General features: G+C 41.5%; 3 protein-coding genes across 12 annotated transcripts in view; all 3 read right to left on the bottom strand.

Annotated features, from left to right (window-relative positions):
* LOC123758046 (uncharacterized) overlaps positions 1–18,256 on the bottom strand; it is a 523,684-nt gene extending 505,428 nt beyond the window's left edge. For both annotated transcript variants that reach the window (XM_069338603.1, XM_069338604.1), the window contains exon 1: positions 17,891–18,256. In XM_069338603.1, coding sequence (XP_069194704.1) covers positions 17,891–17,930 — 40 coding nt within the window. In that variant the 5' untranslated portion in view covers positions 17,931–18,256. The remainder of the gene's footprint in view (positions 1–17,890) is intronic.
* A 24,895-nt stretch (positions 18,257–43,151) lies between these two features.
* LOC123757807 (protein bric-a-brac 2) lies at positions 43,152–68,409 on the bottom strand. 3 transcript variants are annotated; one of them, XR_011230983.1, is made up of 7 exons: positions 59,824–60,073; positions 58,744–58,851; positions 56,586–56,704; positions 54,234–54,364; positions 50,989–51,298; positions 47,204–48,119; positions 43,152–45,703 (listed from the first exon to the last, which is right to left on the bottom strand). XR_011230983.1 is itself a non-coding variant. In XM_045741643.2 (7 exons), exons 1-7 carry the CDS (start codon positions 68,379–68,381, stop codon positions 47,898–47,900), a joined length of 1,104 nt encoding a protein of 367 aa, XP_045597599.1. In that variant the 5' UTR covers positions 68,382–68,409; the 3' UTR covers positions 43,152–47,897. The 3 variants fall into 3 exon arrangements, 1 of the variants encoding a protein (XP_045597599.1); XR_011230984.1 differs by having other exon boundaries at positions 47,669–48,119; XM_045741643.2 differs by adding an exon at positions 68,324–68,409 and having other exon boundaries at positions 43,152–48,119; positions 59,824–59,979.
* Positions 68,410–81,780: 13,371 nt separating this feature from the next.
* Positions 81,781–217,529, bottom strand: LOC123757808 (protein bric-a-brac 2). Of its 7 annotated transcripts, none has more exons than XM_045741647.2 (8): positions 217,478–217,529; positions 207,952–208,441; positions 162,945–162,996; positions 93,270–93,422; positions 91,310–91,428; positions 90,392–90,522; positions 88,260–88,578; positions 81,781–85,476 (listed from the first exon to the last, which is right to left on the bottom strand). In XM_045741647.2, the coding sequence occupies exons 2-8, from the start codon at positions 208,420–208,422 to the stop codon at positions 85,042–85,044; spliced, it is 1,680 nt and encodes a 559-aa protein (XP_045597603.2). In that variant the 5' UTR covers positions 208,423–208,441; positions 217,478–217,529; the 3' UTR covers positions 81,781–85,041. The 7 variants fall into 7 exon arrangements, with proteins under 7 accessions (XP_045597603.2, XP_045597606.2, XP_045597604.2 ...); XM_045741650.2 differs by lacking the exon at positions 207,952–208,441 and adding an exon at positions 202,385–202,819 and having other exon boundaries at positions 217,478–217,526; XM_045741648.2 differs by having other exon boundaries at positions 217,439–217,509.
* Between the last annotated feature and the right edge of the window lie 13,050 nt (positions 217,530–230,579).

The raw sequence follows: 230,579 nt of genomic DNA, 5'->3' as shown, positions 1-230,579 counted from the left end.
TGAACGAAATAAGGTGAAAAAAAACGAGTGATTCTTTACGGACACCTGATACGAGACATTCAGACCCCAGGTCTCCTGTGGTGTTAATCTTCCCATCACTGAACAACACTGAAGATATCAGCTACGTGATACATGGCACTGCAATCCCCAGCACCGTGACACCTAGCACGGCTAGACTCAGTACCGCAATGTCCAGCACAGTGGTGCCTATCACAGTGAAGCCCAGCACCGTGACACCTAGCACGGCTAGACTCAATACCGCAATGTCCAGCACAGTGGTGCCTATCACAGTGAAGCCCAGCACCGTGACACCTAGCACGGCTAGACTCAGTACCGCAATGTCCAGCACAGTGGTGCCTATCACAGTGAAGCCCAGCACCGTGACACCTAGCTCAGGTATTCCCAATATGGGGATATTCAATGCCGGGATACCCCCAACACGGGGCAGACCCGTGCCTAGGTATTAATGTGATAAGGTATAAGCCAGGGGGCCTGACAGCTGAGTGGACAGCGCTTCGGATTCGTAGTCCTGAGGTTCCGGGTTCAGTCCCCGGTGGAGGCGGAAACAAATGGGCAGAGTTTCTTTTACCCTGAAGCTCCTGTTACCTAGCAGTAAATAGGTATCTGGGAGTTTGAACAGCTGCTACGGGCTGCTTGCTGGGTGTGTTTAAAAAAAAAGAGGAGGCCTGGTCGAGGACCGGGCCGCGGGGATGCAAAGCCCCGAAATCATCTCAAGATACCCGACACGAGGTATCCCTCCATATATATAAACCATGAGATACCCAACATAAAGAGTACCCAACACAAGGCTACACTCGTACCCTACTTCAGTAAAATTTAAAACAAAATTATAAGAGGGAATACTTTCATGTTGTAAATAAATCTTCAGAACCTCTTGAGAAACTTCTGTGGGCAACTTTCGATTACAAACACCAGAGTACAGGTAGTCACTGGAGAACTGTGGGGTCGAGTCAGGGTCAAACATGGAGATAAACTGCTCAGAAAAAAAGAGAGGGGGGATAGGGAGGGAGGGAAGGAGACAGGGCATTCAGACCATTCCCACAAAGTGTGGTGGGAACGGTCTGAACATCAGAGCCTGCAACACCGTTGTGATGTTGGTGGGTCTACTGTTATGAACAAGACCAACATTCTCAAAGTTCCGCACCTGGCCAAACTTCGTGGACAAACAGTAGTTGGCACTCGTAACACTAGACTCTCAATCTTCAACAGCCTCATGCTCAAAGTGCTCTTTTCAAGAATATCACTCCATCAGCGATCATTCATTCCAAGTCTGACTCGCATCTGGAACTGTTTTGCTCAACAGGTTGATACACGGGAGATAAGATCAACTGATCATCTGGAGGCTCTGGAACACAGTTGGCAACACGCTCATCCTGTTCCTTACATGATTGTTAGAGTTAAATAAAGTTTATTCCTCGTGATGCATATAATAAACCCATGAAATAAATGGGTCTCTAAGAGCAGGCATCAGATGAGTTCAGGTAAGATAACAACTCTTGCTTGCAGTTTCACCACTCACTTCAGTCGACAGCCCTAATGAACACCGGTCTTAGTTTAAAAAGAGAAAGAGAAAAGGATAAAAGAGATAAAAAAAGAGAGAGAACAAGTCACCACAAACGTCAACAGATCTAGAAAACCGTATATACCTGTCACTGGTAATATCATATTACCTCCAGAAAGATAAAAAAAACAATATATATACAAATACAACATTACCCTAACACACAGAAATCACAATAGCGTGATGCATCAAATGAACAAATCCACAAGGGCCTTGTGGATTTGTTCACATGACCCAAGTATGTGACAAACGAACGCCATTAAACGCAATTTAAACAAAAACACCAAACTTGCGAAACGCCAGAAATTACAGCACCAGAGAAGTCTATTTTCCCAAGATGGTTGGGACTTTTTGTAAACATTACCTCGGGGAGTCCCGTGTTGCCCCGGCCGGCATTCCTCCAAGGTTCCCAAGACGGGCGTTATAAACCAGCCGAGCCCGACCTGCAACCTTTTCACCGGAGAAGCATACGCCCGCCTCTTAATGGCCTGCCAGAATGGTGGATTTATTCCCGATACGGAGGAATGGCAGTTAGTGCCTGTGTGGGTCTGAGTGCCTCGCTCCGTCATGTGGGTGCCAAGTGTACCACGCCTGCTTACCATATTATTATATATATATTCTTTTTTTTCAATCACCTGGGCCATAGGAGCCTCGAACCACGGACCGCAAACGCAGAAGATGGTAGCTCTATCAACCAAGCTGCAGAACTCCCACTACAGTCTGTTGTGTGTCGGACGGTCTCTGAGATATACAACTGATATCCAACTGAGACTTTGAACCTCCCCTGGTATGCGCGCGCGCGCGTGTGTGTGTGTCTGTATTCACCTAGTTGTATTCACCTAGTTGTGTTTGCGGGGGTTGAGCTTTGGTCTTTCGGCCCGCCTCTCAACTGTCAATCAACTGTTACTAACTACTACAAATTGTTTTTCACACACACACACACACACACACACACACACACACACACACACACACACACACACACACACACACACACGTGAGGACAGGTACACAGAGAATGACAAAGAGGTGTGTGAATAACTCAACAAAAGGTTCCAGGAGGTCTTTACAATAGAACAAGGAGAGGTCACGACGCTAGGTGAGGTGGCAGCAAACCAGGTGACCTTGGAAGGGTTCAAAATTACAAGAGATGAGGTCAAGAAGCACCTATTGGAGCTGGACGTGAGAAAAGCTGTTGGGCCGGACGGAATCTCACCATGGGTATTGAAAGAGTGTGCAGGAGCACTTTGTTTGCCACTCTCCATAGTGTACAGTAGGTCACTGGAAACGGGGGACATACCAGAAATATGGAAGACGGCTAATGTAGTCCCAATATACAAAAAGGGTGACAGACAAGAGGCACTGAACTACAGGCCAGTGTCCTTAACTTGTATACCATGCAAGGTGATGGAGAAGATTGTGAAAAAAACCTAGTAACACATCTGGAGAGAAGGAACTTCGTGACAACTCATCAACATGGATTCAGGGAGGGTAAATCTTGCCTTACAGGCTTGATAGAATTCTACGATCAGGTGACAAAGATTAAGCAAGAAAGAGAAGGATGGGCGGACCAGGCAGGAGTAACTGGTGGGGCGCTCCAGTGCATAAGGGAGTACCTCAGCAATAAGAAACAGAGTTACAGTGAGGGGTGAGATTTCAGATTGGCGTGAAGTCACCAGTGGAGTCCCACAGGGCTCTGTACTCGGACCTATCCTGTTTCTAATATACGTAAATGATCTCCCAGAGGGTATAGACTCATTCCTCTCAATGTTTGCTGACGACGCCAAAATTATGAGAAGGATTAAGACAGAGGAGGACAGCTTGAGGCTTCAAGAAGACCTGGACAAGCTGCAGGAATGATCGAACAAATGGTTGTTAGAGTTTAACCCAAGCAAATGTAATGTAATGAAGATAGGGGTAGGAAGCAGGCGACCAGATACAAGGTATCATATGGGAGATGAAATATTTCAGGAGTCAAAGAGAAAGACCTGGGGGTTGATATCACGCCAGACCTGTCCCCTGAAGCTCATATCAAGAGGATAACATCAGAGGCATATGCCAGGTTGGCTAACATAAGAACGGCCTTTAGAAACTTGTGTAAGGAATCTTTCAGAGCATTATATACCACATATGTCAGACCAATCCTGGAGTATGCGGCACCAGCATGGAGTCCATATCTAGTCAAGCATAAGACTAAACTGGAAAAGGTTCAAAGGCTTGCCACCAGACTAGTACCTGTGTGTGTGTGGCCAAAATAACTAAAAGACCAGCTGTACCACGGCCAAAATAACTAAAAGGTCAGCTGCACCACGGCCAAAATAACTAAAAGGTCAGCTGCACCACGGCCAAAATAACTAAAAGGTCAGCTGCACCACGGCCAAAATAACTAAAAGGTCAGCTGCACCACGGCCAAAATAACTAAAAGGTCAGCTGCACCACGGCCAAAATAACTAAAAGGTCAGCTGCACCACGGTCAACATATCTAAGTCAGCTGTGTGTGAAGAGGTAAAAGTCTGAGCAGCGGCTGCGAGAGATAAGCTCACCACTCATTACTAAGAACCTCCAACACATTAGAGCTCAATTAAGAACTCGATGAAAAGTTTGAAGGTGGAGCGGCTTGACCTCTTGGGAAGCTTATATTATTGACTATCCAACTCTCGCTGAAGGTGTTCTAAAAAGCCATGTTGAAACAGCATAATTTTAAACAAACGTGTGTGTTCATACCGATTCAAAGGACTAAGCTAGACTGTATTAAGGTAATCTGGCTATTGAATTACACTGGAGCGATTAGACCATTACACACACAAATCACAATAGCGTGATGTATCAAATGAACAAATCCACAAGGGCCGTGACGAGGATTCGAACCTACGTCCGAGATCATCCCAGATGCTGCCTTAATCGACTGAGCTACGACATGATCTAAAAAGAGTTGAAATCAGAAGTTGTTCCAAACTTACCTGGATCCTGCACCCTCTCCGAGACACAAACCAAAATGTAGCTCAGTCGATTGAGGCAGCGTCTGGGATGATCTCGGACGTAGGTTCGAATCCTCGTCACGGCCGTTGTGAATTTCTTCGATTAGACCATGTTATAACATGCTAGTCTGACTATTCTACCTCTCGGTTTCAACTTGATTAGATTCCAGGTTGGCCGAAACCTCTTCATTTTCCTTATATTTCGTACGTGAGCGGGACTATTTACGTACTAGTCAAGCAATGCACCAAGATGAGCTCTGCTCTAAAGGCTGTATTTCATGCTGCTCAGCCTCCTAAATTGACAGATCACAAACTTTCTAATTAGCGTGTAAAATGACAGTTTAAACAAAATCAAAGGTTGCTTAAGGGACAAATCTGAAGGCAACCCTCACCTGATAACCAAAGGTCCGTAGATCAGAGATGTACAATGTACGATAGATTCATTATATTTATTGCATCACAAGGAAAATAGTTGTATTGATATGCAGACGATGAATCACAATAACGTGGCTGAAATATGTTGACCAGACTACACACTAGAAAATGAAGGAACGACGACGACGTTTCGGTCCGTCCTGGACCATTCTCAAGTCGATTGTATCAATCGACTTGAGAATGGTCCAGGACTGACCGAAACGTCGTCGTCCCTTCACTTTCTAGTGTGTGGTCTGGTCAACATAATTGTACTGTTAGAACCATTTAAATAACCCCCCCCCCCCCCACCATCTTCAGTTGGCTACTTTTCTTAGCCTCTTTATATAAACACAAATTGATAATTATTGAAATGTTAAACAAAAAATTATTAAGTACATACAGTACAGCGTAAATCGAGTCATTGTTTACCAGTGATCCCCTGGACGGTATATAACGACGCCCGGGACGCTGTAAATGTTCCCCAGGTCGAAGTATTAGCTAATTTGAACACTATTGAATGGGCATTAATTTTTCTTCCACAGACGTGGCCATACACTTATACAACGATAGCCAGCATACATTCTCCCCTGACCCACACAGACATAGATCTGTGCCCCCCTACTTACACTGGGTTATTGAGAAAACGAGCACTCAATCGCTTTTACAAAGACAATGTACAATTTTTTTTTTTTTTTTTTTTTTGAGATATATACAAGAGTTGTTACATTCTTGTACAGCCACTAGTACGCGTAGCGTTTCGGGCAAGTCCTTAATCCTATTGTCCCTGGAATACGATCCCCTGCCGCGAAGAATCGTTTTTTCATCCAAGTACACATTTTACTGTTGCGTTAAACAGAGGCTACAGTTAAGGAATTGTGCCCAGTAAATCCTCCCCGGCCAGGATACGAACCCATGACTTAGCGCTCGCGGAACGCCAGGCGAGTGTCTTACCACTACACCACGGAGACTGGAGTTCTAACCAGCATGAGTATTTTCGTCGCTAACACACTAACAGGGCAAAAGTTGCTACAGTACAGAGTTGGTGAGCACTCGACCACAGAAGGTGACACAAGTGCTTTTACAAGCTTAGGTTATAAATATATGTTGCATTACACAGTAATTCTTGTGTATAGGTTCAGTATATTATCATCAAGTGTTCAGATATCATCAACGGAGCTCAGCATATATTTACCTTGGTGGGGGGAGGGAGGGGGAGGGTAGGAAATCAGTCTATATGGGACATTCTACAATATAATGTTCAAGGGAGGTTATCTTGAGATGATTTCGGGGCTTAGTGTCCCCGCGGCCCGGTTCTCGACCAGGCCTCCACCTCCAGGAAGCAGCCCGTGACAGCTGACTAACTCCCAGGTACCTATTTAATGCTAGGTAACAGGGGCATCAGGGTAAAAGAGACTCTGCCCATTGTTTCTCGCCGGCGCCTGGGATCGAACCCAGGATCACGCGTCCAGTGTTCTGTCCGCTCAGCCACCGGCTCCCTTAATGAACGTTTTCTCTTAAGAAAAATTCCGACACTTGCCAGATACTTCTTTATCCCAGGAATTATGAAATGGGAGCCTTAGATCGTGGATCAGGGGATAAGGGGGGACAGTTCCTTGAGGTAGCGGGGGATCTATGAGGTAGGGGAGGAGTCGTTGAGATTGGAGAAGGGTTTTTGAGACCCTGGAAGGGGAAGGGAGGGGGAGGAGGGGACGGAAGAGAGCTCGGTAGAGCCCAGTTGAGGGACTTAATAACGTGTTACAGGGTCAAAGCTTAACCTAAGAGCTCGGGGTCAAACAGGCCGATGGGGATACGGTTTAGGTGCCCGACCTGGCCGCCGCCGCTGGTAATGGTGGCATGAATTTGATGATTATCCGCCAGAGAGTTGAGGTTTAGTATGTAGAGGCGAAAATATTATTAGTGGTGCAGGGAATTTGGTTGTCAGGCCAGAAATGTGTTTACCGTTTTTACCAAATAGTCCTGGCGGTGACGGCCACACTACCGCCTGGTGTATTACGGCTCAGGCGGGCTGCCCCAACCACGCCATCTCCAGGGAATTTCGTCATTTCCAATTCCGAACGTGGAAATAATTCTGGCCTTCGGCATTTCAAGCGCTGGTGCAGTGCTGCGAGAAATAAGGATGAGTAAAATAAGAAACGGGGGTTCGATTCTACTGCATGACCCAAATATTTACTCATATATAACTCGTCCTTGCAGTTTCAGTGTACATGAGCAAAATAAAATTAATGATGAAACAGGGGCCTCGACACTTAATGTCTCCATGGTGTAGTGGTAAGACTCTCCCAGCGCTTCGCTTGCGATTTGCCCTGGGTTCGTATCCTGGCCGGGAAGGATTGACTGGGCGCCAATCCTTAACTGTACACCTCTGTTCGCCCAGCAGTGAATGGGTACCTGGTTGTTAAACGATTTGGCGGGATTTCCGGGGAAAATTTAGATTAAGGACCTGCCCGAAACGCTGTGCGTGCTGGTGGCTGTATAATAATGTAAGAACTCTTGTGTGTGTGTGTGTACTCACCTAGTTGTACTCACCTAGTTGTGTTTGCGGGGGTTGAGCTCTGGCTCTTTGGTCCCGCCTCTCAACCGTCAATCAACAGGTGTACAGATTCATGAGCCTATCGGGCTCTGTCATATCTACACTTGAAACTGTGTATGGAGTCAGCCTCCACCACATCACTTCCTAATGCATTCCATTTGTCAACCACTCTGACACTAAAAAAGTTCTTTCTAATAGCTCTGTGGCTCATTTGGGCACTCAGTTTCCACCTGTGTCCCCTTGTGCGTGTTCCCCTTGTGTTAAATAGACTGTCTTTATCTACCCTATCAATCCCCTTCAGAATCTTGAATGTGGTGATCATGTCCCCCCTAACTCTTCTGTCTTCCAGCGAAGTGAGGTTTAATTCCCGTAGTCTCTCCTCGTAGCTCATACCTCTCAGCTCGGGTACTAGTCTGGTGGCAAACCTTTGAACCTTTTCCAGTTTAGTCTTATCCTTGACTAGATATGGACTCCATGCTGGGGCTGCATACTCCAGGATTGGCCTGACATATGTGGTATACAAAGTTCTGAATGATTCTTTACAGAAGTTTCTGAATGCCGTTCGTATGCTGGCCAGCCTGGCATATGCCGCTGATGTTATCCGCTTGATATGTGCTGCAGGAGACAGGTCTGGCGTGATATCAACCCCCAAGTCTTTTTCCTTCTCTGACTCCTGAAGAATTTCCTCTCCCAGATGATACCTTGTATCTGGCCTCCTGCTCCCTACACCTATCTTCATTACATTACATTTGGTTGGGTTAAACTCTAACAACCATTTGTTCGACCATTCCTTCAGCTTGTCTAGGTCTTCTTGAAGCCTCAAACAGTCCTCTTCTGTTTTAATCCTTCTCATAATTTTAGCATCGTCCGCAAACATTGAGAGAAATGAATCGATACCCTCCGGGAGATCATTTACATATATCAGAAACAAGATAGGACCGAGTACAGAGCCCTGTGGGACTCCACTGGTGACTTCACGCCAATCGGAGGTCTCACCCCTCACCGTAACTCTCTGCTTCCTATTGCTTAGATACTCCCTTATCCACTGGAGCACCTTACCAGCTACACCTGCCTGTCTCTCCAGCTTATGTACCAGCCTCTTATGCGGTACTGTGTCAAAGGCTTTCCGACAATCCAAGAAAATGCAGTCCGCCCAGCCCTCTCTTTCTTGCTTAATCTGTGTCACCTGATCGTAGAATTCTATCAAGCCTGTAAGGCAAGATTTACCCTCCCTGAATCCATGTTGGCGATTTGTCACGAAGTCCCTTCTCTCCAGATGTGTTACCAGGTTTTTTCTCACGATCTTCTCCATCACCTTGCATGGTATACAAGTCAAGGACACTGGCCTGTAGTTCAGTGCCTCTTGTCTGTCGCCCTTTTTGTATATTGGGACCACATTCGCCGTCTTCCATATTTCTGGTAGGTCTCCCGTCTCTAGTGACTTACTATACACTATGGAGAGTGGCAGGCAAAGTGCCTCTGCACACTCTTTCAGTACCCATGGTGAGATCCTATCTGGACCAACAGCCTTTCTAACATCCAGATCCAGCAGGTGTCTCGTGACCTCCTCTCTCGTAATTTCGAACTCCTCCAAGGCCGCCTGGTTTACCTCCCTTTCTCCTAGCACAGTGACCTCACCCTGTTCTATTGTGAAGACCTCCTGGAACCTCTTGTTGAGTTCCTCACACACCTCTCTGTCATTCTCTGTATACCTGTCCTCGCCTGTTTTAAGTTTCAATACCTGTTCTTTCACTGTTGTTTTCCTTCTGATGTGACTGTGGAGTAGCTTTGGTTCGGTCTTGGCTTTGTTTGCTATATCATTTTCAAAATTTTTTTCTGCTTCTCTTCTCACCCTGACGTACTCATTCCTGGTTCTTTGGTATCTCTCTCTGCTTTCTGGTGTTCTGTTATTCCGGAAGTTCCTCCACGCCTTTTTGTTCAGTTTCTTCGCTTCCATACATGCCCTATTATACCATGGATTCTTCTGTTGCTTCTCGGATTTTTCCCTTTGGGCCGGGATGAACCTGTTTACTGCCTCCTGACACTTTTGGGTAACATAGTCCATCATACCCTGTACAGACTTGTCTCTGAGGTCTGTGTCCCAAGATATTTCACTTAGGAAACTTCTCATCTGTTCATAATTCCCCTTTCGGTATGCCAGCCTTTTGATTCCTAGTTCTTTTTGGGGGGAGATAAGTCCTAGCTCTACCAGGTACTCAAAGTTCAATACACTGTGGTCACTCATTCCCAAGGGCGCTTCCATCTTAACTTCCCTTATATCCCATTCATTTAGGGTAAATATCAAATCAAGCATTGCTGGTTCATCTTCTCCTCTCATTCTTGTTGGTTCTTTGGTGTGCTGGCTTAGAAAGTTTCTTGTTGCCACGTCCAGCAGCTTAGCTCTCCATGTTTCTGGTCCTCCATGTGGGTCTCTGTTCTTCCAATCTATCTTCCCATGGTTGAAGTCTCCCATAATTAGTAGTCCAGATCCATTCCTGCTAGCAACAGAAGCTGCTCTTTCTATTATGTTAATGGTGGCCATGTTGTTTCTATCATATTCCTGTCTAGGTCTTCTGTCATTTGGTGGTGGATTATATATGACTGCGACTATAATTTTTTTCCCTCCATTTATTACAGTACCTGCTATGTAGTCACTGAAACCTTCGCAGCCCTGAATATCCATCTCCTCAAAATCCCAGCCTTGTCTTACCAGCAGAGCTACACCACCCCCACCTCTTCCTTCCCTCTCTTTCCTCATAACATAATAATCAACTGTGTGTGTGTGTGTGTGTGTGTGTGTGTGTGTGTGTGTGTGTGTGTGTGTGTGTGTGTGTTTACTAGTTGTGTTTTTGCAGGGGTTGAGCTTTGCTCTTTCGGCCCGCCTCTCAACTGCCAATCAACTGTTTACTAACTATTTTTTTTTCACACCACACACACACACACACACACCAGGAAGCAGCCCGTGACAGCTGACTAACTCCCAGGTACCTATTTACTGCTAGGTAACAGGGGCACTTAGGGTGAAAGAAACTTTGCCCATTTTTTTCTGCCTCGTGCGGGAATCGAACCCGCGCCACCGAATTACGAGTCCTGCGCGCTATCCACCAGGCTACGAGGCCCCTGTGTGTGTGTGTGTGTCTGTGTCTGTGTGTGTACTCACCTATTTGTGCTTGCGGGGGGTTGAGCTTTGGCTCTTTGGTCCCGCCTCTCAACTGTCAATCAACTGGTGTACAGATTCCTGAGCCTACTGGGCTCTATCATATCTACATTTAAAACTGTGTATGGAGTCAGCCTCCACCACATCACTGCCTAGTGCATTCCATCCGTTAACTACTCTGACACAGAAAAAGTTCCTTCTAACGTCCCAGTGGCTCATGTGGGTACTCAGTTTCCACCTGTGTCCCCTTGTTCGCGTACCACCAGTGTTGAATAGTTTATCCTCGTTTACCCGGTCGACTCCCCTGAGGATTGTGTAGGTTGTGATCATGGCTCCCCTTACTCTTCTGTCTTCCAGTGTCGTAAGGTGCATTTCCCGCAGCCTTACCTCGTAACTCATGCCTCTTAGTTCTGGGACTGTGTGTGTGTGTGTGTGTGTGTGTGCTCACTTAGTTGCACTCACCTTATTGTGCATGCGGGGGATGAGCTTTGGCTCTTTGGTCCCGCCTCTTATAGTTTTGCTTGCTTTTAGCTTGCAAGTTTAGCGTGCAAAGAAAACAGGAATTAGGGAAAGGGTGTGAAGAAGGAGGGGGAGGAAAGGGTACTAAGGGAGGGAATGTATGTGTGAGGGAGGCGTAGTGGGGGAAGGAAGGAAGGAGTGAGGTGATGAGGGTCGGTGATGACAGTCCGCGTGACGAAATTCAAAACATTTTCATTAGTTTCTAATTTGCATTGTTGCTTAGTTTGTTTTCATCTCTGATGGCAAAATGTGTGTATTAATACTTGTATTTCCACCTTCGTACATAAATATACAGCAAAAGGACCCCCAGCGTCAGGAATACTACGTTTGTCCCTAGATCAAATCCTTGGTAAATGTGGCTCCTTTGGCGCAGTTCGGAGCGTGACTCCTTTGGCGCAGTTCGGAGCGTGACTCCTTTGGCGCAGTTCGGCGCGTGGCCTCCAGCTCTCGCATGCGTCTCCTGAATACCTGGAAGCTCTTGGCTGCTCTGTAACACAGCCATCTAGGCTCGCTGCTTTGTTTACTCGTACAGTATACAGGTGAAGGACACGAAAACTTTGTCGTTCTGTTACTTGTGACTATGATGACTAGTGGATTTTTGTTCTCGTTTATCGGGATGTTCTTGAGGGCGTCCTACGCCTCTGGCTGGCCCACTTAGTATTACTCGTTTCTGTATTACTTAGGCGGTGTATGAGTATTTATGACTCGTATGTTCGCTTCAGTAAGATTATGTCCAATGTATTTAACAACTTCTGCTCTGTTAAATCTCAGTTGCAATCTTATAATGTTCCAGAGGTGTGTCAAGCATTTCTCCAGTGCTGACATTTCCTCTCATCTTCTGGAGCCTGTAAGCCTATTTCCTCCTTCACATGGGTATCCAAGCCTGATGCCATGTAAGTGCACTTCTGTTTTTCTATCGCTCCTTTTCATCAAAGTAAACGGTTCGCAGCTGGTAGAATTCTAGTACCAACCCACAGATTCTGATGTTGCAGCTGCTGTGTTGTGGTCACAGTACATCTTGTGTGTCTGCTGACCTGCCCTCTCCTGCGCAGTCTGGAGACCGTAATCTAGTCTCCATCATCCCCTTACGCACAGGTTCTTGCAGCCCAGCAGACAGCGCTCTGGGGTTGTACTCTTAAGGGCCCCGGTTCGATTCCCGGTCGATGCAGAAACAAATAAGCATTCTTTCACTTGATGCCTTTTTTTCACCTAGCATTAATAGGTACCTGGGAGTTTAGACAACTGCATCTTGTGTGAATGTGTGTGTGTTTACTAGTTGTGTTTTTGCGGGGGTTGAGCTTTGCTCTTTCGGCCCGCCTCTCAACTGTCAATCAACTGTTTACTAACTACTTTTTTTTCCCCCCACACCACACACACACACACCAGGAAGCAGCCCGTGACAGCTGACTAACTCCCAGGTACCTATTTACTGCTAGGTAACAGGGGCACTTAGGGTGAAAGAAACTTTGCCCATTTGTTTCTGCCTCGTGCGGGAATCGAACCCGCGCCACAGAATTACGAGTCCTGCGCGCTATCCACCAGGCTACGAGGCCCCCCCATGTGTGTGTGTATGTGTGTGAATGTATGTATGTATGTATGTGAATGTATGTGTGGGTGTGAGAGACAGAGAGAGAGAAACAGAGAGAGAGAGAGAGAGAAACAGAGAGAGAGAGAGAGAGAAACAGAGAGAGAGAGAGAGAGAAACAGAGAGAGAGAGAGAGAGAGAGAGAGAGAGAGAGAGAGAGAGAGAGAAACAAATATGTAGTAGATATAATAGAGGAAAATAGGTAGCCATACATTTATAATTACACACACACACACACACACACGGACGCGCACGCGCACACACACACACACACACACACACATCAAATGTAGATATGATGGAGCCCAATAGGCTCAGGAATCTGTACACCAGTTGATTGACGGTTGAGAGGCGGGACCAAAGAGCCAGGGCTCAACCCCCGCAAGCACAATTAGGTGAGTACACACACACACACGCGCGCGCGCGTGGTGTGCGTGCATGTGAAAAGTAAATGGAAACTGACGTGGGTGGAAAATGGAGGGAGACGAGAGTGGGTGCAGGGAAGGGAAGAAGAGGGAGGAATAGGGTGAGTGGGGGGGGGGGAAGGAACGTGGGAGGGCGTGGGGAGAGGGGAAGGAGTGGGAGGACGAGGGAGAAACAGAGACAAAGACAGACACAGAATGACAGAGACAAGCCTGCAGAGAGACCAAGTCGACAAGGTCAGAGAGACAGACAGACAACACAGTCAGAGACGGTATTACCTACGTTCCCATTCCACCTTTCAGGACACTGTCAGAGCCCACAAGCAAGGGGGGAGAAAGAGTCAAATCAACTTGATATCAAAGTGAGGTCAGAATTTGATCAAAATCAGACAAATCTGAGAATATGAAAGATTAAATATGAACGATTTATGCAGCTAATTTTGTTAGTACTTAAGACTAATCCTTCCTTTATACATATATATATATATATATATATATATATATATATATATATATATATATATATATATATATATATATATATATATATATATATATAAAAAATAATGTTATCTGTACCATTATTTTACATTCATTCGCAGTTATATATAATTGTTTTGTATAAGCACAGCGTACCTTGATGGTAATATTTACTTACTACAGAAAGAAGTTGAGCATTCAAAAATGCAGAGCACAGTCCCTAAGTATTTTCCCCAAACGGGGCTACCTAATAACAAGGTACACAGTCGATCATTCAGGAGCTGTGGGAGAGATGCATCCCCACCCCTGTCATAATGTGTCTTCAGACACGAACAATTGTGGTAAATTCTCAAAAAAGTAGTCATATACACAACTAAATTTGTTTTTAAAACTGCCAGGCACAACATCACATACTAAAGGCACTCAGTGCCACATTTAGTGTAATTTGGCTTCTGCATTACTACAAAAGTCAACGATCCTCCAACAGTTACAGCTAAAGAAAAATAATAACTTGCCAAAAGTCGTAAATGCCACATAAAGGCAACATAATCTCAAGACAAAATAGCACACTGTCTGGAGCCAACAGATTTGTAAACATAAATGATCTGAGCCATGTTAGCGATGTTTGAGATACTGCCTGGAGCCCACTCCTCCCTTCCCACAGTCTTGGTAAATCTTAACTAAGAATACACCACTAACATTCAGCACTATGCTGCCTGGAGAACACAAGACATAACATTCAGCACTATGCTGCCTGGAGAACACAAGACATAACATTCAGCACTATGCTGCCTGGAGAACACAAGACATAACATTCAACACTATGTTGCCTAAACGCCAGACATGTTCACAGGAGCTGAACACCAGACATGTTCACAGGAGCTGAACACCAGACGTGTTCACAGGAGCTGAACACCAGACATGTTCAAAGGAGCTGAACACCAGACATGTTCACAGGAGCTGAACGCCAGACATGTTCACCTTCAAGGTACACTTTCCTGCCAGTGAGCTTGACTACCGAAAGGTTCAGAAACAAGTGAATGTGTTCATAACTCAACAACGTAAAATCACAATTTCGCTGGTAACAAATGAACGAGTTTACCGCCCCAGAGTGCTGGTCTCACCTCAGAGCCTCACGCTGCACCCAACAGCCTGTCTGATCAAGTTATCACCAAACAAGCCAGACCGAACTCGGGAGGGAGAAGAAAACTCTCGAAAGCGAGAAGATAAATTACAGGTACGCAGGAGATGAAGACAATGCTGCCCTTGACAGTGTCCTATATATATAAAATATATAATATAAATATTATAAATACATTATATATTATATATATATATATATATATATATATATATATATATATATATATATATATATATATATTATATATATATACACATGCATGCATACATACACAAGAAGTGTAACACGAAGGAATTGGATGATCCGCCTCACATACTCGTATCATAAGTAATTGTTTATATATTCCTAAGGAAGGCATCAAACCGGGAGGACTGTATAGCACTGTCGTACCAAAAACAATTATTTATGGCAGTATCTCATCTATAACTTCACTATCTCAGCGCCTGAGGAATTGTAAGCATTTAATCACGCTCAGTCACAATCATCGCCGTCCATGGTATCAGTTCAGTTCAGTGCACAGACAAACTGCAAATTCTATTCAGGTTTGGTGTTGGATTAATACCTACCAACCTTTGGAGGGTTACTACGGCAACCACAATAGCTCATTGGCCAACCGGAAAGTATATTTTAGTCTTTAAAATAGCACAGGATTAGAGTAAACTCGCAGTATTCCTTTTTGCGCTATCGCTCACAGGACGAGTATGGGGTGCATAATAAACTAGCCGCCTCCGGCGGCAACAATCAAAATCAAATTCCAGTATCACCAATATCTGGGAGCTTACTGGGAGTATACACACATACCAAGTGTATACATTATACACCTCTCAGTATAATGACAGGATATCCTGACAAACACTATAATACCCTAGAGATACAATGAGAGTAGAAGACCGGACATGAGCGAGGCACCGCACATCAACCAATCATCAGCCAGCCACCTAACACCAGGCTACACTTTGCCACCTTCATCACCAAGACGGAACATCCACCATAATGCCCCAGCCATCGTCCACACATTTAAGAGATGAAAAAGCTGCAGTGAGTCTATTGGCCCACGTGACACTTCACCACACACTCTGTTATACACTCGGCTGCTTCAGCCAAATTATATTCACTTCTACTCTGCCTTTGAATGTGTTGACAGGGTCAACGAAACGCATCTATTAGCATCTGGTCATTATAGAACTGAAAAATGAATTTTGGACAGAGAATTTGTTAACTTCCTTCTCAAGTGAAGAACATCTATAAGAGACAATGTCTGTTCGAGGATGGAGGTCAGATGCTTGGAGCTAGTCTCATTAAACTTTGCAGGATTAATTATGATTTCATATGATGTCTAAAGGATGTTGGGGTCATTCCAGTGCCTCCCTGAAGGGGTCACAACCCCCAATGCCTCTCCTTCACAAAGTTTACGAATGTGAAATGTTCTACCATATGTCCATAGACTTTTGCATTAGTTTAAAAACAAAATTAATTCAAGAATTGATGAAGTGACTGGAGGGTTACCTCCAGTGGAAGGGTGGGAGTACGAGAGGGAGAGAGAATGGGACCGGGACGCCAGAGCCTCGACCAACTTCATGGAGGGTCTTTATGAGAGCCGCCCACCTTTTAATGGGATAAATGAGAGGCCCAGACATGCACGTCGGGAATGTAACCAGTTGGTTACATTCCCGACACAATTCACGCTGCAAAACTGGGTGAGATTAGTTAAAGCGTCTGGCCACAAACTTTGGACGCACACACACACATTATATTATATATTATTATTATTATTATTATTATTATTATTATATATATATATTACATATATATTTATATGCGAAAAATCCAAGAGAAATGGGAGAGAGAGATGAACGTTTCGGCCGATCTGGGCCTTTGTCAACACCGGGCTGAAAGAAATCACAAAGTGAAAATCCTTTGTGATTTCTTTCAGTCCGGTGTTGACAAAGGCCCAGATCGGCCGAAACGTTCATCTCTCTTTCCCATTTCTCTGTGGATTTTCCGCATACAAATGATCAGTGTTTAGTGATCGTCAATTGCATATGTGTATGTATATATATATATATATATATATATATATATATATATATATATATATATATATATATATATATATATATATATATGTGTGTGTGTGTGTGTGTGTGTGTGTGTGTGTGTGTGTGTGTGTGTGTGTGTGTGTGTGTGTGTGTGTGAGAGAGAGAGAGAATTTTATGCTTTTCTAACTTACTCTCAAGAGAAACAAGTCTACCGCATTACATCCTGCAAACAGTAAATACGAGTCTCCTATATTAAGTCTTATCATACGTAAGACTTATAAGAGGCTCATGGGTCGCGAGTCTGAAATTCCGATGTGCGTACATTGGATTTTTAATTTACATTATTAATAAAAAAAATATTAAAATTTAACCCCGTATTGTCTTTGTTGTCATTATGAGACAGTAGTAATGGGGATCGAGAGGGTGTCTGGCGCCAGACCCGAATGATGGGGAGGTGTATGACGTAAAACATGAGTGATGGGTAGAAGATGAATGTCATGAGACATGACTGATGGGGAGAATGGGTGTGGCGCCAGATACAAGCAGCGCCGACAAAGAAAAGGGGGAAGCCTGTCGCCAGTCACAAGTGAAGCGGGTAATGGAGACTGGTTCCACACGCGACTACCAGCAGCGATGGGAAGCGACGAAAACTGGCGCCCTCCCGAGTCAAGTCGGGAACGAAGCGACGAAAACTGGCGTCAGACTGAGCCGGAATAACTGGAGGGAAGACGGTTTTGCGTTGAAATGAGTAACTTTCACCAGATTGTGCCTTAATGAGCAGACTAGCTCCAGTAATGGCCGACTGATGGCATTAGAGTTCTGACGCCAGGGATATATATACCTGGCGTCTCACATATATAACCCACAGATTACACTCGCACCAAAAAGAAGCAGAAATTACTTTTTCTTCCGCAACTAAATCCCTCAACACATCTTGCATCTCAAACCAAGCAGACAATCCACAAGATATCACCACACTGCACTCAAGTGAGAGAGAACGGGCCTTGGGACATACGTACAGTGGAAAAAGAGCACTGCGCTGATGAGAGCGCTCTGCATCTCTGGGTCAAGTGATGCTAACGAAGCTGACGTATCCTCCGCCCTCGTGAAGGTCTCCTTATTGTGGAGGGGAAGGAGGAGGAGGAGGTGGTGAGGGTCACCAGTGATTTATTGTTTCAACAACTGCTTATTGCTTAATTAATCCATGGATCAACATTTACCAAGACCATAATTATCAAAAATATCACAGAGTATAACGAGAAGCCCGAGCCTCTTTAAACACAAGGGCGGCGCGGGAGGCGTGTTTGTGTGAGCGTGTATGTGTGTACGTGTGCGTGCGTGTGTGAGGCGAGAACAAGCCAGGACTGGCGTGTGTATCGAGCGACGGCAGGTGGCACACTGAGCTGGTCCACGCTTACTACCTCACTCACCCCGGCGCCCTCCTGCCCCACCCGCACGCACGCACGCACACGCACACACATGTCCCTTGAGATGTGGAGACAGAGAGAGGTGAAAGACGTATAAAATGCTTAAGGAAGGAGGGAGGGGGGATTAACAAAGTCGAAAAATAGGAACAAGACGGCAGGGAGGAAGCTTGAGGATCAAGAGCCATAGAGATGTTAGAAAGTTGTCTTTTAGCGTAAGAGTAGTGAGAAAATGCAATGAAATAAAAAGAGCAGGTTGTAGAAGCCAACTCCATTCATAATTTCAAAAGAATATATGATAAGGAAGTAGGTCAGGAGAGAGAGAGGGGGGATACCCAGTGTTGCAAGGTCTATGTATTTCTCCCCCTCCCGTCCTCACTCTGTATCTCTATGTATCTCTGTATCTCTCTACCTACCCCTATCTATCTGAATTGTATTCATATCTTTATCTATATGTATCTCTCTACCTACCTCTATCTATTTGAATTGCATCCATATCTTTATCTCTATTCATCTACTATTACATCTATTAAACTATTAACTACTATTACATTTCCTTTTTTGTATCAGTCAGGCTTGCTTGTCTTGTCATTGAGTGCGTTAAGCAGGCCGTACCCTTGGCATCTCCAGTATATTAATACGCCTTTCACGACATTTAATTAATCCTATATCATTAATTAATGACACTATATCATTAATTGTAAGCTGACGGATCTTCAGATATAACTAAAGTTTACATACCACAGTACCTCGACGTCCAGTCAGCTCCACTGGTCACTGATCTGCCTTAATGAGCCAATGCCTGTGTTCAATTAAAACATTTCAAAAGTAATTATTATATAATAACCTCTCCCAGAAGTAATTATCAAGTTCTGTCTGTCAGAAGAGGGATACATGAAGGGGTTGGCGGCGTAGTTTCTAAGTGGCAAGCAGTAGTTAACGGTGCAGCCACTCTCAACCTCTCGCGCGGGTTACGTGGGGATTAGCGACTGACGGCGGGATGAAGTATACTAGCAATTAAATCATCTTGCGTCACGGAACGTCACTTTTCATCCTGCGTCACGGAACGCCCCACCTGTCGCCTTGGGTGAGTGAGGTAGACGGGGTAGGGATAGGGTGGAAGAGGACACTAGGAACGTTACAGTGGCAGAACACGTTAACATGTCCCCAGCCGCTAGGATCAGCTGCCCACTCATCCGCGTCGTGTCTAGGGAATACAGCCAAGACTTGATTCTTCCTCCCGCCAGTGTGTGTGTCCCGGAGAGGCAGTGTAGGGTGAGAGGCAGTTTCCATCTAAGTTGCCTAGTGCTGCTGTTCCCGACCGTTGATCTTGCTTCTTTGGTTAGTTCTTTTACATATCGTTATCATGTTCCCTTGTTCCTGCTCTTTCCCGATATCAGCCCTTCCAAGCTCAGCCTCCCCAAGCTCAGAAACGAGTCTCGATGCATATAATTGGACATTTTCAAGTTTTGTTTTGACCTTTTTCTGGAAAGAGGTCCATGTCGGGGCTGCATTTTCAAGAGCGGATTTCACATAGACTGTATATAGCGCATTTGTTAACTTGAGAAAGGAATTAAAATTACCTTCTATTTACGAGAGAATAGTTCTATTTAGTACTATGTTTTGCGCCAAAACTTTGAAAAATAATGGTCCCCCCAGCTCTATTCAAATTAAATTGAGATCCATTCTAAACAATTCTGACTGTTCCCTCAATCCGCCGCAAAAATGCTCCTTACAGTGTGTGGCTCAGTTGTTGTGTCTATAATCTTCTGAAACTGAATGTGTCTCTTAATCCTGATAAAACTGTTCACTATATTCCCCCTTTGGAAAGATGTGCAGGTCTCTTTGCATTATACCCCCATCAGTGTAAAACAAATGTATAACACTGAAACTATGAGATGTATAACATTAGAAGCTACTGACAGTCATCTTCAAAATCTCAAACTAGCTGAATCCTATTCCTTTATTGATGGCTCTGTGCAGTTAGGCACTGGTAGAACAGGTTGTGCATGTGAAGAATATAAAGGGAATGAAATGATCATGTCTAGTACACAGAGATTGAACAACTGGGCAAGCACGACACAGACTGAGCTATTGGGTATTAATCTAGCCACTGAGTACCTTAAGCTCAATGGTGGTGGAGTTATTTTCTGTGACTAAAAGTGTTCTGCAGTCCTTAAAGAACCCATAACAATTTATGTCGAAAGTAGCTTGTAATATTAAATGCAATGTAATTTTTGCCAATGATAATAACTATTGTATAAAATTTGTGTGGATCCCATCCCATGTTGGAGTTGGAAAACATGACCTTGTAGAGCGATTGGCCAGTGAGGCGTACATGAAAGAAAACACTGATTAGGACTTCGTATTATCTAATGCATTTATTAGAAACATCCAAATTAAAGAAGTTAATTCAGATTTAGAAGAACTAAGAAATGTCCAGAATCCTGAAAGCTGCGGCATTAAAAGCTATAACTTTTGTAATAATAGGTATTTGTATGGTCAGCACAGTAACCGGACCAGGCAATGTGATGTAGCAATTGCGCGAATTCGCCTTGGCTATAGACACATCTGGCAGGTTAGTGAGGCTGAGCCACTACCAGAATATTCAGATTATAAACTCTGTGACAAACCATTAATGCATTCACTAGAACACTATATTGCTGAATGTGAAACCGTAAAAGATTTTAGACCTCCTGGTTTATTGTGCCACCAACTGTGTAACTATTTCATTGAATCTAGTGTACTGGACGACAACCTAACAATTTATCCAAAATTTGCTTGTCCATTTTAAAGAATAAAGAGCAATTTTATTGATATTATTTTTAAGCTGCATCTCTTATGAACCCATCCCTGCCCTTGTGTGGCAATGCACAATAGAAAGTTGATTTTACATATTCATACATTCAAACATTAATTGTAACCATGATATATATATATATATATATATATATATATATATATATATATATATATATATATATATATATATATATATATATATATATATATATAATGTGTGTGCGCGCGCGCGCGCACACACACACACATGCTGCCCCTGATCCCTATGTATTTGTTTCTCACTATTTTATATATTGTGATTATCTTATATTCTGAGAAAGCGAGAGCGACAGACACATAAAAGTATTATGTAAGAATAATTTTTGGCCGAGTAAATGCAATTTTAAAGTTAGTTCACGCGGATCAAAGAGGTCCAGCAAATGAAACATCCATTCCATTTACCCTACCAGTAAGTGGCAAGCGAGGGAATGCCGTCTCTACAAACGCGCGCTCAATCAACACGGCTGAGGCTCGAACTGCGAGTACGACACGGACTCTCCAACGTGATTTATGGCAATATTGAAAGAGTTCGAAGTGACTCAACTTTCAGAGAAGTGGACCATCCGCAATACTTTCTCTAGCCGTCCTTTTCAGGCGAATATTATAACATTTCAACCAGACACGGCGTTATGAACACGAGTACAAGATCTACACGACGCACAACTACAACCACGTGAAGCAAGGAAATAAAACACAATATGAACAATTAACACAACTATGACAAAGCGCTTTTGATTAAATTCCCAACAATTCTCTGGGCTCTTTGAGAGTATAACCTCATGAATTATATACTGCCCGCGAAATCTTTATCCTCACAATTCACTGTTAAGCTGAACTTTATCCTCAAATTCACAGAAAAAAAACTAAATTATCGTCACAATTCCCTGTTACACTGAACTTTATGCACACAATTCATTATAATACTGAACACACATATCAGCACTATCCACCACTGACAACCGAAGACACACGCCGATTCTTTCAGGAACACCCTATTTTGTCCCTGTCGTCCCTGAACGCGTGAGAACCTCATATCCATCTAGACTACAGGTGCAGCTGTAACGTACAAGAAACGTATGTTACAGATGTAACGTACGTTTCTTGTTAGGCTAAAAACGTTGGATTATTGGAATGACGTTGGAAACGTCTATGTAGCTACGCGAACCGCTCCCATTTCCATAATTAGTTTTCCCGTTTCATTTGAGACTGACCAGCGTTACCAGAAATTTCGTGTACTTAAAAGTATTATGTAATGGATAATCATGATAATATTTTCGAGTCAGTATCATCAACAGCGTAAACTTAAAATAAAAAAAAAAAGTTTTCATGAGAAATTTAAACTACTGTCTTTCATGAAAAATTAAATGGTTGTAACAATGCACTGACCCACGAACATAACACCGTCACAAAACACCATCACTTAACACTAAACACCCATTGTAGTCGGACAACTAATCTCTCTTATCCTCATCTCATCCTCGTACCATGCTCTTGTTTCAAGTGAGTAAGTTTACCAAATCCTTTAGTCAACAAGGGGTCACCTGCACAAGCTAAGACAATACGACAGTTTTGGTGTGCAAGAACTGCTACAATAGCCAAATATTTCGCTTTTCCATGTAACAAAATGGGTCAATGTTTTCGGCTACTTTTCGGACGACAGACATGGTACTAATGACAAACTGTGAGCATGTCCACCATAGACATCCTCCGCACAAAATGTAACCACCGTACCTTCAGTACTTGCCGAGACGTCCAGGGAAGACAAGATCTTGCCATTACGTCCGTGTTCCCAATTGTCTTTAAAGATCGTTGGTCGAAAAAATTAATACCTGAAGAAAAAAAATAACAAAGTGAGATCAAATTCACTGAAATTCTGAATAGAATTAATTAAAGATTGAAAAAAAATCACAAATTATTGTACTCATATTAACTGTTTGGTCGTTTTTGTACATTCAACAAAATAGTTCCTATAAGTGCTCTCATTCTAAAGGATGATATTGCAAGGTTGAATATTGCCACACGAGAGCTGACTCCATGTAGACTATAGATAAAGAGAATCACACACTGATTTTACAAGGTCTCTCTACCGAGATATTACAAATTTAAGCAAAAAACTTAAGAAATAATATTGACTGTGCAGCCTAGCAACACATTGTTTTATATCAAATTTAATCAGACCATCTAATAGTTTGTTGTTATAAATTAAATAACAATAATAATAATAACGTTATTCTACAAGGTAACCTGCGGTACTCTGCTTCAACCGATGAAGAGTTAACTAAAATATGATTAAAATTAAATAATATCAGCTAAAAACCCAAGATAATTAAAGTGCTCTTAATTTAACCTTTCTCTGAGTGCTGTATAATTCACATGATTTGCATACAATTAAAACACCCGGGTAGGCATAGTTGGACAGAATTTCATCTCGACAAATCCAATATCCCACTTTACCTAATTTGCTTAAAAGATGCATACTACTAATGTATTATGCATGAAATGATATTATAGAGCAAGCTCTATTCCAGAATCATGCTTTTTTCAAGATTACTAGAAAGTAATTAGCTGATAAAATGTGATTCAACATTAATTTGTTTTTATTTGCCTTACTAATTATTATCTTACCTAATCATATAAGAATCTGAGATTTCATTTTGTAATTTTACTCTTACTTAACCCTGCATAGGTATCATACAGAGGTTTCATACGGTGTTATACACAGAGTTTAAACTTTAGAATTGCTCAAGCCTAAAGTAAAGCTCTAAAGTATACTTTTTGGGATGTCTGTATGTTATTGTGGTAGCCTGAATAACCTTCCCATGTGTCTTAAGCAGAATCAAAAGATGGATGGATAAACGGATAGAGGGATAGACTGCATTAAAACGTTCCTGCAGAACGCAACAATGGATTTCCTCATCCTGATCTGCGAGATAATACCAATATTAAGACAAAATACACATAACATTAAATCTTGAATAGCCTGCCAGAGCTGGAACAAGCACCTCGTGACCCCATCCGAGTCTTCACAATGTGTTCACTCCCAACAACTACCACTAGCATTCTTTATACAGCAATCGTATCATTTCAGTCCATTATGCTAATTGTGAAGCCAACAGGGATCCACCCTACCCTGAAAGCTCTCCCTCTCACCAGGTATTTCACTCGCTGACGAGGGCTGTGTCAAGTCTTTCCTTACCATACTTTAGGGAACAAAAATAAGATCTGTTGACTCCCGACCGAAAGATGATTATACCACGCAAATTCAGACTAAAATATTCTGGACAAGTTTAAATTTATCCTTTCATTAAAAAAGCCCATCTAACGTTTTTTAAATTTATTTTATTATAAATACCGGGAATATCTGAAATTTGTAGATAACCGATGCTTCAGTTTCAGCATCTAATATACTTCATGGAAATATAACTCGTATAGTGACAAATACAACTTAAGGCGTTAAAGTATTGTGTACACTGTAGCCGAACCTTCTTTGGATAATTAGCTCACTGTAGCACAACAGCTGACCAGGTACATAATCGAAGGAGACACACACCGAGAGGTGTAACCTATTTTTCAGTGCATATTCATTAATTTTTTTTTTTTGATTGTTGCCGCCGAAGGCGGCTAGTTTATTGTGCACCCCATACTCATCCTGTGAGCGGTAGCGCAAAAGCATTACAGAGGGCACAAAAGGTCTTTATCAGACCTCATCTTAGATTATTACATAAACAATTTCTTCAATCCTTCACACCTTATAGATACAATGTCAGCTAGTTACAGAGAAAGTGCTATTACAAGAGCTACATATTTACAGTAAGTCATCATACATTAATGGTAGGTCTTGTCGTTAATACATAATAGTTTGGCCAATGGGGATATTACAGAGTCATAGGGAAGCTTCTGTTTATTATTAGTCCTCACAATACACTACTTGTTTCTGAATCTCATATGTCGTTCATCTACTGGAAGCAAAATGTGGGTACAGTGCAAGGATTTCAGGTAATTTATCCATGGTAATAAGATAGGTTGCCATATCATACAGAGTGAGCTTAGATTTATCTCTAAAAGGCTCAATTTTACAACAATCCAAGATATAGTGTTCGAGTGTGTGTCCCTGCCTATGTCCACACACTTTACACTTTACTTCATCTAGATCCCTATACAAGCCGAACTGCCAGAGATACTTGTAGCAAAGTCTTATACGAGCTGTGACAACATCTGTTAGTCTACTGACTTTGTTACTTGCCCCATACACATGTTTTACTTCACACATTTCATTGTGATGAACAATGGACCTACTAGTTCCAGTTTGCACTGTTCTACTTTCTTCAAATCATTAAGTTTACATTCATCCTGGTCTGTTTTAAGGACTGAAGTATATTTTGTAGCTGGTCAGTATGCCAGGTGGTCAGTATCAGTATAGTGGTAATATTATCAACCCTACAAAGGTTGCTAGGCTTTAAACCCAACACCAAACCAATGTGGACTTCAACTTCATTAACAAAATTAACTAAGTACTGTATGTCGAAGATCGCTTTTACCTTGCATAAGAAATGTGGCCTTACAGAAGAATGTATAGCGTTCTAAACTAAATTAATGTATAAAACATCCTCTCCGTTATTCCATATATTACAAATAAATAATTATATGGAATAAAGGTGAATATTTAATGTTCATTATTCTAAATGGGACCCTACACGTAGGTAAGGTAGGCACAATACATGGGAAATTACAGACAAGCAGAGAGAGAGAATGCTTGCAAGCCTCTCTCTCTCTCTCTCTCTCTCTCTCTCTCTCTCTCTCTCTGTAAAACTGCAAAAGAAAGTGAGCAGGGTTTCAACGGGGAGGGCGATCAGGGTGCAGATGTATGCATGAATGGGGACTTTGGAGGGTCGCGAGAAATATCGACAGCAATGCTGATCGCGGCGGTCTTGTATGTAAGGAACATCGGTCTTTTATGTTGTTGTTTTAGATTCAGCTACTCGTAACAAAAAGTTTCAAGTAGCACGGGCTACAGGGAGCCCGTTGTGGACTTACCTGGCACAAGAGCGGGGCTGTAACTTGTACTTGTACGCAAGTGGCAACAACAGAGTTATTCGTAGAAAACAGTCACGAAAATAAACCTCCAAATCCACTAGGATGACAGTCGTGAGACTATACTCCCGAAAGCCAAATTTGGAGGGGGAAAACAACAATTATGCTCTTAAACAATATCAGAGAATAAAAGGCTTTCAGGGGAAACAGTTTCTCCCCTAGGCTGTACAAGTTTTTCACTAATGTACCCTAGGTTCATTTATTAATAAACAAATTTAATCAGTAAAGATATATTGCTGACAGCACTCGCATAACTACATTTACACATAAAATACTCTATTCATCCCCCCCAAAGAGGTGGTGTTAAACTAAATTGCCGAGTACAGCTTAAAAAAAATGTACTATTCGAGAGGACGAGTTCATCAAACGTAATAGCTATACCACTGTCCTCTCGCATAACATCGTATTTTGACATCAAAATCCCAAACGTCAAATTATGATGTATTAAAAAAAATCATAATGACACAAAATTGACTCGTTTTTGATTGGTGGGGTGCTAGGTTAGGTTCGGGCAATTTAGTACAGTATATAATTATGTACTTATTTAATTTTTTTTTTTTTTTTTTTATAATAAGGAAGGGAGTACCACCTCTAGCTGGAAGAAGGGGGACCCATAGCCTCGGAGGAAACCACGCATAACGCATTAGAGGGAATGTTTAGATCCCCTCCAATACAGTTTCTGTGTGCTTTTCTCCTACCACCCCCTTCCTTGAATATTTTTTTTTTTTTTTTTGTGCTTTATTATGCATTTGATGGTTACAAGATATACATGGGTTGATACAAAAATAATAATGCAAAAAGGTGCTTAAAGGTTATGGATCTCTTGAAGAACACAACAATGGGAAACATTGATGAATGTCACAGACGGGTTCGATCATTGTTGCAAGTCAAACACTTCTTCGAATTCCTCTGAAGTTGGACTAGTGCCCAAGACGCAACAGGCATTTCCCCTCTGAATCGCAACACTGAGGCGCTGGAACAAGAAACTTTTTGCTCTCTGGTCTTTTGTAGCGCTGATCAATTTGTCCCCCAATTCCTTCAGGAACTTCAATGCACATTTTCCCCACGAACCGAGGGTCTCCGAGCCGATCGGAACAAAGCTGTAGCAGTGTGCTAGACCTCTGTATTTAATAATTTTCTGCGATTCCCTGAAAGAAGCAGCACCACCGCTTTCACGTGTGCTGTAGTGGAGGTAGGTACTGGCCAGTGTGGCAGCGCACGTGTAGTCCCATACCACTTGCTTACCATCCTTCCAAGGTAGCAAGGTGACCCCATCAGGGCGCTTCTGAGGGTCGTTAGGTCTGGATAAGTGTGGTTCTCTTTGTGCCGGGCAGCGGGCTGTGGCGAGGCTCCTCTTGATGATGTCGTTGACTTCTTCATGTCTTGCAATTTTACCCTGTGATTTACGACATACCACGATTTACGATTCACGATTTACCACGACATTTACGATTTACGACTTATTTAATTGTATTTGTTTATATGTGACGTGAACGCCCGATGGGCTGCACCAGTATATGACAGTTGGTTATCCCATGTGACAGTTAAACCACCTTGTGGCAACTGGTTATCACATTTAACAGCTACACCAGCAGGTGGCAACTGGTTCTGCCACGTGACAGCCACACCACCATGTACCAATTGAGCATCAAACGTGACGGTCACACCAGCAGGTAGAAATCGTAAGCAGACATCTTAAACTCTTCTTCAAATGCATCCACCATGTGGCAGCAGTTAAAATGTCAGGTTCTGACTGAACACGAGGTTCCTCAAGGAATGGGAGTTCCTACAGAGAAAGTACCATGAATAATAATACTCTAAATGTACCTGTATAAAAATGACGGCTAACCAACGATAACTGTATACGGCATTGACTTTCGACCGTACATAGATTTAAACATTAATCCCGAATATAATATGATTGCACAAGCTTTTTTCCCACCGAAAATATATATATATACAAAGGGGGTTAGAACGAATATGTAATTATAGTTGTGGAGTATGAAGTACGGGCATCGTTTGATGATTTAATTAAATTTTGGAAATAGGTTACAACAGTACGAGTGTGATAGTACCATCATGAAGGCTGTGTATAAAAATAGAGTGGGTTTAATTTTAAACTTTAACAATTTGCCGTACGGATCAGAGGTTCAAAACCTTGTGCAAAATGAACAAGGTTTTCTCAGATATGAGATACCAACCCATCCTCAAAAAAAAAAATGATTGAGCCTATAGCTATTGTGGATGAAATGTACAAAATAGGGACTTCTGTCCTAAAAAAAAATCCCTATTGTACTATTGGAATTAGAAAGGGCATAACAAAAAGTGAAAAAGACTAAACATAAAAAACCTAACCTCTCTCTCACGTCGGTTATCAACTACAAAACTCTAAATATGCGTTTATTAGTTAATCATGTTCTATTTTTGAGATTCCTTGTTACCTCCTCACTGAACACATCTGGTGACACACAAGAATCTTTTCCGTTTCAACTCCATCAGTAACTTTTATATATGGGTTTCCTTGGCTCACCATACCAGTTAGTAGGCTGTCAGCGGAGTCTAAACACAAAGAAAACTAAACTCAATGTATAACCTGCAAGTTTCCTAAATCAAACCTAATCTGATTGACATTCAATGTCACAATTGTCATTTAATTTGGATGATCTAAAAAAATTACACAAGAGGCTTTATATCATAACTTTTTTTCTTTATTAAATAATATACAATATAAAGATCATATTTACAAGGGAAAATACTACATTAAATATAGTTTATATAATTCTCAGTAAACCCATTTTTCATATCACATAGCATGAGCTGTAAACTCCAAATGTTATACTTGACCCTGTCTCGGAACAACTTCAATATTTTGTCTACTGAGTAACCCTCCTGCCTGTCTATCCACACAAAAAAATATAATCAGAAAGTACCATAATTATTGTATTCTTAATTTTCTTGTATTTTATGTCAATATAAAATATTATTAAAAATCTCATTTAATCCACTAATGTTTATTCCACATAAAGCTTTAAGAGTGTCTGTAATCCAGTTTTCAAGAACAACTTTCGACTTACAGAAATAAAATATATGCATATTATTCTAAATTTCAGTACTTTAGGGGGGTCATTGGGGTAACCCCCCCCCCCCCATTTTACCCACAGTTTTACTTAATAATACCTGGAATATTATTGACGTTTGATAGGCTAATGTGAATATGATTAACTGTGACGGGAGCACGAGCCTTGCTCAGATGCGTATACAGTATTACATATTGGGGTCCTGTTGCCTACTGTTATACTGTCTGTATACGTTATAGGTTAGGCAGTTTCAAATAAAAATTAACATAGTAAACCTTAAAATAAAATTATTCAGTAATTGAATACAAAAAATGCTTGCAAACTGCATTTGAAAGCCCTTAATGTGTATATTCTTAGGAATTTCAAGATGTCTGTGGTTTTTTTAAGTTTTGACAAACATTTAAGTTTCGTTGAAAACAACACTTCTTAAAAAAGTTATTTTAAAGGTTTTTATGTTATCTAAGATAATATCAAGTGATTTGGTAGATCCTTGAAATACGGTTTCACGTCATTTAAATGTGATGAGAACTCTATAAAATACTAAATCTAAAAAGCCACACATCAACAAATTATTGAAAAGTAATTAACTATTCAAAAACAGGCGAATTTCATCTAAACTCTTAACAAATCGTTTAAGGACAGAATCTCTAGAAAGCCAAAGAACACTGTACATAAGAAATCTTTGCTCAATATATTCAGAAAATACATTCTTAAAACGTGTAGAAATTAAACTGTCTTGGTTACACTTGTCATCAATTCAAGTTCCTTAAGGCCAACTTTCGGACACAAAACCCCCACGTATACAGTACAGTGAAAGTCTACTAGAGGATGTCCTCGCTAATTTACAAACATATTTACAAAGTAAGTAATTATCAAAAGTAGGCACCAAACCGGGAAGGTTATGTAGCACCATAACATATTTTCAAAGCCTGCTTCCTTACCACGATGGTGGGTGCACCATCAATTGTCACGAAAACTATATTTGTAAAGTTAAATTTGTCTATTATTATGGGTAGGGCCTAACGAATCCAGGGGTGGCACTGCAGGCTCCATGCCAAAAACTGTTGTTCGCGTGCCAACTTGGGCACACGTGCAATAGGTTCATCACCCCTGCCCTAGGCCAACTACTGACCTTCCCCACGATACATGACAATTCCCCCCCAAGCACCTATTTTACTGCTAGGTGAAAACAAACGTGCTTTACCGTTTCTGTCTTTCCCAGGGATTGAACCCCGGTCCCTCCCTCATTTGTAAGCCAAGGATATAGATCACTGTCCTACACTGCAGGCGTATAGCAAGTGTTCTGGGGGCATGTGACTATATTTACCCGAGGGCCACTATTTCCCTATAGTGGCCTCGATGATGACAGGAAGCCGGAGGCTTCCTGTCAAATAAAGACTATGTCCCCCCATAATTTACGGCTGGCTAAGCCAATATGAGAAATTCCTCCCAACTGGGCCCTGCGCCAGGGTAATTTATTATTGTCTTGTCAAGTTAAACTACCTTCTAACAGAGCCAGGTCTCCATGACAGTTCAAACATTCCTGCCATTAACACATACTGGAATACACTAACACACTAACTGATAAACTATCAACATATCATGAAAATCACATCACTTTCTTTACAAGTACACCCAGACGACTTAGAAACTCACAACCTCTTCGACATAAAACATGACTCCACCACCCCAAAATATGTACATAAATTATACAAGACTATCCTCAACTCGACTCGGCACAATTTGCCCTGGTTTTAGAGACAAATTCCTTAGCGTACATATAAACAGTTCTGATGTACAGCCCACTAATTACTACAATTATAGGCTTTATGTTAATGATGTTGAACACGTTAAAACATCCTTTACGAGTATTTAATTAACCTCTCTAACTGTTGACCAATAGACAATTATACTGGATTTAGCCCCTGACTCGCTTTCTTCCACTAAAGTCAACTCCTCTCTTCTAACTACTTTTCTACTCTCCCTACTTCCCCTTTCACCCATTAGGTAATATTTTCCCGTGTATAAGCCTCGGTATCATCGAGCCGCCAGCAGCAACATCACATGACAGCCTCGTTCCCACCAATTGTGACCCGTCTCTTGCCGCCACCGGCGCCCTACTAAATACCATAGTGTGTCTGTTGTCCAAACCTGCCACGTAATGTTAAGGGGGCCTCAGATTCCAATTTGCCCTAAAAATGCAACAAATGAAAACTCGTTCGATTTCAATCAAACTTTTTTGACAAGTTCTATATGAAAAGTGTTTCATCTGGTCCAAGTTTCAGCATCGTAGCATAAATAGGAAGGGAGACAAAAAATATTGTAGTTGTGAAAATTATGCCAAAATGGTCAAAATCGATTATCAATCAAAAGTGTCAACTGAAACCATAGCTATGACTCTTTGCTATCACAATAGTATATATTAAACAAATATTATAATTAGTTTAATTGAAAAAAAATTAAGAAAAAAAAATTTTTTTTTTAATTTTTTTTTTTTAATTTTTTTTTTTGGGCGATTTGCATCAAACTTACACACCTGACTGTACGTAAGCCTATCTGTAAGGACGCCAATTTTGGAGAAAATTGGTTGATGTCAACCCCAGCCACAGATTTTAGAACCTTAGACTTCATTCATTTCATTCATTTCTGTTTTTTTTTTCAATTGACACAAACGTTTACAAAACTGATTCATTTTTTATTCAATTTACATGAAACTTACACAGTATATGTGGAGGACATGTCTCTACATTGGAGAGTTTTCATTTTTATCTAAGTTCATTTATTGATTTTATAATAGCAATAAACATGCCATATTTGCAAAAAAAAATTGGGGAACTTTGAACATTTGTATTAGGAAAACTAAAGATGTTTTGGAAATTCTATATCTCAAGGTCCTTTATTATATGCTAATGTGTCAGAAAAGTGTCACAGAATAATTATATCTGAAACGTGTGTTCTGAAGTGTGGACTTGAAAATGTGTAAAAAACGTTGAAAAAAAACAAAAACAAAAAAATCTCCCTTTCTATTTATGCTACAGTACTGAAACTTGGGACAATTAAAGCACTTTTCATATACAACTAGTCAAATAATATTGGTTGACATTGAACAACTTTGACTCTGAGAACCTGACGCCCCCTTAAACCACTATTACAAGTCCCACATTTGTTACAAATGCCTGCCATAACTCTTCTAATGTGTTTTAATTACTTAAGGGTAATGACACCTGTGTGTGCACATTCATTCAACAACCAAAGCAGCCATAGCCGAACGTCGGAAGTTTGATTATTGAAACTTATTGAGCACCCATCGGCTCTATTAATGTATTGTATGTCAGTAGAACGAACAAAATATAAACTCAAATGTCATACCTTAAACATTAGGTTGCCTTTATTGGGCGTGAAGTTGTTCGCGATTTATTGTACGTACAACGTACGTTGTACGTACGCAAGGTGTGAAGTTGTACGCAAGCACACGCCGTCACCACTTGTTGGCAGATTGGGAATGAGTGACCTGTTGATTGCCTTGCGAAGCCTCCTTGCTCGCGGGAAATTCAAACCATTTGGTCTGTAGACTGGTTGGATTTGAGCTTCAACCCTATCAATCTTCGAATGGTGAGATAGATAGATAGATAGACAGATAGATAGATACAGATAGGTAGATAGATAGATATCATTATTATTTCCCACTTTACAATAAATCTTTGTGTCATCTGCAAATTGATGATGTGGTTTGTAATATTCTCCTCTATGTCATTGAAGTATATGACAAAACAACCCGTTCTCAGACCAAGTCCATTCCATCTAGCGGTCGACCCCAAAGAAGCATTCATCAATTTTAGCATGCTGTTCATTCAAAACAGGAATTTTCTCAAATATAAATAAATATTATTATATATTAGCATACTGTACATATTTGAGCATTGGATAAGTTAGGTTAGGTGTTTAGGCTCTGTTAGCGATTATTTGTATTTGTAGTACGTGGGTGAAGCATTTACAACATTGTGGTTCGAACAAGTCGTCAGCGAAGCCCTTGTTCCGGAAGTGTTCGGACGTCATCAGTAAGCTCGCAGCCCGTCTTCCAAACAAAGACCCAAAGTCCATTCCATGCACTTTGGGTCTTTGTTTCCACTTAAGTCAACTTATGTGGCTTTGCATTCCATGCAAACCCCCCTGTTTATGAATGAAAAACTGTTTACACACGACTGACAACTGATGACGTTTGAATATTTCCGGAACAAGTGCTTCACTGACGAATTTTGTTCAAACCACAACGCTATAAATGCTTCACCCACGTACTATAAATACAAATAATCGCCACCAGAACCTAAACACCTAACTTAACCTATGCATATATATATATATATATATATATATATATATATATATATATATATATATATATATATATATATATATATATATATATATATATATATATATATATATATATATATATATATATATATATATATATATATATATATATATATATTGGTGTATACTGGCAGCAGGTTTTCTTTCAAACATGTTTCATTGAATATGACCGCATATTCTGTATTTATTATTTTCTGGTTTAGGGCTTCTATCCCTCTAACTATTTTCTTAGCATCAGGGCTTAATTGAAATAGGAGTTCTCCAAAACTCATTTTCGTACTTTTAAGGTGAAGAAAAGAAGTGATTTACTATAGAGTGTATTACACTTATTTGTATAATTTGCACGACGTTTCCAACCTCCATGGTTCATTCTCAAGTGAACAGATCTTACAATACTAGTTGATTTTATACCCGCATTAGGTCAGGTGATAATACAATTAAGGCGAAAACATGGGGGGATACATAAGGGATAAACATAGGGGCTGCAGAAGGCTTATTGGCCCATACGAGGCATCTCCTATCTAAACACAAAGATTAATCCAGTGTAATTGGCCTGTTATGTTGGACATTGTCTTCTGTGTTGGCATCGATATGTTCTTGTCTTGTCCTTACTCTCATGGTGGGTAGAGTAAATAGTTCCGTGATTTGGGTGTTCATGGTAGGTCGCTCTATTCTTATGTGAATTGCCTCAAGAATTTGTAATCTTCTTGAATCTTGGGTTTTGTCTATTATGCAAGTATTCTTGTTCAACATTTCTCTTGTTAGAGTAATGTCATGGGCTTGTCTCATGTGATTCCTAGGGGCACCAGATTGAAGATGGCATGTCAAACGCCTCGTCAGCTTGGTCGACGTCATACCTATGTACTTACATTGAAGGTTACATCCTTCGTGGGGGCAAGTGTACATGTATACAACGCTTGACTGCTGTAGAGGGTTCTCCGTCGGCTTCGGGCTGTTTTTGATAAGGAGTTCGGAAGTCTTCTTGGTTTTGTAGAATATTATCAGGTTTATGTTTTGGTTAGGAGTAGTGCTTTTTACTCCTTTACGGATTATTTCTTTCATTATTCTTTCCTCTTTTATATGTTCACTGTGCATGGTTGATTTGTAATATAATTTTATTGGGGGTGTTGTGGTTTCTGTTCTAGGTTCTGAATTATACCAGCGGTCCAAGTGTCTTCTTATAGCAGCGTTTATTTCCGCGTTGCTATATCCGTTGTTCACCAATACCTGAGTTACTCTTTCAAACTCTCTACTCACGTTGCTCCATTCAGAGCAGTGGGTAAGCGCTCGACGAATATAAGCATTGAGAACACTGGCTTTGTATCTTTGGGGGCACTCACTTCTACCGTTCAGGCATAATCCTATGTTGGTGGGCTTGGTATATACGTTGGTGCTTAAAGAGGTTCCTGTTTTTGTTATTAGTACGTCCAAGAATGGCAGACTGTTATTTTCACTATTTTCATGTGTAAATCGGAGTACTGACTCTCTCTCTAGGTGTCTTTTTAGGTCAATTAGTTCATCTGAGTCTTTTACTATTACGAATATGTCATCTACATAACGGCAGTATACAGTTGGTTTTTGTCTGCTACTGAAGACCCTATCTTCGATGGTTCCCATATAAAAATTAGCAAATAAAACTCCTAAGGGGGAGCCCATTGCTACTCCGTCTATTTGTAAATACATGTCTCCTTGTGGACTGATGAAAGGGGCTTCTTTTGTACATGCTTCGAGAAGACTTTTCAAGTGTGGCTCAGGTATGTCTAATAAGCCGACAAAACAGCAGCATATGTATTGATTCCTACCCATGAATACATGAACAAAATTAGCGACATCCTAAGTGACGACTCCAAATTTCAACGAATCACGAGGAACCCCGTAGAAGACCTTAAGCGGAAAGTAAACAAAACAATTACAGCAATCAACGCAAAGAAAGGTAGTGTGCATTTCAATAAACTTCAAGGCGACTATGGCTTAGGATATGCCTACGGCAATGTTAAGACGCATAAACCAGGTAACCCACTACGCCCTATAATCAGCCAAATACCAACCCCAACTTATCACCTGGCAAAGAAACTCAATGAACTCCTAACTCCATACACTCCAAGTAAGTTTAGTCTACAATCATCAGCAGATTTCCTAGAATTGATCAAATCTACCCAGCCCGATGGAATCATCGCTTCCCTGGACGTTGAATCCCTTTTTACCAACGTCCCAGTCGACACAACCATAGGAATGATACTGGACAGAGTATACAGAGACGAGAGCACCCCCAAATTAGACATACCTGAGCCACACTTGAAAAGTCTTCTCGAAGCATGTACAAAGGAAGCCCCTTTCATCAGTCCACAAGGAGACATGTATTTACAAATAGACGGAGTAGCAATGGGCTCCCCCTTAGGAGTTTTATTTGCTAATTTTTATATGGGAACCATCGAAGATAGGGTCTTCAGTAGCAGACAAAAACCAACTGTATACTGCCGTTATGTAGATGACATATTCGTAATAGTAAAAGACTCAGATGAACTAATTGACCTAAAAAGACACCTAGAGAGAGTCAGTACTCCGATTTACACATGAAAATAGTGAAAATAACAGTCTGCCATTCTTGGACGTACTAATAACAAAACAGGAACCTCTTTAAGCACCAACGTATATACCAAGCCCACCAACATAGGATTATGCCTGAACGGTAGAAGTGAGTGCCCCCAAAGATACAAAGCCAGTGTTCTCAATGCTTATATTCGTCGAGCGCTTACCCACTGCTCTGAATGGAGCAACGTGAGTAGAGAGTTTGAAAGAGTAACTCAGGTATTGGTGAACAACGGATATAGCAACGCGGAAATAAACGCTGCTATAAGAAGACACTTGGACCGCTGGTATAATTCAGAACCTAGAACAGAAACCACAACACCCCCAATAAAATTATATTACAAATCAACCATGCACAGTGAACATATAAAAGAGGAAAGAATAATGAAAGAAATAATCCGTAAAGGAGTAAAAAGCACTACTCCTAACCAAAACATAAACCTGATAATATTCTACAAAACCAAGAAGACTTCCGAACTCCTTATCAAAAACAGCCCGAAGCCGACGGAGAACCCTCTACAGCAGTCAAGCGTTGTATACATGTACACTTGCCCCCACGAAGGATGTAACCTTCAATGTAAGTACATAGGTATGACGTCGACCAAGCTGACGAGGCGTTTGACATGCCATCTTCAATCTGGTGCCCCTAGGAATCACATGAGACAAGCCCATGACATTACTCTAACAAGAGAAATGTTGAACAAGAATACTTGCATAATAGACAAAACCCAAGATTCAAGAAGATTACAAATTCTTGAGGCAATTCACATAAGAATAGAGCGACCTACCATGAACACCCAAATCACGGAACTATTTACTCTACCCACCATGAGAGTAAGGACAAGACAAGAACATATCGATGCCAACACAGAAGACAATGTCCAACATAACAGGCCAATTACACTGGATTAATCTTTGTGTTTAGATAGGAGATGCCTCGTATGGGCCAATAAGCCTTCTGCAGCCCCTATGTTTATCCCTTATGTATCCCCCCATGTTTTCACCTTAATTGTATTATCACCTGACCTAATGCGGGTATAAAATCAACTAGTATTGTAAGATCTGTTCACTTGAGAATGAACCATGGAGGTTCGAAACGTCGTGCAAATTATACAAATAAGTGTAATACACTCTATAGTAAATCACTTCTTTTCTTCACCTTAAAAGTACGAAAATGAGTTTTGGAGAACTCCTATTTCAATTAAGCCCTGATGCTAAGAAAATAGTTAGAGGGATAGAAGCCCTAAACCAGAAAATAATATATATATATATATATATATATATATATATATATATATATATATATATATATATATATATATATATATATATATGTCGTACCTAGTAGCCAGAACGCACTTCTCAGCCTACTATGCAAGGCCCGATTTGCCTAATAAGCCAAGTTTTCAAGAATTAATTGTTTTTCGACTACCTAACCTACCTAACCTAACCTAACCTAACATTTTCGGCTACCTAACCTAACCTAACCTATAAAGATAGGTTAGGTTAGGTTAGGTAGGGTTGGTTAGGTTCGGTCATATATCTACGTTAATTTTAACTCCAATAAAAAAAATTGACTTCATACATAATGAAATAGGTAGCTTTATCATATCATAAGAAAAAAATTAGAGAAAATATATTAATTCAGGAAAACTTGGCTTATTAGGCAAATCGGGCCTTGCATAGTAGGCCAAAAAGTGCGTTCTGGCTACTAGGTACGACATATATATATATATATATATATATATATATATATATATATATATATATATATATATATATATATATATATATATATATATATATATATATATATATATATATATGTCGTACCTAATAGCCAGAACGCACTTTTCAGCCTACTATGCAAGGCCCGATTTGCCTAATAAGCCAAGTTTTCATGAATTAATATATTTTCTCTAATTTTTTTCTTATGAAATGATAAAGCTACCCATTTCATTATGTATGACTCAATTTTTTTTTATTGGAGTTAAAACTAACGTAGATATATGACCGAACCTAACCAACCCTACCTAACCTAACCTAACCTATCTTTATAGGTTAGGTTAGGTTGGGTAGCCGAAAAAGTTAGGTTAGGTTAGGTTAGGTAGGTTAGGTAGTCGAAAAACAATTAATTCATGAAAACTTGGCTTATTAGGCAAATTGGGCCTTGCATAGTAGACTGAAAAGTGCGTTCTGGCTATTAGGTACGACATATATATATATATATATATATATATATATATATATATATATATATATATATATATATATATATATATATATATATATATATATATATATATATATATATATATATATATATATATATATATATATATATATATATATATATATATATATATATATATATATATATATATATATATATATATATATATATATATATATATATATATATATATATATATATATATATATATATATATATATATATATATATATATATATATATATATATATATATATATATATATATATATATATATATATATATATATATATATATATATATATATATATATATATATATATATATATATATATATATATATATATATATATATATATATATATATATATATATATATATATATACCACCACTGGTGTAATTATAGGGACCCACAGCCTCAGAGAAGGGAACACAGAGCACTCAGGGAAAAACTTGACATTTAACTCTGAATGCGAAAGAGTGTTCACTTCTCCTACCACCCCCTTTTTTTTTTATTATGATGTACACTTTATTATGCAAGGTTATACAGTTACATATCTGATTTCATACAAAAAATGAACATTAAGAGGACACAAGAAAAAGTTCGCTTCCTAGAGGCTGTAGATTTCCTCGAACTCCTCCGACGCCGGGCAGGAACCGAGGATGCAGCGGGCATTTCCCCTCTGGATCGCGACACTGAGGCGCTGAAAGAGAAAACTTGCTGCTCTAGGGTCTCTTGTGGTGTCAATGAGCTTGGAACCAAGATCCTTAAGAAACCTTCTTGCACTCTCACCCCATGGGCCTAGGGTCTCAGACCCTATTGGAACGAAATTGTACCTTTGATCTAATTGCCTGTACTTGACTGACTTTTGTTTTTCTCTGTGTGTCGCTGCGGCTCCTGCCGTGCCGGCAGAGAGGGTGATGTATGTCGTTGCCAGGGTGGATACGCAAGTATAGTCCCATGCTAACTGCCTGCCACCCTTCCACGGACGCAGTGTGATTCCGTCTGGTCGGCCGGCAAAGCTAACAGAGTCACGGTTCAGTAGGTTGCGGGGCTCTCTCTCCGCTGGACACTGAGCAGAGGCAAGGCTTCTTTTAATGATGTCGTTGACTTCGTCGTGTCTAGTGTGCCAACCACCCGATTTTCCACAGTGCAGGCCATGCAATCCATATTCGTCAGCATCTGCCTCGCCGCAAATACACCTGTGAACAGTGTGGATAGGGGCAGCAAGGCGCAGAGCGACTGCAATACGGAGCTCCTGCGGATCAAGACGTGTGCCTGTCGCAGACATAGGGACTGCCAGAAGGAAGTCCCCTGCATGGGGAGCCTGCACAGCTGTGAGGCGTGCACGATCACTGGGGGTTGTTGCTGCCTCCAGCAAAGCTGTGGCTTCTTTGTCTACAATGGGGCTGTCCCAACTGGATTGTTTCTTGGCTTTCGGCATGGCTGGTCTGAGTGCTGGGTCTGTCATGGCACCCCATTTCGTGTCACATTCCGTGTAGTGGGGGTCCTGTATCCCCGCTACATCACTCAGGGTGTCAGGTAGAATTTCCTTAACCAGGTCATCTGATGCTGAGGAGGAAGACAGGAAGGCTGGGACTGCAATTTGGGTGGCGGTGCGGACACCCAAGCCACCGAGCCTGACAGGAAGAGTGGCTTGTTTCCACTGGCATTCGTTGAGAGAGAGGTTAACAACTTTTTCCAGCATGGTCTTCAGTAGGAGGTCATACTCGTCAAGCTTTGGGTTGTTGTAAGATGGGGCGCACCTCAGAAAGTAGGTTAGCCTCGGAAGGGATAGGCATTTGGTGAGGAGATAAAAAGCATCGTGGGCATCGATGTCACCTATTCTGTCTTCCATCCTCCTAAGGTCTGCGATTTTCTTGTCGAGGATCTCCTCAATGGCGTTAGACCCGAGGGGAGCTCCAAGGAGGGTGCTGTTCATATATTCATATATATATGCTGTTATATATATATATATATATATATATATATATATATATATATATATATATATATATATATATATATATATATATATATATATATATATATATATATATATATGTCGTACCTAGTAGCCAGAACTCACTTTTTGGCCTACTATTCAAGGCCCGATTTGCCTAATAAGCCAAGTTTTCCTGAATTAATATATTTTTTCTAATTTTTTTTCTTATGAAATGATAAAGCTACCCATTTCATTATGTATGAGGTCATTTTTTTTATTGGAGTTAAAATTAACGTAGATATATGACCGAACCTAACCAACCCTACCTAACCTAACCTAACCTATCTTGATAGGTTAGGTTTGGTTAGGTAGCCGAAAAAGTTAGGTTAGGTTAGGTTAGGTAGGTTAGGTAGTCGAAAAACAAATAATTCATGAAAACTTGGCTTATTAGGCAAATCGGGCCTTGCATAGTAGGCTGAGAAGTGCGTTCTGGCTATTAGGTACGACATATATATATATATATATATATATATATATATATATATATATATATATATATATATATGTCGTACCTAGTAGCCAGAACTCACTTCTCAGCCTACTATTCAAGGCCAGATTTGCCTAGTAAGCCAAGTTTTCCTGAATTAATATATTTACTATAATTTTTTTCTTATGAAATGATAAAGCAACCCTTTTCTCTATGTATGAGGTCAATTTTATTTTATTGGAGTTAAAATTAACGTAGATATATGACCGAACCTAACCAACCCTACCTAACCTAACCTAACCTATATTTATAGGTAAGGTTAGGTTAGGTAGCCAAAAAAAGCTAGGTTAGGTTAGGTTAGGTAGGTTAGGTAGACGAAAAAACATTAATTCATGAAAACTTGGCTTATTAGGCAAATCGGGCCTTGAATAGTAGGCTGAGAAGTGCGTTCTGGCTATTAGGTACGACATATATATATATATATATATATATATATATGTCGTACCTAATAGCCAGAACGCACTTCTCAGCCTACTATTCAAGGCCCGATTTGCCTAATAAGCCAAGTTTTCATGAATTAATGTTTTTTCGTCTACCTAACCTACCTAACCTAACCTAACCTAGCTTTTTTTGGCAACCTAACCTAACCTTACCTATAAATATAGGTTAGGTTAGGTTAGGGAGGGTTGGTTAGGTTCGGTCATATATCTACGTTAATTTTAACTCCAATAAAAAAAAATTGACCTCATACATAGAGAAATGGGTGGCTTTATCATTTCATAAGAAAAAAATTATAGTAAATATATTAATTCAGGAAAACTTGGCTTATTAGGCAAATCGGGCCTTGAATAGTAGGCTGAGAAGTGAGTTCTGGCTACTAGGTACGACATATATATATATATATATATATATATATATATATATATATATATATATATATATATATATATATATATATATGCCAATATATTATAATAATAATTTATATATGAGAAAATTCCTGTTTTGAATGAACAGCATGTTAAAATTTACGAATGCCTCTGTGGGGTCGACCGCTGGATGTAATGGACTTGAGTAGAGGATGGTTTGCAAAATCCAAGTATACTACATTCACCGGAAGTCCTTTGAGTAGCTGGTTACCGTTTCCGAGAATGTGAGCAGGATCAATTTTTAACAAATCCATGTTGCGTCGATTTTACAAGATTGTTCGCTAAAAGATGGTGAATCATAACCTTCCTTAGGATTTTTCTCTCCATGAGCTTGCAGGCATGTGATGTCAAGCTGATTGGACGATAGTTTTCTGCTGGGCTCTTTCTGCCTTTTTTCTTCTCGTTTTTAAATAATTTTTTTTTTATTAAATAAATTTATTTTTTTTAAATAAATTTTTAATTTAAAACAAAATATTTTTTTAAATATATTAAATAGTTTTTTTTAATTAATTTTAAATTTAAAAAAAAATATTAAATTTTAAAAATAAATCATTTGCATATTTCCAACCTAGGGTATCCCTTGGTCCAGAGATTTTATGACCTTGACATTTTCCCCATAATACTTCCATGCCATGATCACCTATCAGCTCCCTCCAGGTGGTGTTTTGCAGTCCCCCTCTCATTCCTTGATAGTGTCCTCGAAGATAGTCTAGCAAGTCATCATTATGAAACCTTTATGTGGGTTTTTATATTTGTAATTCATCTTATAACTTTGTGATCACACGACAGGGTTAGCTTTTCCCCTACCTGAATTTGATCAATCATGCCTTTTTCTGTTGTTAGCACAAGACCTAGAATGCTGTTACTTCATGTGGGTTTTACCCCGTAGAAACTACTGTTATACAATGACTCATAGCACCTGCCATATAAACTTACTTTAATTATAATAATCGACTGCATTACCAAGACCCTTTAATCCCATGATGCTCGAAATTTGGCTCCAGCATATTCAACCAAAGCTACAAAGCTTAGCCACATCAAACGGCTCCAACTTGATTTGGAATGAAGAAACTATGGCAAAGGCGAACATAACTTAATGTCTTATTCTTTAGGCCCGTCCCCCATCTTGTATTCTTGAGGCCTAATGATCCTCACATTGTCTGTAATCTTGACTCCCAGCATCTGTGTTAATCTTTGTTGCCACTGTTATATATAAGGAGGAAGGAAAGTAATTATCAATAGAAGGCACCAAACTGGGAAGGCTATGTAGGAGGAAGGAAAACAAACATCTTTACTGCATATTTATTGTAAAAATGAGCCTCCTCACCAGAATAGATGCTATGTACATGCCATAAATATAAGGTAATTGAAACAAAAGAGCATCTAATTCTAATAGTATAAACCTAACCTACATAATACTTATTCCTCCGACAAATTGAACTCAATTCTATCAGCCCTGATGACTGTCTAAATGTCTCAAGGCTACAAAAAATGATAGCTATAATTTGGCACATGCTACTGACAATTCTGCTAGTGTGCTTCTGGCAATAGATTTGGGAATATGGGACTATGGAGCCCAATTTAAAAAGAATATAAAATTACAATGCATGTGTTAAGAAATTTATACATTTTATGAATGTAAAATAACTAACTAAACACAATCTTTATCTTACACTGTGTATATACACGAGGTCATCAAGTATAGTACTCAAATTTTATTATCCTGTATCAGTATAAAGTGCACTATACTATATTAACATTTACCAAAAATATAAAACACTTAATTTCTGTATTAAAACCAGAAATAAGTTGCCTTCCATTTTATACCAAGTTTCAACTTAAGTAAAACATTGATTTACTGAAATTTTCACTACTTAGGTGAAGTTTTCTATAATTACAGTATTTTATTTAACTGCATTTTTCTACGAATTTAACTCCATTTCCTATCAATAAATCCCACAACTACCTATACAGTCTTGTGTTACGGTAATCTCCTGCTTAGCAGTATATCCTGCCTGTTCTTTTACCGCTTATTCATCAACGTATCTGCATGCTCCAACATCAACGACTACAACAATATGTGCTCAAACATTTGTGTCTAGATAGTTCTCCACACCCAAGACACCTGTACCCGATGTCTCGCTGGTTGACCAGACGCCACCACAGAACACTGTTCCTCCTCACAGAACATCGTGGGATAAGCAGCAGTGTCATCTGCTGCAAATAGGCCACAATAGCCAGTACCCACAAAGCACAATTCTGTAAAACTGTACTAACTTATTAAGGCTGCCACCTTAGATGGTAACATGGCCAAAACAGAAGTCCAGTGCCAACAAACTACACAGATCTGAGAATGGAAGTAGTTCTACACAGAAAAGGCTGAATGACAAAAGCAAAATGAAACAAATTATAAATGAAATCAACATAAAAAATACATACATCCTAAGAAACTACAAACAGCAGTATCAGATGTGAAATCAGCGGAGAATGATACAACCCGATCAATAATGTAAGCTATAGGAAATACCCACAGGGGCAAGGAAAACTAGCTACTTGAACCATCACAATGACAATCAGGTATTCTAAGCAGGCAAGGAAAAGCCAAGGCAGACCTGGCCAAGAACTTGTGCAACCAAATTGACTAGGTAAAATGCAAAGCAAGATGCAAAGGAGAAGGATCAACCATGATTGACAGTATGTTAGACAGCACAGAGTTAATTATTACACATCAATAGGCCTCATAGTGGATAGTTTCATGCTCTACCCATGAAGCAATATGACTTTTGAAGAAAGCTCATCGAGAAGGAAATTTAACCCCTACCCCCAGAGTAGGTATATTTGGTGGGCCAGGGAAAAACAGTAGTCGACTACCAAGATAGAGAAGCCTGGTCTGTCAAGAGTGAAATACAAAGCTAAGGTTTTGCAATGTAGGCATCATGAAATAGAAAGGTAACAATAACAAAGCAATGGCCTCCCCTGTAGAACTAATGTTTCAAGAATAACCAACATCACTTGGCTTAACTGAGGCCGAGGATGGGCTACATCATAAGTTCTGTGCTTCCTGAAGCCGTTACCAGGCAAGGGAGGAAGCAAGTTGATGGGGACCCAGATTGACTGTGCTGCCTGGTGGTGGTTAGATTCAGCACGGTGTAGTCTACATCAGAGCAATGATCATTTACCTCGGTACCCTTTGGTACCTTATTGTCTTTATGTAGTTGCTCGTTTTGTTTTGCTAATGCTTTCCGATGTTTTCTTCTTGGTTTTGGGATTGCTATATGATCTCTGAAGATCCTCTGATTTCAGAGCCAGATTCTGGTCCTTGGTGCCAGAAGACAATAGTGGGTCTCAAGAGACTGTGCATCTTCCCTCGGCATGGCTGGACCAGCGATTAGCTCGGGGACCTAATGAGTGAGCCCTCCCCAGAAAAGGGACAATCGTACAAGTTTTATCCTTTGGACTTCAGCAGTGTCAGAAATTTTGATACCAAATTTACTAACACCTGGCATACCAAGTAAAAATTCCTATGCCAGGAACCTACTAATATCACTTAATAGCTTTTATCACAGATCAGATTTAGTAACATTCCAGAGAAAATGGAATGGTGCCACATAAGCAAATCCGCTATTTACATCCCATATCTATCTTGCGAGAATACAAAACTACGAATGATAAAGTATTCTTCAGGATTTAATTTAATTAAACAAACAGTAAATACATGGCCAATATCCCAAAGTCGATAAAGACGAATTAGGATCCGTGAGAGGTAGGGAGACGCCACGCCATTATTGTACACACCACCAGGTAGCAGAGGACACATCTGAGCGAGTTCTCCAGACCTTCCTGCGAAGATAAGTTGTGGTAAGATAGAGTTGTGGGACTCTAGAGTCTCCTGTTACCATATTTCTACAAACCTTCGCTAGCCATAAAGATGTGTTCTAGTTCCGATTGACACAAGTTAGAGTTATCACTAGTGCTATAGGTCAATTGGTTATTACGTAGGCTGCCCACCCAAAACGGGTGAGCATTATTATATTAACAGCAATCCCTTTCTATTTATATATACCTCAGATCCTTACTGCTTGTGTTATGATGTAATTTATTCATAGGTGAAATCGAGGGGAAGGATATAGCTACCACGAATCAATTATCTGCCGATATCTTGTCTAGACACCATATTGCTTTGACCCAGAATGACGCGGCTCACATGATCAGGACACGTGCACGGCTGAATGACCAAATCCTACTATAATCAACAGCTAAGCTGTTTAAATGTTCTTTAACCTATGTAGTAGTAAACTAACTCAGTAACATACTGTTAGTTAATTTATGTAATTAGTAGGCTGCATACATAAACCCCCCCAAACTTGTGAGTTGGATAACACCAAGCTAGATAAATTAATGAAATGCAGTTCATTTTGCAAAATAGTCAACTTTCAAATTACAGTCCATTCTTAATTAGTAATATTAAAGTAAACTAATAAGTTAATAATTTAAAGTATGCAAATTTTAAAAAATTCCCCACAAGCAGTAAAGATGGATATAAATAAGAATTAACTGGATGTTACAGCAATTAAGTTTTATGAAACATTTAATAAAGTTCTAGTTTAATAAACTTCAGAATTTAAGGTGAACTAAAACAATCAATTACATGAGCCTGCTGATGCATTTGTTGAGTATATACATGACCACATCCACAGGTAAAACTGGGTTTAGTGGAGTAACAGCCCAAGTGTATTTCACTGTTCCGAGAGTGTAGTTGGGAGTTGCGAGTATTAAATGTGTGTGGTTGTGCGCGTGCGTTTGTGCATGACAGTGTGAGGTGGTGGAGCGCTTGGGAGAGCGAGGCACTGGCTGGCATCTGAAGGGTCAGCCATACTCCGACAGAAGAGCCTTGTACTAGCTTGCCAGCAGAGTTCTGTAAGGATCAATTTAGCATGTTTCGGTTCATATAAGGACCAGAGTTGACAGTACACCCTAGCAGGTTGGGCTCGGGCATTTAGATCAGTCAGAGGGAACACCACAGCAAGAGAGAGAGAGGACATACTAGCCAGCTCCTCCAACCTGGCAGGTTACCAGCCATCACCCACCCCTGGGTAAACTTAGAGGTGTGTATGTCAGTAGTGCCAGTCTTGATCAATGTCCTAGTAAATATAAGTGTAGTCCGAGCCAATAAAACCATGTATGGGTGAAGGTGTGTGGTGTGTTCGTATTACTCCTTTTAATTAATTCTAATGTTAAATTCCTACAGTGAATTTAAAATTCCATGACTTGATTAGTACATTCGAAGTGTTTGGTAAAAGTGTTCTGTTAAATTTACATTGAGTTTGTCGAGTCACTTACTTTATGTTTCATGAATAGAGATAGTAGTAATGAGCACTGTTGTCTCGGGTAAGATCATATTAGAGACAAGACGTGTAGCGAGGGGTAAGGAAGAAAGGGGCGAGCGATGAAGAGGCAAGCGAGAGTAGGGTGTGATCACACTCCTCCCACCCCGTGAGGTGTCCACTCTCGGGAATTAATTTAGTAAATTCAGTAAAGCAGCGTTTTCCTGTCTGCACTATTCAGGTGTTTAAAATGATTGTAAAATGACAGGAGGCTAGCAGCATTAGTAACAAGTATTGCTATATATTTATCCTCCTACTCCTTCCTTCTCTCATCTCCCCTTTCCTTCTCTACTTTAATCCCCCATTTTCTATTCTCTTCCATCTGACTCCCTCTTCCCGTTCGGTCCTCGTTTTCTATTCTCTCCCACCTCTCTACCTCAGTTCCTCCTTGAACCTCCTGTTTTCTATCACTACTCATTACCTCACTACTCCTTTTTCCATTACATTCCTTACTGTCTTCCTTTTCACCATCAGTAGTAGAGGAGTTTTACAGGTCGGTCAGAGAGGGGTAGACATTCACAAGGCTGAGTTAGACCTTTCCGTTTCAGTGGGACGCCTGACTCAAATGGGCAATCATAGTTTCCCTATTTGTGATGCTCTTGACAATGTGGACATATAAAAGGATGTAGATCTTCTGTGGTAAGGTTTCCTTATGAATCTATACATGTTTCCGAGTCAGAATTTATGGGTAATGGGGAAGGAGGAGTTGAACTGGTAGAAACTACTGGTTGTTCAAGGCCTGCATCATGTGACGGTGACAATGCTGATGAGCTCTGTTGCAATTCTTGATCACCATTCCCTACAACTTCAGGAGTATGCAAAGAAGATTCTCGAAAAATTTGTTTATTTTCTTCATTCGCATTCTCAACTTCCTGTAATAAAAAAATCACATTACTGCATTTTATTTAAGACAGCCTGATAAATATATGAAGCAAGTAATTATCAAAAGAAGGCACCAAACCGGAAGGCTATGTAGCACCATCAAATGTGTGGGATAATCAGAGGGCGCTAAATATCATCAAGGATGCCAATACGAGAACAGAAACGCATAAGGCGAACGATATCAAAAGTATCAGAGTCACCAAAAATACTATTGAGGGACAAGCAACCGCGGGGGACGGTCAGAAAACAAGACACGCTCGTCCCGGAATAAATATACACTATGAAACTCGACTCTCGTGGCAAACTTTTGAAATTCAGTATTCTCCCCCTTCCCAATAATAAATTACACTGGGTCAATCGAGGGAAGTGTTCTCCTTACACAGTAATTTTCTCATTATACAATACAACATGAATGCAAAAAATAACATTATAAATATAAAAATAAAATACTGCAATGAAGTACACTGGGTGGCTAAAAACCCAGCATTGACTAATAAAATGACTTTCTAGTTGAGCCCCATGGTTCCCAGAAGCTATCTCTATGAAATTACTCCATCTATAGTACTATGTCCCATCTGTTGTGGGGTTGTTTGGCTTATTGGAGACCAGATCCAGCACCTGCACCTCCCTTCTCCCTTACAGAGGCAGAGAGAGCAAGTGACATTCTTCACTGGGAAAGCATCCAGAGAGCCAATAAAAATATAGCATTACAGACCACTACCAGGTTCACAAATATTGAAACCTTGAAAACTGCCAAACTACACACTCCCCCAAATAATGTAAACAATCAACAAGCACAAACTGAAGATGTACATATATATATTCCTAAACAAGTCTTGAAACGAGCTCAAACCTGTAAGTATCTAGTTCTGGAGCAGATGAAAAACCCACAACCACCAACGCTCAAACCTGGAAGGAAGGAAAAACTTAAGGGAGCCAAAGGGGCTCAACCAGAAAAACACATTTCATTACATCATCAATGCTGGATTTCTGGGAAAGTCCCTTGCAGCTCCGTGAAGCTAACTAACCACAGAAAGAAACAAGGAATTTACCTTGGGAGGAGGAGAGACGGCAGGCCGAGAAACACGGTCAAAACAACACTAGCATAACTGGGCCCCCAGGTACATTGACTAAATACCAGGTAGCCAATATCCTTTAGACCTCCCAAATCCCCTGCACCCAAATACCAGTCCATGTTGGAAAAGATAGCCACAAGCACATCATATTGAGGAACAACCTGGGCAAGCGGGTATACCAAAGGCTGGCTAGACTTAACACTGCAGGCAACTTAAGAAATGCAAGTCTTGGAGCAGGGGAGCAAGGAAATGGGATCAGCCCATGAGGCATTCACCGAGGCAGAATCAGTGGCACAAAAGTTATCGGCAAAGAGCCACCAGTGGACACAACAAATGATGCATCCCGGCTAAACCAATTAAAAATCAATAAAGGACCCCTCCAGAATTCCACTGACATTCTCTGCCAGAATAGGAGAGAGCTGCAAATGAAAGTGGCCACCAGGGCCAAAAAGAGGAAAAAAAATCTGAAAAATAGCATAAAGCATGCATGCCTCTCATTGTGAGGACCTTATAAAAAAAAAAAGACAGCAGGGCTAGGCAAGGTTCCACACACCACACACACACACACCAACCCTTCAACACACTGCTACTTGCAGTCCACTACTGATAGTATCTCTTAAGGAATCACCTGTCAAGTTCTCACCTGTGAGAATTCTGTATTATATTACCTGTGGAGGTACACTCAGTCTGCCTGTTATGTGCTACATACATCACCACTAATGGTGTAGCCACCGCCTATCTCTCTCTCTCGTCAATGTTCAGGTGACCACTCCATAGACACAAATTAGTCTCCTTTTTACTTGATGCTCGGTATCTCTAAGAATTGTCAGGGACTCTTATTGCTCTTTCAATATGAAATGGGGTCCACAGAGGTAAGATAAAGCTTCTAAGCTATAAAAATAGTACCTTTAATTCATCAGAATAAACCACTTGCCCTGCAGGTTTCATCAACTGGTGTACAGATTTCTGAGCCTATTGGACTATCATATATACATTTGAAACTGTGTATGGAGTCTGCCTCCACCACATCGCTTCCTAATGCATTCCATTTGTTAACTACCGACACACACACACACAAAAAAAGTTCTTTCTAATGTCACTTGTTCCTATGTTATCCTCGGATGTTTCACCGATTGTTTATCACCCGTTTCCTCTTTATTTACATCCACAGAGTGCTATTACTGTATATCAATATCTGCATCATGTATGTAAAACCCAGACAATAATTGTTTGTCATGATGACAACTGCATTCTCCTAGTAACATTCATAACAATAACCACATTCATCTAGTACACATAACCACAATATTTTCATGAATCAAGGTAAACTCCATTAAATCCACAAGACCTATTATTTCATCCTTTGCATAATACTGTACATGTAAAACCCAGACAATAATTGTTTAAATCGTCATATGACAATGACCGCATTACCTCGTCAATCAACATATGACAATGACCGCTGCCTACAGGTTAATATTCTTTCAACCATTATAATCCACTCCCTGCTGCTGAGGCATGTGTGGGTGGGTCACACTGTTGCTATAGTTAATTATTTTCATGTCCAGAAAGAAATGTGCCAGAACAAAATAAACACAGGAACATACCACAATGAGGATACCAAATAATTAATTGATCATCATGCATGTTTGATAAATTATTGGCTTGAAAAAGTTACTTTAGAATTAACTGTTAATCTTAAAAACCAGTAATAAATTTGTAATGCACATATAGGAGGTAACAATGAAAAATAAAATATTAGACAAATTTAGTAATTACTAACCTCTTTTACATATGGCATGTCTACATCTATACAGTCTGTCAGACTGATCATGCTCTCTCTTGATTTGGGTCTTGCAGGTGGGGTTTCCATTTGATCGGTTGTTGTTGTTGTAACCAATCTTGAAGTTCCAGATACTGAAGGAAGATTAGAAGAGGCAGAAGAAGAAGATCGAGCATCTCCTGCCGCTGAACAGTCAACGTGAGGATTTACATTGGCTGAGAAATCGTGTTGTGCTAAACCCGAGATCTGCAGTATCTTTGCTGTTTTCATAAATGAAATTAAATCTTCTGCTGCCACTGTAGTTTCCCCTCTGAAAATTTTTAAGTGAAATAATGTATAAGCTCATAATGCAATTAAGACACTATTAAGTAATTTGACAGTAGTACTTTCATATCTAATTTGATAAATTAAGCTTCTTTTCAAAAGATTTAGTTATACTGAATTCGCATATTATAATTGTTACATTATACAGCACAAAGACATTTAGAAAATAAATTTTGATGCTGGCCATATTTTCCCCCATTTGTAGCCAGAATATATCAAGTACAGTAATTACTTTAAAAAGTCAAAATCTTTAGAGAAGTATATCTGCTAAGTTATCACTCTTAAAAGTCAATGGAAATTCGTTACACTGCCCAACCCTCCTCCTGCATCTTAACTCCGACTATTCCATCTATTCGTTTGAAAGTTCTCTCCTTATGTGTGGTTTGGCTGCTGGCCACCCCGGCACAATCATTGCTTTGTTTGGGTTTTGCATATGGCTAGTGAATATCTGTCCCCCCCCTCCCCTCCCCCTCTTCCTATCTGTTATCAGTGGATATAAACTGCATCCTGCTACTACGGCTTCAGGAAATAATGAAAACTTATTGTTCAGATCTTGAACAAGAGGTAAAATCAAGAGAATACACAGTATGATGAATTTTGAGTAAATACTAGATCATATAAAAGTAATTGAATTTGGCATTCTTAGGAGTGTTGTGTGTGCTAGATACAAAGATATTTGCATGCTATGCTAAAAATGAGTGATGTAGCAATGATCAAAAGTAAAGTACTTTGTATTGCATTCCTATATAAAAGTGTTTGAAAGTGGTTTAGGTAGACATTTGACGAATCAAAGAAACCAGTGCCAAGATGGTCAAGGAGGAGGAACACAGAACTCAAACAAGCATGACAGAGGTAGAGAAGAGCTTTGAACACATTTTAAAGTTCATGGTGAGAAGATTTGATGCCAATCTACAGAGTCTGATGACTTTTACAGATTTAACAGTTTTACAAAATGCAAAGAGATGGCTTGAAGCAATTAATACACAGATGCTTTTGAGAGGGCTTCCACGAGAGCTTGAACTGAAACCTCTTGTGTTCTCTTCCATATAACCCTCAACATCTTAGCCTCAACCCCTCCATTGACACCACCATACTCGCCTAGACATCATTCCAAGATCATGGGTGGAGAAACATCTAGATACTTGGTGAGCATCCATACCAAGTACTGTATTATAACATTTATTGTTACTATATTATCAATATTCTGTAATCTTTGGTTTTATGTATCTAGTGAGGCAATAATGTATTATGTACTTTGTACATAAAATTATTATTTTTCATGCCTGGGGAAGAAGTGACCAGCTATCTGAACACAACTATATATCTAATCGCATCTGGAACTAAGGTGTTCAGATAGGAGAATGTTGAGTATAACATAATTCAGAATACAAATTTATTCTTAAGGCTTATTTTGTGTATACAGTACTGTATACTCACAAGAGGTCATGCACCTTAAATACTGTGCAAGACATGCACAGTAGATAGATCTATAAAAAAAAAAAAAGACAAACAAGCTAATGGAGGTATATATTTTTATATATATATATATATATTGATACATGTATAGTAAATGTGTTTGACTACACTTCCAGAAAATGACTCATGCTTGGGCAAGTCTACTCTGCCAAGAGCAGTCATTGGAATAAAGAATGGTAAAAGCTACCTCTAAATTAAAAGTAATTTATGCTGTTACTAGAATGAAGGGTATAAAAAAGTCATCACTAGCAGGAAGAGTACAGGGATCCATCAATAACAGAAAGGGTGCAGGCGATGAGTCACAATGTGGCTAAAGTATGTTGACCAGACCACACACTATAGAAGGTGAAGGGACAACAACGTTTCGGTCCGTCCTGCATCGACTTGAGAATGGTCCAGGAGGGACCAAAACGTCATCGTTCCTTCACCTTCTAGTGTGTGGTCTGGTCAACAGAAAGGGTACAAGGAGTGTTACGTAAAGCTGTCAGGACGTTAATTCGTCACACCAAGGTAGGATTTAAAAGTCTAATATCAAATTTCATATATATTAAAATTATTGCAGGAGAAACAAGGACAACAACTGCGGGGGTTGTTTGGGGACCAGCATGGCTCGTCCGGTGGCGGGAATTCTGATGGCCAATCAGTCACCAAACGAGGAAATGAACGCATGGAGAAACTGGAGCTTTGTCAGTACTCCACTCTCTCCAGCAACGCTGACATTAAGTACAGGCTGGCAGTTGACGACGTATTCTATTTTAAGCATTACCCCAACTCAGTGACTGATGTTTTGCTACTCTAGGAGGTTAAGAATATCTCCTGATGTTGATGTTTGCAGAGTATTGAAACCATTGAGGGTAGTGCCAGAGGGAGTTACGTGAACTCTCTGAACTTACGAATAGTAGAACTAGTCTGATGAAATGATTGTTCTATTCGAGACATATTGATGGCCTGGTGACAGATATTGGAATATTATTCTGTGACTTACCTTGTACAGTATATCTCTGTACATACAATTTAAATAAGTGTTTGTGGACAACATAGATATGTAGTCGCTGTGGTACATTCTTTTCCAAGAGTTAATTCGTGGCCATAATCAGGGCCCAGCCTATTAAAATGTGTCGCACCTGACAATGGGCCAGGCTGGGGAGTAAAACACCTGACTTAACCATAATGAAATGAGACCCCATTAGGAAAACTTGTATTAAATACTAGTGTACCTTATGGTTTAAATGTGTTGAGAAGTTCGATCCCAACAGGAGTCATCACTAGCTAGAAGGGTATAAGGTGTTGTCACTAGCAGGAATGGTATAAAGAGCCATCACTAGCAGGAAGGATATAAGGAGCCATCACTAGTAGGAAGGGTCACAGGAGCCAGCAATGGAATGACAGGCAGTAACATTCACATTACCACTATAATAAATAGGAAATTATATTTTAGGACTTACTTGTATATATAATTAACAATACTGGAAAGTTCTTCAAAGCGCACATCTCGAGGCATGATAATGACGGGATGCTGACATGGATTATCTCGCAAAACTCCTCGAAAATATGGGCTGACAGCTGATAACACGGACTGAAATAACAAATGAAATTTCAAAAACAATAAGATATATTAGCAAAACAATCGGAATTCTTGCAATGAGCAGATTCAATTATGAATAGCATCTTATGAGTTAATAATTTAACACACATGACTGTTTAATTCTTTCCATCATGAACTGTGCAACCCTGTATACTAGTAACATGATTAAAGTCTTAAAACAAAAAAATATCCTGTCAAGAAAATTTCCAATATTTAGAGAATCACGTACTTAACACTTTAGTCCGGGCATGACACAGCATTGCGTCATCTGTTTACTGTCGGTAATCTCCGGGATGACGCAGCATTGCGTCATCCCCGTCATCGGGAATTGAATGCAGAGCTGCAAGAAGCGAGACCGTCAGGAATTGAATGCCGAGCTGCAAGAAGCGAGATAGTCTCTACCATGCAGTCCAAGGGGTTGGGCCAGTTCATCAGTAGTGGACAAAGGATGTAAAGGCTTACGAGACAATACCCACAACCAAATAGGCAGTTACACAAGGTAGCGGTTTGGCCAAAACCAAAGTTCAGTGCTAACAAACGGCACACACCGAAGAGTGAATGAACCCCTGAACCCAACAGTCTGAAATACGGAGGCAACAGGGATGACCATCGGGATCTTAAAAACACTGAAGTACATCCCAAAAAACTGCAAACCTTAAAAGTATATCAGAATTAGATGTGGAAGCCAGAACAACCTAGCTAATAATACATGCAATACAATAAACCCAGCAGGGGTAAGGGACACAGACACTCATACCATTGAACAGAAAGGCAGACAACTGGGATCCAGTGAAGAATCTTTGAGAAAACAGACAATCCTAAACTAAACTTCTTATTGATAGTGTATGTATGATGCTTAAAAGTAATAAATTCCAGGTACTCAGATACGGCAAAAATGAGGAGCTGAAACATAATACAGGGTACAAAAGACAATGGAATCTGCCCATAGTAAGAAAGCAGCATGTTAAGGATTTGGGAATAATGATGTCCGACGACCTAACATTTAGCAAGCATAACCAAGCAAATATTGCGTCAGCCAGAAAAATGATAGGATGGATTACGAGAGCCTTCAAAGCCAGAGATCCCATCACAATGGTTGTACTCTTCAATTCACTTGTGTTGTCCGTCTTGAGTAATGCTCAGTACTCGCTTCCCCCTTCAGAGCAGGAGAGACTGCCAAAATAGAGGGAATACAGAGAACATATACGGCACGCATAGACGAGATAAAGCACCTAAATTATTGGGATCGTCTCAAAGTTCTCCAAATGTACTCACTAGAAAGGAGACGAGAGAGATACCAAATGATGTACACATGGAAAATACTGGAGGGCAGGTTCCAAATCTACACAGTAAAATAACATACTGGAGTGAACGATATGGAAGAAAATGCAGAATAGAACCAGTGAAGAGCAGAGATGCCATAGGCACAATCAGAGAACACTGAACACTGTATATACATCAGAGGTCCACGGTTGTTCAACATCCTACCAGCAATTATCAGAAATATTGCCGGAACAACCGTGGACATTTTCAAGAGAAAACTTGACTTTTTTTCCAAGGATTTGTGGTTTGGTTTGTGGTTTGGTCCACCAGGCTGTTGCTTGGAGCGGCCTGCAGGCCCACGTACCCACCACCTTACCTTGAGGTTACCTTGAGGTGCTTCCGGGGCTTAGCGTCCCCGTCGACAACCGGGCCGCGGGGACGCTAAGCCCCGGAAGCACCTCAAGGTAACCTCAAGGTAAGGTGGTGGGTACGTGGGCCTGCAGGCCACTCCAAGCAACAGCCTGGTGGACCAAACTCTCAAGTCAAGCCTGGCCTCGGGCCGGGCTTGGGGAGTAGAACTACTCCCAGAACCCCCATCAACAAAGTATCAACCAGGTATCTGCTACGTACAAAAAATGCACGTGACCCAAATACACCCTTGGCTAAAGTGCAAGAACCATATACATACACCAGGAGCTGAGCTGAACAGGAGAAGCTGGCCTTTAACATGTCCAAGCATCCAGTCTTAATAGTTCAAAGTTATTCTAATTTAAATGATCCTCATATCAAATCAAATACTGTCCCTTCCCACTCTATAGGCCTCACAGAACAACTTTACTTCTCATTCATTGACAACTCTACTCAAAATAATTGTAAATACAATTTATAAATTCATATGCAATAACTTAACTCTTAATATTAATAGCAAAAAGAAAATGCATTAACAAACCTTATGAGCCTTAAGAGAGTGTCCTTCAGCTGTTAAGGTAACATCCATGAAAAATTCATCACGTGCCAAGGCATCCAGTACAAATGTCAAGTGGTTGTCGTGTCGTAACTGGTAATTTTCTGTTGACAAAATATTTAATATTACTAAAATGTTGCTTGAAATTTCCAAGAAAAGAAACTTTGCACAGATGTTAATTATTGCAACTTAAAGAATGTAAGAGTAAATTTCTACATATCAAATAATGGGACTAAATGAGTAGGATCCTGTTCCTGCTAATCAGGACATCACATCAGGGAATTGTATCCATGCATTTGAATAATATAGAGCCTACTAAATAGAGTAATTTAAAACCAAGTTTAATAAATGTTATTGTTTGGAGATGTGCAGAAATAAATTTTTCATAGAATTAGTGAGAATACATGTATGAAATAAAAGGAGCAAATGAACAAATCCACAAGGACAGTGACAAGGATTCGAACCAACGTCCGAGAGCATCCCAGACACTGGGATGTAGGCAGCGTCTGGGATGCTCTGACGTTGGTTCGAATCCTCGTCACGGCCCTTATAGAGTTGTTCATTTGATGCATCACGCTATTGTGATTTCTGTGTGTCAAGGAGCAAATAATTGACATGCAACCAATGTTATGGAAAAGGAAAATGGAGTAGTACTAGTAGGAATGCAAAGTAGATAAATAACAATTATGAAAAATAAAGATAAAAACATGAGATAAATTTAAGTGAAAATACACAGCATGAAAAATTCATATAAAAGGTCTCAAGTTGAAGTAAAATGTACCGTGAAAAAAGCCTATGAAGTGTTGTGTTATTTCATGTAATAAACTTGAAACTGTATGAAATGTAGCAACATAGAAAATTGGCTCAACCTTAAAAGTTAGACACTGTCTTACTAATTGAGAATAAATGGTTACAAAAATAATAGGAAAGTTCCCAAAGAAGATTTTCTTATCACATAAAAGGAAGGACATTTTAAATATATTAAGGCAAGAAAGTCAACGAACCAATAAAAAACATACACCACTGAGGGTTCAGAGACCAAATCCTCGCAATCTGCCAAACTACACTGTAAACAAATGATTGAAAACTCTCGAAAAAATCGTGCATTTGTTTTCCCCATCCCTCCCACTCAGTTAGGGAGGGAGGGAGGGGAGCTGGGGCTCCTGCTGTCCACTGGCTCAAGCCATCAGTTTTGGAGCAGATGTACACAGAACATCCTCCAACCAACAACCTTATAGGAATGAGAGAATCATGGAGCCATTAGGGGTTCACTCGGAAATTGGCATTTCATTACACTCAATGCTGATTTTCTTGGGGAAGCCCCATGTGACTTCCTGAAACTAATTACTCATGGAGAAGAAAACAGGGGACCTGCCAGGGATGAGGACTTACTACAACACAGCATGCTAAAGCTTTTTTTAAATTATATTTTTCATTTATAGTGTGTGTAGAAATTCAAATTATGATGGTTGTGGTACAAAATTTTGCTAAAATGGTAATCTTTGAACTTTCCCAATAAGAATTCTGCTTATCCAGTGAGGGGGGGATCCTTCCCATAGTCCTGATAAGTAAACTTAGACAGTATACATCGTGTAAAGTAAACTGCTAGTAGATATACAGTGTATTCATGCTCCAACATAAACCTTGAAGGGAAGGGAACTATCAGGAGAATGCTCCATGCCATTATGACTATATAGGACTTGGAAGGGATCAGGATAAGGATTTGGGATTTTTTTTTTTGTAATTATATATACAAGAAAGTACATTGGGTTTGTGAGCGTACATAACATGGATGTTTTTTTGTTCTTGCAAAGCCACTGACACACACAGCATTTCGGGCAAGTCCTTAATGTAACAAACTTATTCAAGGCATCGTTTAGGAGCCCTGTATACCACTTCTGTCGGACTAATCTTGGAATATGCAGCTCCAGCCTGGAGTCCATACCTAGTTAAACACAAAGTTAGAGAAGAACAGTCAGCACTACTGAAAATATACAACTAATAATGAACCCGTCATCTGAGTGCGCATAGGTAATAGGTCAGCTAGAATTTTTTTTTTTTTTTGTCAACTAACCTAAAAGTTACTCTCTTAGGTGATAAATACAGCAGACAGATTGAGAGTAAACGATGCATACAACTTTACCTGGTTTGTGTGAATGTTTTCCTGCCATGAAATGGTCGAGAGAAACAGCAACAGGTACTCCAGCAGCATTGTTGTAGACGAGACTGATATCATGTCGACCTTCCCGAGCTGGTATGCCAGAGGGAAAAATACAGTCAATAGTGAATGCTGTTGTGAAGAATAATTATTGATTTTCCAAATTTAAAGATGTATGTATTAGCAATAAGTGGATGCAATGATAATGCATTCCTGATGTTTGTATGTATCCACATCTAGACTGATTTAAGACATTGGGCACTTTATTAAGACAAATTGTGTACGAGTAACCACTTCCATACACAAGTGGAAGGGAAAGGGAACTATCAGCAGAAATTGCCATGCCATTACGACTATATAGCACTTGGAAGGAACGAGGATAAGGATTTGGGATGGGACGTGGGGGGGGGGGGGGGGGGGGAAGTTACAGTACCCAACCACTTTGACATTTGGGGACTGAACGTTGACCTGCATGAGACGAGACCGTCGCTCTACCGTCCCAGTCTTGCATGATCCTGTTTATTTATATACAAGGTACACTGGGTTTTTGAGATTACATAACATGAATGTTTCACATTCTTGCAAAGCCACTAGCATGCATAGCATTTCTGGCAGACAGTCCTGTGTCAGTGAATACCAGCATTATCCTCTCACTAATAAGACCCAATTAAATTCCTGAGATTAGGCAAAATTGAAATTATTTTTTGTCAATAAAGATGTTAATAATCCACCGTCGAAGTGGTTGGGCTCACACTAAGAGTTTGCTTGCCCGAAACCCTATGTGTATTAGTGGCTTTAGGTATTGTATGTACTAGCTCTATCTTTAAATCTAACATTATGTTTGTAACTCATCTTCAATGTATGACCTTTACCTGAATAAAAAATCTAAATCTAATCTCTACTCTAGGTACGTCCCGCATCATTAGCAATGTATTCGTATTAGGTAAACTAGTGAACGTATTAGGTAAACTATTATGGGTGCAGGCCGCTCTGCTGGTGGTAGACTGCACACAACGGTACTGTTCTAGTCTACATGTTAGAGGAATAATAAAGCAGCTCGTATACCTGCTTTACGCATGTCTGCTTGGCGTTTCTTGGCTTTCGCCTGCTTTCTTGCTTCCTTCAACTTCTGTTTTCGTGCAAGCTCGGCAAGTATAGTGCACTCTCGACGTTGTCTCTTAGCCCTCGCGGCAGGCATTGTGAAATATGAAGAACAAACTCCTGAGAAAAAAAAATATATATACTATATATACAACTTAAATGCCTCGCCGCGCAGCACAGAGCGTCCGTCCCTCCCGGCAGCAGTGAGGCGACTAAGGGGTAAGATAGGGTTGCCAGATCCAAATTGCTGAAAGTAGCGAGCTGACGGTCTAAAAGTAGCGAATTTGTATTAAGAGTAGCCCAATTCGCTACTCGTAGTCCAATCTGCAGGTTGGTACATGAATTCAACCAACTACGATACCCATGTCCATGGGTAATAGGCTTACAGGTTCCGGAAGATGAGAGGAAATGTCAGCACTGTGGAGAAATGCCTGACAGACCACTGGAACATTATTTAACACAGTGCAGAGTCACAAACCCATTAAGATTTCAACTTAGATTCAACAGAGCAGAAGTTGTTAAACACATGGGACAAAATCTTACTGAAGCAACCATACGAGTCAAATTCTCATACAAGTAAAACAGAAACAAGCAACACTTAGTGGGCCAGCCAGAGGTTTAGGGCTCGTGCAGTTATATCCCTAAAGAGAGAATACACAAAAGTCCATTTCGTTCACAAACAGGCTAGTATTCAGGAACCCTTTTGTATACACGAGGTGTAGACAAATACGCAAATATAGTCTGCGGTGAGCAGTCTCCGTGGCGCATTGGTTAGATACTCGCCTGGCGTTTCGCAAGTGCTATGGCTTGGGTTCGAATCCTGGCCGGGGAGGATTGACCGGGCACCAATCCTTAACTGTAGCCTCTGTTCACCCAGCAGTGAATGGGTACCTGGTTGTTAAACGATTCGGCGGGGTCGTATTCCGGGGAAATTAGGGTTAAGGACCTGCCCGAAACGCTACGCGTGCTAGTGGCATTACAAGAATGTATGTATGTAAAACCTCTATAAAACACATATGCGCTGGAGTGTGTTCGCTTTGGTTCTCATCTTCCAAGATAATAAAATAACCAATTGAAATCGAGAATAAGTTAAAATTGTGAATAATAAGATGGCACATGAATCTACTATATTATAGTAATACAAAAGTATTTTTCAGATATGCGAAGCGATTTATCCTAATACAATTGAATGAATTAAATAAGTTTGTCTTAACATCTTTCATATTGCAAAATCACATCAAAATATCTACACTAAAATCATTGTAGGACGATGCCCGAAACATTGTGCGTATTAGTGGCTTTAGGCATAATGTATACTAGCTTTATCTAGAAGTCCAACATTCTGCTTGTAATTTTTTGAATGTATTTACTTTTACCGGAATAAACCCTATTATTATTATTATTATTATTTTTATTATTATATAGATATTAAATGAGGACTGGCGTGCTTAGCGCACGCCTTGTACTGTTGTATATCTATTATCTATCAGCGAAGACTTTGTTTCTTATTACAGAACGAATAGACTCGTGATGGAGCAAGCAATACAACTGCAATAATCCATTGCATGTTTGCACCTAGACCGTAGTTGCACACTTCACTGATTTTTTTCCCGCCAGAGGTGGATAGTTCCTTAAGCATCCCGTATTCAACCAGCAAGTGGTAGTATATTGTGCACCCTGGAGCCCGACCAGTTGTGTAACCGAAGCTCGCTCAGTTGTGTAACCAGAGCCCCACCAGATGTGTAACCAAAGCCCCGCCAGTTGTATAACCAAAGCCCCGCCAGATGCGTAACCGGAGCCCCGACAGATGCGTAACCGGAGCCCCACCAGCTGTGTAACCAGTGCCCCACCAGCTGTGTAACCAGTGCCCCACCAGCTGTGTAACCAGAGCCCCACCAGCTGTGTAACCAGAGCCCCACCAGCTGTGTAACCAGAGCCCCACCAGCTGTGTAACCAGAGCCCCACCAGCTGTGTAACCAGAGCCCCACCAGCTGTGTAACCAGAGCCCCACCAGCTGTGTAACCAGAGCCCCACCAGCTGTGTAACCAGAGCCCCACCAGCTGTGTAACCAGAGCCCCACCAGCTGTGTAACCAGAGCCCCACCAGCTGTGTAACCAGAGCCCCACCAGCTGTGTAACCAGAGCCCCACCAGCTGTGTAACCGGAGCCCCACCAGCTGTGTAACCGGAGCCCCACCAGCTGTGTAACCGGAGCCCCACCAGCTGTGTAACCGGAGCCCCACCAGCTGTGTAACCGGAGCCCCACCAGGTGTGTAACCGGAGCCCCACCAGGTGTGTAACCGAAGCCCTACCAGGTGTGTAACCGGAGCCCTAAAAGGTGTGTAACAGGAGCCCTACCAGGTGTGTAACCGGAGCCCCAACAGTTGTGAAACCGGAGCTCCACCAGTTGTGTAACTGGAGCACGACTAGTTGTGTAACCGCAAGCCTAGCATGCACGAACCGAAGCCCGACCATGCATAACCCAAAACCCAAGAAACACCCCCCAGAGCCCGATCAGCTTTGTAACCGGAGCCCGACCAGTTGTGTAACAAGCCCCCAACCAGTTGTGTAACGGCAAGCCTAGCATGAACAAATCGAACCAAATTTCTCTGAAGCACAACCATGCACGAACCGAAGCCCGATCATGCACAACCCGAAGCCCTAGTGACACCCCCGGAGCCCGACCAGTTATGTAACCGGAGCCCGACCAGTTATTTAACCGGAGCCCGACCAGTTATATAACCGGAGCCCGACCAGTTGTGTAACCGAAGCCCGACCAGTTGTGTAACCGGACCCCGACCAGTTGTGTAACTGCAAGCCTAGCAAGCAAACATCTCATCCAACCCTCACCAAGCCAAACAGCCCCAGAGCCCAACCTAACTCCCTCCCAAGCTCTACCAAACAAACTCTTCCTTAGCCATACCTAACAACCATCATCCCTTAACAACTAACTTTAGAGCCAAGGCAAACAATTGAGCACTATATAAATAAAAAAACCTGGAACTCTTGCAAAAATACAACAATAAAGCCCTAGAAAATGAACATGCACTCAGTCATAGTAAAGAAACAACCATGATCTAGCAAAAAAACATGGGGCACTAGCGCACAACCCTTGGAGCACAACCATGCACGAACCGAAGCCCGATCATGCACAACCCGAAGCCCTTGTGACACCCCCGGAGCCCGACCAGTTATGTAACCGGAGCCCGACCAGTTATTTAACCGGAGCCCGACCAGTTATATAACCGGAGCCCGACCAGTTGTGTAACCGGACCAAGACCAGTTGTGTAACCACAAACCTAGCATGAACGAACCAAACAACCCCTGGAGCACAACCATGCACGAACCGAAGCCCGATCATGCACAACCCGAAGCCCCAGTGACACCCCCGGAGCCCGACCAGTTTTGTAACCGGAGCCCGACCAGTTGTGTAACCGAAGCCCGACCAGTTGTGTAACCGAACCCCGACCAGTTGTGTAACCACAAACCTAGCATGAACGAACCAAACAACCCCTGAAGCACAACTATGCATGAATCAAAGCCCGATCATGCACAACCCGAAGCCCCAGTGACACCCCCGGAGCCCGACCAGTTTTGTAACCGGAGCCCGACCAGTTGTGTAACCGAAGCCCGACCAGTTGTGTAACCGGACCAAGACCAGTTGTGTAACCACAAACCTAGCATGAACGAACCAAACAACCCCTGGAGCACAACTATGCACGAATCAAAGCCCGATCATGCACAACCCGAAGCCCCAGTGACACCCCCGGAGCCCGACCAGTTTTGTAACCGGAGCCCGACCAGTTTTGTAACCGGAGCCCGACCAGTTTTGTAACCGGAGCCCGACCAGTTGTGTAACCACAAACCTAGCATGAACGAACCAAACAACCCCTGGAGCACAACTATGCACGAATCAAAGCCCGATCATGCACAACCCGAAGCCCCAGTGACACCCCCGGAGCCCGACCAGTTTTGTAACCGGAGACCGACCAGTTGTGTAACCGAAGCCCGACCAGTTGTGTAACCGAACCCCGACCAGTTGTGTAAACACAAACCTAGCATGAACGAACCAAACAACCCCTGGAGCACAACTATGCACGAATCAAAGCCCGATCATGCACAACCCGAAGCCCCAGTGACACCCCCGGAGCCCGACCAGTTTTGTAACCGGAGACCGACCAGTTGTGTAACCGAAGCCCGACCAGTTGTGTAACCGAACCCCGACCAGTTGTGTAAACACAAACCTAGCATGAACGAACCAAACAACCCCTGGAGCACAACTATGCACGAATCAAAGCCCGATCATGCACAACCCGAAGCCCCAGTGACACCCCCGGAGCCCGACCAGTTTTGTAACCGGAGCCCGACCAGTTGTGTAACCGAAGCCCGACCAGTTGTGTAACCGAACCCCGACCAGTTGTGTAACCACAAACCTAGCATGAACGAACCAAACAACCCCTGGAGCACAACTATGCACGAATCAAAGCCCGATCATGCACAACCCGAAGCCCCAGTGACACCCCCGGAGCCCGACCAGTTTTGTAACCGGAGCCCGACCAGTTGTGTAACCGAAGCCCGACCAGTTGTGTAACCGAACCCCGACCAGTTGTCTAACCACAAACCTAGCATGAACGAACCAAACAACCCCTGGAGCACAACTATGCACGAATCAAAGCCCGATCATGCACAACCCGAAGCCCCAGTGACACCCCCGGAGCCCGACCAGTTTTGTAACCGGAGCCCGACCAGTTGTGTAACCGAAGCCCGACCAGTTGTGTAACCGAACCCCGACCAGTTGTCTAACCACAAACCTAGCATGAACGAACCAAACAACCCCTGGAGCACAACTATGCACGAATCAAAGCCCGATCATGCACAACCCGAAGCCCCAGTGACACCCCCGGAGCCCGACCAGTTTTGTAACCGGAGCCCGACCAGTTGTGTAACCGAAGCCCGACCAGTTGTGTAACCGAACCCTGACCAGTTGTGTAATCACAAACCTAGCATGAACGAACCAAACAACCCCTGGAGCACAACTATGCACGAATCAAAGCCCGATCATGCACAACCCGAAGCCCCAGTGACACCCCCGGAGCCCGACCAGTTTTGTAACCGGAGCCCGACCAGTTGTGTAACCGAAGCCCGACCAGTTGTGTAACCGAACCCCGACCAGTTGTGTAACCGAACCCCGACCAGTTGTGTAACCACAAACCTAGCATGAACGAACCAAACAACCCCTGGAGCACAACTATGCACGAATCAAAGCCCGATCATGCACAACCCGAAGCCCCAGTGACACCCCCGGAGCCCGACCAGTTTTGTAACCGGAGCCCGACCAGTTGTGTAACCGAAGCCCGACCAGTTGTGTAACCGAACCCCGACCAGTTGTGTAACCGAACCCCGACCAGTTGTGTAACCGAACCCCGACCAGTTGTGTAACCACAAACCTAGCATGAACGAACCAAACAACCCCTGGAGCACAACTATGCACGAATCAAACCCCGATCATGCACAACCCGAAGCCCCAGTGACACCCCCGGAGCCCGACCAGTTTTGTAACCGGAGCCCGACCAGTTGTGTAACCGTAGCCCGACCAGTTGTGTAACCGAACCCCGACCAGTTGTCTAACCACAAACCTAGCATGAACGAACCAAACAACCCCTGGAGCACAACTATGCACGAATCAAAGCCCGATCATGCACAACCCGAAGCCCCAGTGACACCCCCGGAGCCCGACCAGTTTTGTAACCGGAGCCCGACCAGTTGTGTAACCGAAGCCCGACCAGTTGTGTAACCGAACCCCGACCAGTTGTGTAACCACAAACCTAACAAGAACGAACCAAACAACCCCTGGAGCACAACTATGCACGAATCAAAGCCCGATCATGCACAACCCGAAGCCCCAGTGACACCCCCGGAGCCCGACCAGTTTTGTAACCGGAGCCCGACCAGTTGTGTAACCGAAGCCCGACCAGTTGTGTAACCGAACCCCGACCAGTTGTGTAACCGAACCCCGACCAGTTGTGTAACCACAAACCTAGCATGAACGAACCAAACAACCCCTGGAGCACAACTATGCACGAATCAAAGCCCGATCATGCACAACCCGAAGCCCCAGTGACACCCCCGGAGCCCGACCAGTTTTGTAACCGGAGCCCGACCAGTTGTGTAACCGAAGCCCGACCAGTTGTGTAACCGAACCCCGACCAGTTGTGTAACCGAACCCCGACCAGTTGTGTAACCGAACCCCGACCAGTTGTGTAACCGAACCCCGACCAGTTGTGTAACCACAAACCTAGCATGAACGAACCAAACAACCCCTGGAGCACAACTATGCACGAATCAAACCCCGATCATGCACAACCCGAAGCCCCAGTGACACCCCCGGAGCCCGACCAGTTTTGTAACCGGAGCCCGACCAGTTGTGTAACCGTAGCCCGACCAGTTGTGTAACCGAACCCCGACCAGTTGTCTAACCACAAACCTAGCATGAACGAACCAAACAACCCCTGGAGCACAACTATGCACGAATCAAAGCCCGATCATGCACAACCCGAAGCCCCAGTGACACCCCCGGAGCCTGACCAGTTTTGTAACCGGAGCCCGACCAGTTGTGTAACCGAAGCCCGACCAGTTGTGTAACCGAACCCCGACCAGTTGTGTAACCACAAACCTAACAAGAACGAACCAAACAACCCCTGGAGCACAACTATGCACGAATCAAAGCCCGATCATGCACAACCCGAAGCCCCAGTGACACCCCCGGAGCCCGACCAGTTTTGTAACCGGAGCCCGACCAGTTGTGTAACCGAAGCCCGACCAGTTGTGTAACCGAACCCCGACCAGTTGTGTAACCGAACCCCGACCAGTTGTGTAACCACAAACCTAGCATGAACGAACCAAACAACCCCTGGAGCACAACTATGCACGAATCAAAGCCCGATCATGCACAACCCGAAGCCCCAGTGACACCCCCGGAGCCCGACCAGTTTTGTAACCGGAGCCCGACCAGTTGTGTAACCGAAGCCCGACCAGTTGTGTAACCGGACCCCGACCAGTTGTACAACCGCAAGCCTGGCAAGGATACATCTCATCTAACCCTCACCAAGCCAAACAAACATCCCAAGAGCCCAACCAAACTCCCTAACGCTACCAAACAAACACTTACTTAGCCCTATCTAAAACCCTCCACTTGCCCTAGAAACGAACTATGGAGCCATAGCAAACAAACAATTGAGCTCTGTACGAAATAAGAAACCCGGATTTCTAGCAAACATACAACCATGGAACCCTAGCAAACAAACCAGTACACAACCATTGGTGCACAACCATATGCACGATCCGGAGCCCGACCATGAATAACTATTAGCCCAACGAGTCACACCCCCGGAGCCCGACCAGTTGTGTAATCGCAAGCCTAGTAAGCAAATATCTCATCCAACCCCCCACCAATATGCTAAGTGGGGTTATCTTGAGATGATTTCGGGGCTTTAGTGTCCCCGCGGCCCGGTCCTCGACCAAGCCTCCACCCCCAGGAAGCAGCCCGTGACAGCTGACTAACTCCCAGGTACCTATTTACTGCTAGGTAACAGGGGCATTCAGGGTGAAAGAAACTTTGCCCATTTGTTTCTGCCTCGTGCGGGAATCGAACCCGCGCCACAGAATTAAGAGTCTATCCACCAGGCTACGAGGCCCCTTTTGCTGCTAGTTTTCATTTTGGTGCCAACCCTTTTTGTCTTATACATCAATGACAGATGAGATTATTACAAACCACGCCAAATTTGCAGATTTAACTAAGATCTATGGTAAAGTGGGAAGTGAAAGTCATATTGAAACCTTACAGAGATCTACATGAACTCCACAAATGGTCAGATGACTTTTTAATGTCGATAAATGCAAGACCTTGCATGTGGGGCATAATCCCCGTCACAACTACCATGCTTCACCCTCAACACATTTCAAGGGCAAATAATTGCCAACAGAACCTAAATGCCGAACCTACTATACGCGTAAACATAGAATATAAAATTAATTTATACGCGATGAAAACTATTTTTAATACTCAGTATATGAAAGTCGATTATACATGCGTCTTGGGGGGTGGGGGGGGAGGGAGTCAACTGCCGCGTTAACGAGCCTAGCCTGACGACGGGGTGGTCTAACACTCTGGGGAAGTGTTACATAATATCTTACCCAAATAATGTTGGCAAATCATGATCCTCAAAATCTTCCACAATATCCGAGAGAGGACAGACTATTTAGCATTAGTGGAATACAAACACTTGAATACTACAGAACCCGGATGAAAAAAACGGAAATAATGACTCTGAAGCATTACAAAAACTCAATGTTATAATAGCGAACAAATGCATAAGGCATTGTAGGTGGAGGTAGACTATATATTCCTGCGTACCTCACAACTGTTCAGATATAATAGAAAAAAAAAAAAAAAAAGATCAGCCTTACCTACACGGGACCGACGTAATTCACGCCGCGGCTGCTTCCTGACGACTGGCGGCGCCATCAATCAACCGTAAGCGTCCAACTGACCCAGAGACCCCCTGCCTAAAATTATTTTAACGCCAAATTGAAATTCCTATCTATAGCATCAGGAGTGTGTAAATTAATATTTATATGCATTATAGGCCTTTCTAAAGTAATTTATAGATCTGAATTTCATATATTGTCTAATAAACGAATTATTCAAGTTAATATTTTAATTATGTCAGATACGTCTCGTCACACACAAGAAGATTCAATTCGCGGGGTTTTTTTATTTATACATAAAAAGAGTTCTTAAATTATTTTTTATATAAAAAGAGTTCTTAAATTATTGTAAAACCACTAGCATGCATAGCGTTCGGGCAGATCCTAAATAATATTGTTTTCCCCGGAATACGACCCGCCAAATCGTTTAACAACCTAGACCTAGATTCAGGAAGCTCTGTGTATTTCTTCGTAAGTGGGTTTGCTACGAAGATTCCTAAGTGCGCCCTAAGAAGATGCTTAGGTGCTATTCAATAAGGTATACTTAGGAAGAAAAATTGTTGGTTCACCTGCGTGCCGATAGAGGTCACTACTGTGTTTCGTTTGGCCAATCAGAGAGCAGCAACATTCTTCATATTGAAGATTTAGCGCTGGCTTATCGCAGCTCTACTGCCTCCTATTTACGTCGAATTTTCTTATAAAATTAGTATATTTCGAAGTAAAACAATGTTTTTTCAACTTCTACAGCCAGCACCGACATTGTAGTAAACAAATATGTTACATTTGTTGTTTACCTACGTAATTCTAAGAGATACTGTGTAGCTGTCCGTGTTGCTCGGAAGATGCGCTGACAATTATTGTATATATTTACTGAATTTACCCAAGGGCCACTAACTATCTAGTGACCTCGAAGAGGACAGAAAGCCGGCGGCTTGTTGAAGGGCCCGCCAATTGTCTTAATTATATTTTTTAGCTGGAATTTGGCATTTACGGCTTCAGCGGGTAGGCGGTTCCATGGGTTTATAGCCCTCTTGGTGGAAAAAACATCTGTTTTCAGTCCTACTTGAGAGAACATACTCTCCAACACTATATCTGTGATTGTCCTGTTATCAGTGACTTCATACCAAATGGTATGAGGTATTTTGAGCTCTGTAATTACTTCATACACTCAGGAATATTGGAAGATATTCTTGTGCTGCACCCAGATTTTGCCAGTGGAGGCTAATAGATCAGCATTAAGTATTTTGTTCTTTCCTAATTCCATGTATGACTGGCCATCCTGTGAGGTGAGCTTGTAGCTGGTTTTTGATCTACACTGTGTGGTCCTTTAGACAGAATAGGGAAGCAGCACATTGCTGTGTATACCTAAACATGTTTAAAAATACATTGTTTGAGAGGAGTTTTGTAGAAACTGGTAAGAGTAATTATAATATAATGTTTCCATGATTCAGTGCTTACCTCTTGTGAAAATTGCTTAGAGTTGTTTAGTCAGAGTTGATTTGTTTTTTGTATTGAGGCTGGTATTTTCTAAATTGATTCCATGTACAGTATGTCTAACCATCCTGTGAGATGGGAGTATTAGATAAACTTATAGCTAGTTTTTTATCTACACTGTGTAATATTCCATATAGAATAGGGTAGCAGCACATTGCTGTGTATACCTAATCTTCTTAATAAAAAAAATCAGTAATAAAGATTTTAAATTATAGTTTGTATTATTACAAATACAGTACTGTATTATCCTTATTAAATCATGTTGACCATGGATCATTAAGATCTCATGTTGATATGTAATACAAGTCATATTTCTTTTGAACTGCTAATCCATGCTAATCATTCATTAAATTGTGTATTATGTCTCAATTTTTCACTTCCTTGGATATACTGTACAGTACAAAAAGATAGGATAAAAATAAACCAGTAATATTTCTTTCATTATATTTTTCATTTAAATAACTGCATCAATATTTTTACAGCTGACAGGATTTGTTTTACCATACAGGTGCATTATTTGTTAAAAAAAATTTGGTTTATTGTTACACACAATGGTGCTACATAGCCTTCCCAGCTTGGTGCCTTCTTTTAATACTTACTGATTAAAAAAATAAATAATAAATACATTTTATTCAGGAAAAGTACATACAGTTGATTTACAAACATAATGTTGGATTTATAGACAGAGCTAGTACATACAATACCTAAAGCCACTAATACTCATAGCATTTCGGGCAAGGTGTGGGGGAAAAAACACAGACTAAAACTTAGTAATCGGGATTAGGTATAAATTGTGTTGAAAGAAGGAATAAAAAATACAAAAAGGGGGGTTAGCATAGCATAACTCAGCAATTGCACATGTTGGTGAACAGCGTTGTTTAAAAAATAGCAAGACATGGGTTGACATTTAGGAGGTAAGTTAGGTTACATGGAGTTAATTAGGCAGTACTTGGTTTAACTCTTAAACTGGTTGAGAGAGGTACAGCCTTTGACATGATTCGGGAGGTCATTCCACATTCTGGGTCCCTTGATTTGTAGAGCACTTCTAGTTTGGTTACACACAGCCAAATTGAGTAACAGGAAGAGGTCTTGGACACAAATTTGTTCCATGCTAAATGTAGAGGAATCAGCTGAGTATTCCTCAAATAAAATAAGTTGCCTCAGCTTATAAGGTAAATAAAATAAGCATTTCTCAAATAAGTAGCTGCCTCACCTCACTGCCTTACTGCTACATAGCCTTCCCGGCATGGTGCCTTCTTTTGATAATTACTTGTTCCACACCCAAATTGTATAACAGGAAGAGGTTTTGGACCCCTACTTCCCTCTCTCTTTTTTAATAATCTACAGTATATAGTCATAATTATAGCTTTAAGTATTCAATGAATAAAGTTTGTGACATTTTTACCCTTCTCCTTACCTAACATCATTTGTGCAGCATATTTTTATTTTATGTCTCACCCAGATTTAATTTCAAAATAAAACCAAACTAAATAAATTAGAAATGGGTATGTATAGCTAAGGTACACCCTTACTACTAGGTGAACAGGGGCATTTGGTGATAGTAAATGATCCCATCAGGCAGGGCTCATCACCTTCTCTCATATTTCATGTTCACCAGTGTTTATTTACTTAATAACTACTGGTATAATATCTTGCTATTATAAAACTAATTCTACTATCATCAAACACATATTTACTTCAAGTTTCAAGCAGAGAATGCATATATAACTAACACGAAGGATTCCTCTTCACTAGATTCACCAGCTATAATGTTTTGGTCATGTTCCAATATCATAAATCGATCCCAGTGTTATGTAGTAGAGAAAAAATGACTTATATCCAGTTTACGTAAAGCTACGAGTGGTCGAAACCACACTTAAATCCCGGAATGAACTTACGAAGGTTTTTCCACTTAGGGTACCTACTTGAATACGGACCTAGCCGCCACGAAGGCGCTAAGAAGGAATTCGCTCTTAGCTAAGAGGAAAAACCTTCGTAAGTACCTTCCTGAATCCGGCCCCTATTCTCTGCTGGGTGAACAGTTAAAACACTATCGGTAACTTTGGACCAGACTCGCGTCCATTATTTTTCTCCTGAGTCCTAACTTTGGACCGGACTTGCGTCCATTATTTTTCTCCTGAGTCCTAACTTTGGACCGGACTTGCGTCCACTACAAAAAAATATTTGTATAAAATTCATTTTTTATCCAATCGACCTCGGGATAGTATCAAAATAAGCGCCTTTAGAATGCGCACAATTTGATACCAAAATGAAAGATGTAACATGAAACTTGATGTTCGAACACTTATATGTTCTTAGCTTATATAAATAGGCTTTTGGTCAAAATTTTAAAATATTTGTTAAAATTCTATTTATTGTGCTATTATGTTGGGACTAGTTTTAAAATGCGTGCCTTTACGTTGCGAACAATTTGATACCAAAATTAAAGATGTAACACAAAAATTTATGTCAGAACACTGGAAAGATATAAATAATTTTGTGATGATCAGCGTCCAGAATTAAAATATTTGTTAAAATTCCAGTTATTGCTCTATTATTATGGGACTAGTTTTAAAATACGCGTCTTTTTATTGCGAACAATTTGATACCAAAATGAAAGACGTAACAAAAAATTTGATGTTATCAAATTGAACGAGTGTACACATTAAGTTGCAGTGTACAAATTGGTGCTCGTTCACGGGTAACTTTAGGCTTTTCTGCGGGGAGGCACTCCAGGCTTTTGTACATTATATTCATACACATCTGTAGGGAATTTAATTGCGAACACAATGATACCGAAACGAGCGACGTAGAACGAGGATTAAAGTGAGAAAAATGGAACGAGTATGCACATGTTACTGATTTTGTGCGCTCATGGGTAACTTTTGCCGACTTTAGGCTTTGCTGTTGGGAGTCACGCCAGGCTTTTGGACATTATATTTATACACACCTGTAGGGAATTTAATTGCGAACACATTGATACCAAAACGAGCGACGTAGCACGAGAATTAAGGTGAGAAAGCTGAAACGAGTATACACATTTAGGTGTCACCGCTCACTTACCTGCACGCTCGCCCGCACGCTCGGTGCATGACCCCTAAGTTGACCGCGCGCCTGCTCGGTGAGGTTTGGTTTCCATAGGGAATGGAAAGGATGGGGGAGGTAGAGGGATGGGGAGATGAAATTCAGGAAGAGGATGCGGGTGTAGAGAGAGAGGAGGTTTGAAAGTTCGGTGGCCTGTCCACCATGGGTTGACATTTTGTATGTGTTGTTTGTTTGCGTATGTGTTATGTTGGGTTGTCAGTACATTGGCTGAGGGGGCTAGTGTTTGTGACCTTGTTGGTGTCCTAAAGCACTAGAGCCGATGGAGTTGGCTGAAGGAGGCTAATCTTAGAAACATCAGGGTAGTTACACTTCTGCCGCCACGACAAATGGTTTTTTGGTTTTATATTTTTTTGTAGGTGTTTTATTTATTTATATATTTTTTTTTTTTTTTTTTTTTTTATTATTATTTTTTTTTTTTTTTTTTTTTTATTTATTTATTTATTTTTTTTTATTTATTTTTTTTTTTATTTTATTTTTTTATTTTTTTTTTCTTTCTTTCTTTATTCTTCATTTGGTGTAGATTGGGTCCGGGATGGGCCACTCATCTGGATCGTCTGGCAGACCGCTTAGTATCTGAGGGCTTGGGAAGGCCTCATCATGGATATGTCTGATCACTTTTTGTTGGAGAGTGATTCTTCTGGTTCTGTGTGGTGGTTCGTGGATCTCGTAGTCGCTGGTGGTGTTTTCTGCTACGAAGGGATCTTCTGGGTCTGGGACATACATGTTCTTCATACGGTACAGCTGTCTTCTGGCCAGGTAGCTGAGCCTAATGTTCATTGGTTTCATGTTGAGCGTCTCATGGATCAGGTCAGTTCTTACCCTGTCCCTCAGAGTCAGGCCCTCTGCAAAGCGAAGTGCTTTGTTTTGTACTCGTTGAATCTTCAACATGTTGGATTTGTTGGTGAGGTTCAGGGGAACGTAGGGGTATTCCAAGCTAGGCCTTATGATCATTCTGTACAGGTGGAGCTTGATGTGGGATGGGGCTTGGTTGAAACGGAAGAGCCTCTCCAGTGAGCCCCGGGCCATCGCTGTCTTCTGGGATACGTACTGGGAGGAGTTGAGTAGCCTGTTGAAGTTGTAACCGAGCACTGTGTTGGAGTTTGAGATGGCTATGGGTTCACCCCTGATTCTTATTCCCCCCTCATTTTCAATAGAGAAGGCCATACAGCCGACAGTGCTTAATTGGATCTTTTCTGGGTTAGTGGTGATCCTCCATTTCCTTTCCCAGTTAGCAGTCCTTGCTAGTTCTACGTTTGCCTTACGGGTTACAGTTGCATGCTTGGCCGCTTGGATGCTAGGGTTAGATGTTATTACGTGTGTTACGTCGTCCGCAAATTGTACGATAATGGTGTCCCTATACTCTGGTTGGGGTAGGTCATTTACAAAGATGTTGAAGAGAACCGGGCTCAAGCATGATCCTTGGGGGACTCCAGCTGTTGGGGTGAAGGCTGCGGCCTCTTTTGCCTTGAAGCTGGGGGTAACTTGCCTATTCTTAAGGAAATTTCTGATCAGCCTGAGGAGGGTCCAGTTTTGCGCTGGTAAGTCTGCTAATTTGTACACAAGACCATCGTGCCACAAGCTGTCGAAGGCCTTGTGTACGTCCCTCGTTGCAATCAAAGCTACCTGTTTTTGCTTTCGAATTGAGCTTACGGCGTCGTAGATGATGTTAATTGCGTGCTGGGTTGATCTATGTGCTCGAAAGCCAAACTGCTTTTCTGTGAAGAGGTTGTTGTACTCCATGTAGTAGTTAAGACGGTTTGACATGATTTTTTCAAAGCACTTGCCTATCGTGTCTAAGAGGGAGATTGGTCGGTAGTTGCCAGGTTGGTGGGGGTCTTTCTTGGGTTTGGGAATGAATATCATCTTGGCTGACTTGAATGCTACAGGAATGTGACCCGATGCCAGCATAGCGTTGAATAGGTTGAGTATGGATTGCATAAGATTGCCTGGTAGAAGTTTGATCTGCAGCGCTTTGATCCCTGATGGTCCAGGGGCCTTATCTCTGGTGCTTTTGATGACTCCTCTCATCTCTAGCATAGTTATGCGATAGTGCTAGGGATTGGCGCCTGGTCAATTCTTCCCGCCCGGCAGGATACGAACCCAGGTCAAAGCGCTGGCGAAGAGCCGGGCGCGTGCTTTACCACTGCGCCAGACACAACCGTGGGACACTATCTCTCTGTGAGGATAGGAAGCCAGTGGCTTGTCAAATGTCTCCCTATTTACCCTGGTGATTTTATTGAGCAATATTTTATCATTTACGGTTGTTGTTTAAGATTCGCTACTTGGAACAAAAAGTTCAAAGTAGCTTGGAACAAAAAGTTCCAAGTAGCTCGGGCTATGGTGAGCCCGTAATACCGTCATTTACGGCTTCCTCGGGAAGGAGGTTCCATGGTTTCCCTAAATTTACTGGAGGGTGGCCTTCGGGCAAATTCAGGTATCTCTCTAGTGGTCTGGACGAGGACTGGAAAGGTTGTCTGGTTTGTCGAAGGCCCCTCCCATTTGTTTAGGGTTTTTTTATCGAGCAATGTTTTGGCATTTACGGCTTCGGCGGGTATGCGTTTCCACAACTTTATAATTCTATGGGTGAAAACATATTTTCCATCCTTCAGTGTGGCTTGTTGAGCTGGAAACCGTTGCTCCTTGTTGGTCTTACATCTAGCCTTTTGAAGAAGTGTTCTGGGTCAATATCTTCCTAATTGTTCAGTAATTTAAGTTTTGCTGATTGATTTTGATTGTTGCCGCCGAAGGCGGCTAGTTTATTGTGCACCCCATACTCATCCTGTGAGCGGTAGTGCAAAAGCATTACAGAGGGCACAAAAGGTCTTTATCAGACCTCATCTTAGATTATTACATAAACAATTTCTTCAATCCTTCACACCTTATAGATACAATGTCAGCTAGTTACAGAGAAAGTGCTATTACAAGAGCTACATATTTACAGTAAGTCATCATACATTAATGGTAGGTCTTGTCGTTAATACAGATTCAGATTCAGATTCAGATGTTTATTCAGGTAAGGTATATACATACAAGTGATGTTACATTAATGGATTGATATATAGATAGAGCTAGTACATACAATGCCTAAAGCCACTATTACGCAATGCGTTTCGGGCAAGAAAAACATTAATATCTAGAACTTAATACTAATTGAGCATAAAGAATAAAAGATGTTGAGAACAAATACAAATAAAGATAAAAAAAAGGGGGAACATGACTGAAAAAGCAGCACAAATACAATAGGTTGACAAACAGTGTTGATTACAAAAAAGAAAAAAAAAAAAAGAAAATAACAGACATGGGTTGACAATAGAGGAGTGAGGTAGATTACAGGGAATTTATTAGGTAGTGTTTAGTTTTTATCTTAAACTGGTTGAGAGAGGTACAGTCTTTAACATGGTTGGGAAGGTCATTCCACATTCTGGGCCCCTTGATTTGCAGAGCATTTCTAGTTTGATTAAGACGTACTCTAGGAATATCAAAACTGTATTTATTTCTGGTGTGGTGCTCATGGGTTCTGTTACAACCTTCTATGAAGCTTTTAAGATCAGGATTGGCATTATAGTTTAGCGTTTTATATATGTATAATACACATGAGAGAATGTGCAGTGACTTAATATCTAACATATTAAGAGATTTGAGTAGGGTACCGAGTGATGTCTGGGGCCAGAGTTGGATATTGTTCTAATAGCGGCTTTGTGTTGGGTAATTAGAGGACGTAAGTGATTTTGGGTAGTAGAACCCCAAGCACAAATACCATAGTTGAGATAAGGATAGATAAGGGAGTAATAGAGAGTCACCAGAGCAGGGCGTGGTACATAATATCTGATCTTAGAAAGAATGCCCACAGTTTTTGAAACTTTTTTTGATATATTTAGAATGTGTCCCTGGAAATTCAGCTTGTTGTCAATGAGAATGCCAAGGAATTTGCCATCTAATTTGTTACAAATTTGGGTATTGTTTATTTTGAGATTTATAAGACTAGAGGATTTATTGCCAAACAGAATATAGAAGGTTTTGTCAATGTTAAGGGTGAGTTTGTTGGCAGTTAGCCAAAGATGGACTTTATTTAGCTCAGTATTTACTGTGGCATTTAGAGCAAGAGGGTCAGGACTGGAGTAAATGAAGGTTGTGTCGTCAGCAAATAGAATTGGTTTGAGGTGTTGGGAGGCATTTGGAAGGTCATTAATGTAGATGAGAAAGAGGAGAGGGCCAAGTATGCTGCCCTGAGGAACACCAATGTTGATGGGTAGGGTGGGAGAAATTGTATTATTCACAGAAACATATTGGAGCCTGTCAGTAAGGTAGGACTCGAGGTATTGTAGGGAGTGTCCTCTGACTCCATAATGATGTAATTTAAGAAGAAGGTTATGGTGGTTGACAGTATCAAAAGCTTTACGCAGGTCCACAAATAACCCAACAGGGAGCTCCTTTTTATCAAGGGCTGTATGAATCGAGTTAAGCATACTAATAAGTGCATCGTTAGTGCTTTTTTTGGGTCTGAAGCCATATTGGCAAGGGCTAAGTATATTGAGTTTGGCTAGATATGAGTAAAGCTGCTTGTATATAAGTTTTTCAAAAATTTTTGACAAGTTTGGCAGGATTGATATAGGTCTGTAGTTGTTAACATCTGTGGGATCACCACATTTGTGGACAGGCGTTACTCTCGCTTTTTTTAGAATATCTGGAAAGGTTTGGAGTTCAAGTGACTTGTTGAAGAGCAAAGCAATAGCAGGGGCTAAAGATCTGGAGGCTTTTTTGTAAATTAAAGTTGGTATCTCCTCAAGGGCACCAGACTTGGTTTTAAGGGAAAGGATTATCTCATTGACGTCAGTGGAGTTAATAGGCTTTAGGTACAGAGACTGTGGATAGTTACCTGTAAGATAGTCCTTAATGTCAGTACTGGAAGATGGAATATCATTTGCAAGGGATGAACCAATGGAAGAGAAGAACCTATTGAACTCAATAGCAGAATCAGAGGCTGAAAGCTGACCATCGTTACATAATAATACATAATACATAATAGTTTGGCCAATGGGGATATTACAGAGTCATAGGGAAGCTTCTGTTTATTATTAGTCCTCACAATACACTACTTGTTTCTGAATCTCATATGTCGTTCATCTACTGGAAGCAAAATGTGGGTACAGTGCAAGGATTTCAGGTAATTTATCCATGGTAATAAGATAGGTTGCCATATCATACAGAGTGAGCTTAGATTTATCTCTAAAAGGCTCAATTTTACAACAATCCAAGATATAGTGTTCGAGTGTGTGTCCCTGCCTATGTCCACACACTTTACACTTTACTTCATCTAGATCCCTATACAAGCCGAACTGCCAGAGATACTTGTAGCAAAGTCTTATACGAGCTGTGACAACATCTGTTAGTTTACTGACTTTGTTACTTGCCCCATACACATGTTTTACTTCACACATTTCATTGTGATGAACAATGGACCTACTAGTTCCAGTTTGCACTGTTCTACTTTCTTCAACTCCATCTAGGAGTTCTCGTCTAATGACACTTTTAAGGGACCTATTTGATAACTCAAGATTCCATTCAATACTGTCTTTATTTACTGCAGCCTTAGCAAGGGCGTCAACTTTGTCATGTTCCTGCATGCCAATGTGAGAAGGAATCCACAACATTTTTATATTTACCCTCTTGCTAAGTATTCTTACATATCTACGTCTAGCTTCCAAGACAAGCACGTTATTACTTGATTGCAAACTGTTTATTGCTCGTAGTGAGGATAGGGAGTCAGAAATAATTAAGCTGTCTACTTCAGTGTTGTCAATAATTTCGAGTGCTACCAGTATCGCTACCAACTCGGCTTGCATTGTGGACGCCCAGTTACTAATTCGGATATTTCTTTGAATTGTGCTGCCATCGGGCTGATGAGCAATAACATCACTTCCTGCCCTCCCTGTAGCTGTATTGAGTGATCCGTCAGTGTATATGGTCTGTGCAATGTTGTTTTCAGCTTGTATATTGTGAATGTGTTCTATGGTGCTTAATTTAGCAGCAAGCTGAGCATGAGGGTTGCTTGTGATTAGTTTCTTGGTGGGGTATGCAGGGGTCAGGATGTCAAAAGGTACTATCTGCCAGGGTGGAAGGAAGTGCTGTACTCTTTCATCTGTATATACATCGTGCAGTCCCATCATTTTAATATGAGTGGCAGTTCTTTGAATCCATTTAGACTCGCTAGTTCCATTTCGTATGTGTTCTAACAGTGCAACTGACACAATGTTGTTTTTGTTATCACGCAGCAGCTTTAGTCCCATCATAAGATTAATTTCAAATATTCTATCTCGAATGCTAAGTATATTTAATTCTTTCCGCATGTTGAGAACTTTGGTAGTTATAGGACAGCCAAGTATAATTCTGAGTGCTTCATTTTGCATTTTTTCCAGTCTATCAATACTTTTGCCATTCTGCAGGACCAAAGCTGGTGCATGATAGTCTATCAGAGACCTTATATACGCTAAATACATCATTCTTGCTATTCTAATATTAACACCATATTTCGGGCTGTACCCCACTACAGTTCTGAGAGCCTTGAGTCTGTCTCTACATTGTTGATGTAACTTATTGACTGCAGTTGAAGTACAAGGGACAGAGACTCCAAGGTATTTGAAAGAAGAGACATAGTCTATTGGTATGTTGTCTATCTTAAGTTTTCGTGGTCCACTTTTGCGGTTGCCAATTTGTCTGTTAAATACCTTAGTTTTAGCAGCGTTGATTACAAGACCAAGGCTCTCACAAGCTGTATGTATACAATTTAAGACTGTTTGCATTTCGCGGTGGGTTTTAGTATGCACAAGGATGTCATCTGCATAGCTGATAGTGATGTTTGCCGGACTAGTTGGGATTGATTTTAGTAAAGCATTACTTAGAACATTAAACAAGGTAGGACTAAGTACTCCTCCTTGTGGGGTGCCTAGTTGCATTAACCGTTAATGGTATGAAAGTTGACTTAGTTCGGAAAAGATTTTAGTCGCCCGGTGTTGAAATTTTTCCAAAGCAGATATGTCTTTCTGAAGTTGAGGTCTCAATGCGTGGATATAATAATCCAAGTGGAAGCACACCAGAGATTTATACAGTTGTATAACTACCTTTTCCTTCGTCAAAATTTCGTTTGACTATTCCTAGGATTTGGTTTGCTTTTATAACTGCAGCTTCCACTTGTTGTACAACTATCAGTGATTGGTGGATTCTGACTCCAAGATAATGTTGATGATTTGGTAGTTGTGCATTGTTATGCCCCACATGGGGGAAAAAAATCTCCTGTTTTCTGCCCTAAGTTGTGGCTTGTTGAACTTGAAATCGTTGTTCCTTGTTTGTGATTGATTGATGACGATTAAGCAACCCAAGAGGTGGCACGGACATGAATAGCCCGTAAGTGGAAGATTTTTTTTTTTTTGGAGTGAATATGATCTTTGGTCGTGAAAGGATACACTGCGTGCTGTTCTCGCATTTAAATCGTCAGTCTGTGGCTGCTATCGCGGGGTGCTTATTTGTGTTGCATCTGACTGTAAGAGCAACACACAGGACAGTGCTGTCAGAACTCAACTGGTAAAAGTAGCGAACTGAAGGTCTAACAGTCGCGAATTTGTAATTAAAGTAGCCCAATATTTCGTTTAATGACTGATTCGGTTTTCAGAGTAATATATTTTAATACAGTATAGTACAATACATGATGTAATACTATCATTCAATGTATATAATTAAAAAAAAAATCGGAATAAAAGTTTTAGGCTCAACAAGATGAATGGAAAGCCACAATGTTGGACTGACAACAGATGCTTTTTCACCCACAGGGTTATTAACCCATGGAACCGCCTACCCGCCGAAGCCGTAAATGACAAAACTGTTATAAATGGAAAAGATCATCAAGGCAAATGGAGGGGGAGACAGGAAACCGGCTCCTTGTCGAAGGTCCCCACTATTTGCCTTGATCTTTTCCAGTTGTACCTTAAAAGTTAACAGAATGTTGACATTTACGGTTTTGGCGGGTAGGCAGTTCCATTGAGTTTGTAACCCAGTAGGTGAAGAAGCCTCTCCTGTTTTCAGTTCTACATTGTGGCTTGTTGAGCTTGAAACCGTTGCTCCTTGTTTGTGTTAAATCTGAATTGAAGAAATTTTCTGGATCAACATCCTCCCAATTGTTAAGTATTTTTAAAATTTCAATGAGACCCACCCTGTCATGCCTGATTTGCAGTGTAAATGCCAGGCATGGCGTTTACATGTCCTTTGCATTATAGCAGGTGTCACCTGCTACATATTTACTTCTAATTTCATTATAAAATTAGATTATTTCAGAGTAAAAATAGATTTGATCATGTTCTGAATTCAGTACCAACATTATAATGAGTAAATATACCATATTTCTTCATTACTTATGTAATGCAAGCAGGATTTGGGTAGATTTGGGTAATAATACGGACCGGTATGTACTGTATACAGTATTGCAACACTACAATTAGTATACTGTATCTCCCTTGCTGGTCTGTTTTGGGTTAGGGAATAATCATTACATGATGAAAAAACACTATATCCTAAACCATTTTCTTATGGAGTTTTCAGGACAAACACATCTGACAGCAGCTTTTCCTATTAAAAATCATGCATAATCTTTAACAGTTTACCCACTACAAAAACAACCACTATCTAATATACAAAAATAAACTTTTGATAAAATCTTTTTCTCTATAATTTGACACACATCTGTCATGAACAATTACTATAATACTGTGTATAATAGTATACTGTGTAATAATAGTATAATAAACATGACATCTCTTCACTGGAACAATTCAATAAAACTATTCCCATTAACTTTAGTTTTTATTATACAGTAATTTGTACATTTATGAAATTTTATCTTGGCTGGAATAAAGCTATTCTTTATGAAAATTTACTTAAAATAGAAAATTTAAAATATCCAAGAATGAGAAAAAAATAAAAACAGAGCACCTGATGCATCTGCATTAAGAAAAGAATCTAAAATTATAATGCAAATGCAGCAAGCCTTAACACATTTATACAATTCATGAAAATAAAATAACTTTTGGCCAAGTACAGAAAATCTTTATCTTACATCCTGGGCAATGTTACTTTCTTTATCTTACACATTGTATATACAGGTACAGTACTCAGATTTGTTTATTTTTTATCAGTTTAGTACACTATACATATGAACATTTACCAAAATTAAAACACTGTTAATTTCTGTATTAAAATGGAATTAGGTTAATTTCATTTTATTCCAACGTTTCAAATTAAGTAAAACATTGATATACAGTACTGTACTTGAGTTTTCACTAAAGTGAAAATTCTTATACAATAATTACAGTATTTTATTTAACTGCATCTTTGTACGAATTAAACGGCATTTCCAGTCAATAAATCTCACAACTACCTACTCAGTCTTGTTATAACCATACAGTACTAGAATTCATGATCTCACCAGAGCTATCTCTTATGATACACCGCAAAAATCGAGCATTGAATGTAATGAGACAAGCCTTGCTGGTTGGGTCTTTGGCAGCTCCCCAAACTAAATGCCAGTCCAGCCTTAGAGAGACGCATCAGGACTCTTAGACCCCACCCTTGCTTACTGGGAGCTAGGCCCAGAATCTAGTTCATTTTATGAGGTGAGGGGAAAACTTGGGGACCAGAGGGAAGGGAAGGAATTATCAGGGCTATAATGATACATAATTATTATTATCATTAAAAACAACCCAACCAAAAATGTTAGCTAGAGGAAACACCCAAAGGGGGCAGAGAAAACCATTCAGATTGTCACACTGACAGGCACTCTTGCTAGGCATGAGGGAAGCATTTCAAGTGAACCAACCCCAAACCATAAACCACAGATAAGGAAAGTGTAGGCAACCCTGGCCAAGAACTTTTGCAACTCAAATGCACCTTAGGAAAAAACACAAAGCCTCAAGAATTGCAGAGGAACAGAACTAAGAGCAATCACAGTATGTTACAGCACTACAATAGACATGAGAGCACCATCTGAATTTAGAGAGACATGTAGTTTCAATATTCAAGAAAGGGAGGACATACATGAAGCATTAAACATTATTGCCCAGTGTCATTAACATTTTATAATAAAGGCACCACATGGCTTTAGAGAAGAAAAAATCATGCTTAACATACTTTGCCATAGTCACTGATAAGTAAGCACACAGGTAAGATAATTATCAGCAGTAAAGCACTAAGCCAGTATGACTATGTAGCACTTAGAAGGGATTTCAGAATAAGGAGCGAACTAAGCCATTATGACTATAGCACTTGAAAAGGATCAGGATAAGCATTTGGGATGAGACGGGGGCAGGGGGGGGAAGGAACGGTGCTCAACCACTTGGATAGTTGGGCTAAAACACCAACCTGCATGAAGCAAGACTTTCACCTTACTGTCCAGCCCAAGTGGTTGGGCTAGGATGGGACAGAAAAGGAATGATACCCAACCACTTGGATGGTCAGGGACTGAACACTGAACTGCTAAGACCTAGACCTGCTAGGAACTGCGAAACCATCATTCTACCATCCAGTCCAAGTGGTTAGACAGGTAAGCACACAGTGTATTACTGCATTTATTAATAGGCCTCACAGTGGAGAACAAGTTCCATGCTCTATCTTTTAAGCAATATGCTAGTGATATAAGCTTGTAAAGAAGGAACCTGAACACTATAAAGCAGGTACGCCTGGTGGGGCAGGCAAAACATAAGCCAACTACCAAGGTAGAGGAAACAATCACAAAGTAATGACCCCTTCAGAACAATGTTCCAGAAATACCCAACATCACTGGGCTTAAGCAACATCACTGAAGCTAAGGATGGGCTCCAGAGGTTTTGTTCCCCTGAAGCTGTGACCAGGCAAGTGAGTGAGGGAGCGCATTTTGGGGGATCCCGCATGACATAGGCTGCTGCCTCTAGTGGTGGTCAGGTGCAGCTATTTAATGTCTTTGCATTACTATAATAATAATTTGCCTTGTTACCGTTGGATGCCTAATTTTGTTCAAGAAGTTGCTTGTTTTGCCAATACAGTGAAACCTTGGTTCTCATAGGCCCCTGTTCTCATAGTAAATTTCTAGATTCGGTAGTCATAGTTTGTGTCGGAGGTCGTAGTTTGTTTATACACATACAGGTCCACCACAAGCGTGACACTTCAGTTTACCAGTGTCTCCCACCTAGTGATGATCGCACTTGGATTCTTTGTGAAGAATTTAATTGTTTTTGTGCTTTTTTTTGTGTTTCTGAACATAAAAGTTCTCATTATATATCACGCCATGCATTCCAAGAAAGTCAGTGGTAATGTTCAACCTAAGAAAATAGTTGTGAGGATGATGATAGAAGAAAACAAGAGATCATTCATAGTAAGATAATGTGGTCTCACTACAGACAAGTGTTAAAATGTGGGGAAAAACAAGTGTCTATAGACAGATCCTTAGTAAGACAGGTAAGCAGCGAGTCACAACCAGGTCCTAGTGGTATGTCTGCAAAACGTAAGAGAGTACCCCAGAAATATCATCACTGCCTGATGTTACAATAAAAGGGGGACTCCCCTTCCAAACACTAGCACCTCTCCTCATCCTCCCCTCCTCACCGTCTTCCATACGCCAACAAGAGTCCTCTATAAAGGTAAGGTACACCTATGAGTAGTTTTCTGTATAAAATGTAATTTTATTTAATATTTTTGGGGGTGTGGAATGGATTAATTCAATTTACATTATTTTTTATGGGAAAATTTGTTTCGGTTTTCGTACCATCTCTGGGAACAGATTAACTACGAAAACGAAGGTACCACTGTACTCTTTTCTTGGTTTTGGGTTGGTCTCTGCTCTCGAAAGATCCCACTTGTCTCAAAGCCAGATTCTGGTCTTGGCTTCTGGTTACAATTGTGGGTATCAAAGGGTCTAGTGCATCTCCCTTAGGCATAGCTGGTCCACTGTTTACCTTAATATTTTTATCCTTTGACTGTAGCATTAAAGATGGATATAAATAATGACTGATTGGATGTTACAGCAATTAAGTTTTATTAAACATTTAATAAAATTCTAGCTTGTTACCAAACTCCAGAATTTAAGGTGAACTAGAACAAACTCTTACATGGGCCTGGTGGTGCATTTGCCGAGTATATACACGACCACATCCACATGTAAAACTGGGTTTAGTGGGATGCCTGACTCTCAAATGGGTAATCATAGTTTCCCTATCTCTGTGATGCTCTTGACAATGTGGACATACAAAAGGATGTGGATCTTCTGTCGTAAGATTTGCCTGTGCATTTATATCTGTTTCTGGATCAGATTTTATGGGTAATGGGGAAGGAGCAGTATCATGAGTTGAACTGGTAGAAGCTATTGGTTGTTCAAGGCTTGCATCATGTGATGGTGAAAATGCTGATAAGCTCTGTTGCAATGCTTGATCACCTTTCCCTACATTTCCAGGAGTCTGCAAAGAGGATTCTTTTGAAATTTGTTCTTCATTTTCTTCATCATCTGCACTCTCAACTTCCTGCAATAGAAAGAAATCATATCACAGGATTTTATTAAGACAGCCTAATAATATATACTGTATATATATTTGAAACTCAACTAGCAAAACATTTGAAATTCAAATTCCTCCTCTTCCTCAATAATAAATTACATTGGGGTCTATCAAGAGAAGTGTTCTCCACACACAGTAACTTTCTCAGTACAGGATTCTTTCTCAGTTTACCTTGCTGGTGAACCACACCAGCAAGGGGAGGACGAAGTGGTGCGGACGGAACCAAGGTCAAAGCGACCAATGCCCCCAAATCCGGGTCCCTATAACCAAAACGGGGCAGCCCCAGGGCATTAGAAAGAGGACAACCAACCAGGCACGTTGCAGTAACCTAAATCTAGTATGCAATGCATGAGCTGTTTGAATCCTAACCTCGGCTGAAGCAGTATGGATAAAGTGGAGTACGAGTAGAGAACAAGTCTCACAAGACTCCGGGTTTAAGGTGTCGTTGACCCAACAAGCAGCATGATGGAGGCAGTACAGGCGATCGTCACCCTGAAACGTGCAACAAGCAGCCCTCAAACTCGCACAAGGCGAGATGGAACTTGGAAGACTCATCCATCACGGTCAACTAAGCCCCGATGGGGTTTTCTAGGGCCCCCAGGGGGTTGTTCCCCTATGGGAAGCCCCGGTGGTCCCCGGTAGGCATGACAACTCCATAAAACTTAAGCCCAGTACTAATATTAGCTAATATCAGTCTAATAGCTCCAGGGAGCCGATGGGGCTTCCCCACAGAAAAGGAAATAACCAACGCAGCAAACAATCCACCCACTAGTTAGGTCATACACCCCATAATAATAACTGATCACTGCAAGGTGACAGCACCATGAAAGCTACCAGTTCCCCATGTTGACAATCTTCAGTCCTTTACCTGTTATCAGACCTGTCAGACTGTTCCATGAGTTGTTAGCTCTTCGGGACCCATATTTTGTAGATAAGTGTTGGTCATCCTTTGAACTGTACTATATGGAGTTCATTTGCTTGTGAATAGTTTTATTCTTGAGTATTGGCTTTATGTGCATAAGTTTACAAACCTCACCTGTTGAGTAAACTTTGGAAGCTCTTCACCTCCAGGTGTATTGGTTTAGGGCAGCTCTTTCCTAGGCACTTGCTGGTGTTGCCCCCTACTCTGACAGTGTTACTTCCCTGGTGGGTTCGGGTGTTTGTCCCTTAGAGAATGACCTCATATAGAAGATGCCTCACACTGATTAGTGCAAAGGCCTTTGACCTTGGGGGCGAGGAGCTTGAAACTACTAAGAGGCTCCAAGGTTGGGGGGAGTCTGATGTTTAATGATTAAAGGGTGCACTAGGGGTTCACATGCTCATACAGAACATACACCATGTTGCTAATGCACATCACAGCTGCATTTTTCCTTGTCCTGCATCCAGTGTCAGTTCATCTGGTGAGCCATTCCTAGTACCTGGGTATCCTACTTGGTCTTTATCTTCAGGCTCTAGCAAGCCCTATGGATTTTTTGGTGTGGTCTATTATCAACTGGCCAACATTCACTACTTGAGAGTTCATGTAATGTCCATTTGCTGATATGTGCAAATGGTTATTCATTCTGTCTCTGTCATGCTGCCCCATGGCGGGTGATATCATCTGCCCTGACGCCTGTGACATTACTGTTCACTGGTTCTCTCATTTTAGTTTATTAAAATTTATTCACCTTAGTTATTTTTAGCTTTTAGGGAAGAGGGTTATCAGGCAGCTGCTGCTTTTTGGGTTTATTTTTTTCCTGTGTTGTTCATGGCATGGTACTCCTGTGGATGCCCTGGAGTTGACCCCCATGATGTTTAGGGATCTGGAGTTGGAGTGGCTAGTGAATATATGTAACACTTTCTCTAGGTTTAACCCTGCTCCTCCTTTTCTAATCCTATCTGACATGGTTTGCCAGGCCTCTTGTCACTTTCCCCTCTTTGTTCCAGACTCCAAAGCAACATTGGAGTCTGGTCAGGGTTTAGCTCTGAATGTAGCTCAGCCTTCTCTGGGGTTTACCCCTTCCACATCAGCAGCAGAGACAGCTAAGATGTTGCTTTCTGCTGGGAATCCAGAGTCTTCTGTTTCTCAGGGGCTGTATTTGGCTAGGATCCTTAAATTTGGGAGGATGCCTATGCACTGGGTATTTCCAGACACATGCTCTGGATGACTAGGCCATGACATTTATTTAGTGGGTTCAGCAGAGTTCCAGGTTGTAATTCTTTTGACCATGACGTGGCCTAGTTGTCTAGAGCATACATCTGGGAATACCCAGTGCATAGGTTCGAACCCTTATCACAGCTCATGTTGATTTTGTCATTGATATATCATGTATCTGTGATTTCTCTGTGTATTGGAAGAGAGGCATCAAAGGTAGAATTACTAGATGACAGAGCCAAAGTGCATGGGGGAAATTGTGTGAAATCGTGGTTCAGCTTCAGTGGAAGCCTCGGGAATCCTCGTGGGTTCAGCAAAACCCCAAGTTGCAATTCTTTTGACCGTGTTGTGGCCTAGTCGTCTAGAGTGTGCGTCTTGAATACCCAGCACATTGGTTCGAGCCCTCATTACAGCTCTTGTGGATTTTCTCAAGAGAGGGGTATGGTGGGTAGCATCTAGGATTGCATAACTAGAGAAAATAAAAGTATTGAAAACAATTAATGTGTATTTAGTAACTGTGAATCTTGGAATCCGGTAATAAACTTACATTACATATGAACAACAACATAGTAAAAAAAAAAATAAACAATACTTAGAAAATGTATTAGTTACTAACCTCTTTTACACACGTCATGTCGACATCCATAAAGTCTGTGGGATTGATCATGCTGTCTCTTGATTTGGGTCTTGCAGGTGGGGTTGCCATTTGATGGGTTGGTGTTTTAACTAATCTTGAAGTTCTGGATACTGATGGAAGGTTAGAAGAGGATGAGGAAGAAGAGGCAGAAGATGATCGAGCATTTCCTGTCGCTGAACAGTCAGTGTGAGGGTTTACAGTGGCTGAGGAATCGGATGGTGCTAAACCCGAGACCTGCAAAATCTCTGCAGTTTTCAGAAGCGAAGTTAAATCTTCCGCTGCCACTGTCATTTCCCCTCTGAAAATTTGTTGAAATAATGTATAAATTCATTACATATTCTGCAATTAAAACAGTACAAGTAATTTGGCAGCAGTATTTTCATAATTGTTTTTGATAAAATTAAGGATTTATTTGTAATATTGTATTAACTCACAAATTATAGTTTTGTTACAATATATATATATAAATAAAGAATTTTATTTTAGAAACTCTTGATGCTAACCATATTCCCCCACTTTGTAGCCAGAATATTTCAAGTAGTTACTCTGTAAAGCCAAACCCTTTGGTGAAGTATATCTTCTACATTCTCATCCTTCAATGTCAATGGAATTTTGTTACTTAAAATAATTCAGACTAATAGACACCGAATTCATTCTTAATCAATGCTTGGTTCGTGTATATAAATCTAAAAGGTCATGTACCCTAAACACTGTTTAAGCTTTTTTCAGTAAAGAGACAGTAAGATAGAAGGTAACTTAAAAATAAGACATTAACAAGTTAATAGAGATGCTTGCTTCTTGATATACAGTACTGATACATGTAAAGTAAATGTGTTGGATTGAACTTCTATATAGTAACTGTATCTCATGTTTAGGTAAGTCTACTCTGACAAAAGCAATAAGAGCCATCACTACAATGAACAGTAACAGGAGACCTCACTGGAATAAAGAATGGTAAAAGCTATCTTTAAAGGAAATGTAACTGATGCCATCACTGTAACGAAATGTAATATGAGTCATCACTAGCAGGAAGAGTTTAAGGAACCAACACCCGCAGGAAGGGAAAGGGAGTTATCACCAGCAGGAAAGGAAAAGGGCCAATCATCAGCAGAAAGGGTATAAGGAACCAGACCACCAACCAGGAGGCCTGGTCAGAGACTGGGCCACGGAGACGTTGATCCTCAAAACCAACGCATAGCAGTCATTCCTGAAGGACAAGGTAATAAGTGCCATCACTGAAAAGAGAGGCAATAGGAGCCATCACTAGCTGGAAGTATACAAGAAGCCATCACTGCAGGTATCAAGCAACCAGGAAGAGTGTAAGGAACAATGACTAGCAGAAAGGGTATGAGGAGCCATCACTACCAGGAAGTGTATGGGGAAGCCATCACTACCAAGAAGGGTAACAGGAGCCATCACTATCAGAAGGGTATGAGGAACCATTACTAGCAGGAAGGGTATGATGAGCCTTCACTAACAGGAAGGGTATGATGAGCCTTTGCTAGCAGGAAGGGTATAAGGAGCCATCACTAGCAGGAAGGGTATAAGGAGCCATCACTAGCAGGAAGGGTATAAGGAGCCATCACTAGGAGGAAGGGTATAAGGAGCCATCACTAGGAGGAAGGGTATAAGGAGCCATCACTAGCAAGAATTGTATAAGGAGCCATCACTAGCAGGAAGGGTATAAGGTGTTGTTACTACTGTAGCAGGAAGGGTATAAGGAGCCATCACTAGCAGGAAGGGTATAAGTAGCCATCACTAGCAAGAAGAGTATGAGGAGCCATCGCTAGCAGGAAGGGTAACAGGAGCCATCACTAGCAGGAAGGGTATAAGGTGTTGTTACTACTGTAGCAGGAAGGGTATAAGGAGCCATCACTAGCAGGAAGGGTGTAAGGTGTTGTCACTACTGTAGCAGGAAGGGTATAAGGAGCCATCACTAGCAGGAAGGGTATAAGTAGCCATCACTAGCAAGAAGAGTATGAGGAGCCATCGCTTGCAGGAGGGTAACAGGAGCCATCGCTAGCAGGAAGGGTAACAGGAGCCAGCAATGGAATGACAGGCAGTAACATTCACATTACCACTATAATAGGAAATTATATTTTAGGACTTACTTGTATATATAATTAACAATGCTGAAAAGTTCTTCAAACCGCACATCTCGAGGCATGATAATGATGGGATGCTGACATGGATTGTCTCGCAAAACTCCTCGAAAATATGGGCTGACAGCTGATAACACAGACTGAAATGAAAAATGATATTACAAATAAATTTATATTTTAAAAACCATAATAATTCTTGTGATGAGCAGATTTATGAATAGCACCTCTGTATGATATGAGCTATCGGTAATTTTAACTTTTAACAGCAGCAAATGAATGATTACAATGTACTGTTTATATTTATAGGCAAAATGTGTGCTATGTACAATTATAAGATTTAGCCTTTGACACATTAATACAACCTATTAGTACAAAAAAATAAAAATAAAACGAGAAACAATGAAAATAAATCTACAAAGTTATTCCCATATGGCACCTCGCCTCATGTCTACAAAAAAATCGCAACTTCTCCAGGCCACTACAGCTAAACCACAAGATGTAGAGACTAATACATCTTGTAGAGACTTCTTAACTTTCTTGGATTTTTGTGCTTCCTATATGCTAATTAACAATGTAAAAAAAAAATAATTTTCTCCTATTTTTTTAGCACCATCAGGTGCTAAAAAGGGTCAAAAAATTTAATGACACCATATTCTATTATTTGTGCTTGTAGAAACAAAAATGTTGATCATAATGAATACCAAAAAGCATAAAAATGTCTCATTAAATTCCATTCAATGTTGGAGTCTCATTGCAATTAATCTATTTGTGGGACACATCACTACTATTTACTGTATGCAATAATTTTTAAAGAACTTATTAGCTTCCCATTCCCCCAGGAGATCCTACACAACTAAATTATATTTAATTTACGAGCAGTAACTTCGCTCATAATATTAATAGCCAAAAGAAAATGTACTAACAAACCTTATGAGCCTTAAGAGAGCGTCCTTGAGCTGTTAAGGTAACATCCATGAAACTCTCATCACGTGCCAAGGCCTCTAGAACAATTGTCAAGTGGTTGTTGTGCCGTAACTGGTAACTTTCTGTTGACAAAATTGTAACTATTACTAAAATGTTGCTTCACATTTCCAAGGGAAGAAACTTTGCACAGATGTTAATTATTGCAACTTTTAATTATGGCAACATTAAGAATGCAAGATATAGTTATTTTCTTCGTGTAGAACCTATTAAATTTAGTAACTACCACAGAACCGTATGCCTGAGCTGGGGTTTATGGAGCACTAAGGTCCAAAGAACCTATTAATTAAATAGAATACATTAAAAATGAGTTTGATAAATTTTATGGTTTGGAGATTTGCAGGAATCAATTGTTGATAAAATTGCGAATACATGTGAGTACAAAGAGCTGGTAATTGACATACTGTACTTACAATCAATTTTATGGAAAGGGAGAATGGAAGAGTACAAGCAGGAATACAAAGTTCATTATTAACAATTATGAAAAAAGACAAAAACTTGAAAAATTCAGTGTAAAACAAAACACTTCCCAGAGTAAAAAAAATTAAGATAAAATGCCTCAAGGTGAAGTGAAATGTACTGGGAAAGAAGGCTATATATGTGTGTTGTCTTTTTCCATGACAGAGTATCAATAATTAGTCTAAAATGTGAAAAAATGTGAACACATGAAAATTTGCTCAAGTTTAAACTTTAGATACTGCTTTACTAATTGACAATGAATGGTTAAGAAAAGAAAAAAAAGTTACCAACTACAACTTTTTAAAATTCTAACATAGGGGAGGATATTTTAATACAGTATAATAATATACACATGAAAGATACTGGAGGGCCAAGTACCAAATCTACACAGTAAAATAACAACGTACTCGAGTTAATGAAATAGAAGAAAATGCAGAATAGAACCAGTCAAGAGCAGGGGTGCCATAGGCACAATCAGAGAACACTGTATAAACATCAGAGGTTCGCGGTTGTTCATCACCCGCCCAGCGAGCATAAGAAATGTTGCTGGAAACTCTCACAGGTCAAGCCTGGCCTCGGGCCGGGCTTGGGGAGTAGAACTCCCAGAATCCCATCAATCAGGTGTCAATCAGGGGAGCTATGTCTGTTGATTTAATAAGCACTTGTGGTATTTCCCCAGTGTCCCAGCTTTTTCTCCACATTACAATGAGTGCTTGTGCTACTGGCACATTGTATTTCTTTATAAATGTTGAATTGCACGAATCTAGATCTAGGGCTGAGTGCATGGGCATGTTGTCAAATTCTCTTTAAAAATCTGCAGAGTTAATTTTAATACTGGTTATATTTTCAGTGGTTTGGATATCATGCATAAAGAGACTGTCTGGATCTTCCACTTTCATTCTGTTTATTGGGGTGCTAAACATGCTCTCATATTGCATTTTTAGGATTTCACTAATTTTTTTGTCATCCTCTTTTGTATGAACTTTCACTGGAGAGTACCAGTATAAGTTCAATACTGACAGAGGCTTTTGATTTTACATATGTGAAGAAGTATTTTGGATTTTTCTTTATCTCTTGTATAGCTTGCTGTTCTAATTGAATTTCTCCCATCTGATATGATTGCTTCGGTATCTGTTCTATTTCTTCAATCTCCCTGCTTCAATTATTCATTCTTTGTTTGGATAGTTGTGTCTGCTTAAGTATTTCCATTATTTTTTCTTCTATAGTGCTGGCTGCATTATGCTGGTCCTCGTTGTGGCTTTCCACATAGGAACATATCTCAGACTTTATATGCATTGGCAGTCAGTTGTTCTATATCTTGCGTGGGGTTTTTATTATTTAGAACAGTTTCCCATTGAATATTTAAAAGTTCCATGCTTATTTTTTCCTCTTAGGCGATAAGTATGGCAGACAGATTAAGAGTAAACGATGCATACAACCATTTTACCTGGTTTTTGTGGAGTTGGTGTGGGTGGCGTAGGCGTAGGTTCCCGCTCACTAGTTTCTGCCAAGAAATGTTCAGGAGAAACTGCAACAGGTACTTCATCAGCATTGTTGTGGACGAAATCGCTGCTACCTCGATCTTCTGGCGCTGGCAAACCTGTGGGGAAATCAATTGTTAATAGGGAAGGTGGTTGTGAAGAAGAATTTTCCCCATTTAAATGTGTGTGTATTTAAAAAGAGTATAATTGGATGTAATAATTAAACATTCCTGATGTTTGTATGTGCCCATATCTAAGTTGAGATAAGACACTGACCAAAGTGTGTAAGAGCAACCATTTCCAGAGAAAATAAATGGTGCCAAAGAGATACCTCCCACATCACTGAGAATGCTACAGCCATCTTTTCACTGATGGCATCCTCTTGCCTTCCCCCCTTCCCAAGTGAGCATATTTGGTCAATCATTATAGGACTGGGCCTCTCAGCTGGTGGTGGGAAGAGCATGAGTTCACCCTTTGAGTCTACAGATTCCAGAAGTGCTGCAACAGCTTCTTTTGTATGTGTCCATTTGTCATTTTCATCACAGTTTGGCACACCCCCGATGTCTCATAAGCCTAAGAGACAGGTACTGTGAAATGTGAAGAACAAAATCACACTTGAGGCAGAAAATACAGCTAAAATGCTTCATATATATATATATATACACACATATACAGTACTGTATATAAAGTATAACTTATGAAGTAGGATATCTCTTACCTCATAAGAGATATCCTGCCTGAACCCCTGAGTGATTCAGCAGGAATAAACAATCCTGTGTTCACTGAATGTTCAAATCAGTGGGATACTCTTGCAGCCCCAGCACCCATTATAGAGCCAAGAAAAAAACATAAACAGTTCAGCTGGGACCACCCACTAGTGGAAAAAGTAGCTGATGCCATGCACAATGCTGCAACATCAAGCAAGGAGAAAGCCTGCCTCAGAGCAGTGAGTGCCCCCATGCAGGAGACTTCCTCCTGGCAGTACCCATGTCGGCAATGGGCACGCGTCTAGATCCAGAATCCCTTCGTACAGCAGTGGCCCTCCGCCTTGGTGCCCCACTTCACACTGAATACAAGTGTATTTGCAACAGGGAGGAAACAGACCAATATGGATTGCATGGGTTGCATTGCAGAAGCACAAAGGGCTAGCATGCAAGACACAACGAGATCAATGACATCATCTAGAGGAGCCTCGTCTCAGCTCAGTGCCCAGCAGAGAGAGAACCTCGCATCCTAGAGGACCAAAACCCGGATGACCCTGCACTTTGCCCTGATGGCATCACTATATACCCTTGGAAAAGGGGCAAACAGTTGGTGTGGGACTACACATGTGTATCCACCCTGGCTGACACTTATGTACACTTCAGTGCTGATCAAGTAGGTGGGTGGCCAACCATGGGGAGATAGAAAAATCAGTCAAATACAGGTGATTGGAAAGTCAATACACCTTGTTCCCATAGCGTCTGAAACACATGGCCCCCAGGGTAGGAGTGCCTTAGGATTTCTCAAGAAATTGAACTGCAGGCTCATTGATGTCCCCAGAGACCCAAGGGCTGCCAGTTTTTTGATTCAGCGCCTCAGTGTGGCGATCCAGAGGGGAAATGCCTGCTGCATCCTCGGTTCCTGTCTGGAAGTGGAGGAGCTTCAAGAGATCAATAACCTTTAAGCACTTTTTGTATCAACCAATGTATACCTTGTAACCTTTAAATACATAATAAAGCATATATATTATTTTAAACACTTATGAGTTTGTAAAAAGGCAGTTTTTATAAAATATCGATTGGAGATGAAAATTACCCATAACTACAGTATATGAATATATACATCACATCAAATTTTTGGCAAGACACCCTTAGTTCATAACTAAGATTTGTCTAAAATGTGAATAAAATGTTATTCCAATCCTTGCATCTGTGCTTTCTTGCAACAACTTGAATGATGGTCAGGTTGATGATAGAAGTTTGAGAGACTTCATTCTTTTTATATAGAGATGTTACTTTAACATACAGCAGTGCTTAATTGCACACTAGTTTCTCTATCAGCTATCTCACCCTGTCAGAGTAAAAGAGACAAATGTATGTAAATGCATGTGTGTATATATGTATGTATATATGTATATGTACGTATATGTGTGTGTATATGTATAAAGTATATATGGAAGCTTATAAGAATTACATTTCACCTTTGTAAATGCACATTAATGACACTATGTAAAAGACACATCAAACACTTTATGTAGGGCATACGTAAATCTGTGTATCTATGTATTTACGTATGTAGTTTAGCTTAGCATTTTAAAAGCACCGAATCACCTTCTGTGGTTGATTGTTCAATAAACCCCTGAACTATATGTTTAACACATCTCTAACCCTGTCCATGAAGGACAGAAGAAAATGTATATATGCTGGTTAGCACCTGTAAATGTGTGGCCACACCTGTGGTAGAAAATAATAATAATAATAATAATAATAATAATAAAATTCTTTATAAAAATGTTGATATAATAATGCCTATTTACCATGACCCATCAAGATTACAGTACAGTACTGTGCTTAGAAACATACAAGAGTATGAAATGAACAGTTCACGGACATAAGTCTGCTATTCTAGTAAATGAACCCAGTGGAAAAATAACAACCCAGTGCATTAATAGACAAGTAAATCTGAATGTACTGAGGATGTTGGTCAGTAGTCATTATTACACAGTAGGTGTTGTCAACACAGTAATAACACACACCATATCCTCTGTTCAACAGGGCAACAAAGATAGAAGCAATTAAACATTTATATACAGGTATATTAAATGTTATTAACATTATCAAATGTTATATAAACATTCATCTACCCTTCAAAATCTTTAATGCTCAATTCAGTTGAAACTTAACTACTTAAAAGGGGACTTTATGTGAAATCTTTCCAGGACATTTATAATGTTGTACCTTTGTACCCCAAGGTACAATACTGTATCCCCTCAAATGTTTGTCAAGCATTTCCGTATTTTGATTTTGCTACCAAAAAAGTGAATTAGTTTTGACTTCTTCGCACTAAGAAACAAAGCTGTGTGAAAGGAATGCAGACTGGGTCACTTCACAAGCCTATCACATATGTTAGAAGGTAGAAGACAAGAAATTAAAAAGGACGGGCATGAATTAAATACAGTATTTACAGAAAAAATTTAGCACCAATTCACATTCAATATTGAGCAATTTTTTTTTTTTTATTTAACAAGCTATCCATTATGATTACAGTACAGTATTAACACCGTGTCTATGCTTTTATGCACTAACTTGCTTACAACCTTTAAATATCTAATAAAGCACAACTAAACACAAAATGAAGGGGATGGTAGGAGAAAAAGAACATAGAAACTGCATTGGAGGGGGACCTAAACATTCCTTCTAATGCGTTATGCGTGATTTCCTCCGAGGCTAAGGGGCCACTTCTTCCACATGAGAAAAAATATATATAGTACTAAGAATTATAAAACAGGAATACCAGACCATACCACAGCATTCTTCTTCATCCCCACATAGCAACCCATCCTCTTAATAGCACGTCACATTTTGACGTATATTTTACACAAGGCCAACAACTGATGTTAATAAGATGGCAGCGAATCGCGAAATTTACATAATGTCCCGTTTCCTGTTCGTGGGTATTCTAGTTCATTAGGTTAGGGCACTTCAGTACGGCAGTTTCTTGACGTTGGGAGTATCTTATCTTGAGATGATTTCGGGGCTTTTAGTGTCCCCGCGGCCCGGTCCTCGACCAGGCCTCCACCCCCAGGAAGCAACCCGTGACAGCTGACTAACACCCAGGTACCTATTTTACTCATAGGTAACAGGGGCATAGGGTGAAAGAAACTCTGCCCATTGTTTCTCGCCGAGATCGAACCCGGGACCACAGGATCACAAGTCCAGTGTGCTGTCCGCTCGGCCGACCGGCTTCCCCGGAGACTCCGACCGGAGTGATCGCGAGAACGGGCTGAACAGAGCAGAACTAATATCGCGATTCCAGGGGAAGTTCAAGAGGCTACAACCTCCTGCATATGAGAATATATGATGGTCTATATTTCGCAAACAGGATCCTTCAAGCAAACTTCCAACTCCTCCAGATACGGCTAAAGTGATTCAATCACTGTCCCGAAGCCAAGTCTTCGATATCATATGGTTTAGTGAAACCAGGTTAAGAATGGACATTGAAAATATATTTCCTTATTTCTTGCACAACATGCCAACGACTGTTTGCATCTATGCGAAGAATGAATACAAGGTAAAAGTCAGAAACGATCTGATCTTTAATCATATGTATAATCATGTATAATTTGTGTACTTTTTGTTACATTGTTTAAAGTATTACAGATAAGGTGAAACTTCCATGACGTTTAGTGACAATAACCCGAATTTCGCGTTTATTACAACGTGTCCTCCAAGAATGATAGAACCAATTAGCTTCTATGGATGAACGGCACAACAAATTAGCTATTGCACCCATAAAATGTAATTCACGTTTAGTACAGTACTGTACTTTTAATTTTCTAGAGGGACCGAAAATGAAGGCTGCAACCAAACTTAATTCTTTCTAGGCATAGTATAGTGTATATAATATACTTACTGAGGTCTATGATTGTGCATATTAAGGTTATGATTGCTTATTTAGGCCTTGACAGGTTAGGTTTATGGTTAGGCTCTTTAAATTGTTGTTATGCCTGGTGGAATTCCAATAGTACAAAAACGTGGCATTTGTAGTATTGGTACAACAGTCCATATAGTAACAATAAGTAATATAAGTTTTGGAGGAATAGTTCCTTTATCGAGAAATGATTACTCCACATCAAGGACAAACTGTTGCAGTTCGATAAACAGTGTTACTACGAGATCCGAGGAGCAGCAGTTGAAACCTCAGTATCCGTTGCTATGATGAGACAAAATCAATTTATAACCTGCTCTCGACACTTTACCTGGAGTACCCACAAGAAACCACTTTTGTAATACCTGTGTTGTGTGGTACCTACCTGTGTAATCATAACGAAAACAATATCAAAGTATTTTATGGTCATTACACCACCTACTGGTGATGCCAGAAGTGCTAGACAATGACTGATGGTTCATAAGACAGCCCGTCCTCCCGAGCGTTCCCAACGTCACTAAACTGTTGTACTAAAGTACCTGCATGGGGTTATGGGAGTAGTTCTACTCCCCAAGCCCGGCCAAACTAGTGGCCTCTGGTTTACTTCTACTGGTCTTCTACTCCCCTAAGTGCTCTTGTCCAACCACTTGCGCTGGACGGTAGAGCAACGGTCTGGCTTCATGCAGGTCGGCGTTTAACCCACGACCGTCCAATTGGTTGGGTACCATTCATTTCCCCCGTTCCATCCCAAATCTTTATCCTGAGCCCTTCCAAGTGCTATATAGTCGTAATGGCTTGGCGCTTTCCCCACACAGTTACAGCCCCGCTCCTGTGCCAGGTAAGTCCACTACGGGCTCACCATAGCCCGTACTTTTTTTTTGGAACTTTTGTTCTGAGTAGCTGAATCTAAAACAACAACAACAACGCTTTCCCTCAATAATTCCCTCCCTCCCCCAAGTGTCCGAACCTAATCAACCCGAGGTCCCACAAACAGAAAGCGGAACATCACGTGAATATCGCGAGCAGCTACAATGTTTAGTACATAGGTTTTAGGCCTTCGGTAAAGTATACTTCAAAATGCGATGTGCTATTAGGAGAACGGGTTGATGACCCCTGTACACCTGGCAGTACAACGGTACATTCCACTCAAGAAGGTGGACGAGAGAGGTAAATTGAATCCTGGGTTCAATCGACAGTGCAGAGAAGCAACTCCTCTGGGAGCGTACCCCACCCGAGGTCTCACTAATGAAACGTAAAGTGTGGGATTCTAATAACTATTCTGCTAACGTTTTTTGATAACCAACGTTTTTCTTACTAGCTTCATCGCCTATAAATTTACAAGGGCCCTTTCCACAACAGCCTAGGACAAAAGAACCATTGTTTTTAAACATTTTAGATACAATTAGCTAAAAATGTATATTCCGAATATGGCTCATCATCAAACTTAAATCTGACGTCATAGGTGTCATCTATGACTGATACTTAACCCTAATGTCAGTTCACCTGCACAGAGCTGAACAGCTCTCGAAACCGACCACGGGCAAATTACAGGTTCAGAAGACCTCTCTGGGAGTACAGACCAGTCTGGATTCGGTTCTCCAATTCTTGTGAAATCCAGCTAAGACCAGAGCTGAAACTTGGTCTCCTGACTACCCTAAAACACTCCCTCCACCACAAGCCGTGCAAGCACATGATCAGTATCATTATCGAATATCAAGACCAATACCGTCGACTACTGCGTATTGGTGGACTTGTCGATACCTCGATATCCAATGTCGATAGCCCGATATCCGATACAGCAGGACTTCACGTCCCAACCTTGCATGCTGGACTCGACACGCTGCGCAGGTTAAGGTGAACAGGATATCAGTGCCGCTAAGGCAGGATATGCAGACAAGACCCGGTGAAGAGTACAGGAGCTATAAGCACAGAGAACACTGTATTAACATCAGAGGTCACCGGCTATTCAACTTCCTGCCACCAATATAAGAAATATTCACGGAAAAGAAATGTTTAAGTTGTCGAGGGGCAACAGGAAAATTTCTTGCAAAAATGTATATGTGGGCCTGCGGGCTGGTGCAAGCATTATTCACATTATTCATGTCGTAATGGCTTTCCCCCTTGGAAAAATAGCAGTCCTCTCCTTCCCACAATCTCTTTGATGATGATGATAGTCTAATGGTGATGATGACGCTGATATGACACGTGTGTGTGTGTGTGTGTGTGTGTGTGTGTGTGTGTGTACTCACCTAATTGTACTCACCTAATTGTGCTTGCGGGGGTTGAGCTCTGGCTCTTTGGTCCCGCCTCTCAACCGTCAATCAACTGGTGTACAGATTCCTGAGCCTATTGGGCTCTATCATATCTACATTTGAAACTGTGAATGGAGTCAGCCTCCACCACATCACTTCCTAATGCATTCCATTTGCTAACTACTCTGACACTGAAAAAGTTCTTTCTAACGTCTCTGTGGCTCATTTGGGTACTCAGCTTCCACCTGTGTCCCCTTGTTCGCGTCCCACCAGTGTTGAAAAGTTCATCCTTGTTTACCCGGTCGATTCCCCTGAGGATTTTGTAGGTTGTGATCATGTCCCCCCTTACTCTTCTGTCTTCCAGTGTCGTGAGGTGCATTTCCCGCATTCCCGTGAGGTGCATTTTGTGTGTGTGTGTGTGTGTGTGTGTGTGTGTGTGTGTGTGTGTGTGTGTGTGTGTGTGTGTGTGTGTGTGTGTGTGTGTACTTACCTAATTGTACTTACCTAATTGTGCTTGCGGGGGTTGAGCTCTGGCTCTTTGGTCCCGCCTCTCAACCGTCAATCAACTGGTGTACAGATTCCTGAGCCTATTGGGCTCTATCATATCTACATTTGAAACTGTGAATGGAGTCAGCCTCCACCACATCACTTCCTAATGCATTCCATTTGCTAACTACTCTGACACTGAAAAAGTTCTTTCTAACGTCTCTGTGGCTCATTTGGGTACTCAGCTTCCACCTGTGTCCCCTTGTTCGCGTCCCACCAGTGTTGAAAAGTTCGTCCTTGTTTACCCGGTCGATTCCCCTGAGGATTTTGTAGGTTGTGATCATGTCCCCCCTTACTCTTCTGTCTTCCAGTGTCGTGAGGTGCATTTCCCGCAGCCTTTCCTCATAACTCATGCCTCTTAGTTCTGGGACTAGTCTAGTAGCATACCTTTGGACTTTTTCCAGCTTCGTCTTGTGCTTGACAAGGTACGGGCTCCATGCTGGGGCCGCATACTCCAGGATTGGTCTTACATATGTGTGTGTGTGTGTGTGTACTCACCTAGTTGTGGTTGCGGGGCTGAGGTTCGGCTCTTTGGTCCCGCCTCTTAACTGTCAATTAACTAGTGTTCAGATTCTGGGGCCTATTGGGCTCTTATCATATCTACATTTGAAACAGTGTATGGAGTCTGCTCCACCACATCACTGCCTAATGCATTCCTTGTTAACTACTCTGACACTATCAAAGTTTTTCTAATGTCTCTCTGGTTCATCTGGGTACTCAGTTCCCCTTGTATGTGAACCCCCTATGTTAAATAAACTGTCTATCTACTCAATCAATTTCTCTGAAAATCTTATATGTGGTGATTGTGTCTCCCCTAACTCTTCTTTCTTCCAACGACATGAGGTTCAGTCACCGTAGTCTCTCCTCATAGCTCATACCTATCAGGTCGGGTATTATTAGTCTGGTGGCATACCTTTAAACCTTCTCCAATCTAGTATTTGACTAGATACGGACTCCTCGCTGGAGCTGCATACTCTAGGATTGGTCTGACATATGTGGTATATAATGATTCCTTACACAAGTTTCTAAAGTTAGTTCTTATGTTGGCCAACCTAGCACATGCCGCTGATGATATCCTATTGATGTGGGCTTCAGGGGGTAGGTCTGGCGTGATCTCATATCAACCCTCCAGGTCTTTCTCTCTCTCCTTGATTCTTGAAAGATTTCATCTTCCAAATAGTACCTTGTATCCGCCCTCTTGTTCCCTACACCTAGCTTCATTATTTTACATTTACGCGCGCGCGTGTACTCACCTGGTTGTGTTTGCGAGGGTTGAGCTCTGGCTCTTTAGGCTCGCCTCTCAACTGTCAATCAACTGATTTCTCCCCCCCCCACCCACCCACACAAACAATAAGTGTGATTGACAATAAGAAAAAAAGAGTGGCTATGCGGTTAGTTGCCCCATGTTCTCTGAGCATCCCAGTCTTCTGAATACATCGCGTTTTCATGTATCGTTTTTCCTAAGGCCAAAAACTGATTTGCTAAATATGGCGGCGGCTTACAAAATTGACGTGATGTCCCGATTTATCTCCTTGGGTCCTCGAGTAGGTTAGGTTCGGGAATTTTAATACAACAGTTTAATGACGTCGGGAACGCTTAGGGGAACCGGGCCGCTCAGACGAGGAGGCTGGGAATGCCATCATCCGCGAAACAACTCTAAAAGAAATGCGTAAGTACTTCATTCATAATGATGTACTACCAGAAATCTTAGACAAATATTCAAAATTTGCTTAATGTAGTTAATGCATGCATTTCGTTCCCCAATTGAACTATGGAGTTCAGTTCCTGAACCCATTATGCAGCCCGTCCTCCAAATAAAGACCCAAAGTCCATTCCATGCACCCGCCAAACCCCCTGTTTATGAATGAAAAACGGTTTACACACGACTCACAACTGATGACGTTCGAAGACTTCCGGAACAAGTGCTTCGCTGACGACTTTTGTTCGAACCACAACACTGCAAATGCTTCACCCACGTACTACAAATACAAATAATCGCCAACATAACCTAAACACCTAACCTAACCAGTGCCTAAATAGGCACAATATTCTTATATATAATAATATTAATTTACATTTGAAAAAAGTTCTGTTTAAATGAACAAAATGTTAAAATTGATAAATGCGTCTTTGGGGTCGACCGCTGGATAGAATGGACTCGGTCTGAGGACGGGTTGCATTATGTGCCTCTGTAACTCTTCACCACCGCCAACGGGATGGGTATGGGATACATAATAAATGACTAACGCACAGGCAAATGGAATATAATCTATACAGAGAAACAAGAGGTATATTTAACGACGCCATTGACCTTAGTACAAGATAAATCATAAAAATACAAGAGTTTGACGCTGGGAACACAGTTGTCGTCATGTTTTGTGCAAAATGTGTTTTCAGGCTTCACCAGGTGTCTTCAGGCCCAAGATTCATCATTTATTTACGCAACCACTACGACTTTTAACGATCATTTATTAAACGGTTTACGAGCTTCGAAACTCCAAGGTTATTATGGCTATAAATAACCTCATGGTAACGTCACCAGACTGTGGGGTCACCAGACTGTGGGGTCACCAGTCTGTGGGGTCACCAGTCTGTGGGGTCACCAGTCTGGAGTATACCCGGGAGTTCTTCCACTCCTCAAGCTTGTGCCCAACCATTTGGGCTGGACGGTGGAGCGACGGTCTCGCTTCATGCAGGTCGGCGTTCAATCCCTGACCGTCTTGATACCTGTTTGGGCACCATTCCTTTCCCCCGTTCCATCCCAAATCTTTATCCTGACCTCTTCCCTGTACTATATAGTCGTAATGGCTTGGTGCTTTCCCCTCATAGTTCGCTCTCCTTCCAAAAGCTTGTCACCCTCATTTTTATATTTGTCTCCCCTTACCACATGCATGACCCCTTCAATAGTCATTCCTCGCTGACCCTCTTGCTCTTGGCCCACAACTTGACCCAAGAATAATGGCTTGCAAATAAACTAGGATTATATCAGCATTGTGGTTTCTAAGTTATAACTAATGTTTACCAGCGCCACTCCGTCAAATTATTTCATTAAAAATGTAACTTAACATATGCATATTCCACACGAAACATAATAATGCAATGTGTTTTGGTTTAAACATTTTCACAAAACATAATTTTTACATAAAAAAAGATGAATTTGTAAGCAATACCTAATTCTCACCTCTCGAAGTTGGCTCCGAATCGCTGGAGCAGTCGGTGATTTCTGTCAGAGGCGGAAGGAACTGGCTCACCAATTTGGATTCTTCAGGGCTAAGTTCACACACGGCAACATTACTGGGCTGGACTGGCGAGGCGGCGTGACACGTTACAGAAAGCTGGGAGCTCACAGCAGGATACGACGTCCCGACCGAAGCCTCTGGTACTGAAGACTGGGAGGTTGCGACGGGCGCCATGTGAGAGGTTGACAGAGGATAATGTTGGGAGGTGGCGGCCGGTGCCATGTTCAGCTCACTCCTGGCGTCGCCGTGAATGTAAGGCATCTCTCCAGGTTTGGGCAAAATCATCCTCTTGCCGGAGAGTGTGTGGGGGTAGACGAGGCCGCCAGGATAGGTAGAAGTTTGTTGTGGAAAGTTCTGAGGCGGCCGCATGCGCGGCACAGAAGAGCCTATATAGAAGGGGCGGCTGGTTGGTCGCGTGTGGTCCAGAATATCCTGGAATATCTCTGGGTGGTGGTGCTGAATGTGTTTCCTCATGTTTGTCGTGTTGGTGTAGGCGCCCACGAAGGAACACAGTCGACAGATGTAGTGACAATTGTCAACCATGCCGAAGTACCTCCACACTCGTGAGGTGCGACGCGTGGACCCGCCCATGCTCAAGCCGCCCATCTCCCTCATGCCCGTCCCACCACCCATGCCCGGGCCCGCCCCACTACTCATGCCCGGACCCGCCCCGCCACCCATGCCCGGGCCCATACCACCATCCATGCCCGGGCTTGCCCCCATATTCGCAGAGTCAGGGGTGTTGGTGCTCATATTCTCGTTATCCATAACTGAAGATCACTGTCAGAGGAACGTGAGAGAACCCCGGCTGAGGTAGGGATGAGAGAACTCCGGCTGAGGCAGGGTAGAGACAACTCCGGCTGAGGCAGGGTTGAGAGCACTCCGGCTGAGGCAGGGTTGAGAGCACTCCGGCTGAGGCAGGGTTGAGAGCACTCCGGCTGAGGCAGGGTTGAGAGCACTCCGGCTAAGGCAGGGTAGAGACAACTCCGGCTGAGGCAGGGTTGAGAGCACTCCGGCTGAGGCAGGGTTGAGAGCACTCCGGCTGAGGCAGGGTTGAGAGAACTCCGGCTGAGGCAGGGTTTAGAGAACTCCGGCTGAGGCAGGGTTGAAACACCCAGTGTGACGCAGCCTAGTGTCCGCCCATCCAGCACCCACACAAGACCAGCACCGGAATATCACGCGAGAGTTCCACTGATTCCAACTACCGAAAAGCCGTGTCCGGGTGCCTTCACTTAATTCAATGAAAAAGATAAAACATTATAAAATTTCCACTCCCTCAGTTGGCACTGATGAACAAGATCACTACATTAACAAAGCATTTATTTTCATGTTTTCAATAATCACTTAGTGTCACCAATCGTCAGATAAAGTTTCACCATTATGTACGCATTGCCTGAACAGAGCCTCTCGGGTCTGCCTCATTGTTTCATATCAGAACTTGCTACGTGCGTTATAAAATGAAGATGGTATTGGAATAAGTTAATTTTCATACACGGAAATCACAATAGCGTGATATATCAAATGAACAAATCCACAAGGGCCGTGATGAGGGTTCGAACCTACGCACGGGATGTTCACAGCTGCTCCTTAGTCAACTGTGCCAAGACATAGTTAAAAAAAAATGCAACCTGGAATACTACTGCCCTCACTAGGATCCTAGGATTTGGTTGACAGAGCCCGGGTGCATGGGGAAATTGTCCGGGATTCATCTAACATATCCTTAAGAAACCTTTTCATCTTTGCTCAATAATGGCGGCTTTGTTTACATGTATTAAACAGCGCACGAGCTTGGAAACGTCACAGTCCAAGGTTATTATTGTTCAACCCGTCCCCAGACCAAATCCATTTTATCCAGCGGTCGACCCCAAAGACGCATTCATCAATTTTAACATTCTGTTAATTCAAAATAGGAATTTTCTTTATATATATATATATATATATATATATATATATATATATATATATATATTATATATATATATATATATATATATATAAACCAGAAAATAATAAATACAGAATATGCGGTCATATTCAATGAAACATGTTTGAAAGAAAACCTGCTGCCAGTATACACCAATATATATATATATATATATATATATATATATATAAATATATATATATATATATATATATATATATATATATATATATATATATATATATATATGTCGTACCTAGTAGCCAGAACTCACTTCTCAGCCTACTATTCAAGGCCCGATTTGCCTAATAAGCCAAGTTTTCCTGAATTAATATATTTACTATAATTTTTTTCTTATGAAATGATAAAGCAACCCTTTTCTCTATGTATAAGGTAAATTTTTTTTTATTGAAGTTAAAATTAACGTAGATATATGACCGAACCTAACCAACCCTACCTAACCTAACCTAACCTATATTTATAGGTAAGGTTAGGTTAGGTAGCCAAAAAAAGCTAGGTTAGGTTAGGTTAGGTAGGTTAGGTAGACGAAAAAACATTAATTCATGAAAACTTGGCTTATTAGGCAAATCGGGCCTTGAATAGTAGGCTGAGAAGTGCGTTCTGGCTATTAGGTACGACATATATATATATATATATATATATATATATATATATATATTAGTATATTTTGGTAGCAGTCTTTCCTGTAGACATATATTATTAAATATGACCGAAAAAGTAAGATTAATAATTCTAACACGAATTTTCTTTATCTTTCGTACATTTCTTTTCACTGTTGGTGGTAATTCAAAAATCAATTCTCCAAAATTCATTTTTATTTCTAGTCTGACGCGACACTTGAGCGCGTTTCGTAAAACTTATTACATTTTCAAAGACTTTAGTTTACACATACACAACTGAATAGAACTTACACATCTCCGATTTGTTTATATCTACATTTGAGTGAGGTGGATGGGGTGAGGTGGCATTAATAGGGTATTAATTTCATCAACACAAGACAGAACACGAAACAATGGGTATTGAATGGAAGTGATTGTAGAAAGCCTATTGGTCTATATTTCTTGATGCTTCTATATTGGAGCGGAGTCTTGAGGTGGGTAAAATATAGTTGTGCATTAATTGGCTGTTGATTGCTGGTGTTGACTTTTTAATGTGTAGTGCCTCGCAAACGTCAAGCCGCCTGCTATCGCTGTATCTATCGATGATTTCTGTGTTGTTTACTAGGATTTCTCTGGCGATGGTTTGGTTGTGGGAAGAGATTATATGTTCCTTAATGGAGCCCTGTTGCTTATGCATCGTTAAACGCCTAGAAAGAGACAAGCAAGACAACAACATCTCTTTCTAGGCGTTTAACGATGCATAAGCAACAGGGCTCCATTAAGGAACATATAATCTCTTCCCACAACCAAACCATCGCCAGAGAAATCCTAGTAAACAACACAGAAATCATCGATAGATACAGCGATAGCAGGCGGCTTGACGTTTGCGAGGCACTACACATTAAAAAGTCAACACCAGCAATCAACAGCCAATTAATGCACAACTATATTCTACCCACCTCAAGACTCCGCTCCAATATAGAAGCATCAAGAAATATAGACCAATAGGCTTTCTACAATCACTTCCATTCAATACCCATTGTTTCGTGTTCTGTCTTGTGTTGATGAAATTAATACCCTATTAATGCCACCTCACCCCATCCACCTCACTCAAATGTAGATATAAACAAATCGGAGATGTGTAAGTTCTATTCAGTTGTGTATGTGTAAACTAAAGTCTTTGAAAATGTAATAAGTTTTACGAAACGCGCTCAAGTGTCGCGTCAGACTAGAAATAAAAATGAATTTTGGAGAATTGATTTTTGAATTACCACCAACAGTGAAAAGAAATGTACGAAAGATAGAGAAAATTCGCGTTAGAATTATTAATCTTACTTTTTCGGTCATATTTAATAATAATAATAATATATATATATATATATATATATATATATATATATATATATATATATATATATATATATATATATATATTAGCATGTTGTGCATATTTAGGCAATGATTAGGTTAGGATAGGTGTTTAGGTTCTGTTGGCGATTATTTGTTTTCAACCCGTCCTCGACTCAAGTCCATTACATCCAGCGGTCGACCCCGCAGTCATAAATTTTAACATGCTGTTCATTCAAAGCAGGAATTTTCTCAAATTAATATTATAATATATTAGCATATTGTGCATGTATAGGCATAGGTTAGATTAGGTTAGGTGTTTAGATTCGGTTGGCGATTATTTGTATTTGTAGTACGTGGGTGAAGCATTTACGGCGTTGTAGTTCGAACAAAATTCGTTAGTGAAGCACTTGTCCGGAAGTGTTCGAACGTCATCAGTTGTGAGTCGTGTGTAAACTGTTTTTCATTCATGAACAGGGGATCTGGCGGGTGCATGGATTCACTGTTGAGTCTTTGTTTGGAGGACGGGCTGCTGTAGGGAATGAACATAGAATGAGAACGGGTTGGTAAATGCTTCACCCACGTACATCAAATAATAGGAAATGGCATTACAGACGAAGCTGCAAAACTTGTAACTAAGAGAAGAAATGTAGACATTTACATACCACAGAGTCTATCACAGATTAAGAAAGTAATTAGAAACAGAGCAACGCAAAATATGTACAGTGACCACAACACAACAGCTGCAACATCAGGATCTGCGGGTTGGTACAAGAATTCAACCAACTACGAACCACTTATTTTGATGAAAGGGAGCTGTAGAATAACAGAAGTACACTTACATCGCATCATTCTTGGATACCAATGTGCATGGGAAATAGCCTTACAGGTTTCAGAAGATGAGAGAAAATGTCAGCACTGTGGAGAAATACCCGACAGACCACTGAAACAGTATCTAACACAGTGCACAGTTGCAAACTCATTAAGATTTCAACTTAGATTCAACAGAGCAGAAGAACGTGTTAAACACATGGGGGCAAAATCTTATTGAAGCGACCATACGAGTCATAAATACTCATACTCCGCCTAAGTAAAACAGAAACAAGTAACACTTAGTGGGCTATCCAGAGGCTTAAGGCCCGCGCAGGAATATTCATGCAAAAAAAAAAAAATCGTCAACAGAACCTAACCTACGCCTCACTATACACAGAACTTCAATATATAAAAACATTAAATATATAAACGAGAACAAACCTATTTTTAATACACGTTACAACTAATCAATGCATCTTGGGAAGGGGGGGGGGGAGGGGAATGACAGCCGCATCGTTAACGAGCCTGGCCTGAGGACGGGTTGTTATATAAACATCCTCAGAGTGAACAAATCTACAATTTGTTCACTCTGGATTTGTTCATTTGATGCATACGCTATTGTGATTTCTGTGTGTATCCTCAGAGTGCTTCGGAGTCATAAGCTGCTTAATAAATGGGAACAAAGCTGCCGTGATTGAGGAAAGATGCACTGGCTTCATAAGTGGTTGTGTAAATGATTGATGAAAGCTGGCCAAGGCGTTTACCCAACCTACAACCAACGGCAGGGTTGGCTAGAAGCCTCGCACCACCAGGTAGGATTACAATACACTACGTCGAGGATCATGTCAGCGAAAACGACCCGCTCCAAGCAACAGCCTGTTGGACCAAGCTCTCAAATTAAGGGCCAGGCTTGGGGGAGTAGAAGAACTCCCAGAACCTTATCCAGGTACAATACAGGTATGATTAGTGACACCCATAAGAAAGAGACGTCAGCCTATGCGCACTGCAACCAGTCCTGATATAACGTCGCATTTTTAAGTATACTTTACATAAGGCCATAAACTTTCATGCTAGAAAATGATAGCGGCTCGCGAAATTGACAATGTCCCGTTTTCTGTTTGCGGGTTCTCTGGTAGGTTAGAAAAAGGCACTTTAGTACGACAGTTTCTTGACGTTGGGAACGTTCGCAAAATCGAGTTGCAGTGCCAGGCAACCCATGACCACACCTGCGAGTCCACATGAGAAAGTAACATCTTCCACCATCTCAATAACCCGCATCAACTACGAATGTTCACTTTCCTAACAGTTCAGTTCCTGAACCCATTATGTACCTCTGTAACCTTTTCCACCACCGGCCACGGAATGAGTATGGGGGGGCATAATAACGAAAGAAATTGAAGTAACTGAAGATTACGATTAATAAGGTTATCGATATTATGTGATATACAAATGTAGACATATGTTGTCCTTTATATTCTAGTATAAAAAACCTACACAAATTGGAAATTGTTACTGTGTTAGTGTAGGGAATTAAAAAGAAAAAGACAAAGGATAACAGGGAAAACTGCTTGAATTACGGCAACAGTGCATTCCAATATTTGATAAACAAGTTTGTTTAAATCCGTGACGACGTTTTGGTGATAGGGAGCAGTGGCGTGGAGACTTGATCAACACGCGTATCTGAACACAGCTATGGCGATTCCTTGCCCCCTGACCTAACCCATGTACCGATGAGTCTATGACCTCATACACGCACCTCACATGACCTGACCAAATGTTCTTGGGGCACTCTTGTATAGCAACTACATTAGAAACAATGTAGCAGTTAGTTAGTTGAGCGATCCAGGAATTCTGCGTACTACAAACGACATCCGCTAGCCTATTACGTCGTACTTCTTAAGGAATCCTTTATAAAAAATCAACGTATTAATATAAATGAGAGCATCACAATATTGATGGTTTTGATGCACTGGCTTCAATAGCTTAAGGTTTGGTAGGCTCGGTTCATATTAAGTGTCTGGTTGGGTAAAATAGGATCAATTTTTACCTGCCAGGTTTATGTTTAAACCTTCCCTTGGCGATACTTGTATCACAGTCATAGCAATAAGACCTGATACTTGTAACAATATAAGTAGGGTATACAAAATATTTGGTTAATTACGTCCAAATAATATTGATTTAATGCATACCATATTGGTACTGGAAGGAGAGGGAAGGACCCAGAAATGCCATTACAACCAATATCAGATATCGTTATTGTTTACATTTGTTTGGTTAACAAACAAAATCACAATCAAGATGCGCAATATGTTCGACATGATTTTGTGCTACTTTTTTTTTAAGAGACAAAACAATCGATTTTTTTTTTTAAGGTTAAACCATATTTAGGAATAGTGACAGCTATTTATACACGCATAACAACTATTGATATGGGCATCATCAATGTTAATGTGGGCGTCGCATCACGCTTTGCCAGTTGCCACATATGTAAGTTAGTTACCACATGTGTGAGCGTAGCTAGTTACCACATGTGTGAGTGTAGCTAGTTACCACATGTGTGAGCGTACCTAGTTACCACATGTGTGAGCGTAGCTAGTTACCATATGTGTGCGTATGCCTAGTTACCACATGTGTGAGCGTACCTAGTTACCACATATGTGAGCGTACCTAGTTACCACATGTGTGAGCATAGCTAGTTAGGACAGAGCTTGGTGAGGGGGATCCTGTGGAGACCCCACAAACCTAAATCAGGATTACTTACCGAAATATCGGGTAGCCTAATAGACCCGGGCTCCAGGAAATGTCCCCACGAAAAAAAAATTGGTTCATTCAGATATTTACCTTTTGTATGAATCAAATTGTGTCCTACAGATCAAATTAAGGAGTTAAGAATGATGCAGTGGATGCCAGTACGAGTTTCTAGGAAAATATTAATTTCCATATATAATTTATTGGTCCAGAGAGAGAGTGGATGGCATGAGTAGGGAATAGATTACTACGTTATTGATACTCATGAATTTCATTTACATTATTATTCAAATGATATCACTGATATTGAATTGCAATATTGATACCTATGATTTCGTTGAAATTATTCTTCAGGTGTTATTAATCTGTTATTGACTGAAATATTGATGCTTATGATTTCATTGAGATTATTATTCAAATGCCATTAATGTGTTATTGAACTGCAATATTGATGCTTAGGTTTTCAGTGAAATTATTGTGTTTATATATCTTTGATTATAATGAAATGATATATTTATTGGCCGCGGAGAGGCTTTACGAATAATTTATTGTGAAAGAATGATAGAAATTGTGTAAAAATCCTAGCAGACGAGGCTATCGGACAATAGATCGTATGAGGACACGGACAAAGTTGTAGGGAGGTAGACCTTCCAGTGATGAAGGTCTACCTCCCTACATCTATTTATTAGTGCCAGTATAACGTTTAATGTTGTCATTTGAGGCTAGTGTTGTATAAGCAATCTTACTAGTAAATGTCACAACACTAGAGTAAAGCATTATTGCTCCCTGCCTTGACGACCTTGGGTGGAGATTGGTTTAACAGATTGAATCTGTATTCTCTTGACGAGCCTGAATAAGATTCTAGATTGATTTAACTGAATGGGAGTGGGAGTGAGAGAATTACTTGGGAGTGGAGACATTGACCGACTACAGGGAACGACAGAAACAGCAGGGCTAAGCCAAGAGCGTGTTGACCAGACCCAACAATAGAAAGTGAAGGGACGACGACGCTTCGGTCCGTCCTGGACCATTATTAAGTCGACTGTGTCACACAAGTCTCACAATCGACTTGAGAATGGTCCAGGACGGACCGAAACGTCGTCGTCCCTTCACTTTCTAGTGTGTGGTCTGGTCAACATACTTCAGCCACGTTATTGTGACTCCTCGCCTGCCCAAGAGTGTGTATACCTCATGCAGGCCGTTGGCAGAGATCTCCCACACTCTGACTACTGTTACTTCCCTGGGAATCTGCCCGTCCCCCTACGGTTTCCCAACGTCAAGAAACTGTCGTACCAAAGTGCCCTTTCCCGGCGTACCAGAGGACCCAAAACAGAAAACAGGACAGTATATCAATTTCGCAGCTCATCCTCCTGTTTTAGTGGTACTTATAGTGACGATGAGGACCATAGTATATATACCGACGTACAACGCAATTAGAAAGTAGAAATCGGTATTAATGAATCTGGACAAACTGGAAAAGATTTCTACTTATGTTGCAAAGATAAACTAAACTAAACTAACCTAACCTTCCTAAACCTAATACAGTACACGTGTGTACTATACTAGGGCAAAGAATATTTAAGTTCGTTTTTTTAGCTTAATTTTTTCGGACGATAAAGTGAATAGTACAAAATTCTATTGAGTGCTTAGTACGTCAATATTTGTACTATGATACACAGTTACAAAAAGTACTACCTAAACAGGAGAATGGGTTGCAATTTCTACCTAAACAGGAGAATGGGTTGCAATTTCTACCTAAACAGGAGAATGGGTTGCAATTTCTACCTAAACAGGAGAATGGGTTGCAATTTCTACCTAAACAGGAGAATGGGTTGCAATTTCTACCTAAACAGGAGAATGGGTTGCAATTTCTACCTAAACAGGAGAATGGGTTGCAATTTCTACCTAAACAGGAGAATGGGTTGCAATTTCTACCTAAACAGGAGAATGGGTTGCAATTTCTACCTAAACAGGAGAATGGGTTGCAATTTCACAAGCCGCTGCCATTTTCTAGTACGACGAATTTTGGCCTAAGGTAGAGTAACGTCAAAATGCGACGCTCAATTAGGAGGGCTGCTTGCAGGAGAAGAAAGGATAGCTGTGCACCTCCCTTAGGAGTTTGATAGTTTGTTATGTTTTAAGGTGGGATGAAGATTCTCTTTCCAGATTTGGGCGGGCCTTTACCAGCCATTTGGGGGCTTGTCTGATTTCCAGAAGGGACTCATTACATTTGGGGCTCCGTCCGGGATAAATGAGACAATATCCATTACATTAGTTACCACATATGTGAGTGTAGCTAGTTGCCACATCCCTCATAGTGTGTGAGGGTGGTGTCTTGGAGGTGTGTGTCGAGTGCCCAAGTATTATGAGACGGATGCCAGAGATTTACAGTGTGTCGGGTGCTATAGTATTATAGTGTTGGTGGTGTAGGAGTATTATAGTGAGGTGGGTAGCAAAATGTTATAGTGTGTAGGATGGTATAAGCATAGTGTGGTGGGGTGTCAGCGCATTACAGTGTGACGGGTGCCAGAGTGTCGGATGATAGTTACAGTATGTCAGTTGGAAGAGTATTATAGTGTGTAGGATGGTAGCAGTTTACAGTGTAGCGGGTGCTAGACAATTACAGCGTTGGATGGTAAAGCATTATAGTCTGGTGTGTGCCTGAGTACTATAATGTGTCGGACAGTAGAGTGAACGGTGGCGCACCGACAACGTCTGTGGGAGGAAGAAAGGAGGAGGAGGAGAAGGTTGGAATCTCCACAACACCCCCCCCCCCGCCCCCATCGGGTGCCACACTACTACACCCCGCGACACCCCCTACGCCGAACACACACACACACACACACACCGCCAGTCGCCTCCTTCACTGACGCGTTGCACCCCACTTGCGTCATGGCGTACAGGCGTCAACAAGGAGACGCCTTGTGAGACCTTGCGATAGTTCCGGGAATCAATGTCCCCACCGACCCAGTCTCTGACCAGGCCTCCTGGTTGGGTGGTTTAGTCAACCAGACCGATAGAAACCGCTGGTGTTAGTCTGACGCATGAATCACAACCCAGTTGATCAGATACCCTTCAAGAGGCGTTTATCAAGGAGCACAATAATGAAAGCTGTGGTGCATTACCTGTGACCACATTCACTATTCAGACCACTATGTTCACGCACTATCACGGCCAAGTCTTGACAGGTGTCGTCAAGACGGTGAAGGAATATGGGCGATGCGGCGCCCAAGCTGAGCCAGGGCTGCGTCCGAGAGTTTGGTGGCTGGCATGAGCGCCCGGTGGCAGGGTGTGACACACGGGGATGTGGCGTGTTCTGCTGTGTCAGTCCGGCACCGGTGGAGAAGACTGCCAGTCGGCACCACTGTAAGAGAGCGAGTGAGGCTGGCCCGCTGATACCCCAACCCTGATATCTGATATCGACCGATACTGAGCACCCCGCATCCCGAACCCCTCACCTGCCCATGGATTCGCCTTCGACAATCCGAACACGCTAGCAATGTTATGATACGTATGTTGTAACTAAACACATCGCAAATATTTGTTGTATTTTGAACAATGTTTCTTCCGGCAATATCTGCTGCCGAGTTGAATTATTGACCAATTAATATAATCCGCGATGCTCATCGGATTCAGGATTCGCTATCTACGAACTGCCGGCAAAGTTGTGGTTCCACGAGGAGCCCAGATGACCGCGGCGAACAGCTAAAGGAGTGGGCAAGCAAGTGTTAACTAAACCCCCCTCCCTAAGGCTGGCGTTCCCATAGTAAGTACCAAGGCTTGTAAACCTAATTGCGATAGGAGAGGAGGGCGGTGTGTGGCATCTCCTGGGGTGGTTGTGATGCTTGCCGGGTTGTCTGATAACAGAGATAGCGGCGAAGATAACCACGCTGGGATTATAGTAAACGTTCCTTGTGTCGTCCGCCCGATTCACCGACAGATGCTGGGTTTAAAGAAGTGTATACACACACACAGCAGGAGGCTGAACACAAGGTACCACCTGGGAGGTGAAAACCTGCAAGAGTCAAATAGAGAGAAAGATCTGGGGGTTGATATCACACCGAACCTGTCCCCAGAGGCCTATATCAAAAGGATATCATCAGCGGCATATGCTACACTGGCCAACATAAGAACTGCCTTTAGAAACTTGTGTAAGGAATCGTTCAGGACCCTGTATACCACTTATGTCAGACCAATCCTGGAGTATGCAGCTCCAGCCTGGAGTTCATACCTAGTTAAACACAAGACAAAGTTGGAGAAGATTCAGCGGTATGCCACCAGGTTCGTCACGGAACTGAGAGGTATGAGCTACGAGGAAAGGCTAAAGGAGCTGAACCTCACGTCCCTGGAAAACAGAAGAGTAAGGGGAGACATGATAACCACCTACAAAATTCTCAGGGGAATTGACAGGGGTGGACAAAGACAAACTCTTCAGCACGGGTGGGACACGAACAAGGGGACACAGGTGGAAACTTAGTACCCAGATGAGCCACAGAAACATTAGAAAGATTTTTTTCAGTGTCAGAGTAGTTAACAGGTGGAATGTATTAGAAAGTAATGTGGTGGAGGCTAACTCCATACACAGTTTCAAGTATAGATATGATAGAGCCCAGTAGGCTCAGGAACACCAGTTGATTAACAGTTCAGAGGCGGGACCAAAGAGCCAGAGCTCAACCCCCACAAGCACAAATAGGCGAGTACAAATAGGTGAGTACACACAAACACACCTGTGTAACACACAAGAGCTTCAGAACGCATTTGGTAAATCCACGAGATATCCATTACACACACTTACCCGAGTTCCAGCACGTAATAAAAACTAATTCTTCATTCAACAAACTAAGTTTTCCATAGAAACTTTGAATGGGAAGATTCAAAATATGAGAGGAAATGACACAGAACATGTTTTCCTAGTCTGAGGCGAGGAGTGAGCAAGATATTAGTGCCAGTTGTCCCCACCCAACAAACAAAACAATCAAGGAATTGGTTTTCTTTAAATTAATAGAATCATCTCATCGAAGTATCTGTTTATTTCTAGTTTAGCGAACATAAACGGTTCTTCGCTAAACGGCAACCTACAGTTACCTCATCGTGGTGATCCCTAGCTCATGCTAACTATACACACACACACACACACACACACACACACACACACGAACAAGGGGACACAGGTGGAAACTGAGTACCCACATGAGCCACATGGACGTTAGAAGGAACTTTTTCAGTGTCAGAGTAGTTAACACATGGAATGCATTGGGCAGTGATGTGGTGGAGGCTGACTCCATACACAGTTTTAAATGTAGATATGATAGTGCCCAGTAGGCTCAGGAATCTGTACACCAGTTGATTGACAGTTGAGAGGCGGGACCAAAGAGTCAAAGCTCAACCCCCGCCAGCACAAATAGGTGAGTACACAGGGGTTACCAGGCAAACCTCACGTCGCTGGAAGACAGGAGAGTTAGGGGAAGAGGGACATGATCATCACATGCAAGATTCTCAAAGGAATTGATAGGGTAGACAAAGACAATTTATTTAACACAAGGGGCACACGTACTTATGGACACAGGTGGAAATTGAGTGCCCAAATGAGCCATAAACAAAAGGAATTTTGTTAGTGTCAGAGTAGTTAATAAATAAAATGCATTTGGTAGTGATGTGGTGGAGGCAGACTCCATATGCAGTTTAAAGTGTAGATATGACAGAGCCCAATAGGCTCAAAAACCTATACACCTGTTGATTGACGGTTGAGAAGCGGGACCAAAGAGCCGAAGCTCAACCCCGGTAAACACAACAAGGTGAGTACACACACACACGGTACCAAAGAGCCAAAGCTCAACCCCCGCAAGCACACCTAGGTGAGTACACACACACACACACATCACGTGAAAGCAAAACTCATGCAGCGTGCCTCGTACAAAACAAAAGAAACATGCAACACTGTCAATTGAAATAGCCCACGTAAAAAGAAAAGAAAGAGAGAGAGAGAGAATTGTGGAGGGGAAGAATGTGTAGCACGAAAAACAGTTACAGCCTCGCTCCCGTGCCAGGTAAGCATCTGAGCTCATAGATGTGTGGCGGTGCAAATTTGGAACCTGGTCTTCCAGTATCTTCTGTGTACATGTTATTTGATACCACTCTCCTCTCATTTCTAGAGCGTATATCTTGAGAGCTTTGAGACGGTCCCAATAATTTAGGTGGGTTATCGTGTCTATGCGTGTCGTGTATGTTCTCTGTATTCTCTCTACTTCAGAAATCTTTCTTATTCAGAAAGGGGAAGTATCGATAGGAACAGCCCAAGTGATTTAATTAGTATGAGCATTGTGGTGGACTCCTTGGATTTTAACGTTCTCATAATCCACCCTGTTTTGATTTAATTTTCTGTGTGGTCGTGTCTCCTATGGCATTTTCGTTATTTTGTCCTAATTTTGTAGCGACGTCTGCGTTCTCTTTCTAGGGGAGCCGGTCGGCCGAGCGGACAGGACACTGGACTTGTGATCCTGTGGTCCTGGGTTCGATCCCAGGCGCCGGCGAGAAACATTGGGCAGAGTTTCTTTCACCCTGTGCCCCTGTTACCTAGCAGTAAAATAGGTACCTGGGTGTTAGTCAGCTGTCACGGGCTGCTTCCTGGGGGTGGAGGCCTGGTCGAGGACCGGGCCGCGGGGACACTAAAAAGCCCCGAAATCATCTCAAGATAACCTCAAGATAGGGTGGTCCTCTTTTTTACCCTCTGCAGAGGATCATGCTTCAAGCAGACTTTGTACGCTTTTACAGTCAGTTGTTCTATTCCGGAGAGTTTTGCTACTCAAGAAGGCTTCCCATTGGATGTTTGCAAGTTCTATATTGAAATTTTGTCACAGTTAATTATCTTATTATTAAAATTAATTGAATAATCTTTCTCGGGAGTTAAATTATTTTACGAGTATTAATGTTAGTTTAAATTTCAATGAGCTTGTTTTTCTGGGTATATATAGTATCTGAGATTGTAATGTCCTTGATTATTTCTTCATTGTTTATGAAGATCTTGAGTATTTTCGCTCCTAGTTGGCTCTGTTATCTGGAGTGAGTGTATGCTATGGGAGAGTGATGCTGTGGGAGTGTGTGTGGGGTGGGAGGGTGGGTGTGTGGGGTGGGAGAGTGGGAGGGTAGGTGTATGGGGTGGGAGGGAGAGTGTGTGTGGGGTGGGAGGGTGGGTGTGTGGGGTGGGAGAGTGGGTGTGTGGCGTGGGAGAGTGGGTGTGTGGCGTGGGGGAGTGGGTGTGTGGCGTGGGAGAGTAGGTGTGGGAGAGTGAGAAGATGAGTGTGGGTGGTATGGGTGGGAAGGTGGGTGTGAGATGTCAACATCCTACCTTGACATCGAACATCTTTAACCCAATCTGCAATATATCAAATAACACCTGACTGCTTATTGCAAACCTCACGCGGGGAAGTGTTTTCCAAGACAGGTTCCTTCAAGAGTGTATCAAGGTTGGCGTAGTTGTGCTTATTGAAACTCAGGAGATATGGTTCCCGGTCAAGGCATGCTCCCCCTTTCTCCGGATCATCCAGGCTGTGGCGGATACGTGGAGCTGTGAATTGCTCTAACAGCCTGACGGAACAAGTTATCACCAAAGCTACTACCCACCTAGTCTACCGTGTGGAGGTTTCGAGGATCCACGGACACGCGGCCCGGTCTTCGACAAGGCCTCCCTGTTGGTCATCTGGCAATGTAAATTACCTAATCGACTAATAATGTAATTGTGTCCCTACAGGTGCAAGTTAAAGCGGGAAGAAGACGTCTTACTGCTAACGCTTTCAGCAATAAATCCCAGAATCCTACCTCTTTCGCCGTATATTTTTGTCTAAAGGTTCCTACTAATCATGACTCCCAGATCCTTCTAGTATTCAGATTTACCAATTTCAAAGTTGGTTAACTGATTAACAAATAATTTATCTGGAGCCGCAAGAACAAGACTGAAGGGAGAGAGAGCTCTGTGGCCCAACAGAACCATATGGCTCATCTCTATATGACGGAACACGCCCAAATGTGCTTCCTATTCCTTATCCGAAAGAAGGGTTTCGCAATTGTCTAGGTCCTCGGAGTAGAAGTGGCATTCCCAGACCAGATCTACACCCGTACGTACCACCAGTACAAGAGACCAGGTCTACACCCGTACGTAACACCGGGTACAAGAGACCAGGTCTACACCCATACGTACCACCGGGTACAAGAGACCAGGTCTACACCCGTACGTAAGACCAAGTACAAGAAACCAGATCTACACCCATACGTACCACCGGTACGAGAGACCAGGTCTACACCGGTACGTAACACCGGGTACGAGACCAGATCTACACCCGTACGAAACACCGGGTACAAGAGACCAGATCTACACCGGTGCGTAACACCGGGTACGAGACCAGATCTACACCCGTACGTAACACCGGGTACAAGAGACCAGATCTACACCCGTACGTAACACCGGTACAAGAGACCAGGTGTACACCCGTACGTAACACCGGGTAGCTGTTGGGTAGATGTGACGAGCGCGAGAGGGGTGGCAAGTAGGCCCAAGAATCTAAGCCCCAACGCAGGTCGTCCCCCCCGTCCAGAACCCCTGTAGATCGATAAGACCTTATCTACAAAGACAGTACACAATGGCTTGTGGGAATGCTTATTGAATATTTAATCAGTGATTACTAGTGTCGTTATCAGCGAGGTGCTCAAATGAAATTGTAGTTATGGAGTGGTAAGATAACTCGGTCTGCTCTCACCAATGAGCTCCCCCGCCCTTGCTGACTCTTGGGCTCTACCTGGAAAGGGTTTCGAGAGTTCTTCTACTCCGGGAGCCCAACCTGGGCCCAGGCTCGAGTTGTGATAACTTAGTTCAACAGGCTGTTGCTTGCAGCTACCCGCAGGCCCACATATCCACTATAACCCGGTTGGTCCGGCACTTCTTACAAGACCTTATCTAATTGGTTTTCGAAGAAGTCTACATTTGTTCCGGCAATATTTCTAATGCTTGCTGGGAGGGCATTGAACAGCCTTGGACCCGTGATGTTCAGAACAGAGTTCTCTGATTGTGCCTATGGCACCTGTATTCCTCACTGGTTCTATTCTGCATTTCCTTCTATACCTTTCGCTCCAATATGTTGTTATTTTACTGTGCAAATTTGGGTCCTGGCCCTCCAGTATCTTCCATTTATATATTAATTGGCACCCGTCCCGTTTTCTTTTCAAAAAAATACATTTTGGAGCTTAGAAACGGTTTCCAGGGCGCTACCCGAAGTAATTACGTACATGAATGAGTTTAAATATAAATATATATATATATATATATATATATATATATATATATATATATATATATATATATATATATATATATATATATATATATATATGAGAGAGAGAGAGAGAGAGAGAGAGAGAGAGAGAGAGAGAGAGAGAGAGAGAGAGAGAGAGAGAGAGAGAGAGAGAGAGAGAGAGAGAAAGAGAGAGAGATGCTTTAACAGCTTCCATTATGTACATATCTACAGATAAACTTTTGATTATGCAAAACGTACTTAGGGGAGAGAGAGGAGGGGAACACACCCCCAGACGTGCCTAGTATGGCCGCTTTTCAATAACGTCCAGATACTCTTCAGGCTCAAGACACCGGTATAGCAGTGCTCCTTGGCCTCCAGCACGCCACACCGCGAACTGGTAACTCTAGGAAGACTTAGGGCTACACCCGTAAGTAAGGATCCTACCACTTTACTACCAAAACTACACTAGCATTAGTACCATTAGTAGTAGTACTACTACTACACTACTACCATTATAGATGTGTGTGTATACTACCACATACTACTACCTGTATACTACCACATACTACTACCTGTATACTACTACCTGTATACTACCACATACTACTACTTGTATACTATCACATTAAAATTACTACCATTACCACACTACCGTGTGGTATTAATACGGTCATTCCTGAAGTCTGAACTTTCCATATTAAGGTTTGTTAATACGACGTGATATTAATGAACACGACATGTAAATACACACACAACATGATGTAAACACACACATGACAAGATGTAAACACACACACATAACAAGATGTAAACACACACGACAAGATGTAAACACACACACGACAGGATGTAAACACATGACAAGATGTAAACACACACACGACAGGATGTAAACACACACATGACAGGATGTAAACACACACATGACAGGATGTAAACACACATGACAGGATGTCAACACACATTAAACGGCTCTGTGTGTTCCGTTGGGTCCCTGTGTGGTCCCGTTGGGTCCCTGAGTGTCCCGTTGGGTCCTGTGTGTTCCCGTTGGGTCCCTGTGTGTCCCGTTGGGTCCTGTGTGTTCCCGTTGGGTCCCTGTGTGTTCTCGTCTGGTCCCTGTGTTCTCGTCGGGTCCCTGTGTGTTCTCGTCGGGTCCCTGTGTGTTCTCGTTGGGTCCCTGTGTGTTCTCGTCTGGTCCCTGTGTTCTCGTCTGGTCCCTGTGTTCTCGTCGGGTCTCTGTGTGTTCTCGTCTGGTCCCTGTGTTCTCGTCGGGTCCCTGTGTGTTCTCGTCGGGTCCCTGTGTGTTCTCGTTGGGTCCCTGTGTGTTCTCGTCTGGTCCCTGTGTGTTCTCGTCTGGTCCCTGTGTTCTCGTCGGGTCCCTGTGTTCTCGTCGGGTCCCTGTGTGTTCTCGTCAGGTCCCTGTGTGTTCCGTCGGGTCCCTGTGTGTTCTCATTGGGTCCCTGTGTTGTCCCGTTTTCGCCAGGTTCACTTGGATATGTTGCTTGGGAGGCGGCCCGAAATTTGAGGATATACTGACGTAAAAAAGTCAGGTGACTTGCGTTTGATCTCTTTGTTGTTTGTGCCACACTAGTGACCTTGTTGCTGTGTTTGTACCTCACTAGTGACCTTGTTGCTGTGTTTGTGCGTCGACAGTGACCTTGTTCTTGTTGCACCCACTATCTGTTTTACAGTGACCCGCTATCCTTTGATGAACCGAGCGACTATCTATTTGATAAACTCGCTGACAGTGCACGGTCGATTGGATTTTTGCTCATGTAACAAAGCCGACTATTATATTTAATGGACTGGCGACTATGTAATCAGCCTTCTGTTCAATGGGCTCTGAACAGGTTGTTTACCCGCGAGGTAAGCTCTAGCACCAGCAATGATTACCTCATTCCTGACTATTCGACAAGACTGGCCAACCTTTTGCCGGACGGACCCGGTAAACACAAAAGGTAACCCACAATATTGTAACAACGAAGGTGAATGATCCAATACGTGTGATAGTGTATTAACACCAAATATTCAGATGCAACCTACATTCTTTATGAAAGTGCTGCACAAAAAAAAGCCCCTTGGTCTTCAACAAACTGTTTGGTCAACAGACTGTTTGGTCAACAGACTGTTTGATCAACAGACTGTTTGGTCAACAGACTGTTTGGTCAACAGACTGTTTGATCAACAGACTGTTTGATCAACAGACTGTTTGGTCAACAGACTGTTTGGTCAACAGACTGTTTGATCAACAGACTGTTAGGTCAACAGACTGTTTGGTCAACAGACTGTTTGGTCAACAGACCTTGGTCAATAGCCCGTATAGTCATTTTTGGGGGGATGACTATAACTGGGGAGCTATAGTCATCCCTATATAGTATAGGGATGCCTATAGCTGGAGCGTGACAATATGTCTCCCTATATTCAACATATTTGTGTATATGTTCTAAAGATGGACTCTGTACCATCTACTACCCTAACTCTCCTTCATATACAATCTGTCTCTGTCTTCAAAACTAAGACAAGGGTTTAACAATAATAGCATAGGATGTTCCTAAGAAAATAGTGCAAGCTAAGCTTAAGACGCAACAAAGCTATAAGAGAACCTTAACAGATGCAATGAAACTATTCGAAAACTAGAAACCAATACATAAACCTCAGGAGACACTCAGAAACAACATTAAAAATTACGTTGCATCCACCCTCAAGAAACAATGGAAGCTGCAACAGAGTCGTATTATAAGGAAAATGTCAGTGAGTGACTAATAGGCCATACATGCACAAGAAAACAACAATGAAATCTGTGAGGCACAAAATACCAGCTTTCATGAGGTATCCACGAGCAATAAAGGAGGAGGTGGCTCAACAAGAGAGGCTGACAAACGATGAGATGACATCAAAGGAAGTAATGAGGTAACTAGACGTGTCAGATGCAACCAAAGCTGCAGGATCAGACAACACATCTCCCTGGATCTTGAAAGAAGCAACCCCTCCCCCCCCCCCCCAGTATACCTTTTAGCACTGATCTTTAATGATCAGGGAATTAGGATTTACTTGGCGCCAAATAAAGGCTACTGTAGCCTCTGTTCACCCAGCAGTGAATGGGCACCTGGTTGTTAAACGATTAGGCGGGTCGTATTTTGAGGAAAATTAGGATTAAGGACTTGCTCGAAACGCTATGCGTGCTAGTGGCTGTACAAGAATGCAAGAACTCTTGTATATATATAAATAAATAAAAAATCAATAAATTTGTTCACAACTCAGGTTGAACAAAATTTCCTCACGTCCCTGAAACTCAATCCCGTCTCCAGTTTCAGAGAAGTCCTCTCTTTTTACTATTTATCACAACACAGTATCTTCGTACTCTTCGACGATTCCTCAGTGTTAAGATTTGATCACCCTCCCTCCCAACTTTCTTCTCTCCTGCAGGCAATGTCGTAGCTCAGTCGATTAAGGCAGTGTCTGGGATGCTCCCGGACGCAGGTTCGAACCTCGTCACGGCCCTTGTGGATTTGTTCATTTGTCCCACGTGTTTAACAACTTCTGCTCTGTTGAATATAAGTTGAAATCTTATTAGGTTTGTAAGAAACTGTGCACTGTGTTAGATAATGTTCCAGTGGTCTGTTGGGCATTTCTCCACAGTGCTGACATTTCCTCTCATCTTCTGGGACCTGTAAGCCTATTTCCCATGCATATGGGTATCCAAGAATGATGCGATGTAAGTGTACTTCTGTTGTTCTACTGGTGCCCAAGGCACAATCAGAGAACATTGTATGAACATCAGAGTCCACAGCTATTCGTACCTTCCCAGCAACCATAAGAAATATTGCTGGAACAAAGTGGACTTGTTCAAGAAAAAAATACACACACGGTCCTGCAAAAGGTGCCAGACCCGGTTGGCCTGGATATATAAGCCAGCGGGCCATACCGAAGAACAACCTGTTGGACCAAGCTAACCCAAGTCAAGCCTGACCTCCAGGCCAGGATTGAGGAATTGAAAAACTCACAGAACCCATTCCGGGTATGCCGGTATGCTCCTAGACAGGTAGCTTTAATTACTCTTGAATGTACAAGGCCGAATGGAGTAGAGAAACAGTGTCCAATGGGCCCACGCTGCCCTGGAATTAAACTGAGGTCATCAAGTTCAAGACAAGAATCAATATCTATAAATCGAATGCCTGTGTCTGTCCAAAGTAGGTCAGACACTTAGGGTTAGTCTCACCCAACGTTCCAAGATGCCACACTTGGGGCACTCGAGTGTCACAAGCCAGTCGGGGTCGATCCCAGTGTCACCAATTAAGAAATTTTGTTTAAGAAATAAGTTTTCTACCTTTTAAGAAATAACTTTGCCTAAGCCTTCCTGAGCTTAGTCAGTGTTAAATTACGGATCAGGTTTTCGTTCGAATCATCGGTGCAATTGTTTGTTGACAAAACATTGTATTGTCATTATGACATCACGTGTTCCATATAGGTGGAGTCAGCAGCTGGCAGGTAACATTTCCTTTTCGTCAGCTACATTGCAACACAAAATCATATTTATGCAGTTTGTGTTGCCATCATTTTGTTATTTCCCTCTTGATATTACAAATGAGTATATATATTCTCACAAAATTTCGAAATGGTTGCATATGGTTTTAAACAAGTGCCACATTCTCACTCTCCTGCCTCAATTATACACAAGCACACGACAAGAGGCATAAAAGGAGGAAAGAGGGGGGAAAGCGGAAGAGGCAGAAAGAGGGAAGAAGGAGAAGGGGGGGGAGAAGAATCGAGGAAGGAGAAAGTGGAGGAAAAGAGGGAGAAAGTGGAGGAATAGAGGGAGAAATTGGAGGAAAAGAGGGAGAAATTGGAGAAAAAGAGGAAGAAAGGGGGAAAAGAGGGATAAAAGGAGAAAAAGAGAGAGAAGGTGAGGAAAAGAGGGAGAAAGGTAGGAAAAAATGAAGAACGATAGTGAAGAGAGGGAAAGGGAAGAAAAGGGAGAGGAAAAGAGGACAAGTGGGACGTGAGAACAACTACTAAACTGTACACCCAAATAAAGGCGTGAAAAGCCGCAGGGAGGAAGAGCTTACCCATGTCATAGTAATTCTGAACGAGGGTCTTCATCATCTGCTTGTTCTCCTCCTCCCTGGCACTCTCCAGCGCGTCGGGGTGCTTGCTGCGCATGTGCTTGAGCATGTTGGAGGTGGAGTTTGTGCTGGGGTCCCAGCCTAAAGAGTGGCCACACAGGCTGCACACCGTCCGCCGCCGCTCCAGTGAGTCGAACTGGAAGTACAGCCACACCACGGACCCCCGCGCCCGCGGCATGCTCGTTACCTTGCCTTTGGGCATGGTCGCCAAGATTCCTCCCTCGCCTTAACTTGCTATTTGAAGGACTTTACAGTGAAATGTTAACTTCTGCGTCACTTCAGGTGAAGTCTGTTTCATTAATGATATAAACTGTGAAAGAACAATATACAAGGTTGACAGCGTGGCGCGCAAACATACACGACGTCTGTTAATATTCAGAAAACTGTTACTTGTGAATACATTATATTTTCGTAATTATCTAGAATGTAATAAAGTTGTTAGGGAATGCGAGTGTTCGTATACAACAGCCGAGGGAGCATGGAACAACCGAGAGAATGAAGCCAAAAATATTGTACTTAATAACAATGATAACTATAATCTACTAAGATATTTCGTGTATTATAGAACTATATGTGCACTCGAGTACGATATGGTGATGTTGAAATCTTGCGATGTACGTTAGACGCCAATATTACGACTATCAGCATTAGGTAGCCTGGTGCGACCTACTCGCCAGCTCTGAGGCTGGTAACGAATATCAGTTACCAAGGTTTGTAATTTGACGCAAGAAACGCAATATTGCTAATATCAGTGATCAAATTCTAAAATGCAATCAACAAGAGGTTAAACTAGTCAGCCATAGCTTTCAAAGTTATTAGACATTTGTTGTTGTTGTTTAAGATTCGCTACTCAGAACAATAAGTTCCAGTAGCACGGGCTATGGTGAGGCCATATTAGACATTAAGCCTTGGAAATGACACTACGTCAACGCTACAAAGACAATACTCTTCGAAAACCTCATCTGGATCAATATATAACATATAACGTAATGACCAAATACGTGAATACCTTCCCTCATAAATTCATTATAATATTCAAAATTTAAAAGTGTCATAGGCTATATTCTACAGAGCTAAGAAACACAATTATAAGAAGGAGGAAGAGAAAGCTCTCAATACACACATATAAAATACTTCAAGATCATGTCCCAAACCAACACAAAAACATTAAAGTATTCCCAGTGAGAGGTTCAGTTGAAAATCTATAATAAACTCTGAAAACAAGGATTCCAAATGTACAATTAGAGAATACTGATCATGTCTAAACATCTTCAGTCTTCTACCTGCAAATATTATAAATATTGCTGGAATAAAGGTTGAACTTGGCAACTTTATAGGGTCCCCCAAAAATATATGGAAAGGACCTTTGACGCATTCTTTTCCTCATCGATTCACTTAAGAGCTTTTAGAAGAATAGTTTTATCTAGTTTGCCTTAAACTATCTTCACCGTCTTCCAGAGCGCTTATAAATGTGTGTGAGAGAGAAAAGAAGTCATCGGTTTTAGCGTGAGAAGCAAACGAGTCAGAGAAACGAATGGAAGTACTCGTACGCTGTTGACAACGACCCATGACCACAACATCCAACAGCAACGTCACCAACGGTGGTAATTCAACGCCTCCAACTGTGATTCAACGTCCAACCAACGCCACGCTGCTTGATACCTGATTGAGGATATCACTTGTTACTGTTCACAGTACACTTGGGTACTGTGCCCCCTGGGTTGCGCCCAGAGGGAAGGAAATGGTTAACAAGTGAAATGCATTAAAAAGAATGTTGAAGCGGTCCCGTCCACCCACAACAAAGAGTAAACAATAACTCAGGACTTCATAACCAAGAGATTCAAAACGCACCAAGTAGAAATGCCAAAAGGTTATTTTCTTAGGCACTAAATCTTGCAACACCCCCCCCCCTCCCTTCCCCATAGACACTGAGATAGCACTCAACACTTTTCTTGTTTACTAGTGTCCTCCTTTACTATAGTCCAACCTGATATACAAAAATGATGGTGCCTTTACTATGGATAGAAGTATAAATTGTATACTGCTTTACCCAAAAACAAATCCCATTTTTTTGTCGAGGGCCTGAGAAAGAAGGCACCAACCAAACTTAACTTTTCTCTTGTCTACTGAAGCACATGTACTAAGTTAGGCCTAAGAATGCATGTTAGGCTTTAAACTAATCGCTTAAAACGAAGATTTCTTTGTACAGAAACCTGTATCTTGTGTATGTATTCCAAGTAGCCATTGGTTCTATCATTTTTGGAGGATGGGTTGCAATAATTATGATTATTTTTTTAGTTCAAACTTTTTTAATTTAGCTAGATTTGCAAGGATATTTATTCCCATGTATCTAGAGTTTTAAGGTGCAGGCTAAACTCTAACCTGCCCGGCCTAACCTGTCTAAGCCTAGAGTCCTCAAGACTTAAGAACAGCTGTTTTAAGTCATTGTTAATTACAAGGAGAAAGAACCAAATACGCATGACTATATAACACCTGGAAAGGACGTGACGATAGCGTAGAAGATGGAAGAGGAAGACTTGAGTGAAGGAACGGGGCACCACCACTTGGACTATCGGGGATCGAACGCCAAAGCTGCAAGAAAGCGAAGCCGGATCTGTACCGACCAGTCCAAGTGGATGAGCCGGAGATCGGACAATACCTCACGTTAATGTGGACGGTGTGACGTCAGTCTGTCCATATCTGAGAAGGAAGATAACTTGGGCAACTATTCAGACATAATATTAACTCTCTACTGTCTACTTTTCTCCTATTCGCACTCCTCACTTATAAAAGTCACCAATTACTTTCGTTCTATTTCCACTTATGATGCAAATTTGATTTGATTTTTTTTTACTTTTTTCCATCTAAGAATTATAAATATGTGATTATTTCGAGGTGAATATTTCCCAACTAACAATCATTCTCACATATAGTCTATAGCCAATTAGTATCACTGAGGATTTCATACATTATCAAGTTATATAGCTCACAAATCGACACAGTTTATCATTACGTAATTATATTTATCATGCTGACATTGCTTTCTGTACTATTTCCAGCGATGAAGAGACTACTCGATAACCTCACGATTCAGAATAATGACGGAAATTAGTTATCACTGCAAACTATTTTAACAGGCACTAACGGTCAAGCGAAAATAGTGCGTATGGTTCACCATCACTAGTGTTGTTAACTAGGTGAATTGTGATGAGAGTGTAAGAGACAGTGATGGTAAGTGGTGTGTGTGTGTGTGTGTGTGTGTGTGTGTGTGTGTGTGTGTGTGTGTGTGTGTGTGTGTGTGTGTGTGTGTGCGAGCAGCGTGTGAAGGGAGAGGAGCAACACCCAGGCTGGTCCCCAACACACACACTCACACACACACACATACACGCACTCACACACACACACACACACACACACACACACACACACACACACACACACACACACACACACACACACACACACACACACACACACACACACACACCGGATTTCCCGCCTCACGCCAACACCCTCAACACAACTCTTTTTGAATTCCACACTCCTGCGCTCACGGGTCACCAGCACCACACGAGGAACAAACGTATGAGGCTCATGAAACGTTCACCAAAGTCGAGACTAAGTTACGGGGGTAGTCGAGGTGGTAGCAATGGAGGAGGAGAAGGAGCGTATTGAACCCCACCAACACACGCGGGTAGACTCGCCATACTCGTGGCTGCTTCCCCGCCGCTCTCGGCCACCCGAGTCGGGTCCCGGGTGGCGGTTCGGGTCCAACGGTTGCCGAGTACTATTAATGGATATTTCAGGGCGCAGACTCGATGAAAATCTACTCTCAAGAGACACAAAAATACTGCGCAATGTAACCTATAAGAACAGCATTAATCAACACATTTAATAACGAGTTTCGTGATATTTAGCTCAGGCAATAATTCAAGAAACTGGCATATACTTGTAATGACGATTCCCGAGTAGTCTTTATTAACTTATTTTTAATAACACAAATACTTCAAATAATAATTTGTTATAGTCATTTTGGGGGGGGGGGGCTGCACGTGTAAATATGTTTTCTCTGCTTTTCAAAAGTATATTATTTGAGATTCTCCAGACAAAAGCCTCTTGCCTGACGGACTGAGCTTTGCTGCCAGGCTATGTGGAGAGTGTCGTACGGCGTGAACCAAGGACACCAAGGTCTCACTAGTCCACTACCAGGGGCCACCTTTTAAGGTTGATATTGTCACTGCTAGTTGTTTAATATATTGGTTCATGGGGACGCTGCGCTGTATGGATACATGTACATAGGGAAATGCATTTAGAATAACGCAATATATATCCTCGGCCCGAAAACATTAAACAACAAATTGGACACAACACGAAAATAAATCTTATATTGCCTCATCATTAAACAGTATACAAAGGGTCACATACCTATGGATCATCCATTGAAATCCGCAGAATGATAAGTATCCATTTTGCTAAAGCTCGGTTTATAAGTAACTGGTAGTATGAGTTACCCGCAGCTGTAGACCTTATTAAGTATAAACTGTGTCTGCAACTTTCCTCACATCCTCCATCACTGTGATGGAATGTGAACAAACTAATATATTTATATATAATCAGCACAAATGTTCGCTATATAGTCTTCCCAGCTTGGCACCCTTCTTTTGGTATTGACTTACTGTAGTTAGTGCATCTTGAGATGATTTCTGGGCTTAGCGTCCCCACGGCCCGGTCCATGACCAGGCCTCCTTTTTGTTACACATCCCCAGGAAGCAGTACGCAGCAGCTGTCTAACTCCCAGGTACCTATTTACTGCTAGGTAACAGGGGCATCAGGGTGAAAGAAACTCTGCCCATTTGTTTCCGCCTCCACCGGGTATCAAACCCGGAACCTCAGGACTACGAATCTGAAGCACTGTCCACTCAGCTGTCAGGCCCCCAGGTTACTTGCAGGCATGCAAGTAACCTTTCCACCATCGCCCACTGGTTGCGTGACGTAACTAGCTCACCACAAAGGTAAATTGCTTGGCTTAAAAGATCCCTGGCGTCCGGTACCTGACCCTAGTACGTGGCAAACTTTTCTGTCAATCACAGACAAGCTGGGTACGGAGCCCATAAGGAATGGGAGGACCTTTGACAAGCCACCGGCTTCCTATCCTCGTCGAGGCCAATGGTGAGATAGTGGCCTTCAGGTAAAAAATTCACTCGTCACGATGATGTTAATTTGGTAAACTGAATAGACTATTGATGTACATATATATATATATATATATATATATATATATATATATATATATATATATATATATATATATACGTATATATATATATATATATATATATATATATATATATATATATATATATATATATATATATATATATATATATATATGACAGTGTCAGACCACGAAGGAAAAATTGAAACACGAATTTCCTTAAGTACTTTCGTATTTAATAATACATCTTCAGAAGGGTGAAGAAGAGTCCACCCTTCTTTACCCTCGTACACACACACACACACACACACACACACACACACACACACACACACACACACACACACACACACACACACACACACACACACACATGTCATGTCAATGTTTGCAGATGACGCAAAATTAATGAGAAGAGTTGTGACAGACGAGGATTGTAGGATCCTCCAAGAGGACTTAAACAGGCTGCAGAGATGGTCAGGGAAATGGCTACTGGAGTTTAACACCAGTAAATGTAAAGTTATGGAAATGGGATCAGGTGACAGGAGACCAAAGGGACAGTACACAATGAAGGGGAACAGCCTACCTGTAACGATTCGAGAAAGAGACCTGGGAGTGGATGTGACACCTAATCTAACTCCTGAGGCACATATAAATAGGATAACGACAGCAGCGTACTCTACACTGGCGAAAATTAGAACTTCATTCAGAAACCTAAATGAGGAAGCTTTTAGGGCGCTTTACACTGCCTACGTGAGACCCGTCTTAGAGTATGCCGCGCCATCATGGAGCCCCCACCTGAAGAAACACATAAAGAAACTGGAGAAGGTTCAGAGGTTTGCGACGAGGCTTGTCCCAGAGCTACGAGGGATGGGATATGAAGAGCGGCTGAAGGAACTGAACCTTACGACACTAGAGAAAAGAAGGGAGAGAGGAGATATGATAGGGACATATAAAATACTCAGGGGAATTGACAAAGTGGAAATAGATGAAATGTTCACACGTAATAATAACAGAACGAGGGGACATGGGTGGAAACTGGAAACTCAGATGAGTCACAGAGATGTTAGGAAGTTTTCTTTTAGCGTGAGAGTAGTAGAAAAATGGAATGCACTTGGGGAACAGGTTGTGGAAGCAAATACTATTCATACTTTTAAAACTAGGTATGATAGGGAAATGGGACAGGAGTCATTGCTGTAAACAACCGATAGCTAGAAAGGCGGGATCCAAGAGTCAATGCTCGATCCTGCAAGCACATATAGGTGAGTACATATAGGTGAGTACACACACACACACACACACACACACACACACATTATATATACAGTATATATGTGACAGTGGTTATTAAACACTGAAATACGACGTTCTTATGATATACAATGACAATGTTTGACAAAGATAAACAATAATCTTTTACTTTATGCAGATCAGATAAAAACACTTCTTTGATATAATATAACGTTTACTGGTGGCCTGGGCCTCACGTACCAACTGTGATGTTAAGGCGGGTGAGGAGGTGGTTGGGCTACGCTCCTCCGTTTATTGTTAGCCCACACCCCTAAACAAATGACACTTGTCAAATCGTGAGAACGGTTACTGTGGGAGGGGATGCTGTAGGAGGGAGCTTCTGTGGGAGGGAGCTACTGTGGGAGGGGCTGCTGTGGGAGGGAGCTACTGTGGGAGGGGCTAGATTAAAATATATATATATAAAGGTCAAATTAGTCAAAAATCACAAACACAAACCTTAAATGGATTGTACCTGGATGGGGTTTCGGGAGTTCTTCTACTCACAAAGCCCGGGCCGAGGCCAGGCTTGACTTGTGAGGGCTTGGTCCAACAGGCTGGTGCTTGGAGCGGCCCGCAGGCCCACATATTCACTACGGCCCGGTTGGTCCGGCACTTCTCGAAGAAAAGCGTCAAGTTTTTTGTTGAGGATTTCCACGTTTGTTCCGGTAATATTTCTTATACTTGTTGGAAGAATACTGAACACCCGTGGACCTATGGCAGTACTGTTCTCTGGTTCTGCTTATGGCACCTCTACTCTTCACTGGCTCTATTCTGCATTTCCTTCCATATCGTTCGCTCTAGTATGTTGGTATTTTATTGTGCAAATTTGGGACCTGGCCCTCCAGTACCTTCCATGTATAATTAATTATTTGATACCTCTCTCTCGTCTCTTTCTAGAGAGTACATTTTGAGAACTTTGAGACGATCCCAACAGATTAGGTGGTTCATCGTGTTTATGCGTGCTGTATATGTTATCTGTATTCCCTCTATTTCAGCAATCTCTCCTGCTCTGAAGGGAGAAGTGAGTACCGAGCAGTACTCAAGGCGGGACAGCACCAGTGGTTTGAATAGCATAAGCATTATGATGGGATATGCGATCCATTATAACTCCCAGGATGGCTACGGGGTCCACTAGAACTTGCAGGATGGGTAAGGGTATCACTACAATTCACCGGATGGGTGTAGGGTCTACTACAATTCCTGGATGGATATGGGGTCTACTAAAACTTACAGGATGGGTATCGGGTCCATTACAACTTACAGTATGGCTAAGGGGTCCACCAGAATTTCACAGGATGGGTAAGGGGTTCACTACAATTCTAGGATGGATATGGGGTCCACTTAAACTCACAGGATGGGTATGTGGTCCACTATGGGTACGGATGGAGTACATTACAACTCACAGGTTGGGTTAAGGGGCTCACTACATCTCACAGGATGTAGTCGTCCTCCAACTCATTCCCCTTAATAACTACTCTTACATCAAGAGAATGTTTCCATATCATCTTCTACTCATTTCCCACCTGTGGCCCCTTGCTTGTTACCCCTCCACCCTCGACAGTGTCCTTGACCATACTGTTGCTTTCCTGTATGTCTCAATGTTGTGACGAATAGCCGGCGCTTCTCCTTTCGGTTGAGGTACATTTCAGTTCCCATGACCCGTCCTCTTTGTTTTGATTGTAATATTTTCTTGAACTCATAAACATTATAACTGTGCAGTTTGACGTAGCACGGGGTTCAATGCTGATATTGTATCCTTTAACACCATTTTGGTCTCACCCTGGCAGTGTACAATTCTCTAAACGCTTCATTCTGATTCAACGATGCGCCTTTTTTCTCATTTGGTTTCGTTCAGTGGGTGAGTTATCTAAATAAAGTAATATGGTCAGAGTTGAGAAAAGATTTATCATTGCTACTCTTTAAGTAAACCTAACCCAACCCAACCCGACCGGATCCCATCTATCCTATCCTATCCTAACCTAACGTAACCTAACCTAACCTATCCTAACCAAAGAGAAAATAAAATTTCGTGTTTATATACGAGCTGCACAAGGTGCCAGACGTCACTATGGCGTCATAACTTTATTTGGGCTCAGGTTTAGGAGCCTACTGAAATAAAGGAGGTGAAGAGCGCGCACTCTCCCGGGTTCTCGAGCAAGTTGCTCAGTGTTGTAACCTGTGGATACACCTGTTGCCTTGTTGTTGATGCAGTGGCGTGCAGCGGGCTCTGAACTCCAGCTTCTCTCTCATATGCGACGGATTTGGGGAGGGTTTGTCTCTGTCAGGAACGTACACTTATTGTGCAGGCGATGAGTCACAATAACGTGGCTGAAGTATGTTGACCAATCCACACACTAGAAAATGAAGGGACGACGACCTTTCGGTCCGTCCTGGACCATTCTCAAATCGACAATCGACTTGAGAATGGTCCAGGACGGACCGAAACGTTGTCGTCCCTTCACCTTCTAGTGGTACTTCTTGAAGCCTCGGATGGATTGCCAAAATAGTAATGGTGTGTTCCTAGGGTGAATGAGCAAAACCACTCATTGAACAGGGGTGTGCGACAGCGCCTAGGAAGCAAGCCATGCTAATGATAATCGTGTCAGCCAAAGATCAATTCTGTTATTCTAAGATCAAGAATTATCAGATCGTATCTCGCCCATCATACATCTAGTTACTCATACAAAATTTTTTATGTCATCAGCAGTACGGTCACATAAAAATAGGGCCAACAGAACAAGTGAATTCTTTTATCTGAAGAATAAATTGACACCAGAGTGGTGCAGACAGTCACTGTTCACAGTGGTTGCAGTGCCGAATTCCTCTGTCACTTCGGTGTCTGCCCCGTACTTTACCTAGTTCAATTCGTCCTCTCAGCTAATACGTCTCCTTTTTTTTGTTATGGTCCTCCAACGTACAAAACAAAACCATACTATGAAAAATAATGACACACAAATATCTACGTTTTCTATGAAACGGTAGGATAGGCTAGGTTAGGTGGGTGACTTGGGTTCTTAAGGTTGGATTAGGACTTTGTAATTTGTACGTTGTTGCAAATTAAGATAATGGGGCAAGTCAATAACCTCTTGCTCCAGCTTCTTTGTTATGCCTGAGGAGTAGCGTATACAGTATACACCGGCCACTCCATCACCTGTGATAACTGGTGCACCTGTCACTCTGGTCACGTGACCCCTCCTGTGTGTTTGTACTCGCATATTTGTGCTTGCGGGGGTTGAGCTTTGGCTTTTTGGTCCCGCCTCTCAACTGTCAATCAACTGGTGTACAGGTTCCTGAGCCTATTGGGCTCAATCATATCTGTGTGTGTGTGTGTTTACTAGTTGTGTTTTTACGGGGGTTGAGCTTTGCTCTTTCGGCCCGCCTCTCAACTGTCAATCAACTGCTTACTAACTACTATTTTTTTTTTCCCCACACCACACACACACACACTCCCCAGGAAGCAGCCCGTGACAGCTGACTAACTCCCAGGTACCTATTTACTGCTAGGTAACAGGGGCACTTAGGGTGAAAGAAACTTTGCCCATTTGTTTCTGCCTCGTGCGGGAATCGAACCCGCGCCACAGAATTACGAGTCCTGCGCACTATCCACCAGGCTACGAGGCCCCCTAGCCCCCTAGCTGTGTGTGTGTGTGTGTGTGTGTGTGTGTGTGTGTGTGTGTGTGTGTGTGTGTGTGTGTGTGTGTGTGTGTGTGTGTGTGTGTGTGTGTGTGCGCGCGCTTCTAAATGGTATCACTACTGAGCGTACCTAGGCTTATACTTTTTTTTTACTGAATGTGTACATACAGAACCACCAGGTTCTACAGCAGCAGTTCACCGAGCCACTGAGCCAGCAGTTCCAACCCTGTTGGCTGTGTACTGTCACCAGGAGACTGGGTAAGTAAACTCCTCGGTCACTTTCCTGGAAAGTGACGGCGGAGTTATCACGTTGTACAATACCTGTCCCGTCTTTACATTTGGATACTGATAAACGTATATGCCATCCCACGTATGATTTCTCATACGAAACCACGAAAATCAACATCATATTTTGCATGTACATTTATTCCAGGATTCCTAGTGTGGTTAGGATCCCAGCATGTTCCTCCAGCCTTACCATTCAACCCAATTATCCTCCTCAATGGGGTAGGTCATACATCAGCTGACCAATGGGGTAGGTCATACATCAGCTGACCAATGGAGTACGTCATACATCAGCTGACCAATGGGAAGAGAGCTGTGACTTTATAGATAAGCAAGAACGCTCATGACTGACGTCACAATGAGGCCGCTCGACCTTGATGCTCCGCTGTCATTTGAACCACTGAAGCCCCGTAAAGCCAGACCGACCCACGGCTTCGAGCAGAAGCAATCTCTCAGTGAATCAGGAATACTAGTGAACCTTAGCAGCCCTGGACGGCTGTACAAAAATACTGTGGAAGACTGACGTTTAAGTCAGGAGGACTCTGCTGTGCAGCTGGAGGAAGCTGCTCTGTTACTATGGATTTTCAGACCGTCTTTTGAATCAAGAGCAAGTCAGCTGGAGTCTTGAGAAGCATCTTGGGTTATTGTGAAGTGTTGCCCTCGCCACACAACCCTGCCAAACTTGTGAGTAGTAGACAAACTGTGCCGTTGTTGTTGTTTTAGATTCAGCTACTCGGAATAAAACGTTCCAAGCAGCACGGGCTATGGTGAGCCCGTCGTACTTACCTGGCACAGGAGATGTGCGAGCTTTACCGCTTGTGCCAATCTACTACCATCGTGAATTACTACGACGCTGAATGCAGGCGATGAGTCACAATAACGTGGCTGAAGTATGTTGACCAGACCACACACTAGAAGGTTAAGAGACGACGACGTTTCGGTCCGTCCTGGACCACTCTCAAGTCGACCGAAACGTCGTCGTCCCTTCACCTTCTAGTGTGTGGTCTGGTCAATCTACGACACTGAAGTTCATCTCAACAAGAGGAAACATACCCCGTGGAGCCGGATGTTCAATGCGTACAGATAAGGAATTATCTCAACAGTTCAAAAAAGCAGCGGCTGAGGAACTTTCTTGGAAACTACTGGTAACTGTCTACAGTGACGGGAGGGCTGGAGACAGATGCACGAATGGTACTCCCTCCTTCCCCCCCCCCTCTCAGCTCAACGGTGTGATCGACAGCTGCCGTGTACTACTTAATGTTATATCTCTAAGTGTTGGAAAATATTAATGAACAATTGTTGGACAGATATGAAAGCCTATTCAGAGCTATCTTGGTTGATTGTATGGTAAGATCCATGTGCAATAATTATTTATCATGAATCATTTGTGATGTGTATTTTGACATACAGAACATTTATTATCTAGGATGTGGATTTTGTTGTTTGGTAAAAGTGACATTTTTCCGGCGCAACATCCTTAGATAAATTATTATAGTTTTCTTGCACAATTGTGCATATTTTGACTACTTTGACAACAACTAATTTGGTGAACGATTAAGTGCATTTAAAGTACACTTAATCTGACGATATAGTACTTCAATGCCAATACCGACCCACCCATGTTCGGTACGTACCCAACAGTAATTACTGCGAAAAAGTGGGTAAAGCTAACTTCAAGCATCTGGCCATCAACTTCGGACTAACAGGCATTTCCGTTTATGTAGATATGCATCCTGTAGTACAGAACTCGACTCACAATCGGGAATCTCGAGTTCAATCCCCGGGTGGGACAAATGGTTGGGCGCGTTTCCTTTCACCTGATGTCTCTGCGCGCGCACACACACACACTCACACACACACACATTAGGGGGTGATGCATTAGGGGGTGATGTGGTGGAGGCTCACTCCATACACAGTTTCAAGTGTAGATATGACAGAGCCCGATAGGCTCAGGAATCTGTACACCTGTTGATTGACGGTTGAGAGGCGGGACCAAAGAGCCAGAGCTCAACCCCCGCAAACACAACTAGGTGAGTACAACTAGGTGAGTACACACACACACACACACACACACACACACACACACACACACACACACACACACACACTCTAAGTACCCGGGAGTGAGGCAAATGCAATAGGTTGCATCCTTGGGAGATTTAGTAGTTCGCGTCGCAGTGGTGCAGTGCTGCTCGACCTCTGTAACTGGATGGTGGAATGGGTGAAAGGGAGAGAGGATGAGGGGAAATGGAGATAATGGCATGTGGGTGATGGTTGATCGTGACAATATTAGTATTACAGATCATGGACAATATTAGTATTAGTATTAGATTATGGACAATATTAGTATTACATCACTAATAAGTTAATAATGTTACCATAATCGTTTTTTTAAGATTCAATAACATTTACATTTTTATATATTCAAAAAGTAAACAGGCTGAATTGTTCTGGTAGGAATCTGTAAACATAATACCCGCCGCAGGTGACTGCTTCCTGTCCATTTAAGCCAGACAAACGATATTTATTTATATATATACCAGAGTTCCTACATTCTTGTACAGCCACTAGCACGCATAGCGTTTCGGGCAAGTCCTTAATCCTAATTTTCAAACACACATTCCCAGTAGGCAGCCCGTAGCAGCTGTCTAACTCCCAGGTAACTATTTCCTGCTAGGTTGCAGGAAATAGCAGGAATCACCAGCCTGATTCTTGGCGAATCAGGCTGGTTGATTAACATCAACCAGCCTGATGAATGGTTGAATAAACATTCTGATTCAACGATGAATCAGAATGTTGACATAATTGTTGATATAAACTATGTTGTTCATATCAACAACAACAACATGGCTTTATAATACCACCTAACTACGGAGAAGCTGAAATATTATCTGTCTGAAAGAGGTTTAATCTTTCTTCTTATTCTGCACTAAATGCCTTTAGAGACTAGAATTATCATAAATCATGTATCAGCACTAATGTTTGTTAAACTACATGGACCTCCTCAAGTTCAGTGCAATCTTGAGCCACATGCCATATATCATGGCTGCGGTGCCACAGATCCTGAGCCACATATCATGGCTAGGGTACTACAGATCCTGAGCCATATGCCTTATATCATGGCTAGGATACTACAGATCCTGAGCCATAAGCCTTATATCATGGCTAGGATACTACAGATCCTGAGCCATATGCCTTATATCATGGCTAGGATACTACAGATCCTGAGCCATATGCCTTATATCATGGCTAGGATACTACAGATCCTGAGCCATATGCCTTATATCATGGCTAGGATACTACAGATCCTGAGCTATATGCCATATATCATGGCTAGGATACTACAGATCCTGAGCCATATGCCTTATATCATGGCTAGGATACTACAGATCCTGAGCTATATGCCATATATCATGGCTAGGATACTACAGATCCTGAGCCATATGCCTTATATCATGGCTAGGATACTACAGATCCTGAGCTATATGCCATATATCATGGCTAGGATACTACAGATCCTGAGCCATATGCCTTATATCATGGCTAGGATACTACAGATCCTGAGCTATATGCCATATATCATGGCTAGGATACTACAGATCCTGAGCCATATGCCATATATCATGGCTAGGGTACTACAGATCCTGAGCTATATGCCATATATCATGGCTAGGGTACTACAGATCCTGAGCTATATGCTATATATCATGGCTAGGGTACTACAGATCCTGAGCCATATGCCATATATCATGGCTAGGGTACTACAGATCCTGAGCCATATGCCATATATCATGGCTAGGGCACCACAGATGGGCAGATGACACCAGCAGGACAAGAGGTGCTTCACACCCCTGAAAACATCTCACTCCTGACTCTTTGTGGACACTATTGTGACACTTCTCACTGGTTGTATTTTGTGAGCACTAAGTGTTTTAACTTAAATTGATAAATACTTGATTGATGTTTTTTCTTTATTTGATAATTATATTTTATGATAATTAGTGAGTGTAAACACAAAATACTTAATCGTGTGACATAAAAACAGGATAGGAAATGACAGGCTTTTGTCAGGCCCAACAGAGCTCCGGCATCTATACAACTGGCACAGCACTCCTGACTTCGATCTGGGTGGTGGGGGGGGGGGAGTACCTTGAGATTAGGCACCCCGTTGACCTCAAAGGAATATGCAAAGTGGTTCGATTTAAATATTTATTCTTCAATCCTGATAACATCTTCCCTGCGGCGTTAAGAAAAACGACTTGGGTTTACAGTTCGCTCGATTACATAAATCAGAAACAGGACTGAACTTTGCAAGTGTGTGTGTGTGTACTCACCTAGTTGTGCTTGCTGGGGGTTGAGCTTCGGCTCTTTGGTCCCGCCTCTCAACTGTCAATCAACTGGTGTACAGATTCCTGAGCCTACTGGGCTCTATCATATCTACATTTGAAACTGTGTATGGAGTCAGCCTCCACCACATCACTGCCTAATGCATTCCACCTGTTAACTACTCTGACACTGAAAAAGTTCTTTCTAACGTCCCTGTGGCTCATTTGGGTACTCAGTTTCCACCTGTGTCCCCTTGTTCGCGTACCGCCAGTGTTGAATAATTTATCCTTGTCTACCCTGTCAATTCCCCTGAGAGTTTTGTAGGTAGTGATCATGTCTCCCCTCACTCTTCTGTCTTCCAGTGTCGTAAGGTGCTTTTCCCGCAGCCTTTCCTGGTAACTCATGCCTCTTAGTTCTCGGACCAGTCTAGTGGCATACCTCTGAACTTTTTCCAGCTTCGTCTTGTGCTTGACAAGGTACGGGCTCCATGCTGGGGCCGCATACTCCAGGATTGACCTTACGTATGTGGTATACAAGATTCTAAAAGATTCCTTACACAGGTTCCTGAAGGCTGTTCTGATGTTAGCCAGCCTCGCATATGCCGCAGACGTAATTCTTTTTATGTGGGCTTCAGGAGACAGGTTTGGTGTGATATCAATTCCTAGATCTTTCTCTCTTTCCGTTTCATTAAGTACTTCATCTCCTATTCTGTATCTTGTGTCTGGCCTCCTGTTTCCACCGCCTAGTTTTATTACTTTGCATTTACTTGGGTTAAAGTTTAGCAGCCATTTGTTGGACCATTCATTCATTCTGTCTAGGTCTTGTGTGTACTCACCAAGTTGAGTACACACACAAGACCTAGACAGAATGAATGAATGGTCCAACAATGAATGTGTGTGTGTGTGTGTGTGTGTGTGTGTGTGTGTGTGTGTGTGTGTGTGTGTGTGTGTGTGTGTGTGTGTGTGTGTGTGTGTGTGTCGGGGAGACAAGAGGTCGTCACCCTCCAGGTCCGCGCTTCACTTTCTCTCCACTTTTCCACCCCGTTCGAGCGTCAAGCAATAATTTCGTTGGGGGATAATGACGATGATGATGAGAATAATGATGATTAAAATAATGACAGTCATAAAAATAACAGGTTTGGCCGGACAACAACAAAAACGTTAGTGCAGCAGACAACACATCCTCCTCATCTATCCTCATCACCATTATTACACCATTATCACTATTAAACCTATTATTTATATTCTTTTGTTAGAAGTACTATTTTATAATTAAATAAAAAAATATTATTACTGTTTATTATTTCAGAGCAAATTTAATCTTTTTATTATTCATACCAATACGACCAATGTCATTCTTACATGTTATTAGTAATATTATTTGGTAATTATCATTGTACTAAAACACTCTCCTATATTAACATCATTAACATAAATATTACATTATGGAAAAGAAGCTTCCTACAATATAAACACAAACCTTTGAACACACTCGGGGGGCAAAACTGGTTGCCTGAAGAGTGTCAGTTTCTAGCCGAGATTCAACAGCACATCATGACAAGTTATTCTGTGATGAGTTATTAGTTATGACAAGTTATTCTACAAACTCAATTTACCGAGCCTAAGTTGGACTGAATCTTCCGAACTAGGCGACCGCAATAGGCTACACCCACGACGCGCACGCTGTTAATTAATATGGAAATCTTAGATCAAGAGTTGTCTCGTGTTTTTATGCATAAATTTAAAGATAAAATAAATAATTATATATTTTTTGGCAAATAAACTAAACAGGGAACAGCCATTAGGATCCCCCCCCTGCTAGTGGTCCCTAATAATAACAACTAGATATTAAATTTATTACATTAAGGCGATCGCGGGGAGTATACCTTTCCCCCTAACACAATATATCTGACAAGACGCATAATTTTATTAAATTTTATACCTCCCCCCCCCCCACGTTCCTCCTGCTAAACAATAAACTCGCATTATTTCTAAAAACTGCAAATGGAACAGTCCAAAGCCCCGACAGTTTTATTTTAGAGATATTAATCATTAACCTTTTTTTATATTAAATTCAACATATAAATTTGTTGCGAATTCAGCCGCTAGTGACCTACAATGCTCCAAAGTCATATGTGGATGTTCAACAAAGTGGAGGCAGTTATATTTTTGCCACTGTTAAGATCTTACAAAAGCATATGTTATTTAGATAAGCCTATGTTTTGACAGTAATAATGGTGGTGTTGTTGGTGGTGGAGGTGTTAGTAGCTGTAATGGCGCTAATGGTGATTGTGGTTGAAGTCTATTTTTTTTTTTTAACACCACCATCGTTTGTAACGATGGTGGTGGTTGTGTTGGAAGTGGTGCTGATGGTAATGGTGATAGTGGTGGTTTGTGGTAGTTGTATTAGCAATGATGACAGTAGTATATGTGGGACAGTAGTATATGTGGGAGGGGGGGGATATATGTTGGGAGGAGGTAAATGGGTTTTGTGGGGACAGCAGGTATAGGAAGATATACCTACCAAGGTTCGTACATCTCTGTGGAAGGCTTACCAGTTGCATATACAGTATGCCAATTTAAAAAAAAAATATCTCCATGTTGACACAAGAGTAACAAACTTTAATACAATTCTAAGTAAAACCCATATAACAAATTTTAAGTAATTCTTGGAGGAGGAGTCTAGATAATGACCACGGGGTGAACTCACCACCAACTGCATCACTTATGAAGAATTTGTAACTAAAACAATTGAGGTTAGCCCTCAACATTGAAAATTTACATAGTAGATTAGGGTATATGGTATGATTTAATGATACATTATATATATATAAATTAACTATCTTTAACTGTTCTCGGTAAAGTTAAATGAATAAATATTTCATTTATTGCAAAACTTCGTTGGGTATTATTGTTTTACAAATGCGATGACTGTGTAAAGGAATTGAAGACATCCCTTCCTCGGTATCTTTTATATATCTTTAAAAACAAAAATCGCGTTTGGGGGACGCGAAATTTTTCTAATGGATTGTGGAACCTAAATTCTGAGCATGTTCGAATCATCGGGATTTAGTAAATTATGAGTATCCTGGTTTGGCAATGCTTAAAAATGCTAAATGTTGAGATTGGCTTTGGCATAAGCACGACCACGAATTTCCAAACTGGCTGTTGTACCCTACTGGGATACCCTATTCACCTCCTCCAGATAATAATACCTTTATTCTTTACACAGACTACAGAACTCTAATTTCCTCCCATTTCTTGTTTATCATCTATTTTGAATTCAAGTAATTAACTGAATGACTATGTTCATATTTTCTGTCTATGTCCTTCCTCTGAGCAACTGGATATTCTAATTTTCTGGGCCTTATGGCATTATTTTCAAGAGCATTGTCTCCGATAATCAGAACTGGTTACAATCTTTTAATCTGGAGTGATCTGTATGGTTTTATAGATTAGGTGACAAGAGGATGGAGCACTACCACCAACAACTTAAGTAAGGACGATCGTGTGTTTCCAATGTGTGTTTAATGATTATTAGCAACAAACACAAAAACCGTGGGGGGGGGGGGGATAGAAATAGCCTAAGCTACTCTATCCCTTTGAAATGTATTTTACTGACTCAATAAACGTACTTGAACTTGAATCAAAAAACATTTTTCTCATCACAACCTATAATTGATTTTCTCTACTGTGATTTTCTGTGGTAGTGATTTTCTCTACTGTGACGAAACAAAGAAAAGCCAGTATGAAAACATTTGAGAGTTGCTGTGTCCGTCTTCCTAAGGTTTCCCCAACGTCAAGAAAACGGTCAATTTAAAGTGTCCTTTCCTAACCTGCCATCAGAGGACTCAAAACAGAAAACGGGACAGTACGTCACTTTCGTCAGCCGCTTCCATGTTCTACTACGCCAATTTTTGGCCTTAAGTAACGCATACGACCGAAAATCGACGTTCTCTGTAGGAAGACAGGTTGCTGCGTTAGACTCTCTAGGTGGTACCTGTTGGCTATATCCATATTTTTAATTGTAGTTACATCTGATAAGATTTTATGAGATACCAATTATCGGTTAATTACATAATAACCTTAATTAGGCAAAAGAAAAAAACAATGAGTGAATCACGATATGTAGATTCTGACCTCTGTGAATCTATTTAAGCGATTTCAAGTAAATAATCGCGAGTAACTAAGGATAAGTACACTGTTCCCACACTACTGACAATGTCTGCGAGCGTCAGCACAAGGAAGCCCGGCCGAGCCTGGTATTAGGTGCCTCGGTCTTCCCCCTACATAATGCCACATGGGATAGGGAGCAAGGGACGTCAAGGGGGACCAGAGAGCCCCACGAGGGAGTATCGATTCGCCAGCTCCTTGCCTTGTGGGAGGAGCTCCGCGCAGGAGCCACCCACTCTTATTATTGCTGCTCAAATCTCATCCGCTACACCCGCCCTGCACCCGCTCTATACACCCACCACTTGCTCTACACACACACCACCCGCTCTATACACCCACACCACCTGCTCTACACACCCACCACCCGCTCTACACACACACACACACACACACACCCAGCATCCGCACCACCGCAACATTCTCGAAACCCGTCACAGGTAAATACAAATGAGGGGTTATGTACTGTTAGTAGGTTGCTTGGTGCTGGGGTAAAGCTCAGCTCGTCTGTCAGTTTGTAACACAGCAACTACTATATTTTCACAGTCATTACGTACTTTATTTAGTACTTTGTCTAATGAATTTATTTCATGGGAGTTAGTCCTATTATAGTTGAACAGCCCCTTCAGTGTGGTGGTAGCGCACTAGCCATATGCTAGTTTGCAACTGGGGAACCTGGTTGCAAACATACCAGGGAAAATCTAGTAGAGTAAGGTTTACCATGAGCTATGGGAAGGGAAAGCTCGAAACCTGGTAACATGAATTAAAATTCATCTATTGTATCCATCTATGTAACAAAAACTGTATGAAACAGTGCTTCAGCTGCATCAGCCGATGATAGTCTTATTTCATATGAGGTTTCTTACCTGGTGGTATTTATTTCAGGTGAGCAAGTAGTGGTCAACGGAATGTCCATTTAACCGTATTTAAACTTTCTTCTGCCGCGTTGATCGCAATCTCCCAAGTTTATATACAGCCTAACGCAGTCTGTTATTCCTTCTTATCCCCCGATGGTACTCGCCTAGTTGTGCTTGCCGGGGTTGAGCTTTGACTCTTTGGTCCCGCCTCTCAACTGTCAATCAACTGGTGTACAGATTCTTGAGCCTTTTGGGCACTATCAAATCTACATTTGAAACTGTGTATGGAGTCTGAACTGGAGTATGGTGTGTTCTGAAGGAGGCAGATCTGTACCCGGCAACATCTCTGTACAAAGCAGCTGATAGAAGATATGTTGCAGAGCTGAAATTGCAGAAATGACAACCAATTGCTACTACTGAAGTTGCACAAAAAACACGTTCACGTTTTGTATTTCGTAATTCTTAACGGCAAAATTAAAAGTGGAATAGAATAAACACAAATCTAACCTAGGCCTAAATGAGCAATCCTAGGCCTAATGAGCAATGCTAGGTCTAAAACATGGAATCTTAATTTATCACATATATGTACTATACTAAACAGGGAAATATCATGTTTGGTTCACAAAGAAATCACATTAACGTCATGTATCGATGATAAAATTAGTAGGAAACATGAGGAGGGTTCAGACCTGCACTCTGGGTACTAAGGCGTGTGACAGTGCAGGTTCGAATACTCCTTATGGCTGCAACTAATTTTCTCATTAGGTTTGGTTGACGCCTTCCATCTCGGACCCTCTAAAAACTTAACAGTACGTAACGTGAACTTTTTGGGGGGCACAACTTTTCATACTTTATACAACAATGTATAGTAGATATTGGTACTATCCCTCTAGGCGTGTGTTGAGGGGACACAGCGGTAGTGGCTGGTGGTATTCACACAGGAATAGACAACTGCTTTTGTCCCAGCCGGTTCTCTTTGATTTGCCGCTCCGTCAAAAATTCAACCTTTTACCCCTAACTAGAAATGAACGATTCCTAGCCACCCACCTAACTTATCGAACCCGTAACATAGAAAACGTTTACATTCGTTATTTACGTTACGTTGGTAACGTTGATACCGAAAACTTAAACAAATCCGGACCTATTAGCCGAGAGGCCGGGTTGGCTGCCTACGGCCTACTGCCGATCGAAAGATCCACATTACTGTTGCCCGTCACTGTTGATGGGTAAGTTGTAGGTCAGTGTAGGTGTAGACTGTGAGATGCTTGGTTGTTGAGGCGTGTGTAGTGATGAGACTCTTGTGGAGATGCCAAGAGATGGGCGTGAGGTGATGCTTGGGGAGTGTTCTCATATGTGACGGGGTTGAAAACAGAAAGCAAAGATAAATACAAATGCAATACAACTAAGAGGAGAGATTGTGCGTGGGCGGTGGTGACGTGGGTGGCGAGATGGGCGGTGACGTGGGTGGTGACGTGGGCGGTGGTGGAGACAGTGGGGCTGTGCGGTCGAGTGTGAGACAATGGGGGGGGGGGTGAGACTGTGTATGTGGTGGAGTATGAGACGGTGTGTGGTGGAGTATGGGTGAGATGAGCAGGTGAAGATAGGTATGTTATTTGGAAATATTCAAACCCCCCCCTCCGTTTACGGGCTCACCATAGGCCGTGCTACATGGACATTTCGTTCTGAGTAGCTAAATCTAAAATAACAACCCCCCCCCCCTCCCCACACTTTCCATGCCCACTAGCAGCATGTTCCTGAAGCTTCACCCTAGTTGTCATTGCGCTCGAGCCGACTACCAATTATGCAGCGGCCACAGGAGGGAGACCCACAGCCTATATACTCACTCTTAGAAGGCCCGTACAACGCGAACAGCTGAGCAGTCGTTAGGATCGGTGAATTCACGAACGGTTTTGTATCAGCCTTCTCTTGCCGTCGAAGCTCCTCACGATGCTGAGCCAGGATTTGACAGATGGCGGCCTTCTCCCGCTGATGCTGCACATGATGCTGCTGCTGCAATTGCTTGTGGTGCGCCAAGGATGTGGCCGCCTGCGCGGGATCCAAGATAGCGGCGAATTCCAGCGGATGTTTCAGTTCCAGGTGGCGCGCTATGTTGGTAGTGTTGCCCACGTACTTGATAACAGCGGGGCAGAGGCTGCACTTCACCTCTGTCTCTCCGCCGTCGGCAAACTTGGCCAGGCGCCACACCTTGCTTCTCCTAACCATGCTGTCTGCTTGTTATATACTCACCACACGAACTTCGGATTTATCTGAGCACGTAAGCAACGAAACAAGTCACCGTGGACAACAGTTTCGTTCGTCTATATATGTGTGAATTTTCCTGTGCGGCAAACCGTTGCAGCAATAAATATCGGTAATATCGGCTGTAATATCCACTTTATAATTGTTTCCGGAGGTGAGGAGGTGTGCAGTGTGCGGCCAGCAGCAGTGATCACAACCCCTCACCCTCGCACAGCACATACTGAATCCAGCACCGACTCCCTCTCGTCTCAAAACTTGATCGTCACGCCAACCAATCATCTTCCACGTCCGATCATCGATTCCCAACCGGTCAACCAATCAGCAAGCGAGGTCCAAGATCGATCAGCGCGGTACGGGTTTGGGGATTGATCGTTCAGCTGTGGCGGTCAATACAGAGATGGTTCCCGTTCTCCTACTACCTCCAACACAACGTATTCAATACATAACCAATGATACGATATAGCGATATCGTTAATGTGACTCGGTTCTCCCAGGATGTTCGGCGAGGCTACTGTGTAGTAGAGGCTACTCGTGTGAAAGATTACAATGTTTGTGGTACACGACGAGAGCTTGTGGGAATCAGTCGCTCGACACACACACACACACACACACACACACACACACACACACACACACACACACACACACACACACACAGAATGGCCTCGCGGCTGAGTGAACAGCGCTCTGGGGTCGTAGTCCTAAGAACCCGGGTTCGATCCCCGGCAGAGGCAGAAACAAATGGGCAGAATTTCTATCACCCTAGTGCCCTGTTCACCTAGCAGTAAATAGGTACCTGGGAGTTAGACGGCTGCTACGGGCGGCTCCCTGGGGATGTGTGTGCGTGTGTTAAAGATAAATATATGTAGTAGACATAATAGAGGAAAATAAATTAGTTAGAAAGGCGGGGGTCTTAGAACTAACAGCTCGATTCTGCAGAAACAAATAGTAAATACACACAGGCACACACACCCACACACACATGGCAACAATCCCCACTAAAGGGAAGGACACAAAACTGCCTTCTCACTTGACTTTGTGCTGTTAGGTGTACACACACATGATCAACAATGCTTCCCAGCTGTTTAAAAGGCGACTCATAGATTGCTTAAGAGAATACACCAATTACTGGATAACAGGTACTAGAAGAGATAATTAATGATATGATATACAAGTACCTTATCCTTATCGTTATTTTGTTTTGATAAAACGAGCCGATTGGAACGCCGACTGCACCAAATGGACAATAATCTTTAATATAAATCCACGTAGAGAAGATAAGTTGATGTTTCAGGCATGTTAAGATGAATTTTATATATTTAAGCAATGTGGAAAGAACCTCCTGCCTAAAATATTTTTTTTTAAATGACGAAAATAAGACATTGTGAAATGAAGAAATGCATTGCACAATGAAGTAAATATCATTGTGTAGCCCTAGCGTTAACTACGTCACAAAAGTGATGTATTAAATTTACCTCTGTGATCACCTTTACAAAGATTAGCCTAGACGCAAGCCTAATAGACGAATAAATGTGAGTATTTAACGCGGGGAGTTTACATGGGTGTAAACCTGATGTTGCAATACTATCCCTAAACATGGCAACATAAAGCTTGCCAAGAAACGTTTGGAGACTCGTTTATATACCAGAGAACACTCCCTAACATGCTCCTGGATATACTGAATATTATGACAAACTTTGAGGCACAATTTAATTTGAATTCTGGAACATATTACTGTATTAATTATTCAGACCTTTCAAACTGTTGGGTCAATTAAGTCGGTTATTGGAGAGAAACAGTCTAACAGTCATTTACAAATCAAGATTGAATAAGTCAATATTCAAGATTGAATAAGTCAATATTCAAGATCTAAATGCCCTATAATACACTATTAAATACATGAAAGAGTAGTAGCGTGTAGAGCTGGAACATTTCAGAACCCGGTTCGAGTTCCGTATCGTCCTTACAAATAATTTTAGCAAAAGAAAAGTGTTCCCTAAAAATCTATTGCTCTGGGCAACTAAAATATTTTAGTCAACGAGTGTTACATTTCGTACAACATAAATACGCAGAAAACAATATATTGTGAATATAAAAGCTACAATTCCATTAGGTCTAATTTTTTTGTAAGGTATTGATTTGTAGATACAAAAACCAGTGGCAAATATAACCTAAGTGGAGACCAACCCAAGCCTGCAACAGTTGTATAACAAGGCGAGGCCCAGGTTATTATTTAGTTTTCCTACACTTCAAAAAATAAAGCAACGTTTTTATTTTCATTAATTTATTTATAGATTCTATTTATTTCATGAAAATGAGTGCAATTAGAGTTGAAAAACCTTGATGAAAGAGAGCTGCACCTGCCAATGGCGCCCGCTGCCTCATGTTGTAAGTGATTCCTTAACTAGATATTTTGTATGGTCAGCACAGTAACCGGACCAGGCAATATGATGTAGTCATTGCGCGAATTCGCCTTGGCTATAGGCACATCTGGCAGGTTAGTGAGTCTGAACCACTACCAGAATATGCAGATTGCAAACTGTGATAAACCTTTAATGCATTCACTAGAACTAGAACACTATATTGCTGAATGTGAAACCGTAAAAGATTTTAGACCTCCTGGCCTATTGTACCACCAACTGTGTAACTATTTCATTGAATCTGGTGTACTGGACGACATTCTAACAATTTATCCAAAATTTGCTTGTCCATTTTAAAGAATGAAGAACAATTGTATGCATATTATTTATAAGCTACATCTCTTATGAACCCATCCCTGCCCTTGTGTGGCAGAGCAAATAGAAAGTTGTTTTAACATATTCATACATTAAAATATTGATTGTAACCATGATATATATGTGCTTTAGCCTACAGTTTAGACCTATTGTCTTGTGTATGACCCTCTGTCCTGCGTGACAGTGAATACCAGCATTATCCTCACTTTAATAAGACATAATTGAAATCCTCAGATTAGGCAAAATTATAATTAAATTTTGTCATTAAAGATGTTATAGTAATAATAATAACTGCTGGAATTTACTGCTTTTCAGAAAGTGGTAGTTTAAGGTAACGTTCATTTGGTTGTCCACTATATTTACACTTTTGTTCTTCTTCTGTTGTGTTGCTTTCAAACTCTTGGGAATATGGCTATGACATATGAGGGGCCTGACAGCTGAGTGGACAGCGCTTCGGATTCGTAGTCATGAGGTTCCGGGTTCGATCCCCGGTGAAGGCGGAAACAAATAGGCAGGGTTTCTTTCATCCTGATGCTCCTGTTACCTAGCAGTAAATAGGTACTTGGGAGTTATACAGCTGCTACGGGCTGCTTCCTGGGGGTGTGTAACAAAAAGGAGGCCTGGTCGAGGACCGGACCGCGGGGACGCTAAGCCCCGAAATCATCTCAAGATAACTATATCTCGCCGCAGTCTGTGATTCTTTCGTCAGCCGTGGTGATGTCTGTACTAGGGAGAGCTGGCCCTGGTAGAGTTTTGTACTAGTACTGATTCTTATGGTACTCCACTGGTGACCTTTCAATTTAACTGTGTTTCCTGTTACAGCGATGCTTTCTAATCCAACTTAACACCCTTCCAGTTACATCTGATTTATTCTGGTTTGAATAAGTCCTTTGTTTGGGACTGTATCAAGTCCATTCTGGCAATCCAGGAAGACACACTCTGCCCATCCTTCCCTTTTTCTGCTTTATCGCTATAAAACTAAGAGTATATACTTTATGAAGGACTTGCCTTCTCTATAGCCCTGTCCCTGTTTGGAGACAAAACTTGCTCCTTCATAAATCACAAATATCTTGACAATACTTTCTAGTGTATTCACCTAGTTGTGCTTGCAGGGGTTGAGCTCTGCTCTTTCGGCCCGCCTCTCAACTGTCAATCAACCGTTTCTGACTACTACTACCTTTTTTTTTTTCCCCCATACAAACACACCCCAGGAAGCAGCCCGTGACAGCTCACTAACTCCCAGGTACCTATTTACTGCTACGTAACAGGGGCATAGGGTGAGAGAAACTCTGCCCATTGTTTCTCGCCGGCGCCCGGGATCGAACCCGGGACCACAGGACCACGTGTCCAGCGTGCTGTCCGTTCGGCCGGCCGGCCCCCACAGCCCCCGTATATGTGTGTGCGTGTGTGTACTTATCTCTCAGTGTCAACGAAGACGTGAGACCTACTAGCCTTGACGTTGGAATTCTTTGTAGAATCTGGACTTAAAGTTGTGGAAAGGGTGGCTTTTACAACTTCTTTTAGTGCATTCCACTTGTCAACCACCCGTTCAGAATACGAATATTTCCTTACACTCTTTCAACTACTTTGCGCTTCATACTTCCACTTGTCACCTCTTGTACTACTTTATCTCAATTTAAAAAGGCTGTCTTTGTCTATTCCCACTAGTATCTTGTATGTTGTAATCATATCCCCTTTGCTTCTTCTATCTTCTAGGGTTGTGAGATCCAGTTCCCCCTAGCCTATCCTCATAGGTTGACCCCCCTTGTCGCTGGCACCAGTTACATTAGAAACCTGTATGTGTTCTCAATTTTGATTTTATGCTTCACAAGGTGCGGATTCCATGCCGGTGCTGCATATCCCAGCATTGGTCTAATGTTCGTAGATTACCTTGAAAGAGTTCTGGTTTAAGATTATAAACGATGTTCCAAGGTTTGTCAGCATCCCATATGCTGGCAGTGTCAGCCGCCTGTTTATGTGCCTCTGGTGTTAATATTGGAATTAAAGGCTGTCCCATTTTTAACTTTCTTTCTGATTACTGAACTTGCCTTAGCCTTATTGTGTAGATACCTCCTGGTTTCATTTGCCCCTTTTCCATCTTCATTACCTTACACTTGTTGGGATTTAATTCTATCAACCATTTGTTCTCCCACTCTTGGAGTTTGTCACGATCCCTCATGTAACTTTCTGCAGCCTTCCTCTGTTATTTTACATTTCTCATCAGCTTTGCGTCATCTACAAACATTGACAAATACGAGCTCACTGCCATACGAGCATACGAGCTAGGTCGGTCACAGCAGCGGTCTCAGGACTTGACCTCCCCTTGTTACATTCCTCCAGCTTCAAACCTCATCTCTGAGAGGCTGTCAGGTGTGGAGGGTTGTCAGTTTGTGGAATGAGGTGGCTGGGAGGTCACGTGTAAGTTTGTATGGAACCAGGTGTGTTGGTTTCTTGGATTGTCAGGTGTTGTTCATGAATGTGGTAGTCAGGAGTGGTGGGATGAAGGTGTCTTGTGGTCATATGTGGTAATAAAAGGTCAGGTGTACTATATGAGGCACCTCGGCCACGCTTCCATGACGATAGCTTGATCAGCGAGGCTGATACTAGGAGGGTTCTGCACTTCTAGCACAATCCGGCTGATCAAACACCTCTTAGAGGAACTTGGCAGGCTCCTTTCCATCCCCAGGCAAGGACTGTTACGTACCCTTATAAGATACGTAAGTGAATATATTAATATGTACATTTATAATTGTATGTAAATTACAAGCATGTATATTGTTATACTTATATGTTCTATGCAAATGCACATTCATGTTACAGTGTTGGCGTTAGGCCCAGCGTATCGTGGGAATGATTGTTTATTTCTTTGTGTGATCAGTTTTCCCACGGGAACTAATGATTTATATGTGATCATCAGTGGGTAACAGAGTGAAATAATAATTGAGTGAACTGTATCTGGCAAATTGTCGTGGGATCGTCCGTTGCTGGGGTGTGCATGCCATTATGCTATTCTGTATGCATATTTTAATTACTATGTAAAGAAACACGTACTTTTGTTGTCTATATCAATATGTACTAATTATTCATTAAGTTAGTTTAAGATTACTCTTGTCACAATGTAGTGCTCCATTGTTGAAATATTAATAATTGTAACTTTGGCAATTTATTCGCGGGGCAAGGCAATGTGTTTTTTGACTCTCATATTGGAGTTCAGTAGCTGAGCAGAAACCGGGGAGATAACACTTGTTGGAGTTAAGTCATTCTTTTATTCTAGCCATATAATTATTCTTAGTATTGATTTAATGTCTGGAAGTTACAGTGATATTTTTTAATGTGATATATTGTGACCATATAATCATCTGTTTGCCTTTGAGATTTATTTAATATAAATTATATATATATACTTAGTATCTTTATTCTTCAGTCCTATGAAGATTCTATTTTATGCTCATTACCCATTAAGGGGTTATACTGGTGATTCGCTATTGAGAACAGCAGTTGTGTCGTATCCCTAGACTTATTAAAGTTTGGCTGCTGTAGGATCACGAGCCGTAACGTACGATAGGTAACAAAGAGTTATGGGGGCCTGTGCCGGGAAATATTGTCCCACTTTAACTTAACTATGCTAATCTAACCTTGCCTTCCTAGGTACCAGTGTCAAGTGTCTGTGTGTTTCTTAAGAACTATTCCATGTGCCAAGCAAGCCTTCCTGTGTGTCAAGTAACAACGTTTCACGATTTTGAGGTAAGTCATCCTATATATTTTGTTTGTGCAGTGAGGCCAAGCGAATTTTCAGTGTGGTGACAATTTTACAGTGAAGTGTAGTGCAGTGCCATTGTGTTAATTAATTTTGTGAATCAAGTGCCAAGTGTTAGTAACGATGGAGGAGAAAGTTGCAGCGTTGGTGGCTCACCCAGACTTTGAAGGGATTCAGAACCTTAAAAAGACTGAGTTAATACAAATGGCAAATCATTTGGATTTGACCGCCAGCAATAGAATGGTTAAAGCCCAAATATTGAAAGTCATTGTGACGCATTTTGTTGAGAATGGGGATTTAGATGAAGAAATTCTAGAAGAGTTAAGAGAGGAGTCGAGTGATCAGATGACGTTAAAGCGTCTTGAGTTAGAAGCGCAAATAGCCCATGCTAAGCTTGAAGCTCAAAAGGAACAGCAAATATTAGAGGCTGAAGCTCGTCAAAGAGAGATTGAAGCTCAACAGCAACAGCAAATATTAGAGGCTGAAGCTCAGCAAAGGGAGCTGGAGACTAGGCGTTTAGAAATTGCGGCACAAAACCAGAGAGGTTTAATTGAGTTGCAACTTGAAGCCACAAAGAAGCAACAATTAGAGATTCAACAACAAATGGCTGACACTAACTTCAGGCTTGAATCACAGCGTATGGCAGCTGGGCATGGAAATACTAGTAATGTTTCAACAAATAGTGATAATAATCCCATCAGGATGAATAAGTATATAGAGTTGCCCAAGTTCAATGAGGAAGATCCTGAGGTTTTCTTTGCACATTTTAATAAAATTGCCATCAGTATGAACTGGCCAAGGGATCAGTGGGTAGCCATTATGCAGTCTCAATTCAAGGGGCGTAGTCAGGAGGTTTTCACATCCCTCCCTGACGCTCATAGTTTTGATTATGACTTTGTAAAGAAAAGCATCCTCAATGCATACCAACTAAATCCAGAGGCACACAGGCAAAAGTTCAGGAACCTAAGGAGAATCAAGGATCAGACAATAGCCGATTTTACTCGTCAGAAGACGAATTTTTGCAACAGATGGTTAAAGTCACTTGCAGTCACTGATTTTGATGCTCTAAAGAATCTTCTCATAATGGAAGAAGTATTGTCCTGTCTTCCAGACCAGTTGTCTACTTTTATGGCAGAACAAAAGAATGTAACCGATATTGATGAGCTGTCAAAGCTCGCGGATGAGCATGAGTTGCTGACTAAGGCCCCGTTTATGGCCACTTCACCTAAGTCTAGTCGTAGAGTAAATTTCAATGCTCACCGTACTCCTTATCAGTATAAGTCTCCTCCTGGTGCGACAGTTACTCCCGTGAACTCTTCTCTTACTAACCCTAAGATGGTTACTCCATTGCCAGGATCATCTAAGCCTAGTAATGCTAATTCTAAACCGGCAGTTGGTTATACCAGTGTGTCCACTGTCAAACATTGTACCCATTGTAAGAGAAGGGGGCATGTGATTTCTTCATGTTTTAGTTTGCATCCTGAACTCCGACCAACTGGTCTTATTATGAGTAAAGGAGTGCAACCTATTAATTCTTCATGTATTACAGTCAGTCCCAATTGGATGGCTGAATTCAAACCCTATATGTCCACAGGTACCTTATTATGTACTAATGGTAGACATAAGACTGTTCAATTACTCCGTGATACTGGAGCTTCACAGTCTCTTATTACCCAGAAGGTACTTGATGATGTTGACACCCGAGATCTGGGTGAAGTTGTGCTTCTCCAGGGTATTGCCGGAAGTGTGCAACCAGTGTCCTTATTGCAAGTTAACCTTGATTCTAAATATACTTCAGGATGGTGTAATGTTGGTGTAAGTAAACAACTGCCCATTCCTGGGGTAGACATTATTCTAGGTAATGATTTTGGCAACCAAATGGTTGTAGGGCCCAAGTGTCCCATCATGTTAACTAAACCCCATAATGTATTAGCTCAACCGGAAGCAGATGATGATATTATTTACCCTGCTTGTGTTGTTACTAGATCAATGGGAAAAACAGGTGAGAGTAATCCTGTCTTCACTAAGGTTGCTGATCCCAAGACCAGGACCCCTTCAGTAAAGGAGTGGGAGGTGGATCTTGAGGATTCTTTTATGACTCGACTGGATGATGAGAGTGAGGCCGTAGTAGAAGCCCCGCCGAACCTAAATCACAAGGAAAGTGAAGGTGAGGAGGCTGAACTATCTGTACCTTGCCCGCTTGTCTCCAGTGCGCCAGTTGTCGAGAGTGAGGCCGAAGTAGCTATGACTCCATTTTATTCTGATCAATCGGGAAAAGAGATCAAGCTACTAGGTTCTTGCCCGCTCGCTGCTGAGTCTGAGTCATTGCCCTTAAGTGTTGTACAGACTACTGATCCTAGTTTAAGTAAGTGTATTTCTGAGGCTCCTGATAATATTGATGCATTGGAGGAAGGGACGGGTTTCTTCTTCAAGGATCGACTTCTGATGAGAAGGTGGAGACCCAAGGGAACTCCCTCTTCAGAGGATTGTGAGATTAGAACCCAACTCGTTGTCCCCAATGATTATCGTAGGCAGGTCCTGCAGGCTGCACATGATGACCCCATGGGAGGTCATCAAGGTATCACGAATATGTACCATAAGATAAGTAAATATTTTTTCTGGCCAAAGTTAAAGAAAGACGTGGTCAGATATTGTCATAACTGTATACCCTGTCAAATTGTTGGTAAACCAAATCAATCTGTACCTAGAGCACCATTGCAACCTATTGTAGTTCCTGATGAACCATTTACTCATGTTGTAATTGATTGTGTGGGTCCTTTACCTAAGACTAAATCGGGTAACATGTTTTTGTTCACTCTCATGTGTATGACTACTAGATTTCCTGAAGCTTATGCTCTACGGAATACCAAGGCTCATAATCTCATCAAGTGTCTTGAAAGATTCTTTTCGTTGTTTGGAATGCCTAGAGTTATTCAGAGTGATAATGGGGGAAATTTCGTTTCTAAAGTTTTCAGAACTTTTTGCGAATCCCGAGGGATTCGGCACAAATTGTCCAGTCCATATCATCCCCAAAGCCAAGGTGGACTTGAACGTTTCCACCAGACCTTGAAACAAATGCTAAAGACAACCGGAGAAACTCATCCACGTAATTGGGATGAGAATCTCCCCTTTGTGTTGTTTGCTGCTAGAGAAGGGCTACAAGAGTCATTGGGCTGTTCACCCTTTGAACTAGTGTTTGGTCACCAAGTAAGAGGTCCTCTTAAAATGCTACAAGAAAAGTTGTTGGGAGATGTCTCTGTTCATCAGAGCGGATTGTACTTGAGCGAGGTCAAGGCTAAGTTGTGTCGGGCTCGTGAGTTGGCGAAAGAACATCTGGGAAGGACTCAACAAGCCATGAAAGTACGATATGACAAGAAGTTCAAGGCTAAGCTAAGGTCGTTTGATGTCGGAGATTTGGTGTTGGTGTTGAAACCTCGTATGGGGACTTCCATGTCCCATAAGTTCGCAGGACCCTACCAAGTGGTAGACAAGGTGGGAGACCTAACTTATAAACTAATTAACCCTAATCTTTCAGAACCCCAAATGACTGTGCACATTAACAGATTAAAAGCTTATGTTGGACCTGGTGTAGTAGCTTGTTTTAGTCGGGAAGAGTTACCACCTGAGGATAATTGTAGTGAGGGACATGTTGTTAATATCCCACTTCTCAGTTCCAGTTCCAATGGCAGGGAGATGCTATGTCATTTACAGGAGGAACAACGTGATGAGTTCCAGGTTCTGCTGGACAACCATACATCTCTGTTTGGGGAGGTTCCTACCCAGACCCACCTCATCACACACGACATTCAGCTCCTGGACAGCACCCCCATTCGACAACATCCGTACCGAGTGAATCCCGAAAAGAGGAAAATTATGCAAGCAGAAGTGGAATATCTGCTCCAGCATGATTTCATTCGGCCAAGTCAAAGTACTTGGAGCTCTCCGTGTTTGTTAGTGCCAAAACCAGATGGAACCTGGAGATTGTGCGTGGATTACAGGAAACTGAACAAGAACACTACAGTGGACGTTTTTCCTTTACCCTTGTTGGAAGAATGTATAGAGTCCATAGGTCATGCCGAATATGTAAGTAAGCTTGATTTGTCAAAAGGGTATTATCAAATTCCATTAACAGAGTATGCTAGAGAGGTTACTGCTTTTGTTACACCTGATGGTGCGTATGAATTTAATGTCATGCCATTCGGTTTGAGAAATGCACCTGCTACTTTTCAAAGACTTATGAATTTCTTACTCAAGGATGTGCCAGATTGTAGGGCCTACCTTGATGACATTGTTTTGTACAGTAAAAATTGGGCAGATCATCTCTTAGGCCTTAAGAACTTGTTTACAGTGTTAGAAAACGCAAAGTTAACCATAAATATGAATAAGTGTAGTTGGGCAAAAGGTACGATAACTTATCTTGGCCACGAGGTGGGACAAGGTAAGATTATCCCCTTACAAGATAAGATTCAAGCCATTGTGGACTACCCAGTGTTGACCAATAAGAAAGGAGTCCAACGGTTTATTGGTATGTGTGCATACTATAGGCGTTATTGTAGAAATTTTTCAACAGTAGCTGCTCCTTTGACAAACTTGTTACGCAAGCAAGTAAAGTTTCAGTGGACACAAGATTGTCAGAATGCTTTTCAGAACCTAAAGGGCATATTGTCCACCTCACCTATTCTTGCTAGTCCCCAATTTGATAAACCATTTATATTACACATTGATGCGTCAGATGTTGGGATAGGTGCTGTGCTTATTCAAGTTGGTTTAGACCAGATTGAGCATCCTGTGTATTACTATTCCAGAAAATTTAATGCAGCTCAGAGAAATTATTCCGTGGTAGAAAAGGAGGCGTTGGGTCTTATATTGTCAATCAAGAAGTTTGAGATTTACTTATCAGGAAATAAAGTGTTAGTATTTACAGACCACAACCCCCTTATCTTTATAAATATGATGAAAGTCAAGAACCAACGAATTCTGCGATGGTCATTGTTTTTGCAGGAATTTAATGTAGAAATCAAACATATTCCAGGCAGACAAAATGTTATTGCTGATGCTTTGTCAAGAAGTTTTGATGTACCATAAATGAAATGTTTCTTTTTACTTAACATTTTTACTTCTGAAAAAATGCCATTGATCTTCAATCCATTGCATTTTTTTTCTTGGAGGTGGAAGTGTTACGTACCCTTATAAGATACGTAAGTGAATATATTAATATGTACATTTATAATTGTATGTAAATTACAAGCATGTATATTGTTATACTTATATGTTCTATGCAAATGCACATTCATGTTACAGTGTTGGCGTTAGGCCCAGCGTATCGTGGGAATGATTGTTTATTTCTTTGTGTGATCAGTTTTCCCACGGGAACTAATGATTTATATGTGATCATCAGTGGGTAACAGAGTGAAATAATAATTGAGTGAACTGTATCTGGCAAATTGTCGTGGGATCGTCCGTTGCTGGGGTGTGCATGCCATTATGCTATTCTGTATGCATATTTTAATTACTATGTAAAGAAACACGTACTTTTGTTGTCTATATCAATATGTACTAATTATTCATTAAGTTAGTTTAAGATTACTCTTGTCACAATGTAGTGCTCCATTGTTGAAATATTAATAATTGTAACTTTGGCAATTTATTCGCGGGGCAAGGCAATGTGTTTTTTGACTCTCATATTGGAGTTCAGTAGCTGAGCAGAAACCGGGGAGATAACACTTGTTGGAGTTAAGTCATTCTTTTATTCTAGCCATATAATTATTCTTAGTATTGATTTAATGTCTGGAAGTTACAGTGATATTTTTTAATGTGATATATTGTGACCATATAATCATCTGTTTGCCTTTGAGATTTATTTAATATAAATTATATATATATACTTAGTATCTTTATTCTTCAGTCCTATGAAGATTCTATTTTATGCTCATTACCCATTAAGGGGTTATACTGGTGATTCGCTATTGAGAACAGCAGTTGTGTCGTATCCCTAGACTTATTAAAGTTTGGCTGCTGTAGGATCACGAGCCGTAACGTACGATAGGTAACAAGGACAGGGAAACGGTTGAGCACGTTTCCTTTCACCTGATGCATCAGTTCAACTATCAGTAAACTGCAACCCAAGAGTTAAACAACTGATGTGGATTACATCCCCGGGAAGGTCAGGAGGTCATGACCAAACAAGGCTGGCTTGTTTGGTCGTGCTCAGTAAATGTTAAGGTCGTTGGACATTGACTGTCCTGCACTTAGTTCTCTCGTTGGGGGTGAAGTGATGGTGAGGTGGTCACGTGAGAGTTGGTGAGGACGGTCAGGTGTGAGGTGGTGAGGGTGGTCAGGTGTGAGGTGGTGAGGGCAGTCACGTGTATGGTCAGGTGGGATAGCCTGTGAAACAGTACTCAGCACCAACACTAAAGGCAGCTTCACTTTATCGTATATCCACAACACGCATTCGAAGCACATGTTAAAAGCTTATTCAGATTTCACTCAAACCAACACAAAATTATGAAGTTTGACGCATAATATACCTTAAGCATTTGTATATAATGCCAAATATGTAAATTATGATCTCTAAGGGAGCGAGTTTCATCCGGGTTGTGTGTGTATCACAACGGTATATAAACCGTTTGTTCAAGCTTGTCACATCTGCCATTCTAGAGGAGCGAGACTGTGTACTCACCTTCCACGGGAGTGTGCCACGCCCACAACTGTGCGGGCGTGAGGGTAAGCGAATTGATAGTTGATTGGTTTGTTTCAGCTTTCTCCTGCCGTAGGAGCTCCTCGCGGTGTTGCGCCAGGATACGACAGATGGCGGCCTCCTCCCGCTGATGCTGGACATGGTGCCGCTGCTGCAGCTGCTCGTGGCGCGCCAAGGCAGCGGCCGCCTGCGTCGGATCCAAGGCCGCGAATTCCAGCGGATGTTTCAGTTCCAGGTGGCGCGCTATGTTGGTTGTGTTGCCCACGTACTTGATCCTAGCGGGGCAGAGGCTACACTCCACCTCAGTCCGTCCTCCCTCGGCGAATTTGGCCAAGCGCCACACTTTGCTTCTCCCTACCATGACGCCGCCACCACCACCACCGTTCTAGTCATAAACTCAACGACTTTCAATTCCCTTATAGAATCAAATGTTCAACGAAGCAACAGTTTAAGATATCAAATATGCATAACGGTTACTCGCGAAAGGTATTCTAAGTCAATAAAAAAAAGAACGTAAAAGACGGATCAATATCATCTATAATATCCACTTTATAATTGCTTCCGGAAGTGTGGGTGTGCGGTGTGCGGCCAGCAGCAGTGATCACAACCCCTCACCCTCGCACAGCACATACTGAATCCAGCACCGACTCCCTCTCTCTCTCTCTCTCTTGTCTCAAAACTTGATCGTCACGCCAACCAATCATCTTCCACGTCCGATCATCGATTCCCCAGCCGGTCAACCAATCAGCTTGCGAGGCCCAAGATCGATCAGCGCGCTGCGCACCGAGTTTTGAGATTGATCGTTCAGCTGTGATGATCAATACAGAAAGAGGTCCCCCCCCCCCCCTTGCCTCCAACACACCGTGGTGTCTTGCATTCAATACATAACCAATGATACGATAACTCGATATCTTTAATATGAATTGGCCTTCCCAGGATGTTCGACGAGGCTACTGTGTAGATGAGGCTACTCGTGTGAATGTTTACAATGTTTGTGGTACACGACGAGAGCTTGTGGGAATCAGTCGCTCATAACCAAACACAACTACAACATACACACACATACACACATGGCAACAATCTTCACTAAAGCGAAGAACATGAAACCGCCTTCTCACTTGACACTGTCTTAAGAGACCTGCACACACCCATGATCAATAATGCTTCTGAGCTGCTTAATTAAAAGGCGACTCATAGATTGCTTATGGGGGGGAATATACCAATTAATGGATAACAGGTGCCAGAAGAGATAGTGCATTACATGATACACAACCAACATATCTGACTAGTTCTGCGTGACGAACCGCAAATTGGACCGTTGTTAACATCTATTTGTTCTCGCGTTGCGATATCGTACCCAACGTGTAGGTGCAGGTATGTGTAGTGGGCACAGGTGTGTGTAGTGGGCGCAAGTGTGTGTAGTGGGGACAGGTGTGTGTAGTCGGCGCAGGTGTGTATTTGTTCCCTAATCTTTTTTTTTTTTGGGGGGGGGGTGTCTTTTCCGTCGCTGAACAGGTAAATGGAGTCTGCCTTCACTGCTTTACTCCTGGGTTCATTTCACGTCGTCACCTGACGATGTGTTGACACTTTTCATAACTCAACGTTATGAAAAGTATCAGCCATGAATAGTGTTAGTTTAAATAACCATACAATCAAGACACGGCTGAAAATATCAAATGCCAGCCTCGAAGAATAATTTAGAATAAAACAAAACATTTCCCCCTTCAATAACTGAGGAAACATTTTATGAACCGGTCTCATTAGGCTTCCCGTCGAGCATGCTAATGACTCGTGGTGTGTTGTATGAGTACCACCGGTGGTACAGAGCCACACCCTGGAGTGGATGAATGCTATGGAGCACATGTCAAAGTTGATAGACAACACCGTACTCACCATACTCGCTGTCTTTGGTGGTCGTCTCCTCGAACTTCACCTCCGGGGACGTCTGTGGGAGAGAACACAACTGGTTAACTACACAGAAGAACTCCCACAACCCCCATCCAGGTACTGTCATAACACATGTAGCCTGATGCGCATAACCACGCCATATCATTCTGTAAATTCAAAATAATAACATTAATACTAATCACAAAGTGTTCCATTTGTAAGACGAGCTGCTTGCTGCCTTCCTGGACCAGAGTCTCAGCAACACAGGGAAGGAGAATTCGAACGTTACGAACATTTCTCTTAGCACAACACACACACACGAGCGTAACTCTCATCCTGTAACTACACTTAGGTAATTACACACACACACACATACAAGATTCTCAAAGGAATTGATAGGGTAGATAAAGACAGGCCATTTAACACAAGGGGCACACGCACTAGGGGACACAGGTGGAACTTTTTTAGTGTCAGAGTAGTTGACAAATGGAATACATTAGGAAGTGAGGTGGTAGACGCTGACTCCATACACAGTTTCAAGTGTAGATATAATAGAGCCCAATAGTCTCAGGAACCTATGCACGAGTAGATTACGGTTGAGACACGGAACCAGAGCGGAACCTCATCCCCTCGCAAGAACAAAGCGAGTACGCGCGCACACACACATATACACAGGTCTTAGCAGCCGAGTGGACAGCGCTCTGGGGTTGTAGTCCTAAGGGCCTGGATTCGATTCCCGGTAGAGTTTTTTTCACCTGAAGACCCTGTTCAGTTAGCAGTAAATATGAAACAAGGAGTTATCATTATCTTGTCCAGATCTCAAACAAGCATGTTGGTAGTCAGGATTAACATTTCTAATTTTAGGATCAGAAATCACCAACTGCTATCAAACTTGTAAGAGACAGGAGCAAAAATATGACGAAGCCGTTGTAACGATTTTATTTTTGTTTCCCCGAACTTCTACAGTAAAGCGTGTGTGTTGCCACCTAAGTCACCAGTGATTCAGAGCACTGCGGAGTGAAGCCTCCTGCAACCTGCGTTGGATATATGTGCATTTAGCATGAGATCAAAAGTCGTTGTTACAAAATTGATTAACAATGCAGACGATGAATCACAATAAGGTGGCTGAAGATATGATGACCAGAGATGTGAGAAATGTCGTTGTTTCTCTATTTTCTGATGTGTGTTTGGTCATCATGATTAAAAACATTGGCCTGTTTTTTGTCACTAAATCTTTGTATCTGTAAAGAAATGCTGGATTTTTTCCTCATGAATACAGGTTAAGATTAAGATGGCGTTGGACGCGGTGCGACATTATCTAAGTCATGTTTATTTTTTGTTTAATGACTACGCGAGAGAAATTGTTTCAATGGAATAAATTAAAAAAAAATCCCTTGACTGATAAAAATGTGTTCGACCGCACCCCCTTCCATTATCTCACTGATAACGTTATCAGTGGATGAACAATTCCCGGCGAAAAGGAATACAGGAAGGAAAGTTTTAGTCACGTTCGTCCCAATGATCTGTCAAACTGCCACTATAGTACTGCCGTCAAATTACCACTATACTACTGCTGTCAAACTGCCACTATAGAATTACAGGAAACTCGATGGAAATAAAAGTTAGGCCTAAATTGAATGAAAACGTTGATTTTCCTAATCTTTATTAAAATAATTTATTTAAATCGTAATTGCATTGAAATGTGCAATGAAACTTATTATTTGAATTTAAATTTAAAAGTACCTGTATCAATTTGGTCATATTTTTTTTTCAAATACACGCCACAGTGGGGTGAGTGAGTTAAAATAATAACTTAAAGTAACTATATGGTTGAAAATATCAATATGTGGCGATGGATCACCAGAAAGTTAGGCAACTTCTGCAGTTGCCTTTGTTCTTATGTTCTTAAAGTTGACTTTGTATTATTGAACTTGGACAAACACGGAACATTTTTAACAGCAACATAAATATATGACGCAGCCTAGCCTAACCTAACCTTTTTTTTGGCAATCCTGGGCCTAACACACGTTATCTTAGACCAAACATATATAATATATATGATATACTAGGCCTAGCAATATTTAAGCTTGGGCTTAACTTTATTTTTTCGATTCAATAAAATTAATATTTACAAAAGGTGGTTTACTGGCGGGTCATCACTACTCTATTAATGTCAAATGACTTGCCACCGCCGCCGCCACATTTCATCTGGTTGATACCTGGTTGATACCTGGTTGATACCTGGTTGATGAGGTTCTGGGAGTTCTTTTACTCCCCAAGCCCGGCCCGAGGCCAGGCTTGACTTGTGAGAGTTTGGTCCACTAGGCTGTTGCTTGGAGCGGCCCACAGGCCTACATACCCACCATAGCCCGGTTGGTCCGGCACTCCTTGGAGGAATAAATCTAGTTTTCTCTTGAAGATGTCCACGGTTGTTCCGGCAATCACTGCACAACCCCACCTACCGTATATATATGCTGACTACACTTGTACTTTACTGTTGTACAAGTACATTACCTGGATGCTTGATAAGACTATACCAAGTACAATGATAAACAAACATATATGGACGCTAGATTTGAGACTCATTCAAATCAAGTTGCTGCATAAAAAATGGTTGCCAGAGCCAATGAGATTTGTGACGTGGGACATTTGTGTCAAATGCATTATTTCTTCATTATACAATGTAATAGTAATGAAATTCGACAGAGTTGTAAAAGCCTTGTCCCCCCCCCCCCGTGCATCTTCCTCTTTGTTACTATATATTTAGGCCTAGTTACTACTGTTTCTATTAGACCATTACAAATTAAATAAATTAATAATAATAAGATCTAGACATACTTTTAGGTGATTAATTTGTATATTTTTCAATAGAAAACATATTTATTTGAAACATAAACAGTGTTTTGAAAGTTGTTAAGAGTCTAATAAAGCGGGAATACTGTTAATGCTCTTCATAACGGCATAGTTGGCCGACCTCTCAGTGTTCACAAGAGAACTCGACAAACACCTCCAAAGGATAATCAACTTGCCAGAGAATCATACGTCAGGCTGCGAGCAGCCACCTCCAACAGGCTGCGAGCAGCCACCTCCAACAGGCTGCGAGCAGCCACCTCCAACAGTCTGGTTGATCAGAACACCAACCAGACGGTGGAGGCGTTGACCCTCAGAACCATTACAAGGTAACCCACACAGTTCTAAAATGGAAACATCTATCTGTTTGAGATTGAAGGATAGATGCTTGGGACCAGCTTCGTCCATTTTTAAACAGTAATTGCTGCTGGGTGCATGCCCAACATGGGAGGGTCAGGATTGGCAAACAAAAAAATTGTGCCAAGTGATACTGTGCTAAGGCCCCCCAAATTTTACAATGAAATGTGATTCGACTCTCAATTATTATTATTGTCACATAGGAAACTGTATGTTCTGATCACGCCTAAATTAAACAAAAATAATCATATTGCTTATACTTCAAACTCCCCCTACCCCCCAAAAAAAAAACTTTGATGATATGCTTCCCCTTTAGACTTTATGGATTGTGTTGAACCATGTGTGGTGTTCTTTAGTTCTAAAATTAGTGATATTGTAGGGAGAGGGGTGGAAAGGGAAGGGAGACAGAAAGGGGGTTGGGGAGGAGGGGAAGGTGGAAATGGAGGAAGAGGAAGAATAGAAATGGGGGAAAGACTGGGAGAGGGAAAGAAGGTAAGGGGAAACGGGGAAGAGAAGTTCTGTTTGCCTCCCCCTCCCCCGTCTTTATGTCAGTCAGTCTCTCTCATTTACCTTTTTATATCTCTCTCCTCCATCTCTTTCTCTATTACTTTCTCCTTCATTTCTTTCTCTATTACTTTCTCCTTCATCTCTCTCTCTCTCTTTTATCATCAGAATTGGCCTCATAGTAATCATCAGAACTACCCCGTTATCAACATCAGCATTACAATTTGCCTCATAGTAATCTATAAATAAATAAAATAAAAATTTACCGGGGGTTTGGGTCGAGGAAGAACAAAAAGTTATTGAAAGGGTTAGATCACTATTTTTTATCACGAATCTTCTCTGTATTTCTAATGTTCTCCTTGTGAAGGATTTGACAAATGAACTCTGCAAAGTTCATTTCACAGGACTACGTGGCCCGACTCTTAAGAGACGCGTTTCGTTGGTCTTGTTTACATTGCCAAAGGCAGAGTAGAAGTAATATTAATGTAATGGGAGTAGCAGAGTCCCCGTGCATCATGATTCTCCTCCCTGCACCGACCACTGTCACTGCTGTGTGTCTTAGCCTGTATATCTATCTATCTCTCTCTCTCTCTCTCTCTCTCTCTCTCTCTCTCTCTCTCTCTCTCTCTCTCTCTCTCTCTCTCTCTCTCTCTCTCTCTCTCTCTCTCTCTCTCTCTCTCTCTCTCTCTCTCTCTCTCTCTCTCTCTCTCTCTCTCACTCTCTCTCTCTCTCTCTCTCTGTCTCTCTGTCTCTCTCTCTCTCTCTGTCTCTCTCTCTCTGTCTCTCTCTCTCTCTCTCTCTCTCTCTCTCTCTCTCTCTCTCTCTCTCTCTCTCTCTCTCTCTCTCTCTCTCTCTCTGTCTCTCTCTGTCTCTCTGTCTCTCTGTCTCTCTGTCTCTCTCTCTCTCTCTCTCTCTCTCTCTCTCTCTCTCTCTCTCTCTCTCTCTCTCTCTCTCTCTCTCTCTCTCTCAGCCAGTATCACTGCTACGTGTGTCTCAGTCAGCACACACACGTTTTACATGTCAATATCTGAATTCCGCATTTTTATGAACAGATCATGAAACTTTATGGACTCGGGGAACACCATTTCATCACAATCGACATTATGAGGCTGCCATGGGAGCCGACTTACCATAAAGTAGGCAATGCTGACGACCCGATCCGCCTATGACAGCCCCCTAACACCCAACCAGTCACCCTGAAAAGTTTAAAGAGGCTAGTCCCAAGCATTTGACTTGTATGTATCGCATGTGTCAGTGTATCACCTGTCAATATGCCTCACGTCAGTAAATACCACGTTGCAATGGTCTGGGATTCAACCGTAATCAGTTTAACAATAAGCTTTTGCAATTTGCACTAGAGAACATCATATATTATTTGAGTACAGTAAGGAACGTGAAATACTGTACGCAAATTAAGCTGCATTAGCAACCCATCCTCCTAAAAGAACGTCGCATTTTGACGTATATTTTACCTAAGTCCAAAAATTGTCGTACTAGATAATGGTAGCGGCTCGCGAAATTGACATATTGTCCCGTTTTCTGTTTTGGGTACTTTGATAGATTAGGATAAGGGTACTTTAGTACGACATGTTGTTGGTTAGAAAATCTTAGGAGGACGGGCTGGCATTAGATTGAATTATATATGCATATGAGATTCTCAAGGAGTGTCTTGCATGGTTAAATTAATGTTGTATGACATGCAAATTTACCTGTGTCTCAAGAAATAGTAATAGACTAATTAAGGGGTTTAATAACATCACTTTATGATACCATATTTGACGGTTACATCTGGAAAACCAGTTGACGACGCCGAGTCTAAGAGGCAATGTTGACAGCTGCTGCACGAATTTTAAAGTTATCTTTGCTCTGGTTCCCATACTGGAATAATTATTGAGTCAACATGACTTTTCTGGTTATGTTATTAAGGGATTGCTGAAATAGTATCTAGTGAAAATTGCAAAGTTATGTTCAGGAGAAAAGTCTGATGGGGCCGACGGTTGAGAAATGTGGCAACAGCTTGCTTGATCAGCGATATTCAGCTGAAAATCCACATAATAATCTCTCTCTCTCTCTCTCTCACTTGGGGCAATTTTTGAGCTCGATATTATTTGCTGCTAATTCTACCTCCCAAATTAAATGTTTTAACATAAATTTATTATTGGCAGGAAGGCCAGACAATTGTAACTAGCAAGATTAAGACTCTGAAAATGATTTTGTCTTGGGGTTCAGAGCCAGACGCCATGGGCCCCAGCAGTGCTTAAACTGGATGTTTGCCCGGAGTGGGTCTCCTGTTTCTTGTTACATAGACAGCCAAGTTTTACTGCTAATTAGTGCATCAATTAAGTCATCAATTAATACATATAGGACTACTTTTATATGTAGTGAGACTTTACTTAGGGCAACATGTTCAGTGACAGGATCCTAGCCTGCATTAATTACTGGTGTTAAGTATAATTACTGGTGTTAAGTAATTCTAGTGATTATACGTTTGGTGCCCTGCTACACCCCGCTATCCTGGTTACTGGAGCGGCAAATTACTTACACAGGTTTGTGAGGTTAACGTAAACCCACCATTGTAGTTCTGTATATTTTTGTCTTATTATATTTTCTAGTTACTCCTTGGCCTTGCTTCCCTTGTCTCTCTAGAGCATCTTCTAGACTTAGATTTTATGCTTTTACCTGTAATGTTATGCAGTATCAGCCTGAATTCGGGGCCAGGTCTTTAGAGAGATATTTGAATTTTAAGAGTAAAGAGACAATAACACACATGCTAGTATGCGCATGTATATTATAATATATATATTATATATATATATATATATATATATATATATATATATATATATATATATATATATATATATATATATATATATATATATATATATGGAAGGGAGTACCACCTCTAGCTGGAAGAAGGGGGACCCATAGCCTCGGAGGAAACCACGCATAACGCATTAGAGGGAATGTATATATATATATATATATATATATATATATATATATATATATATATATATATATATATATATATGCGAACAAGCCTGAATGGTCCCCAGGACAATATGCAACTGAATATATATATATATATATATATATATATATATATATATATATATATATATATATATATATATATATATATATATATATATATATATATACGAGGAGGGGTGCCTATGGATAGTTTATATCTTCCTCCTGCCTGCCTTGTGGTGATTCCGAGGATCAACGTCCCCGTGGACCAGGCCTCTTGGTGGTCTTGTCAACCAGACTGTTGGACGCGGTTGCTGCTCGCAGCCTGATGTATGAATTACAGCCTGGTTGATCAGGTATCCTTTGGAGGCGTTGATCGAGTTCTCTCTTGAGCATCCGTGAGAGGCAGGCCAGTTATGCCACATGTGTAGAGGGAGAGTGTTAAAGAAAGTCTTGGATCTTTGAGGTTGATAAGAGTTCTCTCTCAGCATACCGATGCCACATCTGCATTTCAATGAGGCTATTTTGAACATCCTGCCAGGCCTATAGACTTCATGTGATGTTATTTCCGTGTGCAGATTCGGAGCCAGTTTATTTAACATTTTCCAAGTCTAAATTATTATAAATCTCTTTCGCCTATGTTCTAAAGAATACAGATACATAAATTTTATTGTATCTTCAGCCACGTTATTATAACTCATCGTCTGCATATAACTTTTAATCGGTCCCAATAAGTTAGATGTTTTATAGAACGGATTATGGTGGTAAAGCATCTTTGCATTTCCTGGTCAGCAATTTTTCCAACTTAGAATGCGGCTGTTATTGCGCAACAATATTGCACTCTAGTGAGCATTAGTGTCTTGAAAAGTATCAACACTGGAATGGCATCCCTTGTTTTGAAGGTATGGTCTTCCGACATTATGTTGTTGCTGTTGTTCAGCTACTGGGAACAAAAAGTTCCACGTAGCACGGGCTATGGTGAGCCCGTAGTGGACTTACCTGGCACAGGAGCGGGGCTGTAACTGGTCGTAAGTCTTCCGACATGATTACTCCTTGATACTTTATATTGCTTTTTCTTTCTCTAGTGTGATTTGACTTTGCTTTATATATATGGTTTCCGTTTTTATACTTTTGTTTTATCATAGCGCAGAAGCTGAAACTTACCTTCGTTATAGAATGTATTATTATAGAATGTCCCATATTGACTGCCACCCCCCCCCTCCCCACCGGGGTGAGGTATGCTGAACTCTGTAAATATTATCTGAATACTGGAACACTTAATTCCTGCTTAATACTTGACGATATACGGGACTTGTATCCAAGATTGATTTGTTATATAGTCAATGTTGCAGTTATAAAGTATATATAGTATATAGTATATATTACACAACGTTACATAGTATATTACATCACTTATGTAATATACGTGATGTAAGTATAACTTGAACTTGTAAAAGCACTATACAGTAATCACCTTAAGTGGGTTAAGTGCTTCGTAACAAACTAGTTTCTATTCCAACTATCTTATCCTATCCAAGTAGGAGAGACATAAACATGTATGTGTAAGTATATATATATATATATATATATATATATATATATATATATATATATATATATATATATATATATATATATACATATATATATATATATATATATATATATATATATATATATATATATATATATATATATATATATATATATATATATATTATTAAATATGACCGAAAAAGTAAGATTAATAATTCTAACACGAATTTTCTCAATCTTTCGTACATTACGCTTCACTGTTGGAGGTAAATCAAAAATCACTTCTCCAAAATTCATTTTTATTTCTAGTCTGACGCGACACGGGCGCGTTTCGTAAAACTTATTACATTTTCAAAGACTTCACAAATACACAACTGATTAGAACGTATCTCTGATTTTATATCTACATTTGAGTGAGGTGGGAAGGGTGATGTGGCATTAACACAAGACAGAACAGGAGGGGATATTAATAGGGTATTAAAAGTATCAACACAAGACAGAACAGAAACAATGGGTATTGAATAGAAGTGTTTGTAGAAAGCCTATTGGTCCATATTTCTTGATGCTTCTATATTGGAGCGGAGTCTTGAGGTGGGTAGAATATAGTTGTGCAATAATTGGCTGTTGATTGCTGGTGTTGACTTCTTGATGTGTAGTGCCTCGCAAACGTCAAGCCGCCTGCTATCGCTGTATCTATCGATGATTTCTGTGTTGTTTACTAGGATTTCTCTGGCGATGGTTTGGTTATGGGAAGAGATTATATGTTCCTTAATGGAGCCCTGTTGCTTATGCATCGTTAAACGCCTAGAAAGAGATGTTGTTGTCTTGCCTATATACTGGGTTTTTTGGAGCTTACAGACCCCAAGTGGGCATTTGAAGGCATAGACGACATTAGTCTCTTTTAAAGCGTTCTGTTTTGTCTCTTTAAAAGACATTAGTCTCTTTAAAAGAGACTAATGTCGTCTATGCCTTCAAATGCCCACTTGGGGACTGTAAGCTCCAAAAAACCCAGTATATAGGCAAGACAACAACATCTCTTTCTAGGCGTTTAACGATGCATAAGCAACAGGGCTCCATTAAGGAACATATAATCTCTTCCCATAACCAAACCATCGCCAGAGAAATCCTAGTAAACAACACAGAAATCATCGATAGATACAGCGATAGCAGGCGGCTTGACGTTTGCGAGGCACTACACATCAAGAAGTCAACACCAGCAATCAACAGCCAATTATTGCACAACTATATTCTACCCACCTCAAGACTCCGCTCCAATATAGAAGCATCAAGAAATATGGACCAATAGGCTTTCTACAAACACTTCTATTCAATACCCATTGTTTCTGTTCTGTCTTGTGTTGATACTTTTAATACCCTATTAATATCCCCTCCTGTTCTGTCTTGTGTTAATGCCACATCACCCTTCCCACCTCACTCAAATGTAGATATAAAATCAGAGATACGTTCTAATCAGTTGTGTATTTGTGAAGTCTTTGAAAATGTAATAAGTTTTACGAAACGCGCCCGTGTCGCGTCAGACTAGAAATAAAAATGAATTTTGGAGAAGTGATTTTTGATTTACCTCCAACAGTGAAGCGTAATGTACGAAAGATTGAGAAAATTCGTGTTAGAATTATTAATCTTACTTTTTCGGTCATATTTAATAATATATGTCTACAGGAAAGACTGCTACCAAAATATACTAATATATATATATATATATATATATATATATATATATATATATATATATATATATATATATATATATATATATATATATATATATATATATATATACAGACAGCCATGGGTCCATGTACCTAGCTGTCCACGTGTCACTCACGTGGCTCCAACAGCCAGGTGATTTGATGAAATATCTGTACCATTGAGTGCTGGTACAGTCAGTATGGTCTAGTTATCTTGAGGTTATCTTGAGATGATTTCGGGGCTTTAGTGTCCCCGCGGCCCGGTCCTCGACCAGGCCTCCACCCCCAGGAAGCAGCCCGTGACAGCTGACTAACACCCAGGTACCTATTTTACTGCTAGGTTAACACGGGAGACATCTCCCGTCACGCAGGGTGCAGTCGCACCTCCACAGATCTCCAGTATCAGCTATTGATACTGGTAATGGCTCAAAAGGGCCACCACTTACGGGCTATTCATGCCCGTGCCACCTTTTGGGTGGTTTAATCTTCATCATTAGTCTAGCTCACGGGAGACATCTCCCGTCACGCTGGGTGCAGTCGCACCTCCACAGATCTCCAGTATCAGCTCTTGATATTGGTAATGGCTCAAAAGGGCCACCACTTACGGGCTATTCATGCCCGTGCCACCTTTTGGGTGGCTTAATCTTCTTCGTCGTCGTTCATCACTGCACGGGAGACATCTCCCGTCACGCAGGGTGCAGTCGCACCTCCACAGATCTCCAGTATCAGCTCTTGATACTGGTAATGGCTCAAAAGGGCCACCACTTACGGGCTATTCATGCCCGTGCCACCTTTTGGGTGGCTTAATCTTCTTCGTCGTCGTTCATCACTGCACGGGAGACATCTCCCGTCACGCAGGGTGCAGTCGCACCTCCACAGATCTCCAGTATCAGCTCTTGATACTGGTAATGGCTCAAAAGGGCCACCACTTACGGGCTATTCATGCCCGTGCCACCTTTTGGGTGGTTTAATCTTCATCATTCTAGTGAGTCTAGCTCACGGGAGACATCTCCCGTCACGCTGGGTGCAGTCGCACCTCCACAGATCTCCAGTATCATCTATTGATACTGGTGATGGCTCAAAAGGGCCACCACTTACGAGCTATTCATGCCCGTGCCACCTTTTGGGTGGCTTAATCTTCATCAATCATCAATCAATGCTAGGTAACAGGGGCATAGGGTGAAAGAAACTCTGCCCATTGTTTCTCCCCGGCGCCCGGGATCGAACCCGGGACCACAGGATCACAAGTCCAGTGTGCTGTCCGCTCGGCCAACCGGCTAGTTGGTATAATACTGGATACGCAAAGGTGCATGGAGCCCTGGCTGTCTGAGTTCGAATCCTTCAGGGGTGAGGAGTTTTCGGTTGTATATTGGCTTGAGAACCATTCAAGCTTCTTCGCATACTGTATATTTATGTATATATGGCTGAAAACTCAAAATGGTCCTGGGGACCATTCAGGCTTGTTCGCACTTATGTATATATTTGTAATCTTGTCAGAATAGCATTAAATTCATCTTTGTAAACGCACATTAATCGCATTATGTGAAAAAAGAACATACCTCGAACACTGTTTATGTAGGAGAGATACACATTTATGTAATTATGTATGTTCGTTAACATTATAAAAGCACTACAGTCACCTTCTGCGGTTGATTGCTTAATAAATCAGTAATGTCTATCACATCTCCAACCCTATTCCATGGAGGACTGAAGAACATGTACATATGCTGGTTAGTACTGTAAATGTATGGCCACGTCTGTGGTTGAAAAAAAATAATAAAAACTCTCCCCCATCTCCCTCCCCACTACCACCACCCTCGAACAGTCAAACATTGACATTTGTATACATGTAGAGTGGGTACCCACCTGCAGCCCCCCCCCACCTCTTTCCACCTCCTCCCCATTCCTACGCATCCCCTTTGCATCCCCCCTCGTTCGTCATTCCCCCTTCCCCCTGGTTTACCCATCTGACCCTCCGCCTCTTTCCCAACTTCTTGGTCCACTCTTTCGTCCCTTTCCTCGTCCCCCTCACCCCCCCCTCCCTCCCCCCCTCCCTCAAGAAGCAATGAATCAGCTTCAAGAGTAATCTCTCAGATTGCTTTTCTCCTGTTCCTTCTCTTTTTTTCCCCTTATTGCTTTTCTTGCGATCACTAAGACGCCACATTAATCATACAGAATATTTGATTTTTGACTCCATGAAAATCTCTTCGGGCGTTTAAAATTACTAACATATACTTAAAGCATTTAAAATACGCCTACCCTCCCAACCACCTATGTCCGGTCCATACCCTAGACCCTTCCCCCTGCAAATTAAGGTATGCCATGATAGACTGCACACCTTCACAGAGTGCCGGGAGTAGGCTGAAGTACCTCTGAAGCATCACGTCCCAAACCAGTATTCATTTAGCTGAGCAAGTTACACCGATGAAGTACCTACCCGCCAAACACACACCGAAACTACGACGTTGGTACAACGTTCGAACAAGTTTTAACACCTCCTAACCAGTTATAACAACCAATATAGCCAGTTGTAACAACGTTCTAATACGTCATAAACACGTTAAGCCAAGATGTAACAACTTTATTACAAGTTGTAACACGCGGAAAAAAGAGACAGTTTCGGTTTGTGTTTCCACGGAACACATACATCAACAGGTCTGGCAAGTTATTTACCTTAGTTCACATGAAGGATACAATGATACAAGTTACAAGGGTACGAATCTAAGCACAATATAACAGCTAACGTCGTAGTTTGTCAGTCCGTAAATAAAATATAACTATTCTGCCTAATCAGATGCATACGAGCTCAGGACTGGTCGATTCCGTACAAAATACGACCTATTAGCTGACAGAACGGGTCGTGGACCCCAGTGGAGGATTTCTCGGGGAAAATGGTTATCCGGCATCTCGGCCCACACACCAGCCGGGGCAATCATCTCTAATGATAATTACTTTAATGACAGATGATGATAATCATGATGGAATTATTCTGATGGAGACGGATGATAGCTACGACCCTGCCGGCTTTGTTATCCGCCACGGCTACCTCCCTTGGTGATGGTGTGGTGGTGATGTTGGTGGTGTGGTGTTGGTGGTGTGGTGGTGGTGTTGGTGGTGTGGTGGTGGTGTTGGTGGTGTGGTGGTGGTGTTGGTGGTGATTGTATTTACCATCTGTGCCTGCAGGATCGAGCTGCTAGCTCTTGGACCCCGCCTTTTACACGGCCACTTGTCTAACGTATTGACTTTCGACCTGTCTATCACTTCAACTACATGTTATTCTCTCTCACACTCACACACATCCCCAGCTGTCCTACTTCCAGGTACCTGTTTACTGCTAGGTGAATAGGTGCATCAGGTGAAAGAAACTGGCCATTTTTTTATAGTATAGTGAGGTTGTGATCAGTGTCGGTGGTGAACAGAACCTTGACCAGTGATTTACCTACAACAGGTTTCTCGTGTTCTACTCCCAAAGCAGGATCACAGGGCCATATACCATCTCTGTGAAGATTTGGTTGGGATGACTGTTGCTGGCAGCTGCCCGCATGACTACACAAGTCACCACACCGTTAACACTATGGTGAGTGTCAACACTATCACCCAGTTGATCCGGCAACCCCTGCAGGAACCTCTCTTAAGTCCCTCTTGCAAACCTCAACCTTCAGGAGATTACACATTGGTGGGCGCGTGGTAGCCCCCCCCCCCTCACTGGGGCTACTTGTAGCCCCCTGCTTGTAGCCCCCCCCCCTCCGGTAGCTTGTAGTCACAGGGGTCTATTCTACACGTTATGTCAAATCTTTCGCTCCAATCATTTATTTCATTGTGCTATTGGGACCTGACATTCGAGCATCTTCCATGTATTATTAATTGGGGTTACCCGGTAGTGCCCGGGTCTCCCAACATTTAGGGGTGTGGAGGTCCCAGCAGACAAATCTTGCTATTAGAACATGCATTTTCCATATCAAAATCTGAATTCTGTTGAAGAGATGGTCAAACTATGGAATCGATGCGCCACCTTTCATCTCCAAAGAATTGCCGAGGGAGCCATGGAGTCACCCTCGACCCGCTTAGAAAAGTCCCGCCTGTAGTCCCCACCGACGCCGGCCTCTAGCTCCTGGCCTCCAGGCTTTGATACAGACATTCTATTTCATATAGATTATATATCTCAACATTCGGAGGGCTTTGAAACGTGTTTTAATGCCCGTGTGTGTGTGTGTATCAAAACATCTCTGTATATACCTTCAATATCAGAGATCTCGATATAAGACTAACATGTACTGTATGTACATACTGGCTGCCTCTCCCCCGACACAATGAATTATGAATTATTGACGAGTTGATGATGAGTGTGATGAAGGTGTGACGACGTGTGGGTGGGGTGGGGGGATGGTGAAGATGTGGGGGGATACATGAGACACAGAGCGCCCCGGGTGCCGCCGGGTACCTCTAGCAATATTACCCAAACAAAGGAAGGCTCGCGGGTACTCCAGGAAGATCACGAAAAAGCTACAAAATCTGAGGACAGGTGTTACACATGTTGGTAAACACACATGTGTATGATAACGAGAATAATGAACATGCAACATCAGCTCGCTAACGTAGACATTGTTAAATATATTTAACAAAGAGGATCTGGGAGTAATGGTTAATGCATATAAGTTCAAAATTACAATATATTACTGTATCTAATGGATAATGAGATACATGGTTTAATAGGCCTGTTTAGAATCACTAGCAATAATAGGCCATATATTTTACAACTGTATCATGAGCTAGACACCCTTCACACGGTATGCGAAGTACAGTGACCGGTGGTGGTACAGTGATCAGTACGGGGACGTTACAGTGACCAGTACGGTGGCGTACTATCCTGGATAGTACGATAATGATGATATTATCGTACTATCATGATAATGATAATGGTAATCAGTTAGGCAAGGTCGTTGTAGTGATGTCTATAACAATCACCAGGAAGTTGATGGTAATTACTGATGACGTCATAGCGATCAGCTGGCGATAACTACCGTGGTAATTACCTCTTATGATGACGTCATAGTAATTCAGCTGGCGATAACTACCGTGGTAACTACCTATTATGATGACGTCATAGTAATTCAGCTGACGATAACTACCGTGGTAACTACCTATTATGATGACATCAGCTGGTGATAACTAGAGTGATAACTGCTATAATGACGTCATAGTGATCAGCAGTTGAAGACTAGCGGGTTGACTACCATAGACACATACCTATAGATACATAGACACATACCATAGACACATACCATAGACACATACCATAGACACATACCATAGACACAAATACTAGTCACAGCTTCGTGTCATCCTTTGCAAGTGATACCAAAATCAGCATGAAAATTGTATCTATAGAAGACGCTGCAAAACTTCAAGCAGATAAAAATAAAGTCTTCGACTGGGCAACTGAAAATAACATGATGTTTAACGGTGATAAGTTCCAGGTACTCAGGTATGGGGCAAATGATCTTTAACGAAATAGAGGGTACAGGACACAACCAGACTTATAGAAGTAAGCAACATGTAAAAATCTGGGAATTATGATGTCTGACGACCTGATATTTAGTGAACATAACCGAGCAAATATAGCGGCGGCGGCCAGGACAATGACTGGATGGATTATGAGAACGGTCACATCCAGAGATCACTACAGCAATGCTAATACTATTTAAATCACTGATGCTGTCCCGTCTTGAGTATTGCTCAGTATTCACTTCCCCCTTTCAGAGCGGGAGAGGTCTCTGAATTAGAGGGAATACAGAGAACATATACGGCACACATAGACACGATAAAACACATGGACGAAACATGAAGGCCAAGTTCCAAATCTACACAGTAGAATAACAACATACTGGAGCGAAAGATAATGAAGGAAATACAGAATAGAACCAATGAGGAGTACAGGTGCCATAGACACCTGTACACCTGTACACCTGTACAGGTGCCATCAGAGAACACTGAACATCATGGCGTCCACGGCTGTTCAACTCCCTCCCAGGAAGCATTAGACATATTACCGGAACAAAGGTGGATGTCTTCAAGATGTATTTAGACAAGTTCTTGTTAGAAGTGCCCGACCAACCAGGCTGTAGTGGATATGAGAGCCTGCCGGCCGCTCCAAGCAACAGCCTGTTGGACCAAGTTATCACAAGTCGAGCTTGGCCTCAGGCCGGGCTCAGGGTGTAGAAGATCTCCCGAAACCCTCTCCAGGTATGCTCCAGGCATCACTACCCAGTTGGTCAAGGGGGAGTGAGTGTGGCGGCAGGCGTGAGTGTAGCGGCAGGAGTGTAGTGGCAGGTGTAAGTGTAGCGGCAGGAGTGTAGTGGCAGGTGTAAGTGTAGCGGCAGGAGTGTAGTGGCAGGTGTAAGTGTAGCGGCAGGAGTGTAGTGGCAGGTGTAAGTGTAGCGGCAGGAGTGTAGTGGCAGGTGTAAGTGTAGCGGCAGGCGTGTAGTGGCAGGTGTAAGTGTAGCGGCAGGAGTGTAGCGGCAGGTGTAAGTGTAGTGGCAGGTGTAAGTGTAGCGGCAGGAGTGTAGCGGCAGGTGTAAGTGTAGCGGAAGGGGAAGTGAGGAGAGGCCGAGTGTGGCAGCCCCGAGGGAGGGTGATTGATGGCCCGGCACTGAATATTACCGCCACACGGCGACGCTCACGTTGTCAGGGCGCCAGCGCTAATGACGCCTTCGTCCTCGTGACGAATCTCTTCCCGATTGGTAGAAAACGACACGAGCGTGAGAGTGGTTGCTAATCTATATTGTGCGATACAGCGCAGTACTGCCACTCACAGGTGTGGGGCTGGCACTCGCGGGTGTGGGGCTGGCACTCGCGGCACTCCCTAAATTTATTTTTGTTGTTTTATTGAGAGGGGGTTCCGTGACGGCGCTGCATCCTCTAGGTCTGGTCTTATGTAGATGATGTACAATTCTCTGAATGTTTCCTCAAGGGTGTTCTTATATCCGCTAGCTTTGCAAATGTTCCTGATGATGATGGTCAGTAGTGCTATGTGCGTCCGATAGAAGTCAGTTCATGCCCTCCTTCGTTTACTCCGCTCAGTATTCTGCATGCAGTGATCATGTCTCCTATGGTCCTTTTCGTCTCCTCGCTGTGTTCGTGAGATGAGGACTTGATGCTGGGGTTGCTGGGTTGGTGAGTGCACTCGCAGTGCGTGCAGGGCTTCAACCTGAACCCATGGTCTCTTACTTGGGTAAGACTGCCATATTATTACTTTATTTTATTAATATTAATTACTTTATTGTTATTAATTACTGTTATTTTTATCCTTGTATGGTTGTAGATGAGCTTTGGCCTGGACCTTAATTTTCATTGTTAAATAACATTAAATAAGTCTCTCTTCTTATACGATTCAGTTCCCTCAGTGTTTCCCTGCACTCTAGAACCAGCCTTTCCTCTAGTAGCATATATCTGAACGCTCTCGAGTATCGTTTTGTTCTCTCTTTTTTTTTTAGATTGGGGTTCTCTGCTGGGGTGACATACTGCAGGACTTCCCATAGGAGTGCCATGAATGGCTTTCATGGCACTTGCTGGCCTTTCATCTTGCAACTCTGGTCTCCACGTTGGTTCTTTTGCTAAGACCTCACTAAATCTTTTTTCTTCTCTTCAACCTGATCCTATGGTCTCTTACTTTTTTTTATTCTTATATGGTTATAGATGTGGTTTGGTTGGACCTTAGCTTTCATTGTAATGTTATTTTCAAATTACCTCTCAGCTTCCCTCCTGATTCGAGTGCATTCATCTAGTGCATCTCTATTGTCCTCTGTTCTTAACTCTCTGTACATTTTCCATGCTTCTTGGTCCTTCTCCTCTACTTATCTGCACTGCCTCTTTAACCAGGGAATTTCTTTGCTTTTCTCAACACGTTTTTTCTTGTGTGTGATGTACAGGTCCAGTGTGTCTGCACACTTCTGGCCAACAACCTCCATCAACTCATGTATCTTTCCGTCAGTGCTCTTCCCCACTGCACTTCACTCAGGAAGTGCAGAACATTATCAACAACTGGAACATTATTCCTCACCTTAATATAGTCCTCGAGTCTGTAATCTCTCATCTTCGCCAACTTGTTTCTTGATCTAACCTTTAGCTCCGTTATGCACTCAAGCACGGTAATGGTGGGTAGGGTAGTGGTGGGTAGCTCCTAGAGGGCATCTCATATTCTATCTTCTCAACATCTGCCGCAATCTGAGCGTTGATGGTTGAGTCTTTTCTCTTGCACTTGTTGGTTCTGTAATACGATGTTTCCAATATTGCAACGTTGGTCTAACAAAGGCTGCGTACATGCCATGAAAGAATTATGATTTACGTTTCAAAACAAAGTTTTAATGTTTGCCAGCGTCCCATATGGCGCGGGTGTCATCCTGCCTATAGGTGACTGGTGTTATTGTTGGAGTTATATCCACTCCCAAATATTTTTATCTCCGATTTCTGAAGCTGCCTTTACTTATGGTGTAGAATGTGTGTGTTCTCGCCTAGTTGTGTTTGCGGGGGTTGAGATTTAGCTCTTTGGTCCCGCCTCTCAACCGTCAATCTACTGGTATACAGATTCCTGAGCCTATTGGGCTCTATCATATCTACATTTGAAACTGTGTATGGAGTCAGCCTCCACCACGTCACTGCCTAAGTGCATTCCATTTACTAACTACTCTGACACTGAAAAATTTCTTTCTAATGTCTCTGACTCATTTGGGTACTCAGCTTCCACCTGTGTCCCCTTGTGCGTGTACTATCCGTCTTAAATAATCTATCCTTGTCTACCCTGTCAATTCCCCTGAGAATTTTGTATGTGGTGATCATGTCTCCCCGAGCTCTTCTGTCTTCCAGCGACGTGAGGTGCATTTCACGCAGCTTTTTCTGTAGCTCATGCCTCTTAGTTCTGGGACTAGCCTAGTGGCATACCTCTTAACTTTTTCCAGTTTCGTCTTGTGCTTGAAATGGTACAGGCTCCATGCTGGGGCCGCATACTCTAGGATTGGTCTTACATATGTGGAATACAAGATTCTGAATGATTCCTTACACAGGTTCCTGAAGGCTGTTCTGATGCTAGTCAGCCTCGCGTATACCGCAGATGTAATTATTTTTGTGTGGGCTTCAGGAGACAGGTTTGGCGTGATATCAACTCCTAGATGATGTATGTGTGTGTGTGTGTGTGTGTGTGTGTGTGTGTGTGTGTGTGTGTGTGTGTGTGTGTGTGTGTGTGTGTGTGTGCACTCACCTAGTTGTGCTTGCGGGGGTTAAGCTTTGCTCTTTCGGCCCGCCTCTCAACTGTCAATCAACTGTTTACTATTTTTTTTCTCTCTCCACACCACACACACACACACACCAGGAAGCAGCCCGTGACAGCTGACTAACCCAAGGTACCTATTTACTGCTAGGTAACAGGGGCATTCAGAGTGAAAGAAATTTTGCCCATTTGTTTCTGCCTGGCGCGGGAATCGAACCCGCGCCACAGAATTACGAGTACTGCGCGCTATCCACCAGGCTACCAGGCCCCTTTTGTGTGTGTGTGTGTGTGTGTGTGTGTGTGTGTGTGTGTGTGTGTGTGTGTGTGTGTGTGTGTGTGTATGTGTGTAATTACCAAAGTGTAGTTACAGGATAAGAGCTACGCTCGTGGTGTCCCGTCTTCCCAGCACTCTTTGTCATATAACGCTCTGAAACTGTGTGTGTGTGTGTGTGTGTGTGTGTGTGTGTGTGTGTGTACATGGTGAGCAATACACTTACATCGCATCAGGCTTGGATACCCATGTGCATGGGAAATAGGCTTACAGGTTCCAGAAGATGAGAGGAAATGTCAGCACTGTGGAGAAATGCCCGACAGACCACTGGAACATTATCTAACACAGTGCACAGTTACAAACCCATTAAGATTTCAACTTAGATTCAATAGAACAGAAGTTGTTAAACACATGGGACAAAATCTTACTAAAGCGACCATACGAGTCATAAATATTCATACTCCTCCTAAGTAAAACAGAAACAAGCAACACTTAGTGGGTCAGCCAAAGGCTTAGGGCCCCCGCAGGAATTTCCCTGCAAAAAATAAAATATAAAATAGGCAACACTACTATGCAATAACACGGTGAAAGTTGTATATAGAATCCGAAGAGGAATAAAAACAAAACAGAAAACGGTATACTCCGGAGGTTGGTGCGGGCAGCATTGACCGCAAAGACAACGATGAAGACAACCTCGGTCTTGATTATGGAGAGGCGCGCCACGCGGGGCTCGTGTTCGCTGTGTCATGACACACACTACACTGCCCGTTAACGTCAGGCCACAACGACATAGGCACAGGAATACACACACACTCACACGCGCATGCGCACTATGAGGAACGTTTGGGGGTACTTGGCCTCACAACGTTGGATAAGAGAGAGATGGATTCGATGGCCAGATTTATAATATTCTCAGCGAAGGACTGACGAAGTAGATAGGGCAGAGATGTTAAGGTTTAGCGATAGAGTCGACATTTTTGGAAACTGGCGACTGTTGAGTCATTAGAGTAGAGAGAAACAGTTCATCAGTCAGGACGGTATGAACAGCGAAACAGCTACGGTGAATTCCAATGCACAGTTTCACGATTAGATGAAATGGTTTCACGATTATGAATGGTTCCCCACAGTCGGGGACAGGAAGCCTGTACCTACATTTAGTTAACCCCTTCCCCCTTGGCCAACTACTGACCTTCTCCAGGTTGCAACCCACCTCGGTTGCCTATTTACTGGGAGGTGAATAGAGACACCAGGTAAAATGGAACGTTGTACAAACGCTTCTGTCCTCCAACGGGAATGAAACCTCTAGACAAATCGGCTGTGACCTGACTGTGCCTACCACTGTGCCACAGGGTCAGGCTCTCCCACAACTGACAACTGAATGAGCGAGGATCAGGAGCTGAAGCACGCGGACATGTCTGACCTCTGATCTCTCTCTCTCTCTCTCTCTCTCTCTCTCTCTCTCTCTCTCTCTCTCTCTCTCTCTCTCTCTCTCTCTCTCTCTCTCTCTCTCTCTCTCTCTCTCTCTCACACACACACACACACACACACACACACACACACACACACACACACTCACACACACACACACACACACACACACACACACACACACACACACACACACTCACACACACACACACACTCACACACACACACACACACACCTTCATGAAGGGTCTGGGTGGGTTGTCGGTGGGTTGTTGTGCCATGTGCTGCGGGAAACCAAGAGCTCCGAGAAGGCCCTGATGGTGGGGGTGAGGGGCGTGGGGCTGGTACTGGTGCTGAGAGAAGCCATGTAGAGGCGGGGGTCTGGGCTGCGTGGGCGCACTAGTAATGGGAATGTAGGGCTGCGGGCGACCAAGAAAGGCGTGGAGTGGTTCCCAATACTCCCACTGCGGGCTGGAGATCTCACCCGCCAGGAGCTGCCTGCGAGTGCGGTTGTAGAGAGCCTTTAGGTTGTTCAGTCGCTGCCGGGCCTCGTCGCCAGACACGTCTTTGCGACGTGTAAGGGCGGCTGCTAACGACGCCCAGATGGCTCGGTGGTTCTTCTTCTCGCTGCTGAACTTGGACTGCCACTCGTCGCTCGTGTACATCGATATCAACTCAACGGTCTCCTCGTATGTCCAGTTGCGAGACCTGCCTCGCTCCATGCCCATACTGTCCTGCAGATCGGCCCAACCTCCCCAGGGCATGCCCGTGCCCCCATCCATGTTGAGGAGCGCCTGGGGCAGCGTGGGCGGCCTTGAGGGCCCGCCCACGCCAGACATCAGCCCGCTGACACTCGAAGTCGGGGTGCCAGGGAGACTACGCGACGCGACCGACGGTGAAGGTGAAGTGTTGCTGTCACTTGTCATGGGGTTGTGCATGTTCATATTCATGTTGCTAGCAACGTTAGAACCCATGCCCGCCCCCGCCACCAGACCAGCAAGGCCTAACAGCTGATGGGGGGGCAGTTGGTGGGGGCCCGGGAGCTGGGGCGGCTCGCTGCCCACACCCGCACGCTCGCTATTCATGTTGTCACTGGGTGGAAGTGTAAGGCAGTAGGAGGGCAGAAGTAAGACCACAGCACACGCCGCTCCGCACACACGGCTTACACTACAACTCTTGGACGCGGCCGCCGCTCTACACTGGCGGGAACGCGGGCGCAGCTTCAAAACATTTGCGTTAACTGCTGTGCGCATGCGCTCCTCAACCTTCAGTGCGCCACGAGGGTCGTATCCCACAGATAAAACTCACAACATCCGCCCCTATGGAAGCCATTATCATTTGATGATCGTCAAGTCAGCGCGACCCCGATATAAGCCCCCCGCACCCCGCCATCAGGCGCCTGATCATCATCATCACCATTATCATCATCATTACGCGGGCCGCGTCGGACCCAAACGACCGCCGGTAATGATGATCATCATCATTACGTTGATGACGCACCAGGAAATGACGATGGTAATGGCAGGGCCTAATGATAGTTTGTGTGGGGAGGTAATATCAGGGAATATAAAATATACGGATTGTGATAACCAACCCGACTACTCCATCACCAGTTCGGACCTCCTTACTGAACACGTCTTCCCTCACTATCTACACCTCTTCCTACACCGTATATGTACACACATATACACTTATTTGCCAGCATAAATCATACTAACATGTCTTGTCTTAATATGCACTCATGCCATATATTTTCCTTTTATGTTTAAGCCAATTCGATATCTTTGGTCGCTTCCTGCGCGATGTTTGTACTCTCACTTGAGAGGCAGTGTGTAATGTTCCGTGTTGATGTTCTTCACCAGCACTGCTCTTCCTAGTTGATTATTCTTCACCACTCCTGGCGTCAGCCTCACATCACGCCCTCTTGCACACCCTTATCCTCAACTTCATTTCCCCCTCACCGTTTGTCTGTCTGTCTGTCTGTCTGTCTGTCTGTCTGTCTGTCTCTCTCTCTCTCACACACACACACGCCTAGTCCTTCCAACTCCTACTCTCCGCGTTCACTCTTAACTAATCTACACAATAACCACAAAATAAAGTTCAGCCATATCTCATTTTCTTTTCCATCAGTTACAGAAAGTTCCTCAAAGTCAATTAAAGTTCCCAAGAGTTTCCCGGAGGGCTGGCTGGTGGGTGCACAGGCGATGCCACCACACACACACACTAACACCTCGCCCTACTTGAAGGAGGAGGAGGAGGAACCACCTCTTCGACCCGGTACTCACACCTCCAACCGTACCTCACATCCGCGTCCCTCTACCATTACGTAAGTTCCCCTTCGCTGTCCATTTTCTTTTCTAGCCGTTACCGTTACCTAGAGTTCGTGTTCGGGAAAGTGTTAATTCATACGTCACCTTGCTCACACGGTTATCACATCCAGAGTCAATACCTCGGATGAATGATTTCAATGAGCTGAGAAGAGCTCACGTTTCGCTGAGCAAACGTTCGCAGCTTCACTTATATCATGAAGCCAAAAGCGAGAAAGGCTTTCCGTCATCGCAACTTCACGTTGCAAACTACGGTACTCTAACGAGTTTTCCGAGACTTAGTCTGACTATGTAGATGGACTACAAAGCAGGTTTAGATTCGTCAGTAAAGCTCATGTTCAACTCTGAGTATATATGCTACAGGAGATAATCAGTTTAGATTAACTTGTTTTCCGTTTAAAGATAATCCTAATCAGATGTTTAGTCTTGAAACCACATCAATATTTGTGTGATACCACCCTTACTGTCAGTACTATACTTACACTCTTGTATTCATAGCCACTTTCATGAGAAATACAGAAAAGGGAACGTTTCTTTCATCCTGATGCCTCTGTTTACCTAGCAGAAAATAGGTACCTGGGTGTTAGCGGCAACGGGCTGCTTCCTGGTGTGTACTCACCTAGTTGTGCTGCGGGGGTTGAACTTCGGCTCTTTGGTCCCGAGTGTTTATTTTACTATTTGTGAGTGCAGAATCGAGTTATTAGCTCTTAGGCCCCGCCTTTGTAACCAATCTATTTTCCTATATTATGTCTACTAGATGTATCTATTTCTAATACACACACACACCGATTTATTTTGAACCAGTGTGACGCTAAGAATTACCAATACAACCCCCACCATATACATCAACATACGGAAGTCATCAAAATATATTCTTTGTTGAGTAAAGAAATGCAAACAACATATGCACCTGGAGCCTTTACCTGTCACACACCCTAACACTCCCCCTGTCACACAACCACTTCCGTCACACACCCTAACACTTCCCCCGTCACACTCTCTAACACTCCCCCTGTCACACACTCTAACACTTCCCCTGTCACACACTCTAACACTCCCCCCGTCACACACTCTAACACTCCCCCTGTCACACACTCTAACACTCCCCCTGTCACACAAACACTCCCGTTACACACCCTAACACTCTCCCCCGTCACACACCCTCACACTCTCCCCGTCACACACCCTCATCCTCTGGTCCCACCTGACTTACATCACCACCATTCTGCGAGACACATCGTTATCTTCCTCCTGCCACACACATCTTCACCTCTGCCACCAGGACCAATGAACCGGAGCTCAACCCCCGCAAGCACAACTAAGTGAGTACACATTTTCACCCCTGCCACACATCTCCTCCCTTCGCTGCCCCCTAACACAGTCTTCACCTTTCTTTGTAACACACCATCATCTTCACCTGCCGTCCACCCCCCCACACCCTTCCATACCACCTGTCACACACCCTCCCCCCCCCTACCATGCCACACACAGTGTAATGAAATACACAAATACACATTTTGAATCACTCGTCGATCTGGCAATAATATATATATATATATATATATATATATATATATATATATATATATATATATATATATATATATATATATATATATATATATATATAAACAATAAAATCCAAATGAAACAGAACCAGCATCTGCCTTGGTGAAAATAGTGACTGCGACCATAAAAGAAATGTGTTCGCCAGAATGGCATTAGCCGACATGAGTTGCCACCGACACACACACACTCAAGACTCGATGTTCCTCTCGCTGACGTCACCATTGACACCAGTCCTCGGTCAACTGCCACACACACCTGACTCAACACTCAAGAAAGCCTTCACATATCTGATCACTGAAGATCCTCCAGGTCTGACTGAAAGAGGGAGAGCTAAACAAAGGCAAAAACCCCGGCCGGCGCGCGAGTTGGCAACCCTCCCTCTGCCGACGGTGGTTGTATCGGGGTCACGACAATAACTATAATAATAACAATAACAATGATAATAACAATAATCGTTACTAGGGGCCCCACAACGCACTGAAAAGAAAATGTCACATCAATCATTCTCCGCCACATTATTATCATCAGGATAATGACAGTCCGCTACTCACCTTGCCGAAACTTTTATTATACGAACGTGTACACACACACACACACACACACACACACACACACACACACACACACACACACACACACACACACATGAGGTTCAAGTATATGGTCCAAGAGCTAGAGCTCCATCCTGCAGGCGGAAATAGGTGAGCGTACGCGCACACACACTAAGGGGGCCTGTGGCTGAGTGGACAGCGCTTGGGCCTCGTGGTCCTAGGGTCCGGGTTCGATCCTCGGTAATGGCGGAAAACAAATGGGCGGAATTTCTTTCACCCTGATGCCCCTGTTACCTAGCAGTAAATAGGTACCCCGGGAGTTAGTCAGCTGACACGGGCTGCTTCCCGGGGGTGGAGGCCTGGTCGAGGACCGGGCCGCGGGGACACTAAAAGTCCCGAAATCAACTCAAGATAACACCGAAAACGTTCATTCTGATGTCTCTCTGGCTCATTTGAGTACTCAGCTTCCACCAAGTGTCCCCTTGTGCGTGTGCCACCCGTGTTAAATAATCCATCCTAATCTATCCTGTCAATTCCCCCTGAGAATTTTGTTTGTGGTGATCATGTCTCCCCGGGCTCTTCTGTCTTCCAGCGACGTATGTGTACTTACCTATTTGTACTCACCTATTTGTGTCTGCAGGTTCGAGCATTGACTCTTGGATCCCGCCTTTCGAGGATCGGTAGCTTACAGCAATAACTATGGTCCTATTTCCCAAACATACTTAGTTTTAAAATTATGAATAGTATTTGCTTCCACAACCTGTGGAAGCAAATACTATTTACTTTGCTTCTTTGTTTTACTTTGCTTCCTCAAGTACATTCCATTTTTCCACTACTCTCATGCTAAAAGAAAACTTCCTAACATTTCTGTGACTCATCTGAGTTTCCAGCTTCCACCCATGACCCCTCGTTCTGTTACTATTCCATGTGAACATTTCGTCTGTGTGTGTGTGTGTGTGTGTGTGTGTGTGTGTGTGTGTGTGTGGAAAAAAAAGAAAAGCGATTGACAGTTGAGAGGCGAGCCGAAAGAGCAGAGCTCAACCCCCCGCAAGCACAACTAGGTGAATTCAACTATGGGAATACACACACACACACACACACACACACACACACACACACACACACACACAGGTCCTAGCGGCCGAACGGACAGCGCTCGCAAGTCATAGTCCAAAGGCCGCGGGTTCAATTCCCAGGCAAGGCGGAAAGAAATACACACTTTCTTTCACATGATGCACCTGTTCACCTAGCAGTAAATAGGTACCTTGGAGTTAGACAGTTGAAGCTATTGTGTGTTATATACTGACACCCTATCTATTTTCCTGTATCATATCTACTACATATATTTTTCTCCCACACGCACATCCCGAGGAAGCAGCCCGTAATAGCTGTCTAACTCCCAGGTACCTATTTACTGCTAGGTAACAGGGGCATCAGGGTGAAAGAAATTCTGCCCATTGTTTCTCGCCGGCGCCAGGAATCGAACCCGGGTCACAGGATTACGTGTCCAGCTTGCTATCCACATAGCCACAAGGCCCCCAGGAGTTTGTGTGTGTTTTGTGAAATATATATCGCAGATATAATAGAACAAATTAGGCCGGGAGTCAGTACCTTAGAAACCTGAGGTTAAGAAAGGCGGGCTCCAAGAGCTAACTGCTAGATCTTGCAGGAATAAATAGTAAATACACACACACACACACACACACAAAAGATAGAGGAAAAAAAGAAGTGATTTTGTAAGATCACTACTTACAAAATACTAACAGAAATCGACCAAATTGACAAAGAGGAATTCCTAAAACAAGCAACATCACGAACAAGAAGAGGACACAGATTCAAGCTAAGGAAACAAAGGTGCCGAAAAATATATTAGAAATTTTTCTATTGAAAACAGCGTGGTAGGCAGTTGGAACAAAGTAAGTGAGGTGGTGGTGGAGGCCAAAACCGGCAGTAGTTTCAAAGCGCTATACAACAAAGAGTACTGGGAAGACGGGACACCACGAGCGTAGCTCTCATCCTGTAACAAGTTCAAGTTCAAGTATGTTTATTGAGATAAGAAAGAAATACATCTCAAAGGGATAGAGTAGCTTAGGCTATTTCTACCCCCCCCCCCCTCGTCCTGTAACTACATTTCTGAAATTACACACAATTACACACACTTATAAATGAATTTTGCACCACAATTCTCCCGGCAAGTAGGCTCTAAGCCCCACACGCCAAACAAGTCCATTCCGCTCCAACCAAAATCCCCTTCCCCCCTACCAAAAAAACAAAAAACACGAAACTTGATGAGATATCAAGATGATGATAGCGAAGGTGGCCTCCACCGGGGACTCAACCACCCTCCCCTTCGTTATTACGTAGAGGGAGTGGTGGCCGTGCTGGCAAGGAGGAGTGAGTGTATACCAGCCCACCACTAACACCCGCCACCCCGACAACTTCCCTTACCAATACATATATATAAGTGCGCGTCTGCCAAATGATTATGAATACGGAAACTCATCAGAAATATTTACGATAACATGCAAAATATCGCTGGAAAATAAAATGGAATACCTGTAATAATAATAGTAATAATAATAACAGTAACAATAATAATAACAATAACAATAATAATAATAATAATAACGGCTGACTGAACCGCTCGCTCGAATATTGAGGCTTGGCTGGGGCGGCGAGTGTGCGCGCGCGCTCCATCCACCACACACACATCCACACACACATATACATCCACACACACACATACACACACACACACACACACACACACACACACACACACACACACACACACACACACACACACACACACACACACACACACACATATATATATATATATATATATATATATATATATATATATATATATATATATATATGAATTGGGGAGGTAGAAGCATATATACAATATAGATACAATCAGAGAACACTGTATAAACATCAGAGGTTCATGGTTGTTCAACATCCTCCCAGCGAGTATAAGAAATATTGCCGGAACAACCGTGGACATCTTTAAGAGAGAACTAGATAATTTTCTCCAGGGAGTACCGGACTCCCTGCTTTCCCTGCTATTCACTGGTGAATAGTGGGCCTACAGGCCACTCCAAGCAACAGCCTGGTGGACCAAGCTCTCACAAGTCAAGCCTGGCCTCGGACCGGGTTTGGGGAGTAGAACTCCCAGAACCCCATCATCAGGTATACTAAAATGTTCTATGAGAATCCACAAGGGGACTGACAGCTGATTGGACAGCGCTTCAGATTCGTAGTTCTGAGGTTCCGGGTTGATCAGTGTAAATCAGTTGATCCCTGGTGGAGGCGGAAATAAATGGGCAGAGTTTCTTTCACTCTGATGCCCCTGTTACCTACGTAGTTAGACAGTTGTTACGGGCTGCTTCCTGCGTGTGTGTGTGTGTGTTTGAAAAAAAATCAGTTGATTTACAGTTGAAAGGCGGGCTTGAAGAGCCAGAGCTCAATCCCCGGACGCACAACTAGGTGAGTACACGGGGGCCCTCGCGGCTGAGTGGACAGCACTCGGGAGTCGTATTCTAAGAGTTCGATTCTCGACATAGGAATGAGCTATGAGAAAAGATTACTGGAACTGAACCTTCCAACACTGGAAGACAGAAGAATTAGGGGAGACATGATCACTACCTACAAAATTCTCAGGAATAGCCAGGGGTAGATAAAGATTAACTGTTTAACACGGTACGCCCATCAAGGGGACACAGGTGGAAACTGAGTACCTAAATGAGCACAGGGACGCTAGAATGAACTTTTTCAGTGGCAGAGTAGTTAACAGATGAGATGCATTAGGCAGTGATGTGGAGACGTGGATTTTAATCACGGAGAAGTGGTTGGTTAAATAAGGATTCCCGTGAAGATGGGCGGGTGATGTGATATGGATGGCAAAACTGGTAGAAACAACGGATAAGTATTTCTTGAAAGAGCACATTACAGACACAACAAGTTGTTGTTGTTGTTGTTAAAGATTCGCTACCTGGAACAAAAAGTTCCTAGTAACACGGGCTATGGTGAGCCCGTAGAACAACAAGTGTATGGGGACAGGCCCCACCAGCAACAGGAGACTTGGGGGTTTACCTACAATGAAGCAGATGTTGAGAAGATAGAGTATGAGATGCCCTTAGAAGCTAGCGACCACTGCACTATCATGCTTGAGTACATAATGGAGATAAAGGAGTTAGAAAGACCAAGATACACCTTGAGGAAGAAGTGAGATTACAGTAGGGTGAGGGGCTTTGTGAGTGAAGTCAGATTTACGATGAATGAATGATGGTGATTCTTGAGGTTATCTTGAGATGATTTCGGGGCTTTAGTGTCCCCGCGGCCCGGTCCTCGATCAGGCCTCCACCCCCAGGAAGCAGCCCGTGACAGCTGACTAACACTCAGGTACCTATTTTACTGCTAATTAACAGGGGCATAGGGTGAAAGAAACTCTGCCCATTGTTTCTCGCCGGCGCCAGGGATCAAACCCCGGACCACAGGATCACAAGTCCAGCGTGCTGTCCGCTCGGCCGAACGGCTCCCCGGTCAGGATGAATAAAATATTTTGGAATGCTTCGATTAGCGGTGGTAATCAAAGTGTGCACTTTTTGACTCTGGTACCACTTTATTCTCTTGAGAGATACATTAGAAAAATACTCATTTAGAGTATAGCATTAAGTGCAAATTCAGTGGCTTAATAGTGTTGCAGATAAGGCTACTGAGAGCCAGTCCAATATTAATTATATGCCAAACAAAAGCGGGTATAATATCAATTGTGAGCTGGACAGTATTTAATCGTATATTATAGTTAACTAGCATTATTATCCGATCAGATTTGTTAATGTGGACTTGCGTTGATAATCCGGCTGCAGAAATAACGCGCGCCGACTTCCCTTCGACTATTCATACATGTAAATTGTGATCAAATGTATAGTTTCCTCGGGTCAGCGACGGGGGCTGCTTGGCTCTCAATGTGCCAGTAATTAACTCTGATTTTGTTTATCTGCTGGGAGCTATGGCACGCCGGCCGGCAGCTTGCACCATCCATATACATGCTGACTATTTTCATCATTACAGCAGTGTTGTCAATTTGGATGTTTTACATCTAGATATTGATGATTTTAATTATATCAGGATGTCAGAGAACATGCTATTCCGATATCAGATGTACATTTAGATGGTTTTAATAGAATCATGAATGCTTTTAGATTTTACCAAATTTGTTCCAGATATTTGCAAGTCTCCGAGTGTGCTATCGTACATTCATCTTTTATTTTACTGGTCGCTTTATTTGTTTCTGTACAAAAGCAAATGGCATCTCTGCGTACACAGGATTTGTACAGGACTAGTCAGCAGAATCTGTGACTCAGGAGCGTCTGCAGCTGTGCAACATAGTGTGTTTCTGAGTAACGGCATAACATGTGTGTTTTTACATAAATTGGTAATAGTGCTTTGTTGTCATAGTTAGTATTGGATGTTATTAACATATTTAAAGTTTATGACCCTTTACAAAAATGCAAAAAGCAGTACGATTGAAAATTCAGAAAGGAGTGGTGCTAGACCAACTTCTCAAGGATTTGATAATGGTTGTTCCCGGCGATGATACAAGAGTACACTGTATTGTAAAACGGAGTTGAAAAGGAAAATTATCAAGACTTGAAAAATCACGCTCAGTGCAAGAAACACATCATGCAAGTCCTTTCAAGAACTATAAAGCTCTTACTTCAATGTTTACACCTGCTAAACTTAAATCAACAAAGCTGGAAGGAGCTTTGATGATGTATTGTGTTGGTACTCTGCTCTGAGGAACTGCGACCATCTAGTTGATCTGTGCAAGAGCAATATTGATCACGGTAAAATTGTGTCGGATTTGAAGATGCATCGCACAAAGTCCAGTAATGTCATAAGGAATGTTTTGTGCAGCCATTTTGAGCAGGAGGTAATTTATGATATAAGTAATAGTACAGTTTGTTGTTAAATGAGTCTAATGACATCTCGGTTCAGAGTTATTAGGAGTGTCCATTATTTACTACAGTAAAAATCATTATAAAGTTGTCAACATATCTTGGATTGGTTCTGCTTGAAAAATGTGATGCTGAAAGTATTATAGAGGGAATTAATATTATCGAATAGAAAGTTAGCGTTGAAGAACCTTGTAGGAATAGGAGCAGATAATGCGGGGGTTATGATTGGAATTAATAATGTAGTTTGCGCGAGATTAAAAAGAGGAAGTCCCATCACTCACTTTATTAAGATGTGTCTGCCACTTCATACAATTGGTAGATTCTCACACATCTTTTGAATGTTTACCTAGAAATTTGAAGTTTCTCATCGCAGAAATCCATAAATGGTTCTCACTCCTCTGTTAGACAAGTTGAATATAAAAAGTTATACGACTCTCTCAATGATGGCACAATTCCACTAAAAACACCTGCTGGCTGTAACATAAGGTGATTGTCTATTCAACCAGCTGTGAGTCGAATAACTGAACAATCTTACTAGCATCACACACACACACACACTGTGTATAATACACACAAAAACAGGCTCCCTGGTTACATTTTACACAAACCTGTTTGTTACTCGTCCTAAACTCTGCAAAAACTGACCCACTCCAAAAATCGCATCAACTACAAAACCTATTTAGTGAAATAATTAACAATGGCGCGTCTTATCATGCAGATGCCGCCTTGGAGCTGAACAGAACTTGACTAAACCGGTGGCTGCATAACTTTGGAGCTAAATAAAACTTAAAGTTGGTTAGTGATCGCTACGCTATAGCTCTAAGTTTAGCTTAGCTAACCTAGTGACCACTAGACTCCGTAACTAATGTCAACCACATGAGCCTTAACATCTGGGTTACCAACCGGACAAAAACTGTCGCTTAACATTATGAAGGAATACTTTCCGTGGATTTCATACAGAATTTTATTGAGTTTGAGGCAAAACCTGATTACAACAATGACAATAAACAGTTGTCCGCTAAATTCAAGCTAAACTTGATATAAATTATCCACTGACGGACGAGTCAGTGTAATAAAAACAATCAAAGATTATAGACTAATAACCGGTACAAAATGCAGTCCATTTAATATCAAAATGCTGTTCACTTAATATCTGACGAATTGCTGATATTACCTTAATAATTACATAATTTATCAAGTAATTATTTGGAATAATTAATTATAACTGAAATGTTTATTGTATTATGAACTAAACTGTTGTTATTGTATAATGATTTATGCTGTGGTTATTGTATTATGATTTATGCTGTGGTTATTGTTTTATGATTTACAGTATATTGTAGTTACTGTATTATGTCTTATATTGTGGTAATTTGGTTGACTTAAACAAGTACATACAGCCTATCTGAGGCAGCACCAGTATGGCCAGAAAAACATAATTCTCCAATATCTACTAAAAATGCAGTCAATGTTGGAAGTTCGATCCCCAATGGCATGATAAGAATTAGAAGACGCCAGTGAAAGTGCTGCTAGAGTCAGCTGCGAAAACAATCATTGGCACATGAAAGTAACTATTTCAGAATATATATAATCACAAAGAGATCCAGATTAAAAAAAAATAATTGTATCTGAAAGATAGGAGACAATGGTTTTATCAAATTAATAGCGAAGAAGTCTGAAACATCAACAGATTTCGGACCGTTTATATATTGAGCAGTTGCGCATCATTGGTTGGGGAAATGTTCAAGGAAGAGGTATTTCAGGACAGTGAGGAAAGAGAATGTCATTACAGTGCAGGTTTGGGTGTTATAACATGACCAAATGGGAACTCTCTAGAGGGTAAGGTTACCTTGCGTTGCCTTTGGAGATCAACGTCCCCGCGGCCCGGTCTCTGACAAGACATCCTGGTTGCTGGATTGTTCAACCGGGCTATTGGACGCGGCCGCGAGCCTTACGTACATATCACAGCCTGGTTGATCAGGTATCATATGGAGGTGTTATCAAATTCTCTCTTGAACACAGTGAGGGGTCGGCCAGTTATGCCCCTTATGTGTAGTGGAAGCGTGTTGAAGTCTCGGGCCTCTGATGCAAGTAGGGGTATAATGTAAAGTGTCAAGACTACGAAGGGTTGCGGGCGCAGCCAGCGAAGATGCGGGGTATCCATAGTCTAGTTTAGATAGTACTAGGGTGGAGATGGTGAGGACGAGGGTCTGGACAAAAGTTGGTGAGGATGAGGTATCTCATATGCTTGACGAATATATATGAATATATATATATATATCCATCCCACAATTGCACTAGAGGGGTACCACCATTGGTGCAATAGTGGGAACCTTTAGCCTCGGCGAAGGGAATAAAGAGCAGAGAAAAACTTGTCGTTTGACTCTAATAACATAGGTATTTGTTTCTTTTACCGACGTTTCTTTTTTATATACTTAATTGTGCAAGACTACACAACTAAATGGTTACAAAATATAAATATTAAGAGGAAAACAAAGGGAGTTTGTTCACTAAAAAGGCTGTAGATTTCTTTGAACTCAAGACACTGGGCAGGAACCGAGGATGCAGTGGGCATTTTCCCTCTGGATTGCAATACGGAGGTTCTGTAAACGAAAGGTCGCCACTCTAGGGTATCTTATTGTTTTGATGAGCTTGGAACCCAGATCCTTGAGAAACCACCTTCCACTATCTTCCCCGTGGACCAAGGGGTCTCGGATCCTATGGGAACAAAGTTGAACCGGTGATCTATTTCCCTATACTTGTTTGCGCTCTCTCTCTCTCTCTCTCTGTGTTGCAGTGGCTCCTGCCTGACCAACTGAGAGGGTAATATATGTGGGTGGCAAGGTGGATACACAAGTTTAGTCCCACGCCAATTGTCATACATATCTCCATGGGCGTAGTGCTATTCCATCTAGTTGACCACAAAGGCAGATGAATTATGGTACAATATATATATATATAAAAAGGCTCTCTCTGTTGATCACTGGGTCAGTCACGTCTCTAACATTATTCAATATTTTGTTTATAGATCTTTACCACTCGGGTGTAGTGGGGTATATAATCCCAAACCCATGTTTTCTGTCTGTTTTCCTTGATAATGTGTTGAAACAGGAAAACGTTCAATGTGTGTTATTCTGTATATTAAGTATACACAATAACGACTTCACTTCCTTGCCAACACTTAAGACCCAGATCTCACGAAATATCATCGGATAATGACATTTTACCTCATGCCTTACCTAATGTTTGATTAGTCCTACCCCATTACCCTGTCTGATTGGCTCTTCCCCCTTACCCTATGTTTAATTGACCCTATCCCTTTACCCCTATGTTTGCCCTCATCACTTCACCCCATACTTCTTTGACTCTTTCACATGTGTATTTAGCCAAAAATTGTACCTCATGTGTTCATTCTCTACCTGAAGATGCCCCAGAGGAACGAAGCATTGTAAAAAATAAAGCCTTCAAAAATTACTAGTGTTTCTTTACCATAAATTTGTTAACTAGACTATTCTTAATACTGATAATAAGAAAATAGAAGCATAGAAAGCTTACACTATAGAATAAATAGCGCCAGCAATGAGGACATGGTCATATTTAACCAAATATGTTTAAAGGAACTGTTACTGCCCAAGTATACAAATATGTGTGAGTGTACTGTATATGTGTATGTTGACAAACAAGATGAGGGGGATGTAAAACAAGGTGTGGGTTGACAATGTAGGGGTTGACAAAGAAGGTGGAGGTTGACAAACAAGATGAGGGTTTGAAAACCAAGTTGAGGATTGCCACTGTAAGGGATTACATACTGGATGGGGTTGACAAACAAGAGGTGGGAATTAGGATGAATGTGGGTGTAGAAGAGGTGTGACTTGACAAACAATTTGGGGTTGACAAACAAGATGGAGGTTGACATGTGAGGGTTGACAACCAATGTAGAGGTTGACAAATAGTGTAGAGGTTGACAAACAAGGTGGGGATTGACAAACAAGGGGGAGGTTGACAACCAATGTAGAGGTTGACAAATAGTGTAGAGGTTGACAAACAAGGTGGGGATTGACAAACAAGGGGGAGGTTGACAACCACTGTGGGGGATTAACAGAGTAGGGATTGACAAACAAGGTCAGCAACAAAGTGGTGGCAAACAAGTTAGAGGTTGACAATGTTGGGGTTGGCAAATAAGTTAGAGGTTGAAAAACAATGTGGAAGTTGACAATGTGCTGTTATGAGTACAGAAATACTCCTTATAAGGTGTTGCAACGGGTAAAAAGGTACAATGATTATAGGAATGTGTAGAGAGTATAGGCTTACAATGATTATCGGAAATGTAATAAGTACAGAGATACAATGATTACAAGGTGCTGTGTGATGACCAAACCACACATTAGTAAATGAAGAAACGACAACGTTTCGGTCCGTCGTTTTCCGACCATTATCAAATCGTCGGTCAAGGACTGACCGAAACGTCGTTGTTTCTTCACTTTCTGATATGTGGTTTGGCCATCAAATCTTTAGCCACGTTATTGTAACTCATCGTCTGCAAGGCGTTGTAATGAGTACAGTACAGGGATGCTGCAATGATTACCTACCTGATTTACCCGAGGGCCACTAACCCTAGTAGCCTCAACGAGGGCAGGAAGCCGGCAGCTTGTCGATGGCTCCACCCCCAATTTGCCTTAATGATCTTTTCCAGGTAGATTTTAAAATTTAACACATTTACGGCTTCGGCGGGTAGGCAGTTCTATGGGATTACAGCCCTGTGGGTGTATCTCCTATTATCTGTCCTGCATTTGGCTTGTTGCCAAAAACCAAACTTGAGCTTGAAGCCGTTGCTCCTTGTTTGTTACATCTAATCTTTTGAAGAAATTGTCTGGATCAACATCCTCTAATTTGTTCAGTATTTTACAAGTTTCAACGAGATCCGCGCTGTCATGCCCTGGTTTACAGTTTCGTGAGCCCTGTGGCCTTCAGCCGTTCCTGTTACGAGCGATGACTTTGCTCTGAAATGACGTTTATTGCCCTGTGTTGCACTCCAGGGCGGGTATGTCCTTCTGAAAATGAAGTCTCCATGCTTGAATACTGTAATCCAAAGAGAGGTGCACTAGAGATTTATACAGTTGAATCATTACCTTCTTTTCCTTAAAATCAAAAGGTACTCTTGATTATTCCAAGGGTTTGATGATTAGCTTTTCTGACTACTGCTCCTACCTGTTGTGCAAGTTTTAGTGAGTGGTGGATTTTTACTCCAATGTCCTTTTCTTCATCAATCTGCTGTAATGTATTAATTTGGTAGTTGGGGCGTGGGTTGTTATGCACCACATGCATGGTCCTGCATTTGTCGATTGCAAGGTGATGTCATGAATACAGGGATAAAATTATTACAAGGTGTATTGAGTACAGGGGTACAATCATAACAAGGTGGTGTAATGAGTATAGTTACAATGAATACAGGGAGGTACAATGATTACAAGGGGATGTAATGAGTACAATGATTACAAAGTGTTGTAATGAGTAGGGCTATCATTCCTTGTGGTTGTCTTAGGCTTCTTTACCTCAGGTTTTGCTGGAATGGGCTGAATTCTAACCAGAGTCATATGTCTACATAATTGTTTTGGTCGCGGTCTTGGGTGGATTTTCATCTCCTTCGTCTGAAATCAGCAGGCCTATCATCTTTTCTGGAGTAATAATAGTTCTTGCCAGAGGCTTTCCATAACGTCCTTTGGTTGTTCAGGGACAGTTGGGCTTTGTGGCAGTCCTGTCCAGGGACTGGTTACCATGACTCAGAACTAGACTCTGACCCATTGGGTTTGGTTCTGTTTCTGCTTCCTGGCTGCAGTATCTGGCTATTTCTTCCTCATGAAATAGGGATGTTCTATGAAAAAGAGGCAATGACTGTATAGAGTTTGGGAACCACTGTAGTAGGTCATTGCGACTGACTTCTGACTAACATCTATCTAGCAGACATGGTCGTTACAGTTTATCAATCAGTAATAAGTTTCCTACCTTCTGTGTGTACTCAGCTGATGGGATTGAGCACATTGCCTGTCTTTGTATCAAAATTGTTTGGCAGCTTCATCTCAGCCCAAGATATGCATGAAGATCCTTGGTGATTCGGTTGTAAACTCCTCTGCTGTGAATCTCACTTGCAACATGATATATTGAGTCAGTTCCAGGAATTTGTTTGGATTCTCTTAACTCTTAATACTTCCCTCTCTTGTATCTGCCTTCCTTTCAAATGAAAGTGTGACAGCAGGTACTCATCTAATTGACCTTACAGGAGTTAGGCTTCTGCTGTTTGGTCCTGCCTCTCAACCTCTAGGCATTAGCCTTGTTTGCTAGGTATGTTAACATAGCAGCTTAAACTGGTGCAGCGTCTAGTTTGGTTAGAGCTCATCAAGGATATCAGGATGCATTTTTTTGGGGGGGGGGATGGCTTATGTGACTAAAGACTAAATCCTAGTCTCTCGTGGCACTGCTTGGGCCCTCATACTTGCATTCCAAAGTGTTCCACTTCATGGAGTGTCGGATGTGTTCGATGATGGCCTCTCTCTCTATTTGCACCTGACTGGGACAGCTTGAAAGTGGTTGAGGTCCTTTCCAGTAGATAAGGAAGACTTTTAGCTTGCTCCAAGTGGTGTTCACATCCTGGTGCACCTGCATCCTCCTTGTGTGTTGCTCTGCTGCACAGTCTGTGCAGTGATTTTATTTCATACTACTTTTGCTGTGTTGTCATCTTATTAGTGGTCAGTTTATTGGGTAATCACTAATTAGCAGATTCACAGTCTCCGTGGTGTAGTGGTAAGACACACTCCTGGCGTTCCGCGAGCGCTATGTCATGGGTTCGTATCCTGGCCGGGGAGGATTTACTGGGCGCAATTCCTTAACTGTAGCCTCTGTTTAACGCAACAGTAAAATGTGTACTTGGATGAAAAAACGATTCTTCGCGGCGGGGATCGTATTCCAGGGACCTGCCCGAAACGCTACGCGTACTAGTGGCTGTACAAGAATGTAACAACTCTTGTATATATCTCAAAAAAAAAAAAAGATGGATAATTGGCTACCTGTTAATTCCAATTATCTCTTGAAGTTATATAATTATATAATATCTCATCTTAAAACGAGTAATTGCTTTAGTGGTATATTAAGTTATTTCTCCCATCGCCGTGTAATAAGACCATTAGATAAGTTCTTTGTCATAGAGGAGCAGATGTCAATGAAAGCCTGGCACATGAGAAGTGTCCTGGGTGGACCCTGGCGCTGCCTCAGAGAGCAATCAGGGACAACCAAGTTCAGAAAATTATTACAACCAAATAAAGTGCTACACACCACATTTTATGAATTAAAACGTGTTGCAAACCTGAATCACATTAATTATTCATCTAGTTTACATTTCCAAAACTATCACTAGAAAATATCACTACCGAAAAATGTACTATCCAGTACTGTACTGTAGCCTTTTATACAGTATCGCACTAAGTGTTGCTAATGTCCTGTAAAACAGTGGTCTACATTCTTGACTCTTAACTAAGGATCCTGGGTTCGAGCCCCAGGAAAGATAAAAATGGTTGGGAATGGTTTCCTTTCCCTTGGTGCTTGTGTTCACCTAGCAGTAAATAGGTACCTGGGAGTTAGGCAACTGTTGTGGGGTTGCATCCTGGGGAAGGTCAGTAATTGGACAAGAGGGACCTCAGTAAATCTGAATACACTACAGGCTTCCTGTTCCCCCCCAAAACGAGAATGATATGGTTGAGGTGTTATTGAGATATAGAGTTCAACATTTGTGCCAGTCTAAGCTTTAAAAAGCATTGAGAGACAATATGACTTTCCCAGAAAAGTGCAACTTTAATTGTAGGAACAACATGACTGTACAGTAAATAAATACTGTTTTAAGAAAGCATGCATTGAGTTACATGTATACTTACCATGTTATATATGTATCTTTATTTTATAAGAGACAAGTAAACAGAAATAAAGTACAGTGTTATACTGCATCTGGAAGAGATCTGAACTACAAACATTTACAAAGGACTACCAAATTGTTCAACATTAGCAAGAAATTATTTTAGGTGTCAAATGAAGACTGAAGACTTTCATTTACAATGAGAATATTTATTTAAAATCCTATCTGCATACCTACCTTATCATCAGTTTGATTATGAACCAAATTTAAACCACCAGTGGCTGGAGCCACTAGAGCCAGCATTATTCTGTTGTGGCGCTGTCCTCTTGCATGGCGCTCAATATCGTAAGATCCTTGATGTGCTATCGAAACATCTTTTTGGCAAACCGTGCAGAAGATGTGTTTATTAGATGTAGCAGATCTTGTTACAAAATTATAAATTTCTTCCCATGACTGATTATAACTGGTACTATATTTTACAACCTTTTTCTTCCTAGAGAGAGTTTGTGGCCACGAATGTTTTTTGCTAATAAAATTGTCTGGAATTTGTCCCGTGCCAGAAGTTACATCAAGTGTTTGAATATCTGAACAGCATCCAAAGGGCTTCTGCTTCTCTAGTCCACAGTTGCTAACACATTTTTCTTTTGACATTGACATCTTTTAATTTTTGTCCTACACATAAAGAAATAATTAACATAACGTAATGGTACAGCAAAAAATATACAGTACAGTCAACTACAGAACTTCACATTTTATCCTTTATACTGTCCTGTGCAAGTCAGCAGGGTGAAGTTATTGGATGCTATTGATGATCATGGAGGACTAAAATTTTATATTAAGTTTATCATAAATATTATGATACACATAAAAATATTCAACTAAATGATACCATAAAGGATAGTGAACATGTAATAACCATAGAAATATTAACCACAAAATGGTGGTATCCAGATTTATGGGCACACACCCCAACATGAAAAACCTCTCTCAATTTTTCCCTGCTTTCATATACAGCCCATCCTCCAGATTAGGTAATACTTATAGTAACAATGAGGACCATCGTACATATATTGACATGAAATGCAATTAGAAAGTAGAAATCGGTACTATTGAATTTGGACAAACCGGCAAAGCTTTTGTACTGATATTGCAAAGAAAACATAACCTTACCCAACCTAACCTTCCCAGGCCTAATAGTTACAAAAAGTACTATCTAAACAGGAGGATGGGTTGTCATATATGTTCCCCTGCTATGTACTGTACTCTCTAGATCTTTATAGCCTCTCACAATAATATGTGAACAATCCAGTTATATGCTTTTCCAAAATCAGTGGAGGTAGCATAAAATTTTCTTCCGTTTGCTATAAATTTTTTACTAATTCTCATTATGACGATTTTATCTGTGTAACCACTACCTTTCTTAACCCAAGCTTGTTACTCCCCTATTCTATTCTCAGCTCTCTCTCTTGATTTGCACCTTTGCATGCACTTTTCTGCTAAGTATGCCCCATACAATTTATGCGATCTTACATGCTACCTTATATATAGGTACTGTACCACAATGGCCTCTGTCCAATTGTCAGACACCTTACTGTCTTGCCATGTCATCTGATATACATTTATCATTAAGTCCACCTCACCATCATACTTCAACATATCTGCAGTTATACCTTTTATATTAGGAATCTTTCCCCTCATTAACCTATATACAAGATAGCATGGTGTGCTTGGCATGCAAACTGGCATTTTCAATTGATCATGAGATATTACTGTGCAGTACTTGGTTTTGGTGGTTGGAGAGTTGAAATGGGTCAACTTCAGACTTGCTTTTAACTACATGGATGGTGATGAAATACAGTGTACTAAAGAAACTGTTCATGAATTTTGAGAGACCAAAACTGGAATATGCAGCAGTTGAATAGTGCCCATATCTCAAGAAGCACATCAACAAACTGGAAAAGATGCAAAGGTATGCTACATAATGGCTTCCTGAACTGAAAAAGAAGAGTTACATGGAAAGGCTAGAGGCATTAAATATGCCAGTTAGAAAATAGAAGAAAAGGGGTGATATAATCACCACTTAAAAAATAATAACAGAAATCGACCAAATTGACAAAGAGGAATTCCTGAAACCAGCAACTTCAAGAACAAGAGGACACAGATTCAAGCTAAGGAAACAATGGGGCTGAAAAAATATTCGAAAGTTTCCTTTTGCAAACAGAGTGGTAAACGGTTGGAATAAGTTAAGTGAGAAAGTGGTGGAAGCCAAAACCATAGTTTCAAAGGAGGTAGTTGTTAAAGCATTATTTGACGGAGTATTGGGAAGACAGGACACCACGAGTATAGCTCTCATACTGTAACTACACTTTGGTAATTACACACAGAGAATATATACACAGGCTCCCTGTCCCTAACAAAATGAGTTATTTCCCACCCTAACATTGATATCCCCCACCATAATAACTTTCTTACCATCTTGCAGTGCCTCAATACAGTCATTCATTTAATACAAGAACACCATCTCATTCTTTCCTTAACATTCTCCTTATGCACTGTAGAATATGCACTTATTAATACAGTACATAATTACAGTATCTACTCATCTTACAATTGGTTTAACAAAATATAACTTTGTATATATGTGTATTGAGTTAATACACATACTCATTTTCTCTGAGATACACAAAGCTACTTTTTTTTGTACCCTTAGAATTTTCATTCATTGCTGACCCCAAAACCTCTTCAAACCCTCAAAAAATTTAATGTTTGGATCTTCTCCCATTTGCCCCTTCCAATAAGATGCATCTCACTCACACCTAACACCATATATAAAATTTACTTTCAATTCTTCTGTCCTGCCCTCCTCATTTATTCTATTTACATTAAATAAACACAATCTCAATTCCACATTGTTTCCCTCTCAAAGTAACCTTTACCACTGCACTGCCTGGTTTCCTTCCACCTTGAAACAAAGTAAGTGCAGCAGTACCTCAGGAGGTGCAAAGGTTGGTGTGTCCCACTGCCTCACAGAAATAGCACATTTCTTTGCAAACCAGATAATTTGTTAACACATACTGGTACTAAAAGAAGGTACTTTGTGGAAGATTAAAATAAATCAATAAATGAAAATAATAAATACAAATTAAGAAAAGCAAGAAGCTTAAAACAAGGGCAAAAATCAAACCTTAAAATATTGAAATGCATCTTTCTGGAGGGGTCTACTCTATATCTCTCCAAGCTACCTTCCTCGAGTCCTTCACACCAGGTTTTAACAAATCATGAGTGCCTGCAAAAGTTCAGGACCAGAATTTGACCACCTCAATAAAGGCATAGGGAAGTGGGGATACAAGATCATCACATTACTGAAGAAAAACAACCAGGAAGGTAATGTATACCAAAACATGCAACTGCTTGGACAATGTTTGTAATTCTGATTCTGAACTTTTTTTGAAGAACTGATTCTGTTTTTTGAACTTTTGAACAACACATTTGTTGTCTAGGTCTAAATGTTAATACGTTCCACTCCCTTGCCACCAGGTGGCAGCTCTGGCAACTTGAGGGTTACGGGCTTCAACCCAAGTGATTTACGCACCGGATTTGCTTCAACACAATCCTCCTGGTTTTCCAGGTTTTTCAGGCACTTTATTTTCAGTCATCCTTTGTACTGTGTCCTATGCTGAGGCCTTGTTCTTTTGGTTATTCTTTTACTGCTTCACAAACACATTTTTTATGCCAACCTCTTGCATGTGCCTTGATCACTTGTTCAACTCACCTGCATATAGCCAGTTATCTTTTCAGGTTGCCACTGGTACTGCCCCTGGCTTTGGTTAGGGTTATCTTCCCTGAGAGGATTCACGACTCCACCCCTGAGTGTTAACTCTTCTTGAGAGGCCCTCACCCTAGGTAGTGTTGGTGCTTTGGCTCCTCTACAGGCATCTGGAGATTGGGGTGGGCCCATTTTGCATGTTATAGGGATGCATTGGGTGTGAAAGTTCCAGCTACATGTCTTCGATGGCAACTTCTCCCTTCCCGTACCACATTTTTCCTCAAGTTGCGGGTTGGTGAGAGTTTATAGATCTCAGTGCGCAGTCTGCTTCAGGTTGGGTACCGGGGGTTCTCATTTGGGGGAGGCTTTTATGCTCCTTCTACAAGTCTGCTGCCACTTATTATATATTTCATTTCCAAGTGTACCTAGGACTAGTGATTTGTCACTGGTAATCCTTCTATCTCTGCCAAGACTGCTTGGTGGGTTGATAGGAGTGTTCCTTCATGGACCTTTTGTGCCCACACCCTCACCTGCTTTTGGGCTATGGTATCTCCTTGGCTGTTTAGGCCAACAGTCTTGCTTTGGCAGCATTATTGGACTTGGGCACCTCAAAGTTTTTGCCTTGCTTTTTTTTGTCTGGTGTTTGGGCATTGGGCACTGCAGCTTAGTTTGCCGGATGTCCTTCCCTGTCTCTTTTGTCTGGCTGCAAATAAATTGTCCAACTTCTACAAGCATGATCTAAATTATTGGCAAGGAGTAAACTCAGTTCTAGTCATTCTGCTCTTTTTGGGTTGCAAAATATATTCTGTAGCCTAAGACAATGTATATAAAATGCCATACTATACTTGACAATGATGTTCTGGTTACTTTTCCAACACAGAACAAGCATTAAGGATCTATTTCATACTAATGATTGTTTCGGTGAACAATCCTTTTTTAAAATTATATCCGATAAAAATCTTGCAAATCTGAAACATTTTTCAAGGCCCTGAACATAATTTTTTTTTAATGAGGACAATAGATGTGTTCCTCATTAAGTTTTTGTTCTGAGGTGTCTGAATACCATATACAGTACAGTAGTTGTCTTTATTAAACAATATAATAATTTAATAATTCATTGTATCGAGGGACAGGAAGCTAGGTTATACATACTGTGCATGTTAGGCTTATACTCAGCCCCACCCCTCCCCCCCCCCCTCCCCCCCGGGTTGAATTACTGACCCTTCCCAGGAAGCCACCCCACAACAAGTTGACAACTCCTGGGTACCTATTTACTGTTTGGTGGAAAAAGGCATGAGGTGAAAGGAAACACGCCCAACCATTTCTGTGCCGCCTGGGATTCGCACCTGGAATTCTCAATTGTGTGTCAAAAACGAACCCGACTGTACAGTACTATCAGGAACCTCAAAACATTTTTGCCCATTTGTATTATTCAATTTATTTGACCGAAATCTGCACCCCAGGTAATCATTTTATAAAATCTAGAATTAATCAAAGATATATAAATATATTTTTTCATTACCCCATTTTCCATTCTCAAGGGGTAAGGAGCATCACCCAGAGAAAAGATAACACACTATATAGTGAGGGAAGGTTAAATATATCAAAGAAGAAAAACATCACATGTTGATTCACCATTTCATTCACACTAAATTATACTGTATATATTATATATATATATATATATATATATATATATATATATATATATATATATATATATATATATATATATATATATATATATATATATAAATTTTAATACAGTACTCCATTTTGAATAAATTAATTTGTCTATTTTTATGGATTATTTCACATACCTGTACAGTACTGTATTATTGTATTTTTCTAGTGTTTTTAAAGCTACAGTACTGTACAACTTAGCTGTACTGTATAATAAAGGACAGATAAGATTATGCAATGACCTCTTATGGTAACAATGGTCAACTTACTACAGAACCGTAATAAGTTGCTTATATAAGCTGTAATAATCATTATCAATCTAAGTGACAATCAAGTTGAAAAGTACTGTACTTACCAAACTCGCTATTTCTTCTGTCCCTTCTCTTCTGAACAACCCTTGAGTCTTTCTTTGAGTCATCCACCAGTCAAGCGACTTATTGAAGCTAGAAACACCAATTATCTGAAGATGTGGATGTTTGTTTTTTCCGATTATAGAAATATCAGAAGCAGTCTTGACATGCATTCTGTTTTGCTGTTCGTAATTATAAGGGATTATGTTGCTGCATTTCTTTATGTTCTTCCTAAACTTTAGTCCAAGAGAGTTATCCAAACTGTTTGCATAATGCATTAATTCTGTTTTTCTCTTGTAAATATCCCGCACAGTCTGATCACCAATGCCATATTTCTGTGCCACAACAGTCACAGAGATTCCACTGTCTCGATCAGATATGAGGTTAAGCTTATCTTCAATGTTCAGTGCTTTCCTGGTTCTCTTCACTTGAGTTGAAGCTTTAACAGAAACACCTAACTTATGCTTTGAAGCCATGACATATTTATATGCTGTACTGAAAGAGCAATACAGTACTGTATCAAATTTATACATTGTATAACTATTGCTCACAAGAGGCAAAAAAAAAAAATTTAATGGTTACACATATTTGCAAGTATTGTTTAAACTTAGAAAAATAAAACCAAAGATAATTCATATCTGACAAAACAAAATTACACAATAGTATATGGGAGTTTTAACTGCTCTGGAAAAGGTGTGCACCCTTTAAATTTGTCCGCCATCTTGTGGCAGGCTAGCATTCATTAATGAGATCACCCTACATACCGAGTTTGTAAACATACTGTATTCTTAAATGAATCGGTATATACATCTTGTTCGCAAAGATTTACTACTGCAAGGTTGGATTCAAGTATGAGAGAAAATGTGGTTTCATTGTGTTGCATTGTATGCAGCTGGCTGTTATGTGCATTTATGCCATGTGTTTGTACTCATCTAGTTGTGCTTGCGGGGGTTGAGTTTTGGCTCTTTGTTCCTGCACCTTTGCGAAACCAATGTACCGGTCTTTGTATGTTATGCACAAGTAATTACCCAAGTGTAGTTACAGGGTGAGAGCTACGCGCATGTGTCCTGTCTCCTAGTACTTTTTGTCATATAAAGCTTTGAAAACTACTAATGGTTTTGGCCTCCACCACCACCTCGCTTAGCTTATTTCAACCATCTATCACTCTGCCAAAGTGACCTTTATTAAATATAAAAATTTTGGCAGGTATATTTCCTTAGTTTGAACCTATGTTTTCTTGATCTTGAAGTTGCAATTTTCAAAAATTCTTGTCAATTTTGTCAATTCCTGTTACTATTTTTTACATAATGATCATATCACCTTTTGGTCTTCTATCTTCTAGCTTTGGTATATTTAATGCTGCTAACCTATCCTCGTAGCTTTTGTTTTTCAGTTCTGGAAGCCATGTACCTGGATGGGGTTCTAGAAGTTCTTCCCCATGCCCGGCTCGAGGCCAGGCTGGACTTGTGAGAGCTTGGTCCAACAAACTGTTGCTTGGAGCAGCCCGCAGACCCACATATCCACCACAGCCCGCTTGGTCCGGCACTTCCTTTAGAAAACTATCCAATTTTCTCTTGAAGATGTCCACATTTGTTCCAGCAATATTTCTTATGCTCGCTGGGAGGATGTTGAACAATTGTGGACCTCTTGATGTTTATATGGTATTCTCTGATTGTGCCTATGGCATCTCTGCTCTTCACTGGTTCTATTCTGCATTTTCTTCTATATCGTTCACTCAAGTATGGTATTATTTTACTGTGTAGATTTGGGGCCTGGCCCTCAGGTCAGGTTAGTAACTGGCAATAAATAGTTGAAACTGTGTTGGTTTGAAAGGAGAAAAACATTTTAAACTCCTGCTAGTGCAGGTTAGTTCGGTACATGTACAGTGCATGGTTACAGTGCGAAAATGTTCCCCTCTAAAATAATGTAAATAAGAACCCATGAGTGCAAAGAGCTTTCCCCAAGTACATTCTGTGACTGGTGAACATGTTGTAAAAATCCGTGTTAAATGTAGGAAACCAGTTTGGAACTTAGTAAGATAGAAGGAGAAATAAGCTGGGGATACGATTTAAAAAGGAATTATTGGAACGCTGGCAGCTGGAAGAAAGTAAGTAATTATTAAAAGAAGGCACCAAACCGGGAAGACTATGTAGCTGGAAGAAAGCATGTGCTGGTGATTCATTCACTTTGGTAGCAGAGCGCACTTTCAGAAGTACTGTACTCCAACGCTCAGCTTAGTAGATATGCCACACGCCAGCTGCAAGAAAAATGTGAAGAGCAACATAGAGATCTCTTCAAGACCTTCATTGATCTGACCAAGGCCTTCAACATGATTAACAGAGATGGCTTGTCGAAGATAATGGAGAAGTTTAGCGGCCCCTGCAAATTCGCCACAATTATTTGGCAGTTCCATGATAACATGGTGGCAAAAGTACTGGATGATGGAGACGAGTCAGAAGCCTTTCCTGTGCCAAACAGTGTGAAGCAGGGCTGCATTCTCCCCCCAACAATCTTCAGCATGGTTCTCTCAGCTATGCTTACCGATTCCTTCCATGAATGCCGTGAACTGAATACCCATCAGATACAGGACTGATGGTGGGCTGTTTAACCTCAGGTATCTGTGAGCTGTTACAAAGGTGAAGGGCCTTACTAAAAGGTAAAGACTATGTCTGGCACATCACCATCCAGCATCTGGACATACAGGACAGCCATACTAGGAACCATCAAACTTTTAACAACAGCAAATGAGTAATTACCATGTATTACCAGCAAAATGTGTGCTACGTGCATTATACGATTTAGGCTTATTTTATTACTGTGTGTGACTCCCCTGCCTTTCGCCGTCCCCGTTTGGAAGGGTCTCCCCTTCCAAACAGTAACACCTCTCCTCCTCCCCCCCTCCTCACCATCTTACATAAGCCATCAAGAGTTCTCAATAAAGGTAAGATAAACATATGTACTGTATTGTAGTTAGAGAAAAAAATTGTATTCAGTATAAAATGTATTTTTAAGTTAATATTTTTGAGGGTGTGGAACGGATTAATTCAATTTCCTTTATTTCTTATAGGAAAAAGCGTTTCGACTTACGATACGTCTCTGGAAACGGATTACCATCGTAAATCAAGGCCAAACTATATTTATTTATGTATGTATGTATATACATATGTATATACATATGTATATATATATACATACATACATACACACACACTGTACACACACAGTGCATAAGTATCCACCAGAAAAATTAAACAAAAGTTCCGAACATGTACGTGTTTTAACACATTATCAAGGAAATACATTATGAAAGAAGTATTATCTGTTCTTCCTTGATAATGTGTTGAAACACGAAATGTTCAGAACTTTCGTTTCATTTTCCCAGTGGATACACCACCTTTGACACTTCAATACAACCTGTTACAATAGCACAAAAGAATAACTAAATATAGTGAGAAATAATGAAAATAAATTACCAAAGTTACTCCCATGCATCACCTCACCTCATTTCTACCAGAACAGTGCCACTTCTCTGGGCTACTTTAGCTAAAGCACAAGAGGAAGAGACATTTTACTTGGATTTTTGTGCTTCCTGAATGCTAATTAACAATGTCAAAAGAAAAAAAATATTCAGAACAATTATTGTTTTGCTCACCACGGGGGTTGTCAGCTATTTAGCCTATCGGTTAAAAGTTTCAATATACAGTATTTAAAATGTATTATTTATATATTATTTGAGTGTGCACCCTGTATATGCACAAACTGTTCATATATCCATATATTCTATCACATGTAAACAGGTAAAAAAAAAAATATCACGACAAATTTTGAAACTCGGTGAATCAGAATCCTTAGTGAAGCTGAACAGCTCTAGTCTCAATTACTTGTATCTCAATCTCTGAGTGAGATACTGTTGAGCTCATCATGGTTCAGGAAATAGTTCACATGCCTGTGGAGTCCAGGAAAGCAGGCTTGATCCCACCATACCATAGTGGTGGGGGAAGACAGAATGTCTTCAGTATTTTCTCAAAAGGTACCATCCTTGCACCACCATACACAAGTATTAACAGTTTCAGCAAGATATGCAAAGGCATCCTTTTGATACTGCACAAACACTGTAAATTAGAAATAAAATCCAGTGTGTACCATAGTATTCTTAAATAGAAATACTTTACCTAACAAGAAAATCATGTTAATACTGATATAAATGACACTTAATTACAATATTTAACATGTTACAGTTAATTCTTCTTAGATGTTTTATTTAACATTATGAAAACAAGTTAATAAATTACCTGAGTATTCGAAATCCTTTCAGAAACAGTAAAAGAAGCTGGTGCAGATGATGGAATTAATTTCCCATCTTCTGTAATGGTCATTAGCTTGTAAGTGTCCCAAGAACTTTCACTATTCAGTGCATGTTTCTTACTCTGCACATGTTTCTCGATTGCAATTCGTCCACGGGAAGCATAATCTAGCAGCTCTTTGCATGTCCAACACCAACATTTTCCTCCAATATTTACTTTACTAATGAAGTTGCCCACTTTGTAACATATCTTCTTCTGGTGTATTGTAATAGGCACTTCTCTTTCCAGCCAGTCCCATCTAAACTTATTTGAAATCCCTCTTTCTAAAATTTTAAGATTTACAGTCGTGTCCTCAGTAAGGACTTGAAAAGTAGCCATGCCTTCACTTTTTTTTTTTTTACATGCACTGAATTTAACTGAAAAACTTATATACCTTTACAGTAAATATTCATTATTAACGATAATTTGATATAATAAGCACAGATTATGTCTATGAAAAATAAAAGAAAAAATTTCATATAATTTTGTTCAATTAGCCAAGCAATCACCATTTTGACAGACACCATATATTTATTGCCCACTACTTTAGAAAAATAAAAAGATGAAATACAAGTAAAACAAACCATTCTTATGATTTTAAATAAAATTGCATGCAAACTAATAAATTACAAATACTGTAGTAAATTTTTTTTAACAGTTTGCATAAATTTTTTGCTAAAATGGCAACAAGACTTTGAGGGGTGACCTTTAAAGAATACTTGATCAACCAGGCTGTGATTCATACATCAGTGGGGCCCCATACAGTGGGGCCGTTAATCCCTGGAAGTTACACAAGGTAGACACAAGCTAGGTAAGTGTTTGTGGGTTTTGGCAAACCATTACATTTGAGACAAGTCCAAGATTACTAAAAAAAATTGTTGGTCAACTTCAATATCCACCTGCCTTTTTTTTTAGATATATTTGTTATAGCTCTCTTCATCTCCCATTATCACTGAAGATGTTGCATGGCCATATTCACAATAACAACAACACTGACTCTGTATACAGTACTGTCGTAACTCTCATATTCTGATTTTTAGTAAATTTTTCCAAGACTATAATATATCATTTCAGTATGGTATTCTAGTAGAACTAAGGTCAAGAGTATGTATAAGCAAACCTAAAAAAATCTAAGCCATTCTAAGCCAATCTAAGCTCTGTTGCTCAGAGTGTCCATATTCGACTCACTATGGGGAATCCTAGGTCCGATTCTCGGGTGGGACTATGAATGGTTGAGCACTTTTCACCTAATGCTTTTTGTTCCTCTAGGAGTAAATAGGTACCCTGGGAGTTATGCAACTGTTGTGGGGTTGCATCCTGGGGGAGGTCAGTAGTTCGACCTTCGGGGTACTGTACCTTCATATAAGCCTAAAGAATATACAGTAGTTCAGTGAAATCTCGGTACTCGAACTTAATTCGTTCCTGAAGGCTGTTCAAGTGCCGATCTGTTTGAGTACCGAATTAATATTTTTTCCCATAAGGAATAATGTAATGTGGATTAATCCATTTCAGACCCACAAAAATACACAATAGATGAAATACATGTAAATTTATTCTCACTTTACCTACACAAATTTCTCGACAGTGTCTTTGTTAGACCTGGCAGCCTTCCCATGCCTCACCACACTTAAATTTCTCAAACTGCCCATGACTGGCTTTGAACACTACTTTCAGCACTTGTTCCATTTTTGTTTTGTAAGAGATCACTATGCAGTTACTGTATTTTTTTTTTTTTTACAAATGATGACCTCAGATATACTGTACTACATATCACCAGTCAACTGTTGTTCATTTATCCAAATCCACAACAATTTCTCAACCTCTTCAATTGTCTGCAATCTTTCTTTCGTAACTGCTTGCACTCCTTTAGCAATATCTTTATTACTGCTAAAGGTTCTGCTTTATTACAGTATTAGATAATGCCTCAGGACACACTGATATTGTTTATCTGAAATTTTCTTATGGTTAGATTAAATTTAACATTTTACCGCAAGATTTAATACTTGTTTTCTGATCCAACCTCAAGGTCAGTAGTTGAGAGCTATCTCAGGAAGATAGCCTCAGGAAGTCACTAGGAAGTTCCCCCTAGGAAAGAGGGTTGTTAGCCAACCAAGATGAGTCCGGAACCTCATAACATACTAAAAAAATGACGATTTGACCCAAACTCAAAGGAAGTAGTGTCTTTCATGGAAATGAGGCCCAAAGTCTGCAGGAGGTATCGCTAAAAGGTTTGCACGAGCAACCAAATGGAAGAATCGGGAAGATGAATATGTAGGAGTAAACAGCACATGAAAGTGGACCCTATGGAAAGCTGAGGATAAATCAAACTCATACCAATCAGGAGGATCAGTATGACTTTGAAACCCGTCCCATGCAAGCATATGACCTTTCTCAGAAGTAACAAAAAACAAGAAAAATCCAAGGGTATATAGGGCCCAATTCAGGCTCTCCCAGGCCCCAGGAGCCTGCCATGAAGGCCAAAGGCAAAGCCAAAGTCCATGCCCAACACTTTGAAAAGAAAGGAGTCCTCCCAAGGAGGAGGCATGGAGGAAGTGTATGGTTGTGAGGAAGAAAACTCCTTAACCTTGGCAGGACTAGAGGGCTTAACTGCCTCTGTATCCAAGAAGGAAAGAGCAACCCCTGGAATTTGTTAAGCTGCACCCTGAGTTAAACCCTGCCCCAACCCCAAAATGCTGGAGATGCCCCAGAGCCAGTAGCATGGAGGGGAGGAGCAGAGGCAGAATGCACCACACCTGCAAGGTAAAGAAGAGAAGGCACAGCCAGAGCCAAGGCGGATAAACCAATACCTCCAATTATGGGACCCGAAGCACCACAGGGGAAATTTTGGGGGCATCGAATTGAGCACAAGGCCAAAAATGCTGAAATCTGACAAACGTGCCCATAAGCACCAACTGCCTGATATGCTTCCCCCCCCCCCCCCCAGAAGCAGGAAAAAGAAAGGGTCAGAACTAGTAGGAAAAAAAAACACAGGAGTCGGGGCCATAAAAATTGCTAAACCAATAGGCAGCATGGCAGAGGTAAAAAGAATGAACATTGCCATGTAGCAAAGGCAATTAACACCCTTAAAACCTGTAAATGATGAGAATGGGCTCAGCAGGTCATTCTTTATGCATAATTGATCTTGCCAGAGGAATGAGGAATACCAGGGCCTGCCAGTAATAAGCCAGTTAGGTGCTCACAGGCACTGAGGACACTTCCCAAACACTAATAATGAAACTAATAAAGAAAAACTAATAAAGTTGTATAAAATATTTTTCTATATTTCAGGGCTGAGAACATAGCTTGTAGTCAGGTTATGCTATCTGACAATACAAAAATAGTGCAGTAAGAATACATCATTCATCCTTTGAACTTTGTTTTGATCTCTGGGTTCTGTAGGTTAGGAAAGAGGTTATTTAGGATCACATTTATAGTGTGAAATATTGTATTCAAAGATATACTGTATATTGTATAACATCTTCACTGTGGCTCTTCTGGTTCAGCTTCATACTTTCTTGATTCCAAATGAGAATAAAGTAAAAAATATTGTTTTCAATATTTTTACATATACAAAATCAAATTATAAAACTAGTTCACTGCATATGTAAGTTACTTAGCTTAAAAGACTATACTTGTGGTTGTTCTTGAACCCATTGTTGATTTAATAATTAATTAAACTGTGTAATTAGCTTATTAAGCCTGTAACTTGATTAGTCAAATGAATTTGGGGGTTCAATTCCTAAGTCCATTCAAGTTCAAGTATGTTTATTGAGACAAGAAAAAAATAGATCTCAAAGGGATAGAGTAGCTTAGGCTATTTCTACACCCCTTAGCCTAAGCCCATTATGTACCTCTGTAACCTTTTCCAAAACCTGTACCACCCACATAATGGGTTGGGGGTGGGGGGGGGGCATAATAAATTAACTAAACTGTCATACACAAGTGCTATAAACACACAAGTGTCATCTCTAGATAGTTGGTGGGTTTGGGCAAACTTCATGTTGTGTAACCTTAGCATATTGTGGGTAATTTTTAAGGGATGCATCAAGTGTGACTCAGGGTGCCGATTTGATCCCACCATCCTGCTTCAAAGATTTTCTTATATTCCAGATTAAAGGAATACAGTATATACTCAGTACTGTTAGAGGTTAGGTTAATTACGAAATGACATGTACTTTATGAGTTGACCATTGTACTTTATAATGAGTTCATGTGGTATAACTATGTAGAACTACAATTTGATCTAATATCCAACACTGTACAGTCCTCATGAACGAGCTTTTTAACCAAATCACTGTTCAGCTATACTGTACTTTTAAACTATTCAGACAATACAAACAGCCTGGCCCCAGGCCAGGCTCAGGGAGTAGAACTCCCAAAACCCTCTCCTCTCCCAATATAAATATTAGTACCAGTTGAACAAATCCACAAGGGCCATGACGAGGATTCGAACCTGCGTCCGAGAGCATCCCAGACGCCGCCTTAATCGTTATTAAGGCAGCGTTCTTGATAGTAATAACAGACGCTGTTATTAGTACCAGTATTTAATAAAAACACTTCAGTATTATTTAGAGGTTCACTATTTACCATATACCACATGCCATATCAAAATGCTGTGATACTAATTTTTATCGTTTACATTTATACATAGGTAATTTTCCTTATTACATGTAAATATTGCCTTCACAATTAAATTTATATTTGAAGTTAAAAAATGATAGGTATTAAAAGTTATGTTCTGAGAAGATGGAAACATCACAAATCATTCATGCTACGAGAAAGCCCACTTAACACACAAAACAAGGTATTCTCCAAAAAAAACACCCACCACTGCAACACAAGTTATCCTCTTGAGAATACCCAACGCTACATGCAATATAAGGTATCCTCTGTTAATGCCCACCACTGCACGCAATACAAGATATCCCCAGAAAACAGTCATCTACACACGCAATACAAGGTGTCCCCGTGAACACCCATTTACACACGCAACACAAAATATCCTCAGAAATATTTTATTGGTCAATAGGCCTTCTGCAGTTTCCTTAATTCTTAACACCCGTCTACAAAATCTCTCCCGCAACATAAGGCATCTTTTGACGACACGAATCTATACGCGCAACCGAAGTTATCCTCTGAAAACACCTACCAACACACGGAACACAAACTATCCTCCGAGAACACCCACCAACACACGAAACACACGACGTAAACACAACTTGATAAACACAAACACAGCTGTGATGCAGGAGCCTCCCCTATTGGTCCATTGCCAGCCAATAGCACTTCACTTAGGAATACGACACCAAACAATACACCTAATTGTTGTTTATTCGATTTCGCTATTTTACATTAATAGTTCCACAACTATAATACCCATAAGTGTTCTAAAATATAAGACGAACATACTGGCAGATCTGCAAATTTAAGCTTTACGAATACACTCGTAGCGTCCATCTCGCAGCTTTTCTTTTTTCTATTCATTGACTTTAATCGTCAAATTGGTATAAAAATGCTTAGGCTAGCTCATCCTAAGCCTTGCACAAAAGCCCTCCAAAATTTCTTTATCGAATTCAACATTGTTCAAAACGAATAACTGGAAATGAACTCAATGTATCAGATTTGGAGACTTTTTTTTTATTATCAGGGCGTGGTTTTTATTAGTAAGCACATTACTGTATAATGTGCTGCTCCCCTATTCTATTTGAAGGATTACAAAGTGTAGATAAAAAAACTAGCTATAAAGTCATCTAATAACCCCCATCTCACAGGGGTTATACATGGAATCAGGCGAGAACATAAACTCTGTGTATTAATGATTTATAATGGATGTTACAATATTCCTATAATCTATTTTGCTTGTTGAGTTTTTAAGTGCTTGGAGATTTGAATCACAGAAAATACTCCTCCACTGTTTTTCAGTGCGTTAATGGTAAGTTGCAGTGCTACTAATTCAGCAACCGCACTTTCCAGCACCGTGGAAGATCAGCCCCTCCTCCCAAGGTTCCCAACATCATGAAACTGTTGAGCTAAAGGGCATTATTCTAACTTACCTGAGGACTCAAAACAGAAAACGGGACAGTATGTCAATTTCGCGAATCGCTACCATTTTCTAATACGACAATTTTTGGCCCTATCTAAAGTATATGTCAAAATGCGACGCTCTATTAGGACGGGTTGGGGAGATTACCCCTTTCAAATTTAATCCCTCTCTTTCCACTCAAGAAGCAAATTAGAGATCAACGCAGGCTTCGTCTTGAGGCAAAACTCAACGAGGTGCAGCTGAAATTGCAGTTGTCCTGACAATAGATGATGGCTTACATTTAGAGTGGGGAGTCCGTATAAACAACTGGGCCTCTACCCTTCAGACCGAACCATTTGCATTACTTCTTGCAATGAAATGTGCACGTCTCCAAACTTGATACATTAATTGCAAGTGTTGTTGTTGTTGTGTTGATTTAGGGGCGACGACGATCGTGGGATCGGATGCGCCCCGGCTGCCCGATACCGGGAAATAGCGAAGGGATGGGGCCCCTATAGTCTCTTCAGGCCATAGACCCTACAATCTCCTCAGGCGACAAATTTTACAGTCTCTTCAGGCCGCGGACATGACGGATGAAGCGGAAGGTATGGCGAAGGATGTCATGACGGACGTCTTCGTCTCTGGCACCTGCCCCGTCAAGGAGAACGGGAACTGTGAGGCGGGGAATATTCAGCCTACGAACGGAACTCTGTAGTCTGACGCGAGCGCTATGAAATCGAGGGCAGTGAAGTAGAAGGTGCTCCACTGTATCCTCCTGGGTCGGACACCACTGGCAATATGGGGAATCTACCAGCCGTAGACGATGGAGATGTGCGGCCAGGCAAGTGTGCCCAATCCGGAGACGAGTGATGGCAGTGTCGAGGAGTCGAGAATGATGACGAGTCCATGGACGCGGGGAGGAATCCTCCCGTAGACCCGCCAAAGAGGAGGACCTGAGTGCTGGCTCCATCATTGCCTCCCAACTCACGAGGCAAGCCGCCCGGAGTTGCGGGAGAATTTCGGAAAGGTCTAGAGGCACATTTGTAGTGTCATGGAGAGCATGCGCCATCCCTGCTGCTGCGTCGGCTACCTCATTGCCTTTAATACCGACATGTGACGGAACCCATTGGAGATAGATGGACCAACCTGGAGTAACAGAGTATGACAGCAGTTCTCCACGGATCTGTGACACAGTATGACGATGGACTCGTGGACGCCGAGATGATATCAGATGTAGGGCTGTGATTGAGTCCACGTAGATAACCACTGCAGAGGGCCCTGAAACTTGTCGAAGGAGTCGTAAGGCTAGTAAGATTGCAAACAATTCCCCGGCCAGGCACGAATGAGCAGGAAATTGCAAGTGATTCTTTTATCATCCTTAATTGCGCTCAACTCTTTAAGACATAATTGTAACGTGATCGTGTCTGAAGCTAGACACATATACAACAAAATTATTATTGATAGTAACAGAGTCCATTTCATGTGGATTCCATCTTATGTTGGCCTCCGAATGTATGTAAAGCTGATAAGTTAGCCAAAGATTCTGTCTTCAAAGGAGTTGATTATAACCTTGGTTTGCCTATAAGCAGTCTGAGAGCAATAATACACCAAGACTTTCAACAAAACCTTGTAGATCTACACTAGTAATTCCATCTATCATTATACTATCATGTAAGAAGAGCCACACATCTATGGATCATCCAATAAAACCAGCACTCTGCTAGATGTTAATGTTACTACTTCTCAGCTTAGATCCCTTTGAGATGTATTTTTTCTTGTCTCAATTCATATACTTGAACCTGAACTTGACTCGGCTATAAGTAGCTCTGGAAATTTTCATTGCCTGCTGATATAGACCTAACCAAATGACCAATGTCATTTGGTCAGGTCAATCATTTGACCTACATCACTGTCAACAAAATTATAATAACCTATCAGCTTTATTTTATTTATCTATTCATTTATTTATTTATCACAATAAATTATTCGCACACCCTCAGTCACTATATGTGATGGAGTGTGAATAGATACGTGAATTTAGATACAACTCTATAACAAATGTTCAAGAAATGAGTAAATATTTAACCTAAAATGATCTACTACCAGAAATTTAACCAAATATCCCCAGTTATTCCATATTATAGCTCATGTAGCTGAATGAGGCTACATATAGCTATATATATAAATGTATAGGTGTACCTGTACCTTGCATTGCCAAAGCATATCCAAATATACCAGGAAAAACAGGAAAATTGGTTTATATCCAATAGCTTGCATCTCCTACTCATAGTAATGGAGTACAACGCTAGATGGCAGCACAGTCGTCTCAGCGGCTCTCCATCACTGCTCTATATTTATTTGGTCAGTGCAGCCGTGTGCCTGCTGCTGCCAGCATAGCAACCCGGGTACTACCTTCGCTGTTGCTCATAATGTACAAAACTTTGAAATATTAGCTTTGTTATTATTAGAAAATTAGTGCCTGAGTATTCAGTTATTTTGTAACTTGTTGGATTCCACACTAAATCTACTTTGAAATTGTGTTCACAGATTATTATACACAATGAAGATTTTATCATTCTTTAAAATGAAACGATAATTAGTTCGGTCTGCCTGCCCTATAGAAAGAATAAATCAAATGTTAAAAGATTTATCATGAAAATGTTTGTTTAATCATATGGCTCATGACATCCAATACATTTACGTCGTGATTTTTTAGGCAGAGTTGCTGAATTCCCTTAATTAATCTATATTTGTAAATGAGAATGTCTGTCCATTTGTTGGAAATGTTAAAAAAGAGGTAAGGAGGGCAAAAAGAAACTATGAAGTTCGCATAGCAGGGCGAGTAAAGACAATACTAAAGTTCTTTTTCAATTATATCAAACAAAGATTAGGAAGAGGATAGGTCCATTAAAAACTGAGACAGGTTAGATAACTGATAATGACGAAGAGATGAGTAGTATTTTAAATAAATATTTTTTTTTATCTGTACTGTATTTATCAAAGAGGAACTTAATATTATGCCTTAAGCCGAACAAGTCTATGATGGCGGGGAAGAGGACAGGTTGACTAGTTTAGCAGTTACCAGGGAGGATGTTATTTAACAAATAGTGAAACTCAAGTCAAACAAATCCCCAGGACCGTACCAAGTGTTTGCCAGGGTGCTTAAAGAATGCCAAAACTAGCTTTGCGAGCCACTGTTTACCATATATAATAAATCATTAGAGTCAGGCAGAGGGCAGAATCGTGGAGGGTTACTAATGTGGTACCAATTTCCAAGAAAGGAGATAGATCACTTGCGCCAAACTATCGGCCAATTAGCTAAACTTCTATGATGGAAAAGTTGCTTGAATCAATAATTGAAAATGCCATGCGTCTTCATCTTGTAAAACATACATTAATAAATGATTAACATGGTTTTACTAACGGCCGTTCATGTTTAACAAATTTGCTATAATTTTATTCCAGCATAGTTGAAGCAGTTGATAGTGGTAAGGTTTGTGACGTTGTGTACCTTGACTTTAGCAAAGCTTTTGATACCTGAATTTACCTGAGGGCCATTAATACTAGTGGCCTTTGCGAGGACAGGAAGCCGGCGGCTTGTCAAAGGTCCCCTATTTGCCCTGACGATCTTTTCCAGCTGTATTTTAAAACCCAGCAGAGTTTTGGCGTTTTGTGGCTTCATCGGGTAGGCGGTTCCACGGGTTTACAACCCTATGGGTGAAAAAGCCTCTCCCGTTTACTGTCCTACATTGTGGCTTGACATTGCCCTACATTGACTTAACATTTGTTTCACAAACAAAACAAATGAAACAAAAAATGTGTTTCTGTCCTACATTGTGGCTTGTTGAGCTTGAACCCGTTGCTCCTCGTTCGTGTTACATCTGACCTTTTCAAGAAATTGTCCGGATCGACATCCTCCATATTGTTCAGTATTTCCACAGTGCCACATGAAAGATTGATTAAAAAGATGGCTATACTAAAAGGGCATGGTTATAGAAAAGTAAACAAAGAGTTAGAAGAGTGGGAAAATGTTGTAAGTGGAGTGCCTCAAGGCGTACCAATATAACACGAAGACCCAAAGCTTCTTTTTATGGGAATTGATTTAAAGAAGAGTTAAGGAACTATGAAAAATACACGGAAAGCCATCTCTAACATCCTAGGATCTAAACAACAATCACATAACAAGTAGATAAAACTCTCCAAAGATGGTTACACACTTGCAACAGACTTAGAAATTGCAACTGAATTCAATAGCTTCCTTTCATAAATTGGTGCTAAGCTTTCCAGAAAAACCAGAGACCCAGACACATGTTACTACATAGCTCACAGGCAGCTGTCCTAACTCTCTACTCCTTTTACCAGTCGGCCCGACAGACAATATATCCACAATTCAATCACTTAAAACCAAAGCTGAGAACATTAATGAAATACCATCTATGATATATAAAAGTGCTGCCTCTGCTATTGCATTACCCATAGCTCTACTATTCAACAGATAGTTTAGTTCATTTATTATGTACCACATACCCATCCTGTGGGCGGTAGTGGAAAGTGTTACAGAGGCACATAATGGGCTCAGGGACTGAACCCCACAATTCATTTAGCTAAGCAAGTTACAATGTTGATGAGCTAGTTACAAAATTCACTGCACATCATCACATCAACAATGGGTTCGAGATCAACCACAAGTACAGTTTCTAAATTAAGCAACTGACATATGTGGAGAGCTAGTGTCACAATTGATATGTTTGTCCTGCACACCGCCCCCCATCAAGTGGGCAGCGGTGGATAGGTTACAAACATTCAGTTACTACCTACAGTTAGCAAACTGGGGATATTTGGCTAAGATGTCTGGTAGCAGATCATTTTGAATGAAATATTTACACATCTCTGGAACATGTTGCCTCTTCATTGACATAAGAAAGGCCTTTGGTACTGTAAACCATAACTACCTCTTACATAAACTTTGCCACTATGGTATCCGAGGCCTTGCTCTGGACTATATTCGTTCCTATCTCACTAACAGACACCAATCTGTAACCATCACTAGCATATGATACGACGATACGAAAATCGGGAGGGAAATAAAGACGGAAAAAGATTCACTATCACTTCAAAACGATCTAAATAGGGGTTTGAACGGGTCAAAAGATTGACAGATGCAGTTTAATGCTAACAAATGTAAGATTTTGAGGCTAGATAATGATGATATAGTTACAAGATACGAGCTAGATAGTGTTGAAATTGCGAAGTCGGATTGCGAAAGGAATTTGGGAATTATGAACAGTAAGAATTTAAAACAAACATCAATACATTAATGTTCGTAATAAAGCAAATAGGACACTGGGATTTATTTATCGAAGCATTAATAATAAGACACCTGGTGTTGTTCTTCAGCTATATGTTGCTCTTGTTAGGCCCCATTTAGATTATGCAGTTCAGTTTTGGTCGCCATACTATAGAATGATTATAAATTCACTAGACCGCGTCCAGCATAGAATGACAAAGTTATTCCCGCAAATTAGAAACCTGTCCTATGAAGAAAGATTGACAAAGCTTAAATTACATCCTCTAGAAAGGCGAAGAATTTGGGGGTAACACGATAAAGGTACACAAATGGATGAATGGTTATAACAAAGGGGATATTAATGGAGTATTAATTTATCTGAAGGGCACTAACCCTCGTGGCCTCGACGAGGACAGGAAGCCGGAGGCTTGCCGATGATCCCCCCATTTGTGTTGGTGATCTTTTCCAGGTATATTTTGAAATTCAGCAGTTTTAGCCGTTACGGCTTCGGTGGGTAGGCGGTTCCATGGGTTAATAATCCTTTGCGTGAAAAAGCATCTCATGTTCTCAGTCCTACAATTTAGCTTGTTGAGCTTGAAACCGTTGCTCCTTGTTTGTGTTACATCTGACCTTCTGAAAAAAATATCAAGATAAACATCCTCTAACTTGTTCAGTATTTTAAAAGTTTCAATGAGATGTGCCCTGTCATGCCTGGTTTGCAGTGTTGTTAGTCCTGTGGCCCTCAACCGTTTCTGATTCGAGAGATGACTTAGCTCTGAAATTACTTTTGTTGCCCGGTGTTGCACCATCTTCAGAGCAGATATGCCCTTCTGAAAAATGAGGTCTCCATGCTTGGATACAGTAATCTAAGTGGGGCAGCACCAAAGATTTATACAGTAGAACTATTACCTTCCTTTCCTTATAGTCAAAAGTAAGCTTGATTATCCCAAGAGTTTGGTTAGCTTTTCTGAATGCTAAACCCACCTGTTGTGCAACTTTTAAGGAGTGATGGATATTGACTCCAAGGTCCCTTTCCTCATCAATCTGCTGTAATGTAATGCTATTAATTTAGCAGATGTGGTGTGGGTTGTTATGCCCCCACATGCAGGGTCTTGGATTCGTCGATATTAAAAAGCATTTGCCAGTCTTCTGACCATTTATGGAGTTCGTGTAGATCACTTTGTAAGACTTCAATATCATTATTATTTCCCCACTTTTCCATAAATCTTTGTGTCATGTGCAAATTTGATGATGTGGTTTGTGATATTCTCATCTGTCATTGATGTATATGGCAAACAAGGTAGGACCCAAAATGTACCCTTGTGGCACCCCACTTATCACATTTCTCCATTCAGGTTCGTTTCCATTTAGCACGACCCTTTGTTTTCTTTCCTCCAACCATTGTTTTATCCATTCTAATATTTTACCATTTATTCCATGGGCCTGTAATTTCTTTGCCTGTCTTTCATGTGGTACATTATCAAAAGCCTTAGCAAAATCCGTGTATACTACATCCACCGGAAGGCCTTTGTCTGAGTAGATGGTTACCTTTTCCAAAAATGTGAGCAAATTTGTAAGGCAGGATCTGTTTTTAACAAATCCATGTTGTGTCGATTGTACAAGGTGGTTCATCATCACTGAAAGATGGTGAATGATTCCCTGCCCGAGGATTCTCTCCATGAGCTTACAGATGTGTGATGTCAGGCTGATCGGGCGTTAGTTTACTACTGAGCTCTTTCTGCCTTTTTATTTTTTTAAATATGGGTAACATTTGCATATTTCCAATCTAGAGGGACTACTTGGTCCAGAGATTTTGTGAAAAGTAGTTTCAGCGGCAGTCATAGTTCTTCTGCCAGTTCCTTTAAGACTTTGGATTGGACTCTATCCACATTTGGGGCTTTTGAGTCTTTTAGTTTGTCAATGTTCTTTCTAGTTATTTCTCATGTTATGGGTATATCCCTAAATTCATTCTCCACCTCTCCTCTAAACATTCGTGTGGGTGACGGCATGTCATCCAACCTTTCGAGTGTAAACACTGATGTAAAATATTCATTTAGAGTGTTTGTTGCCCTTTTATCATCCATTATAGCTTGATTACTCTCATCTATTAAGGGTTCAACTGAGTCCTTTGTTATGGTTTTACCTCTTATATAGGCACAGAACTATTTTGGATTTTTCTTTATGATTTGGACAAGTTTTCTTTCGTAGTTTCTTTCGACTGATCTGAGATTTTCTGAGCGGCCGCGTTTAGTGAACTTTTGTATAACTCATAATCAATGACGGATTTATCATGGTGGATTTATACGTGGTGGATTTGGTGGATTTATACGTTCTCCAGAGGTTCCTCCTGGTTGCCAATACTCGTTTTACGACCTGTGTCATCCATCAAGTTCCCTTTCTTGTTTTTCTTCTTTTCGTCACATATTTTTGAACGAGTTCCGTGATGACCTTCTTGAAATTTTCCATGATGCTTCCGTGGCATGTTCGCCCATCAGCTCCCTCCATGAGATGATTTGCAGAGTAATAGTATCACCACAAAATAGAACACGATACAATGGGTATAATTTAGATAAATTTAGATTTATAAAAGACCTGGGTCAGTATTGATTCGGTTACTAGGGTTGTTGATTTGTGGGAACCGATTACCAGGTAACATAATAAAAGTAAGATCCCTTGGTTGTTTCAAAACAATTTAATAGGAGGTTCAGGTATTGTTTCTTCATAGGTTGCATGGCGTGTCACCCTCCTTTCAATGACGTCTTCAACATAACGCCATGCAACCTATGAAGAATCAACCAACACAACACCTGTACCTCCTATTAGATTGTTTTTACATGAACTTCTTTTCCACGGCCTATAAGACAGAGTAAAAAAGTCCTGAAAGATATTATTGAAAGGAACATTATCCCCACAGACACCAATCAGAAGATACAATTAACAATTTACTACAAAAACAAGAAGACCGTAAACTTGCTGATGAAAAACTCTCCAGACACCAAAATAAGCGCCTTAAGAGAAGCCAACGTCGTACATGCCTTTACATGTCCATTTGGGGACTGTCAGCCCAAACGATCACAGTATATAAGCAAAACAACATCTCTCTCTAGGCGATTAACAATGCACAAACAACTGGGCTCTATCAAGGAACATGTAATCTCCACACACAATCAAACCATCACCAGAGACCATCAGACCATCATCTTGCCAAGCAACACTGAAATAATCGACAGGTATAACGACAGCTGAAGCCTGGACATCAGCGAGGCGTTACATATTAAGAAGTCCAGACCAGCAATCAACAACCAGCTAACACATAATTACATTCTACCCACTTCAAGACCCAGAGCCAATGCAGAGACAGCATCCTACCTAAGGAAAATAAGCTGTCCTGTTGATACATTTAATACCCAATTAATACTCCTGATCTATTTATTCATTGTTACATTTAATACCAATTTAATACCCCTAGGCTATGGCATTCATCAACCACCTCACCCAAAGAGTATATAATCCGTTGTTAGACACGGTAAAAAAAAAAACACCGCTCCTATGCCAGGTAAGTCCACTACGGGCTCACCATAGCCGGTGCTACTTGCCCAGCTCCTGTGCCAGGTAAGTCACGGGCTCACCATAGCCCGTGCTACCTGGAACTTGTTCCGAGTAGCTGAATCTATAACAACAACAACACGGTAAAAACCGAACTCAATTTACGGGCTCACCATAGCTCGTGCTACATGGACACTTCGTTCTGAGTAGCTAAATCTGAAACAACAACACGGTAAAAGAGAAGCTTCAGCGCACGACGCACCGCTCCTGCGCCAGGTAAGTCCACTACGGGCTCACCATAGCCCATGCTACTTGCACCGCTCTTGTGCCAGGTAAGTTACGGGCTCACCATAGCCCGTGCTACTTGGAACTTGTTCCGAGTAGCTGAGTCTATAACAACAACAACAACACGGTAAAATTGTCTTTGAAAATGTAAGGTGTACATTGCGAAACGCATCCCTTGGCGTCAGACTATAATAAAGTGTAAAAATTAACTCTGGAGAGTTAATTTTTCAAATTCCCTTGATAGAGATGAAAAACATGAGAAACATTAAAAAGATTCGTGTTAGAATCTTCAATCTTACCCTTTCGGTCATATTCAACAACAACAACATATGTGTGAAAGAAAGACTGCTACTAATAAATATATAGTAGGCATCCGTCAATCCCGTGGGGTTATGGAGTTGTGCCCTGGGTGTCTAGTTGTAGTAGTCTAGTTAGATGCAGCGCCAGCTGTGGCTGTGAAGACCAACCCGAGAATCCCAACTGCAGTCCCATCCCGACTGCAGCGAGCGCAGATAAACGCCGAAGCAGGTGCGTCTGACAGTGGTCGAGACCTCCTCTGAGGTCTATTATCCTCCGCCTGCCTCTTCAGTTCACCCTCGAATTGCTGGAGCCCCTTCTGGACTTTGCATCTCCAGGCAGATCTGTCCGCAGCTGCTGCCTCCCAAGTGTTGATGTCGATGTTCATCTGCTTGAGGTCGCGTTTGCAGGCATCTTTGAAACGCAGCTGAGGTCTTCCTGTGGGTCTCTTACCTGATTATATATATATATATATATATATATATATATATATATATATATATATATATATATATATATATATATATATATATATATATATATATATATATATATATATATATATATATATATATATTTCTCTCAATATTTCTTATATTTCTTCTCACTGTTGATGGTAATTGAAAAATCAATTCTCCAAAATTCATTTTTGGAGAATTTTTTTATTTCTAGTCTGACGTGACGCCTGAACGCGTTTCGTAATTACCTATTATATTTTCAAAGACTTTAGTTTACATACACAACTGTAACCTGTAAACACGCATGTTGTTTCAGATTTAGCTACTCAGAACGAAGTGTCCATGTAGCACGGGCTATGGTGAGCCCGTTGTAAACACGCAATTTGCTTCCATATTTATAATCGCATTTGGGTGAGGTGATATGGTACAACAGTTTTGGGTGAGGTGAACAAACTTATGACAACACAAGACAGAACACGAAACAATGGGTATTTGTTGGATAAGAGAACATAAGAATGGAAGTAACTGGAAAGGGCCTATTGGCCCATACTTCCTTTTATGCTTCTATATTGGTACGGAATCTTGAAGTGGGTAGAATATAGTTGTGCATTAATTGGCTGTTGATTGCTGGTGTTGACTTTTTGATGTGTAGTGCCTCGCAGATGTCGAGCCGCCTGCTATCGCTGTATCTATCGATGATTTCTGTGTTGTTTGTTAAGACTTCTCTGGTGATGGTCTGGTTGTGGGAAGAGATTATATGTTCCTTAATGGAGCCCTGTTGCTTATGCATTGTTAATCGCCTGGAAACAGACGTTGTTGTCTTGCCTATATACTGAGTTCTTTGGGGCTTACAGTCCCCAAGTGAGTATTTGAAGTCATAGACGACGTTGGTCTCATTTAAGGCGTTCTGCTATGTGTCTGGAGAGTTTTTCATGAGTAGGTTGGCCGTTTTTTTTATAGTAAATTGTCAATTGTATACAATTGTATTGTATTTACAGGTTACAGTTGTGTGTGTAAACTAAAGTCTTTGAAAATGTAATAAGTAATTACGAAACGCGTTCAGGCGTCGCGTCAGACTAGAAACAAAAATGAATTTTGGAGAATTGATTTTTCAATTACCATCAACAGTGAGAAGAAACATAAGAAATATTGAGAAAATTCGTGTTAGAATTATTAATCTTACCTTCTCGGTCATATTTAACAACATATGTTTGCAAGAAAGACTGCTACCAAAATATACTAATATATATATATATATATATATATATATATATATATATATATATATATATATATATATATATATATATATATATATATATATTCAGGCTTGTTCGCATATATATATATATATATATATATATATATATATATATATATATATATATATATATATGTATATATATATATATATATATATATATATATATATATATATATATATATATATATATATATATATATATATATATATATATATATATATATATATATATATATTTTTTTTTTTAAAGTTTGTGAGGGTACCACCTCTGGTGCCAATGTGGGGACCCATAGTCTCGGAGAAGAAAATAAAAAGTATTCAGAGGAGACCTTGTGGTTTCTCACTGAACACTAATATATATAAACATATATATATATATATATATATATATATATATATATATATATATATATATATATATATATATATATATATATATATATATTTAAAACCTAGAAGGGGTATATATATATATATATATGTGTGTGTATATCACGAAAATAAACACGTGATTAAGAATGTGACAATGTCAGACCACGGAGGAAAAATGAAACAGGAAATTTCCTTAAGTACTTTCGTATATTAAATACATCTTCAGAAGGTTTCCTGTTTCATTTTTCCTCCGTGGTCTGACATTGTCATATATATATATATATATATATATATATATATATATATATATATATATATATATATATATATATATATATATATATATATATATATACACACATATACATACATACATATACACACACACACCTATACACAGGCTGCGTGTCCCCCAACAAAATTTAAAAAAAATAAAGTAAATTAAATTATAGAATAAATTCTGCGATTTCACACGGTTCAAGGTCGGTGGAATAAATTAGTTGTGGTAATACTATTGGGAAGTTCGACCAACCTAACGCCAACAAAGCTTTGCCATGATTGGTGGCGGCAGTACCCAAGCTATCCCTGATTGAATCCGGTTAACGTGAAGAACCACGGTTTAAATCCTATAAAATAGTCCTCCACAGACGATGATGTTATAAATTAACAGACTTTTTTTAAATCCTAGGTAAAATATAATGCGCAAAATCTATTACAAATCCCTCATCTTCTTAACATTTGCAATTAAAGACATCTTCC

This window comes from Procambarus clarkii, chromosome 40 (assembly GCF_040958095.1).
Source record: "Procambarus clarkii isolate CNS0578487 chromosome 40, FALCON_Pclarkii_2.0, whole genome shotgun sequence".
Classification (NCBI taxonomy): Eukaryota; Metazoa; Arthropoda; class Malacostraca; order Decapoda; family Cambaridae; genus Procambarus; species Procambarus clarkii.
This window is presented reverse-complemented; position numbering and strand designations above follow the sequence as displayed.

Bases quoted from the DNA above. Each gene is read 5' to 3' on its own strand.
- LOC123757807 (XM_045741643.2), bottom strand. From the start codon at position 68,381: ATGGCGCCGCCAGTCGTCAGGAAGCAGCCGCGGCGTGAATTACGTCGG. The intron at 58,852-59,823 runs GTATACGAGCTG...CTGGCATACCAG, and splicing joins AGCAGACATGCGTAAAGCAG to CTCGGGAAGGTCGACATGAT. The intron at 56,705-58,743 runs GTAAAGTTGTAT...TTTTGTCAACAG, and splicing joins AAAACATTCACACAAACCAG to AAAATTACCAGTTACGACAC.
- LOC123757808 (XM_045741645.2), bottom strand. From the start codon at position 185,084: ATGCGCACAGCAGTTAACGCAAATGTTTTGAAGCTGCGCCCGCGTTCC. The intron at 91,429-93,269 runs GTAAAATGGTTG...TTTTGTCAACAG, and splicing joins ACCAACTCCACAAAAACCAG to AAAGTTACCAGTTACGGCAC. The intron at 88,579-90,391 runs GTAAGTCCTAAA...ACAAATTTTCAG, and splicing joins ATTGTTAATTATATATACAA to AGGGGAAATGACAGTGGCAG.